Source organism: Strix uralensis, chromosome 18, assembly GCF_047716275.1.
Source record: "Strix uralensis isolate ZFMK-TIS-50842 chromosome 18, bStrUra1, whole genome shotgun sequence".
Classification (NCBI taxonomy): domain Eukaryota; kingdom Metazoa; phylum Chordata; class Aves; order Strigiformes; family Strigidae; genus Strix; species Strix uralensis.
In genome coordinates, this window is record NC_133989.1 from 5886053 (window position 1) to 6174410 (window position 288358).

The window sequence follows — 288358 nt, forward strand, 5'->3', positions numbered from 1 at the left end:
TTTCAGTCTGAAAAAAGGCACTAAACCTCCACCTTTAGTGCCGACACCAGCGTGAGTGTCAGATTATCAGAGCCATCGTGCCTCGGCCTCTTCCCCTCACTGCTTCCATAGACAGCTGAGCCTGCACGTTATCGGACCCATGTCGTTTTACTGTGTTTAAGGGCAGTGAACAGGTTCATTGCTAATCATCAATATAGACAAGGAGAAGTGTTGTTTTGTCCTAGACATGTCTAAATTCAGATTTGTGCTTACCTTCGTGCCAAGAGCTGGTTATCAGCCCTTCATCAGCCATGGTCCCGCAGTCCTCGTGTGGGTAATGGAAAGGGAATTGGTCGGCATCAGCGCAGAGGCCCAGGGCGAGCGCCGCCTGAGGTAGGGACTTGGGGGTCGCCTTCAAAGGATCCTGTATTTTTTCAGAGTGGCACATTGAGAGGGTTTTTAAAGGCTTTAGGGCTCTTCAGGGGACACACTGGTTTCTCCTGATGGCCCCAGCGGCCGAGGCTGCAGATAAAGGAGGGCTGACAGGTCTGAGGGAGCCATGGCCCGTGGTGGGCGCGAGGGCCAGGCCTGGGGGTGACAGGGATGATCCCCTCGCAGCGCCACACTGAGGAGAGTTGGCCTGAGCCCCCACAACGGCTCCGCGGCCTCGGGGGAGCCGGGGCAGCCCCACGGCCTCGGGTGGGGGTGAGGCAGGGGTGACACCCGCCTTGGCCCGCCGCGGGGGGCCCTGAGGCCCAGAGCAGCCGCCGCAGTCATGGCGCCCCATGGCCAGGGCGGCCGTCAGGGCCGGTCCCTGAGGGAGAAGTGGCGGTTCCTGAGGGGAAAGTGCCGGTCCCCGAGGCAGGGGTGCCGGCCGCGGTCGGCCGGCGGGGCAGCCGCCTTCTTCCTCCTCCTTCTCCTCCTCCCCCGCGTGTGCGATGCGCGGCCGCATGTGGGGCGCAGGCGGCGGAGTCTCCACCTCTTCTGGCAACTTGAACCTGTGGCTGCCAAGCTCCATTAAAGCTATCAGCAGCCGGGGGGACGCGCTCCACAGCGAAGGCGGGGTGGGTTGTGGTGGGTTTTTTTAAAAATACGTATTTCACACACACACACACACACCCCACACCACACCCCCCCCCCGGCCCCTTCGCGAGGCTTGGGGCTGAGCAGGACGAGCGCTCCGGAGCCTGCCCCGCCGCGCTCAGCCTCCCGCCGGCGGGCTGAAGCCGGGGTCCCGCCGCCGCGGGCACCGGAGCGCCGGAGGCGGCCCATGGCTGCGCCGCCGGGCGCCGCGCCCCGCTGAGCTCCGCGGGCACCGGCGGTGATCGCGCTTCTCCTGCCGCCGGCTCGGCGAGGAAACAGAGCGGCCACCATGGTCCGGTGCTGGTGGCTCGCCGGGCTGCTCGTAGGTAGGTGGCACCGGCGGTCGCTGCCACTCTGGGGCGGGTGGAGGGGACGGGGAGCGGGTGCCGGAGTCGGGGTCGTCCCTTTGGGGGGCTCCCCGCCACCTCCCTCTCGCCCCGGGCGCTGCGAAGGGGCAGGACGGGGCAGGAGATTGCTAGGAGGGTGTAAGGAATTAGGGTGTAAGGGGATCGTACGGAGAGTGCAAAGAAGTAGCAAGGAGGGTGCAAAGAAGTAGCAAGGAGTGTGCAAGAAGTATGCAAGGAGAGTGCGAGAAATGTGCGAAGAGCGTGCAAAGAAATAGTAAGGAGGGTGCAAGAGGTCTGCAAGGAGTGGGCGAAGAGGGTGCGAGAAGATTGCAAGGAGGGCGCAAGGAAGTTGCAAGGCGGGTCTCCGTGGGGCCGGCTCGGGGTCGGGGGTCCCCCGGGCTGTCCCTGCCGCCCCGGGCCGTGCTGGCGGCGGGGCAGGAGGCACCGGGCTCCCGCAGCTCCGCTCGGATGCCGCCCGGCCCGGGAAGGGTTTCCCCGCCGGGCGCACCCGCGGTGTCCGGCCGGAGAGTCCGCGGAGGAGCCTGGCCATCGCGCTCCGCGGTGCCCTGCACCGTCTGCCGCCGTTTCCCTGGGGAGGGGACGGGCGGGGAGAGCCCCGGAGGGAGCCCGGAGCCCCGGGGGATGCTGCCGAGCTGTGGGGCCGGGGAAGGGGGGGACAGCACTCCCCCCCGAGGGGCTTCCCTCAAGCCTTTCCCGTCCCCCCGCTCCGAGCGGCGTGTGGAGATGCCAGAAGGGCTGGAGGTGCGGTGCTGAGCTGCCCAGGGCGGTGCTGGGCTGGGGCTCAGCCTCTGCCTCCCACCCGAGGCTCCCAGAGTGGTGGGGGTCGCTGTCCCGTCCCCCCTCCACCCCCGAAACCCCGCCGGGCTTCCCCCTCTGTGCCGCTGCAGCTTGCTCCTGTCTGGAGCGCAGAGCACGGTGAGCGCTTGAGCTGAGTTTAGATGCAGGAAGGGCTCAGAGGTGATTCTCAGTGGTGTTTCACTAGGGATTGGGAATTATCTCTGGCAGGATCCAGCACCTGCCCCAGCAAAGGGACAACTTTTCACAAGTAGTCTCCTGCTCCGGGGACGTGCCGCCCGGCTCCGGCTGTGCAGACCCTCAGAGCAGCGCAGGCTGCATCTTTGCGGCTCCCTTTCAGAAAGGCGTCTTTCAGCCCCGCAGTTCTTGGAGCAGCTTCAGAAGAAAAGGTTCTGGCTTAAGAGACCATATGGGAGAACAAAGACAACTGTGCTGTGAAAAAAGTCAAAATGATTTCTGTTTACGACAAGCAGCAGAGCCTGAGGGAGGCTCTTCCATCCTTGGACAGAGTATTTTCTAAGGAAATGCAAGGGAGAGACCCTTGGTTGAGACTGTGCACCCCTGAACTGAAGGGGCAGGTGAAAGGAGGGGTGGGAAAGTGCCCCTGAGGTCCCCGTGCAGTCTGGACACTGGAAATCCAGACACCTGGGTTTCCTCCTGTTTCCCTTCTACCACTTGGTTCACTCATCTGAGGTTTTGGGCAGCAAAATATTACACTGACTTGCCCCTCCAGCTCAGGACTTAGTTTAGTGATCATTGCAACAGAATTCTGTAGGAACAGCTATCAGACATTATTTGTATTAAATGTAAAGGACCAGACTACAGAGAGAAATCCCTAAGCAAGGTACTTTCTGTAGGGATACTTTTCAGTTCTCCTTGTGCAGGGTCTTTATCATACGTTGTTCTCCAAAGATAAGGCTTAACAGGTTAAGAAATATGTATTTTCTTTCTCCGTATATTTTATTAGCTCAAGTTGGTCCGCTCAGAGATCTGTTATATTGCATTATGTAAGATTACTTACTTAAGTCTAATTAGAATACTTCTTTCTTAAAACTTCATATAATTTATTTCAATCCAATCTAATTTAAACCCTGTGCTTCTTCCATCTGATGTCAGTGAGAAAATTTCCATTGATTTCAGTAAGAACAGAAGCTGGATCTTAAAACATACATTTAAATCACTAAGCCGGATCCAGAACTCATTAAAATCAAAGCTGGGTTTGCCAGTGACTTCACTGTGAGCAAAACTGGCATTCTGTATTTTGCATAAAACTGAGCATCAGCTTGAGCATGACACCAGTGCATAATTAGCTGAAAAAGCACTTTAGTTAGGTAACTGAATCTGATTTTGGAGTCTCCTCCAGCAAAGAATCACTCATTCCTGGAAATGTCCCCAGAGACTTGCTGAGTTTTACCTAAGCTTTCATTAAAGTCTTTACATTCCAGTAACACCACGCTGATATTTTTCATGTGTAGCTTCTCCTACATGGCTTTAACAGAAAAGATCTATTCTTGCTTTGAATGTTTATTTTTAAGTTTAAAAATGACAGTGTTGGGGTAAGATAAGATCAGCAGTTGCATTCAATTATGAGATTAGGAAGAGAAACCCATAAATGATAGTAGTACATTCAATATAGATATGTGTGTGTGTATTTACACATGCATATATATTTACTTACTATTAAATTAACATCATTGTCTTTGGTTCAAATATGTGTTTGGGCAGTGTTTACTTAACTGATTTATTTTTACCAAGTTGGTGTTTTTTACTCTTTATTCCTCAAGTTGGCCCAAAAATCAACAACTAATGTATTATCCTGGATCGTGTGAGATGACTCTATTTGTTCTTTCCATAATTATAGGTTAGCCATGTTTCAAAGTGTATGGATATAGATAAAAACAGGGCTAAGATGTAAAAAAAGCACAAGTGAAAAAAATATCCTGTGGTTTCTATATTTTCCCCACAAGCACAAATTGTTGAGTAAGGAGATTTTCAAAAGCCAGAAATTGCTATGAAGAAAACCAAAGCTGGAATCCAATGCTAGGGGAGGCTGCATCTGGCAGAACAAAGTCTGGAAAGAGATTTTGCTTTCAATGGGATCCTGTGTTTCCCCACAACATAGCATATGCCATCTAAAAAGACAATGCTTTCATATGAGCATGAGTTACAATCACTGCTAAAATCAACCTCAAAATTAGGAAGTACCTATACAATGCTGTTACGCAATTCCTTTGGTTTTCTTATTTATTTAATGAGGAATATAAACTATGAAAAAAGATAATTCCTAACTTCATGATTTTAAGATGGTGCATCTCAGATATAATAATACGAAGAAACTGACAGTGAGAATGTGAGAATTTTAATGTGTAACCCTCCTTCTGTAGGCTGAGTGCAGCCAGAAACTGAAAATATGATTCATAGAACAGCTCCTTCTCTACCTAAATTGTGTAAGATCTGAGGGGTAATCTACAATCTGTGGGGTTTTTTCTTTAAGGAGTTAAAAGGTCTCAAGCTCTAAAATGCAAAATTAGGAAAGTTCTGTATTAGGAAAGAAACTGAAGTCTATTTGAAATGCCAAAGCTCCAGAGTGTTAAGTGATAAGAGGGTTGAAATCCATCATTAATTTTGAGTTTTAGTGGGGTGATGGTGTGATAAACATGTCTTTCATACTGATGTTTTTCTCATTTTCAGTGAATAGCTTATTAAATCATCACGGTTTGAATTCAGCTGAAACTGAGAATGCTACAGTGAAGCTCAGCTCCTATGGCACTGTTAGATAGACATTTGGATTAGTGCAGTAACAGCTCTCGACTTACAACTGGTGTGATGATACATAAATCAACAGGAGAAGTCTCACCACTGAGTGTTTGAAGAGATTTGCTTGAATTCAGTTTTTAAAATGATGCTTTAAACTTGAGTGTGTCCCTTCAGTTGATCACTGAAAAAGTCCCCTATGGTTTCTACCGGGTTAATAAGAAACACTGACAAACGTGTGACATTTTGGCCTTGTCTAAGTCAAAAACATAGATCCTTGGAAGAGGGCTTTCACCCTGTCACCCCATACTCTGAGATCAAGGTATACACCAAGCTCCCCACTGAGACAATTGGATTCACCTTGTTCACACTCTTACCAAATCCACAAGTGCTGGACACAGGCAGGTTGTGGTTTTTAAGTATCTCTTCTCCCCTGTTGATACAAAAACACAATGACATGTTATTTTTAAAGCTTTTCAGAGAAGTTTTTTGAGAGACAGAATCATTTTTCCCAGTTAGACTCCCTGGAAAAGACAGATGAAACTATAAATGACAGCAAAGTTTTGCTGCAGAAAGCTCCTAAGTTTTGTTAGTTTTGAGTAGTGCGAGCCCCGTTATTAGATTATGCAGTGTGTAGGTTGAATGTCAACTTTGATTTTAGCATCTGTCGGCAGTGTTTAAGAGAACTGGAACACATCAAAACTTGGCTATGTTGACAGGCAAAACAGTAGACTGAAATTTCAGGCTATCTAGAAACCACACCCAGACCCCAAAACACATGTTAGAAGTAACTTTAATTCTGTGCTTCAGCTGAACAAGTAACCTTTTTCTGTGGTCACTTGTGATTCTAAGTTAAACATGTGTGTGTATTTCTGGTGTGGGCTGTGTATCAATTTACCACCTTTCTGCAGAGCTTTTTTTCTGAGGATACCTTCCGCTACGATTGCTTTTGAATGCCCTTCTCATCCTTGGCTTCGCAGGAGCCAAGTAGCCTCAGACTATTAGATCCTATTAGATCCTATTTTTATTACTATAAACAGTATCCTTGCAGCAGTGCCAAGAATCCTGTTGTGTTAGGTGCTAAATAAGGAGAGAACAAAAGGATCGTTCTTGCTTTAGTGGGTTTATAATCTAATTTCCTGGATTTAGATTTTCACCAGTGACTACTTGACATTGCAGAGTCCTACTGGGATTCCCAGCTGTGTCCAGCAGTTTAGTACCTATTGCAGTCGCTTATGTCTTTATGCACCTAAATGCCTTTGTATATCCAGCCCCTATTTCTAGTCCCATGGAGGCCAGGCAGTGATTTTGATGAGCAGGAAGGCGAACAATGTGCTTTACACAGGACAGCAGCTGTCTCTTGTGGGAGCAGGGAACTGGGATGGCTCCACGGTCGTGGGAGACTGAAACGCCACTCAAGAGTATCCAACCAACTCCCTGCCAAGAGCGGGTTATTCCCTGCTGTACTGATGCTTTTGTTCAGCCCCTCAAAATCCTGCCAAGCAAGTGGACTTCCTCTGCCTGCTAGATTGTGCCTCAAGAAGTTCACCCTGATATATAAGCCACATTTTTTCCTCTCTTCATTCACTCCCAACAGAACCTCTTTATTCACTGCAAGGAATTCCTTCCCTTCCTTGGTGTTTATGCTTTGTGAATATTTATGGACTGTTATCATGTCCATCTTGCCCCAGCCGTCACTCAGTCAGGCTACATGTACTCTGCTCTTTTAGTCTTGCTTCGTAACTCAATCCCTCCCACCCCCTAATCATTTTTTGTTGTTCTACTCTCAACTCCCACCAGTTCTAGTTGCTCATTTTGCTTTGGGTAAATGCTATATTTATGTTAATATTACGTGGTGGGTGGTCCTCTCTGCGCTCATGGTCCATGTGAGTGATTTAGACATTCAAAATGAGGTTGGCATTTCATAGCCAAGCCATGGCCTGATTACTGGTTCCGCTCTTCAAAGCACTCCAGGAAAAAATATGCTTAGCCATCACTATTAAAAATGGCTGCGATAGCCACTAATAAAGTGTCTGTGCAGGGCTTCGAGGGAGTTGCCAAAAACTGCATGGGTGCTCTATACATTCAAAATGACAGTGTGGCATTAATTTCAAAACCGTGTGCTGTATTTTCTAATGAGTTTCCATCTCATCCAAATTAAGGAAGATAGATGCAATATTTCCCATTTGGTATGAATATGAAATTCAGTTAGAATTTAACTGAGTCAGTTAGATTTAACTGAGTCATGATATTGTTCAGCCTAGGACTGAATTGATTTGACTTATTTTTTGAAAATAAATGCTTTCCCCCATGTGTTCTTAGCAATCTCTCACGGTCTGGGTACCCAGAGGATTAGAGATCATCTCACTATGGTCTCACCTATCTCACCAAATTAAAATTTAAACTTTCACTAGTGTTCAAGGAAAAAATCGCTAGCATTGCTCTTCTTTTGGTTTCTTTTGGGTTTTGGTTATATATTTCTCTGTGCCAAACTTATGTGGCAATACCGATCAGAGTTTAACACAAGTCATGATGTGTTAGCATAGCCTGAACCCATTTGCTTTTTTCAGTGCTTGCTGATGCTGAAAAAGGTATGTAGCAATTATCTCATTAGTTCTTACCTCTTCTGATTAACCATCCCTCTTCCTCCAGACTGCCCTGTAGGTTTGTGTGGAGGTAGTGATTTCTCTGATTTTGGCTCACAGCAGGACCCCATTCTCAGCACTCTTGTCCACTTCCCTGGACCCCCCAGGCTGCCCGGTGCGGGGCTGGCAGCAGGATGGGGCTCTGAGCTAAGGGCCAGTTCCCACTGAGCTGACCACAGTGGTTGGGCCAACTGGGGCCATTGGCTATATGGAATTGCTCAGCTGTTCTCCAGTAAATCTTTTGACATTGACCAATTTAGCTGTGGGAAGAGCATAAAACTGCTCTTTCTGAGTCTGCACAGTATCTTCTGGGGGTGGGAGAGAGAAACACAAAGTGTCAGGAGAGCAAGTGTGTGATGAGTAAAGCTCTGTTGTGTCATTGAAAAGCGTGGTGTTTTGATTAACATTAACTGTAGGAGATCTCTTATGAAGATGTACTCACATCCGCCTCTAGTGCTTTTATTTGTCATCGTACATCCTCTGTGCCAACTCTTACATGTCTTGCTTAGTTCACTCCATTTGAGAATATCCCGTATCCCGTTTCTCCTTTGAATCCCTTTGTTCTCTGAATGGACTGTTTACTGTCAGTTTATGGGAATGGGCATTTTCTGAATAGGTGCTGGTGCTGTGTTGGTACAGTCATGGGATCGTGCCTATTTACAGACTCCAGTGAAACTGGGATCAAGCCCTGCAATCCCATTTACAGTGTTAGGCCTGGTTTTCTTCTTTGGGGTAAACAGCCAGGGAGGGCAGTTTTAAGACGCCATTTTGTTTAAATGTAGTTTATACTGAAGAAGATCTTTGAGGTGCAGGAGGTAATACCTTCTCCCCTTCCCTACCACAAACCCCATCTGTCTTGTCATCTGTCGCTGGACTTGACACTTACAGGAGAAATAGATGATTCCATGATTCCAAGAGCAAAATATTTACATCTCTAGTGCCTTAAATACCTCAAGTCAACTCACCACAAGTGCCTCACTATTTTAATTGTGGACATGAGACAAATTAGGCAATGATCACAGCCTCCAAATAAAGCTAGGCTAAAGCTATAGAATATGGTGTCTGAACCTGTTTGCCAATGTGTTGAAGGTATGCGGTAAAAGTATGTTTTGAAAATTTCACTAAAATCCTGAGCTGGTTGGGAATTTTGAGTCAGCTGAGTTGCCTCTTAGAATCTGCAGAATTTCGTATATGATTCTGCACTGTTACGCACAGGAAACTCAAGGTGATGCTCTGCAATGATAGCTAACAGGTAATACGTTTATTGTGCCATCCTTAAAAGAGTAACTGAGGAATGTCTAGTGAATTTGAAACATTTTACAAATAGCATGAACTGAGCATCAGACTGGTGAAACAGCTATATGTAATTATACCCGTTTTACAGACAAATAAGAGAAGGGATGAATAATAGAAATACTTTTCCAGAAGCCAAACAGTATTCCAGTGAAAGCACTGGCATCCTCCCTCAACCACTTGACCACATTCTGGCTTCAAATCAGGGAGGCATTACTAATCAGGAAAAATGCTCATGCACTGGCTTAATTTCAAGCACATGCTTAAGTTTCACTGAAACCAATTGGACTTAAGCATTTGCTTAAGTCCTGTTCTGAACTGGGTTCAGTTTGCAGATAGGCAAAAGGAAAAGTTCTGCTATGATACAGTTTTCCACCCCCAGTGGGTTATATTTAAGTTTTATAACTTTATAATATTATGATATAAAATGTATTGTTCTCTGGGGAATGCCTTATTCTGAGTGAATTAAAAGCACCACTGACTTAATCTCCACACAAATGCAAGAAAAATTGGTTTGCTAAACACAAACATTTGCTTTTAAAAGAATGCTTATTCCTTTAGTGGCTAACCCAAAATCCATTCTGTGTGTTCTCAGGAGAGAAAAATGCTAAAGAAACACTATTTTGCTCTGTTAACAAAGTCTGTGTGGATAAGTATAATTCTCTAATATATCGATATGTTTCTTATCGTCCATGTCATTCCAGTCTGAACATTCCTCAGAAAATATCAAAGGTTTTATGTCATCTCTAAATGAAGAAATGTGTAATGCTCCATGACTTCAGGCACTGATCTTATCCCTGTGAATGGGTGACTAACTGAAACATTAGAATTATAAATGGGAATAATAAATTCTGGCCATAGGAAGCAATAACATGTAACAGATTAAGCAATCTAGCTCTGGAGAAGAGTTGATCTACAGTAACTAATTTGGTGCAAACTGTAATGTATGCATTTTCTCTTCTATTTATAAGGAAACACATGTGTGACTCCACTTTGCTTTTTTTCGAAGTCAATCTGCTTGGAGGAACACAAACAAGATTTGTTTCCAACAAGGCCTATTACAGTATTTCTCTCCTGGTTGGTATTTTTTTCCTTTAAAAGTGGGAAGTGGGTCTGAATCTGGACCATTCAGCAGTTACGTAGCACAACCCCACTGGCAGGCTCTCATTTTCAGGCTTGGCCATTGCCTAGGAATCTTCCGTCTTCATTTCACCAACAATTTACTTTGCGGAGCATTTCCAGTTCTGCCTTTCTAACATTTAATGCTGTGGGTCTGATTTTTCTGAAAGTCGCTTATACAGATGAGTGCATGGAATAGTTTGTCAGTATTTGCCACTGCTGTTGTCTTGAGGTTTGATCCAGTTTCTGCTGATTGCAGTGATCGGCCGCCGTTCCCAGTTACTGGCATTCCAAAGTGCCTGAGTGCTTGTGCAGCCCCATTGCTCGGAGACTTTGGGCCAGTACTTTGGATGCAGCACACACCGGAAAGCTGGAAAAAGATACTGTTTTGTCTAGCTGCCGTACTGAGGAGCTCTCTGGAAACGCTTGTGGTTAATCGATACAGACAGTCGGGATAACGAGTGAGTGGAAGAGATCACAGTTGGGGATTTTTTTAGATTTTCCAATGAATGAGTATTTTTGTCTTGAAGATGAATTGTGAATAATTCCTTCCTCATGCCCAAGAACTCGATAAAGCAGTTAATTTGTGTCTCTCTTAAGATGGAGATAGGAGCTGCTCTGATGTGCTTCACCAGAGGCTGAGTAACAGAGTGACATATGAGTGACAGCCACTTTATGCTGCTCTTGGAATAGGGATGTGCCCTAACTACAGATTTTAGGTCTGGAAGTGAACTTTTCCAGTTTGAAAGGATGTTTGTATCTGGTGGGGCTGGGCTGGCATATTTGAGAGAGAAAAGCAGAAACAAAATTTGAACACAAGCCAATAGCTTTTGGTTTGAGGATGCATCCAGCTTGGAGTCTTGTGTACACTTAAGTAAGACAAAATCCCTAGGAATTCCCATCATGTCAAATATTTACATTCTGGAGGCTTTTTCTTTTTCTTTTTTTCCCATGGAGTTTGATCCTTATTATAAAAATTCCCTTTTCTGTTGAATGTGTCAAAACGTAGTGATCGCATTGCCAAAGTGTCTGTGCTCTCAAACAATGTAGACTTTTAGTGTTTCTGCCAAAAGTAGCGCTAAGGGTTCAGTCAAATATTGAAGCTTCTGCTGCAATAAACACACGCAGTGCGCAGTTAGCGAGCTGAGAATGGGGCTGTATTCTGTGCTGTTATTTCAGTATAGCTATAGACTACACCGATACCTCTAGAGTCTTTCTGTGGTTATGAGCAAGAGCAAATCTGACCTGTATAGTCCATTTTCTCTAATAAAAATACAGTTATTTTTTAGTTTACCGTATTCTCTAGGATAATGATCTTATGTTTGTCTTAAGTGTAATTCAGTTTGGCCTGTCCTTGTACTGATGGGTCTCCAAAAGCTTTGCCAGTAATTAGGCCTCTTGATGGTCAGATGAAACTTGGCATATTCTGCAAGTGAGTAAGAAAAGACCTGGGAGTAAGGAGCACACGGGAGTAAATTTGCCTAAGGCCACAGAGCAAAATCATGGCAGAACTGGAATGAGGACACAGAGCCCCAACTCCTGATGGGCCCTACTAAATGGGCACCCATGGGGCAGCCTGTGTGGATGCTGTAGCTGCCAAATGAAAGGTTTAACTAATAGCAATGGGGTTTGTCATCCAGTATTTTCCCATTTTCACATGAAGACTCAAGGAACTGCTCTTTTAGGAAGCACTAGTGCAAGCAATTGTGAAGGAGCTGGCTATGCCTGCACACCACATCCAGCTCTTAAAGATGATAAAAACAGTACAATTGTGAGTCTGCTCCAAAAAAGAGCCCCTAACACTAATAATGAGTCTTTCCAGCTAGTTTATGCACTCCAGTGCATAATGAGGTAACAGAAAATCCGAGGCCAGTTTCACTGGCCTTTGGGTAGGTAGGCTGCTTCTGTTGTTGCTCTCCTGCTTCGCTGGGGGCTTCATTTTCCATGTGCTTATTCCCTTTGTGGTAGTTTCAGGGTTTGCGTGTTTAAATCTACAAAATACACTTCAGGGACCCTGTTACCGTGACATGTAAAACCTTTGCAAATGGCAGTGCCATAGTGAAGTGACTGAATTTGTCCATCAGACATATGTCTTAAGTTGTATGTTACTAGATTAGTAATGAAATACTGTTTGAGTGGGAATCTCTCTGCTTTGCCACATGTTCAGGAGCCTCTGAATTGCACAGCAGATGTTTCATTACCGAATTCCCATTTAACTTGGTCTAGGGCTTATATTTGTGGCAAACTTGGATGCAGAAGATTTGTAACTGGGATTTAACCCTCTGTGTGTGTGTAGGATGTGTTGATGCCACGGATGAGAGGCTCCTGTCTTAGAATAAATTGGCTATGGGAATCGGGGGAGCCTCCCTGGTAGACCCCAGCTGTGAATCTCACCCTGAGTGTTTATATTTGTGTTATATCCTGAGCCTCTGAGCCAGGGAATGTTGCTGACGTTGCTGAGCAGCTCGTCGTCTTGCCCATGCTTTGCAGCAGATCCATATGCGCGAGCTTCATCTGCAAACATTTCTTGTTAGGGGGGTGATTGCACTCTCCAAGCCGGGCTTGGGCGCTTCACAATCTCACTTGTCACTTCTCTCACGTGCAGCCAGATGGTTTGGGTTTCTCTTTCCAGTGAAGGGTCTGGTTTAGGCCAATCTCCCTGTAAAGATCACTGGATGGTTCAGGTTATAGAGAAGTATGTTATGTGGCACGCAGGGACTAAGACGAGCAGTTGTGACTCTGTATCTCGATCTCCTTGACTGAGGCACAGGGTGTGCAAACGTTTAGCATCCTCCCTCTGTGGGAACGTATAAATGTTAGATCTTTCTTTCCAGCTGATAGGCAGGCTGGAAAGCAACCTGTGTCCTAACTGTCGGTATGTAGTGAGTAAAAGTTGGCTTGAAAATTTCCAGCACACTACTAGGTAAATTGTAAAGCACAGCTAGAGCGAGCGAACCCCGGCTGGGCTCATAACCCCCGGCAGGCCTGGCCCGGGCCAAGCACCGCCAGGCCGAGGGGCCGGGCTCTGCCAGACCCGGCAGCTGTACGAAAGCAGAAAATCGGTGGGGTTTCAGGAGGAGCTTCACTGAGAGCTCATTTCGTGGTGTTAGGAAGAGGTAAATCCCAAGTTTCTTGCTGAAGCAAACTCACGATGAGTGCAACAGACGTTTGCTTAAGTAAAGAGTGAATAATATATAGGAATATATGTACATATATATGTGTGCATGCAAAGGTCTTCAGGATTTAGCTGAGTGTTCACACATTCCCTAAGCCAATAACATCCGTTGTTATGGGAAATGAGGTAAGTGACAGAATTACTGTCCTTATGGCGGGCGACAGGCGAGTCTAATGTTCCCATGCTGTAATTCCCTGTTTCAGTTACTGCTTCAACAATAGCTTGAGAGAGAAGAGAGAACATGAACAAAGAGCACTCAGTTTTATTTGAAGATTTCATCTAAAAAATAGTTGGATTCAGATGAAACTCAAGTTGGAAAGCAGTAAAATAAAAAAAGCTGTATCCTTCAGTCAGAGTTTGCTGCTTAGCCTGCCCACGGCGGGTTTCCCCCTCTAGCCAGCTCCTCTAGTTCATGCTGCCAGAGGAGTTGGAAATGGCGTTGGTGGTGTTTTTGGTGTCGATGCAGCCGTCAGGACACGCAGGTGCCGAGCCCAGGGCAGGGTCCGAGCTGTCCCTGCGGGTACCCGGCCGCGCTCCTCGTTCCTTCGGGCCTGGCAGCGCAGCTCTCCGCGGGGGAGCTCTCGGGGCGCGTAACCCCTCTCGCAGCCGGTGCCGGCCCCTAGCGGGGTCCCCCCTGCCCTCCCCCTCGAAACCCGCTGGCGGGGGTGGAGTGCTGACAGCCCTCCCCCCCCGCCCCCCTTTCTCTCCCCCCCACCCCGCGCAGCCTGCGCGGCCGCGGAGCCGCCGCTGCGCTGGGAGCCGCGGTGCCGGCAGCAGCTCCGCCACCTGCAGGACGGCGCCAGGATCGCGGCGCGGCTGCCGCCCCGCCTGGAGGGGCGCTGGGTCTCCACCGGGTAAGGCACCCCAACCCCCCCCGGGAACTCACCCCCAGAGCCCCCCCCGAGTCACCCCCCTCCAGCCCCTCTGCACTGCTCCCGAACCCCCACCCCGAGCTGCCCGGCTGGGCTTGGCGGCACGGAGAAAGCAAGCAGCTGAGCTGCAAAAAGCCTGTTCCCTTCTCCCACCCCTCCCCAAACACCCACCCCCGGCTGGAGGGAGGCCTGAGGGCCCCCCACCCCTGGGTGCCCTTAGAGCCTCTTGCCTCTCACCCCCGTTAGGGCGCAGCTGATGAGCACACCCGGCTCCAAAGGGCAGAGCAGCCCTGACCCTCCCTGCCCCTGGCACTCCTCTGCTCCCTGGCCATGTGGCACAAAGCCCGAGATCCTCTATTCCGCGCTGTCACATTTTGGTAGCAGATGCCCAGATCTTAAAATCACCCAAGGGTGGCCACCGGGTGTGGGAGGCCGTTGCCCACAATGCTGCTCCCACCCGTGCTCACCCCTCTCCTCCCACACCCCGGGTGCCCCTGGGGAGGGATTTCACCCTGTGCACCCCCAGCTGGGTGCTGCGGGTGGCTCAGGACTGCCTTCCTCCCCAGGTGTGAGGTGCGGCCGGGACCCGAGTTCCTCACCCGATCCTACCTCTTCTACGCCAACCGCCTCTTCAAGGCTTACCAGTTCTACTACTGGGACCCCTCCTGCCGCGACCCCTCCTACTCGCTGGTCATCAAGGGCAAGCTCCGGCTGCGCCAGGCCTCCTGGATCACCCGCGGGGCCACTGAGGCCGACTACCACCTCCACAAAGTCGGCATCGTTTTCCACAGCCAGAAAGCCATGCGGGAGGTGGCCTCCTGGATCAACCAGACCTCCGGTGACGGCTGCAGCGGGTTCCTGCCCCCGGGCCGCACCTGGGCTCCCGGAGCCCTCTATGAACTGCTGAGCGCCAAGACCGAGCGCGACTGCACCGCCGCCTTGGGCTTTGCCATGCATGAGCTCAGCCTGGTGCGGGTGGAGAAGCATTACCAGCCCTTGCTGCAGCCACAGCAGAGCGGGAGCCGGCTGGTGGAGGAGCTGTACCTGGGGGACATTCACACGGAGTGGGTGGAAAGGCTCCACTACCGCCCGACCGGTTATCAGCGACCTATGCAGAGCGCCGTGGTAAGGACGATGCCTTTACGTGGTCCCCTCATTGGTTCACGGGCTTTGCCAAGCATTTGTTATTCCTTCCTGTTAAAATACCGCCTGCCTGCACGTAGCCCCCTTCTGTCCTAAGGACACGTGGGTGAGGAGCTGCGAGGCTGGAGGTGGGGGTTCCCAGGGTGCTGCCTGGGTGCTCCACCACACGTGGGGTTCACCCTCTCCCTTACCGAGAGAGCGGGACCAGGGTGGGTGAAAGCTCAGCAAAACCAGCATCAGAAACAAGCCTGGGTTGGCCTGGGCCTGGAGTTAATGGCTTTTCTTTGGCTCTGTGTTTTCCTAGGAAATGCAGGTTCCTAGTTTCCTGTACCAAAGGCAGTGAAAGCATCGGGCTGCACGTCATTAGAGACTGCCTGCTCTGTCGTTTGTCTTCCTCCCCTCGCTTTCGCTCTTTGTCGTGTTCTCCAGGTTGAGAGAGGAGTGAGGAAGCAACATCTGCCATTAAATCATTAGTCCTCGGTGTAATGCCATTAGAAGAGGAAGTTGCCCTGAATACAATTATGTTAGTACACAGAAATCAAACTTCCATTTTGACATAAATAAAACTGAGCAGGAGATTTGGTTGCTTTATATTTTATTTGATGTTTTATTTTATTTTGCAGCACGTTAGTTTATTTCCAGGAAAGCACATTTTTATCTGAATCATAGCTAAGCAATTCAGAAGTGATTGAACAGTGAGATGGCGTGAAAAAAACACTCTGAACTTTACCAGATAGAACTGAATTAACTGAAAAAAAATATTTGGGGGGCAACATATCCCCACACCCCAAACTATACCAACTGAACTCTGAAAAACACAGAGCAACCCCCCCCCCCCCCCCCCCTTGAAAGTAACATTCTCAAATTGGTTAAACTTGTGTTATCTTGGGCCAAAACCATATATATGAGCAAAACCAGATGGTAAACATAAACACTTTAAAAAGTTAATTTAAAACCAAACCTGAAGATACTGAAATTCACTCTCTGAATATAGCACTGTAATTAATCAGCTAACAGCTCTCCAATGGACCAGCACATGATGTCACCACTTGGCGATAATTAGAAGCTGCCATACATTAGAAATAACTTCACACGACTGGTTTAAGCAAGTAAGATTTTGGCTCCATGTCTATAGTGATAATTTTATTGGGCACAGGATTTTTCTTTTTTTTTTTTCTGAACAAACATCCATTTGCCTGTGCTAGTGAGTTACACAGCTATGTTAGGAATTATTTTTTAACCCTCTATGAAAATACCACTATTTTTCCCTTAAATTTATATCTGTTTTAAAGAAACCCATTCTCCCCAAATTACCTTTCATTATCAAAGAATTTCCTGTCTAAGGAGAGCATATATGTTTGCCAACTTCTGGGATTATTTAGCCATAATGTACTGTGTACTGTCAGCACTCATTAACGTGACAGTAGCAGTAAAGCAAGCTGAAAATGACTAAATTACAGTAGACTCCAATCAACTTGCATGTAAATTACCCACCCTACAGTTAACTACTGAGTTGTTTAACCTTGTTGCATACGACAGTTCAGTAAAGATTAGCTCGTGTTCTAGAATACGATACAACATTCAAACCCTGGTTATTTAAAAATAAATCAGTTGTGATATATGGACTATAAGAAAAAGTTCCAAGCTACACAAAAAACCCTCCTGGCACTGGGTCAGCTGCAGGACTGGTTTGACTCAGAGCTCTGCATGAAGCACAGGCAGAGAAGCAAAGGTCAGGCCCTTGTTTTGCAGTAGGTCCTTTTCTTCTCGGTCTGCGGTGCGGTGCCCGTGCCGGCTGCTTGGCAAACCCCTGCCTCCCTCCCTGCCCGCCTCACCTCCTGCCCCACGGCAACCTGCACACGCAGCCGTGGGACCGTGGGCACGGGCTCTGTACAGCCGCTGTAGGGAGGGGGCGAGGGGGAAGCAGAAGGTGCTTTTGGCTCTCCTGGAGGGGCTGCCAGCAGCACGGTGCAGTACAGCCACAGAGGTTGCACAGCCTTTTCGATTGCCAGAAAGAACGTGTTGTTTCTTCTGAACCGGTGCAGAAATGCGCCGGTGCAGCTGACATCTCCCAGCGCCCATCATCCTCACCCATGGGTGTGTGCAGCAGCTTGCAGTGGAAAACTTGGGGAGGAACAACCTGAATGGCCGGAGGGAGCATCCCCTGCCCTTACAGCAGCTGTGCCCTTGCCCTGTCCTCCTGCCCGCAGCCTGTCCTCAGTGGCCCTGGCACAGGGCAGAGCCCAGCCTCCGAGCACAGACCTCTCTGTTCCTTCCCAGTGGACCAGAATAGCAAAGAGCCAGGGCAGCGCTTTATCTCACTTAATCTGCATGGCTGTCTTGGGCCAAGTTCATTGCCGTTGAATGCCCTGGCGTGGGAGTTCAAGCTTTTTAAATATTCTGACAGGCTTTTTTGCTTATCAGTTTACATAAACGTTATTTTTTGTCTTCCACAGCACCATGTGCATCCTTGCCCAGCCTGTGGGATTATATACAGAGCTGATGAGCACCACCCCCCCATACTACCCGTCAGGGCTCAGCTGCCGATGCAGCTCAGCGGCAGCTGGGTGAGCACCCACTGCGAGGTGCGGCCCGCGGTGCTTTTCCTTACCAGGTACTTCATATTCCATGGTAACAACCACACCTGGGAAGGTTATTACTACCACTACTCTGACCCACTCTGCAAACAGCCGACTTTCACCATCTACGCATCTGGGCATTACACCCAAGGCATCCCCTCCTCCAAAGTGAGAGGTGGCACCGAGCTGGCTTTTAAAGTCACCCAGGCTCGGGTGACACCGATGGACCAGGTGACGGTGATGATGCTGAACTCCTCCGAACCTGGAAGCTGCGGGCTGACAAGCTCCTGGAGTGCTGGGGTGGAGCAGGATGTAACACCCACAAATGGATGTTTGGCTCTGGGCATCAGGCTGCCCCACACGGAGTATGAACTGTTCAAAACGGAGCAAGACACGAAAGACCGCAGCCTGCTCTACATTGGCGAAAGGCCCACGGACGGATCCAGTCCCGACAGGCCGGACAAGCGACCCACGTCGTACCAGGCACCTCTGATTCAGTGTGCTGGAGCGTCGGAGGAATTCTCTAACTATGTTAGTCTGAAATACTTGGGAAGCAAGGATGCTAATGGGAATGAAGCACTAAAACCTTTGCCTGTGGCCTTTTTATTGTTTATAGCACTTCTGTTTTTAAGATGGGACTAGTTATCTATTCAGGTCCAGCACAGAATTCAGATAGTCTTGGTGCTAGTGTGATTTTTATATCCTTCAAATGAGCACATCTGGAATCAGTTTTACTCAGATTTGGAAACACTTTTTAAAAACACCCAGCAACAGCGAACTAAGACAAGAAGATATGCCTGACTACATACTGTTTGTCCCGTGGCTTTATTGCCTAATCTCCCCTCTTTGCGTACAAATTTAATGTAGTGACATGGATGCGCTGCACATTGCAATAGATAATTTAGCAATATTGGGGGGGGGGAGCAACATCAATTACAGTTGCTGCTTTGAGCTTTTGACATTGCTAAGATTTAATCAAGAGCTCGATTCAGATGTAATTCAAACATCCGAAGTGTCAGCTGCTGAGTTTCTTTGAGGTTAAGCTCCCTCCCATCATACTCCTTATTGCTGTTCTTGCAAATTTAATCTGCAGAGTCAGGCAGCGATAAACAGTCAGCAAGTGTTCTTGATAAGGGCACAGCTAATCGTGCCTTTCTCAGTTTACAGACATTTTCTGCAGTTTTTGTGTGTATGTACGCACACAAAGATGCAACGTACAATCTTCCACTTAGGTACATACAAAAAGCAGCCCTCACAGAGCATTACCTCGACAGACTGTTATACCTGACCCTGGTCATAAATGAAGATACAGTAAAAGGAAAACGCTCTGTGCATAACCGCTCCAACCTTTCAGCATTCCCTACCTGCAGACACCACCCTTGCTGCATTACTCTGGCTTTCCCAGTGCAGTACTGGCCTGCGCCTCGGTACGTGTCAGCCGTGGCCCCAGGTCGCTGCCCGCCTCGCCCAGCAGCCACAGGCACTGCCAGGCAATCGCCACTCCCACTCGCCCTGCACCGAGTGAAGCAAAACATCACTTACAAGTCTTCTTAGGCCATGGATTTTCACTGTCTCCTTTTCAGTAAGTGTCCTGGCACACCAGTTGTTAATCCAGCTCTCCTTTCAATGAAAATGTCACTTCCAGACTCATTCCTGTAAAGATGTTTTATAAATCTGCCTCTAGTGAACAATGGGCTGAGGAGATACTCGAATCAGACAGCACAGTCAGGTCAAACTGATTTCTACTGACACGAAGGACAAACTAAGAAATTATATTCCCTGTCTGCTGCAGCTAAGAAGCATATAACTTACTTGGAGAAGCCGTCCTCCCAGTAGCTAAATCCTCTCCAAATAAGCCTATATATCTTACTCACAAAGGAAATTTTGTTAAACCAGCTATGCAATAGCTACCATCTTAATGCTGTAGTTACGAACTTGCAGCTTGTACTTAGCTAAATTATGGGTTTTATAACATAAAAATACTTTTGGGGGATCTGTACATTAACTGATAATTCAAATGAGATGCTTATTAAATGCATAAAGTTGTGACATAAACGTTGTCAGCATGTTCGCATGTTCCAGGCATGATCAAATATTAATCACACACACAATAGTTATACTTTTAAGATGATACACAAAAGGCTTCGTCACCTCCAGGACCCTCTGCCATCAATGGAGAAGGAGACTTCTCCAGGGGTTAGTTCAGCAGGCAAAGTACCTCCTGGTTTCTAAGGGTGGTTGTGTTTTGTTGCCTGCTACTGCCTGGAGATCCACGGGCAAATGTTTGAAGAACAGGAAGCGCATCTTGGAGAATGTGGCATCTCCTTTGGGATGTCCCAGCTGAGGTGCTGTGGATCAGGGCAGGTTCGGGGTGGCACAGCTACACCTCATACACATGGCAGAACGTTTTCTTCAGCAGAGCAGTTCCCCATCGCCGTGCTAGAGCCGTCATGCACAGCAGCAGGAAGGTTCCTGTGGCTCAAAGCAGCAAAGCTACATGTTCCTGCAGGACTGAGATGTCCATGGCAAGAACAGGGAACAGCCTTGTGCTGTCTCTGGGTGGGTGGAGGAGGAGGAAGGCAATTCCTGCCCTACATTTACCCCCAAGAATGAGATTTGTGTGTGGATACTTTTTTATTTTCATTTACACAGTATGGAAATATATTAAACTTAGCAAGTATTCAACTATTGCATGGTGCAAAAACTCAAAAGACCACAGATCCTTTCAAGGTGGTGATGGGACTAACATGATGTAACAAGTTAACAAGACACCACCACGTACTTCCACAACATATGCAACGAGCACTTGAGAAAGCTCCCACCTCCTCCAGCAGCAGCTCCGGAGGTGACACAGCTCCACTACTCCGCACGAGGGGTGGGCTGTGCCAGCTGAACTCCCCTCTGAAAGCCTCATCAGGAGCCTCTTTGTGCTCCCCTGACCCCCCTTTAAGTATACTTCTGAAAGAAAAAAAAGCCATGAAAAAAGCTATTTGCATAAATATCATAACTTTTATTGTTCTGTTCACAGTTTTTGGAGAAACATTCCTAAATTACACAAGTTGTTATCTCTTAAGAATTTGTGCCTTTTTCCAATTCGAATTTGCCTGGCTCTGATTGCCAGTCAGTGATTCTTGTTGTGTTGCTCTTTTTAAGACCAGAGAGCTGCAGTGTTCAGTATTTTCTCCCCATGAAGGTACTTGTGCACTGTAATCAAGACATTCTCAATTTTGGTAGATAAACTCAGCCAACTGAGTTCTCTCTCTCGCCCTCTCTAAGGCATTTTCACACTCCACCAGTAATTTTTGAATCTTTTTTTGCATCCATTCCAATTACTCAGCTTCTCTTTTAAAATGTAAATATCCAAATTGCATCCAAAATTCCCAACTCTCACAGCTGAGACATACAGAAGTATAATCACTTACTGCTAACAGTAATTAAAAACAAGAACACATTCTTATTCATTAGTCTTTCACCCTGGGACTGCACTGGGAACACGTGGAGCTGTTACTCACTCTGGTCCTGGGTATGGGTATTTTTGTCATGTTAACATTTTATCAGTAATGATTCTGGATCTATTTTCAGCAGTGATTTGGAACCACTGAATCTCTTGGGTCCCAGCAGGACCCTTCTCTGAGCCTCCCCCATTTCATTAGGGTTCTCTTTGAACAACCACTTCTGAAAGGTGTGATTGTCAGAAAACACCAAGCTTTGCAGGGGCCCAGATGGACTCAGTTCACTCAAAGAAAACTGAAAAACAAAAGACAGAACAAAACGACTTACATTGCGCTCCTTCATTCACACTCATCTCCTTTTGCATCCCTTCCCTGGGGGTGGCAGGTAGCTCAGCCCCACACCCCGCCGACCCGTCCCGTTTGCCATCCTCTCAGCAGGTCAGAGACTGCCCCAGGCAGCTCCCTTAGAAATACTGACACAAGGTTTCTAGACCTACTGAATTTAGAAATGTTAATTTTTAATATTAAGCACTGCTAATGAATGACATCACCTTTCCAGTTCTCTTCCATCATCACTAGCAGTTTTGCCACCTGCATCTAGCAACGGCCCTTATCCTACCACAGATTTACTCTGAACTTCTGCCCTTTATCACCCTCTCCAAGCACTCCAACCCATGTATTTTCCTTTGGCTATTGCTTTCCTTATTAATTTTCTACACTTCGTAACTCTCATTTTGAGTTGATTGCTGTCTGCTTCCCCCTTTCTTATTTGTTTTATATTACTTTACATCTAATTTTTCCCTTCATTTCATCACTGAAACAGGAGATGGGCGGTCAGCCAAAGTTGTCTCCCTTCTCGATTGCAAAATTATTGGGTTTTTGGTCATTTAATACCTTTCACTTAGAAAACTGCCAATTCTAATTCAGTTTTCCATCTAATTTCTTCTTCACTACCAGACTTGATAAGAAATTTGCTCAGCTATGCCCTTTTGAAGCACCAATTACATTTATTAGCAGTCTGCGTGGCTGTATGCCTAGCTCAAATGTAATCAGGATTCCAACTTCTAGTTCTGCAATTCATTTATCTTCATCTGACATAAGCAAGACAAGACGAAGTAACTTCAAGTTTCATGTCTAACATTGCATTAGAAAAAACAGGTCTAGGACACAGACAATGAACTGACTACCGGGTTCCTTTCAACTGTAAAATAAATATGTATCTTTTTATTGTACCTATGAAGAAAAACCAAGTGAGCATGCACTGGCAGCTTAGTACCAGCTGAAAGTCAATGGTAACAGGCACATCTGTCTTGGAAAACTCATCCCCATTCACTTCTTATATAATACCCCAAAAATTTAATAGTTTTTTAACCACTCCAAAAAACAGAGAAAAATAAATTTCAAACACTCTGAATATATTTACTAGCTTCCTACACTGAGTCTGAGAATGAAAGTCTTTTGTACCTTCTTTAATATCATAAGCTACTCAGACAAGTTGCCTTTGCAATTTTCTGCTTCTCTAGCAGGCACAAAAATTTAAAGCATGAGCTGAGTTTGCCGGACGTAGTCATGGGTCTGATCTCCTCTTTACAGCTCAATTAACTTATTTTGCCAGTTAGCCATCTTTATGCCCCCGTTTAAAACACCTTAGGATGTATTTTGCATTCTAGATTTCCCAATTCTTAAACTGAAACAAAACACATAAAAATGTTTTAAAACACCTGAATATATTAACAGCATTGAGCTAGTGCTTCATTTGCTAAACAATCCACACTGAATATACAAATGCCTGTCATTTACGATAAATAAATATGCTGCATTGAAACAGCAGAGAAAAGCTGGAGACAGAAAGGAGATGGTTGACAAGACTCACTGCTCCAAACTCTACACAGAGCAAAGAGAAAGGAGGAACAAATTGATCAAAGAGCAAGCAGAAAGGTGAGTGTTACCCAGGATGGGAAAAGGCACCTGGGCCCAGAGCAGACATCCGTGTCGGGGAGGGCTCTGCCAGGCAGCTCCCGTGGCCCGAGGTCCGGGACAGGCAGTCGGGGCAGAGCAAGACTGGAAGGGCGATGAGGAGAAAGGGACTGACACAGAAAATAAACAGGCAGCAGAGAAAAAAAGCCATTTGAAGACGCTCGGCTGAACATCGCTTTCTTTGCCAAGGAGCAGTGAAGGAACAAGGATGACTTGGATGGAACCAAAGGGCTGGGGGAGGGAAGGGAGTGAGATTTGACAGCTCAGGCAGAATGGATCAGAAAAGAAACTGGGCAGGAGAATCTGCAGCCTTCACAGAAATTCTCTTTCGGGCTCAGAACTGAAGCAAAAATTCCTGGCTCCAATCACACTTCTGTGTGGCCTCCCAGTGAAATGTGAAAACAAAAATTGCTGCTTCAGCTCAGTTACTTCCCACATCGCCTGCTTAGGTCAAGAACGGGTGTCCATGCAGAGAACCTAAAGGATTCAGTCCTGACACACACAACACCATGATGCCATTTTTAAAGTTCAACTTCTAAAAACCTAATTATACATATTAAGATTCTGTAAGGTCAGGCACACAAAGATGGGCAGTTTTAGACAACTTCTGGGCAGCCTTTGCTCACTTTGACCCGGTACTGAAGGCTTGATCAGATACTGCAACATACTCACAAAGTGGCCAAACTAAGTGCACAAACTTGGTTTTGCCATTTCCTAACTTCTGAGTGCTTGACTTTGTACAGCCTTAATAAAGGTCGTCTAAAAGTAGTTTTGTGTGGATAATTGTGTGTGGGAATTTTGCCAACTCAAACATGAGGGAGTTCAAGAGGCTTTTCTAATCTTGTGAGTTTATCCACTGAAAAAAAAAGATTTGATTAAAAAAATGAAGTACAGCTAAACTGGGAACAATACTTTACTACAGGCTGTTCTTCAGTTCTTCACAGGCACTTCAAAATCTTGAAAAAAAAAAAATTCACAAAATTAGGAACTTATTAAATAAGAATAAAATGTACTGATGCAGAAACATAAACAGAAATGCCAGATGCATAATGTCAACTTGTAATACGCTGTTTCAATTAATTCTTCTTAATTCATTTGTTTTCTTAACTTCTTTTGTTTTGCCATCTGGAAAAGGCCATTTTATAATGACAGATCATAAGAGGAAAGATCCAAAGTTCAAGTTTGCTTCAAGGAAAAGCAGCCTTGTTTCCATGCTCGCAGACTCTGCGTTCCTTTCTGTAGTTTTCACTCACACAGAAGCTTCAGGACAAACTTGGGCCTGGACTGGGAGGCAAACAAGATCTACATGGAAGTTTAGTAAAGTTTTCTAAAGTTTTCCTCTTCAAAATGCAAATGTGAAAACAGTTCTGTGGAAGGAAACGAAGCCACAGGAAACGACAGAGTAAATGACAGGTATATAGTCATTCTGCAAGTGTGCAAGTGCATGCTTATTAAAATATTACATTTAAGAGACTTCTGGCTGGCTCTTAACTTGTGTTATTTTAAAAAATAATCTACATTTATCCAGTAAAAAAAATCAACCCATTAATAAAACAAACAAATTTTATAGTTAAGCAGATTTGAGTAGTGGAAATGCGCAATTACTTTGTCCTCTGAAGCTAATCAAAATAAAAGTTAGTAACAGCACAATGAGTAATGTCACTTTTGCACTGACACCCATTAGACAAAGTGATTCAGTATACATGAAGCTGTCAGCATAATATAAAGAAATCTTAATTGGACATGGTCAAAGGACCAGCATGGCCCTGTTTGAACAATAAATCCCACGATTTATCTAACTGTAACAGATGATTTATACTAGCATTGTGTCCCATTGTCAGCCTTTAATGAAGTACAGCTAGAGAACTGCTAGGTTTCACATGAGCAAGCAGCCTTGCTCAGTAGTTGCTCTTCTTTCTAAAATGCCTGAACATTGGCTTATACACATATTTTCTAATTAGTAAATTAAATTTGTTGACATGTATCTGATTACAAAGAATAGTAACTTCCACATACAGTACTGAACCAGTCTCACTCCTGTACAGATTACTTTTCTGACCAAAAAAAAAAAAATCTCAAATATGTACACTGAAATTCACTCACCACCTGTCCCTTCTCAGTTTGCTCACTTGAGGATTTGAGTAATGGATGCTAACCCATCTTCAAACAATGGAAAAGGGGCTCTCCAACCCCAAGCTGCTCTAGTGCTGCTGTGAAGTACTATTGCAGCTGTAACACAGCCACAACAAACACGAAGTGCTTGTTTTACATGTTCTTTAATTTCAAACAGAGGGATTTTTGGTTGTGTTTTTTTCTCACTTACTTTATATAGAAAACAGAACTCAGGATATGGCATTTCAGGACATCACGTAGAACAACAGAAGTATAGTTTCAAAAACTTAATACTACTACACTTAGTCACTACTGTGCCCGATAATTACGGAATTGTTCCAATTAGAGATGAAAGTTTCATACACATTTCTAAAGAAAAGGGATAACAGTTTTCTTTCCTTAGGCAGCTGCAACATTAAGTATCTTAAGACGTTAACAATCCATTTTTGTGTGCACACCACTATGTAAATATGCTGACTGCTAAATCAAGATTATAATAAGAATTGCAAGTTTCCATGTGCAGCAAATAGAAACCCTTTATAGTTTATTGGTGAGAAGAAACTAGTGATTTGCAAAGTGAGGTTCCAACTTCATCCCACTAACAGCATTTCAGGACAAAAAAGTAGCATGGAATACCACCATCAAGCTATTACAATCCTGTATTTTTAGAAAATTACATTATGGTACATCAATCCCTCTCAACATGTCACACACGGTATTATCTTGCTCTTCAATCCCTAAGGCTATTCAACAGTAACTTGAAACTGGGTGCCTGGCTTGCATATGCAATTGTTCCAGTTGCACATTCACAGCTGACAACTGCCAGTGCAGAGCAATAGTTATGATCATTCATGCATGGAATATTTGCTTTAAGATGTGGATAACTACATGGAAACCACTTTCCACTCATTTCCCAGTACTAGGCTTCAAGGCATTTTAGACATCTATTTATGCCAAATTTGCCCAAAGAGTGCAGACAGGAGTGTAAAGCTCCACAAAATGAAGACTACCTAAGCAGCCTCTACTGGCTCTTACAAAAATTAACAATAAATGTATATGCAAGTGGGCATCTTAAAATAACAGTACGGACAATAATTAGATTAAGTAATAACTTGATTTCTACTATCATGTATCAATTACAGTTTTCTAATATCTGGTGTTATGTGAGGACACCAGACAATAATCCTATTTAGAAACTCTTATGTTTCATGCATAACTACCTAAGATATACAATGCCCTCCAGAATAATTCGCTTTCTATGAATACTTCATGAAAATATTTGCCCTGGTGTCATCATGTAAGAAACAACTTACAAAAGATCCAGGTGGCTTAAGAACATCCATCCAATATATTTTTGCAATGTATCTACAGACTGGCCTTTTAGGAACCTTGGAAGAAAAAACATCCTTAAGATTTCTTTCTACTGCATATGAAAGAAGGGTCCGGTCAAATGGACAGGTAATAAGGATTCCAACTGATCAGTCATTTTATTTTAAGCTCAGCAAAAGCATTACCCAGACAATTCGGTGCTACTGTCTGTTCAGGCTGTTGTCAGAAATGGTTAGGAAAGACCTCAGAATTTCCAAAATATAAGCAGTTAATTAACAGTCTTTTTTAGGACTGATGGTGTGGGTCAGCCCCAACTGCAGGCTACACTTGTTACCAACAGATCCTTTACTAAGGTCCTCTGTTGGTCTCCTCGATCACCTGTTTGTAAGGCATTTAGCAAAGCATGAGAGTGTTTTCTGGGACCTCTTTATAATCCTGGGGTGCAAACAACAGGAACAACTTTGCTCACAAATGATTTAAAGTTCCAAGTTGTCACAGATCACTAAGAAGTGACTACTGAACACTGGAAGGAGGACAGACATTCTGCCAGCTTTCCCCTTCATCGGGGAGCTGCCCGTGCCAGCAAAGTCAACTGTGGTAGCTAACAGTGTGTGTAAAATTTGCCTTAAACATTATTACAGATATACTGACAAGAGACCAGTTTAAAGCTTCAATCCTCCCCCTTTACCCTGCAAAGACAGTGATTTTTATTATTTTTTTTTAAACAAACTTTTTTGAGGCTGTTTTTCAGCAGAACAGAGGGCTCTCAAAAAAAAAATAAAAAGAGATCTCAAAAGAACAAGATATTTACAGCCTCTTAAAAAAAATACTGCATAGCTCTGTCTCCCTTCAGTAAAGGTTTTCGCAAATATATTCTTCAAAGTCATGAAAACTAATATTGCAACACCACTTACAACCTTTTTCTGAAAAGGTTCTTTTAAAATGTTTCATGTAAAAGTTTTCATTAGCTTCTACTGCCCGTAAAGTACCTTTTTCTTGATCAACTCTGCCCAATTTGTCACACTGAGCTCACTGCTTCATTCTTTCCAGCTCATCTCCCATCTTCTGTGCCCTTTACAGGCATACTTTAATAGCTTTGTCACTTCCACCCTGAGCAGACAAGGCACTAGCATTTTAAAATGCTAAAGATACACCTCTCATTTGTTGAATCTTTAGGAGGTACTTCCAGAGTTGTGTTCATAAGCTGAACACACCAGTTAAGATTTTTTTCCTCCAATTTTCTTATTAAACCTCACATAAAATTTCCACTTATTTGCACTTGCAAAGCAGGAAACCCTTGAGACACAAGTGGAACAAATATAAAGGTCAACGAGTGTAGCAGACAGGCTGCAGCCCAAACAGCTTTCTCAAGAAATCACAGGAATAATAAAGGAATGAAAGAAGTCACTTAAAATAGGTATCTTAATCCTGAAATGTGTTACAAAAACTTTTGTCACCAATGGTTTTTGGACCTACCATCTAAGAATAAACAGGAATTTACCTGCTCAAAAGCTATATAATCTACTGAAGTTCAACATGTTAAAACATATTGAGTTTATGTATTTTGTACTAAGTATGCTTAGAAACAAAATTACCTTAGCCTTACTTTCAACATGCTATCAAGTGTCTTAACTACTGAATCCAACTAAACTGAAAAACAGGAAGTTACCTTGTACCTCAGCAATCAGCACGGTTACTCTGAACAACACTTATGTATATCAGGCTCATGATGGGGTGGTTTGGATTGATTTTAAAATTAGGCTGGAAAAAAAAAATTCATCCTGAAACAAGGCTGCAAGTTTCCTTATACCATAAACAAAGTTGACAGAGAATACTGTTTCCTCCCCCCTCTAAAACTGTGAGAACATGACAAAAGTAACAAAGGAAACATCAATTTGGGGGCTTTATTTAATTTTTCTTTTCTTTTTTTTTCTTTTTTTTAAGATGCTACATAGTCAAACAGGATTGGTCTTTTACGGCATAGGACTAGTTTACTACTAATATTTTTCCCCTAGATAGACTTATTTACATACAAAAACAGTTTCCTGACCACTGTTTCTCCAATGCTCAGATGATCAAAACTCCCAACAATTGTGTAGTGCCCAAAACACCAGGAGGCAGAAGAATCTCGCGTCACTACAGCAGCAAATTTTTAGTTCTAGTCACTGGCTTTAAACAGGTGCCTTTTCATACCATATAGTATTAGTCAATTTTGTGACAATAAGGAAACATGAGATGAAATACATTAAATAAGTTAAATATGCATTAAACATCTCTGAATAACATTTTAATTCAACTAAATGAACCAACAGCAATGTAGCTTGGTCCCTTTATGAGAACAAGGCATTGACCTTTATTCCAAATGAGCGTCATACCAGTCAATATATGCCTCTTAATGATGCTTAGCACATTCAGCATTGCCACATAAAATTCTTTTCAGCTTCTCACTATTCATTTAAGTGCCAAGAAATTGATAACTTGCACAGAATTGAAGACACTGACAGAAACTGTTAAATTTATGAGCAGAATGGTGGACTAACGTATTTTACAGGTTATCAACACCTCCTGCCTAACCCAGCTCCAAACATCCAATAGGGCCAGCTCCAGCAGTGGAGGAATAGTTTTTTCTATTTTTCCTTTTTTTTTTCCTTTTTTTTTTTAAAAAGAGGTAATCCAGCAACATGTACCAGGGTCTAAGAATGTTTAAAATGACATATACAATATTCCATTGTAGTGTTAAATCATGACTTTCTCCCCTCCCTTCATCACTGAAGCATATTCTCTTTCATTCATTCACTCATTGTACATTTTAAACTTTCTAGATTATGTTACATAGTATTTGTGCAGGGGTAATTTAAAGGCAAGACCTGTGAGATGTCATACATTAATTTTTTTTTAAACATTGTTATGAATAAATTTAATCCAATGATATGGCAGAACCATCAAACCAATTTACAATTTCCAGCATGCTGCCTCTACAAGGCTATTTTTCCTATAATTACACCAAAGACAAAGAACAAAACCACCAAAGCAAGTAGTCTGGAGCTGAGCCCTTCGTCCTTCACAGCAGCTGCAGAAGCAGATATTGGGTTGTTTGTCTGGGGTGCCTTCCTCATCCGCAGTCCATCTTCTTCCTAAAGGAAGATATATTAATAATTTCTACTGAAAAAAAGCTTTAAACGTTCACCCTTATCATATTTATTTTAGGTGGGCATAATATAGGCAAAAGCTAATTTACAGCTCTATTTCCTAGATAATCCTGAGAAGGAAAGGGTAGTGAGACAGGAGAGGAATTCTGTATCTACTTGACTAGCAGAGCAAAACCCCCATGTCTTGAAAGTTTTCTCCTGCTGACTAAGGTAACAGGGGAAGCAATGAGAAAGCCTGTGAGAACACTTGTCCAAGGTCTGGAGACAGCTCCAGAACTTGAAAAACAACGATGGAGCGAACAGCACGAAGATGCTTTTCTTATTCTGTAAGCAAATATAGTGCTGTTGGGGAAAATGCTTTTCAATATAACTAAGAGAGGTTGTGAAAAACATGCAACTTGAAGGCAATTATACTCATCATTCCCCTAGTTAGATGTCACAAGCACATTTTACCAGCATTTGAAGGGACATCTATTTCCCCCATCATATTAATGCTGACATTTTGAGATGAAACTAATGGCAATAATTAGGGTATTTTCTTGGTATGAGTTTGACAGCTCTCTTGATTTAAAGATGTATCAGACAACAGATAAAACAACATCATAAACACCAGATATTATCAAGTGGAGATGATGTTCCCCACCTCTTGATCTAAACTGCTGAGCAGCACAGCTGTGTGTTAGCACACTCCATCCACACACACACAGAGCACATTAGGAGGTGGTAAAACAAGCCTTTTGTGACCTAACTTGTATACAGCTGAAACAACATTATGTTAGATTTTTTTTATGTAATAGAGTATTACAGTGCAAAAGTATAAGATACTGAAGCAAAAGCCTTGAGTCTATACATAAAAAAATACTCAAGAAATAAAGTTGTAATAAAAATTACCACAGACTTAAAAATTGTCAGATAAGTGAAATTCAAAAGACTCAGGGTATGTCAGTGTTTATCACTTCTAAATTTCAAGGAGCACCCTAAGATTCTGGAGGAAAACAATTTTTTTAAAAAAAATAACTATTTTATTTATTAAAAGTCACAGACAACCTGATACCTCCCCACTTCTGTAAGTCTGGATGGGGACAACTGACTTTCATAAACAACAAAGTCATGTTTACCTAATAGTAATTTTACTGCTAGAAACAACACATTTTTGTTTTAAACATTTTTGAGTCACTTTTGACAGTGACTCTAGCCTGACACTGACAGCACCTGCTGGCTGGCAGTAATTTAACATTTCTGATGCTTTACAAATGTTTCTAACACTCCACAAAGGGAACAAACAGTTCACCATTTTAAGAGGTTACTGTGAGGCATCAGCTCAATTCCAGATATCTCTTGTAGAGTGTTTATTCAAGGCTGATTTGCAAAAAAGTAAAATAAAATCACATAGCACTTATAGTATTGTGAGACGCTGGCAAAACAAGAATACAAGAAGTTAAGGTCTGTCTCAGCTACATACATATATTATTTCTATGTGCAAAACAAAACTGGTTTGCAAATGTTTAAAGAATTTCTGCATGCAGACAGCCAAGCAGCATCTGAGCTGACACAACAGAGTTCCTTTCATTGGGCTCCAACAGTCACAAATTCCAAATTTTCATTGGTGGTGTTATCTGTGAAACTAGACATTTACAACAAATGAAACTACTGCAAAAAGTTTTTCAGCATGGTGATAAAGGCTTCTCAATTACTTAATTTCACAGTGATGTGCTGGATATGACAGGAAGCATATTTCCTATTAATTTATCTATCTTTGGTCTTTTCAACTGCATATTATAGGTGCAATTACTAAAACACTCAGTATTTGCACAACACTGCCCTCATGCTCCCATCAGTTTGAGAGAACAGGGCCAAATCCAACACTGAACGCTTAATTCAGAGTCAGAAAATTAGGTGGGAAAAGGAAAAAAAAAAAGAGAGGGAATTCATTATTTGGGTTGCTATCCAATCAAGTTTCTCTGACTGCACAACTTGTATGCTCCTTTCAAAGGAATCATTGATTTCAAGACTTTTTATCAGTTTATAGAGAGAAACCTTAATATCTTTTAATTTATAGACAATATTAAAATATTGTGCCAAGGTCAGGTAACAAAACCTTTAAGTTGGAAGCTTCTTTTTGGGAAAGGGGTAGATCTGGGGAAAAAAAAAAAAAAGGAGGATCTTTACCTTAAACTGTTTATTCTCCTCCCGTAACCTCTGAACTTCTACTTGAAGCCTCTTATAGTCTTCCATTACTTTCTTAACTTCAGTGTCATCCAAAGAAGAACTTATTGATTTAGACATTACAGAGGAATCTGTCTTTGTTGCAGTTGTGGATACAATTTTATTTATTTCTATGTCATGCTGTTAAAAAAGGATACAGTGATTTTTGGTTAGTTATTAACACCACACCACACACCTGATATTTAGGAGGAGAAGCAGGTAAAATTGTCTGTGCACACCTGAAACATGCCTGTATCAAAAGAAATAAACAACATTTTTCTTTCTGTAACCTTTACTTTCCCTTTCTGTTTCACAGAAAACAGCAGATCAGCAGCAATAAGTGCAGACAGAACGACCTTGACTTTTCAGTCCCTGCATATATAGAAAAGAAAATATCCTTAGACCACGTCCCACAATATGAATGGGAACTAACTTACAGTCTGCTCATGGAGTGCTCTCCTCACCTTTCCCTCCCCAAGCACAACACAAGCACCTACTTCAGGAACCAGGGTACTGCTAGCAACTACCCACCTGCTCTGCTGCAGTTCCCTCTCTCCTCACTCCCCACTGCTGACTATCACCTCTCCATCTTTCTGCATTTATGTGGTGATGGAGGAACTTGCAACCCAAGTTAGGAAACAAGCTGCAGACCTCAAAGCCTCCTCCCTTTCCTGCCTCTGGATCCTCTTCATGTTGTGCACCTTAGAATGCAAAGGGCCTGGCTCTCATAAAAAATAAACCACACTCTCCCCACACAAACTGCCAACAAAGTCTTAACATGAAGACTTTTATTTATACCTATAAAGTAACAGGATCTTATTACTACTTGTGCTGTGTTTTGCCCTAATGAATTTTAGGGGTTATAGAAAAAGTTACAACTAAACAGAATAGCTGTTAAGTTTCATTTAATTCAGATTTCTTCCTTCCTCTCATCACATCTCTAAACTGGAAACACAGAAGGTACCCTGGCCTAAAACAAAAGCACCCACTTTTACAGCAAATGTTCACTGTCTGGAGCAGGCAGAGCAGACATAGTGAGACTACAATAGCGACATTATAACAATACATAATCGTAATTACAAGCTGTCCAGTGCAATGCAGAACAATTGTGCTTTCAGTACCTGCATACTAGGAAACATTTTTCACTTTATTCAATCCATTATCAGTTCTACATTTGACACTACGTACTGCCATTAGAAATTAATGTGTTCATTACCCTAACAAAAAAGGATCCCACAATGTTATAGCTGCTAACTGCAATATAATCCCTAACTGCATTTGTGTCTTTCTTACTAGCTTTCTACCAATTTACTTGCAAAAATCAGTGTTGTATCAAAGAAGCAAAGGGGAGTGTTGGACAGGCAAATTTATATTGTTGACGGTTATAACTGCTTCAGTATAAACTCCGAGTTTTATGACCATCAATCAGCATTTTTCAATTTTTTTTTTTTTTAAATGTTCCTTATCCTGTGATCTGTCACTAAATGAAAACACATCAGCTCAAAGATTTCTTTGTGGTTGTGTTGCACTTACATTGTTCAAATTAGCTGCCAGTTACATTAAGCATCACTAAGATTTTAAATAGTTTATATTGTGTTTTCAAAGGGTGATGCCATCCAGGCAGTGAAACAGAGGATTCTGTCTTTTGCTTATATAGCTGTCTGTATAAACATGCCATTTTACATGATTTACTGTGGTATTAAGTTAAAACACTCAATATGCATCTGAAAATACTCACAGGCTTATCATTTTCCGCTGGTAGCTCAAACACACATCTAAGTTTCGAATCCATAAGTTCTTCTGGTTTTGCTTCTTTCCACTGGAATAATTTAATATTAAACATATTGGTATAATAAGGAAGATGGAAAATGCAGTGTATTGTGTAAACAAATTACATCATCTTACTCAGGAAAAACCCCACAGGTGTTTATCACATTACCATTAACCACACACGATGAAAAATGAAACCAAATACATAACTGAGTGGTATCATAAAGAAAGACCAACTACTATGAAGAAAATAATTCTAAATAGTCTGAAACTTACACAGGTAATTTATGAGAACTGGGAATTGTGTAAGAGTAATTAGCATAGATAGGGGGAGCTATGGTCCCGATTAAAAAAAAATAAAAAGGGGTGCATTCAAAGGAAGGGAGGTAACAAAAACCCAAATCAGTAACAATGTTAGTTCTGAAGTCTCTGTGCAGTGGAGATCCCATTCAAGCTTTCTCACATGAGGTTTTCTTCCTGATTGGTATGAACTACAGGACTATTCTTCCTCCTCCTGGTCTTCCACCTCCTTATTTTTCAGCATCAATGTATAAACAACAACAGATGTGCTACATAAAGAAAAGGATACCTTCCCCTCTCATCCTTCTCTCCCCTTCAACTAGGGAGTCCACTGCAAAAAAGTTTCCTTCCAATACTTTTAATAGGGATTAACAGTTACAAATCTTTGCTCGGTATTGGCTCTAACCCTGAACTGAAAGACTGATTCACAGCAGTGATATACAGCAAGAAGTGTCCACATTTAAGTCCTGCCGTTCTCACATGCTTCTCTCCACTATGACCATACTTCGGGTAGTATGGTATTGCTCAGCAGATCTCAAGTAGGTGTCAAATTATGGCTAACCCCTGTGCAACCTGAAGAAGTATTTGACTCATCCTAAATAGCTGAACTGTACTTCAGTTCTTCTGTGGCTGAAGTCAGAATTCTATTTCGAGCCTGTTGGCTGCCTGTGAAGCGTTGAAAGGTTTATAGTACTCCAGTAATTTGTCTCACCTGTTTATCCAGAATAGGAAGAGATTTGGAGTGTGGTAACAAAACTGAGAACTGATCAAGTGTTATAGGAAAGGAAATCACATTGGTCGGGAAGCTCTGGAAAACTGAAAGGGCCATCTAGGTCCTAAAAAACATTCTTTGCTAGCAGAATAACATTTTTCATGGTATAAAGTAACTCATAAAAATTAAAGAGTTAGAAAGAAAGGCAGACTGGCTTATCTTTCTAGTGATGCAGACATTTTATTACTATTGGTGCTTCTCCCACTGGATCTTATTTTGAGGCCATTAAACAAATATAGTTCCATAAATCTCTTTCAGAAGGGAAATTCTTAACCCTGCAGAGTGCCACAGCTTTAAAATGCTATTCAGAAGATGCATATTGTAAAGACTACTGTAAAAAAGCTACGACAGGTATTCTGAGGTTTTTTGGGGTTGGCTTTTTTGTTTTTAAGTAATATGTATACATACAAATACACACAGGCCCCACACTTCAGAGTAAAGGCCTTTTTTATTGTGTCCTCAATAGCTACTGAGTATTCTCTCAAGCTAACAAAAGCTAGACTAGAGAAAGCTTCCTTGTACTTTCTTGCAGCAGCAAATCTTGCTGTTACAGGAAAGCCACCAGTTGACATACTGGTTTGTTCCTTTCAAAGTTGTGTTAATGTAGCCTGACATCTTATTTCTACATCTTTTGTCCTCCTTTGCTTTAGCACCTACATGCTTCTGTTACTCTCATTTGTAATCCACAGGACAAAATCTGAGGGCTTTCATTTACCTAAGCCACAACAGACACAGGTAGGGATAAAGAAAAATACAATACTTTTAAATCCTCCTGGTTCTTGCTGGGAAAACGAGCTGCTCAAGGGAAGACTCAAGACTGAGAGTAGAGGCATAAAATATAAAAGATGCCACAGACTTAGACTATATAGTTCAAGTTGGCCTTTCTAAAAAAAATACATACTGAAAAAAATTACAACTACTTAACATTTGTTTCATGGCTTGGTATCCCATTACTGACAGCAGTGTCCTAAAGAAGCAACCAGAACTGTGTCTTTCAGTGCAAGATTCCTGGGGCTCGAAATAAAGGGAAGACACCTTGCCATGCACAGACATGGAAATCTGGCAAAGCTTTCAAGGATCATTCCAGTATGGTTTGACAACAGCCCTTAAGCAAAAGGTCTTATACAATTATATAATCAGAAAGAAATCCATTTTAATTAATGCAATACTTACTACTGCTTCCATATCTGAAGTATCAGCTGGAGCAAACATAGACTGAACCATAAACTTGTGTTTACTTTTCTCATTAGGGTCATAATCAAAAGGCTGTAGCATCACTGCAAGAAAAAAACCAAAACACCTTGTGTTAACACTGCTCTGATGCACTGTCATGCACTGATGATATAGTTACCACATTTGAGAAATACAAACATTAAAATGGTTTCAAGTTGTATTTCTGTTATGACCAAAGCAGCAGCTGAGATCAGGAAGCTCACTTTAAAATAAAATTTTAGAAGAAGGTAAGAGAAACAGACTTTCAGTCTGTCTAGGTTTTTGTCTGAGAATTTTGGAATGCTCATCACTGCACAATATTCCATACACAGCTATGGCAAGATAATAATAGTAATTTATAGTAAATAGGATCATTTACGTATCTTCTGGGACAGAGGGAAAAATTCTCAAAGAAAGCATCTTTTTTTCTTTCTCAATTCTTGAGGCAGAAGTAACAAGCTGGCATTTTGATTAGTTGCACACAGTATTGCTGATGGTTCCTGAGAAAAGCTACAGAGGCAAAGTCAAGCATTTTAAACCCTGACGTTCAAGTCTCAGGATGGAAATTTCCTCTATAAAGTTCAAGCATCCCACGGTATTTGTTTTATCAAGTACAAGCATTTCTCTTCCAAAAATAAGTTGCTGAAAGTTTGTTACCAATTTATAGCTGGAAGTTTATGGTTAAATGCTATATAAATTTTGCCTCTAAAAGGTGTGCAAGAAATTTATTTCTCTCCATTCAAAAAAACCACAAACATACCAGAATTTACTTATGCAGAAAATGACTGTTCAAGGGGTAGAGAGCAAGGAACAGCAGGGTTCAGGGGGCGCGTGTGCTTTTTTAATTTTTTTTTTTTTTTTTTTTTTTACTTATTTAGCATTAGGATTTTCCATGTCTTTTCTTTTTGGATAAAGAACTAACATGTTAAAGTAACTTGAAGAAGAAGAGTTATGTATTTCATTTACATGGAATAGTCTTTAATCACAGTGGTCACTCAGAACCCCTACATTTTGCAAGTGACACCTGGATATTCAGCTACTGTGACATTAAGAAACACAGGTTTGGCTTCAACATGAGACAGAACATATGTGAAAATAAGCAAAGCAGTTTACATAAACATGTTATTAGATAGTTCAAAAAGCTACCACCCCCTCAAATTTAAAATGAAGCTTGTGTATACTGCGATTACTGCCAATGTAAAAAATGGTGTAAGGTTTAAAAATTCACATTTTGCGAACCATGAGGCTACTTCAGTCCTCAATTCAATCACTAAGAAGAGAAGCAGTTCAAGAACCGGGATTACTTTCAAGTATTAGTGCTATTAACATTATGTGCCCAAATTCATATGCACTAATTGCAGGGGTTTGTCGTGTAAAAGCGGTATCCAAAGATTTTATTTATTGCAAATGAAGGCAAGTCAAACCAATACGCCTCCTTCAATGAGCCGAATATGTTACAGCTGTGCCATCTTTATTATGCACACAATCTGTGGCTATCAACAACCACAGGCCTTTTAAAGCCAGAAGAGAAAAAAGATGGCAAATTCTGTCAGATGAGGTGCTTTAAAAACTATTATACATTTTAAACTCATCTTGCAGTAATCAAATACTAGTCCAAAATAAATGTTTGCAAATTAACAGGCTACTTTTAAAACTATTTTTCCAAACAGAAGTGATTGCACTGTGAGAGCACATATATTTCAACACTGCATGATACATCGCTGAAAAGCAGCTGCGTAATATTTTCTCCCCTGTAGCAGACACCTAACTTATTTCATATCTACATAATGTGTAAGAACCAACTGGGTAGTCAAAACTATCCACTGTTTATGGAACTTTTCCAGATCTGCAGTTTTATCAGTTTGCCTTGCTGAGTGCAACTATAAGCTCATTTGAAAATCATTATTTCCCGAGTGATAGTGCTGAAGCCATTCTCAAACGCCAAACGATTGCTGCTCTGAATTCCATTCACTGACTCGTAAGAGCAAGCTGCTAGAGAGGGCTCGACAGTACAAACGTTGTTAGCACTTGTATTTTTAGATCAATACATGAAAGCCACATTGACACAAATTATTCAGCAAATGTCTTGTAAGCCAGATGGGAAGCTGAAAAATACGTACTTTGTTCAAGAGGAAACCAAACCATTTCAACATTTATTCACATACTATTGGGGGTTTCTGTGAAAGATCAGTTCCATGTAACTGCCCTAACTACTAGAGAATTTGCTCTGTCAATGTAGCTCCTTTGTTTTGACTGGAAATTCCATACCTTATGCAAAAGCGTATTCCTACAAAATGCCTTATCAAATTAGTCATCTCATCTGGTCAAAAGTTTCTGGCCAGCTTTCATCAGAACCCAGAGAAACAAAATGATTAACATGATCTTCAAGTTTACAAGCACCAGCAGCCATTAGGCAGAGAGATGTATTTCAACCACTTTCTAAACTGATCACCCTACAGCTAAAGGACCAGAAGTATCCTACCACGAGCAAAAACTGCAAAGTCATTGAAAGATCAATGGAATGAGGAGTAGCACAGGTTATATTTGTTAGCCCACCCGTCTGCCTCAAAATTCAAACACAAAGGACCAATCTTATGTACATCCTGTTTTGAAGTGTTTCCAAAGAAACTGATACCATACCATCATACATTCCAGCTATACTCTCCCTATTTTACACAAGGCCCCCTCTCGATAAGGAAAGAGAGGCAATGACCACCTAATATGCTCTTTCCTTTTCCTAAAACAGTTTACTGGCAAAGTAGTAACAATGTCAGAAGCATTAAACTCTTCTGGTTTTCCTAGAGTAAACCCCGCTTTCTCAAGGAACAGAGTAAATTTGAAGCAAGGAACATGGAAGGAGGCAAAACTCTACCCGTAACGCCTGCCAGGATCTAGCACTCCCTTCCAAGAGCAGAAGGAACAGAGAAGTCTCTTTGCTCAGATAGTCAGCAACCTTCCTCTAGTTTCCATCTAAATTTATTAATGGCCTGTTTACTTGGTCCTGGACCAATACTGCCCTTATGCTTAAATATCAAAGAAGGGGTAGAGTCATCTGCTTCTGGTGTACTCCAATACATCAATCACAGTAACTCTTGGCCTTCTGGTAAACTGAGTAAGCCAGACTCAGTGGGTCACCTCTGGGCCAGGCTCCCCATTCACTCTCTGCACCTGTTCTCTCTTGAACTGCTCTATGTGAGCTACTCTAATTATACATGCAGGAATTTTTACTAGTGCCTTGGACAATAGCATTTATACCCTCTTCTGTTATCCAGCCTGCTTGCACATACTACATTTGCCTTATTCACAGCCACATTATCTCAGCATCTTGGTCAGCCTAGCCAGCTCCCTTTGTTTAACAAGCTTGCAATTATACCAGGAATATTTTATTCTCCCAAGTACGTGAGTTTGCTGTTTCTCTGATGAAACTCATTCTCTGTTTCTCTTACTGTAGCCTTCAAGGACACCCAGTTCTGCTGCATATCTTCAGTCTCCCAACTTTACATCATCGTCAGGGTTTTTAGTCTACTCTTTGTGCCAGAATTGCTTATAAAAACATTAGACAAGGCTAGCACTAAGAATCATTCTCAAGAAATGTCACTAGTAACTTCCTGCTATTACATTTCCATCCACCATATCACTGTTTACTGTTAAGTAGCCCATTCAATAGTCTGTGAATCTATTTTTCTTTTCGAGCTTTATTGATAGTTTTCCCAAATGGCACTGCATGAAGTTCTTTATGGTCTGGATAGTTCAAATCTACCACACTTATGTCACCTTTACATACAATACCCCAACCAGCTACAAGGGCAAGCCTCAAGATCATCGTGCAATTTGATCAGCTCTGCCAGAGGTGAGCAAAGGACACTCGCATCTACAGAAACAGGCGGAATCTGCTGCACCACTTCACATTTGTTCCATGTTTACATAGTTCTTCCTGTAAATATTTCAATAATGCTAAAAAATGTTGAATTTGTGAAGATATTCTCCTAAAGCACGCAGACAAAACCAAACCAAAACTTGGCAGTCGCTACATAGTCCTGGGAGGGCCGGGGGAACAGCATGCAGCAGCGACGCTGCCTCAGGAGAGCTGGGGCTGCAGCAGTAGTTGGGACAGGATCGGTGTCTTAGCGAAAGGGGCAGCCCCACTGCGTCTGAGAAGGGCAGCTGCAGAAGCACCCTCCTGAAGGCTATGCAAACTGCCTTTTCAGAGTCAGACAAGTTTACAAAAGACTAAAAATCCCCCCACAAGGACATTCGACAGCAACCTAAGGATAATGTCAGCTTCTCCCCATTTTTAGGAAGCATGTTCAGACTGCTCCCTTCAGCGGGACAGTGTGCACAGATGGTACCATCTGTACTTCCCCTCTCTCCCTGCTATACACCTATCTGCAGACTCATCAGCATCTGCTTGTATTTTTTCACTTTTCCTTTGTAATCCATTCATGCCTTTTATTTAGATTTCAACCTCTCGAAAGCCACAAAATCAGATATCTTTGTTGAAATAAGACATGTTTAGCAAAAATGGACTGTGTGCAAATACACTTCTTTCCAAAGTATTTCAGACCCAATGCAATGAAATCAGATGACAAGGCACACATACACTTCCCAACAGTTACATAAACTCAGCTGTTAAAATTACATGCCATTATATAACAGGTGAAAACACGGGCTACAAACCTGACACCACAGCAAGCAGCACAGGCTGACAGGGCCTTAAATGCCAATATTGAGGAAAAGCTGTGATATGGCATAAAAAGCCAGTATTTGAGACTCCACTAGAACAAAGCAAGGCTTACTTTTCTAGCAATTTACGTTTTAGATGAGCCGTCACACTAGTACAAAATAAAGTGGAATAATGTTCTGACTGCTGCCTCTGTCTTAGGGCAGAATATCTTCTCATATACTTACATCAAAATAGTACAGGTATAGTTTCACAGGGGTATAACAGAAGCATCCAGTTACTACAGTGCTAGGAAGATAAGGCTGCCCCAAACTCAGCTTCAGTCAGTAATATTCCGAGAAACTAATAAATTGTTCCAGAGCTTCATGCCACTATACTTAGGCACTGATTTTTTGGAGAGACAAGGTGCAGTATTGACGCAGTGCTACCAAGCTGCTGTGTTAAAGCCAGTCAGCAATTCTCAAGAGGACAGATTGCATATAGCAAATACAGCCCAATTAGTTTAAGTGTCTGGAAGTTATTACTGAATTAACTATATTCTAATGATTTCTCATCAGTAGCATTTTCACTAGGTTTGGAGGCATTTGGGGGCTGGAACTAGATGATCTTTAAGGTCCCTTCCAACCCAAACCATTCTATGATTCTATGAATTCAAGTCCTATTTACTCAAGTCCTATTTTTATGTCTTGTGCAGGACTTAAATTACGTGACTGAAAAATAACTTATTCAGAAGCAAAGAAATAAATTCTATTTATTTTTCACTTCATTAACTCCAAAATCAGTCCTCTATTCTTAAGCAACATTACTCCAAAGCAAAGGTGAAACACATCTCCCTGCTTTCTGTGAATTCAAAACCAATTCTGTTCTGTAAGTTAATGAAAGTCCCCTCTTTGATCCCCTCATCCAAAATATCCCTTATGCTAATCAGAACCAAAGACACTGCCATCTTCAAGTCCAAAATGAGTTCCCATGCACGGTTTAAAGGAGCTACTAGGAGTGCAATATATACAGCTCTATTAAAGAAAAATTCAACCACAGCACAAGGGGTTCAGTTTAGAATGTTCTAGAAAATAAAGAATTAACATTTATAACCCCAGAATTCTACCTATCTACCTATAAATTTACCTTAATATATTACCTAAAGAACAATGAATGTGTACTGCTTGCATTTTGAAATACAATGTTAATGTAACAACTGGCAATTTAGGATCATTATTTATTATTACTAAGTTATTATCAGCATAAAAATACGTAGAACACAACTATGAGCCTGTGATTAAATATACCGTAGCCATTTGCGAAACTAACTGAATCATAAATCACTAAAGTTATCAGGAAAGGGAAATTTTCAAAGCTATGTAAGCAAGAGCAAAGCATAGCTTAGGGTTAGCACAGGAATCTCTCATAATGGGATACTTTAAGTCAAGTCTTGGACTAGATCCACATTCCAGCTGGTATGCCGCTGGGAAGAGTTGGGCTGGAAAAGCAAGAAAGATGTAGGCATGCTGGTAGCATAACACAAGATGGTTCATACAACACTTGCCTATAGTACATTCTGCTCAAGGTAGAGTGAAGGGTCATTGTAAGAAGTTTAAGAAAACACTCAGTGTTGAGATCAAGATGACATTAAAAAAAACTTGGTATGTGCCTGCAAAGGAAGTAGGCTTTTAATTTTGAAAGTTCATCTGAAAGATGAAAAGAATCCCCATCTTTATAGCATGAAGATAATTTGTAGCTAGAAACCATGCTAATTTTCATTATCAATTCATTGATTTCTATGCATTTAATATGCTTGCCTGCAGCTAGTATAGATGACAGACAGCTTTACTTGGGAATTGTCCCGAGTATTAAAAATCTCAATTTCTCTCTAGAGAGCTTTTTCATTTACATATTAGTCTTTTCAGAGCTTACTGGATACGTGCTAGCCTTTTCCTGCAGTACAAGTGCTATGCCTGCCCCACCGTAGCTACCACATTACACTGGTTATCTCCTCACTGTGACGCTTCCCAGAGATTAACTGCAAGTGAGGCACAATTCTGCAATCATACGCACGCTCAATTTGACACAACAGAAATCCCAAAGACAACAGATCAATGAGTGTGCAAATGTAGGCATGCATAAGACAATTTACAGGATTAGAGTCTCTTAATGTTACAGTGGGAAAGTATTTTTGGGATCAATTTTTATTTTGTTGAAGCAAGCTCTCCAAGGGTGAGGTGTTTAAATATTTTACATTTTATTAAGTAAAAAAACAAAGTCTTAATTTTTACACTTTGATTTTTTTTCAAGTAAAAAGCAGTAGTTTTAGCTCCCAAATTTTTTTATTCTGGGTTAGAGAAGTTTGGTAAGAGACTAATGGCAAACTGTATAACCTATCAGTAAGTAATTTTTCTTATCATGCCAATATTAAAAATTTATTAAAAGCCGTAAAACAAATCTGCATGTTTATAGAAAAGAATTTCTTAACTAAAAAGTCAGACTTTATTCATGCAGTATGCCACTACTATATCCTTTGATATAATTTTTTATTAAAAACATGGATCAGAGAAGTCACTGAGAAAATACATCACTTTCAAGCATGTATCATCAGCAAGTTAATAATATACAGACATTCTGTTTATGGGACACAGTCAGCTCTTTATGCTTTCAAAGTGAGCCACTCCTTTGCTTTTCCATTACCAAACTTAGGCAAGTCAAGAGCTACTGACTCATTAGAGAAAATCATTAACTTTTCCTATGGAACAGCAAAGATTTAGTCACTTGACATTTCTAACACCAAAGCATATTGCATCTTCAAGGAACACAAAACAAGCTTGGTTTGAAAGTAAATGTTTTCAATATTGGTTATATTAGGCAGTTCGACAACAGCCAACACCAGTCTCACCTGGTGTGGCTGCAGTCTGCTCAGTTTTATTCTTCCCTCGATGTGCCTGTCCCAAGCACTTGTTTGACCTTGCGGTGAGCTGGTTCAGGAAGTTAAGCTGGCAAAAAACTAACTGTAGAAAAATAATCCCACAGGGAGAGCAGAGCTGCAGCAGTACTGGTTTGGATAGGCTGGCTAAGGCTGCTAATGAACTATATAAATCATTTATGTATTTCTCCCCTTTTTTCCCCTCCAAAATAGGATATAAATCCAAACTTGTTACTGCTAGACCAGGAATAAGGCAAGTAAGGATCTCTGAAATGGCTGCTTCTCCATGAAATCAAAACCTCTTGCTTTTACAAACATTCAACAAAATACTTTCAGATTGCAAAGCATTCCAAGAAATAATTGATTAGAAGAAGCTATTTTCAATCACCAAAAAAACTGCTTGAATGGCTTACCAGAAACATTAATTGATGTTCCTGCATCGATAATTCCACTGTTAGGCCTTACACAGTATCTACGTGGTGCTGTGGTCTTAACTTTGAAGCACACATTTCTGTCTGTAGGATTGCCGAGTTTCAGGTTTGTAGTGACAACATCTGTGAAAGGACCTGAGGAGGAGAGCAAAAGCAGACTTGAAATCACACAGAAAGTACTTTTCAAGCAGAGGCTAAGCAGGCTCTAAATCTCTGTTCACAAATCTTATAAAGTAATTGGATGTTCAATTTCCATCTACGGCACATACAGATAATCGTGCACGCAAAGCTGAGGATGCAGTGAGGCCTCGGAGCATTCTGATGTGCAGCATGCTCCAACAGTCACAGCCCAACAGCTGAAGTTGATCATTAATAGCAAAACAAAACGGAGGAAATCATTTATACATGGTGCCAACACAACAATATGGCATTCAAATGATGCCAAATTCTCTGCTGTTATCACAGTTACTCCATTCTAACTACTGAATCCCAGTAAACCCAGGCTTACAGAGATGCCATATATACCTATGTTTCAGATGACAAATAGGGGAGTACAGTACAGTATGTTAACGGGAAAAGGAATGACAAAAAAACCTGTCTACTACAGATTCATCTGCATATTTTAAGCTGTACCTCCACAGAAGCAGGATTCCACCAGGTATTCAGAAATGCTGTACCATAGCCAGCAAGGTAAGCATTCAGTGTGCATCCCCTTCTCCTAAACTGTTTTTTGTTTTTTTTTTTTTTTTTTTTAATTCTTCTGGCTACTAGAAATGATAATCCAGAAGAAATCTTCACAAAATAGCCTACCTCACCCGAGGCAGGAAATAACCACGTGGAAGTAGGAAAATTCTTGGACGCTGAGAGCACTGGCAAAGATGTCAGTATTAGCAAAGCCAGAATCAAACCATTGTCAAGTTCTGCAACACCAAGCGCAGGCAAATCAATTTCTCACAGGCTCACAATCTAGTTGAAAACTGCCAAAATCCCTCAGGTTAAAGGAAAGGCTAGTTACTAATTTTCTACAAGACACTGATACATCAGACAAGTAGCACGCAACTGCAGTGCTTGCTTAGATGGTAAAGAAGTAAAATTAAAGGAAATATAACCACACTTTGATCAACTGTCTTCTGCATAAAAGTAATTCATTTGATTCCTGAATAAAATATCTTCATCTATCCTCAGGAGTAAAAGCAAATTGGTCAAAAAAAGCACTGAACCTTTCCTTGCAGAAATGACAGCCCTAAAATTTAGAAAGGGTGAATGATGATGATAATAAAGATACTAGCAGAAAACACTGCACCATCCTCCTCCTGCAGCACGGTTGGCTTAAAATAATCTGTTTCCTTTTCTATAAATTTATCACACAAATATTTCTCCTAAGATGACATTTAATACACCTGTAAAAGTATTACAATCCTGCAACCTTATCCTCAACCCAATTTGTTTTAAGTAATTAGAAGGGGAAAAAACCCCAAAACAATCACACACAAAAAAACCCAACCAGACAACAATGTAGCACCTGCACTCTGAACAAGCCAGCTTTGTATTTACAATGCAACCTGGTAGCAAAAAACTGAAGCAATAAAATTTTCAGATTCCCTAATAAAGATTCACTAAACCTGTGCCTGGTGAAACACTGAGATTTGAAAGAGAATGAAACACAGCTGTCAAGTTCTCTCTGTGTTCTGCATGCAGAGACAGACTTTAAGTCTAATGGAAAATAACCGGGCAGAAGCACCCAAGAGTTGTTAAAGAAGTTAAACAAGCCAAACTATCAGAAAAATCCAGCAAACATTTAGGTGTGTAAAGACAGTAGCAGATCTTCAAGACAGCTCTAACTGGGAGAAATCTAACATTTCAGGCGAAATTACTTGATGCCTAAGCATTAAGGATGTGTCTTTACTAAAAAACTACAGCTTGAGCTATTCCAGCACAGAGGGAGGGTCGTCTGTACAAAGCCCTACATATGCAGCTGCATCCTCAACAGTGCTTTACTAGTCTGCACGCTGGGATAGATTTCCTGTGGGAAATACCATGTTTTTACTTGGCTGATCCACGAATACATGCTGGATTTGTATGCCCCAGCACAGAGCTGCTGTTTGTAATAGTAATACGAAAACAATTCTGTGTGTAAAATAATTTCCAAATGGAGTTACTTATTGCTAACATAGATCATACCAAAATATTTGGCAGCAAAACCTTTCAGCAGACCGAATTCATTTCTTGTCTGCTTGACATTTTCTCCTCTTTTCTGTCCGCTAAACTTTAACCAGTTTCTTTAGATACCTTTTCCCCAAATTACAGGTTTTACAGATCAGCCAGCACAACTGTACTAGAAGGCTGAGTCTGCTTTCAGCAACCTTGTGCGCAGGCATACTCCTTATGGCACTGCTGTTCAAATACTGTAGCAAAGCAAAACAGAGCAGTCAAACACAGGATTAAAGTGCCATTATAGGTGTTTTAAAGCATGTAAAAAAGAGAAATAGACAATAGAGTATTACTCAGGGGTAATTAGGGCATGGCAGTGAAATATTATTGGTTGGCCTGACTTTTAAGAGCATGGCCCATGGACTGTCAACTCAGCCTGAAATGAAACCTTGACAGCCTGTTGTTAGATTACTATAGCCTAGGTTAGACATTTTGGGGGGAGGCTGGAGTATATGGGGGAACTGAGCCTGGAATAAACACAGGCTAATTCTGTACTGGAGATACACCCTTGCTTTCTAATGTCTGGATCTGAGCACTGCAGGTAAGGTTAGCTTGGATATTAACTAACAGTCTAGGAGACACACATCTACCCTGGAGCTTCATTTTTCAACGCAAGACATGAGGACTTCTGGAATCACATCCCCAGATACAGTAAGATAAAATGCTCTACACTTCTTTCCAAAGCCTTTGTCCTCACTGCAAGTGGACAGAATATTCATAAAAGTATGTGCAACACTTGGATAATGCCTGTACTCCCAAGGTGGGCTGTAAGCACAATTACAATCAGATTGGTGCATCTGGATGGTACTTGAGATAAAAAAAAAAAATCAACAAGTTGACTCTGCAGTGAAGACTGACTTACTGTGTGCCTAAACAGAAGCTGCACTCTTAAAAAACCTTTATTTCATAACATTCAAAACAAAATAATGTATTTTTGATTGCTCTTAATATTTCTAGATAAGTGAAACTTATATTGGGGCAGCATGCTTTCCAAGTAACAATTCACACTTTAAAAAAAAAAGGAACTATTTTTCTCTTGTGTTTTCAAAGATCATGAGAAAAATGCCACTGGTGTCATTCCAAGGACAAAGTTATGGGAAACTCAGGGTCTGTACATGCATTATCTGACATGGGGTTGTCATGGGAGCAAGCTGTCTAGAAGGAAGAATGTAGTAAATAGAATTTGGCAGTGAAAGTTTGGAATATTCCACAAGGGCTTGATGACTTTTTTCCTGCCAGTTAGAATAAAGTCAACTTGTGTTAATGCAAACTGGGCATCTAGTGATATGCAAACTAGCAGTACTACTTAAAGAAAAGAAAACATCACCTCATATACTCATGCAACAACAAACAGTATCACGGTTTTTCCAGAGGGTCACTTTTCAGCAGGGTTAGTTTCAAACTACAGCTGTTGCTTTCCACACAGGAGTTATGCATACAATCCTTCACATTTGAAGATCACAGCATTATCTCAGAATTTGCCACGCTCCATTTCCTATTCAAACACCAGTGCTGTACCAATCTTTCCTAAGAGTGCCATTCTGCAGTGTACTGCATTATAATATCCCAGATCATATTAGCAATAATACAAAAGCCAGAGAATTAGGTCAAAAGAACATGATGTCAACTCTATTTAAATTTTAAATAACTCTCATTGCAATAAAAATTGCCCATAATTGTACCAGCAAATCCTGGCTGATAACTTTTTGATCAGCACAGTACTTGCTACAAGTTTCTTGCCACTCACTACTCACAGTAACCATGTTACACAGCTACATCATTCGCGCCGAATCTTAATACAATTATTCTCACCTTAACCAAAATCTCGTGCTTTAGCATGGCAAATAAACAATCCTCAGACACATGTACTTTCAGTGCAGCAAGACCGCTGCTGCAGCACTGTCTGGCATGTGAAAGAGGGCAGCGCCAGTATCAGCAGAGGTAAAGCTCTGATGGCACAGGCTGGGGCAGGAACATTCAAACCAAACAGGCGGTTCTCTGCAGATTCGTATGTGCAAATACTACCACATCTTTATAATTAACTACACACATTAGGTGGGCCACAGTCCCAGGGTTGCCTTATTCCTGCATCAGTCCATCTCTCTGCTGAAAGGGGAGGTGGTCTGACCTCTCATCTCCACCAAGTGCTTAGCTGCACACCGTTCACCTGCTTGTGCTGAGAGCTGAGCCAGGGAGCTGCTTGGGCTGAAAATTAATCCACTTACAAGACAGGGAGGGAGGGAGGGAGGGGACAGAAGGGAAGAGAAAAAGGAGAATCAGTTTTCAGCCAGATCAAGCAGCACTCAGGACACTGGCATGAGGGAAACTGCATCTTTCTGCACAGCTTTCTGCCAAGTTAAGGCAACAAAGTCTCATATTTAGTAGGTTAAAGCTAGCACATTGAGGCTTACACACCGCAGTCACACCTGCAGTGTTAGCATAGTTTTCAAATTAAGGCACATGCCTAAATTTTTTGTGCTTAAATCTAATGCAAATTCTCATCTGTTTAAAGCCGGGCATCCCCTAAAAAATGTAGTGAACTGGTGCTTATCAGAGCAAAAGCACTACAGGAGCACTTGATACAATTGTAGTCATATTAAACTGGCAACTGTTAATAAACAAGACTATGAATAAATTCTCATCTAGCTGCCCATGTTATTCCCAGAATGTTTTTGATGCACTTTCATCATCTCTCCCTAAACAACTTTTGCCACTCCAACTCAGCACCACAGACATGTATCCAAAAGCCAGGTAATTGGAAACCAGCAGAAATACAGATAGAGCTTCTAGTGAGACAACCCCTCCTATACTGCCTTTGTGCAAAGCAGTGGAATGCGACAATAGGAGGGGAAGGATGGTTAATCCCATCGATGTGTCAGATGAAAGCCATTCATCACCTGACATATTAATCAGCCTTAGAAAAGTAACGAAGGAACCTTTAATAAGTTAGAAAGCAGCAGGTGAGAAACTTAAATTGTTTTGTGGCTATTCTCAAGAGCCCAAATCCTACACGTTGATGTGTCCTGACTAGTAAATGTCAATGCAGAGCAATAATTCATTCAGTGAAAGAGCCCCATTAACCTTGCATGTATGAGATGGAGAGGGTGGGCATTGAACACGGTACTTCAGGCTCCCTTCCCCATCACACACATGCTGGCTCCTGCTCCACAGTGTGAAGAGCCTCCCCACCAGCTCAGTCAGCCCCTCAAAATGGGGATGGACCTCACCCTGCTCTAGCATGTACACACCTACTGCAGCGTCCTAACGAGAGCGCATTAGCACCACCGACAAAACAACCACCACTTAAGAACACAGTCATCTCTCCATCTGAATATTTCATCCTTTCCACGTATAACTTTTCTTATCATCGTATCCAAGTTGTTTCTCAGTTCCTTTACTTCGCCTCTGACAGTACCCAAATGATTTCATTTTATTTCCACGATTTCTCCCATTTTATTTTTGGGGGTGTCTATCAGCAATAGAGAGGTACTCAAAAACACTATCGTGAGCAAGAGGGCTCACTAACAGGTGTGGAACTTGACTTACTGTATACTTCTTTTTAAAGTTTACATATAAATTGATGACCTTTGAAGATAAACACTAAAAATGAAAAAAGCCGAAATGTCAAGCAAGACATCTTGAGATATCAGCCAGGTGCCTGTGAATCAAGAACACCCAAGATCCAATCAAACTCTCCCACCTTCTTACTTGTCTTTAGACAAATCACTTAAGGGCTTGATCTTCTGCTATTAAGAGCCTTAAGAGTTGATAGCGACTCCAAAACAGAAGCAGGTTTGGACCCTTACAGTTTTCCTCTCTGTGAAGTCAGGAGAATACTTATCTAATTACAGAGAATCTTGTGAAGATTAGTGTTTTAAAAAGTACTGTATGCCAAGTTTTAATCATCATCATCATCTAGCTCTGGAGACATTCATAATTAAGTGAGCACCCGCAACTTTTGAAATCAAAGAAGTCGAAGAATGAGAAACAAGAGGGGCCTGTGTTGCATAAACATCTGATTTCACAAGTAACTTGCTGAGAGAATCCAACAACTCCAAATTTGGTAATTATTTTTAAGAAAAACCTAGGCTGCTCTTAATCCTTGTGTAAACCACTCACAAACCTTTCAATCTCAGCTTAGATTTCAAATGGAAGCCGTCAGAAAACCCCACGCCTGTGGAATCAATTTCTTTACTCTTACCATGACTATCCTCACCTGAAAGAGCCCTTGAAGCGAAGTGACAAGAGGGAAGTGGTCATTTCCACTTCTGCTGTGTTAAGCAGTAGAAGCCTTGATGAAAAAACTATTACAAAAATAGAAGTGCCATCCAAATCACTCCCCATGCAATAGCTGACGCAGTGGAGTAATTTTTTTTAAAAAAATATGTAATCAATAAAATGATCTAAGAGGGAAAAAAAAAAAGATGATGTAGAACACCAACAAAATTACATGATCCAGATGCCAAAGTTGGAGCAAGGTTGCCAGTAAATTATCCCATTTGGACGGATTAATCAGTGTCCCTCTCTGGCCTATTTTGCCACAAACTATTTTTGCCAGAGCATGCCTCATGCTTAATGGGGGAAAAAAAAAAAAAAAAGAGAAAAAACAAGTAAGAAACGCAAGACTATTTTCAGGGTATCTATTAGTATGTAATTTTTGTCACTTTTTATTCCTCAGAGGATCATTAACAGTTTGACTTCACAGTTGTAAGGACTGAGAGGCTACACATAAGCTTGCCAAGAGAAATGGAAGAACATGCCCTTTAAGTAATTTTGGTACCAGTGTAATTTGTTTTTTTCCAACTGATCTCTTCAGAGTTTTATTACACCCAAACATTACTTACAGCAATCTTCAGCAACAAGATTGCGCAACACAAAATATTTTCTCTACATCCTAAACTTAAAGCAGTTTTCCACACACAATTGCATAAACAAGAGACTGATAGCAGAGTTGGCTGCTTTTAGAGGTATATCTCTGTTTCAGCTGTGCTTTCATATCCTTTTAGAACCAAATGCCAAACGTATCATATTACTTTGTTCATTCCACTCACAAATATCACATGTACTAACTCTCCCCAGGTATGAAAATGGCTCAGAAAATAGTGGCATACTCCCTTTTGATAGTGGAATAGTAGCTACATCTCTTTCAATAAGCATGACATAGTAAGACCTGCTTATAAGAAGACACCTACTTATTCTACACGGCAAGAAGCCTCATTCATGGGGGTTGCTGGGTGGATATTGAAAGGATACTGAAACAAAGCACAGGCCCCCAGGGAGAAGTGGGGATGCAGCAGCAGAGAGCAGAGCGCAGCATAATGATGGCCTGATGTGCAAGCCTCCCTGGCAAAAACAGTGCTAAAGACTGAACATAAAGTATCTCCCCAGAAGAAGCATTGCGATTTTAATCACCATCCCAAACTGTACTTTTTCCTGTACTTCTTGTGAAGCAATTTTTCCTGGTCTAATTTCATCACTAATTTCCATTTCAGATGTACATTAAAATGGTAGGGAAGGAGCAACTTCACTACTCTAATTTTATGCTCACATACACTCTTCAAATAGACAAATTCGATGTGTAACTTAAATAGCAACTGAGCAAATATTTTAAGTGCAAAACTATGCATAAATTGCAAATATCAGAAGAAACACGCAAAATTAGAGATTTTGGGATGCACAGTGAGTAGCTGCTTTTCTAGTAAGTAAAAAAAAAAAAAAGGCAGTAAGAAACTAATTATAGCTACCAATAAGGAAGGAATCCTGAATTTAGCAAGATACATTTCTGGGGAACCACCTGAAAACCAGCCTATTCACTGTGCTTTCAGAATCAAAGGAAAAAAAATTACCAAACCAAAACCAAGTCAGAAATTTAGTCAGAAGCAGTGAGAAAACTTAATGAGGAAAAAAATACCTGACAGCTTATACTGTCTGGCATAGAACAAGATACAAACGTGAAGTTGCATTCTCCAAACCTAAACTTCCATAAGCATTATCTGTGCCACCGTATGATGCCAGTAATTGTAGTGCAAAAACAGCTATACAAAGAAAGAAAAAAAAAAAAAAATCTTACTGCTGTTATGCTTCCTTCCTAGCCTGGTGAAAATGTAGGAAGGCCAGAGAGGAGACATTGCAAAACAGAGGAAATTATGCATGCGCATATTTTGAAAAGATGCAAAATACATTGTTAATTCACATATCACAAGAAGCAGCAGTTGCAAATATAAACAGGCAACAGTGGCAGTCCAAACATGGAACCGCATACAGGAGGGCTGGACTCCTGCTTGCAAGAAACATTAGAAGCACCAGTAAGGATGAAGTAACTGGTTAGATGAAAAGGAGCAGTCATAGGAAAAACAAAAAAGTGCACTTTTTTTTTTCTTAAAGAATTACAGTCATTTGACATGCCTTCTACAAGCACAACTAACGTGAATTAGGTCTTTCAAATTGCTTGCAAAAACATAAGATTTGGCTCCACAGTGAGCCCCACACCTACATGATTTGATAATTTGCAATGTAAGCAACTGGATCACCAGGCAAACCTCCGCCTTCTCTATTTTTTCCACCCCTTGTGGAAATCAACCAAGAAAACAGGATTAAATTTATAATGATGAAATCTTTAATCCATAGCACCATGCTATGACGGACTTCGTTTACAGCTCAGAGAACCAGACACTAAAGTAGTTTAGTAAAGAGATTATTTTCATAAAGTATTTATAATAATGTGGGATAAAGTACTGCAAGCAGCAGCAGTACCCAATCTGTACAAATGTTTTTGAGGCCAGAAGAATTAGAGTTGAAGTAAGCAATTTTCAGAACACCTATAATACAGAAAAGGACAGACTCAGTCAACTCTCAGTCTGGTCTTGCTAGTGTAAACACTCAATCACTTCTATCCATGTGCATTTTAATCCTGCACTGAATTAAACATGGCAATGGTGATTTGCTTTGCATACATTTTCAATGACAGCAAGATTGTGACAGCTGTTCCAGACTGATGGCACAAATCCCTCTTTATGAAAGGTTGCCTAGCAGGCCAAGTCTCAACTTCAGAACATCCCAGACATCTCAGAAAATATCCTATATGCCTCTACAGACACCTCAGTCTACAAAGCAGGTACGAAAGGATTTATATATTGAATAAGTATTGGGTCAAATGCCAGAGGAAGACACCTGGCATGAGTCTGGCTCCTAGTTTAGATAAACTGGTATTTAAATATTCATATATGTATGTAAAATAGGCTTCCTTTCTGCCTCTGGTCATCACACAGGAAGACCACACAGGAGGCTTCGATGTTACTTGTGGTAGGAACTGTCACATCAGTGTCAGAGCCTCCCATTCAGAGAGGAGAGGTCTAACTGGGAAGGAGTTCCTGACCTAACCACTTAAATCAGTGAGAATTTACTTGGAGTAAAAAAAACCAAAAACCAAAAAACAAACCAGCTTGCAGCAGCACAATAATAATGTTAAAGATCACATTCCCTACAAGTACAAAGATGAAATTTAAGTCTGAAACAACAGCTGTTACCACAAACAAAACTGTTGCAAACATCATCAATAAAGCTTTCAAAGCCAACCAACTACACTGACAGAAAAAGCAAAAAGGCTGTTATTGTACCAACTATGAAATGCATTCAGTAGTTATTAGTTGTCCCCAGCAGGGAGCAAACATAAGACCAATATGGTAACAAGATAGTAGAAAATGAGTGTGACTGCAAGATGTGGGCAGAATTAGCAAGGGTCATTTGATTCCTGCATTGTCTCCAGCTAGGCAGAAAGCGATGTTTAGAGGCAATCTAAAAGCAAGAAAAAAGACAAACCCTTGGGCACCCAGTTTTCTAGAAAAATTGCATAACAACATATGCAGAAGTCGCTCATTTGATTCAATCAATACCTTCCAGAGCTGGGTGCATACAACAAATTAAGCTTCTTTTAAAATTGGGTATTTGTTCATAGGTGTAAGCTGACCTGAGCTTATAAAGTTGGATCATTCGCTATGGTGATGATGCCTTTTTTCCAGTTGAGTTTCAAAACAGACCTGACAATCTATTTAAAGGTTTGTACTCTAATTTTAAAATCTTAATTCTGAATTATGAGTGCAATTAAACAAAATTCAGCCTTGTATTCAAAGGTAGCTAACCTATTTTAAAAGAAAGAAAGCATTGCATGACTACTGATAAGTTTTTAATTTATAAAACCTGTGAAGTGAGACAAAAAAGGCAGTAATTTCATTTCCAATGAGAAGAAACTATCAGAAACTCCTGTGCAAATTTCTACTCCAGATTCCTCTTTCACAAGTGATAAGACATTGCACATGGCATGCAGGGTAGCAGCTGGTAAATACAATTTACTGCTAAGCATCTGTGTAAACCTGCACCCACTATGATACATCACCTGTGTCTTTATTTTGACATGATAGCCATGCTCCTAGGATTTAAGGCAGCCACCCCTGACCCTACACTTACGTAAGTATTTTCAATATAATTTTGTTTTCAGATGTATTTTCTGAAGTGATGACTAGGACACATCCCATCAACCAAATCAGACTGGCAGTCCGCCACACTGGTGAGCTTTAAATAACAAACTTGACAAACTTTTTCACGTGTCATTGCAATGGTTCCACAGCTCAAAGTGAGCTGAAAATTGGTGCACAAACATGAGATTCCCAAGGAATGGGAAATTATGAATGTGTCCCATCCCTTACAATAAAGGCAACCAGTTGATCATATTAAAAACACAAAATCCCCACAAAACTAAGTAACCACCAAATGACAGTCACTTGTGCTGATTTTATCACTGCATTAGGACCTTCCTTGAAATAGTAATACTTTGATCCCATTAATGCTTGTTACTTCAACTGCAATTCTTAAAATCTATGCAGTACAGTATTATTCAAAAGCCCTTAACCCATAAATCACATTGGCCAAAGCCTTCAAGCAGATTGTGAGATTTTTGGAAATAGTCTTGGGAGACCTAAATACATTAATTAAATTTAACAGAAAATGCAGCTAAACCTCCTTGACTGCTTCACACATCTCAAATAATTGTTACTTGGCTCTCTAACCATCCTATTCAAAGTTTCAAATTTCTGGTAGCCCCCACACGTACACCTCCTTGCCCCTTTCCCAGTGGAGCTGTTCAGTGTCATGTCTCTAGTGCACAGGACCCCAGCTCATTAATGAAGCTCAACAGAAGCACTATCTTCAACTCATTCCACCTTTCAAAAAATGAGATGTGTCATGAGACACTCATAACGCATCACTATCTTGCTTTTATCTCCAGTCCTTTTCCTTCAAACACTACTCTTTTAAAGTGAAGAGTCTATGCAAAATGATGAAGCAATTATAAAACTAATGGTGCACGTGAAATCAGAATAATTCAGTGAGATGCAGTGAATCTGTACAACTGTAACAAACACTTAATAGAATAAGCTATTGATTTTTAGCTGTTTCAAGAACAGTGAGCATAACATGAACTGCAAATATTTAAGTGTCACCTGAGAATGACTAACTTTGTTTGATAGTTGGGCTATATACTTAGATTTGTTTAGATTTAAGAAGCCCGCTTGTTATTTAAATACTATGTCCTATTTTTAAGTGTATAACTTGACAGATGTGAAGGTTTACTTGTATTTAACACGGTGACAGTGACTTTACTAGGACTCAAGCTAGACAGAGGGAAGCGTGGACATTTTCCAGCAGAAAAGTAGATAGCCATTGACACAGCAGCCTTCAAAAGAAATCCTAGTACTGACTGCCATTATGCTGTGAATACCAGGAGGGTTCTAATAATAGTTTAAAGAAAACAGCATGTGAATTTTCATCTTAAAAGATGCATATTAATTATACTAAACAGGCAAATTCTCACAACACTGTCAGTATTTTACGTTCTGAAACACTGCCTATTCCAGTGGCAGTGACCAGAAATCCCTATTTATCCAATACAGAACAGAATCCAATCCCTCCGAATACCTTCAGTGTAGGAGTGCCTCAATCATTACAGACAGATCACGACAGGGACAGAGGTGTAATTATACAGTTCAGCTGCAGTGTCCAACTAAGTCCTTAACCTCTCTTCTGAGGCTTGACAACTGCAGGTTCAGTAAAGACTCATCTTACATCTCAAACGTTACTGAACTGCTGGGCTGAAGAGTCTTTGCCTGGTATCTGATAAGAACTGGATATTCATGTCAGATACGGGAGGTTTTGCACACCTACATGTAATGCACAGATCTGACTATAGTTTACACAGACTTGCCTGAAGGAGCTCAAATTATCTTATTAGGGAGCGGCAGCCACCTAGCCATGGTAATGCAGGTTACACGAGCTGCATGGGACTGTGGCTAAATACTAAATACTTCACTCACCGTGCTGCAGATACACTGCTGGACTGAGCACATCTACACAGGCCAGGGCCACACCTTTGGACTGCAGCTCTGAGGTACCCATGGGATTCACTTGAGGTAGTGACAGGTGACAGCTTGGAAACAACACTGCTAGGCCTCAGGCCAGGGCTGAATCAGTACTATTAGGACTGGAGAGTATTGGCTATTCTGGTTTATTATTGTGCCCTTTGCAGAAAGCAAAGTTACACAGTGACATACCGCTTATGTGCAGGTGCAAAATCACACACTGGGAACAGGAAACAGCATTTCCAATTGGCAGCAACTTACACAGTTTTGCGAGGAATTAATCCTGCGTTTGGCAGTACTGCTATTTGCCACTTGGGGAGCACTGCAACAGAGTGCTGAGTCATAAGTCCAGCCTAACCTGTAGCAAACCTCTAAAAACATTGCTGGTATGTACCTCAGCCTAAACCACCTTCGTTTTTGTGCATGTCCCCTACTAAACACTGATCCCCTGACGCTCTGCATCTGCAAAGAATGCAGCAGCATTTCAAACACCTAAAGACCCAGGCAAGTTCTAAAATAAGTTACACTAACAAAATTTTACTTGCTGACATTAAACAAATGATCTCTATTCCAGATGGGCACATTATGCTGAAATGACAGATTGGCCTCACCAGGTAGCCATCCTGTGAAATGCATGAGGCAGTGCCCTACAGCACAACTGGGGCACTGTAATTAACAGCTGTATCAAAAAGCACCTAGCAAAAGGGGTCAGAATTACACATCCCTGTCTAAATTTAAATCCAGTAATTCCTAAAGTCAGAGACTTGAATATTGTAATCTAACTAATTCTTAGCATATTGTTGGATGTTATCTCCTGGATAGAATGAAAAAAAAAAAAAAAAAAAGGAAACATAAATGGAAATGTTGTCATGTATAACAACAATACTCTTTTTCACCATTCATTACCAATAAAGTCTGAGCAATAAACCTGTAGTTTGATGCTTTGTCACCTAGGCTGCAAGTCCACAACAACCAAGAAGTGGAGGAAGTCACTGGCAAGACAGTAAAGCTCTTATTTCACATGGCATCAAAGACCAGGAGGGCAAGTAAATGGGCACCTCCGGCCACATAATGGTGTCCTGCCTCCCACTATTCACAGCTGCATTTCAGCACAGCACATGCTGATGCTATTTTGGAGCATGTGTGTTATGGTGTAGGAGATGTGAGGCAGAGAGGAAAGACAACCCCTGCTCACATTCACATGCTGTGAAAAAGATTCCTGCATGAAAAACTCCTTTGATATTTTTGCAAACAAGTCACAAACCCAGTATTTTGAAACAGAGCGCCAAACAAATTTAGAAAATTCACTGTAAACCCAGGGGGTTCAAAAGATTCTTAAAAAAATGTCTTCAACCCTTTACAAGTGAAAGTGCTGGCTAAGAGAGAGATGGCTGCAACCCCATAATGACTGGGCCACATTACAGAACAAATCCTCACTTCGGTATCATATTCCCCACATTATTTTGTGAACATCATACCTCCCTCTAGATTTTATATTTAAGAACTGTAACAGAGCACTTTAAAAGCATCAGAGCTAACTATTTTCTGCTTTTTCTACCTGTCTGCATTTTGCCTAAGACCTTTACCCATTTCCAGTGTTTGTGCAAGTCGGTTTACAGTCCTGCCTCACTGACATTGCTGCCCTACATTAAGCATCAGATCTTTCAGCGCACACCAGCGAGGAAGCACAACCGTACCGGTTAGCAGCGCTCCTGACCTCTGTCAGTTTATATCTACTCGTACAGTGCAAAGCAACACTCTGGAAATAAATGCTACTATTTACAAAGGTGAGAAAATTATTACTGCTATATTACCAGGCAATATGCCATCACAAAACCAGTATGACAAGAATGCTTAGAGCAGAATTTACTTCATGAATACTTCAAATTGGCCTTTCCTGAATGAAGGACAGCGGTCAGCACTGCTTGTTAGAAAGGACTGTAAGAATTTATTGCCAAAGTACATGAATGCTACCCATAGCATTAAGTCTGCTTGAACATTAATATTTAAGCATACTTTTAAACTAAGCCATTTAATAGCTGCAGTGAGTCAAGTAACATTTTACATTATAAGGTGTATACATTGTTGGCTAAAGATCTGGCAACCAAAATCTGTATGGTTAGTTGATTTAACTTCAACGGTTACTGTTTAGCCCAGAACCTCAACTGAAAGACAGGCAGCCTGACAAGCTATCTTTATTTCAGCAAAAAACAGAGTTTGGCTGGGTTTATACGTACCTGTGATGAAGGGAAAAAAAAAACAATCCACCAAACCCTGAATCACAATTATGTCTCATTAGCAAGTCAGTACCAATTAAGGCCCCACTTTTTGCCCACCTGAGTTTGGCTTTGCTTGCCTGTTGAAAGCAGTATTATTCAGAACAAGAGCTGATTTTCATCTAATCATACTTAACATAAAGAATGTTAAGACAACAATAGTTTCCTTCTTAAGCATGTTTGATACTGCTGCCATAACAACATGCAAATACTTCAGCTTACAACAAAGATATATTCATTCGACCCAGTGCTTATTACCATGCGTTTTGATAAGCCCACTTTATATTACTTCTAATAAATTTACTAAGAAAAACAGGTAAAGACTTCGCCTGCATTTGAAAATGTACATGAAAGGGTTTTAAAGGAGTATTATTTTTACCAGAAGCCAGTAAATAAATCACTATTTAAAAAAAAAAAAGCGTATTTGCCAGATATTCAAATGAAGCTATAAAGCACCTCTGACTCCGGTAGCATAAATAAACTCGCTGAATGCTTATTTGTAATCCCAGAATATTGTATTACAGTAGTGCTGTCAGGCTACAAGACAGGAATTTCAACGCTAGCGAAAATTCAAACCCATTCAAGATTTTTATTTAAAGAAAGGACGGATTTTCGCACAGGCAGAGTATTCACGATTAATTTATCTAAACGGCTTGTCGAGTTATAGTAACCCTATGAAGAAGGCACGAAAGGCTGCCCAGCACCTGGCCAGGGGCCCTGTGTTTTCTCTCAAAGCCCGGCTGAGCCGCCCGCACCGCTCCGGGTGCCCCACGCCCCGGCTGCGTGACAGCGCGGGGAGGTCTCGCCTCCCTCCGCCTCAGGGCCGGGGGGGCTCGGAGCCGCCGAGCGCCTTCAGCCCGAAAAACACCCCCTTGCCCTTCCCCTTCGCGGGGGCCGGGAGCTGCTCCCGCTGCCTCGGGTATTTCGCCCTCCCCGGGGTGGGGGATGTTCGGGCGCTGCCCACCGCCGCCTGCAGCCCCCGGCCCACGCCCGGCGGGGGGAGGTCAGCGCGGGGGAGAAGCGGGCTTCTTCGGAGCGCGCTGCCCCGCTGCCGGCTGCGGCAGGCGGCGGCCGGGACAACCCCCCGCTCCCCGCCCGCTCTCCCCTCAGGCCGCCCTCGGCCCTGCAGCAGCCGCCCGCGGCGCGGGTGGGGGCGGGCGGCGCAGCCGCGGCGGGGGCAGGCCCGGCGGGGACCCCCCGCGCCCCGCTGCGGCCCCACGGGGCTGAGGGGCGAGAGGGGCCGGGCGGCCGGACGCCTCCTCGCCCCGCGGCAGGCGGGAGAGGCCCGGCAGGGCGGGAGGCGGCGGCGCTGAAGGACATTTTAGCGGCTGGTGCCCAGCCCCGGCCCCCGGAAAATGGCTGCCGCTGGAGCGGGGCCGGAGAGCGGCCGCGCCGCCGGCGCAGCGCGGGGAGGCGGCGGGGGATGGCGGCGGCCGCGTCGTACCTTTGAATTTGAGCTCGTGCTGCGGTTCGAGGCTGAGGACCTGCTCCGCTTTCGCCATGTTCCTCCTCCTCGGCGGTGGCGGCACCAGGCGGAGAGAGGAAGGGACGGGGAGGGAGGGGAAAGAAGGGGGGAGGGAGGGAGGGGAGGAGGGAAGGCAGGCAGGCGCGGGAGGGGGGGGGCACGCCCGGCCGGGTGATTCACCCCCCACCAAGCGGCCCCGGAGCGGCGAAGGCAGCGGCGCTGCGGGCAGCGGAGCGGGGCCAGGCCGGGGAGGGCGGGCGGGCGGCGGCTCGGGGTCTCCCAGCGCGCACGGGGCCCTGGCGGGGACGCGGGGAGAGGGCGGGAGGCGGGACGGGGGCGGGATGATGCAGCACGGCGGGGCCCAGAGAGAGGCTGCGGCTGACGTCTGCTGCCGCCCGGCCCCGCCGCCCCTCGGCCCCCGGCGCGGCCCGGCTGGGGCAGGGCTGAGCGGGGTCGGGGGGGGGGGGGTCACCTCTTCTTTTGGGTGCTCGTTTGGCTCGGGCCACCCCCTACACCGGTAACCTTACGGGGGAGAAAGAGGTCTAATTAGTATTCATGAACTTTCATCGTCACTGAAAATCATTATTTGTGATAAATGCCTCATTATCCAGTAGCAGCTTGTTACTTCAGGCCGTGACTCCGTCAACCCGGGTCGGTATCGCCACAGGGCAGCCCCCGAACCGGGACCGGCCGCCCCTGCCCGCGGCCCCGGCGGGACCTTCCGCCTAGAAACGGGGAAGGGAAACGCCTCCAGGCCGAGGAGGGGCGGTGGGCGCGGCTCCGCACGGGGAGATCCTGGGGCGAGTGCGGCGGGACTGCGGGGCTAAGAACGGGGCTTTCCAGCCCCAGGAAATCCTGGTCACTGCCATCAAGCTACAGGAAAGACTAACTTTTTGAGAAACAGAGACTTGCAGGTCATCTCGCTGATTTTAAGACATCCCCCCCCTCCTTTTTAACTAAACTGTAACCAAAGTTTTGGGTTGTTTTTGGAGTTTTTTGTTTTGGGGCATTTTAAAATTGTGTTTAGTTTCTTGGTTTTTTTGTTAGGTTTTTTTTTTTTCCCCTCCAACGAGCAGGATTTAAAATATTTTTTAAATTTAGGGGTTGGTCTAATATAGAGTATTCCTTTATTGATAGCCTTAGGGCAGTGTAGTTACAATAGCAGTACACTCCCCCCACCCCCACCCCGTTTTAAGCATTCTAAAAAGTTCCTAAGAATTTATAAAGCATTGCTGTAACCTGTCAAAGCCAGCGGGAGGTAACAATGAAGCAGGAGTTTAAGACACCTATGTTACCAGCGGGAAGATGCTGGTCTTAAAAAAATGGCAATTTATATACACCAAAAAGTATTCATTAGGCAACTGGACTTTAGGCATATAGAACTTTGGGAGGAGATGTGCTTTGTAGAGATTAAAAGCAAGTGTATCGAAATCAATCAGCTTCCAAAGAATAGCAACTTGAAACACACGGTTACATTGAGTAAGTCCTAATCAGGGCCGATTAGCAAAGAAGTAAGAGGTGAATAAAAATATGGTAAAACATTGCGAAAATTCATTTTATCACACCAGTACAAGCTGTGATGCCGTGTACCTCACACCAGCTCTTTATCATGAATGTTGTTTTACTTGATAATTACTCAAAACACATAAGGTATCTAAGGAGATCTGTAATTCCTAACGAGAGGGTTGTTCTCATTTCTGGCAATAAAAGCAATGGTAAATGACTGATGTGTATGTTAAAATTAACACCACTGAACAGGATGATGACATTCAACGCTCTAAGCACATCTGCAGTATTTACACACCTCAACACTTCAGCTGCTCTCGTCCATGATAATCCATTTTTCAGCTCGTCTGCTTAACCACCCTGTTTCATCTTTTGTTTTTGTTCTGAGATGTCTTTCATTCTGTGCCAAAACAAACCAAACCCATATATGTGTTCAGTATAACTCTTGGTTTTGCATAATGCAAGTGAAACCTGCTAACTCCTTCTAGCCAATATATCAGGACTAATTTTTAGAAGCTTCAGCAACGTACGGCAACACGCTCTAATAACATACTGCTGTTCTTCCTTAAATTCTTTCTCTGTTGGAGAAAAGATGGTTATGTAATGTCATAAAAGGGGTGCATTTTCTTTCCCAGGTCCCTGCTATTCTACTTTGCTTAGTTAATTAGATTTGGAGCCTAGGATGTTCTTGGATCATTATTTTTGCTAGTTGTGGGGGTTTAATTTATAGCATAAACTATGGATTAGGTCATAACATTTTACTAGATCTCAAATCAGAAGAGAATTGAGTTCACTTACGCTTTGGAGCAGAGCTTTCCTCGGCTGATACTCTGGAAAGGTTATCTTCTTTCACTTAATCTCCTATGTTTTATTTTTATAAACTGATTCTCTGAGCTAGGCATTGTCAGTCCAGTAATTAGTAGAAAAGACAAGCTTTATACATATCTGCAAGTTAATTGGAAACTAATGGTGAGGAATTAAGACAGAGGAAACTTTATACAACATATAGTCATACATAATAAAAAACCCTAAAGTAAACAACTGTTCAGTATTGCTGCCCAGACGTTTCCAAGTTCTACTTTTCCCGAAAGAAGTAGAGAGCACCCTTAAGCGTTTCATGATCCACATCTTAAAGGGTTTGCCAAGTTGTATCATCTTACCGCAACTGGCAGTTCTGAACCTACCTGCTTGTATTTGAAGAGCTCACCCACATTTTCATCCAGGCTGGTTGTAAAGCACAGCATTGTTTAAGTTGAAAATTTATGAAGCCTAATGAATGTAGGTTGCCACTTTTTTGTTATATGTAAATAATGTGTGTACTTTTAATATTGTGCAGATCAGATTCAGTGAAATAGGCATGCATGAAGGCCACCTGCAGTCCTACATCCTTATCAATTACACAAACCCACCCTCACTTTATTAACAATTCAGCCACAACAAGACTAGAAGGCAACTTGTGGCCAAGGTGGAGTTTTGATTAATAGAAAATCAGCAGGAACACTACAGGGAAACTCTGAAAAGCACCTGAGAGCTTTGTGCTGGAGCAATTTTAAAGAACAGTTTCATCTCTTACAAAGCTCTTGCCTTCAAAGCTATGAAACACTTGATCCAAGTAAAACATTATCTCGTATTGTGTGTGCGCAAATTAGGTGGTTGGCATTTAGTTATCTATACTCCCTATGCAAAAACATGGAAATGCATTTTTCTCCCCATTCTAGCACATCCTTGTGTTTACCCTTCTTATGCTCACTCTGATGCTCATTCATACCCCCTTACACAAACCTATTTGACACTCCTCAAAAGCAGTTTACACACATCTAAGAAGGTAACTTAAAAATAGCAGGTACTGAACAATAAATGTAAGCTATTCCAGGTCTCCTAAGAAGATGACAGTATGTGTTACCTCCATATGAACTGCAGCCAGTTGCTTAGTAGAAACTTGTATTCAACATTTTCAGGTGAAATAGCAGTATCAGAAACAGGAGTTTTTTGCTTATTTACACTTTCAAAGGCTGCCATTAACTGAACATGTTAGACTTACATCACACATTGAAACAAGAAAACTACATCTTTTAAGCATCACGTAAGACAAGTGACATGACTGTAGCCAACACTGTATTTTTGTGCTTTTCATAACCACCAAAGCAGTGGTTTAAAAAAAAAAAAAAGCAGGCTACCACCAGTTGTTAATTCTTAACAATTAAGAACGGATCTCTTCCCAGCATGACAGGCCCCCACAATGCTATGCAGATACTAAAAGCACTTTACAGTTTTGATTGACAGAAACCTGGCCTAAGCAGTCAAGAATTTTACATTTCATGCAATCTAAGCTAAAAGCAATGTATTAAATAACTTGACCCTGGTAGAATTTGTCAGACCTTGCACTCGTTGACAAGACTGTGTGTGGCCTGCAGTTTCTCAGACGTTATGCTGCAAAGAAAGGAAGCATTACACAAAAGCTGCATTCTCTCTGCTGTTTTTCCCCATCCCTTCTTTGTGCAAGTTAGTCTTCTGCCTTTGTCTGTGTATACATAAACCAGGAAAAAGTTTCAATTTCTCAATGACCAGTAATCAGTACTTTTGGAAAACAGCTATCTGAATCATCACTTAGACTCACTTTGGCCATGGTATTGCTTACATTCTTCTTCTATAATTCTACTGCTACAGAGACTATTTTTTAATATATTGAGAATTTTGGAAGCATTTATAAACAAGGCCAGCACATTTATAAACAAAGCTTTTTATTAATAAAATGTTTACACCTTTTGCACAATACATCAGACTGGTAGTGATTTAGCATGTTATTACACTATAAAAGTTTATTATGAATGCTTAGGCTGAAAAGGGTGTTTACATTATGCCAAATCAACATTTCTTTATTTGCATTCTATGCACTATATGGGAATGTAACAATTCAAACAAAAAGGAGAGAAGAAAAGCTTGGTTTTCCTCATTAGCATCTACAAACCAACAATACAGACAAACCTGTACACGCTCTCAGGACCAGCCCAAGAGAAGACTAAAAAAAGTCTCAAAACATTCATAAGCTTGGGAATTCATCACTACAATATTTCATCACTAGTAATCTGACTACATTTCATGCAGTGAAGCAATGGTTGTAAATTTGTGCAGTTTACAGTGCTGCAAATGCTCTGTAACTTTGAGCGGCTTAAGTTTGTTTTAATAAGAGATACTATAATAAGAAGGCACAGACCTTTCAACCTTTGTAACAGGTTAACCCAATCCTATAATGAAAAGGCAGAACATTCTTAAGAGGGACAAGAATTGATGATACAAAGGTTAACCCTTTATGCTTAATTTTACAGGCAAACATTTATTACACTGCAAGAGCTATATGCATATCAGGTTATTTTTGTGCCCTAAATACACAAATGCAAAGTTTCTTGTTTAGAAGAAACCTTCAGAATGATTTATTTTTTTCTTCATTGTACTGGGAATGAGGGGGTACAAGGGGGAAGATTGCCAGGAAGTCTTAGGTGTCTTACAGCTACAGAAATGCGATCCATTTCTGTGTCTTAGATCAGTTCACTGTGTCACAATTTCAATGCTGGATACACAATATTCATAAACAGGAATTACAAAAACAGGAAGTTAAAATACAGAAGAGTTTATGTCATGTTACTAGAGCCTTACAATAATTTGCTCCCCCAGGTCAATGTGCTTTTAGCCTTTGTTATGTGGTATAACACAGTAGTGGCACATGTCTCAGCTGCTATGTTTCCTAACAGTTTCATAATGCTGTACTAATGAATTACTATTTTGTTTACAAATATTTGCCGCTGTGACAGATACTTCTAGAACCTTTGAGGAGAAAAAACACACTCACCACCTGTTCTTGGCTAAATCCAATAAGGAAACAAAGAACAAATGATCAAGAAAACATAATGGATTTAATAGGAAATACATACTGTAACATGAGTAAAAGTGAGACAAGATAGTAGCAGTGAATCTATCTAGGTGTCAGAGTTACAGCATATCCAAGTGCAACAACTGGATGGAGTATCACACACAGATGAAGAGCGTAACAGAAAGAGTGGTCTGTATCCTTCAACATTTGAAAAAGCAGTAACAGTTGGTTTGTTCAATAATACATATGTGAAAACAGTAACAGAGAAATGAAGGAAAGAAAAATTCAACCTTCTTAAAAGAAGAGTACCTTTACAAAGGTAATTAGCTCCTTAAATAAGATTCATTGTTAGTGTTTAAGTAAGAATTTAAGAACCTCAACTTGCAGGATGATGTCATAGGAAAAGCAAAATAGTTTTTTCTGAGAAGTCTTTATTCTAGAATGAAAACAGTTTCAGAAAATGCTGTCCCAATTTTTAGGGGGACAAATCATCCTACTGCCTTGATTTTCCAGGTAAAATAGGAAGCACCAAATAACTCTAAGACAACAGAACTTTTCTAAGTATTTCTAAATAGCTGTTTATAGCATGTACACTCTGACAACACTATGTTAAAAATTCGGGGCGGGGGGAAAGATGGGAAGGGGAAGGAGGAAAAAGCTGACCCTAGGATCATTTTGACATGTCAGAGACTAAGCCCATCAGTACTCTTGGGTTGCAAGATAGTCTTATATCCCTTAAAAGATTTGTTATCTGTGACATTTTATGGATAAAGTTTGGTAATCCTGCTTGATTTTTTCCAAGTCATGCATTTTTGACTCTAGCTGACCAAGAAAGGGTTTGCATTCAAACTTTTGAGACCTCCAAAATATCAGAAGGGATTTTTCAGATACAAACATTGGTGTCAGAAGGCCTAATAATTTTAGGGAAATATGTTTTGGCACCTGAATTCTTGTATAAGCAACAAAGATGTGGTTTCAAGCATATTTCTTTTGACAAGCTGGAGCCATGAGACTCTGAAAAAGACAGCTGACATGACTTTTTTATACTAGAACCTGTATTTCTATCTTAGATTGGTAATTCACACCAACATCTTATTTCTATAAATCTTCTATCACCTACCATAACTAGGGCTGTGATCTATTACTAGGAATGTGATCTGACCATAAAATTTTAAGAGTTTTCTTTAGAGAATTTTGTGCAGATCTTTTAGAAGCTTAATTCCAAGCACACAATTCTCCTGCTTGAAGTAACTGACTTGTGGCATACAAACAGTCTCAGGTTGCTGTAAAACGACTTCCTGCTAAAAAAGTTAAGAAAGTTTGTCTTTCTCTCTTGTCCATGAACAGAAGAGCCTCTTATTTTAGAGGTTTAAAGTATTTAAGAGAGAGACACGTAGCTTTGGAACGTTAATAGGCAGTGTAAAAGTTGAAGTCAGTGAATTATTCAGGTTCTCCTCATGTTTGAGATTATTTTTTCTACTTTTATGTAGCTATTGCTGCTTGTAAGTGAGGTTTGCTACAGGGTGACTAGCTACACAGTTCAGACAGCTTGTCACGTAGATCATCAATTCCCAAGATAGTCTTTGCAGACTGCTGACATAGCACACCACAAATAGACTACACCATCCTTAATAAACACTAAAGACTGTTTCACAAGAAAGTCATTCAAACATCACTGCTAAAGCTTCCTTTTCCAACTAATACTCAATATGTTATAATGGAAATTTACACTAATGTTAAAGAATAATTTAGGATTAACACTAACAAAAACCTTGTTGAGGCCAACTTTTAAACCATTCTTGATATTTAGCCTGAATTATTTTTTGGTAATTAAAAATGAAGCTTTAACCATGAACGGAGACAGCTCCCAATGAATCCCACATCTCTCAACCAGGTTTAGACTTCCAAATCAGTAAGTAGGCATTGTCTCCTCTCCACTTACTCTTCCCAAGCATGTAAATTATCTTTCTTGAGCAGACCGGTGGCATTAAATTGTTATTATGTACACCAACACATCAAAAACTCAAGTCTGCATAAAACACCCTCTAAACTATTAACTGTCTGATCCTGTAGCACTTAAAGGAAGGGTCTCAGTAAGGATTTGAAGTGCAATGATTTGCTTTGTTTCAACACAGATCTAATAACATAAACAAAGTCTTTACCTTCTTGGCAACTGCATAAGTTGTTAGAATTGTCTTAGAACTTTTCAAAGCACCTATAAAAATTGTCAGTAGTTTGACCATTAGATGCTTCTGTTATTAAACATAAGCTTCCAGATTTCACCTACTTAGGCATGTAGTATGCCAATTCTCAGCATGTATATAAAATATACTACAAAACTACCTACAGCATAGATCAAGAGCCTGGCAAATTAGCTAAGAGACTGTTGTAATTTAGAGGGTCAGATGAAGACACCCTCCAAAATTTAGGGAGCAGATTTAAATTGCTCCAAAGCTTAAGAACTAAATATTTAACAAATGATATTTTGGTACAAATCTGTTAAGTTTCATGGGACAGAACTGGTGTTGTTTAGAAGTTGAAACAGTCATATTTTGTCAGTTAGAGAATACTCTGGATCAATGGTATGACACGCACCTCATTACATTTTTACATACATGATACTTTACCCTTCCAAACTTGTTTTGCAGCAATTAATTCCCTTTGAGAGTATCTGAAAGTCTAGTCTCTATGATAAGCTCCATTCATTAAGCAGAAAGGCATAGTGGAATAAAAACTTCAGTCCTGAGCTTTTTCAACAACTTCTTAACAGAAAAGAGATATTAAAAATTTAGCTGAAATGGTTGATCATCAGCACTCCAAACACTCAAAGGCTAATGTATCTCCAAATAAAGCAGCTATGTTCGGACAAAATATAATCAATTTCAGCAAGCCTAGTGCAAGATGAAAGCAGACAGCCTAACAAATTATTAATACAGAAGAAACCATTTTACTCCAACAAAAATGAAACAATGAACATGTGCATCTCATCGAGGGAAGACTGCATTCTGGCTTTCAGCTAGGGCCAACTGATCAATAAAAAGAACTCTACATCAACAGTCTGTCATTTTAAATAGGCATATGTTAAGAAGCAGCCTCTCTTCAGTATCTGTAGTTTGGCCAATCTGAAACACTGGCTATTCCCATGTTTTCATTATTTGCAGTAATTCAAGATCAGACCTGCAAAAAGGATATGAAGTATGCTGGCATTCCACTCAGACTGGTAACAAAAGAAAAGGAGTCTGAGGCATTAAGACTTAGCTACATTTGAGAAGGGCCGGATTATTGCTGCTTCTTTAAGTGTTTTGGGGTGGGTTTTTTTCCCCTTGTTTTTTAAGTCTAATTTTGGTGTACAGCAAATAAGTGAGGATAGGTCAGAAAGCAGTTCATGAAGATTTGCTAAGATATATGGACCTCTCCTGAGTGGAGAGAACTACAATAATGTCAATACTAGCCTAGCTCTCAGTCTTGCCTGGAGTCCAACATTTTCTTCTCAAGTCAATAATAAATCTTGGATAAATACTATTAAACCATTTTTGTTAGCTCACTGAAAAACAGATTTAAACTCCATTTTTACCACATGCTAACAGGCAATAAGAATAACTTAGAGTCTGAAATTCCTTTTTCTACTAATCTACATGAAAAATATTCCCAATATCTGAGACTTTCCTTCTCCTACTGTGATCCAAGTTCAAGAATTTCCAGATTTATTACTAACCAACTTTAATAAAAGCAGTATTTTCTGTATCACAGTTAAGATACTAAAGCACCTGGTATCTTGGTATAGAATAGACTTCTGAGGCACTGTAAACACAAAGTGTTTTAAAAACCTAGTTGAATTAGATAACCACATAATTTATTTTTTAAAAAATTGCTGGGAGTAAGAATTGAGATATTTCAAAAGAAATTGGGGATTTCCATGACTGCCACTGTGAAAGTTATACATTTAATTGCTAACCTGCTTTTTGATAATTAAAAATATGCCCAAGAGCAAACCTACTCTGTTCTTTCTTTACTAATTATGTTTCTATCAAACATTTTGTAAGAGTACTGAAGTTTTCTGTTCATAATTTATTTGCTTTGAGCGACATAAAAAATAAATCATACATCAGACTCTACACCAAACACAACTCCATCTCTACTATAAGATGCTTTGTTAAGGACCAATTTCCAAAGGGGCTTCAAACAGCCTTTGTTTGATGAAGATACACTTCCTGGGCTCTCTGTAAGCACACAGCCTGTACAACTGTGGCAAAGAAGGTGTAATTGACAATGCAGGGTAAGTAAAAGGTGTGATAAAAGTGTAGTCACCAAATTTCATTAAAACATACTGATCCATTCAAAATCTCACTCTAACAGTTCACCTGTTTTGCTCCAGAATAGCTCTACAAGAATTTTCACTAATACAAACTAATCTGAAGTACAAGTCCTTTCATTTCTTACAAAAACTCTTTGACATATCCGTCAGAGAAAATACTTGAGATGATAGAAAACCAGATTATAAACAAAGAATAAGCATCATCATGACCTCATTTTGATCCTAAAGCTAAACAGCGTATTTTAATATATACTCAAGTCTATTAAGCTCTTTTTCTTTAAAAGTATAAAGTTTCTCACTAGTGCTGGTAGGAAACAAAAATTAAAAATAAATAAAATAGCACAAATGGGTATGGTCAACCTATACTTTAATTGAAAGAGTACTAAAACCAATGCAGAATAAGCTAAACACTGATTTGCTAAAAACCCTCACAGATGAAAAAGCCCAGGAACCAAGAGGTAACGATCTACATTACCACGTGTCTTAAGGTTACTTCCTATCTGTATTTTTGTGCCCAAAAGAGGAAAGACTGGGTGCACCACAGATGAAAACTTGTTCAAGAGACAGACCTCAGGCTGCACCAACAGCATTCTCTATTGGCCCTTTCAAATGTGATTGAAAGGGAAAGAATTTCAGTCTGCCTCTGGATGAACTCACAGTGACAATACCTAAAACGCAGGAAAAAAACCTGATGGAGATTCCCCAGGAGTTTATCCATAGGTGTGGAATGGAAGGAGTGTGTAAGATTGCATTATTTTTTTACTGTTTTTACATAATTTATAATACTTTAAACACTGGTCTCATAAATATAATATGAACACTTTACACATGCCAAGCAATTAAAAGCTTTCCCCAAAAACTTTTAGGTCTTATCAGAACCACTGGCAGCATCTGTTTACAGCATCTGTTTTTAGTCAGTAACCACTTAATTTAGTCAGAACTACAACAACTAGGTTTTCTTCAACCAACATCTTAATACTAAAAAACTGGTAGGAACAAAGAGATGCCTATAAACATATCAGTTTGCCTTAAAGTGATTAAAGTCAGCATGAAAGAAAGATTGTCTGTGGTTTAAGATCTGTTGCTTGTGTCCCCACCCCCGGCGCATATCAGCTTTAAATAAAAAAGTGCAAATGGGATTTGGGGACTGGATGGACTGATTTGCCTACTATTTATCTTCAGCTGCTTATTCTGTAGCCACCTTGCATCAACTGTCCCATGGTACTTTGGATTAGCTACAATTAAATTTAAAATAAGGCTCACTGAAGAAAAGGAAGAAATGACATCTAACTTCCAGACTCCTCCCACCCTTAAGTCCCACAAAAGTGCTCATTTCCCTTTTTACAAAAACACCCCCAAAATCTTGATTACAAAACTATTAAACATTTCAGTTCTACCACCCATAAGTCACCTTCCTTTCAAGCAAGGCCAAAAAAGTGATGATGGATTCCCTTTGAATGCAAGAGATATTACACTTTTTGTAAGTAAACAGGCTGACATTACGATTGCAGTCTTTTCTGCGAGTGTACGGATGTCAGATGAACTGGTCCATTTTTGTGGGACCTTGGGTGTATGAACACCAGCAGATAAAGATCTAAGACTGATAATATAAACCCAACGTGAACTATTAACTTCCAAGACCACCTACTGTATAAACAAGTCTGATTTTCTAAGGGATCAGTCAACAGCAGCTGCGCTTTGTCACCGATGGCTGTCTTCTAAGTTTGAAGCCCTTACCACTAGATGGGGGGTTGGTGTCAGTTGATGGAATTCTGCGACCTACAAGAAAGCAGAAAAAAATTTATAGCAAACATTACACCTGAAACTAATTCTAAGCATTCAGTGTACTTTTTGCATACAAAAATGTGCCCTCGATTAGTTATACGTCACTAGTGACAACACTCCTGCGTAACAGAAGGATGGCAGTCAACAAGTCTATACTATATCTGTAAGAGGTATGGTTCCACAAAACAAGAGTAAAGGCAGTTTTAAGCTAATTTTGCAGCATTTACACTTCAGGCTAATCTAGACTCAGGAGAGCTAAGCTATAAAAGCACCCTGAGAATATACTCTGCAGGATGCAATACCATCTGGAATATCCTCATCAAGAACCACCATCTTGACCTGTATTTCCACAGTACATCACCTGCAACAGGCTTAGCATGGAAGTGCTTGTAAAGATAGCTGCTTTAGTCATCTAATCAGTCTTTAAAATTGACTATTCCCAGTTGACTACTCTTTTGTGAGGAGGACTTATGATTTTTTTTTTTTCCCTCCATAGTTTATTCAAGATCAATTTTAGAGAGCAAATATTAAGTCAGTAAATCAGGAAGCTAATCTACAGCACATACTTTTTACATCAGCTTCAATATATTCAACTGCTTAGAAGGACTCTAGTGTTTCTGTAGTTAGTCAAAGCTAATATGCAGGGCATGCACAGAAATGAATTGCTGTTTGTCCTCTTCTCACAAACAGGCTGACATACCTGCACATGGGTGCTGCTGCCTGAAACACATTCGGCAAATAATACTGCACAGAACTCACTTCGGAATGCTGTCTGCTTTTCATTCACACAAAAAAAATTGTCATCGACATCCCCACCATGAATGAGACAGAAAAGATTTGCAATTTAATTAAAAAAACCCTCCAAGGTATCGCAAAAATACTTGTGGAAGATCTACACACAACAGTTGCTATCTCCCGTGCAGGAATCTTGCATTTATGAATTCCTATGTTTTGAAAATACACTGGTTTAGATTAAGTACAAACACTAAGAGTGAGAACTTAATTCCTTTTCTCTCAGCTGTATAAAGTTTTGATCTTCCTCATGCCATTTCCCTTCCCTTCCATAACCTTGGAAGTACCAATTGAAACATTCAATAACAGATATAGTAAGATGACACTGAGTTCTGACATGAGTGCCCTGCTTGCTATTTATCCAGCAGCATCACAGTAGGCTTAAAATCTCCAGAAGGAATATTTAGAGGTCATTAGATAACCAAAAATTTATACAGCTCATTTTGCAGTTTGTATTCATGTCTGACTGTAACAAATTTAAGTCAGCATACTCTCACCTAAATAGCACAAAAAGTAACACATTAACCAAATTTCTACTTGAATTTCTTTCAGAAGAAAGCACGTTATCTGTTTATGTACTTACTAATTTCTATAAAGAGTTCATTAATGTTTATTGCATTTTTCGCACTTGTCTCTACAAATATTGCATGAATGGAATCTGCATAGTCTTTAGCGTCTTTTTCCATGACTTCTCTGGAAAAACAAAGCAAAGAACAAACTGTGAACGCAGAAAAAAACATTATTTAAAATCTTAAGGGATGGATTAAGCTTTTAAGTGTCTCATTTAATGAGTATTTTGTATTTTACCTGTTTGGTATCACAGTGCTCCCCTCATCCTGAAGCTGATGCTCATTCTTTACTCTATGCTGTCTCCCTACCTTGAGGTATGAGCATCGCTGAAGCACAATCATAAACTAAACAAGGCTTTAATCTATCTGATGACATTACAGCCAAGTTTTGTTTCTTGAGTGCTCTAATGTAGGTCTGCAATCAATCATTAAGGGGTACTTTATTCTTCATACACACACACCAGTTTCAGATGTACTGAAAAGATCCTGAAGCATTAGTTCCATTAATCCAGTGGATTTCCTACAGCTGTTTACAAACCAGTATTTCACAACACTGCACAGATCATTAGGAGAGCATTTACTTTACATGAAGCATGAAGACACAGCTATAAACAGGAACATATTTAGACTGAGCACACAACAGAGCCAAGAAGTGAAAAAGTTATTCTGTACCCCTAAGTAGGCAAGTTGATAATAAAGTGTGTTTCCTTAAACATGAAAAAAAACCCAAACACCAATAGGTGGAGAGAGGACCGGACTACACCTTTATCACTTCACACAGAATTTCTAGAAAACATAGGCTACTTTCAGTAACAAGGGACTTAGGATATCAAAAGCACATACTTTGGATCAGTGACTCAAATATTGCCTCTGACTAAAGAACATGGAATCTTGCTCATTAGCTTGAATAGCAATGCTTACATAATTTATGATGCCATCTAAGCACCAAGAAATAAGCACGTGAGACTTAATACTGCATGCCTTATATTTGTCTTCTAAGTAATTTTATGCCATACTTCCTTCAAGAGACATGCTACTTCTAACAAAAGTTACTAGAACTCACTAGATAACTGCTATAAAACAATTTGTAAAACTACACTAAGAACCAACTTTGCAGTGGTTCTTTAAACACATAACCATCTGTCTCCTTTGAGACACCAGCTGTGGTACCTTTTCCAATGAAATCTAAAAACAAGAAGTTTACACACACCTTCTTTCTGAATTTTGGCTTATTTAAGCAGGACATCAATAAAAGAGGGCTTCTTTTGTTTTTAGTACATGCCTTCTTGAAAATGTGGCTGTTCATAAAGTTTCTCAAGAGCTTTTCCTGCTCCCTGCAACTATTTCAGCCACAGCCAATTCCACCCCAATATTTAAGCAGGGAAGGAAGGCACCTGAACAAGCAAGTCAGAAAAACCTACACAATGCTTTCCAACAGTTTTGATGTTTTTCCTAACAAAATGAGGTGCTACAGACTGACAGGGGTATTTCTTATAAAGTGAGGTAAACAGCTTGTATTACACTGTCATTTCACAGGCAGTTTAGGCTTGTGTAACTTGGCACTGCCACCAGAAAAGGTAATCCTGTCTCCCTGTAAACTGCTCATTCCTAACCCTGCTATCCCACCTCTGTTATGCCAGCAAACGTTCATGGTGTGAGAAAGATAAATACACTTGGATTAGTTTTCCTTTTTTTCAAATGGTTAGTTTTAATCTGGATCCATTTTACAGCCTGATTTACTGCCCAGTCACACACGTACTCACACCAGCACAGGGGAGGAAGTGGGCAAGACTGTCCAAGGGCAGACTAGCCAAATCTTCTGACAGTCAAAACAGCTCAGACCCCTTATGAAACTATAATGCTTGTGCAAAACAGCTTAAATTGCTCTATACCTTTCACCTGCTTTGAAATCTTAAAAGTATTTAGCACTATGAGCTTAAGCTAAAACCTCCAAACTGTCAATGGTTACTTACCTTACATCATTAAGATCACACTTATTTCCTGCAATAGCTACAACAATGTTTGGAGGTCCATGCTGTCGAAGCTCTTTAACCCAGTTCTTTAATGTTGAGAAAGTTTCCTATTATGGGGGAAAAGAAAAAAAAAAGAAAAAACAGAAGAGTCAGAACTAGTCCATGACACAAAAAACCCCAGAAATTGTAATGTTGGGTCAAGATCAAATTTCTTACCTCTTTTGTGATGTCATACACTATAATAGCTGCTGCTGACCCTCTGTAATACATTGGGGCCAAAGCACGAAACTGAAAGAAAGACACCACACATTACGAATCCCGTCTTCCACTGACCTCCATGATTTCCTTATTAATGTAATTATTATTGAAGAAAGTGAAAACTAGCTTATAAATTCACATTAGTGGAAAACATTTCTTTACGGTTACAGAGAGGCTTTGCAGTAGAGCACAAACTTCTATGAAAGTATTGTTTCACAAAGGCTAACCAATAAATAGTTTGCGGATCAGCCGCACATCTACTGCAAAAAACAGGAAGCCAAACTTGACCTTATTTTGACTAGATTAGAATCTCTCATTTAAAATCTCATTAGATTATACACAGACACAAACTTGCAGGATATATGCTCAACTTCAAACACCAAGCAAGGGGAAAATAATCAAAATTGAACTCACTTCTTCCTCTTTAAGACACTTATGCTTTTGGACAAAAAGTACTTTCAAGAAAACTAGTATATATTACTGCTGATTTGAAACGTTGGATCAGTCATGGCACTTAAATGCTAGAAAAGTTGGTTTCTTCATAATCTAATTTATGGCTGTAGGAATTTTCCTTAAGATTTTCCTCAAAAGTTTGAAGCATGTTTAAGAACTGCAAAAGCCCACAACTATATGATGTCTTGCAAACAGAGCTTTAACGAACATGCTAGATAATAAAAGGCTACAGTAATTTCATTGTAATTTTCAGAATTAAATCTACAGCAGGCATATTTGGTTGGTACTGCATTTGCAGGGTATAAACCAGGTCAGTACCTTTGCATGGGCAGAGTGTTATGAATTCAGAACTGAAAAAAGTGACAGAACACATGATTAAGTTGCATCGAAAACACCAATCAAGCATTCTTAAAAACAGTGTGATATTCTGCCAATTTAAAAAAGAACCAGACAACTAATCTAGCAGCCAAATCTCTCAAAGCACGGAGTAAACTGCATGTACTGCTTTGATGTTAACATATGTGATTTAGAGTTTTGTGCATCTTATTATTCAGGGTAAAAATCATGAATAGAATACAGTTTTTCATAAAGGCTTTGTTGGTTCTAATAAAATATCAATTTCCTTTTGCTTAGTACAGTTCAACTGAGAGCAATATTATAAATCATAAAAATCTTGCTATAAAGCAGAATTCCAGACCATTTACATTTGGCTCTCAAATTCTGTTTTGAAAACAGGATTTTGAACACAAAGTTCAGAATATAAAAATATTTAATAATGGGAAAGGAAAACACAGGCAGGCATTCAGTTCATGTTGGGACATAATCCCTCTCTTCCTCTTAAGTACTAAAATGTAAAGGGAAACATATTTGGTAAACCACCACTTGGACTGGTTGCAACCTGGCTTTTTGATTATTTGACTACTTACACTGGGAATAAACCAACTTTCACTTGCTGATTTTCTATCACTCATTTCCTGCCTGCTAACACTTAGATACTTTTTTCCACCTAAGAGCAGTCAGCAGATAAAATATATTAACAAAACAGATGTTACCAGAAACACTGAATTTGCCTTTTGCTATTTTTCCAAAGACTTCAGCTTGCCCTCCAGCCTTCAATTTATGTTTTGACAGAATTATTAAGATGACATAATGTAATTATCCAGAGACACTGTCAAAATTGTTAGGTAAGAAGGCAAAAATCCTAATTGCTATAAGTAATCTATCAACTTTACTCAGTGTAGAAGAAATGAGAGAAGAAATAAAGCATGTGTGTGTAGGGAAATAAGCTGTGTGAAGTGAATTAGTGCACATTTCCACCTTTGGAGTGAAGCTGGCCAGCCAGCCACTCCCTGAAGCCATTTAGAGCAAAGGGTTGCCCAGTGTAGGGCAGAACTATTCGCGGCTGGGCTTTTGAAGTGGAAAACAGCAAATGCTCCTCAAGAAGCCAGGACTATGAATACTGTGTATTACACATCATAGCTCAGCAGAGACATTTTCGTTCCAAGAATGGTGTGGACATTTTTGGTATTCCAGATCACTACAGAGGGGATCCCTGCCATAATTTATTGTCAGATGTGTTGCATGACCAGAAAACTGTGCTACAGATCTCAGGGCATGGCAGGTATACAGACTATTTGTGACTAGCAGCTAAGTGATAGCGCAGTTCTGTTTTGGAGAAAGAAACATCTATGGAGATACTGGCAGCATTTCAAAGTAAATATCCTTGCTCCTATTTCACTGGTTTCCTTGGATATATGAGGGCCTCACAGTGACTTCTTTCAAGCATGGAACATAAGCTTCACAGATACCACAACTCTTGGGTCAGAGCCCAGGTAAGACATCTTTCCCTTTTTGATTTCAATAAAGATATCATGCAACTAGTATGGAAGAAAATTAAAGAGGTATCACTCAAAGTCTAAAAACAGAAAGACAAGGAACATGCCAGTCATGTACAGAGATGCTTCCTCAGATCGTAGTGTGTGGAATCCAAATTACAGCATTCTCCCATTGCTTGCAAACACAGTTAAAGTGAACAGGATGGAATGCTAATATGCAATGGATGTTTCCTGCCAAGTTGTGGCAGGCATGTTTATAAAGCTTTCCATTTAAGAGTACCAGCCTCTCAAAATTCATACTCTACCTCTCAGAAGACTCACATTCCAGCATTAACATTTCAGAATGGGCTAGGATGTTCACTTAAGACAAACTATTTACAGCAAGTGCTGCCTGACTGCTAGTAATGGAAGGACTGGGATATTTCTGATAACATGGATACTATCGGACATATCCCTGGGACACATCCCTGACAACGTAAGTTTGCTTTATATGGTGCTGCTGGAAGGAAATAAATTGTCATTCAAAGTCTGAAATGCAATACAAATATACTTGAGTTACTTTCCAGCCACCAAGGCTGTTATCAAGCTAAAAAAAGCTAGCAAGTCAGTTCTACCAGGACCCCAAAAGGTCAAGTAACTCTGAAAAGGGATGTCTAAGCCTTTACATGGGTTTTTTTGTTGTTGTTGTTGGGTTTTTTTGGTTGTGGTGGTGGTGTTCATTTTGTTTGGGGTCTCTGTTTGAGCAAATCCTGAAAGAGAGTACAGCTGCATTTGCCAGTTATTATCCTAAAGTAATAGCCCAACCTGATCAAACTGGCTCTTATTGGGGACAGCTCTGGTATCTACCTTTGCTATAGTTTGCTCACATCCTAAATAAACTCATCGTGAGTAACTGACAGTTGCCAGTAGTTAACAGTCAAGAAACTGCAAGAACAAGCACTGTTAAAACAGCTACCATAATTTCTACCACTTCTACTAGTAATCCATAAACAAACAAGTTAAGATTTAAAAGCAAGACTTTGCTAGTTAAGTAAAAATCATGCAAATTAATTAACGCTGATTTGACTAGTCATTGTCTTGAAAGCTTCTGTTGCCTCCCCTCAGAACTATGCACACTGATCAAAACCCCAAACTACCATGTTAAGTTTTAAATTTCAAAATGTATTTCTTGACACAGCTTCTAGCACTATGAGATCGGAGAAGTAAAACTTTACAAAATAAAAGATCAGTTATCACCCATAACACTACTTGAAATGCTGCTTTTGAAAGCCTAAACCCACATCCTATTCACATTAATAACGCTAACACTGAAGCTAACAGAATGTGTTAGCAGTTGTATATTTTTCCAGAATCAGGGCCTTACTTGTACTATGAAACATGATCATTCATTCTCATCCTGCCAGTTGCACTGGCTACAAATACTGCAGCTGAAAGTTTAAAACTCGGCTAGAACTGGTACTAGAGACAGTCGCTGGCTTTACTCCCCACCTTGTTTTCTTTTGAAATGGCACTCCCTTTCAGTGAATCTAAACCCAGTCTTTTGTTTTATAAGCTCCTCTTCTTAGTTAATCATCCTTAACTTTGTACTTTAACCATGGTAACAATGAAAAATAAACACATTTACACACCCATATCTTGATAGGAATCTGCATAGGAACAAACATTCTAATACACATTCATAAAACCAGATCACATTGTGACTTTCACGGGCAGGGCTGAAAAGCAACCCAAACTCTAGCCAGAACTATCACCACAGATACTGACTCTACTTACCCGCTCCTGTCCAGCTGTATCCCAGATTAGGAATTTATGCAGCTCATTTTGATACTGTACAGTCTTGGTCATAAATGAGGCTCTGGAAAAAAGTTACAGCTTATGCTTTTCAGAATACATATATTTTTACAACATTATCATGAACTTTTAAAAAGGTTTACATTCCAATAAAAGTGCTTTCCCCACCCACACATACAAAACTGATGAAGATTTTCATACATAAAGGCTGAAATTAATGAGGCAAAGGGACTCAGAGGATGAAATTCCCTTTCAGAGGATGAAATTCAACTAACAAAACAGAAGGAACATGCTGTATATTACAAGTTTTTACTGTTCGTAAGCTTTTGATAAAAATAAAGGATGTACGACCAAAAAAATCAGGAAGGTCAGCCTTTTTAACAACATTCTTCCTAAATGCAGGAATCATTACAGTGTATCACTTAAGTATATACTGGAAACTTCCAGGGGGAAAGAGATCAAATCCTTCACTATTATATCAGTTTTTTCTATCTCTGTACTAACATTCAGATAAACGCTGGCAAGTCCATCCTTGGGAATAAAATATGGGAGATTGATATCACTATTGGTAGGTATTAAGAGGACAGAGAAATCAATAATGAGTAACTTGCTTCTTGTCTGCACTCTGTACAGCTCCCAAATCCTGTTTGTCATTATATAGTTCAGTCTGCAAAGGTTCTTGCACTTCCAGAAGACAAGCAAAAAAAATCTTGTCCTATGCTCCAGCTGTCCACCCACCTCAACTTCTAGATGTTTTACAGTAAATTATTGCAAAATATTGTAAAGTACCTTTGTGCTTTACATGAATCAGTCTATTTCCCACAAGAACAAGAATTCAGAGACCTAATCTTTTACAAGAGGGAGTTCTTTGCTATATCTATTACCTGTAGGTACATTTTTAGTAGAAAAGCCACACACTTGTAGGATAGGAACTATAGACGCCATAATAAGCATGTGAGATCTTATGTTATGATCTTGAACACCTTTTGTGCTTAATTCCTGTCACTTGAAAATACTGCAGACTTCCAAAACTGTTCTGCTGTCAGTTTTGGACATGATGCAGGATAGGATCTCAGAGGTGGCCTGTACTGGAGCTTCTTACAGTTCACTAAGCTTGGTGCAGATTCAGAGTCAGAGAGCAAGAGTCTTCCAGCATGATCAACAAGTCCAAGTCCAAGACTCTGAACTTCAGTTTATCTTGGGTCTTAACTATCACCAGGGCATAGATTTTAATGATGTCTGTAACACTTTTGTAGTTAATATTAACTGGAGTCTTTGCATGTTTCAATGTTATAGGAAGACAAAACAGCTATCTACATTTAAAAAAAAAAGGAAGGGGAGCAATTACACAATGCATTCAACTGTGAAGAGGTAACCTTCTCCCCATTCCTTAAGCACAGACGGTTTGCCAAATAGTATGTCAATCTCCAAAGCTGATTACTCTCAAGAATCCAAATATAAGGTTGCAGCATCCCTAAAAAGAAAAGAATCTAACTGCAATGCGTATGTGTAGATGATGTATTTTAGCAATGAGTTACAGAAAATAAAGTGATAGGAGTATGTGTTGTAAAGCACAAAGACTTCCACTTCCTTAAGACTGCTGCAAATTAAGCATCAACTCTGAATTCTCTGGACAACATGGAAACAATTTCCTAAATCACAGATTCTCACTGGGAGTTTATCTATCTTGGTTCTATAAACCAAAACATTCCTGTACAGTCAATCTGATCTGAACAGCTGCATTGCTCTAATTCACATCACAACTAAACATCTCAAATGGTATCTGACAATAGAGGTTAAATGCTTCTTGAAATTCTTTGACAAGTGGAAGCTTTCATTGTGACAGACATCAATTAAAAAAACCCAAACAAAAACAGAACAAAGAACAAACAGACAAACCACTTTCGGGACAACAAAAGCTTCCAAACTAGAGCTATCCTCAACAACTTCTAGTAAGAAAACAGGCATTAGCCCTACTAAATTTCCTAGCTGCTTCTCCAAGCTAAGTATGCACTATAATTACATGAACAAGATGCACCTGAAAGTAGTTTTATACTCATTCATAATTCCTTTTTGATGTTATAATGAAAGACTAGATATCCTGCAGTACCTACAGATATACGCTGGTCAGGCAAAGCAAAATGTGTCTGCAGAACCCAGAGAGAACACAAGTTGCAGAACTTTAATAGGGTTTCTACATCTGCCCATGTTTGAACCTGAATGATGAACATTCATGACAACAAAGTATGATTGCTCAGATAATTCCAAAAGGAATGGAAACAGAGCGGGGAAACATAAGATTGTATCTCATGAACTCAAAAACCCAGCAGTGAATGTAGAAACGCTCTCTAGTTTTGTAAAATGCTCAAAACTCCTCTCTAATCTTTACTTTGTTCTCTCTACCTTGTTTCAGCTGGGATAGAGCTAATTGTTTTGGTGTTTTTTTTTTTTCTTCCTTAGTAGCTAGAACAGTACTGTGTTTTGGATTTAGTATGGAATTTGATATGAGAAGAACGTTGATAATGTACTGGTGTTTTTAGTTGTTGCTAAGAAATCAAGGACTTTCCAACTTCTCATGTCCTGCTAGTGCACAGGTACAGAAGAAGCTGGGGTGGGGGGGGAGCATAGTCAAAACAATGGACACAAATTAGCCAGCTGAATAGTTCGTATCATCTAATGTTATACTCAGTATATAGATAAGGATTGACTGGGAAGCTCACTTGGGTTTTCAGGATTCTCTCTTTTCTGGGATTGGGCTGGGCATTGGTCAGCAGGTAGTAAGCAATCACATTATGTGTTACTTACTTGTATTTTCATTATTACTATTATAATTTTATTTCAATTATTGTTTTTATCCCAGCCTATGAGTCTCCTTACCTTTACCCCTCCAACTCTCTTCCCCATTCCCCAGGGGTGGGGGAGCATGAGCAAGCAGCTGTGTGGTATTTGGCTGCTGGCTAGGTTTAAATCACCACAATTAGGAAATAAGAACAAGGTCTAGAAAAAGTTTCAAAATTAATTTGCCTAAAATTGTGGGACTGTATCTTATTGGAGCTTCACACAATCCCTGCATTTGGGCAAGTTTGGATTCATTTATACTACTATAGCAAACTATCAAGACACCAAGTCCTCACACCAATGAATGATTTTGTTAAGACTGCTTAAAGATAGATTTTTAGTCTGTCACTTCAAGAAAGTATACTAATACCAGTACTGCCATTCAACCCATGAAGATAAATTCTATTCTACACATTAGTCTCATTACTGCAATGGCTGGCATCTTTTAATATCACCTTAAGTTACTACACAGTATCTGTTAGAGACAATCCCCTGGGAAGATATGTGTGTGATCTCTTTGGGTTCCTGCCTTCAAATAGATAGGTGCTACATTGGAGGGAGGAGAAAAAAAGAAATCAACCCACACACCACACAGTCAGAAAACTACCAGATTAAAAGGAACTGACTTTGGAGGGAAGACAACAAGATTTGATGAAGTTCATTCCAGTCTCAGCCCTTCTCCGTCAGGAAAGAAAAAAAAGAAGAAACACCAGAAAACTCTCTCCTGAGTTTTCTCCAGATTATTGAAAATTCTACTTTGCCAGGATAGAAACATCACAGATCTCAATCTTCACTCTGCAGCTTTAGACAGTCTTGCAGACATGCAGAGCCCAAAGCCATCAAGCACAGTATTTTAGAATTTAGACTCTGAAAGCAGACTGGAGAAGGCTGCAGTTCACACGTAATGGGAGACATAATGCATATTCCATACTAGGTTACTCAAATGCTTAACCCATGTAGCCTACATGTGTGGTGACATATGTCTAACTATAGAACAGAGCATCCCAACCAAATAAATAAGCACCTCTCACATTTGCAAAACTTAAGACTGTGTTACCATACCTGGTCACCTACTAGTTAAGCAGACTTCAAGGTCTCTTTTCCCCTAGGAAAACTGCATGCATGAACACAATAGCTAAATTTGGGCCACTGTAGATAAAACTCATATTAGCCAACTACTTAACAGACTCTGTTTTTAAAATTATCTGGATGATTAGGAATGAAGATGGATAACCAATTTCTCAAACACCTCAGGTAATAACACCTGGATCTTTCAATAGTGTCCACCTGAAGAAGTTTTGCTTGCAGCTGATATCACTATGGACAGTAGGTCTGAACTTTCTATACAACCTGAACTTGCTCCCCTACTTAAGCAAACAGCAATATCGCTACTATCCACACATCAGTTTCATGGTCCTCCAAAAAACAACCTTTACTGTAGCTAATTTGATAGTAACTAAGAATACTCAGACCTTGAAGATCTAAGAAAAATACTGAGCAATCCATCTCAGAGGCTACCTTTGTTAACAGGGAAATTTAAACAAAAGCATACTTCTTACAGAGTATCTTGCAATTCAATACCGGTATTTACACTCAAAAAAAAGAGGGGGGGGGGGGGGGAGAAGAGAGAGATCAGGGGAAGCACATTTTTTTAGAAGGGCAGGATGAGACACAGCTGATCTTTATCAACAGGATCTTTTCTGGTCAAAGCTGTAGTAGAGGCTGTGTGATACCCCAGACAGGAAGTTGCACTGACACCCCTCCCCCACTTCTCAGCATCAAGTAAAGTCAGGTCCTCCTGTACGTAAAGAAATACTTCTGAGCACAGCAACCCATAAGACACTTGCAAAGCAAAAAAAAAAAAAGACAGCAAAAGAAAAAAAGGAAAAGATCCAGCCACTACAAGAATTCCTGATGCTCACCCTTCCTTCTATCCATTTGAAGATTTGAGCTCAGTAACATTGCTGCTACTGACGCTCAACTTTCAAATATCCTTACCTGTGAGACCAATTCTATTAAGAATTTCATCACTTACTTATACATCTATATGCAATACACACGCATAACATCGGAACTAACTCATGAAGAGAGCCACAACCTGAATTAGTATGTTAAGTACCATGAGAAACCTAGGAGACTTGTTATTGTACTTGACCCTTTAAAAAAAAAAAAAACCACACAACTTAAAATAATAGTTGCACAATAATTAAATTTGAAATTTAAGAGTAGCATATGAGAAAAGTATGTTGTTCCTTTAACAGAAACATCTATAGTGTAATTTATTCATAACCAAGGACTCCGAGCAGGATTTTGTTAGATTAACAATACAAAATAGGTCCAGATCTTACACATGAAAATGGAAGCTGCAGGAGTTCTGATTACACTCTTACATCTCCTAAGGTAGCTCACAAGCTAATTAAGACTGCAGTCATGTTTACTAGCACATTTAGCTGCCACATATGGAGAATCCTCAAGTGATCTATTCAGGAGGTACAAATATATATTCAGATGAATAAGTCACATTTACTTTACTTAGTTTCTTACCCTATTGTTGGGTTGATGTTGGGATCAAAGCTATCTTCTACAAATCTCCACACAATACTTGACTTGCCCACACCAGTGTCCTAAAAAAAAAAAAAAAAAAAGAAACAGTTGAAAGAGACCTTAGTTACTATAAACAGATTATTCTTTTTGTCCTCAAATCTTGCAATACACTGTGCATGAATAACACGTTCCTGCAGAGCATCTCAGACAAGTTAGATTCTTAAATACTCCAGATGTTATACTTGTTTAGTAGAAGAATGAAAGGTCTCTGATAAATTAGTTTTCTAAGCAAAAGTGTAAAGATGTTTTTATGAAGGACTATAAAAATCTGCATTCATGCTTATTATCAGTTATTCAAACATTTTTTTCCCCAAAAGCTATGCACAAATCGCGTTTGGACAGGAGTAGGGAAAACCCATCTACCACTTTTAGAAAAATATACAGCAATTGATTGTGGTACTCCATTTTTGCAAGCCAATGGAGCACATTAAATTATACAAGTGTGACACATGCATTTCAACCTCTGACTAATGCTGTCCCACCCTGCTTAATGAAAGACTTGAAATTTCTTCTGTGACGCACCTGAAACATGTTTCTAATGCAACTTTACAGAGCTATAAATGGTAAAAGAGGAAACATAACATGAAAATTCTGTGTTATGTATGCATTTGCACCACTGACTCCATATTTTAAAAAAAAGTAAAAAAAGCATAGAAGACATATTTAGGAGAGAAATAACAACTAGCAGTAAAACTGTTCTCAATAGCAGCTAGACATTTTAAAAGGTCATTTAATTAAGACAGGTGAAGATAAACTTTTCGCTTTACATCTCCAGAGTCATTAAAATTTTAAGGGAAGAAAACCTGAGGAACAGCTTAATTGAAAATGAAGTTTTACACCATTCATGTATTTCCTTGAATCTTCTGAATATTGTAGTAAATTTAGGTACAGTATGTATGCTTGTGTTTAGCTTTTCCAGCGGTTTTTCCTCTCAAGGAAAATCATATTATCTCAGTTCTGTATTTTATAATGTTTGCAGTCTCATTAAGCAGAGCAAATCTTAAGAAGAGAAACATAGATGCAGTTCCTGTCTCTGGGAGTTCAAGGACCAGTTTTCCTGGGTGCTTATTCTCCTCTTAGATGACAAAAGGTTTCTCAGGTCAGGCGAACACAAACAGTAGCTAGTAGTTATCCCAAATGCCTTCGTAACACAAAGAGCACAGAAACACATCATTTTTCCCTCTAAGGGGCAATGTGGCCATTTAGAAGCAGAAAATAATTCTGCCAGTCATACTCTGTGCAACACAGGCTTTAGACACAGGTGGAGACAGCTGAGGCTCTCCAGCAAAGCCCTCAGACCAAACAAGACAACACACAGCTTTATAGCTTTAATTTTTTTAAACTTCTACTTCACTTTGTTTGATGTCTCCTTCTTCCACCACCTGCAACACTAAGGGCACTTTCAAAGCCTACATATGTTGTTAAAAAAGTTCAGGCCCCTCCCTCTCTCCCACGAGTTTGATTTCAGGTGCTTTTTATTTATTTACTTTGTGAACTCCAAGCCCGAAACAGCCTGTGATCGAAAGGGAAGCATACACTGGATGTACGTGCTTCCTCTCTTTTTTAAAGGAAAGCACCGGAAAAAAAGGAACGCTATTTACCTCTGGAAAACGCGCCCCCCCCTCCCGTGGAGGGGAAGGCCTTTCCAGCCGCCCGGTCTCCTCAGGGGGACGGAGCTGGACAACCAGGGCGCGCCGGAGCTCTGTCAGGCGTGAGGCCCACCCTCCACCCAGGGGGAGACCCCCCCCGCAGAGCTTCCCTGGGGCTTACACAGAGACTCCCCACTGTTAGAGAAAGCTTTTCAAGCCAGTCCCTCAGCAGGCCCCCTCCCTCCCGTCGCCCCCGGCCCGTGCCACGGCCCCACGAAAAGCTGGCTACAATCACTTACCCCCAGAAGGCAAACTTTCAGCTCCCGCAGAGCCATGGCCGGGCAAGCTACGCCTTTAACAAGCACCTGAGACGCAGCCCAGAACGATCATAGCCCTTCCCGAGACACGCGTACACCCAAGGCCTGGCGGGGGCAGCCCCCCGCCTCCCCCACGCCGTGGTTACCAGTAAACCTTCCTCCTCAGGCTCCGCGGACGCGACGCCATCTTGGGCCGCCCGCCGGAGTCACCTGACCACACCCCCGCCCGCCGCGGTTTTTTTCCCTCTCAGGAGGCGACGGCGGGTGCTGAGGGGCGATTCGCGCCCCTCCCCACCCCCTGGTAGCGACTGTTTATTAAACCGGTCGCGTTTCAGCTGTGTGAGGGCTGACCCGGGGGCAGGAAGTATCGGCGGCTCCTCCCTTTGCCCTCCCGCTCCCCTCCTCCTTCTCGCCCATGTCCATTCCAAGATGGCCGGTAAGTGGGGCCGGCGGGCGGGCTGACGGGCGGGGGGTGCTGGGGCGGCTCGTCTGGGGCTGCCGCCGTCCTCGCTGTAGCTCTCCGAAACCAACCCCCCGGTATCTCTCTTCTGTTTTTGTTTGTAGGGATCCCTTTGTATTTTGTGGATTTGCAGGATGACTTAGATGATTGTGAGTAACTGTTTTTTATTTTTTTGCTCCATATTTAGGCCATCCTCCGCTCTCCCACCCCGGGGTCCTTCTGTTGCCCTCCTTCCCTCTCCGCGTTTTTATCCCGGTTAGGGTGAGGGGAGGACTTTGAGGCTGCTTGTGCTGGTAGGTGAAGGCTTGTAGGGCGTTAGGGCTCACGAGTTAACAAGATATTTGTGGGTCTGCAGGAGCGCGTTGCTGACAGGGGAAGTGGGCTCGCTCCCTCCCTCAGCCGCGGGCCCTCGCCTCACCTGGTGTTTCACAGGCCCTCAAGTGCCGGCTGAGGGGTGGAGCCGCCGAGGGATGGGCAGCCTCCTGAAGCGGGGTTTTGGGGGGCAGCCGCTGTCCCGCTGGGGAAGGGGGACCCGCGGGCGGGAGGCAGGCCCGGGGCGGTGTCTGGAAACCGGCCTTCCCAGAGACCATCCTCGCTGTGTCCAATGGCCGCTGGACCGCTGGGTTCAGTGTAAACAGCATCTCCAACAATAGCCCGCGGTGAATCTCTGGGAGAGGAAAACGGGTCTGGCCGGCGGTGATTTAGGGGATTAGCTCCGCTGTTGTGTCGGTGGAAATCAGCCTAGAGCAGCCGAGCGATTTCGTAGCTGCGGTAGCTCCAGCGGGTCAGACTTTTAAATGCTGTAGAGGCTGCGGAGGATGCCGTGTGTTCCGCCGTCCCCGCATCCCTGCGGCACAGCCTCAGCGGGACGTTGTAGTGGTGGCTGCGTGTGCACCTCGGAAGCGGGAATAAAAGAAAAACCGCCGTTGTATGTACTGCGGTTGGCTAACACAAGTCAGTGGTTTTAGGCTAAGTGCTGTGTCGCAGGTCCTAGACCAGGCAACAGCTCCACCTCAAGCTGGTATAGTCCAGAGTTGTGTTACAGGAGTAGAGCTGAACACCTATCAGACAGCTTGGTAAGAGCTGTTACTTGAGATAAATCTAATAATTACAAGAACTTGTATTGCGTTAGAAAGCAGGGGTATATGTGGGGTGGTTTCATTGGCACTGGATTGACTTTTCCATTAAAAAAAATGAAAAGTGATACTTGAATTTGTTTCTTGTGAGATGTTCTATTTGTTTAGTACAAGACCATTATTATTTAACAGTACTTGAAAATGTGTAACAGATGGATATCCCCTGCCCCTAATTTTGCATGAATAAGCTAATTTAGGAAGAAGGTGGACTTCGGAAACACCAGGGAAATGTTAGAGTACAAGTGAGATCTAAAGTATTCCATCGGAAAGAGGCACAGGGACATTGCCTCTGCGGGCAGGAGGTCGTTCAGTGGGATTTTGTTAGTTGCTCCAAGTCTTTGAGGTTTCTGCATTTCACAAGTAGGTAGGGGAAAAAAGAGATGTTTGTATTTGTTTTAGAAAGAGAAGTTTGGGATCTTTTGCGATATATAAATGATGAGATTAATTGTGTATGTAAGAGTTCCTGGTTCATTTTATGCTTGTATTTTTGTGTATTTGAGAACATCTTTAACATTTCTCTTATATAGATAAATTGTAACTCTGAATCTTAATGAATTTAAAACTAATTAAAAAGCATCTTCCTTAATACAGTTGTCTATTTGAAAAGCTAGAAATCTAAAAAGTAGAAGTGTGGAGGATAGTACTTGAAATACATGTATTTAATAAACAGGGATTTAAAGTTTTGATAACACTGTAAGAAGTTGATTCAAAAAAGGTACTAAAGGTTATTGCTTGCTGCAGGAAGTAAATGTAAGAAGTTTGTTAGAAGTCATCACTGTAGATGACAAAAAGCATGTATGTGTTGAGCAGAACGTGAGCTGAAACATTTCAATGTGCTTATGCTGATTTAAAGACTATTTTGCGGTGACTTCCTCTAGCAGAAGAGCTACAAGAGTTGTTGCTGTAGTACCTTTTTAAGAGTTTAAAATATTTTTCTCTGTGCTAATAAAAAAGAAAAAATAAAACCCTTGATAGTGCTAATGAATGCTTTGCTATTTGAATTGATTGGGTCTTTCTGAATTGTTCCCAGTTCCCTTTCCAATTTTCTTCCAAATCGCCAAACCCAAAACTAGCATGTTACTTGAGTTCTGTTTGCTGAGTGTGTAAAGCAGTGAAAATTAATGCAAACTTCCTGTAGTGTTCTGTTATGGGTCTTGGCCTTGAACCAGGGGTGACCATCACTAGGAATTAAGTGTTCATTCTCCATTAGCATTCAGTCTTTGGCTGTTCTGTTGAGACTGTGAGTAACGGATTTGTCTGGTAAGTCGATTAAGGAGTTTGGTGCTTGTAGGCAAAACTCCAGTTTGAGTCATGAAGTTTGTAAGAACATTCAGATAAAGAAGGTTTTGCCATAACTAGTAACTAATAAGCTTTTCATATGGGTCACTTAAAATTTGTTTCAGGATGAGCATGTAAATAAATGTATATTTTAGAGCACTATTGAAATCTTACTTTATGATTTAAAATTAGTCTTTAAGTTCATTAATTTGATAATGCATTTAGAATTACGACGTTGAAAGCTATCTTCTATTTGTGTTACAGCAATGTTCAATCTAGGCTGAGACACTGTTGTGCTAATCTAGTGGCTAGTCTAGCAAAGAGTTTGTGATGCATTTTAGGAAAATCTCAGTGGAATAGATCACTGGAACTGGATTTTTACTTAACTGAATTGGTGAAATAGTGTTACGCACATTGAAGATCAATTCCATTGAAACAAATGGAGGGTCTGCAGGGTTCCTCTGAATATGGGGAGAAGCTGTAATAAAATCTACCTAAATTCATTTAGTACAGTTTGAAACTTGTTTTTTGTAAGGGTAAGATATTGGATCGTCTGAAAAAATATTTTACAAAGGGCGTAATTAAGCTAAAGAAAATGTATTTTAAAAATTGTTTTTCCCTCTAAAAAAAGCATGAGAGAAATCACCTTCTTGAGCTCATGAAATCATTGCACTCTGCACTAGTATTTACTGTTTTGTATTGGAGAAGTGGATAGTGATGCTAGCTAATGATGTTGAATTGCATAGTTAAATCCTGTGACCCTGTAGGTGTTCTTACAGGCTCTAAGCAGCTTTTGAGTCTAGGTCAAACGAAGGCATGGTGAACTCAAGCTCAGCTGTGAATACTGTCACATTTATTCTTGTTTATGGGTGGACAGATTTCAAGCTTGCTTGTTTAATATCATTAGAGGGAAAAATACTGAATGTTTGATTCACCTATGAAAGAACATTAGACAAGTTAAGAAATAGTCATTATTTTTCTGAAATTTACTTTATAGTACTCTGGTGTATTGAGACTTGTAAGTACCTATGACTTATTTTATGGAGAAAGAAAATGAAAGTTCTTAAGAGGAGACAAAATGGGTTCTGCCATGACTATTCCTTACTTATGTGTGCTGAGTGTGTGTGGAAAAAATTTTAGGTATTTAACTCTCTTGATCCTGAGCATAAGTAGTTTGCTCCGTTTTCCCTCTGGCCCTAGAAGCACTGGTGTGTGCTTAGCTAATTTAAATGAATAATAGAACTACTCCAAGTAGTAAAAGTAAGCATGTTCATGATGTTTACAAAATTAGTTCCAGGTGTAGTATTGTAGTCAAACTTAGAATTGAGATTTACTTTAGTGTCATTTTAATTGGTAGGAATTCTGAAATATTTTAAGTGAACTGATGAGAGCCTTCATTTTTAAACTGTTTCTTAATTCAAGAACAGGTGGGCACTAGATAAAGTTCAAGGCAAGTATATTGATTTTTTTTAAGCTCTAATAAATCTTTCTTTCTGTAACAGGTGGCTAGCCTCAAAAAATACCTAGTGAAAGTGTCTGATCTGTGGATTTAAAAATATCTATATATTATAATTGCATAGGTATAGGATGGTCAGAGCTGGGTTTGTGTATGGAGAGTTTGTTGCAACCTCAGAAAGGAAATCCACAATTCTGCCTGCACTGTATAACTTCCTGTGAGCTTTCAGTGGTGCAGTAGGTTTCTTTTGAAGCAGCAAATACTGGATGCTACATCTTCAGATACTATGCTTGGTAGGAAAGCTAGAAGCTAGCCCTAGAGCATGTGGACAGATCAATCCCTGACAGATCTGTGCAATATAAATTATATACACTTGTGCAGGTAAATGTTTGAAACCTGACAGAACTTAAAAATACATAAAGAGCAGTCACTAGAAATAATAATGACAGTTGAATGGAAATAAGGGTGTCAGTACAATACATAGTCATTGTAAAAAGCCATGAATAATTAGCATATGTTTCTGGTCATGTAGATGTGGGTTCACTTGTAGTATCTATGCATACATTTGAAATGTGAACATTTACTCTAATCCCACAGCTTTCTTCTGTTTGAATCCTGTTGAACTTGTGGGTCAGAGCATATTGTCTGCAAGAACAGCAGAATTCAGAATTGCTTTCAGCTGCGTTCCTTGGAGACTGTGTGCTTTCTTAAACTAATCTGCTTTTTAATTTTTTTCCTGAAGACCCGGGTATAATATTTTGCTCCAAGTATGTTCAGATGATTTCTTCTTTAAATGAACTGTATTTCTGAGAATGTTTTGGCTCATGTTAAATAATTGGAAACCAGAGTTTTATATGTGAAATAGGAATTTTTCTGTAAGAAAAAGCTGAGGTTTGGTACCTCTCAGTAATAGAGGATTTTTTTAATCTAAAAAGTGATTTATTGTGGATATTAATGTAGTCTAGAGCCAAAGTTCACTGTGCTGCGTCTCAGATTAAGGTATTCTTTAGGGAAGAGTGTTTGTAATATAAAACTGGTAAAGTAAGAGTGAGAGTAAAGCTGAAGCTCAGTTATTCTGATTAAAGTAGGGCACTTCAATCCTGAAGAAGTTGTTATATCGGAGATCGTGGGATTACATATACACATAACTTAGCCTACTGGCAGTTTCAGAGTGCATTATGAAATAATACAGACCTTCCTTTAAGATTTGCAAAAGCTTTGTACTGATTGGGATGATATATTGGGAAGGACTGTAATTTTTTTGTTATTAAACCAGAATACTGAAGATAGGGATTATGTAGTACTTTACATAGACATTTCTTAATCTTCAGAGTGTCAGTGGGAGAGGATGTTCCTGTTCTTCCCACTTTACAAACAGGGGAAACAGTTGCTATAAATGAAACTAGTCCTGGTTTGCTTTTAGATATTCAGCCAAAGCTCTGCTGTTTTTTAGGATGGTGGCACCATGTACATTCCACTGCCTGTAGACAGAAGGTTTCTGCCTGTAGAGGCATAACCTAGAGTGCCTAGATTATATATAGTCTCATAGGCACAGTTTCGAATACAACCTATTTGGCTTGTCATTGTGCTTTCAAGTTATTATCAGTTCTGCTTTTTTACTGATTTAAATACCTAATATTGTGTCCTGCCAAGTCAGAAACTGGTTTGTTGTCTTCAGTGTCTGTCACTCTCAGCACACATGCTGGTTTGAGAGACTACTTCTTGCATATGAGCAGTTATATTGGCACAATTTGCATGTACTTAAGTATGATCACAGTTGCTATATTATTTATTTGAATGAAGTGTGCATAATTCTAGGAGTGCTTAAGAAGTTGTAAACCCAGAGCAGGAACACTCTAGTGCAACTCTTTCTGTAGATTTGGTTGCTGAGTGTGTTCCTATATCCATTGCTGAAATGAGAGAATTTGTGTAAAAGATTTATGTGTTGCAGGGATGTTATTTCACTGTCTTTGTTTTAAGGATGAAGGATTTAAAAAAAAAAAAAAAAATTGGCAGCAAAATTATCCTATTCCCTTTCCTCTTCAGTCTTTTTGCCTATAATCTAATCAAGTGCATGTTACTGGATTAGGTGACTGTAACACTTGGTGAGGCAAACTTTAACAGTTGGTATGCTAATATTTGGTTAAAAGTCTGAAGCTACAAGTACAAAAAAATCTAGGAAAGAGTAGGTTTACATGGGAATGTCTGTAGTTGGTAGGTCTGCAGTAGAAAGCTCCCAGTCTGTTCACAAGTAAGGTAAAGTTGAAGTTTTTCCTAAAGCTACCAGTCTGATTTAGATCTATGGAGCACAGTAACTACTGTTGTAGTTTGAGCCCAGAGGGCAACTGAGCACCATGCAGCTGCTTGCTCACCGCTTCCCCCTCAGGCATGGGGAAGAGAAAATAAAGCAAAAGGCTCAGGAACTGAGATAAGGACAGAGAGGGATGTCTCGCCCATTACTGTCACAGGAAAAAAGACAGATTCATGAGGGGAGGAAAAAGAATGTCAATTTAATTCAAACACTAACAGCAACCACACTTAACAGAGTAGGACAGTAAGAAGCATTACCACATCTTAAAAACACCTTTCCCCACCTTCTTCCCAGGCTTAATTTTGCTCCCAATTTCTCTACCTCCGCCCCCCTGCCCCCCCCCCCCCAGGGGGCAGGGAATGGGGAGGTGAGGTCGGTCCCACAGCTCAATTGTCCTCAGGGGGAGGACTCCTTGTTTTCTCCTCTGCTCCCACATGGTGCCCCTCTCACGGGAGACAGTCCACAAGCTTTCTCTGACATGAGCCCTTCCCATGGGATGCATTCTTCCTGAGATGCTCCAGCGTGGATCCTTCCTGCCTGTTGCAGTCCTCCCAGCACCCAACTACAGCAGTGGAGGCTTCTTCCCTCAGAGTCCCGGCCTTCTTCAGGCACAGCCCCCTGCTCCGGTGTGGGGTCCTCCACAGGCTGCAGGTTGGCATCTGCTTCACCAGTGACCCCCATGGGTGGCAGGGGGACAGCCTGCCCTCTCCCCACGGGCTGCCAGGGGCTCTCTGCACTGGTGCGCACCCCCTTCTTCCTCCTCCTTTCTTCCACTGACTTTGGTGTTCACATAGGTGTTCTACTTGCAACTCCTTGCAAGTCCAACTCCTCCTCCCAGGTTCCCCTTCTTAAATACGTTATCACAGAGGCACAACCACCATCACTAATTGGCTCGGCCTTGGTGCAGAGGGGTCCAGCTTCGAGCCAGGGGAGCTTCAAGAAGCTTTTCACAGGGGACCACTGCTGTAGCCCTCTCCTAATACCAAAAACCCCAGCACACACAAACCTGGCACACTACAGTGAGAAAAGTGTACCTTGGTAACTTTGTAACAGACCCAAGAATTTGCTGTTTTAAAGCAATACAGTTTGGGAATTTCTGTCATTGTTAAAATTTCAGCTTCTTTTAATGGGACTTACTTTCCTTTTGAATGCATTGGTCAGTTTGTGTCATGCAATTTTGTCAGCTGAGCCCACTTAACTCATAATGCATGTGGATAAGCCTCTCAAATTGTGAAGTCAAATGTCTTTAAAGCCAAGGATTTTATGACAGTTGAATTAAATTTCAAAGCTTGAATTTACAGGTCTATATGCAAGTGTTGCTCTTGACTTTGTTAGGTACAACTTAAGTTTTTATGGTTTTTTTGTAAGCCCTTTCCAGTGATGTACAGATACCTTGAAGAATAGTTCTAAAAAGAAGTAGAGCTATTGGTATAGTGTATTTTACACTGTAACATGTCTCGCTAACTCTTGTTTTTGTTTTTTTGTTTTTGGTTACTCTTCTTGTCTTTCAAGTTGGGTTTGAAGATTATGGACCAGACTGTGATAGCATGAGGATAACGGCATTCTTGGATATTCCTGGACAGGATAACTTAACTCCACTGGCTCGTCTAGAAAAATATGCCTTCAGTGATAACATATTTAACAGGTAAGTGTGCAACAGCCACACTTGATGATGACTGAGTCTGATAGCACTGTGGATGTTAAGGTGTCACTAGTTCTGTTGTTATTCTCCTAAGCACATGACTGATACTATTTCTGTTTGAGTAACTTGTGTATAACACTTCCATAAAAGGAGGTTTTCATTCTTGGTTATCTGAATAAGATCTCTCGACTCCCATCTTGGTTTTGTTGGGATATGGAGAAACTGTATAACTGAAACTGTATAACTGAATGTTCAGAGAAGAACTTGATCTTTTTTAAGGTGCCCATTTACATTTGATAAGTTCCCCTTGCATACTATTGGCAGGATATTAAGGCAATTAATATGTTGTTCACTCCACAGGCAAATTATTGCCAGAGGTCTTTTGGATGTCTTTCGAGATTTCAGTAATAATGAAGAAGACTTCCTGACTGTAATGGAAATAGTGGTCAGGCTCTCTGAAGATGCAGGTTTGAAAGTGGCTTTTTTTCACATTTCTGTAACTTATTTTACATAAGCTGCAATATAGACGGTAATAATTTTAGTTTTTGAGAAGGCAATGAGGAACTAGAGAAACTAAATCATCCAACACCAATATCTCTTAGTGAAAACAAGATTTTTTTTTTCTGTTTTTGAAGTATTTTGTATGGTAGGTGTATGAATGAAAGGCTCTTACCTAGTATAGGGCCCGAAGTAATATTTTTTTCAAGGAATTTGTTACATCTAGACATACATTGTGGCATAGAACAGTTGTGTGTTTTAATACTTCATGCGGATACATTCACGGTGATTGGGTTTTCTAGCTAGTGCTCTTATTTTAGATGATTTATTTGGGAACTGATCCCAAGTCTCTGTACTGTGATGGTGTATGTAAGGCTGTTCTATTTTGTTTCGCTTCCTTTAAGAATAGGCAATCTCAGTGGTGTTACTTCTTTAAGTATTTTTGTTTTCCTCTGTTGTTAAAGCATTAAACAAAAAAATGCTACTTTTTTCTTAAGGTACTTGATCTTAATTTCATATTTACTGATGTAGTTTTGACTTTCTTTTTATTACTAGAACCAACTGTGCGTACAGAGCTGATGGAACAAATACCTCCTATTGCCATTTTTCTGCAAGAAAGTCGACCAAAATTCCCAACAGCATTTTTTGAATACCTTATGCCCATAGTAGTGAGATACCTCACAGATGTAAACAATCAGGTAGGAAAAACAGACAATGTGAGTTGAACCATTAGAAAAATCTGTGTGGTTCAGTGAATTTAAGGCATGAGGAAGAGATAATAGGAAATTCCATGTTGATTGATACCTAACTCTTATGTAGTGCTTTGTGTTTATTGGTTTCAGTACACTTTGCTGGGGAGGTCTGAATAATTTTTTTTATACTTTCCTTAGCAGATAATAGAGAACTTAGAGGATTTGCCTAGCAGCATATTGATGCAGTCTGTTACAGGAGTCATGACTTACAAGTCCTGTCTTCTGCTTCATCTTTTGGTTTCTCCTCAGAATTTGATGAAATGCCACCTAAAAATTATATTAAACTTTAGTATTTATTACTAATTCCTTCTAGTATTAAAATGAAGAGGCTTTTCTGTTTTTTTTAACTTGTACCTGTGTTCACTGAAAACATGCCTTCTGTGGTTCTCATATCAGTAAATGTTGTTTTTATAGTGATGTACTTTTTTGTTCTGCTTGTTCGTGTTACTAGGTTAGAAAGGCAGGTCAAGAAGCACTGCTTATACTGCTAGAACAAGATCTTGTTGCTCAGAGTGACATTGAAAATAAAGTGTGTCCAATTCTGTTGGACCTCTCTGCTCCTGACAGTGATGATGAGTACAAGGTGGAAGCTGTGAATGTAAGTGAATGTGGAAGATTTTACTTTTTTTAATCGCTTTTGTTCTCTATCTTTTGGCACTGCTACTATGAAGCTCTTTTAGAATATAACAAATTTGTGTGAGATTTTCATGAGCATAAAACCCAGAAAATAAAAGTTGTCCTTGCTTTCTTAATGTGCTGAGAGCTTTACATTAATGATTGAACTTAACCTTTCTATAGCATTACTATTTCAGTTTGTTTTATTCCTTCTCTATTTGTTAGTCGCTCTGCTGTGAGTTGAGAACCTGATGATTTGATACAGTTGAAGCTGAAGTATGTCAAGCTGTTAAGCCTTGAATCTGTAGGTTTCTTTGTCATTTGTAGTGTTGAGCACCACTGAAACAATGTGAATTCTCAAAGAATTTGAACAGGGTCAGGACTTGATGCACCTTATTGAGAAGTTAAAAATTATCTTAATTGAATTCAAGAAGAAAGGAAGGTTGTCCTGATTACTGTTGGACCAAGTACTATTTACTGATGCCTTAAGCTGAGTGTAGAGGTACTTTGGGTAGGCTTTCTCCAGGTCCTATCTATACCTTTTGTGTGATGAAGAAATCTGGGCTTCTGTGTCAATGAAGTGCTTGAGGAATCTTTTTGAGAATTGAGCTATATAGTACAGTAACTGGGAACAAGAATGTTATTGTATGCTTAAAAATGTAATGTGTCAGATCTTCAAACTCAGTAATTCTTATCAAAATGATGAGAGGCTTTTTCCTATAGATGGTTGATGATGTATTGAGTACTTCAATTGAGCAGTAACAAGAACTACCACTCCTTTTCATTTATAACAGTAATTAAGATGAGGTCCAGCAGTAATGCTGACATTAAATAAAATAAGCAATCAAACCTTTTGTGTTTATTTGTTAACATATTTGAATTTTTAGTTTAATACAACAGATCTTTAATTTTTATTCTGACTTTTTGAAAAGATCAGGTTTAAAGAGACCATCTTTATACTTCCGGATGCTAAATGGTTGTCAAAATGGTAGCCAAAAAACTTTAAAATACAATTGGTTCTTGGCAGCCTTGTTTTAATTCTTGTTAAGGCTGTTACGTTCTCCAACAGTTTCTTTACATTTGCTCTACCAGGTTTCACAGTAATGTTGTAAAAGTATGAATGATGACCTGATCTTAATTCTTAAGCGTTTTGAAAAAAAAAATTCCCTGTTCACTTTCAAGAAATTAGTTGACTCCACAGAAGAGTGCTGGTGTGTAATTATATTTCAGCATGGATATCTGACACTCAATCTGTAAAATAGTTTTACTAACTAGATTTTTCTTTTGTTTGAGAGTTGGGTATTGCTTAGGCTGTTTTCCAGGGTGACATGTGAGCACCAGATGCCTTTTAGGAGTCTTAAAATTTGTGGGAAAGGCCTTGAATGGTGCTTATTTAGCATTCTAATTAAGAAAGCAAACGTTTCTACAAATAAATCTTGTTTTTGTAGAGGTAGAAAGCTTCAGTAATTTTGGAAAAATAAAAATGACAAGATGAGTACTGTTAATCAGACAACACTTGTGTAAGCATTAATTTCCTGGTGCTGCAGGCAGAACAGTTGAATAGAAAGGTGCATGGGAGCCCCTTCCTTTTTACTGTTGCAAATAGGAGTTATAGCAAATTATCCAACAAAGTGGAAGCTGAAAGAAAACATAAAGTCCAAAGCACCTGATTTTCACGTCAGAAACATGGTTTGTAATGTGGTTAAAATTAACAGTTCCTCAAAGAAAGCTGAACTAATGAGCAAATTACTAACTTGAATTATGCTGTGATTTTGACTCCTAATATTTGAGGATGATTCCTGTAAAGTGTGCATTAACTCACATATATAACTAGTTTGTTTTACAGTCCCTTTTCTGTTGTATGGCAAACTTTTATTTAGTCATGTTGTCTGAGCCTGTAATGGGCTGGGACTGTGCTTGTTGTTAAGTATCTGAACAGCCCTGTTAACGCCAAGGGGCTTGCTTGCATGCTTAAGCTTGAGATAGTTCTAATATGCTTAAAGAGTGTGATTTTGTATGCTAGCTAGTGCAATGGAACTTTTGTCTTCTCTGTACAAAATATCAGTGTATATCATGTTGTAAGACACCTTGAAAATCCATTTATTAATAAAGTTTAACTGGATAAAAGCAGTTAATTATTTGCAGAAATGTTCAGGCACAGTGGCGTAGAATGATTTTTAAATAAAAGCTATAATTGTACTTAAGTGATGTATGAAAAGACAAATAATGTGTAGCAGTTAAATCTGATGGTAGTTGCTCTCTTGCTCTCAGAAGTAATTTTTAGGAGGAATATTTGGCTGTGCTCACAAGCTATGTCACTTTCCTTACACATATCCTCTTCTTGGTTTTTAGATAATATGTAAAATGGCTTCTATGTTGAGCAGATCAACAGTTGAGCACATGCTGCTTCCTCGTTTCTGTGAACTGTGCAGTGATGGGAAGTTGTTTCAAGTCCGAAAGGTTGGTGTGTTTTCAACCTTAAACCACGTAAAAAGTTAATTTGCATGTTGCTGTTCAGATGTGTTCCTCAATAATTTAGTCATAACTTTAGCAGATGAACTTTGAAAGAGTTTGGAAGAGCAGTTTTAATTTATTGACATGATTACAGTTCCTGTAGCTTAGTAAAAAAATAGATAACAGTTCTTAGTGAATAGCTTAAGCGTAGCATTTAAACTGATCTTGCATGTTTAATAGTTTTGCATGACCTTTTTTTTAAGCTACTATGCTTGGTTATAAGATGCAAACAAGTTGCCTGATCTCCGTCATCTTATTTTGAAACCAGAAATTCAAAAGCAGTAGATATTTGAGACATCCTTTCTTTTTTAAAAAAATAAAATAACATCTGGTATTATTGAAAGGAGAAATCTAAAAAGTGTAAGACTTATTTCAATTCATGTAAGAATACAAAAGCAAACTTGTAACATAAGAAGACTTAAAATATTTGACTAGACTTAAGGGTCATGCAGCACTTCCACTTGGTCCTTAACATAAGCTGCACTTGTTGGAATTTGAGCTGCGTTATAGCCTTCTCAGTAAACATACAGAATGAATAAATTGTACATTAACATGGTCCTGTCTTAATTGATTTCAGGTTTTGGCAACATCTTTTTCCAACATGAGAGAATATCCCTTTTGTCTTAATTATACAGTCTGTAATGTACTGTAAATGGCACTAACTTGAGACTGTGATTAAACATTGCTTCAGCAAAGTACTTAAGCCAGTCTCAGCCATAGCAAAGATAGTTCTGTCAGTACACCTAAGTCCTGACCCTCGTACTGTATTTTAGTCTGCTTTGGTCTTGACAGCTGCTGTTCAAAGTAATTTAAACTTTCAATTAGGCTTATTAGTCTCTTTTAATGATTACTGAAGTAGATGATGCTCTTCATGCAGAAACCTTTATTGCTTGCTCTAATGAGTCTTTGTTCAGGATGAGTTAATATTACAGGATGTAGTTACATGGCTGAAATTTGAACAGTGAAACATGCAGTTGTTACATGGCATAAATAATGCATGGTGAAGGTGATAATAAAACTAATCACTTGAGAGAGCCAGGATGTTATTCATGACTCTTTTTATTTCTTAGATTTGTGCAGCTAATTTTGGTGACATTTGTAATGCAGTTGGGCAAGAAGCCACAGAAAGACTGCTGGTATGTAAAAATCAAAATCCATTTGCAAGACTTGTATTTCTCAGTTCAAAAAGTTTAATAATGAGTTCTTTTATTGTCTTCTCTGTAAATTAATTGGTGTGCGTGCATTTTTTTAATTGATTTGGCGAAGGCTTTGGTTGCAATTATATAGCAAAACCAGAAATTAATAGAAATGGAATGTTCTTGTTCTGCAAAACATTTTTAAAAATCTAACTGACAACAGATAGATATATATATAGATATATATATACACCCACACACTTCAGAATTACTGACTCTTTCTTTTTTTTCCCTGAACTAGGTAATCAGTCAAGTTACAATTCCAGGAAAAATAGGCCATTAATAATTATTTCTATTTTTTCCTAGTGTATATAGTTATACGCAAAATCCAAATGAAGTAAAAGGCAGACGGATAGTTTTCCAATTTCTTCAATTAATATGTTTTTAACCTGTCTCGGTTTCTTCTATTGTTCACTCATTTGATTCTCTCTTGAGTTGTTACTGTCTCCAGTTTCCAAATACCTTGATAGTAAGTTGCTGATGTCTGCTTAGTCTTTAATTAGTCTCAGTTTTGCTTATATTTGGCAGATTCCCAAGTTCTTTGAACTCTGTTCCGATAGCGTTTGGGGAATGAGAAAAGCTTGTGCTGAATGTTTTATGGCAGTGTCTTACACCACATCCCCAGAAGTTCGCAGAAGCAAACTATCCCCACTGTTTATCAGTCTCATTAGTGACACTTGCAGATGGGTAAGTAACTCCTTCTAATTGCTGCATATTCCCAGGCAGATCATACACAAATAATGGGCAGATCAGGAGTGCGTCCTACAAGTTCTCTAAACTAAACTTGCTGGGATTAGTCCAATCTACTAAAATCTAATCTCCTCTAATAAGATACTATCCTATTTTTCCTCTCTCTCCCTCAGCACTTAGAATTTGTATCAATAATTTTTTTGTAAGTGTAAACACCCTTCTGAGAATAGGTGGCTTGTTAAAGGTATTAGTTGAAGTAGACAGCGATGTCCTTCAAATTTATAACTTTTAAAAAATTTCCTCACTATGATTGTGGATACATGCTGAATATTCTAACACCCTTTGCTTAGGTGTCACTTACTTGGTAATTGATAATTGGTTATATCTGGTATTAAATGAAGCTGTTCTAGTAAGAAGCAGTTGGTTCTTACTAAAATATTGAACAGAACTTTTTCAGCACTAACTCTTTGGGAGTTGTGTGAATGTTGACTGCTGTCTTTATACTATCACAGGTTCGTCAGGCTGCTTTTCAGTCTCTTGGCCCATTTATTTCTACCTTTGCAAACCCTTCAAGTGCTGGTCTTTACATTCGGGAAGATGGGACACTGAGTATCCGACCATCAATGCAAGATGTGAATTCCAATTCCTGTCAGCCAAGCAACAATATAACTTTAATGTCCTCCAGTACAAACACTACATTGTCCAGGTAAAGTCATGGGAAAGATGTGGTATAGTGGAAGGGGGCAGAAGGAAGATAATTCTTTTAATTGCTGTTCAGGGCTAAAAATGTCAACTTGAGAAAATAGTTCCAGAAAAGGTGTGAAGAGCGAGATCACGTGTGTGTCTGAGTGTGGCCACATTACTGAAAAATTTGCTTTGATGGCTTCACGAGAGGGTAAAGGGAAAACTGGTGAAGCAAAGCATAGTTGTAATATAGATTTTTGTCTTTCTGCAGAGAAAATAAGTTCCTGTAGTTGTTGCTGTCGTATGAAGTATTTCACTGAAACGTATTGTTACAGACTTTGATTAGGATAATTCTGTGTGTCTGTTTCCAGTTCAGAACAACCAATGGAAATCAAACCAGAATCATCAACCGAAGAGACTTCAGCTGAAGTTCATACAAAGCTCTCAGTTGAGAACCTAAACAAAGATACATGGGAAGAAAGTTCAGATTGTTGTACCAATCCTGGAGAAGATGTGTCTCAGTTGTCTCAGGGTGACAAAGTCGCTGCTGGTGTCATAGAAGTCACGAAGGACAGCAGTTTTCCTGGAACAGGCTCAAGGTTACAGTCTGCTGAGGATGTATTTAATACTTTTCTATACTGGCGCCCTCCTCTGCCTGATATAAGTCAGGATCTGGAGTTGCTTCAATTCAAGACTGAAAAGTACAAAGATAACTGCTCTGTGCCATGTAATAACTGTGTTGCTAGTAGTGAAATAAAAAAAGTTCTAGAAAGTTTACAGGAGCACATAGATGATCCCGATGTTCAAGGTGAGACTCTCCAACCGTAAAATTGTGTTTTTTCTGAGCAGGTTTTCTCTTGGCCTTTACAAAACCCTTGACTGCATTTTAATTGGCTTGTTGTGCATCAGGTGATAAGACTTCTTTGAATAGTAAATTATAGTAGAAAGTTATTCAACAGCCTTTTTCACAAGACCTGGGTTATTTCTAGAAGAGCTGGGGAAGTGTTCTGGCTCTTGTTCACGTGAGAAATAAATTGGATCTAAGTACAAAAGGGAAGAGAGCTTGCTGAAATTGGTTAAAACTGTCTTTAAGTACTGTAAGTATTGTGGTTTTAGGGACAGATCTACTTGTTACCAGTTGAATTTGTCTAGTATTTGGTTGAGTGAGAACGGCCCTAATTTCATGTCATCCTTTGTTAGCCTCCCCATACAAGCCCATTGATGAACATACCGAAGTGCTGACAGCCTAATAGCGGGATGCTTACGTGTTTCCTGGGCCAAATCCCTCCTGACAAGCCTGTCATCTATAGTCAACTCAGTTTCTTGTTCCACCAAGTCTCAAGTACTGTAGTGAATTAGCAGGTTTCATCTGCCCATTTATTCATCCTTTCTCTGCATGCAAAGTCATATCTGCAGGAACCGCAGCATCATTTGGATTCCTTGCTGAAGTAGTAAGCCGACTGGCAATGTGGCATATCTAGGTGGCTCCCCATGGCCATTTGGAAAGGTATCAGAAAAATAAATTTTTCATGTGTGAGGCAAAGGATCAGAAAGAAAGGGAAAGATTGAAAAGAGGAAGAGGTGAAAAAATTTCAAGCAGTAAAGGGAAAAGTGGAAATTGAATGAAAGGAGGGAAAAAGTGTAAATGAGTGTTGGAAAGAAAAGGCAGAGAGTAAAAGCAACTGGAAAAAAGAAAAAAAACCCATTATGTAGAACTAAGACAAATGGAGACATGTTAATTAGCTTGGCAGCATTACAGTGAGAAATGAGGGGTTTGGAGAGGCTTGGGAGAAAATCAGGAAGACTTCTCCCACTTCCCCCTCCATGACTTTAGCAGAACAGTCTTGCTTCTTCTCTCAGAAGGAGGACATGTGTATGTTAGTTTCTGTTTTCATCCTGTGTTAACTGCTACAACATTTATAAATACGCTTGTAATCCATTCTGCCTTTTTAAGCTGTCCATTCCCCTTATTTCTAAAGTATTCTAGTGTTCTTCACTTTTAAAATATGCTCTAATGTTTTGTCTTAAGACTGTACTTGCTATAGGTTTGTGCAGACGTAGCTATGATAGTTTCTGCATTTTGAACTCTTAGGAACTTCCTGTTTCTAGCAGCAATGTAGCATAATGCACCAATACAGTTTGTCCTAACTTCATTGGTGATACAGTGGTAAACCTGACTTTTTGTTTTCTATCTACTTCTGCAAAACTGTTCAGTGATGGTTTGACTATTTCCCTACTCTGGATAGAGTTTTTCTCAGAAACGTTTTAAATGTGTATTGATGCCTTTTCCAAGCAGTTGAAGCAATTAACAAATTTATCAAAAGAATTTGTATTAAAATGTTTGACAGTATGAAGAATGGGAGGTGAGCCAGTATGCTGTGGTGTCTCGTTACAGTGGATTATTAGAAATATCTTTCGGTAGCAGATACTGGTAGACTACTTCTGCTGAAAATGTTAGTACATCCAAATCATTGCTCTTAGTCTTCCACAAAACCATCAGAAACTAATGGGCATTTTCTTTCTAAGACCATATGTTTGGTAATACGCCATTTCTGTGCAGCTCAGAAAAAAGCTCTGGGCTTTTTAAGGTTTTAGATTTACTAATTACAAGTTTAATGCTTTTAAGTGCAGAAGGGAGACTAAATAGTCATCTTTTTTTTTAAACAGCTCAGGTCCAAGTGTTGTCTGCTGCTCTCAGAGCTGCTCAGTTTGATTCTGTTGGTGACTATGAGACCAGAAAAATGGAAGAAAGCAGTGGCAAACTTCAGAACAAAAGTGTTTCAGATGAAATGGCTGTTTCAGATGCTACCTGCAGCCGAGTGGAGGAAGACAGTCTCTCATCCCCTGCCTCCCAGGATAACATCAGTGACCAGTGTACCACCAGTATACTGAAAAGCACAGTAAGTATGCATTGTTCTCCAGGTCAAGTACTGTTTGTGTTCATCTAGTCCCTGGCATAACTGACCCATTTCTGATCTAAAGCCTTTGAACATTGCTACGCAATAAAAAAGGAAAATAAATCTATCGAGGGCTACTATTTCTGTTTGCGCACAAATTACCAAAGAGTTAAAGTTTTTCATTAGTCTTGTAGGTTTTTTCAGATGAAGTGTACCAAGTACAGTCTCACATCTTCCCGTAATGAATCTAAAATTAGTCTTTTATCTTCAGACACGAGACTGAATCAGGTGGTGGCACATGCAGAGTTCCTGGATACTATTTCTTGATTGTAGAGATAGGAGTGAAATGAATTGTTTGCACAACATTTAATGTTGCTGGAGCTAGTTGTGAAATACAAAGAAAAGCTCTCTTCTATGAACAAAAACTGCATGAACTGCATAAAACCTGTATGAACTAAAATGTAAAATACTGTGTGAACTTTCAAAATTTGTATGTTCTTGGTCTTTCACACCTTTTAATTTTGTTGAAGTTGTTTGTTGATATTTGGGGAGAGGTGGTAAGTAGGCTTGGGAGTTTCCAGCTGTATGTTCGAAAATAAGGTAAAACTTTTATCATGGTATTGACTGACTTGGAGCAACTGCTAAGCTGCCTTGTTTAATACAACTTAAATAGTTTTTCCTCTTGGCATGAATTTAAGAGTGGAGTAAAAGTAACCATCCAAAATCTGTATGAATGTTGGGTCTATTGTGTTAAAATTAAATTGGTTTTTTTAGAAGTAAATCTAACTACTGTTCCCATTGTTGCTGCTATGGTCTTAATAGTGTTTGTCCTGGTGTACAACTCTGTTGTCTTTTTGTACTTGTATAAACACACTGAATAAGGCTTTGTCTGTAAAAGGCTGTTCTGTGTCTGAATTGCTTTGTTCTGTGGTGTGATGCTTTGAAATACCCCAAACAGCAGTAAGTCGAATTCATTTCACTGGCTAGTATGTCATTTTACAGGACTCTGAGGAACAACAGAGAGGAACCACTGTATTTTTAAAGAAAGAGCAAGAAAATAATCCATCATTTGAAGATGACAAATCAAAATTACAGGTGATTAAAATTGCTCTACTAAAGCAGTTAGATGCTCTGGGTACAGATCATCTTACTCTTATATAGTGATAGCTTTTGCAGTTGATGAGTTGCAGAATACGAAGAAATGCTCTGGGCATTTGAGGAAAACTCTATCTTAAATCAGAAGGCTAAGAAATTTTTGTTGCCGTTTGGTGCCTTAGAGGCAATCTGTACAACCAAGGGAGGCACTGACTGTTTTGTCACTGGATTTACTGTCTGTCTTCAGCAAAGAAGCAAAGAAGAAACTTTCAGTTTGGCTTGATGCAACATGTTGATAAAGTAACAATTACTGTTCTTTGACTGCTCTATCCTAATGAGAGGACAAATAACTAGGAGTCATTTACACTTGGTAAAGCTAGCCTATGAAAAGGAGGTCCTGCCTCTGTGTTTAGCTGCCAGATGGTTAGTAGCAAGAGAATACTGTAGTGCAACAGGTGTATTTTCTTTCTTAGGATCTTAAAAAATAAAGTGTGTGTTGCTGATGTACTGTCTCGATCTATAGGATATCATACCTCAACCTTTATTAGACCAGTACTTGTCAATGACCGACCCAGCTCGAGCCCAGACTGTTGATACTGAGATAGCCAAGCACTGTGCCTATAGTCTTCCTGGGGTGGCCTTAACACTGGGCAGGCAGAACTGGCACTGCCTGAAAGACACATATGAGACACTGGCCTCAGATGTACAGGTAAAAAAAAAAGGGGGGGGGGGGTTTAATAGTGTATCAGAATTTTGAGTAGCTTCTTTTGTTCAGTTTTTTTGCACTGAAGTTATAACATTGTATGCTTTCTTATAAGGGATTAAATGTCCACTACAAATACAAAATTTAAGATTTAAATCAAACTTCATAAATAAGACTAACATTTTCTACTGCAGTTTAACTGGGCCTGTTTCTTCTGCTCTTTGTCCTGACACAGGCATAGTTCAAAAGCTTCTCTGTTTTAGTTACAGTGCTAATCTAATTCCCTTCTTAAACTATTCCCAGTGGAAGGTACGTCGGACGCTAGCTTTCTCCATACATGAACTAGCAGTTATTCTGGGGGATCAGCTAACAGCTGCTGATCTGGTGCCAATTTTCAATGGATTCTTGAAAGATCTGGATGAAGTGCGTATTGGTGTCCTTAAACATCTGTATGACTTTCTGAAGGTAGGAGAGTGTAATTTAATTTTTCAAGATAAATTTTTTTCTGACTCCATTATATTAAGAGAGTTTTCTAATGAGATGTGCCAGTATCAATCTGTAATTGCACATGTAGTTTTGTGCAATAGTGCTATTTTGTGTGTATGTCTTGCTTTTTTTTAAGGTCCCTTGCTTCTTTCTCATATCCTAACAAAATACCAAAACTGAAAACCCATTGTAAAGTGGTTGTAAATGCTGCAACTGTTGTAAAGGAATTAATATTTTGTGCAGTCCAGCTGGAAAGTTGAACCATGAGCAGTTTGTATTTGGGGCTGGGAGAGAATGAGAGCAGATCTTGATGGGCTGCTGCATAATAAACGCAAATCCTTAGTTTTTGGTTGCTCAGTCGTATGCCCAGAGATGCTGCTTTGATGGGTGCCCCTGCAGAAGTGATGGTAATGTACATTTTGGATGTCAGTCTTGTGTGTCCAGGCACTCAGCTGATTGTGTGCAGTTTTTAGTCAGCATCTTGTGAATGATCACTTGCTTCCAAGTAGGAAAATGCACTTAAGTATGAATAGAATAATACACCAGAGAACTGCAAGTATTGAATTTTATCAGTTTTATACTAGTAACGTTTTTCCTTTAGTTACTTCATGCAGACAAAAGACGGGAGTATCTTTACCAACTTCAGGAATTTGTGGTGACTGATAACAGCAGGAACTGGAGGTTCCGTTACGAGCTGGCAGAGTATGTAATTTTATTAACTTCTGATTTTTAATCTATATTACTAACTCAGAAATAGGTAATTACATTTAGAAGTTAGCACACGCTAATTAAGAGCTAAAAGATCATGACCATTCTTTATTAAGGAACTTATCTTAAAAGCCACTGGCTGTTTAGGGTTTTTTGGGTTCTGTTTTTTTTTGGCAAGTTGTGTTGTAATCAAACATGACTGAAACTTAAATGCTTGTGATTATACTAAAATGGAGATCTGGTTCGCTTGCAGCTTATGAAATGTGACAATCTGATAGATACTACTTAGCAAGGGTTCAGATTTTATTCAGTTCTAGACTGCCTTGTACAAATCAGTGAAATGTATGTGCAAAGTCATTTTTCTAATGCATATGGAAAACTAGTTCTTAAAAACTTATTCATTTGTTTTTTCTATATGACTCTGTGTGTAATGGAGATAGAGTAACATCCCACAATTCTTTTTCTACAAGCCCTGTTGATATTTGAAGCACCCGAAGAATGCTTGTAGGCATAGTTTGCACCTAAAATCTGATCTTCATGTTTATCTGGTTGCTTTGTTTGGGCTATTGAGGATTTACTCTCCCTTTGTAGCTTGGCGCAACAAACCAAACCTCACTCCCGTGCGAGTGTTGTGTGGCGGTTCCCTGACATCTAGTGGAGGGCTGTCACTTTGTGGCTGGGCTGTGCACAGCCGCTGGTGACTACCCGCAGTGGTGTGGCTAGGGGGAGTTCTGTGCAGTTCTGAGATAGAAACGACTTTCTGAAATGCAGATTTCTACACTGAAATTAATCTTTCACTTTTACTTTGCAAGAATGTACAGGATACTGGTCTGAAATTGCAAAGAAACTTTTCATTGTACTTCTGTTTGTAGCTTTTTTGTTATGTGGGGTAGTTTTGATTCATTGGTACACCTAGTTTGGCTAAAAGTTTCTCTTGGACTCCTTGATGGATTAAAGCATGTACCTCTTTAATGCATGTGCACACCTTTGTAAAGTAAAGAGCAGATTGTTCGAGTGCTTTGCGATAACCATGGTATTTCCGAGGCTCCAAACTGATCCTTCCCTGCGTTTACCAGATGGTATAATTGGAGCAGGTTAGTGTTGCACTAACAAGACTTAATCACTTCCTTTGTGTTTCAGGCAGCTGATCCTGATACTGGAACTCTACAATCCCAATGATGTCTATGACTACTTAAGACATATTGCACTAACTCTCTGCTCCGATAAAGTTTCAGAAGTTCGGTGGATCTCCTTCAAACTGGTAGGGGGTTTAGGTCACTTGCTGGCAGGAGAGGAGGAAAATGATCCTTGAGAGGCATACCTGAAATAACTGTTCTATTTCAGACAAGTAATGTGAATACAGATATCTTTTGATAAACATGGTAAACAATATGGAAAAAAGTGAAATGAAAACTTTAAAAGATACTTTGAGTTGTCAGACTTGCACAGATAAAACCAACAGAGAAAGATTTTAGTTATGTGAATGACAGATGTATTTTCAACTGGATGAAAACCAGGATATAGAAGACTTTGGAGTTCTTACCCCAGTTTGGGGGGAAAAAAATAAAAGAAATTACTGATCTTTCCTCAAAGTTGACTTAATCTATTGTGAACTTCATGATAATGCCATTATCCTATGGGTGTCCTGAATGAGTAGAAAGATTCCTTCAATCTCCGCTTCTTCATGGCACCATGGAAAGGGGCATTATTTTAATGGTTGATTTAATTTCTTTTGATTTTTTTCTTTCACCTGAACAAACAGCTTTTTTTAAAGTTTATGCTTTATTTTCTCCAGAATAAGCACAGTAACTTATTAAATCGTTCAAGCACAGCTGATTACACTGTATACGGTTTTTGATGTCCCTTTATAGGATTCAAATGAAATGATGCTTTTTTTAAAATTCAGGGCTACAACTTAAGTCTCAGCTCTTCTTTTTTTTTTTTCCCTCCCTCCTTTTCCACTTCCCTCTTCCTTTGCTTCCCAGGTTGTAGCAATTCTACAGAAGTTCTACGCAAACAATGCAAATGCACTGGGATTAAATTTCATTAATGAACTTGTCGTGAGGTTTCGTCACTGCTCCAAGTGGGTTGGAAGACAAGCTTTTGCCTTCATTTGTCAGGTTGGAATGTTCTCTCTTGGTGTTTCTTTGTGTACATTTAATTTGTCACCAGTTTGGGGCTTTTCAGCAATTTGGGCAAAATTAAAATTTGGACTGGTGGTTTTTTTGGTTCTGTGATTCTGTGTGTTGACAGAAGACGGTGGCAGAGCTGCCCTGGTCTCAGTAGTAGCATCTGGCTGTCCAGTTTTGAAGCTGTGGTCCTTGATTTGGTCTGTGCCTCCAGCTGAAGTTAGCCGATCCTTGTACTTTCTGGTATCCTGGTTACAAAGTCGAGAATTAAGTCCTAAACAGATGTATTTTGTAATACTTTGACATGCTAGGATAAAGGTTCACAAGAGCTCTTCAAACTACCAGTGGGTGGTAGATGTCAGCAGCTGTTTCCCTCTTGATTTCCACTTACCCAACCCCCTCCAAACCAAAATACTTCAGTAGCCGTGAGGAGCAGGGCTGGAGTGTTGAGGGCAAAGGGCGATGACAGGCGAGAGCGGTATTTCCTACAAGAGTTGAAAAAGTTACCTGTTCTTGTTGAGTCATCTTTAGATAACCTTAGAATGGAAAGACATGTTTTCATAACAGTATTTCAAAGGCTGTAATTATTTTGCCAACATAGGGTGTATTTGTTAAGAGTCAAACACTGACTTCTTTTAAAACAGGCCAGATTAAGGACAAGAAGGAAAGGAATGGCTAACTGTATTTTTAACATAAATCTTGCTTTCTCATATTGTGTGTTTATCTTGTAGGCTGTAGTGGAAGAAGAATGTATGCCTGTCGACCAGTTTGTTGAGCACCTACTCCCCAGTCTCTTAAGCCTTGCCTCAGATCCTGTGCCGAACGTCAGGGTTCTGCTCGCCAAGGCTCTTCGGCAGACCTTGCTGGAGAAAGGTGTGCTCGTTCATTTCCTCTGACAGAACCAACGTCTCACGAATGCTGTCTTGCCTTTGCCAGTGCAGTCCTTCATAAACTGGTTCAACTGGTAAAAGGCTGTTTGGTTCTGTTTTTACTGAAAACAGAATTCTGTGCTGTCATGGCGATGTTGCGTCTAAAGCCCGAGCCGGGGCCGGGCGGGTGGCGTGGCACAGCCGGTAGGGGGCGGCCGCGCCCTTGTTCAGAGCAGCCGCTGCTGCTGCCGGGTTTGGTAAATTAAGTTTTTCTTAAATTACCCATTAGGTTATTTTGTTGTATTTCAAACCTTTATGTTAATGAAGCAGTCGTCTTTGAGGTCCTTCAGGTGAAGTGTTATAACTCTTTCTGAAGTGGTTTGCTTTGTTGTTTCAGTCTTAAGCTAGCAGCTGTACTAGCAGAGAATGTAATTTTGTGTGCTGCTACAATTTCCTGTATTACAATTCCTTAACAACAAAAAAAATCAGCTGATTTCTGTTTAATCAAAGGAAGATGCACAGAAATCTCTTCTCCTACCTCTTTTCAGAATGAAGTACAGAGAATGCTTTGTAATGCATTGTACAGTGGCAGCTTCCTGGGCTTGCTTCTACTTGATACATTTCCATTTAGGGCTCAGCAAAAAGAATTTCTCTTAAATATTTTTAAGTACTTAATCGGATGAGTAAGAAGTAGCATAGTTCTCTTTCTCTGTCAGCTTCTCTAGCTTCCTGTAGTTTCTCTAAGGAGCTTATAAATTGGATGAGATACCCCAATGTTTTTGGCATACTCTGTATTTCTGCACTATTTACACCCTAGAGTTTATTCTTTTGGCTTTGATTGAAATTGTCTTTCTCTCCCCTTATTCTAGCTTATTTTAAAAGCGTTGGCAATCCTCATCTAGAAGCTGCAGAAGAGACCATTCTAGCCCTGCAATCAGACAGAGATCAAGATGTGTCCTTCTTTGCCACCATAAAACTGAAACAGGGTAACATGGACAATACTACCATTGAAAAACAAAACTGATGTGGTGTTCTGCAGTAAACACTGAACATCAAAATGGTTATTCACCTTATGTTTGTAGTTAGTATGAATAATGTGGACAAATAAGGAGGTTTTTGTTACCTCCTTGAGCTGGAAAGGATCTATTGAGAAATGTTATGATCTTCATGACTACGCTTCATCTACAGCTGTGTGTTTGTCTGATATGCATGAGTAATTCCTTTTGGTTTTTTCTATGTAAATGTGGGTGATAACTCTGATCTCACCTGCAGTTAAGTATTGTATGTGAAGTCTTACACCATACTCAGTGTTTCAGTTCATATTTCATTTTTTAACAAAACATTTCCAGTAGTAGTCTGCTACAATCTTAAAATGGTTTCTAAATCTTAAAACCTGATTATAGCAAACTTACATGAAGATATTCTTTCCTCACTTCTTTGTGAGGAAAGGAATTGTAGGGTTTTTTTATTGTTTCAAGTATTGAATTTTAACTGAAAAATATGTATATATGTAAATAGTTTTGAATTTTAACAAAAAACAAAGAACTTAATTCTGTATCAGTGGGGAAAAAGCTCAAAAATAATTTCATTTTGCGAAGTAGTTACTTTGCTAGAATTAAGGCATGGTTCATGTTTACTTAATGTGATATTTTTCAAAGCACAGAGGGCTTAGGACTCTTTGTATATTGTGACTTTTCTATTAATTTGTTATTTCTGAGCTACACCCTTACAGGTGTTAACTGTCTCTTTCCGTTACTGCTGGCTCTCAGAGTGGTAGGTAGGCTGTAAATTTACTAAACTCAAAATTGCTTATTCTGCCCTAGCAAAGTTCACTTCGTTTAAGGGATTCAGTTCCTGCAACACGTGCTGTATCTGTAGAAGGGTATTACAGAATTTACAGGCTTAAGTTTTTGTTTTACATACACACCTTATTTAAAAAACACCTTTTAACTGTCCAGTGTTCAAATCCCAAGCAGCCTGCTACTTTGTTCCTAAGAAACAAAGGACCTCTAAACTCTGAAAAACCCCAAATAACAGATGTTCAGGGAAGGCTGGTGATGCAGTTTCCTCTAACTTCATTGTATGGTAATGGTTGGAGCAAACAACAAATCAAGGTTACTGAGGCACTTAAGTAGGATGTCTTGTGTGTATTTAAACAGGTCTTTCAGAAGAAAGAACATACAGATAGAACAAATTTCTGTTAATAAAATCAGATGGCTTCTAACCAGTTTGAAAAACTATAAAGCTAACACTTTTTGGTGGATCCTGTCTTCTGTTGTGTCCCAAATCTGCAGATAACGTGGGGCCTGGGAAAAAAAGTAGTCTTTTTTTAGATTGTGGATTGGAACTTTGTCCTGTTCAAAAACTAAAGCTTAAATATTAAAGAAATGGTTTCATGTGATAACAGTTGCTTTCTCTCTGTGAAGACAATACTTAATCATAAATAGACCTGTGTAAATATTTCCCCTTATTTCACTATTACACTAGTAAGTAGTTCACATGAGTGAAGGTTTTTACAGAAATTACTTTTTTCTTTTTTGTTTTAAATCTGGCTTGTCTGCAATACAGCAAGTAGGTTCCTCAGCTGGGTTCTGTATTTTTGGAGGGCTCAGTTTTGTATAAGTTTAACTAGTCTTGTATTATAATATGTACAGTATTTGTAACAAATTGTTTTCTTGTGAGATCACAAAACGTGTTTTTGGAAGTTGCAGGCAGAAATATACCACGGCTGTTACAGCAAACAATATAAACTCTGTAAATTCTGCAACATTCTACATTTAATTTTTTACAATTTTTTTATAATTTAAAACAAATACTTCTTCAGTACAGACTTTTTATGATTGCAATTTCTTAACAAAGACCCCTGAAGTTAATGTTTTCTAGTTCTAATGTCTTTTTCTAATGCTGGCATTGTACTGGTGTTTTCTAACAGTTCAGATTTTCTAAGGCCTTTCTGACAAGGTTTTACTTCTGTTTTTTATTATCAGTTCATTAAATTTCTCAGCACTGAACAAATTTTAAGTGTGTGTATATGTAAGTATGTTTGAAATGTACTGTATATAAATTAAATACTTTGAACATTAACCCAACCCAGGTTTCTGTTTGTCAGATAATCTTAAATAGTTACCTTTACTTGCAATAATCCACTGGAAAACACAAACTTTTATATGTTTTAGCATGTTTGGCTAGTGTTCACTAAGTTTTTAATTAGAATATGTGTAAACAGTAAGCCATCAGCTATAGAAGTACACTAAAAGGCTAAACGAAGTTCTTTGTTTTTAGCAATATTTTGGTACCTCTCAGGCTCCAGAAATCATGTCTGCTTTGATTTATGATTTCAGTAGAGCATTTAAAAACTTTTGTTAAAACTCTAGAGTTGCATGCACCAATGGGGGACATCATAGTTTTGGGGTGGGTTTTTTGTAGACAATGTGCAGGTCTGTTAAACAGATTTACCCTCCACAAGGTTTGTCTTTCTTGGTTTAATTTTAAACTAGAAATGATTTCAGCATGACTAAAGACCGCACTTTACGTCTTGTACTAGACAAATGTATGCAATGATGAGTAAAGCGGTGTGTTCACGTACAATTCTCTGGGTTGTTTAAATTATGCAAAAATATGTATTTAAAAAGCCAGATGGAGCAAAGTTAGGTAGTTGATCCACAACAGCAGCAAGAACATCACTTTTAAACACTTCGAGCTAAGGAACATGAAAATAATGTTAGTGGGTGCAATATTGCTTGGATGCTATAGGAAATTATCAAGCACTTGTAATCCAAAGCATGTTAGTAATGTTGCTCAGAGTTGAGGCTCGCTGGAATCTCAGTACGAGACACACTTGGCACGGGGCAGGGTGCTGCCCAGTGGCGGCTGTGTTTGTGCGCAGTGGTGTTTAGAGCTCAAGTAAGTGGGGACACTCTGGAAGTGTCATTTGTCAGAATAGAGAATCTATGTAACTTTCTATTTGTATTTATCTCAATAAATCCTGTGACTGTTTATAAACCAACTTGTGGTAACTGAGTTTTGTCATAGATGGGATGTGAGTGTATTCCTTTGGTTAAAGAAATGTCTCCCTGGTGTAAATGCTGTCATCTGTCCAACTGGGGTTGAGAGTGGAATTCATCATACTAGGTAGTAAAAGATCTGTTAAATGTTCAGAGACTTTAAGTAACCCATCTTTCACTTTTTCCTTGAAGTGAGCATGCCAAAAGTGCTTCAGAACTAAAATCATTGTCAGAACTGAAACTCTTAACCAGATACATTTTAAATGAAGACAACTTGTGTGTGCGAGGTGAGACTGGCATTCAGATCTTGATCTTGAATTCTTCCCTCTCCAAACTTCAGCCTGGAGAGACATTCTGGACTGTTTCTTTCAGTGTGGTGTTTCTCTCGGACATCCTACGTTAACAGACTTTGTGTAGTTGTTAGGCCGTGGGGAGGGGAAATCCATAATCAACACCTGGCTGGTGGGTTTTGCTTCTAATTCAGGAGTCTTCTCTACCTTTTACTGCTGCAATCACCCTTTGGGCTGTTTCAGACACTCACTGATTGTTCCATCCTGTGCTCTGCAACCTCTGCCAGCTGCTGCAAAAGAATATCTGACCTCCGCGCTCTCTTCTCTGCAGGATTTTAGCTGATGCAAAAGTGAGGAGAGTAAACAGTCCCTGCAGCCCCCGGTAAAGCCTGCCCACATGCTTTGGGTTAGGGCATGAGACCCCTGTGTACTAAACTGGAAACAGACAGCTGTATAAACTTTTTATTGTGCATTAGACTAAACATGCAGATTGAGACCTAGACTTTAACAAAGAAAACAAGAACATAAACCACAGGCAACCTTGGGTATTTACCTGAGTTATTACTTTGTTTCTCCAAGTAAGTTTATCTCATCCTAGTGAAAATCCAGCGATGGGCAGGAATAAAAGTCTTTCTGTAACCCCTCTGGTGTGCTCTGGTAAGCTCCTATGGGCTATTCCATCACAGTGCAGCCCAGTTCTGTGGTGGAGGTTTATGCTGCTCAGATGCTGTATGTGGGGATCTGCACTTGGAGGGCTTCGATACAAGGGGAATGAATAGGGGAGGGAGGAATTACTGCCAGATCTAGACCCCTGCCCTTATAAAGATTACAAGCTTTTTTGAAGAGGCAAGTCTCATGAACTTTCTCTGGTCAGGAACCACTTCATGACCATGATGTCCTCGTCCTCACAGACCTTCGCTGTCCAGCTCCACCTACCTGAAACCAAGGAGATCTCTTCACTGCCTCGATGCCAGAATTACTTGACTGTGAAGAAGCTGAAGTTCCATTTAGAATTGCTGACTGGGATCCTGCTTTGTTTCCAGTGGCTTCGGTAACACTAACTCCTAACCCTAACCCCCTAAACCTAACCTCTAACAAATCCCTAAACCTTAAACCCTAACCATAAACGTAACCCTATGCCCCTAAAACCAACCCTAAACCCTAATCCTAAACGCTAACCCTAACTCCTAACCGTAACCCTAGCCCCTAACCAGTAAACCCTAACCCAAACCCTAAACCTAACCCTATGCCCCTAACACTAACCCTAACCCATAACCATAACCCCAACGCTTAAAACCTAACCCTATGCCCCTAACCCTAAACCCTGACCTTAACCCCCCCCAACCATAACCCCTAACCGTAACGCTATGCCCCTAACGCTGACTCCTAACCCTAATTCTATGCCCCTAAGCCTAACCCTAAACCCTAAGCCTAAACGCTAACCGTAAATCCTAACTCCTAACCCTAACCCGACCCCTAACACTTAAACCCCAACCCAAACCCTAAACATAACTTTATACCCCTAACCGTAACCCTAACCTTAACTCCTAACCCAAACCCTCTCGCCTAACACTAACCCTAACCCCAACCCCACTAACACTCCTAACCATAACCCCAACACTTAAACCCTAAACCTAACCCTATGACCCTAACTGTAACCATAACCCGAACGCTTAAACCCTAACCCAAACTCTAAACTTAACCCTTAAACCCGAACACTTAAACCCGAACCCTAACAATATACCCCTAACCCTTAAACCCGAACCCTAACAATATACCCCTAACCCTTAAACCCGAACCCTAACAATATATGCCTAACCCTAACGGCTAACCCTAAGCCTAACTTCCCCAAGCCTAACCCCCCCTTAAGCCTAACCCCTAACCCTATATCTAAACCTTAAAACCAAATCATAACCCTAACACTATGCCCTTACAGTAACCCTAACACTATGCCCTTACAGTAGCCCTAACCCTAAACGCTAACCCTAACTTATAACCCTAACCCTAGATCTAAACCTTAAAACCAAACCATAACACTAAACCTAACCATATGCCCATAACCCTAACCCTAAACCCTAACCCTAAACGCTAACCCTAACTCCTAACCCTAACCCTAAACCTAAGCCCCCCGTAACCCTAACCCCTAACCCTAACCCTAGATCTAAACCTTAAAACCAAACCATAATCCTAAACCTAACCCTATGCCTCTAACTGTAACCCTAACCCTAATTCCTAACCCTAAGCCCCCCATAACCCTAAACCCTAACCCTAGATCTAAACCTTAAAACCAAACCATAACCCTAAACGTAACCCTAACCCTAAACGCTGACCCTAAACGCTAACCCTAACTCCTAACCCTAACCCTAAGCCTCCCGTAACCGTAACCCCTAACCCTAACCCTAGATCTAAACCTTAAAACCAAAACATAACCCTAAACCTAACCCTATGCCCCTAACCGTAACCCTAACCCTAAACACTAACCCTAACTCCTAACCCTAACACCTAGCCCTAAACCTAACCCTAAACACGAAGCCCCCCGTAACCCTAACCCCCAACCCTAATCCTAGACCTAACCCTTAAAATTTAACCATAATCCTAAACCTATGCCCCTAACCGTAACCCTAACCCTAAATCCTAACCCTAAACGCTAACCCTAACTCCTAACCCTAACCCTAAGCTCCCCGTAACCCTAACCCCTAACCCTAACCCTAGATCTAAACCTTAAAACCAAACCATAACCCTAAACCTAACCCTATACCCCTAACCGTAACCGTAACAATAAACCCTAACCCTAAACGCTAACCCTAACTCCTAACCCTAACGCCTAACCCTAGATCTAAACCTTAAAACCAAACCATAACCCTAAACCTAACCCTATGCCCCTAACCGTAACCCTAAACCTAAACCCTAACCCTAAACGCTAACCCTAACCCTAAGCCTCCCGTAACCCTAACCCCTAACCCTAGTTCTAAACCTTAAAACCAAACCCTAACCCTAACTCCTAACCCTAAACCCTAACGCCCCCTAACCCTAACGCTAGATCTAAATCTTAAAAACAAACCATAACCCTAAACCTAACCCTATGCCCCTAACCGTAACCCTAACCCTAAATGCTAACCCTAACTCCTTACCCTAACCCTAAACCCTAACACCCCCTAACCCTAGATCTAAATCTTAAAAACAAACCATAACCCTAAACCTAACCCTATGCCCCTAACCGTAACCATAACCCTAAACGCTAACCGTAACTCCTAGCCCTAACCCTAAACCCTAACGCCCCCTAACCCCCAACCCCAATCCTAGACCTAACACTTAAAACTTAACCATAACCCTATGCCCCTAACTCCTGCCCCTAACTCCTGCCCCTAAGCCCCCCGTAACCCTAACCCTAACCCTAGATCTAAACCTTAAAACCAAACCCTAACCCTAAACCTAACCCTATGCCCCTAACCGTAACCCTAACCCTAAACGCTAACCCTATGCCCCTAACCGTAACCCTAACCCTAAACGCTAACCCTATGCCCCTAACCCCCCTTAACCCTAACCCCTATCCCTACCCCTAATCCGTAAACCCTAAGCAAATGGTGACCTCTAAATTCCTGTTTAGCCTTGTTAACATGCGGTGCCTGTGCCTGGCTGGATCACCTCACCCTGGAACAGCTCTAGCAAGGCTCTGGCTGACCTCTCCACAGTTGGAATTGTGTGGAGTGTGTTTTTTCCCATTACATCAGCTGTGTGTGGTGGTGGATATCTTGGCTTTGCAGGTAACAAACAGAGAGAGCCCTTGAAACTTCTTTAAACCTATTTAAAACAAAATAACTTATTTGCTTTCTCAGATGAAATGAACTTAAAGACACGATGTATGTATGGATACAGTTAAATATGTTTCTCCTACAACCTTGGCATTTCATGTGTTAACTGCAGTTCTGTGGGTTACAGCTGTATTACCCCAAGCGCACTATGTTTGTGGCCTTCTCTGGGCTGGGGGTGTGCCTGTGTGCTCGCAGCTTTAGTGCAACGGGACCCGAGGTGACCTTGGTGCATTATGAGAGTAAAATCAGAGCACGCCAGCATGGCTAGAAGAATTCGGTCACCATCTAACTTGTTTTTAAGCTGGTGGTTGTGCTCTCTGAGGATAAGTTGACTTGCTTTCCTTTCCTAACTCCCTACAGTAGGTCTGCCAGACAAGCCTACAGTTAAGGACAATGGTACTGTCCCTGGCGGAAGGATTACGATATGCATCTGGCGACAGGATGGCTGGGGGCACCCTGGGGCAGCTGCTGCAGAAGGAGAGACCAGGAAGGTTGATTCCGTTACTTCTGTGACTACGTGGGGTACTGGATGTGGAAAAGCTAAAAGCCTATTGCTGAAGGTCTGAGTACTCTTACAGAGCAAGTCATCATAGAGCAAACTGTGGGGAAGCCTTTAATGGAAGAGACTTGCCATAGAAATTAAGTAGGTTAGTTGTACTGGCAACAGTTCACAATGAAAAGGGTAATTTTGAGAGGGCTGGTAATCCAAAACCAAGGAGTTGGTCTGTTCAACTCACAAATAAGACTTCTTTTGGCTGTTACTAGTAAACAGCACATCCACTTGGAGTGCAAGTTCTTTTCACTGTCTTGTAACTTTTTGTAGCACTGATGTGAGAATACTTTCAGATTATTTTCCTTGTTCCTGCTTATACTGATGGCCAAAAAATGTTTGCATTTTTTATTCAGCTGCCTGTTGTTTTACTCTTCTGATGTGTTCTCAACAAAAGATACTTAATCCCAGTGCTTTTCATATAGGTAGGAGAAATAATACATAGTATGTAAACAAGGCCTTTTTCTGGATTATTTTAAAACATCATTAGAAGATTGGGATTACCTGTTCTTGGGTGTTCTGGTGAGGCTGAGTGACTTGTCTGTTATGAGAATCAGAGGCAGGAACTGCTTCACAGTCCATCCTCCTCTGGCCCTACTGACTCCAGAGTAAGAATGGGACTCGATACACAACTACCAAAACCCAGAATTGGAAGGCATTCCCTGTCTCATCCACTTTATCTGGTGCTAGTTTACAGACTGTCTTGAGTTTGCAATCCTGTCAAGTCTGATTAGTAAGAAAGCTTTGATTTTTATAGAACAAATAGTTTCTGTGGTGCTTTGATAGAGGGCATGCTGCTTTCTGGATTTAGGACTGAACTGTCTCAGCAGAAGCACAAGGTACTCTAGCTGATCTGTCCTGTAAACCTCCAGGCCTGAACAGATGTGTTCAGGCAATATCCTTTGGCACCTTTCATAAAGAACCATTATCTCCCTTTCACTGGTCAAATTCCAAGAGGACTAATCACATTCTGTTACTCTTGTTTCCCCAACCACTGTGAACGGATACCGTGGGGTTCTTCGCCTCCTTTGGCTAACTGTTGGGTAGTGTTGTGGTCCATTGGCAAGCAGCTGTTCTGCCTCATGCCACAAATGGCTTGCATTTTGCTGTTGGGCAAATTCTTTGGTTTGGTTTTCCCCATGTTTTGAGTTCCCTGTGTAATAAAGATTCTTCCTACTCAGTGTAGAGCAGGAAACAGAAGGATGTGCCACAGAGACAAATGGTCTTTGAAACAAAAGGTGTATTGGCATAAGATCCCCACAAAAAAGCTTGTTGACACTGATTTTCAAATGAAAGAAACCCTTCTTTTAAAGAAATAACCATCCAGCTGTTCTAATAATGTGCTTTCACTTACTAGATGAGAAAACCATGGGGCACTGTGGAAGATGTAGCCCAACATGGAAAAGGTTTCTCAGGAAGAACAGCAGCATGAGGCACCTGAATATTGTTCCTAAGAGGCCTCTCAGCAACACTTTAGAACTGATGTGTCTGGTTTTATTACCAAATAAAGCTCCTTCTGGGAAAGAATGTGCTACGAGACTGTGTCCTGAGGTAGCATAGGTTTACGAGTTACCTGCTGGAATTAAGGCCCAAAGTCTCGTCTGCCTCTTAAGGAGCCTGGGCTTATGTGGCCAATGCTGTCGGTCTGTGTCGTCTCCCCAAAGCTCAGGTCAGTTTCCAGCAGATTTGAGAAGGACAGGGATTGTAGAGAGAAATAATTTCTAGATGATTCTGTGGTGCTTAATAACTACATACAAAAGGAAAACCCAAATTAATGTTCCCTCAGAGGGATGGCTATGAATAAATATCATTAGGTAGTAGAGAATCAAGATGGAGCAGAAGAATAAGAAACAAGCAGGTGTTATTTAGCTGATCTTGGAGTGATTTATTCAGTGTGCAAGCATCCCCTAAATACAGGTATGAGACTTTATTGATACCTAAAAAGAATCAGACTACTCTTTTGAAAGAGACTGAAAGGTTTGTGTTTATTCTGCAGCTAGTCCATCTGGGAGTTACAGAGGACTTTGCGGGCACCACGCCATGTGCAGACTTACTGAGCAGAGCAGAAAAGAAGGGGTAGCACACCGAGCTTTCATGGCACTGTTTGTTGCCAGCCACAGAGGTCGTGTTGAAACTGTCAAGTTTCCCCTGAGACATGGTAATATTAGAACAATTCTTCTCTGCACAGCATACCACTTTCCTGTTTACCCAGGCCACAGAATTTTACTCAAATGGCCTTGAGTATTTTGTATTTGAGGTGGAGAATGTATTCAGCACATCAGTTCTGATGTACCCATGGAGACAATAAACACTTGCTAAGTGTAATGACTTTTGGTGTTAGAGAAATTCATATTGGAGAACAGGATTCCAATTTTTTACTTTCCTCTTCAAGTCTCATTTTATTTATTGCTATTTTCTTATTATCTAGAAATGCTTAGTTCTTATCAGTCCTGTGCTGTGCTTTATCAGCCACTGAAACACAAGTAGGGTTGTAAGCACTAGTTCTATGGCTCTGACATTTGGGCTCTTTTGTTGCTTTTCAACTAAATCAGCCTTCTTTCCCCAGAAATCTGCATTTGCACAATGGATAGCCCTTTGGGTCTGAGGTCACTTGATTGTCCTGAATGAAAGGACATTTCTTAATGAAAGGACATCTGTTAATCACTTTTTTTTTTTTTGAAAAGTGACTGCTGAGGAGGAAATCCCACCTTGTCTGACAGTGTTCCCTTCGATCCCAGTTCTTGAGTCTGGCCTCCTCAAAGTTTGTCCCTGTTAAAGGACATCGTCCTCTCCCAGTAAGTGAGAGCTCCCAGTGCAAAAATAACGGCAGCGTCTAGCTGTGGCAAAGCTAGCAATGATCCCTGAACGGAACAAAGAACAGCCCATGGCTGCGTGTGAGCTAAGGGCAGCAGCATTCGTTCACTAGACAGGTTTGTTAATTCCACTGCTTAGATGCGACTAAAACTGCATCTGCCTTCAGAAAAAAATTGTGCATTGTGGCCCGCAGATGGCATTACCTCCTTTCGTATGCCTTGTCCCACTCAGCCTGTGGATGATTTTTCACAAGTGCGGATTTGCACCCCAAAACCCCGCTGGGAAGGCCTGTGCTTCACGGCGCTGCTGCGGTGTGCCGGCACTGACCTGCTCCTCGCTAGGGGGCACAACCTCTGGGCCCGGACAGTGGGACACACCGCTGTGAGCCCTGCCCGGCAGCAGGGGCTGAGGCCGAGCCAACGCACCATGGTCGGCTTCCAGCGGAGGAAGAGATCCGCTGGCCCTGTGCCACCCTCCACGCTGTGAATCAGGCCTTGCAGCAGACGTCTGGGCCCACGTCCTAAAATACACACCGACTAACTTGGTTCTGGCAAATTTCAAGGGACAGTCCGTAACTTTCCCAGAGACCCACGCTTCAAATATAGGTCACTGGGTGGGATTTGTAGGTTTTAGTTATGAAATAAGCTCATGTACTGGTGATGATGCAGCTAAGATGACAACCAGCTTGACAGGACAGCTCTCAAACACGCTTTTAATTTGTAGCTTAAGTATTTATAACGTTGTTCCCTAGCCAAACTGGCCATTTAGGTAATACGGTTTGTAGGAGAGCTCAAGCCTGTCTGCAAGTTCTCTTTGGAATGCTCCTCGATAGGGTAATTTCTTAATAGCTGGCAACAGCCCAGGGTGATATAGTTTAATGGGTATTTCAGGAGACTGGAAATCCCTAGATCTTTAATCCAGTTCTGGCCCTGACTGGCTTTATTGCCTCTGGCACATCAGTTAAGGGTTATTTTATAAGTAGAGCAGTTTGTCTGCCATGGGAGAGTGCAGGCAAAGTTGATGTGCATGCAAGTGGCTAATTATCATTGCCCAGTGCTTGCTTAGTGTCTCCAACATTTTAAGCCTTGGGGCTTTGAGGGTTGGAGTTTCCTGAAGCCAGTGATGGGGTGAAGCGACTTGCTTGCCCACCTGCTTTCAAAGATTTTTAGTATCCCAGATTGCTTAGATGCTTACAGTCTCTTTATGCCTCTATGATCAGCAGAAGGAAGCTGAGCTTCTGGTCTGGTTCCTGAGGGCTTATTAAGGACTCAATGGTCAATCTTGAGCAGTTTCCATTGTTTTGCTTAAAGAGACATTTTTCCGAAAAGCTTGGCACTTCCAATTAACCACAGAGGAGGTGGTTCTCAGTGGAACTGAGCACTCCTGAGAACTTGGCCCACTGCCTTTTTGCTTGCAAAGCCCCATGTATAGCCAGGAGACTACAAATAACCAACTCGAGTTGTTCTTGTTTTCTTGTGTCAAAGCATTTTCCTGAACTGATACCAGGATTGCTACATAAATATCCAGTGAGTTGTGGCCTTGGTATTTAAGTCTGTGTTCCAGATCAGTGCCTGGGAGTAGCCATATCCAGAATGTGATAAAAATTAGCGTCCTGTTGTGCAGCATTGTCTTTTATGAATAGGTGAAATAAGGATCAGAAGGATGCTGGCTGTGAATTTGGATACCTTTAGTCTATATCCCTTAAGGGAGAGATTGTGGCTAATGATGTGCACTAAGAATTGACTTCAATGCTTTGCTCCAGCTTTGCCTTGTGTGCACTGAATGAAGGGGAGACAAGTTACGTAGACCTAGTCCTGGAGGAAGGGCTGCAGAGTAGGGCAGTGTAGTACCCAAGCAAAGGTGCCCGACATTCCAGGGAAAAAACCCCAACGGGGGATCTGAGTAATGGCCCCACCTGTGTTTGTTGTCAGGTAGTCCCAGACAGAAATACGGAGTGTTGCTCAGGGTAAGCACAGTGAGGGTAACATGGCAGGTATCCAGGCATGTGGCTGCCCAGCTCAGAGAGAGATAGTTTAGTCTGTCCAGGGAATTGTTTCCCTGTGCTCACAATCTTCAGCTTCCTGGAAGTAAGTCCTTAAGCCTAGTTTCCATGTTAGTAAAGTTAAAATACTAACCTGGAATGCTTTAAAAATGCAGCTGCATCCCCTGAGCACTTCTCTGCCTCATTCAGGGTGGAGGGTTGGATGGATGCCTAGTCTGAAAGCAGGGCTTTGCGCCTTCTTTGGATCTTCTCTGCCACCAGACTGTGCGCTCTGCTGAGAACAGCGTGCGTGAACCAGGAGTGGGGACTGAGAAATGGAAAACACAGGTTCAATCTCTAGAACAATCTAATAAAAATATCCCTTCACTTCAGCTTCTTCTATTTTTGTAAACTGAAAGAGCTTTGTGGTGATTGTTTTACTTTGTTGATATTGCTTTTCTCTCCTTCAGTTTAAAAGGTCACAACCTAAAGGGAAAACCCTTGTTGCTGTTTTGAATGGCCTGAAGTTACACAACAGAAATGGCAGGAGTGGGAAATGGCTGCAGCTAGCAGGAGAGGGTGCTTGGGGAGTGGGGCCTCGAGCAGTCTGCAGAATGTGTGTGCCCTCTCATCCTCAGGCCTGTGTCGTGCTCTCCATTCCTGTATGAAAAATTGCCATTTGCTTTTCTTGAGCCACACCTTCTCAGCTGCATCCAGTTGTGAAGATAATCTACGCAGAGTTTCAGAGGTATCAGCCCTGTATTCCTTCTGAATTGGTAACTGTACTTTAAGTTGCTCAAATATAAGATAAATACCTCTTGTCTTCCAATTCCTTATTCTAATCAAGTAAAAAAGCAAGGTCCAGGACTTCGGACTACAGCAAGTACCACTTCTGATGCCAGTTACCTTGAGCCCAGAGGACACATAGCAATGCCTACACATGCCGATGTCAGTCTGAACAAATGAGCGCAGAATGCCTTCGCTTTGAGGGGGCACTTTCATGGTATCATTTAAAGAAAGCTCACTTGAACAGGTTTTACACCAAGTGTTAATTCTATGTGACTTAAATACGTAGTTGTTTAATAACTGCTTAGGAGAATGAGAAGATCACAAATTTTATCCAAGTGATCAGTAGACAAGATATAAAAAGATGGTGCTTCTGGCATTTTGCTGAGCAGCTGAATATTGCAAGCAGGATTATACAGAAAAGTGCTTAGAAATCCTTTATTCGTTCTTCCTATTGACTGTCTAGACTGTCTAATCTGTACCCAAGCTTCTAGAAATGGGGAGAGGATTTGTAGTTGCTTTTAGACACCATGCAGCATGCTGCATAGCTCTGGGAAAGAAAGCAAATGTCATATGGAGAGAACTGGGTGACCTCAGGACAAGGATGCCAGGAATGGCAGGAAATTATGTACTATGTGATTATGCAGTTAGGGGCAAATATGAAATATTTTTTTGCTGGAAGCTGGAGACTCTTCCTTTGGAAAGAACAGAAGTCACCAATGTGTTGCAGCTGGGAAATGGATGGGTGTGCAGCAATCCAAAATGGTATTGGGGCAAATTAGAAGAGAATTAAACGTCTGGGTGAGAGAAGCCCTGGAACAGTGTGTGCTGTTCTGCTTAGGTGAGAAAGCTGAACTGAAGCTAGAAGAGACCCCTCAGTTAACCAGGGGAGAGGAAAGATTTGCTCTTCCTGAGCGAGCCAGGAGGGTAGGGCATAGCCGATAAAGGACCATGCAAGGACAGTATTGCTCTTTATTGATGAGGATAAATGTCAGGGAGGTAAAGAAGATATTTACACTGAAGGAAACTGCTGGGATAATAAGACCAGAGATGAGAATATGTTTTGCAGCTCTTGTTAGGGAGGAGCGGGGCAGAGAGATCTAACCAAATGTGTGTGCCTTTAAGAAGGCTTGTTGTGTGATAGAACAGTCTGGGAAACTGTTTGAACTGCATGACAGAATTGTACATGCTGATTTTATTTATTGCAACATTGTATTTGTTGCTTAATGTTTCTATTCCAAAGAATAAAAATCGGATGTAGACAAAGCAGATAATATTGCCTGTCTTAAAGTAACCAGCTACACTGTAGTGTGCACCAGAAATAAACAGCAGGGGAGACAGCAGACTGAGACCAGAGCTCAGACAGAAATGTGACTGTTGAAGAGACTGAGGCTCTGGATTTGTGAAATCCATGCTCAGCTCTGCCACTGCTTCATATACGATTCTGAGAACTTGACTTCTGTCCTGTATAGTATCAGGAATCCCTGCAAATGTTGTTTCTCTATTGCACTGGTGTGCAGAAGTCTGTTTCAAGAAAAGAAGCTGTAATAACCTCTTCAGAGAAAGGAAACGACAAGCAAGAGATTTGTGTTTTGTATTGCAACCATTACTTCTCTATGCTGGAGCACAGGGGAAGGATCAGTCTCCAGAAGACTTCAGTGAGGACTTGTTAATGAACTTTGGGTTCCTCAGATAAAGAAACAGGGAGATCATTGTGGAGAAGAAAATGCACTAAAAATGCCTTGAGTCTAATTATGTTCAGGGCAGGACAAACATCACAACTGTCTCCTAATATTAAGAAATCCAAAGCGACCCTTTTGGAAGGACTGTGGTTCCTCTTGATGGAAAAGGCAGTAACTTAAATAAAGATGACAAGCACCGGAATAATTCATCACACTTTCTTACTATCAGCTCAGCCCCTTTCCTTGTCTGGGCTGAATCCCAGTATTGCTCAGAGCCATCATGCAAACTGCTGTTCCCCCAGAGCCTTGGGAAAGCTAAGGCTCAGCAAGCCTGAAACAGCCACTGCTGCTCTTCAGAAATAGTCTCTGAACTGTCACCCTTCATACTTTCAAACATTAAATGTTCCCCAACCATTCCCCCTTTCTCTAGACATGCTTTTCATTTCCCCTGAGTTACACCCCAAACTTGCTTATGTTTACTTTGTCCCTCCAAGCTCCTCCCAGCTGGATGCTGCAGAAGAGAAAGGCTTGGTGCCGTTGCCCCAAGTGAGATGCTATGAGGATGTGCCTAGAGGTGAATGTACGTATCTATCAAGGGGCAGAAGTACAGCAGAGTCTATGTTGCAGTATTAATTTTCAGTCATGGTGCCGCTTCATATGCCGAGGCCCCCAGGTGAATGATGTGCCTCCCTGGACCAGAAGCTGTGCTTTGCTTTAGGTGGCAGACAAGCCTCACCCTCTGCTCCCAGTTCATAGCCCTGAAACTTCTTCAGTATTAAAGTTTCTCTCAATGAAGACAGAGATGTCATTTCTTTTAAAATGTGCCATTTATTGATGGAACTTCCCTACCTGTGGGGATATGGGCCCCCCCAGACTCAGGCAACCCCTGAGTAGAGTTTTGTGCTCACGTGTTTCATCAACGCTCCCAGAAGCCTAACACCGCTGTTGATCTTGTCTTACTTGTGAAATCTAGCCTACAGCAGACCCCCCTATTCAACTGACTACTGAAATTCAAGAGCAAAGACCAGTCATTACTTTGGCATTGCACAAATAACTTGTTAGCTCAGTGAATTTTTAAACAGAAAAAAAGAGCAAGCTTGTTGTTATACCTGTTCCATATTTATCAATAGACAACAGTAGTGCAGAACACTGTGGCAATCTTTACATTCGTTTCTGAAAGTGAATCAAATGAACAGAAATTGTTAAATGCCAGAGTACAATATAGCTTATAAAACCCAACAGACATCAGGAAACTTGTACTGATTGGGCTCTTAGATGTTGTTTTCCTCTTGCTTAGGAAAGAGAATTGTAGTCAGCTTGCAATCTCCCCGACATTGTTCGTGAAGGAAGCAGACAAAAAGTACCAATGAAACAGAAGGGCTGCAATTTAGTTAATTTTATGCAAAACACAATCAGCATTCAAACTGGGAGTTACCAAGCAGAAATGTATTGATAGAGAAGCCAAAATATTCTCTGTGCATAAACGGTGAAATAGTAAAACAAAATTTCAAAGAGACTCCTGGAACTCATGTAACTATAGGCCAGAGAGGATGCAAGGGTAAGTCTGACACTATCAAAGTCACAAAGAGTTCAGAGAGGCTGTGATTTAATCCCTGACACTCTAGGCCATGCCTCTATGTGGTATGAACCAGGGCAGCTCTGGTGTGATAGAAGACCTTGTATCAGTAAGGAAAAATAGAAACAACTTTTTCAGAAGAGTGATTAGAAGAGAGGGTGATTGCTTATAAAAGATGGTTGCAAAGGATCTGTGCTAGGGAGAGTGAAGGGTGATAAGGAGGTAGTAAAGGACAGAGAGAAATGGAAAGAACTGCAGATCAGCTGGGGATTGTAGTTATGAAGGTGACAGCTATGCAGGGATCTGCCTCCTAGTCCCGGGGACCCTCAAACTGATGATAGTGGACATTGCCGTCCCATTTTGCATTTTACTTGCCATGATAGACTCCTGTTGGCACTGAAGATAATAAAGCGGATACAAAATAATTTTGTGTAGAATAGTGTGCACTCCTCTTTCCCAAACCTCATGCACCCCACTGAAATTTTCTGATTAATCAAGTTTTGTGCCTCAAATCCCTAAAGGCTCCAGTCCAGTGTGCGTAGCCTCTCTCTGTCTATAGCATAATGTCTGTCTATAGCAGAACCCCTGTATGCATGCTTTCCCTGCCTTCATTTTCTTTGGATTTGCAGTGTTCCTTCAGTTGTAACCACCAACTGTGTTCAAAGACAACCAGAAGTTGTTTGTGAACCGTGTCTGAGGATCATGCTGACCATTAACATTTAGAAAGGATAGTGGTTTGCAGAGGGAAGCCAAGAGCTATTCACTTTCTACTATGCTTCCAGCATCCCGTTTAGGTTGGTTTAGTGCCTAACCTAGGCTGCAATTGAGGTTAGTGCTTTGGCTTTCCTTCAAGTTCCAGTTCTCCATACACTGCTCTGTTTGCAACCTTTGCTTGACACGACTGTCTGGTATGGTTTGATGGTGTTTTGCTAAAATTCCTGTGTGTACAGAAGCTAATAAAGGAACTGTCAACTTAGAAAGCCCATCTTAAAATATGGTCCTACTGGCCTGGGATAAGAAACATAGAGATCCCTTGCCCAAGCCTCTTCCATGGAATTTGTGACGCTATTTCAGTTCCTTTGGTTTCCAGTAACCAAAAAAACCTTTGGGGTCAAGCAAAAGTCAAGGTATAAGAAATCATTGCTATGAGCCTCCTTACCTATAAACTGGCTATGTGTTAGAGGAATGATCTGGACTACAGCAGTTGTCTTATATCTCCTGCTGAGTGTTTGTATGCATAATTCAAATGTGTGCATGTGTTTGAATTCCAGCGTGTATTGATTGAATTGGTCTCTGATAATAAACAGTATAAATAAATCAGATGGGAGTTAAAGCATTGATGTGCTGTATGGGGGGAAAAAATTAAATTCAGTGCAGTGACCTTGAGCAGAATGTAATTTCAAAAGTGCCTTAAGTATGCTGATGACATAGAATAAGGCTGAGGGAGCTGGAGGGGCAGGAGTGTAGGGGACAGAGGAACAAAGCAAACTCATTCAAAATGATTTGGATTTATCAGGATTACAGGCAGATAAGTGGCTTATGCAGTTTATTGTAGGGAAGAGTGAGGTAATGAGGCCAGGGACCGAAAGTAATCAGACTCCAGTTGGAGTGAGAGCAGTGTGGAATACAGATCAGAACATGGCGAAAAGGGCACAGCCAGCACTGGGGGAAGTCTCATCTAAGGTGAATAGCTGGCTTGATGCTTCTCTTAGAGAGCTCAGCTCTACAGCTGCACACACTGCATGGCTGAAGAAACGGCTGGTCCTGCTAGAGGTTCCTGTTCAGCATTGTCAATCCATAAACCAGCTTGTAGATAAGAACTGGGTTTAAAATGATCCTTCTCTTTGAAGATCTCCAAATATAGTTGTACCTCTTTCTGGGAACAAACCAAGTAAAGCAGAGGAAATTGGAGGGAATATAGCTATGCCAGTACGAATTAGAGGGACAGACTCAGGCCTTATCTACTGGTGTAAAAACATGAAGAAATCCTTTCATGCTGGTTTGACCAAGCAAAAATCCTTCAAAGGCTGTAAGATGTGTGTCTGCTAGTTACAGATGAATAGAGGAGAATTCAGCTTTTGATGTTACAGGAAACATGATCTGTAACTGAGCTGCCTAATAGTCCATCACACTGACTTTAGACTAGAAAAAATTTTAAATGTATTGTTTTGGACTAATGAGCACCCTGCTGGGCCACAGTAAAGCAGAGAGAAATTGGTGAATCTTTCCAGTTGGCTAATCTGGAGGTAGATTCCATGGTTTTGAAAGTACTTGTTTTCTTCTGGTTTTCTTTTCTTCTTTTTAGTTCTAATTTTCATTTTTTAAATGTTTCATTTCTCCCCTAAATCGTAAGCTTTAGATTTTTCTCAGCTGTGGCCAAGTAGCTTTGAAACCCAATCAAAGGCAGAAATAATAAAAGGAGAGCTCTGCACTGAAGTCTGTTGATGTCCTCGCAGCTTTTTTTATTCTGTTAGATAACATATTAACCACCCCTGTTTAAAAGTGCTTTCTCAAACTTGACCCATATCTCTAAGCATCATTTTTACACTTTTTTTTCACAGAACAAATTAGATATTTGAAAATATAATCTTCCTGTCTTACCTTTTACTGTCCTGTTTTCATTTATGTCCAGTATATATCCAGATAATTTCCAGTATCTTAATACCTAGGGCATATCAATAACACATAGACTTCTCTTTTTCTTTGAGTCCTGCCTGCTTGGTGCTGCATTAGATGGAAATCCATTATTGTCTAGAAGCCATAGCTGCATGTGTTATGTTTGCCAGAGTTGAGTAAGGCAGTGAGGAGCTACAGGGAAAACTGAACTGGGAAGGACAGAAGCTAAGGCAAGTCAGAAATGATAACGTGATCTCATACCCTAGTCCTTAGGTCATATCAGAATTGAGTTATGAATGGGGAGTGGTGAAAGAATCCTTGGGGAAATAAGAGATGTACTTGGAATTTTTCCTTTTTTTAGCCTCTTCAGGCTTTTGTGGCCTCTGATTAACATGCTGCCCAGTTCAGTGTCCTTGCCTGGGATACCGGAACATGCTGGATGCGCTCTGAGATGCGCTCTACCCCCACCCAGAGACATATATCTGCCTGTGATTGCTTGTGTTGTTGTAATAATAGTAACAAAAGAAAGGTGACCTCCATGTGCTTGTACCCCATCTTTCTGTTATCCATTGGCTCTCCACAGCAAATGGTCAGTGTTAGTTAGAGTCTGCATCCCTGGAGTTCTGTTGTCAGTTTGGGCTGTTGTCACACACGTAGCTAATACCCTCTAGTAATTTTATTGCTTATTCACATGCACACTTAATGTCCTTAGTCATTAGACTGAAAAATGTTAACCTTGTCATAGTTAGTGACTGGAAGCAGAAAAGTCCATTTAATTCTCAAGGGAATGAATTCTAATTTTCTGCTTGTCAGAAAGTGACATTTTACATATTTTTCTCTTTTTCTCCACCAGTTTAGTGCTAAATTTAAATGTGTGTGTCATAGGAATAGACCTTTTGTCTGTGCTAAACACCCCAAAAGCCTTGGCGGGTATCCAATGTACAAGACTCTTGACCAACAGCTGCTGCTAGAGCTCATTTCATGCACTGAAGAGAATGGGAGGTGAGAATGAAAAGTTAGAGATAAGAGGTCATTGCAGAGGGCACATTAGCTTTGCACGTCAGAATGATTTTTTTTCCCCTAGAAAATATGGATGAAAAACAGCTCATCTGGAATAAAATACCCTATAAAGAAACAAATTATGTTAATCAAGCAGGCTAGTACTAATATTTGTCATTAAGATGTGACACCTTCTATTTAATGTCACAAACTACTGGGAGACTTTGAAAAATGTACTGGTTGGAAGGCGAGTTGTCTGCAGATACTGAGTTCACTGTTCTATGAAAGGGAATAACTTGTGTCTTGAAAAATAGATGGCATTTATGGAAAAGAGAAATAATCCTCCCACAGATTACAGCTGTTCACTGCATTGTTGCGCTGGTGGTCTTATCTCATCAGTGGATATTTTATAAGGTTTGGTTTTTTTTTTTTTTGGATACATTTCCATAAGGCTGTTCTGAGGAGGACATTGTGTGCTGGGAGCTGGATGTATTTTGAGAAAGAGACACCACTACAAAGAACTCTGAGTCTAAATTGCAAAGATGGATGAAGTAAAAATGAGAGATGGTTATTTTGCTTTTTACAGATGGGAACTGGAGCAGGGGAGAGTGACTGTTGTGGCCAAAGTCACCCTGGGAGTCCATGGAATTGCATCCTGATCTTTGAAGTCCAATTCCAGTATCTTTACCATATATTGTCTTTCTGTTCCCTCGCTGCTGAATGTAGATTTAATATGCACATGTATAATGAGCCAAACATGTTCTGCATATGTTTAGCCAAATTCTGACCTTACAGACATGAGGCAAGCTCTCCCTGATCTAGTCAGGAGTGCTTTCATGGCCGGGCTCAACCCAAGGAGCGCAAAACAGTGTTGGCATTTCGTTTATGAAACTAAAGCCCCTCCTGGGCTTGAAGTTCAATTCATCTGCCTGTTTGGTGTTTTAACAAACTCAAGCTTCTCTGTGAGTTCTGGAGAAGAGTTAGCAGGTCAGCAGGTAATAAACCGCATGGTTGATTGTCTGACCTCTTGTATTGTCTGCGCACCAGACGCTGATTAATGATAAGCAGGTAACAAATTAATAAATCAATACCACAAACAAATAAACTATCCATTACAGTGGCCTGTCAAGTCTGTGTCTCCTCTGGGCGAGGAGAGAGACACTTGCAGGCTTTACATTCTTCACCGTACGTAAATGCCTCTGGACTATGTGCCATCTTGACACCTTGCAGATATGACGTACAGATGAGGTTAATTATATTCCATAGGTAATTTGATACGTGCTGAAAAAAACATTGGAGGTTTTTTGCTTAGTTTTGTTCTCTGCATATGTTCTTGAAGGGAAGGTGAGTGGTCAGCACAGTAAATGTGGGCTCAGGAGGAACAAGTTCAATATGCTGTCTTCCTGTACAGCCCTGGTGTCTTGCCTTGAAGGAGTTATCCACACTGACTAATATCAGACGACTACCTTTGAAGTCTAAAGATAAGACCTTATTGCCCAAGCTCCCTCTGTAGCTTTGTGGAGAAAGCAAGGATCCTATAGAGTATCGTTTAAAGGTCTGAATTTGGACTCCAGTCCTGAATGATGATCAGAGAAGTTTAAAACTAATCCATGTGAAATACCAGACATCACTGACCTTAGTCTCTCTGAGCCAGAATCAAGCAACAAATTGAGTTACTGTGTTGTCATCAACAGGCTGTTCAAAGCACGCTTTTGTGCATCTGGCCGTACTTTTCAGAAATAAAAAGCATTTAAAGGTGGTGTGATACATTATGGAATACAGCTAATTAATGCCCTTGTAACAATCAGAGATTCAGATAGAATTCAGAGGTGGTTTCTGAATCTGTACAAATACCTTCAAACCCAGAATGGGACAGGGGAGTAAATAAATTTTTGATTGGCCTGACTGATTTTTCCATTCTCCTTACATAGGAAGTGTGTATGTACTTCTGTGCAGTTCTTTGGGCATGATTTATATATTCTAATAAATAACAAGTATATGTGTTCATAATTAGAAGGGAAAATAAAGAAAAGCTGTTGATGAAATTGAATTATGCATAATAAAGCTGTAATTTTATAGAGAAATCTGTAGTCATCAGGAGAGAGTGAAGCTTGCTTGTTTTATTAGTGTTGTGAGAGACCTGAGCTGGAACTACAGTCTTATAAGCTTTAATATTTTATGATGTCTCATTGTATTACAAAGAACTTATTTTCCAACTCCTTATTTCACCCATTTGTGGGCCTTTCCTAAAGCAGCATATCCTGCCCTGTACTCTAATCTTACTGGTTTCCTATCCTTTTATGCTATTCTGGCTCTGCAGGCCGTGGGTCAGCTGTTGTCTAGGCTTAACTTAAGGAGCATTTGTGATTAAATATGGCTGTAAATCTATTCAATACATTTTGGCCAGATATGATCTTGCCTCACATCACAACTTGATTAGAGGATCTGGGAGTCAGCTGAAGTCTAAATTCAGAACCGTTTCTTAGAAGAACAGACCTGGGGAGATTCACAATCCAGTCCAGAGCTGCCAGATAGTAGGTCTGATGTATTTTATATCAGGTATCCAAAACCTACCAAGTTTAGGTGAGACCAGAGGAACAAAACAACCATTTGGAACCGGAGGTATAGGACAAACTCTGCAAACAATCAGCTGGCCTTATGGGGACCATTCAGTAGGCACAGGCTTATAAGGTAACAGTGTGTATTTATCTACTTCTTCACATTAAAAAATGTGAAAATCATCAGTACAGAGCCCTTCTTCAAAACAGAAAGAGATTTGGCTCACTAGGTTTGAAGACCCTTTCTCATATTACGATGCTTTTATCACATCCATGACGACTATCTGCATGTGCATTATTCAGCTCCAAACCAACTATAGCAACAGTGCCAAATACACACATGAAATGAATATAAAATACATTCCAAATAATTGCAGTATTTATGTAATCTGGTGTCTTCTGTGTTCCACAAAACCTCAACAGATTGTTAACTCCAGCAGAACCAGTAAGCTGATAGGTGCACACAGCAGTACAGAGTCTGGCTCCCCAGCAGAAAACAGTATGAGCGGAACCAGCCTGGTAATGCCTGTCACTATTGACAGTTAATGACTGATTAGCAATGACTCCAACAGTGCAAATAAAAGCAGAATTAAAAGCAGATTTAGGCAATTCTTTCTCCTTCTTGAGTCCTTTAACTGTAAAATACTGCACAAATGCATGAGGGACATTTTAATTGTGATTTGCTGCGCAGAAAGATTGTTCTCTCTCAAGTTAAACAGCACTGACCCAAGGTAAAGGAGTTAAGTCTCAAGCTGTCCATTGCTAGCACCTATCCCATTAAATTGCTTATTTCCTCAGCACTCCTACATTAAACAAATAGAAGGACAAACAAACATGGTGAAAAACCTGTTTGGGCCAGAGCTATGGTAAGAGCTGGTGAAACTTTTCTCATTTGCATATAAGTAACTCAAAGTATTAAGGATACAGCTTCTAGGAGAACAAAAACATCAGCAGTGCTCCCTGAGAGCCAAGTTATTATCTAGTTTGCACTGCAATGTGCTCCCTTCCCCCTGGCACTGTGCCCTAGTCAGAGCTGGCTCAAGACCCCCCCAGAAGTTTAGGCTAAAGTGAATTTTCCTACCTTAAAAGAGCCAGGGCCCCTTCAGGGCGCCTTCTCCCAGTCCCTGACCCAGCAGCACCACTGCTCACACACACTCATTTTTCCTGTGGCAGAAGCAGCAAAGCCACCCTGACTTCTCAGGACTTGCACTTAAGCAAGTGCTGCTCCTAAGGATGCGTTGCCACAGAGAACTCCCAACTTTGCCCGTGACTACAGCCAAGAAGGAAATTAGGTTGGGGACAACATCTCTCTGCCCAAGTGAACCAATAAACAGTGTCCCTCCACGCTTTCTCTCCAGCTGTCAGCTCTATCTGGGCTTCTGCTAAGAGACTGTAAATATGTGGGGCTTGTTCATTAAGCAAGTATAATGCTAAGATGGAAGCTGTAATGCACATGATGGAGAGCACAAGAAATTACTACAGCTTTCATTTAAACAAAGGACATGACTGTGCTCTGGCAATAAGAGCATAATGGCTGCTTAATTTTTCCAGACAGGGAGTGTAGCTCACTGGGTTTTTTTGGGCTCTTGTTTTGTTTTTGGTTTTGCTCCAGCTTTTAAGGATGAGAATGTTGTGTCTGACGCATGTCAGCAAGCAAAGGAGATTCACTAGCATAGCTGGGTTCATCTTGCTCCCCGGTGAGGAATAAAAGCATTAACCGTCTCTCACTTGAGGAGGAGAAGGGGGGGGCTGTTTTCAGCCTGCGAGAAGTGAGAAGGCATTGTCAGGTTTAGGTCAGGCTGGAGCACAGGGCTGCGTGGCGCTCTCAGCAGGACAGATTAGCTGGGTGTCACACGGCAGCCTGGAGGCATTATTTGGAAAAAGCAAGAGACAGAAGTGTGTGCGTGCAGGGTGTGGGGGGGTGAAGGCTGCCATGTCTTGTTTTGGTGCAAGGCTGTTCTCTACAACAATGATCTTTCTGGAAAGCAGACTCAGAAAAATGGATCGAATAAAGAGCCTTTATCAAGCAAGCAGGGAGAGAAAATGGCCACTTCTACACTCCCTATAACAGAACTCTCAATAATGCTGTTACTGGAGCTCTTAAAAACATTGTTTAACAGGAGTCCTCCCCAGCCACGTTTAATCCCAATCTGGTCCCTGCAAGGCCTGGTCCTGCAGTCAACTGCAGCCAGTGAAGCTGCAGGAGGAATGAAGATTCTTTCTGGTTTGTTTATTTCTTCATGGTTGCATCTATTTTTGTGCTTTGAAGTTCTCAGGTTTACTTCAATCTTCAGTGAATCTTGAGTTTATTTCACCTCTTTAGTGAAACAGATAAAGCATGGAGAGGGAAAATAGGAAAGAGAGGACCAAATTCAAAGTTGAGTCACACTTGGGCAATATACACAACCTGCAACCACAAGGTGTAATTTACATTAATAAAAATACATTGTACTGACTAATCACTTCAAAATTTCAGCCAGATTTCAACATAGCTATGTATCTGCAGTGTGCACCTCACCTAAAACAGGATGCATAAGGTTCTCACATGATAAACGAAAGAGAGCTTGGAACAGAGACCTAGTGAGCTGCCTCACAACAGAAATGGTAAAACTGCATCTCCATTATTATCATTCATTCCCTGGACTCCAGGTTTATTGATGTAATCCCTTCTCTCCATTCCAAAACAATTAAATGAGTAAATACAAACTTGAAAATCCCTAAACCAGTAGCTTGCCTTATTATTGCAGTAAGTGTGCAGTGGACATTGCATGGCTATACACTGAAGGTCCTTTGACTTTGAGTGAATTCAGAGCAAGCCTTAGCAACTTCAGTTGGATAAACTTAGTTTTTGCCTGTGTCTGATCTAAACTTTGGATAGACATCCCGGTATTCAAAGGTTTGGGTGCCACAGGGCTTTAGATATACTTCAGCATGGTTTGTAGTGCAACACTGAAAATGCCCAAGGAATATGTAAGGAACCTGGGGATGCTGCTGTCTTCTGGGTCCTACAGAGACATAGGAAAGTAGGACTGGAAGGAATTTTGAACAATCTTCCTTTTTAGCCCTCTGCCTGTGGCAGCATCAGTTTACACCTGTACCATGTAATATCTTTATGCTGTGTATTTTTAAAAGTAAACCTAGTATTTGAAATTTGTTTATTATGGATCATTTTAAATTGTGGAGAAATGAAGCAAAAAAATGAAGTTTGTTACCAGGAAATTAAGAACTTAATATTTGCTGAAATAAAAAAAGAATTGCACCACTCTTGTTTGAAACATGATTACCTTTCTCTTAGCTATCATTAAAATCCTGAGCTTTTTGTTACTGACACAAGTCAGGAGTAATAAACTTAAATGATATAAAAGATATGACAGGTAATTATCCTCAGAGATACTCTCTAAAAAAGATACTTTAATGTATTGTACTATAATGTACCTAGCACATCTCTTCCATAAAATGTAACCTCTATTATGCTCTTCCAAAGAGTAGGAAGTGTGCTTATTCTAAGCTCAAATTTTTCATATGCTCTTGTCTCTTAAAAAAGAAAAAAAAAGCACCAAGAAGTAACAACCAGCCTTTGATGTATAATTTCCTGTGCTGTTGCTAAACAGCAGAGAGTGAATTTTTTGTACTTTTAGAAGGTTTACTAAGGCTGTGTAATGTTACTTTTGAGATCAATGTACTGATTTAAGAATAACTAAAGCATTAAAGGCTGGAAAAATCTCACACTGGGGATCAGACATAATGATGTTCTGAAGAATACATGCCTCATGTGTCCAGCTAGAACTTTGCATGTTATAGTAAATACAGCTGCATTTGCTTAAATGATAAGGAATTAAATTAACCTGCTATGTTTACATTTATACTTATGAGATGGTCTGACCCCACCCCACCCTTCTCTGTCCATCTGGTGAACTGTCTCCCTGAATGCTGAGGTGCTGTCCATAAGCTACAGCGTTGCACGGTGGCCATCTGAAGCCATGGCAGTTCGTGGATGGTGCAGAGGAAAACGCAGATGCTTCAGAACACTCTTCATGAACACAACCTCCAGTTTCTCTGCAAGCCTTGTGCTAGATGTCCAGTGGCTTACCACCATCCTGGGATGGCTTTGGACATTTCATACTGTCAGAGTCTGTAAAACCCAGTGCTCAGACTGATACGTGTGTCTTACTTCAAAGGTGGCAACACTACCTCTTTCTGCACTGAGATGAATAGCTGTCCTGTGGTACTCTTTCGGTTATATCAGAGAATTTCCAGTTGGAAACCCTTATGGAAATAAATCCACCACTGAGGCATACAGGAAAGGGCATTCTTTTAATTTCTTTGGACTTTTCTCCATGTAATAGAGCAACTCTTGACACATGTGTGAGCAGCCTGAAACCTGAAGGTCAAAATTATTTCCAATTCATCTGACAAAAATAATGACCCTTTCTAGTGTTTGTTTCACTGGTGCAACATGAATCAGATTTGTGTTGTTTTCATGAAGTTTCTGGGTTTGTTTCAAATTTATTTCTCAGTACTGCTGGTCTTTTCCGTGTATGACAGAGCAGACTGAAGGGGCAATGTTTTGTTCACTGGCAACCCAATCAGTTTCACAGCACAAGGGTATCATTTCCCAGTACAGTTAGATTTATTACACTATGGTCCTATGAAATGGTTTGACATGCTTTCAACTAGTTAAATAACAATCTGATGGGATGTGAAAACCACAGGAGTCAGGAAAAAGGTAATAGTCTGTGAGTGGGCCTTATCTGTCTCACTACACTGACACTTATGGTTTCAAGGGGAACTAAATACAACACATTTAGGAATCTAATGCAAGAAGTGACCTGGGTTGGGCTTCACGTGGGAGATTTCTGGTCTGGTTGCCAATGATTATGTTAGACTAGTGTTTGTCACTTTGGTACTTTGTAGACTATGGAAGAAACCACAAGGAATCCTTCACTAAAGAGGAAATGAGGTGAGTGAATGGGGAGCCTTAGGTCTCTGAAAAGAAAAAAGAAAATCTACCTCCTCTGTCTTGTAAGGCAAACGATCTCAGAATTAAAGTTACTTCAGGCTGACAGAGTAGCCAATAGCGGGAACTGGAGACAGTAATTTTTGCACAAACTTATGACTGCAGTGGGTATCCATTAGGTTAGTCACAGCACATAACTTTGTAGAAATGTCTCATGCAGAATAGTGATTAGATTTATTCTCTAAGCAGACACCTTTTACAGTAGCTAGATCAACTGGCTATGCACATGCTGTGGTTGCTTTTCATTTGGCTTCTTTCAAAATGTACAGCAACACTTGCGTGGTGACTGCAATTTGAGTAGTACTACTTATTCAGAATCACTGTTTCACTATCATCTAATCAAAAATCTTTATTCTGTGATGCAAAATGCATTTTAAATAAATAATAATCTTTCAGATCTTAGCTCCCAGTAAAGTATCTTATATTAATGAAATTATAAATAGCAAGTGCCAATTCTATGCCAGTTCTAACAGCACAGAAAAGAACACATTGTGAAGGAAAATGCACCAGGCTTTTGTCGCCAAATTCTGTTGTTTATAAAGCAAGTGCTTGTGAGAAAGATAATTCTGATTTCATAGTTCTTCAACTTAAATACAACTGTCGTTTAAGGCTCTACTATTATTTCATCACATACTCAGGAAAGCATATGCAGGCACACATCCAAAAAGGTGGCAAAAAATGTATGGCTGAACTACTTTCATGTCTTGCTGTGGTGACTGTGTATCAAATACGGTAAGACTTTTGCAGATGCAATTCTTAAAGCATCATCTATAGTTCCTCTTTAAAATGAGCCTGTTACCAAAGAACTAGTTTATCTGAAAAAAACAGTTAAAAGACAAGATGGCTTTACTTTCCGGAAAAATTTTAGTTAACTAAGGAGGAATTGATATACTTACCATTTTGCTAATGTGAACCTTAGACCACCAAAACCTGTATGAATGACTATACCAAATCAAATTTAGATTGATGCATAGAAGACACCTAAATACACTTGCATCTTGTTTTCAAAATTTGGTTAAAAATAAACTACATAACTTCTTGTATATGTTTAGAAACATCCCATTCTGCTCTGACTTGCACAGAAGCCCAGGTCTAAGACTTTTATATAGAAGTAAAATTGTCTTGACTTTTGCTGCATTTTTTAAGTGATTTAATTTTGTTTTGAAGCATTTCCCCAGTGTGTGCACTGAGTTTACTAAGACTGTCCTGACCTTGGAGATCATGTGATATTTTATGGTGTGCAGTGACATTTATGTGCCCAACTTGGCTCCAATAAATAGGTTAATTTCCGCAAATTAAATGCCAGGTTTGAAAAATTACAAGGTGATTTAATAATTCTATATTGGCCTTTTGAATTCACAACTGGGGCAGTTGACTCGGCAGTCCTTTGTCAGCTGCAAATCCACAACTTCTACACAATTTTTTCAGGTATAAAGGGTCAAACTAAAATTGTTGGGAAAAGAAATAGTCAGGTTTATAGTTTCACATATTCTTGAACACCAAAATCTCAAATACATGCATCAATTAACAACTGACAGATTTATGCTACAGGAATGAGTTCAAATTTTAGACATACTCCTTACACGTCCCAAAGTAGGTTATATCAAAGTGCCTCCTGAATAAAGGTACCTTAAATGATGGGAAGTATGATAAAAACCCCTTACTGTTAGTACAGAGTTAATATTCAGACATTGGGAATAAGATTCAGAAATGTCCAACTGTACATGCTGGACAAAGAATTTATTTTGGTTTTCAGAATCAAACCATGACTCATATGGATTTGGATTTTACTTCATACAAACATCTACTGGATATTAGGTGCCAGCTTTGGTTCTTTAATACAACATTTTTTAAGAAACAGTGGTCTTGAAGCTCCCCTTTCATTTGACCTGAAATAATGTAATTTTGTTACTAGTAAATTACATATTAATCTTTACTGTACCTTTTTATATAAATCAGAAAGAACAAGAGGATCTATATGTGACCTTAAAATAAAGAACCATGTGATTAAAAGAGATACAAACCTATCAATGACAAGAAAGCACACTGATTTAAAATATTGTTCTTACAATTATCTAGTTTGTTCAAAGAGCAGTTTACACATATTATAGTTCGTAGCTAAACTGCAATTTAGCTTAAATTTCCAGAGTCTGATTCAAAGTAATTCTTTATTCTGTTTTTTAAGTAATATGTCTGAAGTTACTTCTGCTGTGTATTCTCATTCTTGGATAATCTTTCCAAAGGATATGAGTCACTTTTCCTTTATTTGTAAAGAATATGGAAAAAGTAAAATATTATTATTTTGTGGGCATTTGGAACTAGATGTTAAAAAAAATAGGTGGGATGTTGATCATTGTGAGTCATTTCTTGGGAAGAAAGAAAGAACAAACACTAGCTGCTGACCTACTGCTATAAAGCCAAGGATTTACTGCTGACTCAAGAAGTAGATATTGATAGCTGCAGAATACAAAGGAGATCCTGCAGCAGGACTAAAGGAGCTGCCTGTGTTGATTTCTTGGAGACTGTTATTTGTTTAAACAACTTTCTAGTTTAAACATGTTAGCCAATTAGAACTGTATCCTGCAAATAGTTGTTAGAACTAAATGAGTCTCCTGAGTTTCCAAAAGTCCTGGCAAATCTGGTAGATAATGAAATGCAAGACTGAACTCCATAGCACTGAGGTAGCTACACCAGTATCTCCCAGTGCAATCCCCTACTGTTTCTTTCTCCAGTCCTGGTTGGTATAAATATTGGTATAAACAAAACTGAAGCAGCATAAACACTTTGTAACACGTTTGCATTCTGACCAACTAATTGAAAAAAACATGTTTTGATACCAAAACTGATTTTTGAAAGTCACTTTGTGTCACTGTAGCCTTTGTATACTTTATTTATACCAATCGAGCAGCTGCACTGGAAACTACTCAATTACTTACGTGTGTAACTAACTACACAAACTACCGGTAAAGCACGCACAACACAAAAGACAATGCCTTTAATAATTATGACTTAATTATACTTATGATTTCCCTGTTTTTGTCAAACTGCAGTGAACACACTGTGATGAAGCCTGGTAATTATCTTTTCTGCAGGTATTTTTTGTTTGTTTGTTGTGTTTTGTTTTTTAACAAGGAAAGCTTCTTTCCAAATGCAAGGATGCAGTTCCATGGCAGCTTGAGCCAATGTAAGCATGCCTGCCACTTTCCTCTGTCTCTTCTCATTCTCTTTCTGTACAAAAGAGACAGTTTTGTGCTAGCACAGGCACTTGAGCAACTCAGTAGTGGGCCAGTGCAGAGTGCTGATTGAAAACTAATTCTAAACACAGATTCCAGTACTGGTAAATGATGAATTGGGAATGAGCAGCAGAGTAGGATTGCCAGGAACATGGCAGTCTGTATTTATGTTTGAAAAAGCTGCTGTGAAACTGTCTGAATGAGGCTTTCATAAAGAAACAATTATAAAAATGTGCTCTGCCATTACAAAATGACAGTTTTTTAAAGACTTCCAATAAATATTTTAAAATCATAGTCTTAGTAATGCTAATAAAAGTAGTACCTTCTCTGTGATCTTTATATGAGTTTATTCATTGTTACTTCTAAGCAAACCTGAAGCAGTGGTAACAGCTTGGATGCCACAGATTTCCAAAAATCAGTAACAAGTAAAATGCTACAAATTGCACTTTAACAAAATGATTGTGGATGTTTACATCAATTGTTTTTAAAGCTTAAATGTTTAACAGTCCAACAGTCCACTATAGAATGTCAACTTAGGGATACAAATGGATCTGTGTGCCTAACTGTTATGTCTTAATGTCAGTCAGAGGGCTCACATGGCCACTTCAAATCCTTAAAAAAGGTACCTTTGCAGCTTTGGATTTGAAAACCATGTTCAAGTTCCAACCCTGGAACTGCTGATCTCCAGCCAATAAATCCCTGGGTAGTCTTAGGTACTGGGGGAGATGGAGTCACCTAGAATAAAAGTAGCGTGTAGAATTCAACGATTAAAAGGGGTTTGATTGTAATTTCTGTATGTTACATCCTCTTTTGTTCTGTAGTGTGGATGGAAATGAAAACTGATAAAAATTAGTGTTTTTCAATGCAATCTGCTGAATTAATGTCCTGAACACACATTGATATTAATGGAAGGAAAGAAGAACTTCAAAAGATAGCCCAGTTGCATGCAAGTTTGATTTATAATACAGGATAGCTTATAATTTAAAAAGTCGTCAGAATAATTTAGGTCCCATTCTATAGCAAGGCACAGGGAAAGAGAGAAGTAAAATGGCAAAATTCTAATGAAGTAACTAACCTCCATTTACCATCTTTCTAAAAAAACCCAGTCTTTCAGTGCCTAAATTGGTATGTAAACAGCACATCAAAAAGCAAAGTTATTGTTTAGTAGTGTATGTTAGCATACTGTTGTTTGGGTTTTTTAAAAAATTTTGATCAATATCTTTCTAAGGGCTTTACTGGCTTTACAGTTTTAGGAGAAGAATTTTGTCTTCAGCTTTAACTTTTTTCCTACAGAATAATAATAATCTTTAAAACTAGTTAACTTCGATAAACAGAAGAAACAGCATTTGATACTTGCTGTAATGCATTTGGTAGCAACGCAGCTACGGAATAATGGTTTTGTAGCCAAATGCTAAAGGTATTACTGACCAGGCTGGCTTTTGCAGTTCAAAAACTACTTATTCATTCCACCTTCTTTCTACTTTAAAAGATGGGTAAGCATCAAGTTAATCTGCGACTAATCTAGCTAAAAAGGAAACAAAACAAAAGTCAACAGTCTCTGTTCACTGACTGCTGTGCTTACTTTGGCTGAATCATCTCAATTGGGCACGTTATATCATTTTAGCATCTGGGGACTTAGCAGAGAAATACACAGCAAGAGAACAATGTTTCAGTTCTCTTGCCAGAGTTGCTTCGCTTTGTTCTTTGGCCAAGATTAGAAAATGTTTATGATATTTAGGTGGAGCAGTTCCTCTGAAAAGATAATTTTTATGGCCAAAAGTGCCACCCACTGAGCAGGATAATGAAGGAAATCATGTCCCACTTATGATCTGTGGGAAGGGAATATGAAGAAGCAATTATTAATCTAACCTAGAGAGAAGAACAGATATGATGACTGTTACCATGAAGGTAAATGTGCAGAAAGACACATAGTTCTGAATAAGGACTTAAGAAACTTCACTCCGAATATGTAAAGGGTGACCTAAATCACAGCTAATCCTTATCCTTCTTAGCAAATAAAGATTCTGAGGTGAAATGGAAAGTACGATCCCTGTCTCAGTATGCACCAGGCTATGCATGCTACTTTAGCAGCTGGTAACTATCTGTGTGATTTGTTAACACACATACACCCTCACTGTGCTGAAGCAGAGGTAAAGTTGAATGAAATTGGAGGTCTGAGACAAAACTGAAGAACAAGTAGCACTAATGGCAGAAATGCTCCCATTTCATTTCTCTGCCACACTGAGCAGTAGCTCTTAATTTTTGTTTCAATTTAATCTCAGTAAAAGCTTTTACTACTTCCTCACCTTCTCTCCCCACCCTTGGAATCCTTTGAAAAAAAGCTAGTTCAGCAAGTAGGAATTTCCAGTCTCTTTTGTTTCCTTAATCTTCTCTAAGTGGACTAACCTTCCTTTCTGAGAGCATATCCTGCTTCCCCTTTTTATGAATATGTTCCTCTCCTACTGCCATTGATTTAGCTGCCTTTAGTCCTATTCGTTGGTGATTCTGACACTATATTTATAAATCAAACCATCCGTCACACTCCACTCTAATTTCCAGCTGTTTGACAACTTGTAGACTCTGAATATGTGAATATAAATCATATAATATAAAATCAAATAGTTTTGAATTGGCTCGTTAGAACTGGCTTCTTACTAATTTGTGCCACTAAAGAAGACAGTGGCATTGTCTCTGCCAAAAAGAAGACTGTCTTAAATAAAGCTAGGAAAATTACTGCATCTTAACCAATAGTTAAAACTGAGAATTAAGTTTATGCTAAGCCTTAAGACATGTATATGTACATTTGAGCAATGAATGGTCAGCAGTCATAAATGGCTCTGTGAGCACTCTTCTGTACTAAACCGTACAGTTGACTGTTCTGTTACTAGATGTCACAGAGGAGTGCGTGGGGGAGGTGCTCTACACAAAGATGATTATGTACAGTGAAAGCTCTGTGAACTAACAACCATATCCAAAGGGCAATCCTTGTCTTAAATGAATGCTTTTAAAGCATCGCTCGGGTTGCAAATACAATTTACTTTGACCTTTAGTTAAAGGCCCACCTCTACAAGACAAGTGATTTTTAGTGCTTGTGTGGTTTCTTAAGACAGATATTGTTGTATTGCAATTTTAAAATCTAATTTTCTAACCTTAATGTATTTTTCCACGGGTGTCACAGGTCGAACCTGCAGATGTTCTGGAAGCTGTATCTTGGGCTTTGTATTTTCTTTCTTTTCATCTTCAGTCAACTAAAACCAAAACATCAACATTAAAAATTGGACTCTTTATCTTTTGAAATATGCTGTAATATCTGATATCTACACCATTCCCCTCAATGTTGCCTCTGAACTCCCTGTTCTTCCCATCTAAAACAGGACTATTTATTGTAGTGCTTTGCAAATTACTGTAATGTATTCTTTGGTTTCAGAAAGTGATGTAATTCTGAATTTCAGATGAAAGGCTAAATACTGCTGAGTGATTCCAACTCTCTTAACTACATCACTGGTCTAAAAGGGGCTAGAAATGCATCTTATATATATATGACCACAAAGCAAAGATTAATAAATAGTAAATATGTTATTGATTTACCAATAAGTAGAAGAAATTGTGTTTGATTTAATAGAAATATAAAATCATAAGAAATATTTAGTAAAAATTTTTGTTTGTTGTGGTTTGTGTTGGCAACCGATTGCTGCTTTAGAGTTACCTATACAGTCCCATACCAAGGCCGAAGAGATTGGTCATAATCATTTAGTAGAAACGTTTGGAACCTAGGTAACCAAATACAAACTGATCTGTAAGTTGATTTATAATATATAGATAGGACCAGAAGAATACAAGTAGTTATCAAAGTTTAGGATTAATAGAGACTTGGGGAAACAACCGTAACAGCTTACAAGTACTTGCCAAGGAAACTGTGTTTGTGTATGAAACTGTGTCCTTGGGAATTGTGTTTGTGTATGAAACTGTGTCCTTGGAAATTGTATATGAAAAGTTCTATATAAGATGAGTGATTTTAGTGCTTGGCGCGCGTTGTTGGTGAGAATACTCCCCTGCGCGCCCGGCCGTCAATAAAGAAGTGTCTGCTTATCTGCATCAAATTGGTGTTGATAAGTTCTTTATTCCGGATTTTCGGTAACAAATACACATGTTCACCAATAGTAACAATGCATAGTTTGACAACTTTTCAGCTCTAGATCTACTAGTACTGTGCAAAGCCGGTATGAATGACAGACCATAGTTATCAAGGATGGATGTTGAAGCCCAGAGGACCAGAGTTTTCAAAAGTGCTAACATGGATGCCTACAGTAGTTTTCAAAAAATCCTAGAACAGATTAAGTACTTCTAGCCCCATGGAAAGTAATATAACTATTCAAGGGCTGCATCAATCCTGTTCTTTAGCAATGAAATACTGTGATTCCAAATGTAGTATTATGTGCTACTATGTTCTAATATCTAAACATCACTGAGAATAGACATCTCTCCAAATATTTTCATTTGTTGTAAATTCCCCCACTGAAAATTTAATTAGCTAGAACCTCTTCCCCTAGATTTTTAAACTACCATATGGATAGACAAAGGGGAAATATTTTCCTGTCAGTGTGGATCTAGTACTTGTTAACACTACTGGGAGTCATGTTTCTCAAGAGCAATATATCAGAATATGCATAGCATATAAATTATCACTTTCTGTATTTTATTCAGAGAACAACTGAAACTTTGAACCCATCTTAAAAGTAGTGCACTTGTTACCTCAGAACCTAGCTTAGTAAAGTACACTTTTCCAGTCCTCTGTGCTCTCATAATTTTGTGTCCAGATAAATTTGTGTACAAGTAAATTTCATGCATTGCTTATATGCAGTTTAATTTTACCTCCTTAGGAGGTGTTTTCAAAAATCCCCATTTGTGAGACCATCTTCTTGCAGCTTCTCGTTCACTTTCAATGTATTTTCTCCTGAAACAGAAAAATATTTAAGATGACTTTGAAAGGTTTCATTTAAAAAAACCAACATGCAAACCCAACTACTAATGTCACAAAGCACAGCACTTTAGCACGAATCTTTAGATCTGTACCTCAAAACAAGTTTATGTATGAGTTAACAATTGTCTGACTCTTAAGTAATGGGGAAATATTTTTGATAGGTTGGAAATGAAACACTAGGTGTGAATGTACTTCCTTGCAAACTATGCTTATGTTAGGAATTGGAGGAGGTCAAATTTGCTATGACACATTTTTTTAAAAACTTGAAAAGGAGGCATCGATGTCCTTTCGGACATACTTTCATTTACTATTGACTGCTCAAATGACCCCTTGTCCCCCGCTCTGCCCCAGCCCTACTCCCCGTTATTCCTCACACCCCGTGGGAGGATGGCGGGAAACACGGGAGCACACGGGCAGCACGGGCTGCGTGGGGCCCGGCGCTTCGCCTCTGGGCGTTGCCACTTGAGGCTACGGAAAACCCTGGGCTTTTTGCATCTGGCACGCCTCTGAATGAGCACACACACTTTACGAACACACGTGAAGTGAGTGTATGAACAAATCCCTTCAGCCTCTGCCCGCCTGAGAGTGGGCGCAGCGCTGCCGGGGAGGCTGCCTTGGGCGAGAGGGGAAGGAGGCGTCTTGGGGCTGGCTGTCGGCTGCGAGGGCAGCTCTGGGGCCGTTACCAGCAGTTGTCCCGCGCCACGAAGCTGTAGGACTGCGCCTGGCCGGTGCGGCGACGCGCCGTGTCCGCCATGTCCGCCGTGTCAGCCGGCGGGGAGCGCCGGGCCGGGCCCTCGCGGCTCGGGCGTTGCTGGGCGACGGCGGCGCAGGCGCAGGCGCGGGCGGTGGCGCTGGCGGCTGCAAAAGGGCGGGAAGGGCAGGCACGCGCTGCCTCAGGCGCTGGGCGTCTCCCTTAGCTATCCCCCGCCCTGGCGAGTCGCTCGCTTGCAGTGGCACCACAGCCGTGTCTCTCAGGTGAAAGGCTAAAAGTGGCTGCTCTGCCTTTTCTTTAGGTCCCTAAAGAAGGCAGGGGAAGCACACTTGATGTTGTCAGTAATTTTTTTGGGGTGTCTTTTGAGTGTTTGTGCTTTAAATTAAAAGTTATTCAGTAGGAAAACATGTTTGGATTAGGCTGATGAAAAGCTGTTGCCTTGCTTGAGGAGTTAGCTGTATTTCAGAGGAAGAGGTCTTGTCTAAACTTGGTAACTTACTGATTAGCCAGGCTCCCCTTGGCAGAAAACAAATAGTCGGGCATCTTTCTGAATACTGAGTTGGTAACAGTCTATTTTAAACCTGGACAAGGGAGTTGTTCAATAGCCATTAACTTGCAGTACTTTTAGTCATTTGTAATGGACGTGAAAAATGGTTGAATGATGCTGTTCTTTTATTCTGATAAGAATCAGTTTGTTAATGTGTCCAAAGCTCAGACTTCTATGATGGGTGTTTGCTTTTGTTTCCTAGTTTTTATAACCTGCTATTACCAGTTAGTTCCTAGGTCCTCTTGATATGCACTAAAATTATCTTTTGGTAATTGCAATGGGGAATAACATCAGTCTTATGACATACAGTGTCTTTCTGATCTCTTTTTCTGGTGGATATTGTTCTTTACAAACTACATGCTAATATTAGAAGTTCTGCGAAAGACCTCAACATACTTTATAGGTTATGTGTGAGAACCCAAAAAATATTTACAGCTTGTAAAAAGTTCACTGTGTTCCAATACATTAATATTTTTGGCTCTCCATCAATTTTTTGGTAATTTTATTTTCTTGCAGTTGCTTTATAAAACATTTCAACAATGAATGTAGCCAACTGGCTCTTTGCCCTTATGGGTTTAAATAGTTCCCTGACCCCTTTCTTTTAGTCTGGAAACTGACTTGTGCAAACACACTGTAAATGGTTAATGTGACTTTTCACACCATTGGACAGTTATTATCCTTATTATAAAATAAATGCAGAAAGGTTTTGACCTAAGCTGAGTGGTTTATAGGTAGTGTGTTTGAATGCTTAATTGCTAGCTTTTTATTTGGTTTTTTTATAGAGCAAAGGATCTAAAGGCCTTAAATATTTGAGTATGAGAAGACTGTATATACATTTATTAGTCATTTTAGTACTAAGAACCTCTATTTGACTAAGATGAGGAAAAAAAACCCCTTCTGTAGTCCTAAAATAACAATTAATACTGCTCTTCTGGGTCTCTAAAAATCATTAAACTATCAACAAATAGAATATTTCACTTACATGCCATTTCTTGATTCTCTAATTGATAATTAGACTAGCAATTAAATCAGCTGGGTATCCTATCACACCCATAAATGCTTACTCATTGTCCTACTTAATTAACTCCTGCTGCTTAGTCACATTTATCTCAGGAGCCCTCTTATTACAGCCCTGATGCTTTCTGTGAAAAAAGTAATTTGTTAAGGAAAACAATCAAATTCATAGTTTACTATGTGTCAGGATTTAAACTGCAGTAGCATTTGTCAAGAGAGAATGAAACTTCTTATACTAACATTGTGAAAATAGGACTTTAGGATGTTCAGTCTTTCTATTTTTGTACTTAACTGAATTATTTTTCACATGAGGGAATGCAGTAAATGAGTAGTTAGTTTTAGGACTTACTACGTTCTTATGAGCACAGGACAACATTAGAATTGCACTTGCACTATGAGAAAAGTGAAATATGATTTTAATGAGTTAAGAACTATACTGAAGGATACAGGTTCATTGAGATTCAGAAGTCATTTGCTCAAAGTCTGGATCCTGTAGCTACGTACAGCAGCATTCGTCATCACATGACAAATGTTGAAGTAGATACTACATCACTCCAGATGCATGTTTAAATAAAATCAAGTCTAAATGCTTGGTGCTTCCAAGCAACATTCAGATATTCTAAGATGGGTCAATTCTAACCTGGATATTGCCATAAATGTTGAATTCCTAATGATTCTAATTAGGAATTACCCAATTACTCAGCTGTGCTGCTGTTGATCAAGTGGCCATTCTTCAGGAACTCACAATTGTTCTTCAAGAATTCACAACCTGTATGTAAGTTGAGAATTGCAGATTAGTATCTTGAGTTTCAGATATCCTTTCACCTGCATAAGACATCACCCTACCACTGGGGAAGTAGTTTTAGTGTTGTTTTTTTTACAGACCCTGTACTCCCTTCTCCAAGCAGGTAGTAAAAGTGCTGGTGGTGCTATGTTCTAATGCAGGCTGGAGTCCTGATATGGATTAAAACTAAACAAGTGGAAAACAAGAGGCTTTAACCCAAATACAGTTTTCTGTGTAGCTGTACAAATGCTTCCACCTGCACAGGGTTTGGAGGAGGGCAGTGCTTGATGATAATACTAGGTCTGAGTTTTTACAAAGCTACAGCCTTAGGATGTTGTGTTGACACAAATACAGGTGGTACTGCTCTGTGAAATAGGTCAGGGAACCAAACTGACTTAAATAGACTCTGCAGAAAGAGAAAGTCAGATCACTGTTTTAATCTGTTTCACAGAACAGCTCCACAAGCAGTTGTGCTTCTGCAATCAAGGCAGCAGACAGAATGGAGACAGGAAGAGGTGATGCGTGAGCTGAATTGAACAACCCAGGGTAGGTGGATATCTTAAACCTCTACTGCTGCAAAAGACTTTGTATAATGCAATAATGGCTTTGATAATGTCATTCACGGCCTTCAAGATTTGAGTTAATTTTTGGTTTCTGGAAATCTCATGTGTCTACCCTGAGATGAAAATGTTAAGGCTTTTTATATTGCTTATTTATGGAGAAAAGTGTCCAAATTAGCACACAATAGCTTTCTGTGTGATAATCTTTGAAATTACTTGAAAGGAACAAACCTGTTCTCTTCTGGGCTCTAAGTATTTGTAAGTGCTGTTTATGACTATCTCCACTCCCACTGAATATGAGGTTCGATTCTAGGTGATACTTGGGCTCAAGTGCTAAAGATGGAGGTATAAAATACCTTATGCTTTACCATACTCTAAACAATTTTCAGCTTCAATTACAAGGCCAGACCTAGATCGTGTCCCTAATACCACCATTATGTTATCAACTACGCAGGTTTTATTGCACTTAATGTTCTTGCCAGTAGGGACTGGAGTCTTCTGCCTTTTATCAGAGAATGGGTAGGAAAATTAAGAAGCTTATTTTTTGTTGTAAAGGGTATTTTGAGTGTTTTTATATTTGCTAGTTCATAGGCCATAAAATATTATTTTGTATTATTCATCACAGAATAACAATTACATCTAAATCTTTGATCTCTTTATGAAGAGCTCTGCATTGTTCAGGTTGGTCACTTACACCCCCCACCCCCAAAAAAAGGTGAGAATCCTCTCTGAGAAGTATGGGTTGATGTAAAAAAACCTGTTGTTATTTTACTGCCCTACCTACATGCAAGGTACGCGTAGGCAGAGCTGGCTTGGGGCACTACAGGACGTAATACTGTGGCTGAGCAGGACAGTCCCTGAGAAACTAATCTGCCTGGCTGGGCTTAGAGGAGATCTTAGCCATGTGAGGACTGTCGCAGGTTTTGTTAGACCCAGGTGTGTAGCAGTATAAAAGTACATGGGAGTCTCTGTCCTCCTCCCATGTTACAACAGTGTGCTTTATCATAAACTCCGGTAACTGTCGTGGTCGGAAAGCACCAATGCAAATGAAAAAGTATGACTGTTTTTCACCATTGTGACCTAAAAGCTTCCACACTGAGAAGCATTTGTCACTAAAATGAAAGCTTTGAATTGTGTACTTGTTTTCTGAACACTTTGAAACAAACTAGCAACTGTAAAGATCTGGTGTAACAAATACATTTTCTCATGAAGAGATGGGCATTATAGCTAGTAATTCCTTCTTCAGGGGAACAGCTATAGCATAGGCTGTGCAACTTCTATTGCATTGTGTCCTGCTGGGATAGATGTTTGCAAATGCTGTTTTCTATCTGAGAAGTTCAGACAGTGCAATGTAATACATGTGCCATGAATAGCACATGCTAGTGATTTGAGGAATTGTCCCAGAGCTGTGTTGCTAACTAGTATGGGACCAATAAGTCCGATACATTCCTGCTGTGCTACAGCTTTTGCTGGATGTCTGGCAGCTCTGTAGAGGCATCTGCCAGGGCTCTGACTAGGCTGATGGCTGGAAAAGTAGAACAAATGCTCTGCACTGATGGGAGATAATAGCAGTGAGGGAGAAGAGAATGCTGATGTCCCTAAGGAAACCCATAGTGGTGTATACCAGTCCAGTTCTCTGGTTTTGTTGCTGAATGCCGGCACTTCACACTCTAAGCACTACCATCTTCACATCTAAACCTTGAAAAGCAGCTTCCTTATTTTCTGTCAGCTACACTGAACTTGCTTTTTCCCCTCTAATGTCAGCAATGTCAGAACCTCTGAAAATGAAGCTGTTTGCTGAGGTGTTTATATATCCATGTGTGTATCTGTGCTTAGGCTCTTGCATTGAAAATGTTTACCAAGAAATATTAATTAGTACTGGCAGTTCTGTGCTTGCTGCTCCATGATTTGCAATATTAGGTGTGGAAGTCTAACAGAGGAGACTGTAAACATATCTTCAGTGTCCTGTGCTAATGTTTCTAAATAACATTTCAGATGTAGGCAGCCTGTGTGGTAGACTACTTTGTTATGATTACTGTGATTTAAGTAAACAAAGTCCCACTGACACTATAGACTCTGGCTTCTTTCCAAAAAAACCTGCTAAAGTCTATCACATCAAGAATATGTTAATTGAAGTTCCTGGATTTCCATTTATGAAAGGAACCCAATGGCCTGGTTAGAACCATTATATGTTGTAGCAAAATTTAGAACTGTCATCTTATTGTGTCTGTAATTATCCAGTGACTTTTGAACAGTGAGTGGTATGTCTGTTTTCCCAACAATAATATGTTTCCTTTTCTATCCATAAAATGGCACATCTACAGCTTTATGCAGATTTCTGTGCTTGAAAAGCATGAACAATCTTAATTGAATTTAGACACCATTTAATAATTCCTGGAGTTTTATTTGGTTTTGAGCAGATTCATTGCTTTTTCTTCAAACTAAGGATTTACACGAGATACTTCTTTAGGTTACACCTGATGGAATCACATATATGTGTATTGCACCTGATGGAATCAGTATATATGCCTTCCAAGTAAAATTATTTCTGCTACTGACATGGAGGACTTTGTCACTTTCAAATTGGGGAGACATGTTTGCATTAAAATTCTTCATTAATAGGCATTGTCTCTGAGTGCTACTCCACAGCTCCAGTTGCAGTGAGCTTGTGGAATGCCACCTTATTGCAATGTTGGAGACCATGGATTGTGGCCACCACTTCTAGCCTGCTCAGCGTACAAATTTCTTGTAAATGCCAATGTGCAACACTTACCAGAATTCTCCTGCTGATACATGTTGGAGTACCTAAGCACAATATGAATTAAAGATGAAGGAAAAAAAAACCTAATTTTAAATTTTGTTACATTGTGTAATCTGAAATCAAACTCTTCATGGTCTTTGAAAGTATTTTTTGTTTTAATACAGTGCATGTTTCAAGTCAGAAAGAGTCGCCTTTTTTCCTTTTGCATGAAAGGCAGGGGGTCTAGGACATTTTAATAGCTTTCGTATCCTACTCTGCAAATATATTATTGCAGCACAATAGTTTCTTTGCATGAAAATTGCTTAAATGATTCAAAATGGATTGAAAAATATATTTCAAGTTTTAATTTTATGCACAGAACATTAATGAGCAGTGCCCCTTAGAGACTTGCTGTCAGTTTAACATATTCACAATAATCTCAACACAGATGTTATTCCATCTAAATCCTTTTAGAGGGAAGAAACTAGTAATTTTTCCTTGGAGAATGTCAGAAAATATGTTATTGTTGAAATTACATTTTGATCCCAGAATTCTATGTAAAATATCATTGCTAGGAAGAATAAGTAGTACATTGTTTCCGAGGTAAAATGCATGTGAAACTTTTCTGAGCCTCCTGTAAATTTTAAAACAAGTGAACATTTTGTTAGTCCCATGCAATTTTGCTTCCCTTGAGGGTGATTGTAGGCAATGATGGATATCAGCATCTAATTGTATTCTAATTTAAGAGAGTATTTGTTATTAGTTCAGATTTCTCCATTTGCAGCTGTAACGTGATGAAGTTATTGTCTCTTTCAGATACATTTCCCTGTGCATTTTCTGAGCACATGCATTAAAATACTGGCTAGAAAGTAACTGCGTACTTACAATAACAGTTTTTTGTTGGAGAATACTTAAAGTACTCTTCCTGGTTTGTGTTCTGTGATATGCCTGTGGTTTGTTTTTTCTACTTGGTGCACTCTTGTACTCTACTTGCTTAGTCTTACCTAATTACAGCTCTGACAGTGAAGTTATGCTGATGCTATAAAAGTGATAAGGTTGTAAATACATTGTAAATATTATGTTGCTCAATACTGAAGGAACTCTTTTATTCCACTTAATCTTAAGCAAGATTGATATTCAGTGGAGAAGCTGTAACTAGTGCCGTGTATAGACCCCAGCTATATCTAAGTGGTGCATAGGTAATGTGAAAGAGCACATTTAGGAAAGTGTTGGATGTTTCAAAGCAATGGTTCTGCTGTGTTCCCAGATTTCTCAGAATTCTTCTAGGACTGCATAAATACAAGACTAATACTTGTAGTTGTTGATAGTGGAATACATAGTGCATCATCAGTTTTATGCAAAGATAGCTGGTTAGAATAAATCCCATCAGATTTTTCAGAAGTCTTTTGGAGGAGGAGGAGGGGGGTGAAAGATGGAGGTGTAGTTCATCCATTACAAAAAGCAGAAGGAGAATTACCAGTTCCAGTCAAAGAAGTGTTCCAACCCCTTCTTGGGAAAGAACTGCAGCTAGCACAGCCATTTTGTGGGTATTACTGACAGTAATAAACGTTGCAATTATGTAACACTTGAAGTGAGATCTCGGTTTCAAGGCTGAAGTCTATTTTATGAGCCTTGATGCACAAAATGGCAGGGGATGATGACTTGCTGAAGCTTCAGGATAGTGCAATGGAATATCCTTTATGAAAATGTGTTTTGCAAAAGCAGATATCTTGATGTGAAATAGCTGTTCATTTCTCCACTTTGCTGTTAAGAATGTTAAAGGGAAAATGACTGTTAATATGATGATATAAAATACCTGCAAAAATGTAAGCAAACACGAAAAAAGTTGGACAGAATTTCCAATCACAACTGCTGGGTTTAGATAGAATATACGTTATTTAAAGTTAAAAATGAATCAGAATCCAATTCACATGTAAAGGTAATTTATATAATCCTACCACTAAATTTTTCAAACTACTAATGCATTTTTTTGTTTGAACTTGTAAATGTAAAATTTTGACATGTATTTAAATATTAATAGAAACTTGTTCTAGATAGGTGAATATAAAATATTATTTTGCATTTTTAAAGAAAAAGGAACACAATTTGCCTTCTCTTGTAGCAGATTGGTTTAAGTGTGTATTAATGACAGTAAAGGAACATATCACTCACTTTGGGCTTACTTGATAGTGTTTGATAGTTGCCTCTATTGGTCACACTTCACCTTTTGTTTACATGAATTCTGGAGTGGTTAAAAAGATTTGTACATCTTGGGAATGAATGAAGTGCATGGAGCTTCTAGATATATAGTAAATATTTCTAAACAAATATGAAGATACTTTACTCTTTAAATATTTTTTTTGTATCAGTGAAATCTATAAAGATTCTCAGAATTCCTTAAATTGTTTCTTTTAAGACAAGGAGGTAGTTTAAAAAAACCCACAAAAAACCAAAACAACAAAAAACCGAAACAACAAACAAGTCATAAGAAGTGGAAAATCGCAAATGTAAACATTGAAATGTTTTTCTTTTTCTTAATGACCTCTCAGTAAATAATTTTAAAACTATTGGCAAAACATGCTTACATAATTACTGACATTATTAAAACCACAAGTAATTAGGAAGCTGTAATCGGAAAGAAAGTAAAACACCAACTGGATGTATACTCAACATTTCCCACAGAAAAGTATTAAAATAATATCTTGGCATTCAGAAGAATCTTAAGACTATGGTATAATGTTTTTCCATTACATGTCTGTAGATTATGAATACAACTGATGTATTGCAAGTGTGAGGAAAGCTCAGTTATTTCTAGGAGCATTGTGTGCTGCTTTTCTGTTAATATCACAGCATTCTCCTGGCAAAACTGGCTGCTTGCGTCTTGGATGGGCACATGCTTTGCTGGGTAAAAAGCTGGCTGGATGGCCAGGCCCAAAGAGCGGTGGTGAACGGAGTTAAATCCAGTTGGCAGCTGGTCATGAGTGGTGTCCCCCAGGGCTCGGTTGTGGGGCCACTCCTGTTTAACATCTTTATTGATGATCTAGATGAGAGGATCGAGTGCACCCTCAGTAAGTTTGCAGATGACACCAAGTTGGGTGGGAGTGTTGATCTGCTCAAGGGTAGGGAGGCTCTGCAGAGAGACCTGGACAGGCTGGAGCGATGGGCTAAGGCCAACTGCCAGGTTCTGCACTTTGGCCACAACAACCCCCAGCAGCGCTACAGGCTTGGGGAGGAGTGGCTGGAGAGCTGCCAGTCAGAGAGGGACCTGGGGGTGTTGATTGACAGCCAGCTGAACATGAGCCAGCAGTGTGCCCAGGTGGCCCAGAAGGCCAATGGTATCCTGGCTTGCATCAGAAATAGCGTGGCCAGCAGGGACAGGGAAGTGATCTTACCCCTGTACTCTGCACTGGTGAGACCGCACCTCGATGACTGTGTTCAGTTTTGGGCCCCTCACTACAAAAAGGACATTGAATTACTGGAGCGTGTCCAAAGAAGGGCAACGAAGCTGGTGAAGGGTCTGGAGCACAGGTCGTACGAGGAGCGGCTGAGGGAACTGGGGTTGTTTAGTCTGGAGAAGAGGAGCCTGAGGGGAGACCTCATCGCCCTCTACGACTACCTGAAAGAAGGGTGCCGAGAACTGGGGATGAGTCTCTTTAACCAAGTAATAAGCAATAGGACAAGAGGTAATGGCCTCAAGTTGCACCAGGGAAGGTTTAGACTAGATATTAGGAAGCATTTCTTTACAGAACGGGTTGTTAGGCGTTGGAATGGGCTGCCCAGGGAGGTGGTGGAGTCCCCATCCCTGGAGGTGTTTAAGAGCTGGGTTGACATAGCGCTGAGGGATATGGTGTAGTTGGGAACTGTCATTGTTAGGTTAATGGTTGGACTAGGTGATCTTCAAGGTCTTTTCCAACCTAGACGATTCTGTGATACCTACAATAACAGTGTACTGGCCAGATCTCTTTTCCAGCCCACTCTCATAGCTGTGGAGTTACACTGAGGTGACAGCAGAGCAAGTTCAAGACATTTAATGCAGTGAAGTTGATCCTATGTTCAGGCAGTGGAATGTGTGCAGCGATTAAGTTAGAATGACATATTTATTTACTGAGCTGACAATGGTGAAGGCTTGGGATTTTGGATCTGTTAATGCATTGTGATGAAGTAAACATCTATGCAGAATGCTCCACTACTTGTGGAGTTCACTAAAAATGGAGTCAAAATCATCACTGACTGGTGAATTCACCAGTGAGAAAGATCAAGCTTTCAGTAACAGCTGCACAACTCCTGTAGGTTTTCATGGGTATGACTAGTGTGACTTGCTAGGTTTGATAATGTTAACTTAAAACTTTCAGGTACTTTGAAAGATTGAATGTGTTGTAAGTGACAAAATTATGTCATTAGGCATTGAAATAATTCTGATACGCAAAGTTGCTTTATATCTTTGTTCTGTAGGCAGATCATAATCGTTTGTGACTTGCAAGAAGAGTTCAAGCTCCTAGGGCCTCCTGATCTTGCCTGTTGTTCTCTGCGTGGTTTGAATAAATCTATAGTTTTTCTGACTCAACTGTAGTGGGAGAGCAATGGCATGATCTTTTGCAAATACCACTGACGCCACCAGAATGAGGCATCATGTTTTAGTAAATGATATGGGTCTCTCATTTCCCTTTTTTATTGCTGGCTTTCATTAATCACTGAACAGTTCTGATGTCTTCCATGTTTCCTGGAATTCTAGCAATTCTGAAAGATATTTTGCTGCTCTCATACCTTTTATATTTGCTTCACGTCGGCAAGATTTATTTGCACTCACAGCAGCTAGTAATGCTGTCTGAAGGACAGAGGTCTTGGTATGTTCAGAACTGTGCTGAGACATTTGATTTCTGGGGCAGGATATAAAATTGCTCCCCTGCTGAAAGGTGGGCCCCTGGCAGGGGGGGGTCTAGTTTTGGCACTGCAATGGCACTAGGCTCTTCCACCGGGTCCATTTCTCATGTTGATGCACGCTCATCTGCCACCTGGCAAACACTTTTCAATCTATCCTGTTTCAATTTCTGGGAATGCCGTAGTTCCATAAGCAGACTAAATCTTCCTTTAAAAATTGCACCCCTTAACTTATTATAGGAACTAAAAATCCTATAGATTTGATAGACTTACTGAGAGTAATTTCTCTACCAAGAAGTCATTGAGCTTATTTTATGAAATTAAAACAATTTTGTTCTAGCCTCTAAATCTATAAAGCATTCTTTTAAAGTAACCATCATTTTCATTGTTTTAACAATATGAATTTAGGTAGCCAGTCTTATGCTGTGTTTTCACTTTACACACACGAAAAGCCTCATATAGGTTCAGTCTGATATAGAAAGTTCAAACATAATCACCTGCAGCATGTAAACCTCTGTAGTCTGTAATGAGGAAATATTTATCCTGGGTAGAGTGCCTGTATGAGACCTCCATACTGCCTGAGTTTAGCTTGATTTATGTAGGACTAAGCAGCCTTTTGGCCTTGAGCTAACCTTTTCAGACAGCAAACTAAGGACCTATGACACAAACTAATGCTATATATTGCTGTCTGTGGAACTGCCTGTGATAGGAGATGTTTCATCCTATGGAATTAAAATGTTGTAACCTGTTGGCTAAATTTTAAATGTAACCTCTAGAGAGCCCCAAACTACTAAAAAGAGACCATGGAACCAAATGAATCAGCTTGTGGGTAATACAGGAGTAGGAATTGCCTGTACCCTGCTGTATTACACTGTCTGCCTTTACTGCTTCCTCATCAGTATCTGAGCTGGAGTATAAAGCTGATATCTGGTTTGTTTCAGTACATCTTAGCCACTTCTGTTGGGCTGATGGGATTTTTATTACATTACAATAGGTATTGTATTACAATAGATATTTTACAATATCTACGTTTATGAAATAAAATGTTTCTTTACCTATCCACTAATTAACCTACTGAATTCTTCTTTCAGACTGGGAGCAAGACATAGTTTGAGCAGCTTAAATGATGGGAAAGAAAATAGCTCTTCCCTATAATATTACCAATGATTTATCTATCAGATATAGCAGACTCAGTTTAAACTCCCAAAAAAAGCATCAGAAGCAAAATTGTATTTAAACTTGCTTGGAAAAGGGTCAATTGTCCCTGTGCTGTGAGGTCTTCCCAGTGAGAAGAGTGTCTTATGCTGAGAAGGCAGTAAATTTTTGCCCTGTTTTGGTCCCAGATACTGACAGGTGATTTCCTCTGTGCCTAAGGAGAATGTTTTCCCTCTCATGGTAAAAATGTCCAAGTCATTTTCCCACAGCTAGCCACAACTTTAGTGCTTCTGCAAGGTCAGCTTCCCAGGATCTTCTGTTTTCCCCTCTAACCACCACAGCTATGTCTAAATCTCTCTACTAAAGCTTGAAGGGGTCTTACTGCTTCTGATACATGGCTGGATACTCATATTAAGGAGAGAGATGCTCACAGAAATAATAATTATAACTTCTTCACTATGTACTTTTAAGCCTTACTGTCTAGAAAAAGTTGAGTCGTGTGAGAAGATGTTTCCTCCAAAAGCATGATGACTTTATTGTTACTTAAGGAAACAAAAAGGCCCTTTCTAGCAATGTGGAATAGTCATGTACATCTCAAAAAATGCTGTTGTGCTCCTGCATTGTGCAAAGTAGAGGGTGATTTTAGCAATTATTCTTAGCTCTGTACCTTACTGCTGATAAAAGCTGTAGACTGCTCTGTGATCATCTATGGAATGATGTGCTGTGAAAGATGCTTCTCTTTTCAAAAAATATTCTTGATATTAATGTCTGGAAGGATCTTAGGATAAGTCCCTGCTTGGAGAATGAAATTCCATTTCTCTGTAGAATACAAAGAGAAAGAAAATCATTCAGCAGCAATCTTTTTTTTTTAATAGTAGCTGAGTGAGGTCATGGGATTTAAAATATTTACACTGTCATACCTATAAAACACGATGAACCTAGACATACTTAGTTGCATTCAAAAGGCTCAATATTTAGACATATGCTCTATAGGTAATGTTGCCATAGTGAAGAATGGCTGTACAGTGACTGCAGTAGAAAAAATAATGCATAAATCTATTTAGTATTGATATTGGGAAAATATAGGATGTTGGTATTGAAATTAGGTTAGGATTTTGCTGCTTTTGTTTATCCTGAAAGTAAAAAGTTTTTTTTTCTTTACAAATTTAGAAAAGGGTTTATTGGTATCAATTACTTTATTCAAGGTTTGGCAGCTTTCTTTGATCAGATTTGCTGCTGCTTATGTAAACTGCACCTTTAATCATAACCTGAACAGGTTCTTTCCTGTAAGGAAAATGAGTGTTTAACTAGGTGCTGTAACAAGATATATGCAATAAAAAGGCAAATGATGAAGCATCTTAATGTACTTATAAACTTTGTTTTAATAGATCTTTGACTAACCCAGATTATGACATATAATTTAACACATATATGTCCCAATTCAATGAAAACATCTTTCAGTAGCATGTTAAATAGTACCCACTCATGCAGGCTTGCACATTAAAGTAATTATGGGGGAGGGGGAAATTATAAGAACAGAAAGAAAGTTTACTCTTCCTCTTTATAGTGAAAACAAATGTGTTTTTCTCCAGAATCTGCCAAGCTTGTGTTTTAATGATTTAACAGATGGAGTTGGCACATGTGAACCTGGAAGATGCATCTGTCTGATTTTTCCAGTCTGAGGATTTTTTAACTGCATTAATGGCACAGACGATGGTAAAATATCACCTCCCCAGGCTGCTTTGCTCTCCTAACACATAATGTCTTTTAAGGGAAAAAAAAAAAAAAAGTGATAGGAGACTGGGGTGAGGAAAAGGCCAGAGAAATGAGGATTTGAAAAGTTTAGTATTTTCTGTCTTCACTGCATTAGGCTTTTAAGCCTTTCACTTTGAATTTCATGTCTATATGGTAAGGAAACAGAAATTCTACCCAGGCAGCATTCATTATCTCTGATCTTTGGGTTCTGTTAATTAATTGCTCTAAATAAACACCATTTTAAAAAGGAAACCAATAATCACTACTGTTTTGTCCTTTGTAATTTAAATGACTGTGGTGCATTTCCAATTTTATTATTTTACATTTTTGTTAGTTCTTGCAAAGGTTCTGCTCATGTATAACTTCAGATTTAGCAATCTCATTTAGTCACTTGCACTGTTCATTCAAGCAAGTGTACAGATGCCTGTTTTAACTGTTTGGAATGAGGGCCCTAATTTGAATTTCTTTATTTTAGAGTGGAATCCTTAGCACTCACCTGGACTTTCTAATGAAACCTCTATGTACTACCTGTGTAAAGATGCTGAAGACTATTGGTTAAATGCCTCAGTAGTGCATAGGAGTGGACTAAGTTACAGGCTTATTCTACTTCTGCTTTTATCTGCTTCTGCAGATATCTCTAGAAGAAAGTCCCTCTTCTAAGAGAAGTATTGTCCAAAGGCCAGTTCAGTACTTAATCATGTAAGCGATGCAGCTGGTTGCACTAACACTATAGATAAGCACTTGCTAGGATATAGAAGGCCTCCTCGTTCTGTTTCTAAACAAAAATGTTGTGATAAAATGAAATTAATCTGTAGTGGGCTGTGAACCATCCAGCACTTGCTTTAACAGCACCATACTTTTTGGTTCACTTCAGTTTTACCTTACTACTGCTGAGAAAGAAGAAGATATAAAGAGGAACAAGTCTCATTGTTAATAAAATTAGCACAGATTTTCTGTCTGACATACGGAAAAAATTTAAAATGACAATGAAAAGGGCAGCAAAATTATTGTAAATGCTCTTGAGCTGGAAGAAAAGGTCTAGTCATGCAGCGTACGTCGGCAATGATTGCAGAGTCCTGTGTTTCACCTACGTGTGGAATCAAAGATAGATACACAGATAACACAATAGGATTTAGTAATTGGTCTAATGCGAGATAGCACCTCTGCCTATGAAATTTGCCTTGCCAATGTTATGAGGTGATTATGGCTAAAAGAACAATACCAAAAACGTAGTTACATGTGTTTGCACTTCAGAAAATCTATTTGAAGTTGATGCAGGCGCCCCATCTGCACTTCCTGGTAAAATGTGAACTCTGATCACATGAGGGAGGTGGAGACTTACGGTTCTTGTTTATTTTCTTTCATCTCTGTAGTACTCCAGTCTTGATGCCACAGACCTGTTTGAGACTGTTAAATTATTAAGACATATTTTTATGTAAACTTATTTGTTGAGACTGCTTCTCCATATATTTTGTATAGCTCACATTGCCTCATTTTACATGTCTATAGATGGGGTATGTAGATGAAGTGAACTATCAGTACATTCCACTTGCTCTAGGCTATCAATCGTCACAGGATTCACCACCCTTTGGAGGTGCCTGTTTCATTTGATGATGACAGCTCAGGCAGCCAGGTTCAAACAAATTCATACCTTCTTGTTGAAGTTAGGTGTGCTTAACACTACTTTTGTTATCTGTCATGTAAAGTAAGTACATAAATAGGAGGGTTTCGAGATGCCTTTGCACAGTTATAAAAAACTTGAGCCACTGCAGAATCAAACACACTTATTTCAACAGTCTTATCCCAATTCATGTAGATATAAACAGAAACAGAGTAAGTCTCTTCATTTGTAGTGAATCAGAGAAGAGTGCTAAGAAAATTCTTTCTTCGGAAGCACTCGAGTCCCAGAAAGAAGGTGCCAATTTTCTGTAAACCTAGGACACTGAAAATATCATTGCATTAACCATAGCAAATATCACTAGAACTGTTTATTTTCTTAATGCCCTTTTGTATTTTAACAAATGGCTGTAATAATTTTCTTCACAGTTTTAAGGTTTGATTAATTGGTTCATTGTGTTCTTTCTTCAGAAGAAAACGTGTTACTGATATCCCTTGGTATGAGTGACATATGGGTTCTAGCTGAAATGATAGAACATCCTTTTAATTTAGCAAAACAAAAATGTGCTTGGTGCTCTGTTCTTCTTTGCTACTATTCCAGCCAAATTTCATTTGCAAGAGTGATGTGGCTTTTTTGTCATTGACTATGGTGACAGTACTTCATCTGGATGAGTTTCTTCATGCTTGTGAGGTGCAGTCCATGGGGTACTAGCAATAAAGAGAAAGGTGACATTTCTCTTGCACTGCTGTCTTCTGCCAAAGTGTTTAATTATGCAGCTCAAGTCAGCCAACAAGTAGAAAAGGATGGAAATACCTGAAAACATGAAAATACCCTAAACTGAATGAGTTCTTTCCTTCTTTTCTGTGTTTTCCTTTCAAGTTTTCCGGTGGGTATTTTTCTTTTAAAAATTCTGTTGTGGTAGGTTTTTTTAAGGTCATCTTACAAAACACTCTAAGGTAAAATCTGTGCTAAGGGAGATTGCCTTGAAATGCAGCAATGGAAATTATATAGATTGGCAGTAGAAAGAGGAAAAATGTGCCTTCTTAAAGGTAAGGCTCACTCAAAGTTCATTCCCTACCCAGCTAGCTGTAACCACTCAAACTTTGTTTACAATAAGAGTTGCAGTGCTGGTTACTGAACAGGCCTATCTTCATAGGCACTAGGCATTTTGATTTACTCCAGTATTATTTTCATTATGATATTAAGGAACTAAAAAGCACGTGAATGTAACTGACTTGCTGAGCAGTCTTTTTTCTTACTGTCAAGACTATTTGAAAGGCTAGGTATACCAGAAACACTGAGTTTATAAGACAGAAAGAAATAACAGATACATATGTGAGAAATTTTTGATGAACAGCTTCTAAATAAATGCCATGGAATGAAAACATTATAGAAGTTGGAATTTTTCTACTAATTCCATCATCCATGCAAGTCAGTGAGACTTTCTATTGATAAATCCATAAGTATCTTCTGCATCTTATAGTAGATCAACTATAGCTTTCTACTGTGTAACTGAGATGAATTCCATCCTTCAGAGAAAAGAGTTTCTCCATTATTGAGGGATGTTCTCATTTAAACTATTAACTGCATCCTGCAAGCAAAGTATAGAATGTATGCATTTAATGTCCAGACTAAGAAAGATGGAGTTAAAAACTGCATAGGATACAGGTGGCTGCCTCCTAACTAAATTGACTTGTTTGAAACTTAAAAGCATGACATGTGAACGCTTGCAAGCTGTTGTGCTCAATGTCATTAATTTCTAGAAAATAAATGAAAGCTAATATTGAGTGTACTATAAAACAAAAAAATCATGAGGGTATTTTTATACTGGCAGTCATGATTATTGGTAGTTCTGTTCATGAGAACTTCTTTGCATGTTTTTTTCCTTTACCTGTGTCCTGTATAAGGAGAGGCTATATAGCTAATTTTAAGAAACTTCTGAGAGATTGTGATTCTGTATCGGTGTATGTGTGCATATGTTCATGGTGGTTGTTGTTGAGAAACTGCTTGTACTCAAGCATGGATTTAGACTTTTTTTTTAGTAATCTGTTTATTAATTTTCTTCCAAGGAATAGAACAACTTGTGCAGAAAAAGAAAAGGTTAGTCAGTGCGCAAATATAACCACCAGCTTCCATGATCTTATAAACCTTCAGTTATTTAACAAACCAATTAGAATGATGAGGTGGCAAAATCAAGTTTAAAGTGAATAAGATTATGCCCCATATATAGCCCCCACTTACAGGATTTTTAAATAGCTTGCATCAGCTTTAAAGTAATCTGTGATTAAAGATTTAAAATATAAAAAATAATAAAAATTCTTAAAACAAGAAAGATCAGAAGAAAAATATGGTGTTCTGGATGAATTTTCTTCTGATCCCTAGTTTCAAATTTTTGATAGAATTAGGCTTAATTTAGTTTCTTGGACAGCAAGTCTTCTCTGTAATCTAGAAAGAAAAGAACTTGTCTAGAGAGAAGAGCATTCTCTATTTGCCATCTGAGTTTATCTGGAAATGATGACTAGATTCTTTGGAGGACTTCTGTTCAAAGTGCTTGTCTGCAGTGGAAAGTTAGAGCATGCTAAGCAGGGAAATCATGTTGAACAGGGCCTTAATTTCTCCATCTTGTCCTTTTTATTTTCCAGTGACCAGACATGTCCTTTGAAAACTGCAAAAGCAGTGACATAACTGGATAGCATTATTCAGGCCTTCACATACAGGCCAAATGAACACTGCTTTCAGGAAATCTAGACTTGTTGCTAAACTCCTCCTTCATTAGCAAAGCATATGCTATAATTTTGGAGTTAAGTGAATACCTATTTTCCCATCCCTCTATGTATACCCCCCTCCAGATGGTTCTGCCTGCATAACCACTTTTTGCCTTTCTCTACTGGGAACCTGTGTTGATTTTTTTTTCCAGTCTTACTAAACTGGCCTTTAAAGCAGTTTCTTAGCAATTCACAGTGAATATACTTAGTAAGTCTTGCTTTGGTTCTGTAGCACTTCCAGTCCCAAGCTGTTATGGACACCACTAGCAAAGCATGATACTGTATTTTCTGACCTCAACCAAATAATTCGAGATCCATATGCAAGATAAACTCACCAAACAATAACCCCTGCAGTGGATGTGGCAAATCTGTTGCATGCAGACAAAATTAGCTTTGAAAATGAAGTGCTTGCAAACTTGGGAAGTAAGACAAGTTACAAAAACTCTTCCAAAAGTTTCTTTGCTATTTGTCTCTGGTCCCTGCTATAATGTGGAAATTTAGAACGTGCACAAGTCATGTGTGTTTTTTATTATTTTTTCAAGGTTTCTTTTGCTTGACATCTCTTCACATTTGTGTTTTGAGTGGATCATGGGTCTAGATCCCATGGGCCTAGCTTGGGGAACCTGAGATCCCTTTGGAGCTTAGACAGTAACTTGCTGTATTAGTCTGGTTAAATTAGTTAAGGTTTTGTTTCTCTCTTACAGAGAGAGCATAAAAATACTTCCTTACTTCCATGTCATTTATCTGGTACCTTCTTAAGTATTTGGGACAAGAACTCTGTCTCAATCTGTGTTTTATAAAATTCAAGACACAAGGAATCTGGTTTCAGAGGGGACATTTGAGTGTTACTGTATAGTACTGATAATCAATAAAAAATAGACCAGGCACTCAATCTCGCAATCCTCATACTCTCTACAACTGAAGTATTTGTAGTTTCTTGTTCTAGCAGCCAGGTTATAGTGAGCCATAGCAGATTACTCCAGTTCAAAGATTTTTATCTGATTTGGCAAAGTAGACCAGGTAATCAGGAGAACACTTGCTAATCCTCAGAATGTTGGATATTTTCTGTCATAGGAAATGAGGTTTTCTTTTAAATAGTGTGGTAGTTCTAGTAGAAAACTATTGTTTGTGATAGCTTTGAGAATTGACATCAATGCAACATAAACTTAGTTTGCATCAATATTTATAAAAGTATATTAAAACACAGGCACTACAACTGGAAATGCCCTGTGGCAGCTTACATAAGATGCTAGTGGAAGAATATAAGAGGGCCAGACTGACCCAGTCTAGGAAGTCTTTAATCAGTAATTTGAATAAGATTTGTCTTTCACTGTAATCAACAAGCAAAAGCTAATAGAAGCTTTTAGTAATAAAGTGTAATTGATATGAGAGAAATGAACAACTCTCTCATCCTGACGATATTGGCTGCCATCTATGTAGTGCTAAACACTCTGAGAGAAGACAAATACTCTCTGCAGCACAAAATGTGACTGAGTGCCTTGAACGAATAGAAAGTGCTAAATGACCTTTCATTGCTTTAATCACTTGACTGAGTAGAAAAATCTTTAATGAAGGTCATATGACTGGAAAAATATCATAGATGATAGTGAAAGTGGCCCATTCTTGACTCTTACCTGCTCCTCCTGATTAGGGTCTTTTCCAAAAACATTCTTTGCAACCAGTGTCTTTTTCTTTGGAAGATAATACTTTAGCACAATAATAGTAACAGTATCCTAATGTACTATGTGGTGTCAGATGGTGAAGACTGGTGATTCTTTAAAGCAGTGGATGGTGTAAAAAAATAAGAATTTATAGACTTCCTCTGTGTTGTTTTTTAAATTTTGTTTCAATGCCTTTAATCCTGTTCTCACTGTATAAAATAAATCACTGTACCAGTGCTTCTAAAGGCTGATTGTGGCCTTTAGAAACTGGGCCAGAGAAAATAGAGTCAGTTTGACTGTACACTGCTTTTTAAAAATGTAGTGTCTTTATTGGATTTCCTTGTGAGAAGTAGTCAGGGACTGTAGTCCAGTTACATCCAGACCTTACACATAGGTTGCTTATCCCTATAATGACAATAATTATCTCTTATAATGACAATAAGAAGCCTCCTTTTTGTGGGCATGATTTGGGTGATTCTCTGGTCCCCATTTAAAACAAACAAAAAAAAAAAAGTGTGGGGGGAAAAAAGGCAAGTAGCTCAGTTAAGAGATTAAGCTTTCATAAGAGGCTGGGATGGAGCCATATAATAAATTTTAGGCAGATGACCTATTGAAGACAAGCTTGGAAGGAGAGTAGAGCTTAGAGGTTTGGCTTGACATCCAAGTAGAATTGCTCAGTGTTATCCTATAGGGAGTAAGTGATTGCTTACAAGGGTATTCTGGACTGAAGAAAGAATGTGATATATTGAAATTATGTTAATATTTTTATTTTGGAAGATTAGTGGAAATGAAGACCTTTGCCCTCTCCTCTGCAACTACAGAAGTTGAAAGTAAGTTTATTAAACTGAAACATGGTTGTTTTTCAATTCTTTTTTTTTTATAGTAGAGCAGGAAATTGTCCACTACTGTCAAGAAGATGATAACCAAAAGATAAACCAGGAGTTAAATATTCAAGAGTAACAGATCTAAGGCAAGATGACATTCAGTTTTCAGAGATGGCTGAGCTTGTTTTTGTGCAGCTCTGCAACTAGAAATACTGGGATTGCAGGGCTGAGACTACATTGTCTGCTGGTACACTCTTCCAACTCTGCTTTCCCTGGGCATACTGGCAAGAATCGGCATTGGTGATTTCTGAGTTTCTGTCCAGTTCTATGGTACATATGTGCCTGTACTTTCCTTATGGTCCACTATTTTCTGATATTCTGAGGACTTGGTTTATATTTACACTATCTCATTTCACAAGACTACCTTTACATATATTTTAAGATTCCTTACACTGTAATTTGAGGGTTGCTTTGTTGTTCCTTTTCTAGTTGGTGCAATGAAAGCAGTCTGCAGAGACATCAATATTAAACATCAGAAGACAGTTTTCTAAGTAGAGCATGCATCCAATGAGCCATGTGAGAGAGCTGCAGGGAAATAGTTCTATGCTGGCATTAAAAAATAAAAACAGCCCGCCTTGTTTGAACAGAGAGACAAATGAAACATTTGCATCCTTGGTAATTTGGATGCTGGCAAAGAAGCCTTGTTTGTCAGTCCTTTGACTTCAGACACTGTCATATAATTTTCGCTCAGAAGACTATGTACCAAAGAAAAAGGAAGGCAAAGTATGTTTATTATTTCTTTACATGTTCAGCAGGAAGCCAGTGATTTGTTATTCAGACACATCACATTGTTATGCTACACAATGCAATACCGTGAAGTGTGATAGGTCTTGAAAGATGAAAATGTCTCTGTGGGACAATCACTCTCAGGGTATTCATCTATCAGTTTGTATCATGCCTTTCCAAGTCAAATCAGAGCAGCAGAAATCCCAACATCTGTGTTGCGTGCTCTTACTTTTTACAAATCAAATATAAACATAAACAGTAGGAGTCCTGTTCCTAAGATGAAATATATAAACTTTGTCACAGTGTCATTAATATTTTGTGTTTCTCAGCACACGCTGACTGTTGCTCTGTGACGCTTGGGATTTGGGCTTCAGAGGAGCTTGTGCAAATGTTGCCTTAAGTTTCTGTGTTATGTAAATTCATTCCTTTTGCATCACTTCTTTTCCATCAGATTTTATTATCATTTGTAGTTTCCAGTGGACCCAGACTGAAAGTAAAATGGAACTGGAGAAGTTATGTTTCCATCTGATTCTGTACAAAAGGCATGCATACACATGAATTTTACAGACTCAGCACAAAACCAAAAGGTCTTGAAATTCACTTGAGTAGGCCCAAGTCACATACTTGCTCAAAGCTCTGTAGAATTTAGTGAAGTCTTTTCACCCTGAGTTTGTCACCTAATTTGGAAGTTTAATTACACTCATGAAACTGCTGAGGTTATTATACTTCACCATGTTTCCTTAGCTGCAGGTGAGGCAAGGGAAGATGACAGAAAGTTGTGGTAAGAAGGCTTTTACTTAATATGCTAAGAGATCTTCCTGTGTTTCTCCCATGACAGCTTGTCTGCCAGTTTACATTCCTGAGCTTCAAATATCACTCCAAGCTAGACATCTCTTGAAACCTGACTCATTTATTCCATTCCTACTCATCATATTATGGTGAGGAGGCTAGGTTCACATCTAACTGTAGTCTGTGCAGGAAAAAGCTAGAGGAATACACAACTTTCATGAATTTTCACTGAGGGAGGGGAAAAGCTGCCCTGCAAACTGGAAGTTTTCTAATCGAGCACAATTTGTTCAAATCTCAGACTGCTGTAAATGATGAGCATGAGAAGAATGCAAGAGAAAATAGTAAGAACAAAATTCTCACTTTTATGAAATCTGCTCTGTGGTGCTGGAGTGAAGCAGAAAGTTCTTAATGCAAATTAAAATCAGGCCCTAAAATAATATTGAGTTTTCAAACTAATTTTCTGTTGCCCTGGCCTTGCTGGTACTGCTTTCTATTTCATTGTTAAATCCAAACTGTTCTATATATGCAGTCTTCATGAATAAATGTAAGCTCTTTTTCTATTAAATTGTGTATTGTCTGCACTCTTGACTTTTCACAAGCATTTTAAAACTAACTTTTACGTATGTTGTAGTAATGTCTGGGAACACCTAGCAGTGGATCAGGACTGTGTTGTCCTAGGTGCCTCACAAACACAAATGCCAGCTCTTGTTCTAAATAGTTTACTTTGGCTGTAGGCACAATGAACTGGTTATATTTGGCTATATTCTGTGAAACCATTTCAGCACATTAAATGGAATGTTATAGAAAACTGTGCCAGTTTCTGGATTCAAGCTTGGTTAGAAGTTGTGGTATGGACAAGTCTCAAGTATATATTTTCTACTTTAATTTCAAGATGATATCAACATATTGTGTTGATGTCATTATATTTTGTTGTATACTGGAGGATTTGCTCAAATCTTAAACTCTTGAATTCATGTGGTGGTAGTTTTAGTTTACCTTCTAAACTAAGTTTCTATCCTTTATGGCTATTGAGAAGCTGGAAATTCAGAGTAAAATAAACATAATATTGTTTTATTTAAACATTTTAATAAAACCTGGTCATCCTAAGCATCATGACTTCTGAATACATGAAAGAGCTTAATAAAATGTCACTGTTTTATGTAAGAAGGTCTCCAGATTCAGAAAGAGCCTGTTGAATAAAATTCAGTCTGGAGTAGACATCCTGCAGAATGTATCTGTATGCGTACTTGAATGAGCATGTAAAGGGAGTGGAGGTTCCATTTAGCTAGTTGTCTCCACACAGGTGAATTTTACCTAGTCTGTGTGTTATCGCAGAAGGTAGCAACAGCTGGTGGTGTTATGTCGTAAAATGTAAAGTAACTTCAGAGACTCAGTCACTCTCCATCTTCAAAGCCAGATATGTAAGACAGATGAGGGAATGGCAGATTGCTACAAATTAGTCTTTGATTAATATCTCCTGGGCTGTTCAAACAATTTTACAGTTTTTAATAAATACAAACTCCCTGTGCCTCATTGATGAGAACAGCATGTATCTTATTTTTATGCCCAGATCTCACTGAAGGCTAATGCCACCTGGCATAGATGCTGTCTAGAAGCTTTTCTTCATTCAAGAATTGATTTTGCAGCTGTTGCTGCTTTAAGTGCCCCCCTGCCCATGATTTCTCCGTCTGCAAATGGATTCTATAAACTTTCTTACAAACTGCAGAAAGCAATGCTCCCAAATGGAGTAGGATGGCATTTCATGTCAGACTATCCCTCAATAAGATCTTGGAAGGAGCAGAACCTAGAGGTTTCTCCTTAACTCTTCACATCTTGTTCTGCAGCTTCAAAACCAGCATTTGGTAGAGAATGATTTTACAAGCCCCTCTGACTTCCCAGGGAGGAGTTGGTGTAGTTCTGAAGAGAATTGTGTTACCTTTGAATTACAGGATTGGCTTATTCTACAGAAATTATCTTTTCTTGAGGTAGCAGCTAGGAGTAGGGGGAAAACATATTGCACGAGCTTCTTCAAATTGTGCTCTTCTGTCTTTTTGGCTTGTTAGATGATTTTTCCTGTGAGCCCTTTTACTATATGACTGCTTCCTTGGCTGGGGGGCCAGGCTAACATGTTCAACTGGGTCATCTTTTTACATATTATCACACATAGCTGTGACACTGGAATAAGCTGATGGAGTTTTGATAATAGCTATGCTCTTCCACATCTCACCTGAAGGCTGGACAAATAAAATGGCATAAGTAATGTTATCTGATGCAAAATAACAGTTGAACATGAAATGGAATATCTCTTGAATTATCAGTTTGTGCAGCTGTGTTGCAATTGTTATAAAAAAACACAAGGATTTTCTATAGGCAATATGAACAAGGATGGGTCTTAAACTTTGCCTTCATAGTCTAACTGCTACTAAGAAATAAAGGTCAGTATGGACACTGGAGTGAAATGTGAAGGCTAAATTAAGAAGAGAAAGGTCCGTGGGCAAACAGCAACACTGTTCTGACTATCTGATGAAGAAAGCCAGAAACATGCTTACATGCACACATTTGCTCGAAGACTTGCTTTTTTGATCTGTACAGTGTTTCTAAGTGAATCTTCAGTTCTCCTAGGAAACCATTATTAGGCTAATTGAAATGCTACTTGTACATTTAAAAGCAACAAATGCCATGATACATCCTTAAAGCCTTTCAAACAGTTGCATGACATTCTTGCTAGGAAATAAAGTACAGTATATATAAGTATTTCAAACAGCATGAAATAAACTATAAATGTTTCCAAAGCCAACAGACTTTCCTTGTATTTTAAACAGAATGTTTTAATGATTTTACAGTGTTGCCCAGCAAGATGAGGGTAGAATTAGGACTCTGTCCCAGATTAGTGACTTTTTTCCTAGGGAGTATTTAGCATGGGAATTCTTTTCTTCTCTTTAGAGAGAAAATGTCTCACAGAATAGTTACTATCACTGCTAGTGTATTCCTGTCAGTTGAGAGAATGTTTCATCTTCTGATTGAATAAGCACATGGAACTAATAATCTTTTTAATCTTTATGCAGCTCCTCTTGTTGAACATTTTACTCATTCACACGAAGCAGCCAAATTCTCTAGTGCATATGTATGCTTTAGTGGAAGATAATGGGTGCATGTGTTAGAACTAAATTTGGCCAACAGTCAGGGAAGTTTACTGAAGGGGCTGATTCTTTTTTCCTAGCAATAACTGAAAAATATTTCTAATGATAGCCTGATATGTTTGCCCTCATGGTGGTACAGGATCTTAAAAGGCTCAACTCACTGTTTCAGTGAACACTGGATCAAGCTTGAATTGATTTCTTTGTCTCTATGTGCTTTTTACCCCCTTTTGTTGTCAGCTGCATTCAGATATCCAAGAACTCTTTTGCAACAGTTATGAATGGCTTCATTTCAGTTCTTACACTCCCACCCCCAAATCATTATTTCTCCTGTGTAACACTTTAAAAAAAAAAAAAAAAAACAAAAAAAACAAAAAAACCCCCAAAAACCCAGGACATTTCAGACTGTTGTGCAAATTATTGCTGGCCCTATATGCTGCTCTGAATGCTAGAAATTAAAAATACTCCTTTATATTTCATTTGTGTGTCTTACATAGGAATGCGAGGTTGAGGTGGTTCATTCAGTTTTACATCTATTCTGTGTGGTATATCTGCATCTATGTTACAGTAGATGCTTTACTTTCAGAGCCGAAAGCTGTGTGAACACATGTGAAGTAAGACATGCGTCTCACCCAAGCTTACTAGCTCAAGCTCAGTGCCATGTTTGTGCAGTGTTAGTCAGCTCACAGTTTGCATGGAATTTGCTGACATCTCTTTGCAAAGTACTCGCTAGCGCCATTGCTAACTAGGTGTTCAGTATGTTGCTCCTTCTTTGAGTGCGTGTATGAATTTTGTGCTTTTCTGAACAGAGGGAAGGGAATGGAAGAGAGAGTTCAGAGGGAGGTATATGAATTGTACTGAATGTCCATGCTCATTAAGTGCACATAATACCTCTTGAGAGTTAAGTTAGGAATGCTGTTATCCACCATGGGTGGTATTTTGCAGCAAAGGTAACCTTTTAGTGGTGGTTGGATGGGAACAGTAAACATCTGTTGAATGTGGCTGTTGAGTCTCATCATCTGTGCATAAAAATTTTTAAGCCATAGAGAGGCTTAGCATTTTCTTAGTAAACCTATGAAAGGGGTTTAATAAACAGAATGGTCTGTAAAGTGTCAGCTTCGGTAGTGATGATCTTACCAGCAAATTTGTTTATCTATTTACATTTGAAAAATGAATGCTTGGTGCTTATTTTAAAATGTTATTTTTTAGCAAAGATGAAAGACTGTCCCATGCGGACGAGTCATGAAGCTTCAGCTGTCTGAGTTCATTTTTACACAGATACTTCTGGCACGTTTCTTGTATAGTCCGATAACAAATTCAGCAAATGATTCACAGGGAGCCATGTGGAGAAGACAAGAGGCAACAGGAACAAGTTGCACCAGGGGAGGCTTCATCTCAATATAAGAAATTTTTTTACAGTGAGATCTCTCACTGGAATAATCACCCCTGGTATGTGGTAGAGTCCCCATCACAGGAGATTTTCAAGATGCATTGGACAGGGTGCTAGATAATCTCATGTAGGCTACCTTTCCCATGAAAGGTTGGACCAGATGATCTTTTGAGGTCCCTTTCAACTTGGGCTGTTCTATGAGTCTACGATCTGCAAGGCCCCTGCTCAGAGTTCACTGCTGACACTTCTTTTCAAACAGTTGCTTTCTGACCTCCACTGTTTGCATTGCACGGAAAGGTTGGAAATGCCAAAACCCCCAATCTGTCAGGTATGTAATGTTGCCACCTTTAAAACAGCTAGGTTGTAGTTGCAGCAGTAGATGAATGTCGAATCTGCAGGGACTATTTCGGAATTACAACTTGTTTGTTAGTGATTCTGTGAGCATGGTCATCCTTTAGTGTGTTGCTTGTTCTGGACTAGCTACAGACATTAGCTTTTTGTAGTTACAGGTGAGGATCCATTCAGGAAATAAATGTTTGATATGACTTTATTAATTTCCTATAATAGTTTCATATTAGTCATGGAAAAAATAAATAAAAGCACTTTTATCTTCTGCCCCCAAGCATGTCAGCAAACAGAACTAAATGTGTGGTAAACTGGGGTGTTGGACATGCTGCCATTTTGAAAAGGCTAGAAAAGTGAAAGTGCTTCCCTATTAAATATAGACTATTTCTAGTACATACACTTATTTAAATAAGTATTAAGCCAGATTCTTGGCTGGTGCCAGTCAATACAGTTCCTTAGGAACATGAGAAATTATCCAGCAGAGCATCTGGCACTGTAGTGTCTATCACATAACATCACATGAAGTCCTTTGGAAGACTGTAATTTACGGAGGCCAGAGTGTCTGTAAGCCTGACTCTGGACATAAACATAGCAGACAGTTGTCATTAGAGGATGACTGTTGGGACAAAAATGATCGGGACCCATTTGGAGATGTGTAAAGGCTCAGTTGCTGCTGCCAAGGGAGAATTTGGGGTTTGTAGGCTACAGACTACAGCCCCTCCAAACTTTGTTAGAGGTGGTTAGAGCAGCAAGTTTTTTGTTTTAGCACCTTCTATCTTATCGTGGGATGGGAATGACATTGTCCTTCTTAACTGAGACCAGAAAAAGTCCATTTGGCTTGCTCTGTGGATAAAATGTGAGTCTACTTTGACAATGAATGCATTTACTCTCCTAGAAAGTAGGAGATTTTTGCTTAATGGCTTGAAAATAGAAACCCATTTTAATGAAATTGGGTCCATTTTCTCCTACAGATGGTGCTATTTTCCCATGAAAAATCTTAAAAGTTTGAAAAGTCAAATGACTTCAATGCAAATTCATTTTTAGCCCAAAGAAAAAAAACCCAGGATGTTGCAAGGCCTATTAAACAGAATATGAAGTTGTATTGCTCTGGAAGTGGATGAAAATCAAATGGAAGCTCCCCAGTAAGCTCCTCAAAGCAGTCCCTCTCAGTTGTGCCCAATCAGCCTCTCAGTCTGAACTATGAGATGCTGTCATGTACTGGAATAGGTTCATATAGTGCTGGGATTTATTTCTGTGAAACTAAGTTTTATTATTAAGGGTTCACACATGCAAACAAGTGGAAAATATGGCTTCCAGAACTTTCCAAATCTGTGTTTCTGGATCTAGTTTATCCATCCTTTTTGTCATGGCTCACACTTCTGTTGCTTTTGAAATATCCTATAGTCAAATCAGGGGAGTTACTGGAGGCATCTTAAGTGTTCATTCACCAACCCAGGAACTAAACAAATGTTAATGTTCTCTTGACATACATCTTCTATGTATTAAATATAGCAGACAGAGACCCTCTATACTGGCAGTTTCAGAAGACTTGTGCTGCTCAGTCCTTTCCACTCTTCTACTATTACCTCACAGGACTTAGGTGATGGTCAGACTGATAATCTGTTCTGAATGATGCATTCTTACTACCTTTTTCTTTTTCTGCTGACAGATATTTGATTCAGTCTCTTTCCCTTAGAAAAATGTCTACAGTTATTTCTAACACATAATGCAAAGTGAGTGATCCAACTCGTTTCATGAGATTATGACTGATGGTATCTATGTTAGGTATAAAATTATACATGAGGACACTCCTTGTAATAACAGCCTGTTGCCCCACTTATGCCACTCAGTACTTTTTAATTTCTATCTTGTCTTGAATACAAGTGGAATTTGCAATATCCTAGATTGCTACTTATACAGAGGGCCTTTATATGGGGAAAAAAAGAATTTGATGCCTGTATTAAAAAGCCCCCAAAAAGCATTTGTAGATTTAAAGTCAAAGTAAATTTTAAAAAGGCAGCAACAGCCCATATTGTGTTTTCTGTCACTTTCTGACAATCCCATTCTTGGTGTGTGCTGTGAACAGGTCTTGTTGCTGCTGATTCAGGCTCAAGCTGAATCAGAAATTTGTCGGGAGAAATTTCCAATATAGCACCTGAAATGTCAACAAGGCAGCACTGATATTGGGAGGAGTTGTCCTTATCTGAAATCACACAGTGGGAGAGCAGAAAGGAAATCACATTTCTCCTCATTCCAAACCAGTGAGGGTTTTGTTTTGTGGGGTTTTTTTTTGTTGTTGTTGTTTTTTTTTTTAAACTAAATGTGTGTCATGGGCTGGCGAAGGCTGAATGTATCCCTCTGTGAAGACAGTCACTGCTGGAAACAGGCTGCCGCCAGCAGAGTGTGTGACCAAAACAATACAGTTTTCTTTCTTTCCTTTTTTTCTCTTTTCAGAACAACTCCTAGATGTTCTGTATACTGGCAGGCAGGAGGAAAAGAGACAGATGGTGTGACAGTGGGAGAACAGTCTATTTTAGCACTAATAAAAATGGGACTTGAGATCCATGTACGGCAGAGAAATTATAAACTGGGAATGCCAGGGATAAAGCAAGACAAGCAGTGACTTTACAGTGTTACAGAGCTACACAGTGATGTTTTTTCTTTTGCACTTGAAATTTACCATTTTAATTTATCCTCCTGCAAAATATGAATCAAACCAATGGTGGTCCTGATGTACAGTTTGACTCCTGTTTCAAATAATATTGAGCAAAATATAATTTGGTTACAGAAAGTAAAATATTCTCATGTTCAAAAAGAAGGCTTTTTCTGCCTGCATCATTCCTACATTTGCTTTTTTGGACATTTCCTATCCTTAGAGTATCAAAAACATGGAATAAAAATGGATATTCCCCCCATTCTGTGAACTTTAATAAGTTCATGCCAATTCACCTGGCTTGTGGGTGTAGCAGTTGCTGGGTTGTGCAGCTCTGAGGGTAATAATAGCTGGGAAGGAGAGAGCCCTTTGCAATTCCTGCGGGCATTCTCACTGTACAGCTATGTGTTTGATTTGAGGTTTTTCCCCTTTAGCATTAGTACATGTTTTACTGTGAGGGGATGAGTAAGACTGTAGCATTGGCTCTTGTGGAAGGAAAATAATGGGATTTCTTGTTTAGTCAGCCATGAGGTTTTACCTCTTCCTCTGTATTGAGGTTCCTATAGCCCCAGGGATTTTATATCAGTCTGCAAAGTTGGTAGCCATAACTGCTGGAGGGGATAAAGGTTGTCAAAATGAAATTAAGCTTCCTCTTGGGAGAGCTTTTACAGGTCATCGTAGCTAGGCCTGTCTTAACTGTTTTCTTTGAAGGAACTCACTTTAAACTTTCCAGAAATTAGTGCATCTGGCAAGAGGGAAGGAGGTAATGATGCACACCAGCGAGACTAGATGAGCTGCTAAGAAAGTACTCGCTTCTCTTGGCTGATGCCAACAGTCTGTCTGTCTTCTCATTGGTAGGAAGGAAAAATATTTTCCCCCTTTTGAAATATAAACACAGCTAATTCCCTGTAGCTATCACTTGAAATCTCGCAGATCTGACATCTGCAAACTGCTTTTAATTAATATTTGGGCTACCAACTTACAGAAGTGGCAAGCTTTCAGTTGATAAAATAAGTTGTTTCCAGAGTTGCTAAAGATAAAATCATCTAATTAAGCCACCTTTTCTGTTTGCTTCTGATTTAGTTCTCATACTATCACCAAGAGATCTGAGAAAAAAAACCACTATCACTTTTCTGAAAAGTGTCATCACTTACAAGGAAATGTCTGACTTTTATGGACAGTCTCATCAGGCTCAGCAAAATTTGAGATGTTGACAGAAACAGAGTGAATAGTCTTATAAGAGTTATCTCTGGCATGACTCTGCCATGATTCGCCTGCAGAGATCCTGCAGGCAACGTTTCCTGCACTTTTAGAAGTTTCGTGCACTGCTCTATTAACTGAGTTGTAAGAACAGATGTGTGTTGTATACCACTGCTCCCAAACTGTCCTGCTTCTTCAGGGATGGAAGAGGGGCTATAAAAGAAATAGTGTGGAAGGAAGGAATCAACAGAAGCCCGATTCAACTCTCATGAAAGTCTACAGGAATTTTTCCGACGACTTCATGGGAACTGAATTAAGTTGTTGGTGAGAAGCCATGTCCAAAAAAACTCCAGACCTCCTCTTCTGTTCTACATCTGTACTGGATCTGCTGAATTTATTAGGAACAAAAATCTAGCTTACAGCATGTGGAAAATAGAGGGGGTGAAGGTTATGAGAAAACCCCAACTTGATGTGGGAGTGGAAAAGTCCTGCAAAATAAACTGTTTCAAATATACTAAAAATGTACACCCCCCCCAAGCGCACAAAGCCTTCCTGCATTCATAGTCACTGACTTCATCAGTTTCACAGCATTACTTTTCAATCAGCAAACATCATAAAAACAGGAAGGCAGATTTATGGCTGTTTATTAGCCAGCACCATTACTGTATTTACTGTAGTGTGAAAAAGGAAATCAGAGAAAAGTGCTATAAATCTCAGTGGCTGCAACCCAGATGCATTTATTTACTTACTGGATACTTCACTAGTAGCTTAGCAGATGCCTGCTAGTTTACACATATATTTTGAGCATATCAGCAGAATGCTCTAGAGGGATGAGTGTTAAAATTCTTCTGGGGTCTGTTGTGGGCACTGCTAGGAAGAATCTAGTGAAATGTGTTCAGTTTAAATAGCTAAAGTAGTTATTGAAGAAACACCGATGTGTTAACCAGTCACTGCTGATTTAAAGGGAGCATTATTATGAATATAGAAATATAAATATATAATCTTGCAATAACAACAGGAGGATAAAGATCTGGCTATTAAAATAATAGGAATAAAAGAAAAAAATGCCTGTCTCGTTAGCATTAAGATATTCTCTGTTCAAAGAGGAACCACAATCCTCACAAATCTTATCTAAAGTCCAGGAGCTGTAATATTTCACTTGCTCTGGGGTCAGTGATATCAGTTACAGAGTCCTGTGTCCTGCAGGCTGGGCCCAAAGGGTGTCCTTTACCATTGTAGATATAATTGTAATTTATCCCAAGACACCTGACCCTGGATGACCTATTTCTATCTGCAGTCAGAAGAAATGTTACCTGTGAACAATCATGCCTTAACAGGACACATTTACATTGTTCTAAGCAAAGGTGTTCTTATTTAAAATAAAGAACACTACTTGACAACAGCAAATGTTGCATTGGCTAGGCCTGTTCTTTACATCTTCATTATCTAGAAAAATCTGAATAATGAACTGAAGTTGAAATTGAATGCATTTAGGCCTCAAGTGTGTCTGAATGATCTATTTCATTTGTCAACTTTTCAATAAAAGCACAGCTTATTTTACTTTATTCAATTCAGATTTGTGGTCAGATGCAAAAGGCTGGATCTAGATTTGTGTTTAAAGTCCAAATGTATTTTTCCTAAGGGTAAATCATGAATCCATTCAAGCCAGTTGAAGTATTTCCATTGATGTTTAGTGAATCAGGAAATAAGTTCATCACAAAACCTAAAGGGTGCAACATCTCTGTAAATCACTTTTGTTTTAATTGTTACTGTTGTTTTTTTCTACTTACTGTTGGCTCTTACTGTTAATGCTGTTTTTAAAATGAACAGTAAAATGCAAAGAGTATAAATTATAAATGAACAGTTTCAATGAGGCTGTTGATTGCAATGACTGAAATCTAATTAAGCAGTTTAAGATCTAAGTGATATTATTATTAAAGAATTATGTTAACAGAGCATTTGATCAGCCTCTTAATTTGTTTTATGTGAATTATACTTATGAGATAATGTGATTCCAAGTGACACGAAGATCAATTCTTTTTCTTTCCTCTTTTTTAGGGAAAACTAATATGCTATATTTAAATTGAAATAAATTGACAGAGAAGTCTCAGAGGCAAAAGCACTATTTTGGCATCTTAACCTGCTTTAACTTATTTCATGTAAATACTAGTACCGACTACTTTTTTTGATTTTGATACGACACTATATGAAGTACTTTTAAAACAGGAACAGAAATATGTGTGCAGATGGATGTATGCAGGTACACGTACATTTCTACACAGTTATGCTAATTTGTTATGGTGACAAGCTTATTACCACTAGTCAACAAAACGGTCTTGTGTCACACTACCTTTTTGCCTGTGAAATCACTGTAAACATCTAATTTGCACGCATATATTTTTTTCTTTAAAATATAATACAGTGTGTATTTAAACCAATGAGAGTCTATTCAGATGCACATTTATTATTTAATTTACAAGTACAGCTCGTACAAATGTATGAACAGATTGGATTGCTTCCTGTGTGATGCAGCTAAGTAGCAATCATGGGGACAACATGCTAGATAAATATATCCCTTACTTTTTGGAAATGGGGTCTATGCTTGGTGACTTTCTGGGAGTCAGTCTTGGTACGGTTCTAATTAACATTTGTACTCCTCCTCACTTGCTGAATTCCATCAGCCTGATCCTCCTCAGCTGTCAAGTACTAGCTGAGCATCACCTACAGAGTCAACACATGGTTCAGCATATCTGGGCTAATCACACATTGCACTTTGTTGTCCACAGATGTTATCTAGCTTAGATTTCCCTAATTTTACTGTAAATGATTTCTATAAGCAACCTTTCCAGCACCTCAGTGCCTGCTCCCCTTGCCTTGGACACTGAAGTGTCTTTTAAAGTTTAATAGTGTTTGTGTCCAGACAATGGGAGTCTCATTCCATCTGCCACAGAGGGTTTGGAGGCATGTTGGTGGGCCCCCAAAGATGAGTATGCATTTGAAGGAACAGAAAAAGACAGAAGTGAAAAGGATCATTCTAAATACAAGTGGACACCAGGTATTAGCCAAATACTGTATTTTCCTATTGGATTGCTTTGATTTTTATTCCTTGATGACTGTGAAAGGAAATTGGGCAGGATTTCAGTCTTTTAAAATTTCAGTGTAGTATAATTGTTAGTTTGTTTGAAACCAACTGTTACTTCAGTGCACAGCCTGACTAGTACCCTGGGGAAATGGGGAAAATTCCAGGGAGACAATCCTGTTTCCAGGTTATATATGTTGTTCTGTGGCTGCTGCTTCATTGACCCTATTTTGGATGGAAGGACCACATGACCCATGTAACAGCACTGCCATTACCCTGTTTACCCCTCACTGCCTCTCTCCCATAGGCATACCTGGGATTCTTGAATCAGCTCCTGGAATCCTGGTGATACAAACCATCTCTAGTTCTGCTGCTGCCTGTGCCCTCCCAGGTTGTGGACTCTGGTCATTTTAATTGAAACATTGTTTCAAGGAGTTACTTGTAGTAGATGGTCCCTGTCACACGTTTATTTTTAAACTTTCAAAACTGAAAGGAGAGAGGGGGAACAAATCATGGGGAAGATTAGGATATGATGCACTTAAAACACAGAGAAGGATTGAGAGTGCCAAATGCTGCAGAGGAAAGAGAAAGTCATGAAAAAGAAAATGACACAAAGAAAGAAAGCGTGACTGGTTGATTCACTGTTTTGCTGTGCTATTACTTTGTGTATGTTAGGACTCTCATGTGCAGTAACCAAACCCTTATGCCTAACTCCCTGCCCTCTTAAATTTGTTGTGCCTATTCTCATATGGTTCATTTTGCATCATTCCTTGAAGACAATCTCTAATGAGCCAAAATATGTTGTATTGTGTTTGAATACATTCTTGGTTTTCTCTTTATGTCTAGAAGGATGGAAAATTAATTTTGCTCTTGAACTGGTTCAAAATCTTCCTCCCACACTGTGGAGCCTGGATGTGGTGTTGGAAGATAGTATTTTCTGGCTGCAAGCATCAAAGTGAGATCCAAAGGGCAAGCATCTTTAAATATTTAACTACTAATAATCTGGTTCATAAAACTGACTGGGTGTTTATGGAAGACAGCATTGCTACTTTATGCTATTGATCTAACAGATGCAGTTAATCCCGTATTTTTAGAATATAAAAATGTGCAAAAGTCATTGTGGATAGATAAAAAGAAATACTCAACTCAGCAAAGTGCTTTTAAATGTTGATGTCTCAGCAGCCTTGCTATCTGTCATTAGCATTTTTTTCTTTATATCTTAAATTGAATCAATACTTTTTGAGGTTATGATCAAGTAGCATAAAACATTTTACAAATTCTGTTTGCATGTGATATATTTTGTGTTCTCTGAAGGCTCTGTGTCTTATAGATGACCCAGCAGACAGCATTATTAACTACTGACAAATATGGCTTAAATTTAAAGGTGACTGACCACTTCTGGTGTTTCAAGTTTTAAGCATTAAACGTGCTTTTAAAGAGATTTAATTTTCACTGGTCAGAACTGAGTTCTTTCCAGAAATCAGGCAACCACTGAGGCCCCCAAATGAACTTTTTCACTGGCAGTCACATGAATCCCATAAGAATTTTAAGGCTTACTGTTTCCGAAACACCTTGAGATTCTTAAGTTTAGGTACAATAGAAGAAGAATTGTTTTATTAGTATGTAAAGTGACATGTTGATAGATAGGTACTTCCTGAATGGTGGTTTTCAAATAATAAACGATGATTATCCAGAGCTCCAAGGCACTGATTCTTTGAAAGGGCTTTCAATATTGTGGGAGTAGAATGACAGGGGGCTGATTGCAGCTGATTTAATACTGAGCTACTAATCTGTACATTCTTCTGTTCTTGACAAATAGTATAAAGTAAGTCCTGTGGAAGAAGGGGCCATCCTTAAATCTGAGGCCAATAGAGAGCCTGGTTGAGTAGGAACTTGCTCCACCATGCTCCCTGCTTTTCCTTCCTTGAGCATCTCCCAGTTTCAGAGACACACTCCCACCTCTCTTCCAACAGACTGTAGGAGACATCCATGTCATAAAAAGCTTAGGATGTAATTAGGTAAGATAAGTAATGTGTGAGAAGAAGGAAGTAGAATTACCTTTGTTTATTGTTTATACAGACAGCATGTGATGCCCCCACTCTCATGAAAAAAACATCGAAGAATAACGAAATGTCTATCCATATGTAGTCTTGGGGTAATATTGTAATGCTTCCCACTCCTTCTGTACCTCTTATTTCAACTAATGTTACCTCAGAGATCACTGGTGAAATGCTAATTTGTACAAGAAAAAGAACAAGCCCCAATATGACTACAGTACAGCTTGAACTTTTAATTTTTGTTTTTAACAAAAGTATCAGTCAGCTGCATAGTCCCTCTCCATTTTTTTCCCCTCTAAAGGTCAGATACCACTTCCTCTTCATTATGTTCTTTGGCTTCTATGCAAGCAGCTTCTGCTTGAAAATTTTCATGTATCACTCATACATCTGTAGGGCGAAACATCTCTCCTAGGCATCTATCACTCGCTTGCAGCTGACACATAGTCATAAAGGTGACCTATTTCATATTAGCAATCAATTTCCTTTCATTGTCACCACCAGGATATGTTCTACCATTTCACTTTCCTTGTCAGGAGTGTAGATTTAGGGGTCAGATTGAAGATTCTTTGAAGGTAAAAGGATGATTGTTTGATTCTATGCATCACTGAATTCTGTCAATTTTATTTTAATGCTGAGGAAAAATGCCCAAACATTGCTTTCCGACAGAGAATAATAGAACACAGTCATACTTAAGCATCAGACTTTGTATGCAATCTTGGTAAAATTGTTTCCATAATGCAAAGACTGTTATATGGATTTCATAAATTTCAAGGCATAATAGCCTGTTATTGGAGTTCTTTGTGGGATTTCAGTGCTTTGTGTCTATTATATTACTTGAATTATGGTGTTGAATTGTGGAAAAATTAATAAAAAAATCCATTTTAAAAAGAGATATACTCCTGCATGTTACAGAAGTCTGAATAGTATGCATAAACCTACCATGTTCCTGACATCTATTTGAATTGTTGAGCAAAACAGTCTGTGTTCACATTTTAGGAGACACAATAATTCACCGAAAGGTGCAATCTGTCTTTGGAGAACCCACAGGTTTGTCACTGAATTTCATTATCAATGCGAGGCTTTTTTGTGTGGAAAAAAAAAAAAGTGCTTTGAAGAGAACTGTCTGTAAAAACAGGAAGATAATCTCCAGAATAAAGATGCTTCTCTATGTTATAAAGTCCTCAACAGTTGATTTAGTTGTAGTGTGTATTAGATTAGAATTTATTTTTATTTTGGAGTTTTAAATTCCCCTTCTCTCCTCCCCTTCCGACATCAATTTCTCTCAGAGTACTTGAGAATAATTTTTACTACTTATTCTAGATTTATTTGAACACAAGTGATGTAGAAAATCAGTCCACCTAAATTTGCTTAATTTGAACAATTTATTCTCCTCCTGCTTTATTCTGTGTAGATAAATGTGCACAAAGTAATTTCGAGTATGTTTTTCTCATGGTAAAAACTGTACTGATTTTAATGTGGTTATCTGGGATGTGAGAGATCCAGTCAGGTCACTGGCATAATAAATACTATATTTTTTCCAAAGAAAAGTAGAAACTGAGAAAGTTCTCTTGCTAGAACAGCAGAAAATTATCTGGGAAAATTCTTACACAGAGAAATTTCAGGTCTTGAGAAATACACTTCCCATTCTTCACCTCCACTCCTTGTGCAACACAGAGTCCAACTCATGCTGCGTGCTGTCTTCATGATTTGTTCTACCATGTTCCACTGGACTTCTCAAGAGCTAATGTACCATTCAGATTGAGTTAGCACACCATAAACTGGTCCTAAACAGAAATATTATTCTTGGGTTTGGCAGTCTTTTTGCTGGAAAATCTGAATTAGAATCTCCTGAAGTAACCTTTAACATTGTTGTGAAGTATAAAAATTTGCATTGCTCCCTGCTTCTGTCAGTGTTGAGACATAGTTACTAGCATGTTGGTCCTAAGTATCATACTCTGAGTTTATAGTTCTTTTTAGCTTTGACCTTGAGAAGATCTTATGAATCACTTTGATTTCAGTTCCATGAATTCATCTTAAAATTACAAAACAATAAACAGTGTGGCAAAGGACAATACATTTGAGAGACAAAAGAAGAAAAAGCTAACAGTGCTGGAAGCAGCAGAGCACCCACAGAAGTGTTTCATCAGTAATGAGATGAGAAAAAAATGCCTAACATTGTCAACTTTCTGAAATCAAAATAAAGGGAAGAAAATAATTCTAAACCTATAAGATGTATTGAAGAGTCTTTTTAGGCTACCTGCAGATATTCTGAACTTCTGAGATCTAATGTGGAAAGAGAGGGAGTCACCTGGAGAGCTGAGAGAACCAGAATACCATACATTTCTACACTTGTGCTGCTGTACATTTGGGGTTTTTTAATTGACTAAAAACTTGTGTTTCTGACCTAAAAATCTCAGAGCAGACACCATGGTGTATGAATTAGTAACTTTAATTTATATTTGAAATCAAAGTTTGTATAGGACACTGAGATGATTATTTTTGAAGAATCAGAGAAAGTTTCTGTGAAATGATTTTGAGCATCTATTGATTTTTCATTAGCATTTTCTTGCACTGCTAGCCTAAGGCACAAAAAAATTACCTTAAATTGCAAATGTTCAGGCTAGCAAATTTTAGCAGTGAGAGATTACCTCTGTCTGAAAGAAGAACTATCAACTGTCTGGACACAAAATTCTGAAGAGTTTGTGCTCTTGCCCGAGAGGTACTTCAGTTTTTCCAGACTGTCCCATGAAAATATGAAGAGGACTGTGGCCTTTTGAGGAAGGGTATAATCCTTTGTGCTGTACACTAACAACATAGCCACAGGGAATATGAAAGCAGATTAATAGGACATAGGGATGAAAAGAAAAAATTCAGATCATGGTAAAAGTGGTATGTCTTTGCTATTGCTAGTCCATGTACACTGGAATATTTTATATTTAGTGTGGGCTATAGGCCTTTCTTCTAAAGCTGAAACAACTGTTAATTCTTCTCAAAATTAAAATGTTCCTAATCAATACATGTTTTGCATTTCAGTGTTTTTCCAGCTATGAGAGCAGTATAACTCCAATGGCTGGCTGAAATTCTTTTTCTTTTAAAAGGCAGGATAAATCATGATCATTCTTTTAACATATTCATGGAAGAATTAGCACAACTCTAACAAAAAGTTGTGATCAATGATATATATTTTCCACTGTTTTAAATATATAAAATTGAAATCTTTCACCATGATTTACAGTCAAATGAAGTGGACAGTTAATAGGTACTCATAACTGCCCTTCTTTCCGTAGTCCTTGAAAAGGGTAAAGCCAATAACTTAAACTTTATCTGTGCAGCAATAAATCTTAGAAATGAAGCACAAAGGCTGAAGAATAAAGCACTTCTTATCTCATGAAAGGCATTATGTATTGATCTTTACATAGATGTAAATGCCTGCACTCTTCAAATACTAGTCCCTGTTTCAACTTTGTGCACTGGTACTGTAGTAGTCAATGTGAAATTCAGAAAAGTGTTAATTAAGCATGAAATCATGAGCTGAAAGCAACTGCTTTAAAGTGCAGTCAGAGTTTATCACCAAGTACTTCATTCCCAGAATGTAAAATATTATCCGTTGTTCTTCGGCTCCAGATATTGTGGAAACACAGTGTTGTGCTTTGGATGATGTTTTTAGGCAAACACTGTTTACTTCTGCTTAGGCTGATGCGGCTATTAGTAAACCAGGAAAGGGAGAAAGGAATAGTTTCCCACTTGTTCTTCCGTTTGATCTTGCTCAGACTGTAAGTCTATCTGCATTGCAGGGGAACTGAACCTATGACAATGTTTTGTGTCCTGATTTGGGAGCATTATTTACTGCAGGGTTGCTCCTGCATGCATGAGAACAAGTGTTTTTCTCTGTGCAGATATGTAGAAGGTTCTTCTCCTCGCTCTCTGCAAGAAAGAAACAGAGGAGGAGGACAAACCTCTGAACTACAGATTATTCTGTACAGATTGTGCAGGAACTATAGATTGTCTTCTGAGAAGGTACCGTGATGTGTGCTAAAAGCGGGAGAGTTGTAGTCTTCATTTTCTTTCTTCGTTTCAGACAGTGATACTTTACGCTCAGGAAGAGACAAGGGAAACAATAGCAATAAGTAGCTGAGTAATGTTAGTAATATTAACAGAAATGACCACTAACCTCATGTAAGTTTTTGGATAATTAAGATACAATTCCAGATAGATGTTCCAAGTAAATATAAACATAGACTCAAACCAATAGTGATTAGAGTGTGTTTGTATTTGAGGACACTTTGACAGCTAAAGATAGATTGTCATCCTGATTTCTCAGACATGGTGAATGTCTTTTACTTTGTTAAAGGAAAAACAACAAAAAAGAAAAAGGAAACAAAGTTGACACCATAAATAAACTGAATAATCTTTAGAAATGTAAAGATATGAAAACATAAGCATCAAAATTGAAGGTATGAATTTGAAGTTAGCAGGTCTATCTGCTGGCTAATGAACAAAAATCCAGAATACCTTAGAACTTGTTTTATATTAATGTGGTTGTTTGAGGGTCTTGGTCTGTAGGTGCAAATAAATATTAGAATGTGTCTGCAACTTGCAGTGTGCCATGCGGTGCATATTTTACCTCATCCAGATGATTCAGTAAAGCTTTGAGATAGAAACAGATTTTTGACTGCAAGCATTTTGTAAAATTTCTGAATCCACTATCGTATTAGAGCCAACATCATGGGTGAGACCCAAGTATAAGTGGATGGCCTCTGCTTTCATGTTAGTGTGTGGTTAGATAAATAGTGGGGAAATTTTTCCTCATTTGTAGCGTCAATCTGGCAGGAGATGTGGCAGACAATAATACAACAGGGCAAAAAGGTAAGAGGGTGAATTTGGAATGCGGTTTAACAAAATGTTTGTAAATTACGTGAATGACTACAACACCGATACGTTTGCACCTGTGCTTTTGCCAGTGTTGGTGCAAATGGGAATGGTCCATTTCCCATCATGGTTTTAATGGAATCTGCCCAGTCGATGAGGCCAGAGCTGCTCAGCAACTGGCCAGTGATGCTGGAGTGAGTGAGACCAGAATGAGAGTTGACATCCATTCAGAATGAGAGACTACAAATGTTACAAGTTTTGTGGTTTACTTTGCAGACACCACAGAGACCACAGAGTACTGCCCACTACATTGTAATTCTGATACCGTAAGATCCTTTATGGTGTTGTGTTTGGGGGAGTGTTTACAACTCAGTTTTACGTGTAGAATTTCTGACATCTTTGATAAACTGCAGAATAATATTGTGCTACAAAAGAAGGTGTAAACTAGGTATAAATATAGAAATACATGTATGTTGCACTATAGCTAAATGAATCTGTGACACACAAAAAAGTTTAAAATCTTTTTTTAGTATTCCTTCTTCTTAAGCCACCCACTTTATTATCTTAGGCTCTGCAGATCACTTCAAAGACAGTAAATGCTAAGATGGTACGCAATCTATCATATCTATCAGGTATGCAATGGGCCAACATTTTAAAGCCTTTTGAACTTCTGTAAAATCTTTGAGAACCTTGTCATCTGAAAGTCACGCGTACATGACATGAAGGCATCTTCAGACACAAACTGGCTCATACCTTGAAGTCCTTCACTTTTACTCCAGCAAAGCTCCCACTGAGGTCAGAAGCTGGTAAGCAGTTAGGATGCACCTCAGTTTTGTCTCATTATTGTTTCTAGGTGCATCTGTGTCAGGTTTAAACACACAATAAACATTACAGTCTGAAAGTTTACATAGCTGCAAATGGATATACTTGCAAAACCTGTGAATCTTTAAGGATCTGCTTTCAGTGTGTGTTCAAATACAAACAGATGTCTACTATAGTTTTGATGTGGAGAACCTTAGGGATATATAGCTCTTCTAATTGTTCCATTCACAGTATTTATTTATACTTGCATAATTCTTACTGGATTTCCATGTTCTAGCAGTGTTTGTAATGAAATGTGATTTGTACTATTCTATATCATCCCAGAATAAGACTTATCATATCTGACTGTTGACTAAATAACAAGCATGATAAATGTTATTATATAAACTTGGTTATACTTATTGATTTGGGCATTCAGCTGTTGTGAGCAACTAAGATGAGATTCTTCAACATGTATTCCTAGTTTAACTGAAGATATATCTCAGTGCTTCATTATTAGGATTCAATCAAACAGTTTTGGGAAATTTCATTCATTGTCTTTTTCTCTCATTCATTCTGTCTTACTCTTTTACCTTCAGGAAAATCTCCAAAGTGTTCAGATTGTAAATTTTCCATTTCAGCTGTCTTTGCTCTTTCCTGATGTTTTGTGCGCTGAATTGGGTCACATGCAATTTTGCAGTGTACAACAGTCCTTTTCTGTGAGAACCTTTCCTCCTCAACTTGCTTCCTCTGCATCTTCAGCCCAAAGACTATAAATAGAAGATGCACTAAAAGTAAGGCAAGATTCCTTTCTTTAGCTACAGATTTCAGGATGGAACATTCATACTACTTTTGCCAAAATCTGCAAAACTTCAAGTTCCCTGGTTCTGAAGAATTTAAGCAGAAACTTAAACTTCAAAACCCAGATATGACTCACCTATCATGTATTGTTTTCTGTGGCAGTGAAGAAACTGGTCTTAAATGATGCCTCAAACTCAGTTACTGTGCAAATACTGTTGCTAACTTTAGAGAACAAACTTTTCCTGTGTCAGCTAAAAGTTTTGAAGTTTATTATAATATGAGGGGACAGCATATCAGATGAAAGTACAAATAAATTATAATGCTAAGACTAGAAGTGTACTATTATACTGTGATTGCTATGGGCATCTAGTCCAATACATACCTCTGACAGTGGCCAGTGCCACATGACAAAGTTGCAAGGAAACCCTACAGCAGACAGTCCTGGAATTATACACTCAAAAGGGACCACCTATCCTAACCTCAGGCAAGTAGAGGCTAGTTTATACCCTCAAGCAGGAAATTTTTATCTGTGATTTTCCTGCTTTAGAAAGATTAAAGTAGAAGCTTTTCAACTCCACTAGATCTCACTCACTTGGTTTTTTCTAAGGTATTGAAGAGGTGTGAACACCGTGTGTGATCTGAAGAGTGTGTCAGTGGGAAATCAGAAATCATAAAAACTATGGAAAACAGCAGTGTGTTTCTGAAGAGTTTGACTACTGTCTTACTTGTTTATTGCGAGGAGCAGACTGAAGAACCAGATGATACATGTCAGAAAAACTAAGACCCTCATCACTTTGCAACAAGAAATATTGCTGATTTTCCTCTGAATGTTTAAGAAACTATTGCAAAATACGTCCAACATAGACTGCTCCTCTAAAAGTCTGAGTACTATCCAGGATCAGACTCAGCAATGTCAGCATGCTAAAAGACAGGCTTGTCTCCAGGATGTTCAGAATCCTAGAAATCTCATAAGGTAAGCCAATCTATGAAAAACTCAAACTATCAAAAAATGAAGATGTTCAGACAAGTTGTATAAAGTTTTAGTCAACTGCTAAATTATGATTATTCATTTCCAAACCTTTGGAGAGTCATGCAAATAAACCTGTGGCTTTTGCTGAAAGTGTGACCAATGTCATACCCATTAGACAAGAGAAAATAGCAGATACTACATGAGGGCAAAAAGGCATAAGCACAAGGAAGTCAGTCTCTAAAACATGGCAGTGATCATATGGTTGGACTAATCAAGGGCTTTGAACAGTAATGTTGACTTTAAATCTTTTACTGATGCAAATAATAGGCTGTCTTAGCCAGTCTTTGATTACAGAACTGGTAGGCTAGCTTTCCAGTTTCTGCTTTCAGCTTGTGAAAATTTGAACAGCTGAGGATCTAGACAAGGACTGATACAGAAAAGCTGCACAGCCTTTTAGTGTTGTCTGCTTGTTTTACAATTCAGAACTGCACAGTGATACACAGCCTGCAGTGCTGATGGATGCAGATGCACACATAACATTGAATGCATGTGTTTGTGTTGCCTTTGGGTGGAAAGCATTCCACCCTCTTTTTCAGTCATGTTTTTAAAAAAGTACCCTTTGAGTCTTCTTTCTCTTTGAGTAAAAGATAATTTTTGAAGGTGGAAGAGAGAAATCAAATTAACTTTAAACAATGCTTCAGAAATGGGGAAAACTCCCTACCTTCTAGCTTATATACAGTGAATGTTTTCTTGAGGAATCAGATGTATAGAAGCTTTTGCAACATGCACGAAACAACGTACGACAGAATAACAAGCTGCCCTGGGCCATCACGGCAGCTGGCAGAGTGAGTCATTGCTTCTAGCCCTGTAATGCAGACCTTGCGTGTCTGGGAAATAATGCCTAGCCAAGTGTGATTGCAAGCTATTATTAAGGCTTTATTTATGAAATTGGTGTAGTTGAGGTCAAACATCTTTCTCTATATTTTCATGTAGTGCTTTTAGACAGCTTTCAATAATGATTCCATTATACCCCTACTATGAAGATATTTTACCTCTTATACAAATTGCTGGTTAATTACTGAGTTGTTTTGCACATCTGATTCTGCTTTTGAGTAAGATAGTATGACATTGAGCCAGAAGCAACACTGACTACAGAAAAAACAGGGAGTTTGAGCTTTAAACTGAAAGTGAATACAAGAATTTCTGAAACAGATGAATGCAGCCCAAGAGTTGCTGTAGGTACTGAAAATGTGTTGTCTAGAAAGTGAAATTATTTAGAAACAGTGGTTTACCTGCAGGTCTCCAGGCAATGTGTTATGTTATGTTTGATTCCTTAAAATGTTTTAGGTCCATTTTATGTGATAAGGAGGTAGAGAATGATTTTATTTGTAATATCAACCAATTCAGAATTATTCTCTGATTTATGGACCATATCATGTCTTGACATACCCAATAACCCAGAAGATAATAGCAACACTTATTTTTTAAACCTTGAAAAGAAACAGCCTGAACTGTATTGGAGATGTCCCATCTTTGGCCAGAGTTCCAGGGAACATATAGTACTTTGACAAGCTATTTTTGCAAAGAGAATGAGTTTAAAGAATTTGTCCTTGATGATTTTTTGGATATTAGCATGTTGGGCTACCCACTTAATCTCATTTCTGGTATCTAACTTGGAAAGAGAAGAACACAGGTTACTGTATAGTCAGTTGGGAAAAGTAGACTCATATTTTAGGGTTTCTAACCTAACAAGTGGAGCTTCAATAAAAGCAATTTAGCAAACCTGAAGTCCTGACTTTGCTTCCTAATGTAATCCCCAAATTAGACAATATAGATGTCCTCTTACATGAACTTATGACAATGCCTGCATCATCAGTCTTCCTTTTCATCTTCCTCCTTCCTGTACAAGCCCATCTATCATGTGCGTAAGCACTGTACTTAGGGGAAAACAGAATGCTGTGGTCTGAGGAAATGTAAGATCCTTTTCTGCTTTTTGTTTGCCAGTAACATGCTACACTGAAGCTTGTGAAAAGCTTTCTTTATAGAAGTATGGGATGTATAGGCAGAAGCCCTTTACCTTGCTGGAGCCCCCAGATTCTGTGTAGCTTATGGGTTTTATGCTTTGGGTATTCCCCCTGAAAGAATGGTGGCAGAGAGAAACAGTGATGAAAGTGTCCAGATTTTTGAAAGGGTTTTTTGTCACAAAAGAGCCATTTGACCTTGGAGACAAAGGTACACACAGAAATGCAAGCAAACTGTGTGTGTAGTTGCTTATATCTCTGTATGTACAACCTGCTAGAAAATCGAAACAAAGCCCTTTGTTAAGCCTAAAAGATAATGCATGTTAATCTTCAAGCAATAAATACAATACAGAAGGGTTTTCAGATCCAGGTAGCTAATATGATGTGGTTGAAAGAGGAACATTTCCTTAAAGAGGTCAGAGATAATGTGCATGTTAGCATGAAAAAGCTACTTCTTAGTGGGCTAAAATATTTGTGATCCTTTCAAGATCATGCATGTTTTCTAGAAGGCAGTCAACTTGGCTTGAGATACTGTGTTTGCACTTAAAGACTGGCTGGTGCTAGTACCTGAGCGGAAGAGCTGTGCCAAAGGTAGCTCTCAGCTGACTGCAGCTAGCTGGAATTCTTTTTTTTTTTTTTTTTTCAACTATAAGTACTTGGGAGAAATCTTAATTCTTTATGCTTTTTCTTCTAAGAAAGGTTTTTTAAAAGAGAAATATTTTGTTTTCTTTGCCAATAATAGGGTTCTAAATGGAAAACTAAGGACTGTGATGTTCCTCCAGCTATCATTACTATATTAGGTAGCACTTTGCCCTCTTCAACATTTAATATTTATACAACTCCTGTGAGACAGAGAGGACCTGTCACCTCTGTCTTATAGTTCTAGAAATGAGGCACAGAAACATATATATTCTCAGGAGTACTGACTAGTTTTCTAGTTTTAGTTCTGAGTTTTCTACTGACTCTTACTAGGGCGGTTTTAGATATTCAACCTAAAGCTACCATGCTGAAACTGGACTGGAAGTGAAAAACCACCTCACTCCATGCTTTAAGCTGATGCACCAGACTATGAACAGAGGTGGATGAGGTGGTGTCCTTACTTTCAGAATGGTTTCTTATGGTCAAGGGCAGAGAGCTGGGAACAGTGATCATTTTCAAGCATCCCTGGGATTACTGTCACAGATAATTTATCTGGACTGACTTTTTCTCCAGATGTTCTTATTTTTGTTCTTTGACTATAGAGAGAACCTGCAATGTGGGCACTGACTTTTAGATGGGACTAGTTAAGAGAAATACTTCTCTCCCTTATTCCCTGTCTAAATACCATAGTACCTTGTGTAGCTGGCCCTAATAGACATATTTCAGTCACAGAGGAAATCTGAGGCAAAATTGGGATTTGAATCCTAGGTCTTCTAAACACTCAAACCGACAAAGTGTAAAGCATCAGAATTCTCAGCTCACTGGGGCTTATATGGACATTCTCTGTAAAACCAATAAGAATATTAATGTGAGTAAAATCTGTAGGATTAAGTCCTGAATTTCTGTTGAGTCTGAATTCTTACTGTTACAAAAATGTTGACATGTCTTTTTCCTTAAAAGAACTGAGCAGAGTTGTAGCAAGCACTGGCAAACACTTTAGAAAAGCATGTTATGATAGTAACCTTGTACAGAAACACTGACTTACAGTACTTAACAACATTACCTGCCAGAGAAAACTTGGCAAGTCTTCTAATTTGGTCAGTGAACATTGCTAAGGAGAAAATTAATTTGTGAGAAATTCATAGCTCAGCAGAAAGCACTCTTGGTCCTTCAGCTGTGTTCTCTGGAAGAGAAATATTCAAATAAAAAAAATAAACTCAGCATTTTGTATTTACAACAAGAGGAAAGGGACTCAGAGGTCTCCTACAGTGCTAGTAATGATCGCTTTTTTACTTTTTCACATATCACTGATTAGGTAATAGTTCCTGTAAAAATACTGAGAAGATTTTTATATCACTGAAAGTATTGTCTTTATCTCAGCTTTACACTTGTAAGTTATGAAAGAATAAGGTTCTCAGCATTTTCTGGGCAAAGTTGGCATCAGTGTCAATTCATTTACCCCCTCGATACCTCCGTGAAGTAAGGTTTACCATTTTGTTGGTGAAATTAATTAAAGAGAGAAATCTAAATTCTTACCTCTGCATAAATCCATTCATGCCGAAATGGATCATTCCAGCAGAATTGTTCTTAAAAGATTAAATTGCTCTTAAATGATTCTTAGAAAAATCCTTAAGGTCACAGAACAAGGATGTGATGGCTTCAGTGCAATGCAATTAATGAAGGTAATCAATGGAGATGCACAAGCCACAGCTGGCACTGCAAGGCCTAAGGTTTCCAAAATCCAAATCTTTTGTTAACCCTTTCTTATTTTAAATTCTCATAACCTGTTTTGGGGCTCTCGAGAGAGTCAAACTTCTCATGAAATCCTGTTTTCCTCCTCCATTAGTGTTCATCCTCTTTTCTTCAATGGTAGCGCTTCTTCCTGGCTTTGGCTGAGTTGTATATATTTTGTTCTGAAAGCCTTTTGTTTGGTTCCTAATCATGTCTGATGTGCAGGAGCTACATTCTCTATCTCAGTTTTTTCAACAGCGGTTAATCTACTGCAAAGAGTGTTTCATAGTGAAGAATACCTATTATGTTAAGGTAATTCCTTATTGGGTTCTCTTGGAGATAAACATATGCAGAGAGAAAGGGGGCATTTGGTAGGAGGCAAATTAAAAGTTCATGGGCTAAACTGTTTTCTGAAGTAACTCTCCTGAACTCTGTTGAAGTAAGATTAGATGAAAATTTGGCCTTTGGAGAAACCTTAATCAGTTGTTTAAATGCTAAACTGTGAAAACAGCATGAAGAAGATTCTGTGGGATGAAGATCTGGTTAAAAAAAAAAAAAACACAACAGATTTTTCTCTTCATTCAAATTGGAACAAAAAGGGCTGGGTAGATCACAATTTTGGCAGTATTGGCAGACAAGAACCTTAATGCTGTGAACTTGTTAAGTCCTTTGAAAAGCCATCAGACTGCTGCCTCATAGAACTCTAACAAAAAATAAAATCAAATTTATATCAGTCTTCTGCAGAGAGGGATGGTTTACCTTAAACAGACACCTCTTGTGATGTCCTAAAACCTTTTGGCAATTGCAAGGAAATAAAAACCAAAACAAATCCCAAACTGGAAAAAACCCTAAAACCCAAAATCCGGAACACATTGTTCAGGGAAGAGGTATTTCCATCCATACTAAATGCCTCAGCCACAACAGTCCTCAAGGATTTTTTGAGTTTTCAATGTCTTTGTACCCATAGAATTATCTTGCACTAATGCAACAATATGTAAGTTGTTGTTCCAAAAACCCTGGGCCGAACTCCAGATTCCAGGACTTGAAAAAGCCAGCATGCTTTGGGAATTACAAAAATAGTACTGGATTATTTATTTATATAGCACCCATAAATTTGCAGGTTGCTTTACACTGCAAAAATAAATTCTAGTCCCTGGAAGGGTAGTGCCACAATGAATTTTGGCTGCTAGTTTTAAATAAAAAGAAAAACTGTAATAAATTCTGAGAATTTAAAAAAAAAAAATATTCTCATAATGAATCTTTTCCATCCTCTGTATTTTAAATATTTCTGCAGTGAATTAATTTAATCTCTAGCCTAAATAAAATGCAGAGAAGAATTGCCCCAATATCTCCTAAAAAAAGAATTAAACTAGCACAGTGGAAGCATAGAACTCAACCATCTGTTGCTGGGTTGTTGAATCAATGTCAAACTCAGCAGCATATGAAAGAGTGACGTACAGTACAGTCTACGGAACAGGGCAGATATTTTTGGTGACATCTGGATGCTTTTTATCTACTACACAAACAAGGATTTTTGGGGACAACAAACTCTTAATCATAGGCACTTAGAATATCTACAAAAACAGAAGCAGTCCCATGGTGTTTGCTCCCCAGGCTACATATTTCTTTCTCTTCAAAAGGCCCGCTCTTTGAGGAGGCAGACAGTTATAACAGGATACATAATTTTTTTACTTCCTCAATTCTTATTTCTGTTGCACATTTTCTTAACGAGTTTGAGTAACGTGGCCAACCCCACACACCTTTTCCTTGGGTGACTAATTCACTTTGGGCTTAGCAACTTTTCCCTGACATCAATGATCAGCACCCCTGCTGACTGCCATATAAAATGTTTACACTTTATGGTTATAGCTCAAGTACAAGAAAAAGCAAAAATGAAGCACCATTGAATGAAATTTGGAGATTTGGTATTGAAATATACAATGGTCATATTTAATCTTCTTACAGTTGGCACTCGCTAAAAATTTGCTGTTCCAGAGGGATTGGTGGTAGTTCTGTGCTGACTTTATTGGTATAACAGTGACAAAATTCCAGTGATTTAATTGGAGACATCTGTAATAAAAGTTTTTTTTAGCTTTAAAATTGTACTTCGAGGTGGGTGAGTGTTTTGTGCTTTTGTTAATTTTTTTTTTTCCACAGTGTCATAATCATTGGTCATAGCCCATGTGAAAAAGCAATCCAAACACCTGCAAACAAAGGAAATGGTTTCCATACATTGTACATGAGAGTTCTCAGAATAGCTCCTTTACTGTTATTCAGCTATCACTTCAGTTAGGTTTGATTTTACAGAAAAGAGACATCTGGTTCTTACTTGGAGTTCTCCACAGGCAACACAATAGCAATAATTTCACTGAAGAAGGCTATCTATCAGTTAGTGATGATGGGACTATTTTGGATTTATTTAACTGTAGAGTGGATGCTTTTCTTCTTCAGGTAGTGGTGTCTCAGATTTTGGTGTACATTTCCTATCCTGTCCAGGCTCACTGAGTGAAAGAACTTGAATGAAGAGTTCAACCATGAAACTTAAAATACTGTTTTTTTTAAACTTCAGTCAGGTCATCCATGGACCTCAGTTAGGGGCAATAAAGGTACACATTGGATTTTCCATTAATAATTATTAGGACCTGATTCTAGTTGCAGTCTCATTTAAAACAAATATAATTTCAGTGGCCTTAATGAAATCAGGAAAATCAGAATCAGTGTTTTCATCTGTTTTCCTGATTGAAGGTGTGATATGGTGTTCACATAAGTCACCATCACCTCTTACAGACCTGAATTTTTGTCCATTTCTATTTTCTCAGTGTGATTTTAGTAAATCAGGAGGTTAATTTGGAACAGACATGTAGAGGACATGAGTCTTCAGGTCTTGGTGAACCTGCTGGGAGGTAAGCTCATATGTTTGTAGGAGCTGCTCAGTACATTGTCAGGTCAAAGATGAGAATTTAAAAGCAGAAGGTAAACATATGTTTTTAAGACCTTGTAGAAACACAAGAACATACAAACAGCTGTACCGTGTCAGCTCACATACCCATCAATCCCATTATCCACTCTCTGCCAATGGCAGTAGCAGATGCCAAGGCAGTGGTACTTTGTTGGTGTGCCTCCTGTATGAATAACTTCACCATGGATATTAGTATTTTCTATTGCTTTATATTGACAGGCATGACTGTGCTTGAGCTGCACAGGTATCTGTGGGAACTCAGACAGGAGAAGATTTGTTGCTGGTTGTAGCTAGAGATCAGTGGCAAGGGAAGTAAAGCGATTCTCACGAAATAAGACAGGAATTCTGTTTGTGAAGGAGCTGAAACGAATTCTTCAGTCTCAGTCCGACATTTATGCTGCAAACGGTTTTTCCTCCCTCATGGGACTTTGGTTTTGGCAGAATAAAACATGAGTCAGGAACCTCAGGAGTTGGTCCAATGGAATGAGTATAACTGACATTTGACGATCAGTTTGACCTTTAACAGTTTTTCATGCTGCTAACATAAAATGATTGCTCACAAGGCTCTGAACAGGGCCAGTCTAAAACCCCCTCCACTCTGAATCATTCTTTATTCTCTTCTTGGAAGTGTTCCTTCTTTGCTGATATCTGGGGTTTTAGGCTGGTATGAAAATAATGATGATAAAAATGATATGATTCAAGGGTAGAACATTGTGTCAGTCAAATTAGGGTCTGAATGGTTAGTAGGAAGAATTAGTACTTCTTTGTGGTGATGTCCTAGGCAATTAGATACTGAGAGAATGATGGACTTTGAATGGCTCATTCAAATGTCTCATTCTGCGTTCTCTGAACAACAGAAATCGGAGGGAAGAAATTGTTCAGTTTTCAAAACTTGTTTTAAATAAATAGGCATTGACATCAATAATGAATACTGTTGCTTGTGTGCCTACTATTTGTATTTAGGAACTCACTATTGAGATCCTATTGTGATTTCAGGAGTGGCAAGATATTAGATTTAAAATACACTGGACTTTACATAAAGATCATGATTTGATCAAACTGATCAGGTATATACATCCTAGAAGCACATCATTATATTAAAACATTAAAACACAGAAACTTTCTTTTTTTTAATTGCTTTGATCAATTTTCTTTGCTTGACACCCAGACTTTACTCCTAGCAGAGCATATGCTTAAATTTACGTACATGAACTGTGTTGACTTCAGTGGGATTATTCACATCCATAATGTTAGGATGTGTATCTGTAAGATCTATTTGAGCTACCTTTATTTCATGGGCCATTCATCCAATCTACTGGATCAGGAAAGTTAAAAAAAATCAGCACTTACAGCACCAAAGTGGTTGAAATAAGTCATATTCTCCTCTTATTTATGTATTTGTACAACTATGCACATGCAGTTACTGGGGATGTAAATGAGGCCAAGTTCAAGTCCAGATAGTTCCCACTTGAAAGAGGATCTTGCTTCTGATCTGTGGATAGTAGATTTCCTTTTCCTGTATTGATTTTGTCATTTAGACTATAATCCTTTCTTGTGACCTTTTATCAGACATTAACTTCTTAGGAGGGTGTATTAGAGTCTGGATGCAGGAATTTGTTTTCCTCAAAGCTGCTACCTGAACATGTTTGTCTATTACAGTGTTTGTCACACGGCGGTACAAATAGTTTGGCCTCCTCATTTGAATATGCTGCACCTCAATCAGCAATGTTCCTTCTACATTCTTAGCATCGTCTGCCCCAAATGTGGTTGGTAGCATGCCTTCTCACTTCAGAGAGCTCAGTCACAGTGGACCCATCATCCTCTACCTTAAAATATCTTAAGCTTGGAATTCCATCTCTTGCTTTCAAAGCTTCTGACATGTGATACCCCCCTCCCCCAAGTTCTCTGAATTCCTCCATTTTTTCCTTTGCTTCCTCACTTCTCTCCTTCATGTAGAAGTCTATCCATACTAGCTTCATGGAAGACCTTTCTTTTACTATTGTTTTACTCTTTTCAAACTCTGCCTGTTCCTCTCCCTGACAGTCCCTAGGAGATACTTCTCTGCCAGTGTCATTTAAATGCTGTACCTCAGTCAACCATTGTGTAATTCTTGGGATAAGGAAGGATGCCCTATTAAAATAAATTGCATTGTCTCTCTGGCTTCTGCTGAGCGGGCTTAACCTTCACTGTTCCTGCTTATCCTGGCTCACACTTCATACTATGCTGGTAGGGGCTATTTCTTCTCTGATTTTGTGGCTGTCCTCATCCCATCCAAGACAAGAAGTTATCCTTACAGGTGATACTCAATATTCACTAAAGCTAAATAGAATCAAAATAACAATCACATTATTGTTCAGTGTTTTGTAAATGTACACCAACCTGCACAGAGCAGCTGTAAGACAAGAAAAAATTATTAATATTGTATATTCTTTGTTATGCGGTACTTAAACATGCTTTTGGTTTAAGATTCTGTCCTGTCTGTTCAGTCCCAGTTTCCATTTTCCCCAAAAAATCTTTGGAATGATGGTCTGTTTGCACAGGATGCTTCCTCCCTCCTGGCTGACTTCAAAGAGCTAGGAGGCCATGCTTTCTGAGGCTCTCATTTGTATAGCATCAATTTTGGATGACTAACTCATGTGGAGTTTATCTGGAAATATTACTTGTATTTGCAAGAAATAGAATTTACAGCCTCAAGCTTGATTTCCAAATCGAAATTAAGTGGAGACCATTTCTTATGCTTGATAGCCACATTTCTCCACCTGGCTTACAATTTTCTTCTTTTCATTTTGTATGCGTACCCAGCCAGCATCAGTGAAAAAGGCATGCATTTGCAAAAGACAAATTGTACATGTTAATCAGTTATATCTGCACAAGTGGGTATAAAATGTTGGAACCTGGCAGAAAATGCAGTTCAAAATCTCTCAAAAGAAAATAAGATAGTTAAGATGTTTCATTAAAGACTGGAAAAGGAATGAATATGTAAAGGGATGGGTTTAAAAATGAAGCCATGCACAAGTGTCATAATGAATTAAAGGATGTGTCTTCACTTACCAAGTGTACGGTGTCTTATTACAATACGAGCAGAAATGTACAAGCACTCACAATGTAAAGTATGATCAGTGTTTCCAGTGCTTCCTAAAAAATCAGACCTTCTGTTCATGCTCTGTACAAATTGTCTGAGTGAGAGAAGCCCAATTCCTTTCGGACCCCTTGTGCAGTAGAATTCATATGAACTCATGTTGTCTACACGTCTGGATTTCCAGACATCTGCCAACGGGGCTGGAGCTGCAGCTTTGGTGCTACTACTGCCAAGCATTTAGAAATTGAAGACAAATATCCAAAATTTTCAATTTCTATGGGAAAAGAATATCCAGGAGAAACCCAGAGGTAGGCTATCCCTACCGATGTGAATTACATTGTAGAATGGATATTCTATGTGGAATTGAGATGCTTATGTCTTTGACAACAACTGTGTATACTGAAAGCTTGACTGGTGAGCAGAACTGTATCGTACAACTAGTTTATTGACAGCAGTTATTTTCTGTGGGAAGTCTGGAGATTTTTTGTGTCTGTACTCATTTTAGTGTTACAGTATGTATTAAGTGTGATTCCATGGATCATCCCTTCAGTGCTTTCGACTTTCAGACAAAAAAAACCTCAACAAACCAACTCTGCAACCCTTTAAAAAAAAGAAATTTATTATATTTGAAAATACTTTCAACTTCAATACTGAAACTAAAATTGTATTTTGAAACTGAGTTCTGTTCATTACTGTAAACAAACATTAATGGAAAGAAAGGAAACTGCACTAACCCCATCATTCCAGCAGAATGCCTTTGTTTTGGCAAAGGTATGTAGACCAATTCTACCAGTTGGGTTTTGAAATTGAAAGGGAATTGAATTAAATATTGCAGGTAAACTGTAAAAGTTAAACTGTGAGAGTCTTATCCAGCTAACTGTGAGATTCTTACACACTTTTGTTGGACACATGCGCATTGGGTTCAGTGAATGAAAACTGACTGAAGCCCCCCGGATATAAGCTTATTATATGAAGATATGTAATTTGATTATTATTTTTTTAAAACTTATAGGCTGTTTCTCAAATCCCTTATAGTCCTCCTCAATAAAAGAGCTGCCATGAGACCTTTCTGGTCATCTGGATGTATCTGGCATAAAAATATTTTTCTTTCCTCTGGATTTGCAGGCTGCATTTGGTAGATTGTTATAGGGATATTCCAGTTTTCTTTGTTTTCTCTCAGCAGCAGATTATAGGTGAGAATTTAAGGTTGCTGCAGCTTATGGAAAGATCATTGGTTTTTTAATACCTGGCGACTTTAATTCTTCCACAGTTCATTTGTGTGAGAAGAGAAAGAAAAAGAGATAGACCTGCAATTAGCTTTTCAGGGTTCACAAATTCAGCTTAATCATTGCAAGACTGTTCGCTGTGATCAAGTCAGGTGTCTCAAAACACTCTGAGGCATGAAGCAGTTCCTCCACTTTCCAGGAGTGCATTCAGAGTATCTATTTATGCTTAGTTGTGTATTGTCTGGTATTCTCTATGGAACAAAAAGTTCATCCCTGAAACATGTAAAATAAGAAATTAAGATTAGCAGTCTCTTCACAGTTTGTCACAATCTCCCCAAGGTGGTTTCCCCTGCAAGGATGGGGTTTAGGTGTTCACACTTTTCTGAAAGAGTCCTCTCCTTCAAAAACCTGAAAGAGCTCAAACGTTATGTGGCACTTTTTGCCTTTGAGAAGTATGTAACCTACCGATGTTTGTTATGACACGGGTTAGTCTCTTCCTGGCAAGATGACGTTTCTTTGCCAATGGAAGGTACTGTTTCAGGATTTTTAGTGTGGAATGAAAAGCAAAGTGAATCCTCCCATCCTACTCTTCTAGCCTCATCATGGATTTTGTTTTTACTGCTCCATAAGATTTAAGACTTTTTTTATGACCATGTTCTAGCCTCATTTTTTGTTTCAAGTTTGGTGACTCCTTTTTTCTCTTTCTCACATGGCTGTTTGTCTTTAATATCTGGATGTTGGTTTTCCGTAGTGTTTCCAACATAACTCCATTTTAGCATGCAACAGTTATTGTAACTCATTCTTCCCATCCTAGGCATACCCAAATGACCCACACTCATCTCTTATATCCTTGTTTCAGCAGAAAATTAGCCCATCAGTACCAGCAGGTCATAGTACACAAACAGGAAGGCTGCCACACTTTTTCATCGAAGTAATGTCATTGCTTCCTATGCTCTCTGTGAGCACATTCAGAATCACAGTTTAAAGGTTACATTTCATTTTATCAAGTCTGATGGATCTATGTAACACAGAATTAAGAGTTCTGTAGGCAGAAGTAAATCAGTTTGAGCTTGTTCACTTGCAGAAGCTCTTGGTTGCCTTTAATGACCAGACAGAACTGAGTACATGCAGCAGTTCTGGAGATGCAAGTTTTATACTTTTTAATTATTTCTGTGGTATGTTTGCTAGAGTTTGTTTTTAAAGAGATATGGTTCCATGAAGTAATTTATTTATGACATCCACAAGGCTTCCCAAGGTCTGAAGCAGCAGGATGATAATGACTAATGAAGGCAGACAGCATGTGGCTATGAGTCCCCAGCATAGCTCACATAATAGGACTGTTCTTCAGACTGCATGGGAAGCAAGAAAAAATGATCTGCTGAGACACAGTGTTTTGATTTTAAATATTCTACCATACTGAAGCTACATGCTGCATTTATAAATTACATATAGGAGGATTATATGTGAATAGATTTTCTTATGAGTTACAGTAAAATAAGAAATGCAGCTTTCTATGAGTAGTGAAATCTTTATTGTATGATCAACATATAGCTATAAAATGAGACACTTATTACTGTAGTTTTGATATATAGCTCTGAAGGTTTGTATAGGAGCTATATACTATTATCATTTCTGTTATGGAAAATTTGGAGACCCAAGGTGGCCTCTGGCACCAGGAATTGTGAAATATAAAATGGGAGTAGGACTTCATCCTAAAGAACTTGCATTCAAAGTAGCACATGAGGATGAAGTGATGACCCAAAGATTATATGGAGGAATGATGGCAGGCAGAGGGTTGGAATCCAACTGTGTTGACAACAGTTAGTTCTAGCCACATGGCTTTTCTGTAGGACTTTGGTCTTTCTTTGGCAGTGTTGCAGCTGCTTTGTTCTGAAGAGACAATGTTTGTTAAGAGAAGCACTGTCTCCTTTAATAGTCTGTCACACACCCAAGAGGACTAAGGCAGTGCAAAGTCTTTGCAAAGCTGAAACACAACTGCTCTTCATAACCAGATATGCAGTTGTTAGACAGGAATGTGCCACACAGCCAAATGAGAGGTTTTTGTGTCAGGGAATGACTCAGAATGCACAGGCCCACAGTTATGTGTCTCCAGGGGACAGAAACGTCTTCAGTTGAGATGTTCTCTTTGGGTGAAGTGTTGGCTGTGTGCTGTGGTAGATGTGGTGGTTTCCCATGTCTTCCTCATAACGTGAAGACAAAATATTGTACTTGTAATCCCTATTTATTGGAGATTTGTAGAGGTGTGTGTTGCATAAAATGCATTTCCAACTTTCTCACTTCTGTGTTTATTGCACTTTTACTTCTCCTGAGCGGAGTAGTTTCCACTGTAAGACTAGAGAAGATGTCTGCTCTTAGTCTAGGTGCACAAATACCACAATGCAGAGTCATGGAAAAAACCACCTCTAAAACTAGTTTCCAGCTCTTGTAGGAGGAAAGCTACCTCTGATCCTGAATAGCACCAGAATATAATAACACTTCAACCTAGATTTCTCGGCTGAAAGACTATGATGACGTTATTGGGATAGTTCCACAATAAGCTGTTAATGGCAAAGAAATATGAAGAAAAAATAACAAGAAGGGTTTAATATTCAGAAGATGTAAACTCATTGGACTTCACAACAGACATGCCAGGTTCTGGCTCTTCATTCTTGGTCACTCTCATTTGATGTATTTCTGAGCAAACATGATGATGTGTATGTAAACTTCTAACATTATCTAGATACCTAATAGCTATTCAGTGGGAGGTCTCATAGCAGTTCTCTTTTTTTATTTTTTAACTTGCTAGAGATAATGGTAATTCCACCAGCTTTGTGCAAAAATAAGAGAAATTATCTTTGAGCTTGGAGCTGACATCTCTGGATGCCAAAACAGTTACTGTTTTGTGTGAGAAATCAGAGTGTGCCAAAAAATTCTTTCTTTTCTCTTTGCTCCTCTGTTATTAAAGCTCATTGAAAGCTTAAAAAAAAAAAAAAAAAAAAAAGTAGAATGTAGTGTCAAGAAGAAGAGGAATTGTTAATCTTGGATTTAAAAATTGCAACAAATCAGTGTCACATGACAAAAGGAAAAACTTAACTCCTCATCAAAATGAAACCTATTGGGAAGAACACTTTGCAGAGGAACTCCTCTAAATATATGGAACTGAATCTTGGTCCTCAGAACAATCCAGCTTAGTTTGCATGTCACATCCACTCACCTAAAGAAACCCACAGGCAGAACCAAATGCCGGGATACCTGGTGGTAGGTACTATGAAGTACACAGTTCTGTCTCACAACGTTTGCAACCTCAAAAACAACGTGATATTTCATTACAGAACATTTTATCCAGTTGTTGCAATGCATTTTTCTCTTCTGGCTGCTGAGGTCCAGAGTCTGCACTTCTGAGGATGTACTAGGGCAGGCTGATTCCTATATTTTCATAGCTCCTGACTTGACCATCCATTTTGGGGGGGGTTACAGTTCCCTTTTTTGTGTGCCCCCAACAGAGTGTAGAGCATATGCAGAAACTCATCCTCCTTTTATTTCTTACTGCAGTCTATAGAATAAGTGCCATTGAGAAAAGAGAGGATTTGTAAATGAGTGTAGCCACTCAAGTCACAGGTCATTTTAGTAACTAGCCATGATACACTGCAAGGATTTATTTTAAAACAGAGACCAAGAGTGTCAACCTTATCCTGGTATAAAGAGAAGGGAGTAAGTTTTGAGTCTGTTGTCCCATCCTTGGCCCTTCCTTTTAAGGAGAAAAATGAGTTGAGAAGACAGAAGTATGTCTTTAACCACCAAAAAAGCCCTCATGTGAGTCATGAAAGCAAGCCAAATACAATGAGTGTAGAAATGGGGGAGGGCTTAGGCACGCACCTGCTAGAATGCAAGGTTAGTGCCTTCAGTTGCTCACCCATTGAGCTCCAATGGATTTTTATGTGCTGCTGCCTTCCTACCAGAAAGGTACCCTTGAAAACTCACGGACCTCCCAGAGTCTCCCATCTGGCCCCAGTGGTGGTGTCCTGGGTTCCATGCCTGACTCTCCAAAGTGTTTGCTCTCCAGGAAGGACAAGAGGATGTAGGCTTTCGCAGCCAACAAGGAAAGGATGACAATAAAAAGTACTGGTGATCTTGTACCCGGTCCATAGTAACAGCTGAGTTCTCAACAGTATTTTAGGTGAGATAAATGTAAAGAAAGCATTGAATAGAAAGCAATATGAGGTATTTTGTAGATTTTTATAGGGATTTCCTTTAGAAAATGAACACTGTTCTGAGCAAATTATTCCAAGCCATCACTACTCCCCCTTCTTCCTCCACACGTTTCTTTTCTCAAACTCCTACTCCTTATTTCGTTATAAAAGTAGAAGTTAACTGTTAGGCCATTGTGTTCTTCAAAATGAGTCAATTCTGCCATATCCAACAGAGTTCAGTTTGAGTTTAGCTTCTGACTAAGATGAAGTACAATTAAAATGGGGAAAGTGGCACAGTGCTTAGTACTGTGTCTGCTAATTGCTCCAGTACTTTCATTTATTGTGACAGCTCTCCATGATGCATTATCACTCTGGTGGGTTCCCCCCCACCTTTAGCAGCTTTTGCGTAGATTAATTTCTGAGTGTTGCTGCACATTGGTGTGCCGAGCACTTGGCACAATTTGCAACTATTAAGTCTGGTCTTGAGTTTGCTACTATTAAAGTTCATATTTGATCTTCTGCCTCTTGTAATCACAGGAGGCAACATGGCTTTGTTGCTGCTTTCCTTTTCCCCAGTTTCCACTCTTCTCTCTCTCCTAATGCATTGCAAACAGATTGTTACAGCCTGAGTGCATTGCGGTGTCACAGAGCGTGAGGCAGGAGGGCTAGTGTCATGGAGGTAAAACAAAGGGAGAAAAAAACTGAGAAAGCAGAGCTAAGTATTACTTAATGCACTACTTACAGAATAAAAGTGTTGGAATTCTTGAAAAGATAAAATTTACAAAATGTGTAAAATCTATAAAGTCTACTAGGATATTGACTTTGTAAATTACATTTGCACTTCGCAAGTGCTGCACTTTCTGACTCTGCCAGGTGCTGTGTTATCAACAATTGCCTGAGGAGTGCAAAGTTACTTTGTTTTAGGTTCAGTGGGAGCAGAGAATAGTTTTGCACCAAAAGTAAACAGAACACTAAGAATTGAACGGGCAAAAATCTTTTCTCCACTACACTCAAGAAAACAGGTTTAAATGAAACTAAGGTGGGAACTGTATACAGAGGTGCAATTTGCAGCATTATTAGTACACCACTACTTGGTGTGTATGACCCTATCAATGCCTGATCATCACAGGAAACATCTGGCCTCTTTACACAGAGCTTTAGGGTCACATTTGGGTGCTTAAAGAAACAGATAAAGAAACTAGCTGGATTATGAAATTTACTTTGAAGCCAGTATGAGTCAGGTACAGATAGAGGTATTTTTGACCCTGTAGCTACGTACTTACCTGAACCTTTACACATGTAGGTGTATTTCTGTAGCTCTGGCTTGCAGCCTTTTAGCTCAGCAGTAGAGATTCAGAATTTCTGATTTGGAGACTGGGGGTCATAGTGATACTTGAGATAAGGGTTGCTATGCCTGGCCATGTGCTTTCCTGTTATATCTCATTTTGTAGAGGATTATAGCAAAACACTGAAAATGTTGGCAAGTCCTCCTCTACACTTTGGGTTTTGATTCCCATGAAAAAAAAATACTGTTTCTTGTGAAAACCAAACTCACATGACACTTCAATAGAATCAAATTAAAAATGAAGATTCCTTGATGACCCTCTATTTCTCTTTTTTCCAGATCTATCTTTTGGTTCTCTGTATTCTTTCCAAATTCTGGATTTTGTTTCCATTCTTATTTTTGTGTTCCACAATTTCCTTCCTTTTTTTTTCTTCTACAACTTTCTGAACTCTTATTTTTCCCCATTGTTCCCTGTTCTGTGTCTTTTCATTATGAGCGGCATCATTTTTTTCAGTCATTGTTGTACTTCTCTTATTTGTTCTTCTCCTTGAATGTGAAGTTGTCCCCGGACTTGCAGTATTTAAGATCTGGGTTGGAACTGCAAAATGTAAATCCTAAATTAAAGCTTGCTGAAGTTCGGAATATTCAAACATGGGAGGAGAGGGTGATCTAATTTTATATCTTTATTATAATCTGTTACTATTATTTAGTTAGTATTAGGGCAAGGAATGCCTACAGGTGTGCTGTGCTCCTGTGTAGTAAAAACAATTCTTGCCTTTGTGATTTAATTAACCTTCATAAATAGAACAGACAAAGAAAGTAAATGGGGAGTTGATGGATTATGAAGGTAAAAATGATTAATTTATTTCATTAATCATCCAGGAAATATGAAACTAGATCTCCCAAATCCTATTCTGGTATCTTAGTCACTTCTTTCTTTCCTATTTAGATCTGAGATTTTGTGTCAAATTTCCCTCCTTCCACTCTCTTCTGAGCTAAAGAATCAGATACTCATATGCCAATCTTGAAAATGTACCCTTCTTGAAATATATGGCCAAGCTTGCATTAGGTCCAGGAATTAATTCTGTAATTAACTCCACATTTCTTATGGAAAGAGCGGTAATCTCAGGATTTGGTGAGGAGAAAAATGTTGCTGAAGGAAACCATGAGCTGCAAGAGTCCCTCATCCTGTGGGCAAGACCAGCTGTAGAGCCGAAGGTCTATCCCTCATTTTAGGAATAAATACTAGACCAAATTCTGGTGTGTCTCTACTGATTTTTGTGCTTAAAATTCACTCTCCATTAACGATTCATTGGGTAAAGCCGTCTGCCCACATAAGTGCCTGAATCAAACAATTATTCCTACACAGATTACAAATTTAAAATCAGAGAAGCAGGCATTCTGTCAATGGTTAAATGACTTATCTGACAGTAGGCCATTCTTTCAAGAATAAAATGCTCAGAGAGAAATGAGTGGGCTCAAAGGGAGGCTAAGGCTATACATGATGCCAAGAACTACACATGGTTCTCACATAAATATGTCCTTAATAGTTACTCTTAATACTTTGTTGATTGATAGGTCATAAACTTCTGACACTAAAAGTGCAGAGATAATGAAACAAAGGGAGTTTCAGAAATGGAACGAAAGCCAAGGCATTTTTCCAATTCATTTTTTGAATGTACAGAGCTATATTTCTCTTTGTTTATAGTTCAAATTCTCAAGCTTGCCAGATTTGTGAATAAGAATCTTTTGTCCTTGTCCAGTAAAATCTTGATAATATGTAGAAAGAGCAGGAATGGGATGCAGCTAAATATTTTATTGATAACAGAAGAAGGGCTGGGTTAACACAAAGGCATGATGTTAGGAGTTTTGGTGACGTGATCCACTTCCAAAAGGAAATTCACAAGAGGCACATTAGGTCCATTTAGACGCACATCTAAAATATCAAGGGTATGCTGGTTTTAAGTAAGAATTAGACTGCAGAAGTAATGGATAGCTGTGCTGCTCCCACTGTATCTGAACTACAGAGATATGGTAATTTCAGGGCCAGAATTTAGGAACCCACATAAATGTCCAGATTTTTAAGAGTACATATCAGTAAATGCTGGCTTTATCAGATAGCATGAAGCATTCTTGGAAATTTGACTCCTTGTAGGTGTTTGAAAGGGAGATGAGCTCTTTTGAAAGATCTGTACATACGCGTTCACTGTAAAAAGCCTTTGTCATACGTGACTGATCAGATACCTGTTTTTCAGACTGATAATAGCAAGGTTTGGTTTATGCTGGTTTAAGACCATACTTGACACATAGAATCCTCAAAGTGTAAAGCATCAAGAAGGCATCTACAAACTATGGGATATCATTTCCCTATGGAAGTTTTGTAGCTGCTGCATTTCACTCCACTAATTCTATCTGCCCTGGGTTAAGACCTTGACCCCCTTACATCACCTGCTGTCCCAAAAGAGATGTCTGAAGGAGTGAGCTCCTTCAAAGTGCTGGTGGAAAAAATAGCACTGACTGTATAGACATGGTTCCTCAAATCTGAAGTCTAGATTAAGAAATTCTTGCTTTGTCATTTAGTATGTTTTCCTTCATTGCACTCATAAACCAGGAGTTTCAGATGGCTCTGTTCTTCCTGAGGAGAAAATTTTTCCAGCACCTCTACATTTTATTTTATTTTTTAGTTTCCTTCTCTTGCCAGACATAGGGCACTGTTAGTTTGAAGAACAGTTGAGCGGATGCTAGGTTAGTTGAATTGTATGTTATTTTCTCTGATTCATACCTTTACTATTCTCTTGCATTATGAATCTTTGTATCTCTCTGGTGCTGACATGACCTATATTAATACAGCATCAGAGAAACCTTTTGTTCTCACATATGAAGGCAGTAGGACAGAGTGTTGCTGTTACCATCTTAGTCTGAACCACAGATCATGTGTGATTTTCCCAGTGTAGAGAAATGAACTCACATGTATTCCAGCACCTAATTTATGGGTTATTTGTCCTCTCTGAAGATTGTATTGTCTGAGAAAGATAGGAAAGACATTCAACCTGGTCGTTGTACATAAAATCCACTGTATATTACTCCACTAATCTGCTGTGAAATTGCAGAGGTAGAATTAAAATATTGGTCATTAAAATAATTTCAAATACCTAAATTATAAAATGTAGCACTGGTAAACCGTGTGTCTGTCACTCAGTTCAGCTGAGCACTGCTCTCTCTCAAAACACAGCCTGGGCTAATCAGGAGAGTAATTATTCACTGTCCACGCGGTGGCACCCTTGGCAGGTACGTGAGCCCATTGCTGACGGTTGGCCAGCCCTTGCAGGAGAGTGTCTTCCCTTGGCTTCTTCCAGAATCCTGGGGTTTATGAACGAGTTTGAGACTGTGCAAAGGTCCATCTGGAGGAATGACATTTTGTCTGGATGTAAGCTTCCTTATCATATCAGAGCTGCTACAACTGCATCAGGCTTTTGAGGTCTTTAACTCAGCTGTATTTTCTCTGTGAACTGGCAGTTTAAAAAATACTTTGTAAATCATGAAGAAAGGGACAAATCCCACTTCACTCTTTCCCTATCTATATTAATCTCTGATATCCAAGCAACCTTAATTCTCATCTATTTTTTCAACCCTGTGTCTCCTTATTATGCCTTCCTGTTAAGGCATAATATTTGCTAATTGTAGGACTGTTTTCTTTCCCTTTTTACATCTTCTTTATGTGACTCAAAATACGTCTTTCAGCAGAATGGCAGTGTTTGTGCCCACTTTGCACCACACAGGGGTATATGTTCTCAAAAACTCCTATTCAGAAGGATTTATCTTTCCCATGCTTCTTCCTATGTGCTGTTTTCATGTGGTACCATCCTCTCTGATGAGAGTATCTCTTTGTTTTACTGATGTCAGTGCCACATTTACCATTGTCTTTAACGAGGCCATGGCTTTTCCAAAGCAGCAGGGCAACTGTGTGCAGAGGAGGAAGAAAGGGAAAACCAAATGTGAATTTGGAAGAACACACTTCTGAACAGGGCTTTTATTACTGCTAGTAGAGAATGTGGTCTATCTGATACCGATGTCTGGTTTGCCTCATTTCTAGTGGGTTTGTTTGTACTCACCTTTGAGGTGAGTAACAAAACTCTCTCAGGCAGCAGTAACAGTGAAATAACAATAATGGGAAACTGTAGAAGGCAAGTAATATTCTGGAACTGGCCCACCTAAATATCATTTGTTCCAGATGTTCAGAATAATCCATTCTTTAACTGTTGTGACATTTATCATGAAAGTTGACTATAATGATGAATGGTATTTTTGTTCTGTTGGTCAAGACTTTAAAAAAAATAAATGGTTTTCCGTGTTTTCAATTAGTAAGTGCCAAATTTAAGAGACCCTGAAAAGATTTGTTTCTCAGAGGTTCATGCTTTGCACCTTCTGAAATATGCAGTCCAAATCTACCTGGTTTTTAGGGAGATGAATGCTTCCCAGTTACAGTTCAAAGATGGAACATTAACACCTGAGAAGAAATATCCTCAACTCTTAAAAAATTCTCTCCTCAAATGTATTAATAGAGTGAATCTATATAAAGTGATGCTTTGTTATTGTGGGTATCTCTACTGTAAGATTTCGTGTAAGTATAGGTAGTGTCACAGCATTTATCGAAGTATTTCACACATATTTAAAAACAAAAGGGCAGGGAAAGCTAACAGGTATAAATTTGATCTTACATGGTTTGCAGGTGTACTGCTCAGGCAAAACCATGAACTATAAATATACAGTAAAGCTTCCCAGAACTTTGTAAAAAGAGCTCCAAATTCATCATGTTATGATGTAGGCTGTTGTTTTTTTAACCTTTGCTTTGCAGAGTCCTTCTTTGCAGATCTGAATTCTTCCTTCATGAAAGCACAAGGCTTGGCTCTTAGTTCCATATGTCTTTATAAGCCCACACCCTGAGCACAAAATAGTGTTGAAGCTCACTCCCTTGTCTTATCCTGCCAAACACAAACTTTAAAGAGGTTTGGGATATGGATGTTCTTTTGTCCTGCTCAACAGACCCCTGACTGAGATAATATCCTTAGGGTTATGAAGTATTATTGAAAGGAAGCACAAGAACACTGTGCTCTAGTTCTCCTGCATGTGGCTTTAATTACAGATTCTCATGAATCCTTTTCATACCTGCCCTTAAATTTTTTTCTTGAAATCTCTTCCACTCTGTAATGATTCTGTTCAAATGAGTTACTAAAACACTACGTAGGCTCTAACTGGACAGAATTAAGGGATCCTGATACTACCTTTCATCTTGTTTCTAATTCAGCCTGACAAACTGTGCAGAATAGCTTGAGGAACTGGGGCCTCTTCCTTATGAAAGCATCTATAAATGAAAAGCAAAGGAGTTTGAGCTGCTGTTCATATTCATCCTAGCTCCAATGGCTGAATTTACATACCAAACAATATTATCATCTTACAAAATAATGTTTGGGGAAAACAGGTTTCAGATTTATTTTTTATTCAGTAATGGCAGCACTTCATTTCTTTTAAATAAATACTTATACAAGCATGCACTGTAAAACAAGATAACCTAGGGTCTGAGGCCCTGCAGGGAAGTATCTCTCATTTTCTATGATGACTTTTTTTTCAGCTGTTTTATAAATATTAACCACTGAGGTAGTTAAGAATCTAAAAAATATTTTTGAATACTGAAAAGAGATCAGTTTCCTTTTTATAGATGTGATCTTTCTCAGTGTGAGGTACAGCTGAGCATCTAAGAGTAGAATCTAGTCCTCTAGAAAGTAGAGGTAAACTAAGCCTTAAGTAAAACCAAAGTGTGCATTGACAAATATGCTGTAGAACAGTTGCATTTCTGAAATGCTTGTAGGCAGGATAAATTTCACCCCTAGACTCCCCTCAGGTGTCTCAGAAGTTTCTGGTGTACTGGCGCTATAAGGATATTAGAAAAATTATGCTTAAAAATTGGATACCAGCAAGGTATTAGTTTTAGGCAACGCCACCCCCGGCTCCCTCCCCACCCCCCTTAAATTCCTAAGTACTTCTTAAATTCAAGGAATGGTTCTGAAGATGAGCTGGGAGGTCTACTGTCCTGGAAACTGTCCTGTATCAGGACAAATCCTTGTGCCTAATTTGGTTTTGTATCTTTAGTGATGAGACTTCATTAACAGACTTGACCTTGTCAATAAAAGACCAGTTTGCTGTTTGTAACAGTGATTACTGCCATATTCCAATCCACATTTCCAAACAACTTGTGTGCCTTCAGTACCTGCTTTTACAGGCATTTATTTGTTAACAGTTAAATCCAGGGGCCAGATATTTCAGGATGAAGAGTGGTAGTTTCAAAACAGTCAAAGGAAGTTATGCGTCCAGCTGAAACTGAATTGGATTATACAGTAAAACTGATATTTTCAACTTCAGTTTACTGTATTATTTCAGAAACAAATATGAGCAGATAACCATTATGCAAATCTTGCCCAGAGGGGTGAAGACACTAGTCTGTGGTGTGGAAGTTCAACTCTTTGTTTTCACACAGGAACACAGAAGAAAAATCCTGAGTGCCCAGTTAGTCTCTCTATTTCAATTTATTTTTTTGTAAAATGGGAGAATAGTAGTGCTGACTACTTCAGGTGGTAGGAAAACCGTAGAGGAGGGTGGAGGGCTGCAGAAATACCTGAGAGAGTTTGTAGTCTAATCTTTCCTAGAAGTAACATCTCTTCCATAATGCTGTGGACCATCAGTGATTGAAGACAAAATAATCCGTGGCAGCCCTGCTGAAAAGAGTATCTTGTTTCATTTGAACACAAGTGCCTTATTAATTTCCCCATTCCCTGTAATCTTCCTATGATAATATTGTATGTTTTTCCAGACTGCTATATTCTGTAGCATTAGAAGCTATGTGTAGCAGCACTGATAGGCAGCACATTAATCTGTGTATTTTCTGGATAAAATAGACCGTGTTGTTAACTTGAATCTTTTCACAGTTCATTATTAAATATATTGGGTTTTTTAGAGTAGTATCAGAAGCAGAGACCGGAGATCAAATTCAGTTGTGGTAGGTTATATAAAGATTAAGCTCAGAAAGGTTTGTTCTGTTTAATAAACAGGAGAAGATGAAGAAAGCCACCATAACTGCATATGTAAAGTAAGGAACAGAACACACAGGGATTATGGCTTGGTTTCTCTAAGTTATTTAGACACATATCTCTTGTGGATTGATACTTGGTTTTGTGTAATATATTAAAACTTATAGAGTGAAAACAGAAGATGGAAAGTAGCTGCCTAGATAACTTGTCCAAAACTATATAGGAAACTGAGGCTAGAAACTGAGAAAAATTCAACTGAAATTTAGATGTTAATCACAAGGCTGTTCCCCTGTAGTGTATGGTATTTCAGACACATTAGCTGGACACCACAGACGAAAATAGCATTTCTGCAGCACAGCCAAGGAAGAGATGGTTTAAGAATAGTCCTGGGTGGTCCTGTGAGCCACATGCACATATGATCAGAGGATTTACCATCCTCATGCTCTGAGACCATACTCTGGGATATAGATTTCTTTGTGGACAGACTGTTGGGATATCTCATTTGAAGACATGGAGGGTCCCAGAGCCTGCACTTAAGGTCGTGCTGGCTTTAGAGCACAAACTTATGAGCTATATATTACCTTTGCTTCAGGCACAGAGTCCCTATTTTAGTAAGTTTTAAATTTTGTACAGCAATTAAGTGCTGTTTATAATCTCATGTCTATGAAATATATTTGTAACTGTTAGTTGAGAGAATTATGTTGTCAACATTACAAAACTATTAATTATCCTGAAATTAGAACATGCCTCTGGAATGTAGAATAAATGAACGTGAGGGCTTATCAGACTGCAGTAAACTCTGTGTGGTTCACTGGTAGCTAGTTGAGGAAAAGTCTTATGCAGTAGAATTTAAATGATAGGGTAACCTGTAATGTTAATTAATCACTTGCTGTCTTTTTTGCCTGATTTTATTTAAAATTTTTCTTTTATTAATTGGTAAAAAGACAGGTTTTGGTAACGTGTTTGAAAGCTGGGATACCTTCTGGCCTATGCTGCTTTTTGATTAATTCTTTTCTGTTCTATGCAGTTTTTCATACTTTCACATAACAACAACTCTGTTCCAGGAGAGCACTAAGAAAAATAATTCACGCCTGTGACTTGAGAACTGTTCTCATCAATCCTTGAGCAGTTTGACCACAGTTGATTCTATAAGCTTTAACTGAGTTGAAGGCTTTATTTCTATTATACTAGCTTTTATCAAACTCCATAAGTCTCTAACATCACAGTTCCTTGCCTAGCTGTTCCAGCATTATTGAATAGCTTACTCTTAGTCCTATTCCTGGAATTGAACTCCTTTACAGAGATAAAGTGGCTTGCTAAATAAAGTAACTTCAAAAGTGTTTCTATCCACAACCAATTCAGATATAGTAAGAGCAAAATAAAATGAAGTTCTAAAAATGTATTTTGCACTCATTAAAGAAATTTTCATCAGATGCAAAGTCATTGCACAATGCTATGTTCCTGTGAAAGACTAAGAGAGAAATTAGTGCTCGCAAAATGGCCTAAAACATCCACTGTAATCAGTAAAACTGTTAAACTAAGGGAGTTATGTAAAATTTGGTTTTCGTAGTTGGCTGGCTTTATGTGTACTTTTTTTTAGTTTTGATGTGAGTTGTGGTTTTGACTCTGTTTAGAACTGGGCCAGAACCACAACTGTGGATCCAAATACCCACAACTCCTGGCCTAGATCTGAATTTTTCATCCTGAGCTCATCTCTGATTCAAAAGAAACCCCCAAATTACAGGCAAAATTCTATCAAAACCACTAAGCATCACTGGTTGGAGTGCCAAGCCACAGTTCAGCCCAGGTTTGTTTGAAAATGTCTTAAAACTGGTCACAGATTCTGCTGAATATGATCCAAAGTTGGATCATAATATTTAGAAACTTCAGCAAATCTATGCAGAATTCAGCATTTGCAATAAAACTGAAATTGAGCAAGTACTGTGAGGTCTTAATTTTTTTTCTGTGGACACTTCATGCAGTTCTGCAAACCCTTCATGACAACTGCACAGATTCAGACAAACTGGTAGGTTGGAGAACTCATGCACTTGGAAGTAATTCTTAAAGAGCTGAAAGAAATGATGGAAATGTATCAGTTCCCTCTCTTACGTTTTTTCCATTTTTAGTGGAGTTGCTCGTGTTCTGTTCTGCATTCTGCACAATTAAAATAAAAGCCTTTGAAGTGTCTGAATTTGCATATTTTATTTTTTTCCAGAGACTTTGTCACAGCCTCTTATACAAGTGATAGCATTAAATTGGAGCAGCACTATGAATTCCAGGAAGCAAGTAATCTTCATTAAGCTTGTTTATTTGCAGGAGCTCCATTAAATTAAGAATCCTTATCAGGACACATCTGCCCTGATGAAACTAGCTTGACTGTTTGCCTGAAGCACTGGTTCCCTACCTGACACCTTGGGGTCCTGGACTCTAATCATGTGTTTGGCAAACCCAGCAGATCGTTAGGTCAAAACTGACATTTAACCTTTCATACAGAACAGTCTTTATAGTAATTTTACACAGCCTCCATTTTACAGACTAAGAAAAGGGGATACAAAACAAGGCATGACTTAAAGCAGGTCAAAGGAAACCTGTGGTAGAGTTTGAAAACTAATATACATCCCTGTCCACTGGGCCTGGGTGCTGACTTGTATTTAAGACACTTCTGTTGTGGTAGTCGCAGGTGTAATTTTGGCTCAAGTTTGCAATCCAGTGTGAGGTAAGAGTGCTTCTGAGTTCTCATGAGCCTTGCCCTTTGTACTGATCAGGCCTTAATAGACCCATTTGTTTTCAAATGGGACTGTGTGAATATATGGGCTGTAACACATGGATACACCTGATAACATGAATTTTAAGTGCCACAGGATGACTTGCTGGCCCAAAAGGATCCTTGCAGGCCAGCCTTTTTAAAGCATATAGAAGTTTATTACAGGACAAAGGCTCATCATTCAAATACATCTGAATATTTTATTCAAATCTGTTTCTAGTAAGAGAATTGGGACACAGTAAATGAAATTGTACTCCATTGAATTCAGTGAAATTAAAACTCCCAACTGATTTTTGAAAAGACAAGATTTTACTTATGCATTAGTCAACAAATCACTTAGTAAACATATAAGCTATGTTATTTAATTTTCACTTTCTAGATATTCATGGGCTTACCTGCAAAGATCTGGGACTCCCAGGCAAGACAGTTTGCACTGCAGTTTTCTGTTGCACTTACAGGATGCATCAGGATGCTCCATGCTGCTTCTGCAGCTAAAATGTCTTAGTCTCCAGTGGCAGCAATGTGTGTTGAATATGTAGAACATTCTGCTCTTAAGTGCTTCTCTGCTGCCAACATGATACTTTCAAACATTAAGACCTGAGAGAGAATGACCTTAAATATCTAGCTAAATCTAGTTTTACTCTGTTGATTTTAGTGTAGCAGTTATACAGCTTGGTTAACAGGTGCCATTTTCACATATTTGATCTAGCCCAAAAGCATATTTATATATACTAGAGATGTTTGTCTTCAGCTGTCAACATCAAAATAAAACCAAATCTCATTTGAGAAAAATTATTTGTATTGAGAAGCTCTCCCCCACTCCTCATGGTTTCCAAACAGAAGACTTATTTTGTTCATTGAAGTTTTATGTTAAGTGTGACCTAAAACATTTGTTAATTGTGAAAGGCTCTAAGTGTTGACCACTTAGGAAATCAGTGCATTCTAATGATAAGTTTTGCAAATGTTAGAAGTTTCTTGTTATGAATTCTTAACTAGTAGTGATGATGCAGTGCAAATGTAATTCCTGCTCTTTTATCATCACATTATTTGCACTGTTATTTCTCTTGAGTCTAGGAAATGCTGCTAAGGCTATGAAAAAGAAGGAAAATATTTCAGATGCTGTGAACATTTGAGATTGGAGAATGGGCACCCTTAAAATCAGAAGCAAAAGAGAAAGATTAATCAATTTGTAATTAAACAAATAGCAAAACTCCAGTGTAATACCTTGAAAAGAGCTCATAAAACATGAAACCAAATCTAGTTCCCCACTAGGTGTATTTAATAATGACTGTAAGTCACTGGTGAGGTTCCTTCTCCAAATTCTTTAGGCAGAAATTTACACTTTTTTGAAATACCAGTGAAAATAATTTTGATGTGTTTAAATTCTGCTGCACTGCAACACAAATATTTGGAAATAGTCACCCCTCTGAAAAGGGTAATTGTTGCGGTGAGTTGGACACGTTATCAGCCACAGACCGGAAGCCCTCAAAAAGAGGACTCCACTTAAAAGACATTTGTGCTCTCACTTAATTAACCCAATGGCATTTGGTTCCAGCAAAACTGTTCTGCTACATAATGACAAGAAAGATGAGATAGTAGTGAAGATCTGGGAAGAGATGAATACACATCTGCTTATATTTGCCCTCCTGGCATGACCCATCAGGTTGCTCTTTAGGACTAAAATTAGAAATGCAGGGAATCAAAGATTTTAATGAAAAAACCCTCATCTCCTTATTGAAAATGTAGAAAGGCTTAATGGAGAGAGGCTGAACTTTTAAATGCTTGGGGTTTGTGTTCCTATTGCAGGAGCTCTGTGTGCGCGCGCTTGTGTGTATGTACCAATTGTAAATATATATCTGCTTTTACAGTGACAGATTATTTTAAGGTGGCTCAAACAGTTACTGGTACCAAACTGCGTGATAATGAATGTCTGGAAAACTGTGATGACAGATCAAAGGATCAGCATTTTAGGTTTCCATTCCTGATGTATCTAGTTTAGACTAACTGTAAATAAAGTTCTAGTCAAGTTCCAAATGAGCAAGGCAGGGTCTTGCAGGGTAGGGTAGCATTATCTTGGAAATACTGCTGAAACATCCTTCTGAAGGCGCTTATTATCTGTGTGAATTGTGGAGAGATTTGTAAGCCTTGATTTTTAGTGAAAATTGCCTAAAGCAATATTAATTGAATATGCATCTTTCTGATAAACATACTGTACTTCTGAAACTGTTGTCATCAACATGACAACAAACGAGCATGGAAAAATAAAATCCCTGAGCAAGAGGCAGATTTGCTGATGAGAAATTCTACTGAGAAGTATGGAGCTTGCCATTCCATTTTGTAAACAACTGCACCCATGTGGCTGCATCAGACGGACACTGTTTATGTGCAGTGGTGGTTGGGTTCTGCATTTGTGTCACGATGAAAGATGCAAGAAGATGAAAAGTGATGGAAACAAAATGAATATGCAAAAAAGGAGGAATCTGATTCAAAGGAGAGCAGCAAGTTAGGAAATGGCATCCAGCCTGGTGTATGCTCTTGCACTTTTGGGATGCTTGAGCCACTCTGCTGCTAGAGGTTCCCTGCACTGCAAGGTGAGCATACATCCTGCAGACAGCCTCAAACACTGCAGGCGTGTTGTCTCCTACTTACAAAGAAATGAATGCTTCAGTGTGAAATCAGAATATTCCTTCTCTGAATAGTTTGTTTTGCAAAGTATACAACAACTTCTGTATAGAGAAACTCAGTGTCAGATTAAACCACAGTACAGACTGCGGTTGTGTATGGCCAAGTAGCTACAAACTACAGTGAATGTGATAAAAAGGAGTTGCGCAATCCCAAATGGTATCTCCTCTTTGCTTTCTTTGACTGTTTTGCTTTTGCTTTATTTAGATTCCCACATCTTGTCTTTTCCATTAACAGCTGTTTTGCAATTTTAGATGTTAGATGATTGTGCTGGTGACGGTGCTTGTTCAGTGAACAGCTTCCTCTTGCATTTTTTCCAGCAGCAAACACACAGAATAGCTACTGCCATTCCAGCAGGCACTGGTCTTAACCAGTCCTCCCAGAAACAACGCTGCTAGATATTGCCAGATTATTTCACTGGTGCTTTGGTGAGTGAGCGACTTGGCCAGGCTTGAGGGATTAGATTGAGAGGTTGGAGAGAGGAAGGCAGGAAATCCTTAAATTTGCTTTTGCTACTGAAGAAGCTGTAATGTAGTAGTGCACTCTGAGATGTTTGTTATAACACTAAAGCAACAAGGACTCAGCAAAAAAAAGAAAAACAACAAATGCACTTGGCAATATGAATTCAACTCCGGGTTTAACTAATTGTACATGGTACTGTAGGCAAAATAATTTCAGCATGTTTTAGGCCTTCAACATTTTATCATGAATTTCCCAGACACCACAGATGCGTTGCTGTTTGCGCATGGAAATGTGCCGTGTGGTCAAGCTTGTGTCATGCAAGGATGTAGTGGTGAAATACACCCCTGTGGTACCTGTGTAGCGAAAGCGTCTTTCTGATTTAGAGGTTTATTCTTGAACTTTGGTCTGTGAAAGGAGATATACAAGAATCTGTTGCCGGCAATAAGCTAGAATTTTTGAGAAGCAGCCCAGACTGGGAGGAAATCTAATAACTGGATTGTGACATATTGAAAACATCAACAATCCAAGCTGCCTAAGTCCAAAACTTCATCCATTCATATGTATGAGTTATATTAATGTAACTGGTTTAGATCAGGAGCCTTTTTTTTTTTTTTTTCTGCTCAGACAGTGCAAGCATGCAAAGGTATCCTAATGTCAGTGAGAATCTGGCTCCTACATTTTGGATGGATCTGTAAAGGATGCCTGTGAAACTCATATGGGAAAAAAATAGGTAGATTTCATCTGGAATAGCATAGTTCCCCCTTCCACTTGGTAGGAAATAAGAGGGGAGTAACAGATCATTCCAAGAAATTACGGTGTCTCAACAGATTATTAGAGTGAAGAACCTAATTCTCTCGCTAGAGTGATAGCTCAAGACCTTCTATTTGGATTGACAAGTACTTGTGGGTTGAACTGAAAAAAATGCACCTGAAACCTGATGTAGGACGTGATTTTCAGCAATTAATTGGTGACCTGTTGTTCTTAACGATGTAAGGAGTCTTTGTGAAGGACTGGTTAGAGGGACAGGAGTTTTGGGTTCTGGTTTAATGTTATGGATTAGTAGCAGTCTGTTATAGTTTATTTCCTGTTTAGGAAGTTTTTTTTCTAGTTGTTTTTCTCATATGTCTTCACTCAGCATAGTTTGAATCATCTGTTGAGGGTTCCTTTTCATCTTGTTGTAAAAGTTCTTTGATTACATATTCCCTTGCTATAAGGATCTTGAATGATACTTCTTCAGGGTTTCTGAACTATATGAAATACGGAGCTGAAGAGAATGCACTTGTAAAGGTTTGGGTTTCATGTTCCTTTAAATTTTCAGGGGTTTGGTTGCACTGGTCTTTCATGTAATCTTCTAGAAAGTATATAATAATTTAGAAATAATGATAGAGAAATCTAAGCCTATACATTGCAGTTGAATGACGACTATACCTACTAACACTGTGATAACTAGAGTGAATTTGAAGGATCTATTTCTCCCTGTTCCTTCTGCCTTTGTACAGATGTGTATGCTGTAAAAGTTATTTATAGGATTCATTTAAATTCCACATTTTTCCCAGCACATTTTCCACCTTCTTTTTCACAGTACTTGTAAAATCAATACTCTCAAACAGCTTTCTTTTTAAACTCCCCCTACCTTCCTTTAAAGCTATCTTAGAGGGCTCCATGTGTTTCCATGGAACCATTTTGTAAGCATTTAGAAACAAACTCAAGCACAAAACTTCGTTTTTAAGGAAAGCCACTGCCTTTGCATACTATGAAGAGCCTCATCACACTTGGCTTTTGCAGGTGCACAGTTTAAAATGAAATTGTCAATATTCAAAACACCTGGTACATATTTTTGTTCCAGATATGTTATGTAGTTATACGCCATAATCTGGGTAAAATTCTGGGAAAAGGACTTCATAGTCTACTACAGATTTGGTTTTAATACCTCTCTTCTTTTATAAGGTATTCTAAAGCATCTAAATAACGGAATTATTATTACTATTTAAGCAGCTAAGCACACATTAATGTCTATGGTTACAGGTTTCTATGTCCACGCTTAAGCAATTTAACAATCTTCAGGGTTTAGAATTGCTGAGCACCCTGTAGCATTCACTGAGCAGATGTGAGTGTAAAGATACTGGTAATAATAGGAGCTCAGCCCTCAGAGGAATGTTTTCAAGTATTTTAAATCTAAAGAAATAAAAATTTAAAAATAGAGGCTCATCCAGAAAAACCTCACTTATATTACAGGAGCAGTAAAAAGGGCTAACTATGAAGAACTAGCATACAAAATACCAAAATTCCACAAAGGCCTAATTTTGGCCTCTGCTGAAACCATTGTTTGAGCTAGCTGACCAGCCCGCATCTCATTTACGCCAGTTAGTGCTTTTGATTGTGTTTTTCCAGGTAGTGCTCTGTTTCTTTCTGAGTTTCCCCTCACTTTTCTGCTTGTTGCACTGACACAGATACTTGGAGATGGCACACCCTGCATAGGTGTTACCTTTCCTCTCCTTACAACTGTCAAGCTGTTGTGGTGTATTGAGTTTTAATCAAGTCCCTTATGGTTCTATGGCTTTTCCTGTTGTGATAATCTAGACAGGTTGGGTACCATAAACAAGATATGAAGTTAGTGTTTCACAGAGCCAGGACACTTGGCTGGGCCTGCTGAGTTCTGTCTTTTGCTATCTTTTGGCTCAGCTTTTAAAAAGGCAGCAGCATGAACAGCTTTGAGTTTGCATTCAGAACCAGATCTTCTGTGCTCCTCCTTTCTAAAGCTTTCCATTTCTGTAATGCCTTTTATCCAGAATCTCAAAATTCTTTGCAAGAAACAGTGAATTAAACCTCACAGCAAACCTGTGATATAGAGAAATGTGAGATCTACTACTATTTGTGACAGAATAACTGAGTTTTAGAAATAGAACAAAAGAACCCTTCTCCTTCTGGGCCTAATACTTTTGATCAAATGCAACAGAGGAGGAAACTGAGGCACAGAGTAGGGTTTGCTGCAGTGCCATCTTGGGATATCTCTAGCACAGCCAGAAAGCACCTCTGATTCCTTACAGCATTTGAGCCATTACTTCAGTTTAAATTCAACTTTAAGCTATTAGTTCAGCTGAGACCTAATATCCAGTTCTTTAGAAAGAGGCAAAACCATCTCCTAATGCATCTAGCAATGACCTGTGAGCACTAGCAATCAGTTGCCATCATGCAGCATGCAGTTTGACTATCTGTGTTAGTTCTGTAGTCTGAATGCGAGTGAAGAGCCACAGACATAGGCATATTTGACTATCATTGTCTTCAAATTTCTGTTCCTGGAACCTTTGGTTTATTCTACTGGCAACAGATGACAGCTTGAGTGCTTTCAGTTCTGCGGTCCCTGTGCCTTGTGAGGTTAGGTGCAAATGAACACGGTAAAATATATTTTGCAACTGAGAATGTGCTGCAAATATAGTTGGTTTTATTCCTTTGATAGCTTTGCAAAAATGTATTTTATATTAGCATTTTGCAGATGGTGGTGTCTCTAAAAAAATAATCAAAATGCTGAAATAAATGTTCAGTGATCCCCTTGTCAACTTATAGCAATTCTGTCATTGAAATTCATTCTATATTTGTAAGTAGGTATCTTTCCCTTTACATGGCAATACCCATTCATTATCAAAGAGAGGCAAAATTGAATGTGCCCAAAACAGCTTATTCAGTGGCTTGCCTGCTGCCTTGAATTGGGGTTTCTTTTACCCCTTTTTACAGTAGTTGGGAAAAAAAATCACATTTGAAGTGAGGTTTTCTGTACTTCCTGTTCAGACCCCAAAAGAAGCAGCCACAACTGTTACTACTGAAATGGCTGGTGGCAGAGAAGGGAAGTTTATCTGGCATTTAAATGTGAGCTGAGCTCATTTTAAAATCCCCACAGGCCAAAAGCACAGGAGGAAAAGTACCTAAACCTGGAAAAACAAAGAGGTAGACGTCAGAGCATTCATTAAAATTACATGAATATTAATTATGAAGGATAAATGGTATTTGGAGGTTTCTCTGCAGAGAGATTTAGTCTAAATACAGTGGACAAGATTCTTAACTGATGTTCCTCTGTTGAAAGACAGTGGAACTGAGTAATTTACACTTACTTAAGGTTTGGCCTCTTCTATTCAGAAATTCCCACATAATTGAGAAACAGTTACAAAACTGCATTTGACTGGTAACAGAACCAAGATTTCTCTTTTGATTTCAGATTTACCAAAACAGTGGCTTGACAGTTGCTTCAGTTCACTATAGATATATGAGCTATATTCACAGTTGTTTCCTCAGTGTGGGTTTGATTTCAACAATTCTGAAATTCAGAGCTTGTCAAGCTCCTTTGTGATTGACTTAATCTTTCACAGAAGGATCTCATGGATTTATAGCTGAGATCTTGACATTTTCTTCAAAATCTTTTATATTTTTCAAAGTTGACACTCTTAGTTTTAAATTCCACACAGTTCCTTTTCTAATGCCCTTACCAAGAAAAGAAAGCGAACAGTGGGATTTTTACAACTGTTTATAGCATAACACTGGGAAGACTTCAAAGCACAGAGACGTGATTACGCTTGGTCTTCTTTCTTTTTTTCTTTTTCTTTTTTTCCCCTATTTCAAATTGTATTTATATTTGTCTCTGATTCTCATGTTACTTTCTTCTTCAAGCTGCCAAAATCTTCAACTGTGGTGCTGGAGATTAAATGGCAAATTTCTGGTAAACATCACAGAGCTTTGTTTTCAATGAAGAATCAAATCTAGCCTCTGATTAACAGGAGAATCATTTTACTTGCGCTATCATTTATGCTCACGGTTCTTGGATTTGTTGTCATTTGCACATGGAAACACAATATTTGCATATGCAAATGGTGCATTTGAGTGTCTTGTGCTTTCAAAACAATACGCAAGGTACAATACCCACAGTGGTCTAAAGAACAAACACATAGAATCAAACTAGTAGCTAGCGAAAATAAGAACAACAGGATAATTATGGCAAATACTCTGATGGAATCAAGAACATTATTTTAAATATCTGTTGTCAGCAGGGTCAGCCATAAAATCCTTGTATGTTCTTCCACTGGACCCAATCCACCCCTCACAGAGTTTTATCTGGGAGGAGAGAGAGCTGACACTGAACTGACAGCCTGGCTGGGCATCAAAGTGTTTTGCAACAGCCCTGCTGATTGTGCTGATTCAAAGAATTAATTACTTTGCATTTGTTAAAATCAAAGCAAGCTATGGCATTAATGCAAACAGGAAAGAGGAAAAGAGGAAAGCAGAGGATACTAGGACCTGTGGACATCAGCACTGACGTTAGTTACTCCACACTGCAGGACATGTTCCCCTAAGCTCTCTTAGAAGCGTACACAGATTGTCTATAGGATGCCTTTGTAAAGGAGGCTTTGATCTATTGAATGAAGCTGACCTGCTTGCTGTGTGGAAAGGCAGGACATGAGACATCAGAGACAGATGATAGTTAGGAAATGGACTCTTAGAGCAGGAAAACTAGGGTGCACACAGATATGCTTAAACGTGCCAGAAGTCTGCCTAAGACAAAAGCTGAGCTCCATGTATCTTTCCATTAAGATGTATTGAAATATTGGTGGTCTGGGTCTTCTTTTACTTTTTATAACAGAAAGCATGGGCAAACTTCTCTGCTTGCTTCCCTCTTTCCCTGTCCTTATGACCTTGAAAGGAAGATTGTTACAGAGAGACTTCTGAAGGAAAATTCATGTAGAACATAGTACCAGGCTCAGAGGAGATCTGGGGTAAGCTGGTCTCTGGGCAGTTTAGCTTGAATTATTCTTCAAGGAGCAGGTCTGGTATGGATCAGAGTAATAAGGGACTACAGTCACTAAGTGATTGATGTTCATGTTAAAGTCTTCTTAGCAGCTTCTGGCTCTACTCAGTAAATCCCCCCAAGTAGATTTTAATACAGCTACAGTTACAGAAAGGCATCAGCCTGGATCCATCCCTTTCAGTCCTCTCAGTCACAGGCAGCGTGGAAAAGTCCTCAGACTGCCTTTTCTGTATGTACCACACCACAGGCCACAAAACGCTCCCAACAGCCTGTAACACACTCAAGATCAATAGTGAAAGAGCAAAAGCCACAAACTATGATGTGCCTCAGGAAGGGAGTAGAGGAGATCAAGGGCATTGCCAATGTGAATGAAATCTACATGAAAGAGCCTTCGTCATTGCACTGCTTTCATGGATTAAAGGAACAATTGAGCAGAAGAATGAAAAGGCGGTGCCAAGAGGAAGAGAAAATATGGAGGAGGGAAGCTGGGTTTCTCTGGTTAAACCATTCTAGTCACGTTCTTGGCGCACAAGCAGAAAAGCACAGCTGCTTTACATCTGCTACAGAGCACTGGAACTGAACAGGCACTAACATAAGTATTCTCAGCCTGGTCAGATGAGTTTTTTGTTTGCTCTGGTATGGATACAATACTTTTTGTAATTAATAACATGAAAAACTATTTTCTAGTGCCACTGCAATAACTGATTTGGCTTATAAATGTTTTCTTTCAAAGGTCAGGCCTCCAGGGACTTACAAAGGCTAATTTTGTCACTAGCATGTCAGACCTTATGCCCACCCTGGGAGACACAACCATCACTGAATTACACAATTTAAATGTTTTATGCTTATATCCATGAAAAACACTGACAATTTTCTTTCATGTAGCATTCTGATTATATTTCATGCAGTAAATCTCCCCAAGCATTTTAGGGCTTTGTGCCTAAAGTGGGGCCCACATCCCTGGATACCAATGCAATACAAAGATAATACAAAATTTCTTTTCCTGCTTTATAGTCTTTGATGCATATTTTGAGTATGGCACTGAAATCTCCTTGCTAAAATCTTCAGTTCAGCTAACATGAGGAAAGTGCATCAAAATGCAGCATGAAGAAATCTCAAATCCTATCTCAGTAATCCCTGCTTGATCCTATCCAACACCCAGCAACAGCCAGGAGGTAACAGTAACTAATAAACGTATAAATTGATGGGATTGGCCTAAATTAAACCATTCACTGACACTAGTTTTAGAGGGATCATATGTTTCAAACTCAGTCTCATTCTTTGTGTGCAAGTGAAGCTTCAGCTAGTACTGGTATTTTGCTTGCGTGAGTTATGTGAACCAAGACTTTTAAAGATGAGGAAAATACCAAAGCAAAGAGAGACTGTGTTACAGAAGTTAAAGCCTGAGACAGACTTGAAGCAGAGCTACCAGGAAGAGTTTGAATCTGGGATTCTAGACTCACTGCTATCAGAAATAACAGCTTTGGGTCTTCTATTGTCTGCTGCTCCTATTATTTAGTAAGGTTCTTTTAGCTTTGTATTAGATGATAATACACCTATGAGGGTGACAACAAGAACTGCAACTGTGATAATTATAGCTGAGAACAGCAGTGCATTCTTCAGCTTAGCTCCACACTAGGAATGTGTATTTGTGAGTGTCATATGGCTGTCTGCATTGCTCAGATACAAGCACTGGTGGATGCCTGAGTCTTTCAGACAAGCATATGAAAAAAATTGACATTTCTCAATGGTCTTATGAATATTTAAAGGTAGAAGACCATATTGCTAATGTTACCTGGAGTAGCAGACTAGTGTTTAGTTTTAGGATTTGGAACATGTTTTGGGGCTCTGTGTGTGTGTCTAGGTACAGTTAAGATGCAGGTAGAACTGTAAAACAGGGAGTTCTGATCTGTGGAGCAACTTTCTGTGTTTGTTGTAGCTTTAACTGCATCTAAGCCATATGCCTTGTGCAGCATGTTGAACAAACACCTTTTTCTGTAATTCTTGTATCTCAGGGGAAACACTGACAGGGCCATGGCAAATTGTTTGTTCAACTAAATGTCGGCGAAGAGGCTGCTATGGATCAGGCTTTTGGAAAAGATTCAATGCCACTGTCTAGACAGAGGCAAGAAACAAGGGCTCCCTTTCCTCCCGTCCCCTTGGAGCCTCATCACAGAGCTATGTAAGTCTGCTAATTAAACTGGAGTTTAGCACTTCACCCTTAGGAGTTTCTTAAAAAATGTAGGTCATTTGATTGATGTGTATTCTTCAGTATGCTAATCTCCAGTGAGAAAATTATGAAAAACAAGCTTCACTGCATGCAGACAAAACTAAGGGCTACACAGAAACTGAATGTTTTATTACATAAAAGTTTTAATAAGCTGTAAACCACTGACCCCACATTAGGAGGAATAGGAATAAGGAGGAATAGTGCACCAAACCACACTTTTGCTGTGGTTGACAGACACTGCTGTTATTTGCTGGGTAACTTCCACTCAGTCTGATGGAACACCAGATTTCAAATAGCAGGTGTGTTTCACTGGTGGTCTATGACATTGGGCCCAGGCAAGAAATGAAGAAAGGAAGGCTAATACCTGGGCATAGAAAGGTGTTGATTGGGAAATGGAGGTCAAACTTGGAAGTGGTGTCCTTCTAAGGGCTGGATCCAGACACAGACTGCCCAGTCATTCTGAGAAACAGAAGGAGGAAGGTCGGTGGAATGTTTCCAAGAATTGGGTAATATCCAAGAACTGATTGTCTTTACATATTTGGAGACAGGCAGGGCAGAACACAGTAGCACTGGTAGAATCATGCACTAATGTGCCACTGGTTTAGAGGATGTTGATGGTGTCCTATTTGTATCCTGACCGCTCAGACACTCCCAAAGTTGTCCAAGAGTAGAACTAGGAGATGGTGATTCTTAAGCACTGTCTTCTGTCAGAGATCTCTTCATGTCAGAATGAGATGCCTAGATGGGATTCTCCATCATTTCCACTGAGACATTCCTCTATTATAAGCCAGGAATGGGACTGCTGAATGTGCTCTAAAAGCTGGAGGAAACGACCGTTAAAAAAGTATATAGTTTCCATCATCTCTACTCAGCAGAGACAGCTGAAGCTTCCAACTCAAGGTCTGATCATGAGGCATGTTCATCCCTTAGTGCTGATGGAAAGGACATATTTGTCTTAATCCTTTCCTTAGCTACTAAATGTAGACACACCAGCACTCATTGATGCACAAGCAGTAAATCAGCAGAGAGGTCAGGGAAACCAAGATGGGAATATACACTCTTAACTGAATGTTTCAGTGAGAAGTTTCCCTCAGAGAGGATAATACAATCAGTAGTAACTAACATTATTCTCTTTTCTGTCATAGGAATATTGATCGCCTGGATGCTAAATAACCAATATTGTATTAAGCTAAGGATCCCAAAGACTAATTGAGCTACTTCATTTTTTTCAAAGCAGTTTAGGGGAAGTATCTAGTGAAATGCTCAGTGGATATTGGCAAGCACTCAGGAGAACTGATGGGCCAAGAGTGTGGAAAATAAAGGGAACAAAATGGCTTGCCCAGTGACTAATTTGCATACTAAGACTTTTGCTTGTGCATTCTCAGCGCTTGCAAACAAATATGTATTGCTCACATACCTATGCAGTCCAGAAGATCTTGGCCTGAATAGTACATGAGCAGCATTAGATCTTCCCTTTACATTTGGTAGCTGTGTTCCAGTGATCAGTCTAATCAGGTCTATTACAGTATTGACTACCCAGTGGTCAACATGTTCAGAAGTTACTGTTGCTTTGGGATGCTTCCATTGATGAATGCTCGTTTTTCTACACTGTATCTTGGCCTGATTTTCAGAAAATAGAAGCTAGGCATTTTGTGAAAAGAAGGGACTCTCAAGTCACCCCAGACTGTATACTCAGAAATAAACTGTGAGTCACTTAAAAATTTAATTCAGTATTTTTATAGGAGAATTTTTAAAATCTAACAATATTTGTATTATTAAATTTATACCAAATGTGTATTTGGAAGTATTTCGCGCTGAGTAGTATAGAGACATCTTGGGTGTCACTGTAAATTAATGAGCGTCTGTTTTTCATTGTAGTGAGAAAGCTGTGAGAAAGCATCCAAACGAGACTCTTCACCATTAAGAATTAAGCATCTATGGTGAGGTGTGATGCAGGGTTCTCTGAACGTTTCCCCTTGAGTCACTCCATGCCTGGAGGTCTAATATCTAACAGGTCTTTTCCTTCTTTTGATGCCAAACCATAAAATTACTTGCAAGGTAGATTTTGTTCTGGAAATGTGCTTCTAAGGTGGTATAATAAGGTGCTGCAAAAGCTTGTGGCCTGTTTGGGGCTATTGTTAAAACTACTAAAGGAAGTTGAGAAAACAAGACAGCAAGGAAAAACATCTTTTCTCTGCATATTCTGCTGCTTCTTCACCTGTCCTTGGGACACTTTTTCTGCATCTGTATATTTAGTATGTACTTCATAATGATAGGAAGAAGACTTATAAAATTATTTGTATTAGCCAATGAGCTGCATGTCTTCTGGGAACTTATAAATCCTGACTTTCAGCCTGTAATAATGCAGGGTTTAAAAACAAATGCAACCTGGCTCCAGACAAACCTAAGGCCTGGGTGTGTCCATGAGCACTGATTCTTTATGACCTTCCTTTCATTTGTTAAAATCTCCATGTCCTTCCTCTACTTTTCTGTAGACCTTGCCTAGTATTTATCTTCTCTACTGGAGTAATACTTCCCTGGAAGGTTTAGTCAGATAATGTTTGAAAAGTGTTTGAGATCCTTGAGGAAAGGTCGTCCCTGCAAGGAGCTGAGCTCTAGTGACATGACTGCTAAATTAAAAAAAAAAAAAAAAAAAAAGGTAGAACTATGGCACAGCTAAAAATAGAGCCTGAAATTCCTCTTCATTCTCAAGCCATATAAGGATCTATGCATAGCTATGTAAGGCAGGATCTTCATGCAAAAAGAGATGAAGTTTTGGCTGATTTAACATGGGAAGCATTGTGTTCATATGTTTCCTTTGTAGAGCTAAATCATAATTTTAAAGCTGTCAGAAGGCCCTTCTTTAAGTTAGAGTAATTTATTGCTGTATGTGCCCAAGAACAGCTACAAATGTAAACACAGGCACTCCCTTGGCTATATCCACTGCACTTTTCCAGATCATTTCCAAGTGGAAAAGAAGTCTAACAAGGACTGAAGAAAAACTTCTCTGCCACTCACAATCAAAGAATTAATTCTTCTTTTCTAGTACCTCTAAATGGTGGCACCAGAGTCTGGTCTTTGTCTAGAATTTCCAGTGACATTGCTGGCAGTTCCAGGCAGGGATGACATGCAGGAAAAATGCATTGCAATTCTGCAGAAATCTCCTTGCTAATAAACTTCTCATCTACACATATGTGCACACATGCTCACACACATACAGAGGTATATATAGGCTGTTTCACACTCTAAAATTAGTAGTTATGGAAAATGATATATGCAATAACTTGATACTCTCAGTGCCTTTGTGGCAGCACATTCCTGAAGAAATACCTGTGTGATATATTGATGATATGGCTTAGATTTTCATTTGTCAGAATGGTGAGTGAACTTGACCTGGCAAATCTTGTAGGACTGTGAGGTAGCAAGCCCTACAAATCTAAAATGGAACACACCCATTGCAGGCTTCCCTATAGTGATTCTAGGATTCCCGTCTAGTGATATAAGATTCCCTATTTTTTAGCAGTGTTGGATAGAAAAAGTGCCCCAAGGTGCTGAGGAAGAGAAGGAGAATGTCAATTAAATGCAGGCTCCTCCTGCTGTTGGCAAAGAAACATTGTAGAATTTGATTCATGTAACCCTCAAGAATTTGCAGGTTTTGTTTATACCTGTTTTGTGCCTGATTTGTATTTGGACTGCTGCTCAAACCACTATCACATAATCTTTTTTGCAACCCAATTTGTTCTCAAATGCAAAACGAATAAACATATAAACAAGACCCCCAAACAATACACAACTGTATTTCTAGTTTATGTATCCTATTTTCCCCTTATTCTTTCTTTGTACATTTTGAAAAAATGAGTACTAGACCCAGTACAGGCTAGTCTGCTGGATTCCATAGGTTTTCATGCATTGCTCACATTTCCTGTCTATCTTTTGTATCTTCTCTTTTCATTGCTGCTTTAGATTAGCCACAACGCAGAGCCATTTATGGTTGTCATATGTTATGTATCAGGCTTAATTGTTCATCCTGCCTTTCATCATCTCATCATATTTCACAGACCACAATTAACTATGATTCTTTTGAGGCACCCAGCTTGCCTTTACTTGCTACTTAGCCTTACACATCCATATGGTTCAACTTGGTTTTCAAAGATCTCTGTCATTTTGCTACTTTAACACAACAAACCAAGAACTATTTTGGATGGTTTGTTTGCTGTGGCATATATATGTACCTGTATATTAGAAGTTAATATCAAAGAGTAAAAGGCAGCTGGTAGATCTAGAGCATTGTGGAAGGTTGTGCTACAACAGACTGATCTGAAACCTCGATTTTGGGGATTATTGACATAATTTCTGTTTGTGTCCTGTCTTTCTCTGGTCTGTGCAGTGATGATGGATGCCTTGTCCCTTGGGGAATTTTACTGCCCTCTCTCTCTTTTCTATTAAGAACATTTTCTTATTTTGGCACCTTAATTTTAAACTGCTATGCTTTGTTCTGTGTTTTGTGTTCCAAGACTGGGAATGATTCCCAAAGCTATATTTTCATGACATGCTTTTGCATCTCCATTAAAATCAATGCGAATGTTAGAGAGACTGAGGGCAGAATTCCTTTTGACAGGAATTTTCATCTGAGATATTTTAGAATATGGTGACTTCTCTTCAACTCTGAACTTTTCTCTCTTCTACACTCTCTTCTGTGCATATATCCTTCACACATCTTTAGTCCTTTAATCAGTCTACTATTTTTATTACACTCCTTTCTTTTTTACAGAAGTCCCTGAAAAGTATGAGAATTAAAAATGCATACACTGCGCTAATGTAGTTATCCTCAGACTTAATTGAGAGTCATTGCTTTTACATACAGTTCTGTGGATATATTTACATCCAACATGGAGAAAACTTGCCATCATGAGTCTACGTAGTCCTTCGTACTTCTTCCCAGAGGTGTATTGCCCAGTGTTTTGCTTTTCCTGTTTTTATGGGTCTTGTGTAAAATCTCCAATTTGACTTTAGTGACAGTCTTGTATATTGTGAGGTTATTATTTCCTATTTTCTTTCCACCCCCACACTTTAAAAGTTGCTTTCCCCCTCCATTTAAGCATAGTCCTGCATTTTAAATAATTCTCCCCTTTCTGTGCACAACCCCCATTCAGTACTTGTAGATGGTCACTTGTTCTCTCTTGCACACAGATAGGCTATAGTTAGTTGCCTTTTAACTTTAAATTTGCTTTTCTGTTTGCTTGCCTCTGTGGCTGTGCTATGCTAATTACCATTTAATTTGTTAGAAATTACCTGAATTATCCATAACAAGATATTTGAGAAAAAGTTTTTTGTTGCTTATTTGTTCAATGTGATGTAATCCCCATCTAATGACCTTAGAAAGTATCTGTGTAAACTGAAGATGAAAGCAGAGTCTTCTGAGTTTGGAGATTACATAGATTTTAAAGCCATAAAAATCAAATTGATCTTCTCAACTGACTCACAAAACTGGACCCAGACATTCCTGCATAAAGCTACCATCATAGGCTTGAACTAAAGCTGGCTTTTTATACTGCCTTGACATTAAGAACAGATGTATATCATGGGTGAGTATAATATTTTGAAAGGCATGCAAAGGATGTTTCTTCCTATGAAATATTTCCCTCTCTACTATTGGACCCTTAGGGATTGCTGTGTTGGCAGTAAGGGTACATTAGAACCAGACTAGAGCAGAGAAAATGGTAAGTACAACTAAAAAATGGAAGGCTACAGGAAGCAGCAGCAGGAGATGAAGGTTTCTGCAGTGTTGTCTGTACTGCCCTACATATAATCTTAGTAGGCGGCATAGTACTAGACGTGAAACATAAGCTTACATTAGGAATATGTGGACTTTTGTCAGTATTTGTTCTGTGTTTGTATCTCATGAATTTACTCTCCCTAGTCTCTCCAGTCCATTGCTCCATGTACTCCCAACTCACACTGAACAGGTGAAACCCAATATTTCCCCAAATGAAAGCACCTCTCCAGCATTTGTGTGGACAAATGATTCAGGAATGTTTGCAGGAGGGAATGGTAAAGATCATGAATGAATCAAAGTGGGATCTGGATGCCAGTGGAATCTGAGCACCAGATTTTCCAGCATACCCAGCTGAAAATACAGAACAAGGAGAGGAATGTTAAAATAAACTTGTTCAGCTAAAGATGCCACTTTGGACTTCTACCTGCAGCCTCTAAACTTCTCTTCCACTGTAATCTCAATTTGCCATACAAGGGAATGCTTTAAATTAAAGCAAGGGAGTAGTTAAATTTTCCAAGGCCATCTTGTCTGTCTCTCCTTTGAGAATGATGACAAGTACAGTATTATTTGTATATGTATATTTAAAATTGACTTAATTAATGAAACCCATGGAGCCTAAGCCCTAATCTTATTAAAAATGTCAGATGCACGGAAACAAGAAGGTGGTTTACATTTGAAGGATATAGAAATGAAAGGATTGCTTTCAAATTTATTTTTAAGTTGGTAAAATATTTGAATATTTGTGTGCCCATAATGTCCACTTAATTTTGGAGTCTGGTCCATATGGAATGCTGGGACAGGATGAAAAGTAAATGTAGTAAAGCATGGGGTTTGTGGGTTGGTTTTTTTTGTTTGTTTGTTTTTTTGTTTGCCTCTGGTAGATGTTTTTGCCTTCTCTGAGTCTCCTTGGGACTGCCCACGAGTCAGCTCTAGAAACTTCACCTTCTCTAATAGCACTTTCATATTTATAGACGCTGGTTTTTCCCAAGATGCTGGGAAACATGGCCTTTGTGAAATACTTGTATTGATTCGATATGATACAACCAAGAGATAAAAATATCTAGTGATGTGGAGGAAAGGAGACTATAGGGGTTTAAATATTTCACTAATTTGTCAAGGAAATCTGGAAAACATCTGCCTCCACTGTTTGTTTGTCTGTTGCTTTGCTTTTAATTATCCCCACCTCTTTTTAATGGAACATAAACTACCATTTCACAACTTTGTATGATGGACCAATCCATAGACAACTGCCGTGACATTTGCAGTACCCTGGACTTGGCCTTCTCTTTCTTCCAGATGTCTTCTGTGCAAACATTTCAAAACTAAATATTGATTAAAACCAGTTTCAGGAATAAACACAAGCAGTCTCAGTGAACAGGCACATTAAATACAATTGCGGAGGTCAAAAGACTTGTTTAATTTCCATACGCTTTTTCTGATTCGAGGAAGGTGAAGAATCAAGGTCCATGCTGAGATTTGCATTCATGTCTACTGTTCTCACTTGCATGATACAGAACATGTGGTCTCTGCTAGCAGTGTTTTTATTGTCAGGCAGCAGGTGATACCTGGAACTCTTTTCAGTTTCACAGCATGACAAGAAGAAAACAACTGGGTTTTTTTTCCATGAATGGGGACAAACTGGTAAGCCAAAAATATAGCTAGGCAGATGGGAAAATGTTGATCCAAAGTGCCACTCATTGGCACTGCAAAGGTCTTTCAGCCAAGATCACAGCATATTGGAAATTTCTGTGTCAGATGACTAGAAGAACGAGTTACAGATAAGGGGCATATGTAGGCATCTGTAACAGGGGACATACACTATTTCAGGGCTAGTAATAATGATGCAGATTGTTCACAGAACAAAGCCAAGATTGATGTATGCCTTGTCCTGGTTAGAGACAGGAATTTCTTCAGTGACTCCTTCCATAATGTCTTTGTGCACAAGCTATTTCCTCAGTTCTTTGCAAGGACCAGGATTTGTCTAATTGGTAAAATTTGCAAAATGTTTTTTCAGTCCCTGCACACTTACATGTATCATTGAAAGTGTAGGAAAAAATAAATCCACCTGCTTTCTGAAGCTGATGCAAAGAAATGTGAGATTATCAATGACATCTATTGTTCTTTCAACAAAAGAATGAACGCAGTTGCCTTTTCGAACTGACAAGCCTAGCTGCAGAATTCTGAAGACCAACATTTGCTACAGTATAAGCTGAGAAGGGTAGTTGAGACAGTGTTGACTACTGTAGAAGATGCTACATTTCAAATAATGATGACCAAGTCCTTTCTTCATTTTCCTTTTCTCAGAAACCACTGAGACTTCATGGACGTAGCAATACAGCAGGGAGCAAAGTAAAACTCACCATGTGTATAATTCTTCCAGCTAAATGCTGTCGTGAAGGTGTCTTACACCATAGACACAGAGAGCACTCAGATGCTGTTCCTACAGTACTGTAAATTCAGTTTTATGATATTCTCTTATTAGGATAAACAAGAAATAAACCCAAGACAAACAAGCAACCTGTAGTGAAATTTTCAAACTGAAAGTGAATAATTATGTGGAACAATGAGGCAAGTTTCAATCATGACATGTCTCAACTTACTTTTTGGGCATGCTGTACGTCAAAGCCCCCAAATTGGGGGGGGGGGGGGGAGAAAAAAGTGCAAGTAGAGGATGAAAATGCTGGGAGCAGAGGAGGAGTCATTCATTTGTATAAATAACTGTTTCCAGAGTCTGGCTCTGTGTGAATCTCTACTTCCACTATAAATATTTTTTATTAAATAAAAGTGAGGAAATATTACTAAATGTGTGTGGAACAGAGACTAACATGACGGGTCAGGAAGGGATACATGCTTTGGAAGAAGGAATACATGGTTTAGAAGTGATCCTATTTCCAAAGCTTTCAGTGTGTAAACATTTGAGCGTGTTGGACTTTGTGTTCAAATAGCCAAGTAAAAAGGGAAGGGCTATGTGTCAATTTGTACCCAACAAACCTGGCAGAAGACTAGCTGTGGCAGGATACAATTAGCTTAAAAAATAACTAACTGTCTTATGACACCCTTATGGCCAGAATGGAGAAGAAAAATTTTTGCAAAACAGATCAAAAGGCAAGTCAAAGTGGCAAGCTGAAAGATGAAACGGGGAGGTTGGTCAAAAAAGGGAAAGAGGTGATTGGGAAGGAATCTCTTCTGGTAAAAAAAGAGGATTTTTTCAAGAAACTGTTGATAGGTTCCTGATTTCTCATCAGCTAAGCTGCTTGTATACCTGTCTTCTGAATAACATCTAGAACATGCATGATCAGAACAAAGACATGATTTCACTACAGTTGGCTCCAATATAAATGCTTTCATTTGCAAAAGAATTACTTTCATCTGAGAGTTTTGGGAACTCGGCTCTGAATTCTGGAACAAGGTAGTGCTGGATCATTGTCACTCCCAGGAAGCATTCTGCATGTGCAGAGTTAAAATTATTTCAATTTGGCTTGTTCCCACAATGCAAATATCCACCTGTGCATTACTGTGAAGAACTTCTTCTGAATCATCTCTTCTTATGTGTCTAATATTGATTTAATTGTGGGTTTTGGCATTACTTAAAAGCTTGAAGTGTTTTTAATAGATAAAATATGTTGTGTCCGTTATTTGTGTCAGCACTCTCTGGGGAATCTCACTATGCAGAATGTTTTCTTAGAGGCATATACATACACATACCCTTGCAGACGTCAATTCAAGCACTGCACCCAGGGAATAATGACTAACAGACTTCAGACAATGAAGAATCCAATTTAAAATCCAAAACTGGATTATAAAACCCCTTCTTATTCTTTGTAGATTTCTGTAACAAATGAATTCTCTTTGCTATTTCTAAATATCTAATTATATTCATATTTATATGGGTTAGTCCCCAAGACCACAAGCAATGCAGATTGGAAAGGAAGTTGCACAGCTCACATCTCCAATTCTCATCTGAATTTTTAAATAGTGATGCTTGTATAGCATGAGGACAGACACTTTATAAATGATATCTCAGCTAATTCAAGTAACTTATTTGAGAATGTATTTGAAGTCACTAGAGATTCTCTCCTTTTAGACAAACCACCCTGCACTGGGGTGCATTAAAGAATTATTTTGGAGTATGAATCAGACTATTGATTCATGGTATACTATGGCTATTTTTAATTTGCTCAGTGAAAGTTTATAGGAAAGGAGAAGCCCTGTGTATTTCTGTTGTTCCGTTTTCCTGATCATTCTGTGTCTCCTTAAGTCCACTTCTCTACCAAAAGCAACATATAATTTTGATTAAATTTTCAGCTTTAATACATGTTTCTCTTTCTGTCATATACATGGACAATACCTGTTTTAGGTCACTTAAAAATTGTTACCTCAGCTTGATAATAGATGTTTCTTCCTATTAAATGCTTAAATCCCCCAGCTCAGCCTCTTGACGTGAGCTTGTTAGATCAGGAATTCTCACAAGTGGACCTTTGTGTTACACACTGCCACACAAAACAGATCCTTGTAGAAAAAGGCAGCAGTAAACAAATATAATGTACTGAAAAGAATGGTCCTGTAAAGGATGCATGATTATTTGTGATTACTCTCAACTTTTCACCCTCTCATCAGCACTGCCACACATCCCACTCCCCTTTGCTTTTCCAGGGGAAGGGCCTGACTTTCTGCTTCTGCTGGTATCATGTGTTATTTTCCTTTTCTCCTCAGCATCATGTTAATTTTTTACCCCAGTGATTCTGAGCCCCTTTTCAGATACTCATTATTTTCTTGTGATATTCTCTTTGTCATAGCTGGGCTTTGTATGTCAATTCAGGGCTGATGATAAGTGCCAGGCAACCAAAGAGACAGCAGTAAAGTATTTAGAGACCAAGTAAAGCAGGGTGTTGTGGGGTAGTGGTGTCAAGAGTCGATGATGACACATCATTCATGAAGCTCAGAAAGGACCTCAAGATGTTAGGACAGACTCAACTTTCAGTTAATACTTGGAGCTACTAAACTGGTTGCAATGCAGTTACTTCAGATTTAGAAGTGATGTGAGGATGACCTGGACTTCTGAACCAATCATGACTGACTCAGATGGCTGACAACAGTTAATATAGTGATTGTCCCAGAGGATTCTAATCCTGAAAAATAGGTGCGTGAGTGGAAGGGCTGTGGACTAGCCCCTAAACGAAGCATCTTTTTGCCTGCCTGAGCTGTCAGAGTTAATAAAGTTGAACCTGGCTTTTGGGATGAGCTCAGTAACTTCATGTCTGGGATACAGGGGATGTTCCACACTCTGTTAGTCTGTGCAATGTGGAGCGAAATTACTGCCTTTCATCCAGCATTGACATTCTATTTTTACTTGGGTATGTTGCATTTTGGCCTTTTGCCTTTTTAATTCCTTTAAACAAATATGTTTTTAAAGGCATAGATATTTCTCATAATCCTCATTATTTATTTACCCTATATATTTTTTTCTTCAAAGGTTTTACTGTTTTGCAGCCTGCAAATAAAGTCTGAAACTAAATAAAACTATCAGGAAGTAACAATTTTGCCATCAAACCCTATTTTATGTTAAAGATATGCAAACAATACAGATGTTGGCATTAAAATACACCTCAGCATGATTACCGGTATAGCCATGTAATGGTTATGGTCTGACAGGCTTAACTTATTAAACTGTAGCTTTATGTCAATAATACAGGATCTGCAGACTCCCTTCTCTTCCCTTGATTTTACTATAGTATCTGCCACTCATTTATGGCTTTATGGTAGAGTGTGAGAAGTCTTGCCCCTATTCCAGTGCCTCTTCACCTCATTACACGCTCATCATCTGCCCTGACTAATGTGTATCATGAATTTAGGAAAATAATCCAGTTCAGACATATGAAAGTTTTCAGGACCTGATCTGGTAGCATGCTGTTAAACTGAGATCTGAGAAGTTCACATGCAGTTCTCAATGTCTTACTCTGCTGGAGCAGGATCACTGCAGTGTGTGATCTGACCCTGTCCCTCCCCACCTCCTGCGGCATGAAAAACCATCCGAGGGGTTTACTTTCCACAGCTGCCCATGAAAGCTGGTTTAAAATCAACATTCAGAGAACAAGCCGTGGGGTTCCAATGCAGTACAGAATTTACCAGAGAGGAGGGTATTGCTCTTGGACTAGGAAAACAACCATTCTGTTTAGCAAAAGATTTTGAAGTGTATTTATTTTCCGATAGGAAATGACAGCAAGGCCTTTTAAAATTCTCCGAGACAGGCAGATAGATACAGGCCCCAGAGTACTCAGTCTGTGTATTTTACCAAGGACGAGGCAATGTGAGTTTTAGCCCCTGTGTAGCTTTGGAATTGCAGCTTCTTCAGCTATCTCCATATTTTACATGAAGAAACATTTTTGTTCAAACTGACATATTTTTTCAAAAACTTCTAGTTTTTGTTAAAGGTTTCATGGGAAACCAGCTCTCCCTTGTATTCAGTGACCCAGAGAAGTTGCTGTATATACACACCTTGTCAAACAAATATGGCAATGCAGATGGCTTGGGACATGTAGGAGATTAACATGAATGGTGAGAAACAAAAATTACCCAACGCTGGATCAGGGATTTGTGAAAACTCTAGCAGCATCTTTGTTTTTTAGAATGTTTCTCCACCTCTCCTCTGAGTGAACCTTGGACCTCTGAGTAAATTTGTGGTCGTATTTGTTTTCTCTATATTATTTCTGTGCAACTATTTTTTCCTCTGTAGAGGCATGTTGCTGCTTTTTGCTGCAGCTGAGTTTTCTGTAAGAACTATCTTGCTTTAACCATGTTATCCTACATTCACTTTTATTCCTTTTTTTTTTTTTTTTATAGATTACTCCTGTCCCTTTTGACTCATCTGGTTCATTTTCAAGGCATCCTGTTTATTTTTCCAGCTATTTGTTTTTAATATGTGTTATCTGACCTTTTCTGTCTGCTCTTTTGGGGATGTATACAAAGCTTTTCCTTTATTTGCATTTGCTTTTCCTTCTCCCCTCCACAGCACCTAATGTTTGCCAGTGGAACCCAAGAGCAGGAAACGGGAATAAAAATCCACAAGCCCACAGAAATTGATAACAAGCAAAGTTCATTTTCATTGTGCAGGTGTGGAATGCTTCAAGTCACTGACATATGTAGAAATACAAGGGCTAGTATTTTATCCCAGGAGCTCCCTGACACAGTTCTGGAAACAGACTGCAGCTACGGGAAACTTGTTTGGAAATCGTATTCTCCCCTTTGGTTTCTTTGTGAAAGATAGCCATCTGTAAGGCAGTAAGCAAGGCAGTGAGGTACTACCTTTCCTGGGAGAGTGGTCTACAGGGGTTTATTGTGAATGGGAATCAGAGCACAGTGCTACTTCAGACATTTTATTTCAGCTACGTACTTGCAGAGGAGACCAGGAAACCTTTCTTCCTGAGAGTGTTTTTATCATGGTTGTGGGGGTTATCTCTTTGGCCAGTTTCCCTTTTACATGCTCCCTTTTAAGAGAAGGCTGCTGAGATTCTGACAATGCCTCTGCCTAATTATGGTTTGGCAAAGTGATGTTCATCCAAGATGGCTGCTTCTGGAAGAACAGGTATCTGGAGCTGGCAAGAGTTGGCAGCCATCTTTGTCAGGCTGAAGCACAGGCCCCAAGGCAGATTTATCACAAAAATCAATAGCACAAGCTATTGGTCTGCCACCATTTACTCTCCACAGCTGCAAAAGCCTTGGTTGTCTCCAGAGTTACTATTATGGAGCTGTACTGGCACCTGACGTTATTGTAAGGAAGAAATATTACAAGCTACAGTTTGCAGTAGAGCTTGCTGCTTGCAGCAACCACTGGCTTCATTTGGTGAAGATGCAAGGTACCTTTTGCTCCCAAAAGGAACAAATAGCCAAGCTGTCAGCAAGTTTACCCTCGCCTGGCCCATCTGGAAAATGAGTTGGTGTTGATAAGTGCTTTTATTTTGGCAGGCAGACATGCTTGGAGCTCTCTTCTGAGATGTTCTGTGTTATCCTGATTTGCTTCTTGCATTTCTGATTTCCCCATTACAACAGTACTTCTGTGTGTGTGTGTAGGGGAGTCTCTCCTTAGCCATTGCAAAAGATCCAGTGTTCTGGGAGTGCAACCCTCATACCAGGCCCAAAGAAACCAAAGGGGAAAATGCTGTTTTCAAACAAGTTTCCTGTAGCTCCAGTCTGTTCCCAATAGACTTTCGTTTTCTGCCCCTTGTTTCACAGCTCTCTTTGATGATGCACTGTTCAGTTATGAACACACCCCTTTCTCTAAAGCTTCAGGCAAATCTAGAGCAGGGGGTGATGCTGAAACCTAAATCATGGACACGTGGAAATAGAATGAAGCTGCATCAGGGGAAGTTCAGATTGGACATTAAGAAAAGGTTCTTCACTGAGAGGGTGATTGCTCGTTGGAACGGCTCCCCAGGGAAGTGGACATGTCACCAAGCCTGTCAGAGTTCAAGAAATGTCTGGACAAAGCTCTTAGTCATATGGTTTAGTTTTAGGTAGTCCTGCAAGGAGCAGGGAGTTGGACTTGATGATCCTTATGGGTCCCTTCCAACTGGAGGTATTCTATGTTTATGTGCTGTTGAGTAACCACAGCACTAAATAGGAGCCCACAGTTCCAGGGCAATGCAAGGGGTGGTCTTCACAAAAGCAGATTGACGAGAGTACTTGCCATGTATGTGACAATTCTCAAGGCAGAAGACTCATAGGAAAATCAGCTCTGTTGATGCTGGCCCAAATCCACATGCCAAAGCATTTCTCTGAAGAGAGTACTCCCTTTTTAAAACATGCATGTTATGAACAATGTTTGCTTTTAAAAGAGCACAATGGGAGGCAGCCCATCCTGGTGGCTTGTGTTGTGTTGAAGATCTGGTAGAAGGGAGGTTTGGAACACTATCTGAGTGCAAGATAACAGATTGTGCGATTTAACAGAAGTTCACAATATTACGCTTCACTTCCCCGCCCCCTCCCCCCTCATTTTTGCTATTCCTATAGTCAAAAGTGGAGACAGAGTACAGCTAGGCCATGACTCTCTTCAACAAGATGAGGTCTTAATCTCAGCAAGACAAAGACTCAAAGTATCTTGATGACTGTGTCCTGTCCTTTCCATATTGTTTCTTCTCCTGATTTGCTTTGATTATGGTAAGACTACAGGAAAGGAGTAGTGAGAATAGCTCATTGCTGTTATTTCAGCTGGAGTAAGAAAATACCTAATAAAATTATTTGGAAAGTAAAATTCTGTAAATTCACACAGTAGTCATCTTAGGTATGTGAAATATATTTTTACTAGAATGGTTTGGTTTGTATTTCATCCTTCAGATGCTTCGATATGGAAGAGCACTGTTGAATCTACATCAATTGTCACTGAGATTTCAAGTATCACCTCCTGATTTCCTGCTACTGGCCCTCTTTTTTGCTTTTATGTGATTTTGGTGCTGGGTGGTTCTATCAGGATCTTTAATTTTTTGACTTTTGATCTAGTATTTTTTTAAAAATCAAAACCCTTGATTTGGGACCTTTTACTTCCAGGTTTCAGGATCAAACCCACTGTAGCTGGAAGACAGAATATTTAATCTTTATTTGTACTTGTCATAGCACTTAGAAACTCAGATTGATACTGTAACATCTTTTCCATAGCTTATATTGGTATTTTTCAGCCCTGAAACCAAAGCATTTGTTTTTCTGCCATATGTCTTTTAATAAAGTCTTATTGTTTTCTTTTGAAATCAGATTTTTTTAAAGGAAAGTATAATTTGGTTCAAAATGCCTTTTTTTCCCATGGAAGAACTGTGCTACTGGGAGATCTGTGAGGAGCCATGACCTTTCAATCACTGCCATTGGCATCAGGCCCTCAATAAGGGAAGCCAGGAACAAACGCTTTTGAGGGGGGGTGTCAGTTCATCTCCTCTGGTTCAACCAGCCTCCAGAAGGTTGCAAGATGGGGTGCAGGAAGCAAAACGACTTCATAAGGGGAATCTCTCTCCTTTGTAAATCTCCTTAAGGACATTTTTAAGGCTGGTAAAAAATATCCCACATTGGTACCTGGTTCTATATAAATCTATATGAATGACTTATTACCATTAGAATCAGATTCAGTATTTTTACCTTGACGTAAAACTTTCATTGTCTTTATAAAAGCATTGCTTGCATAAACAGCAGAGAAAGTGGCAGACTATTCACTGCAAGCTTTGGTTAACCTTTGCATACCATGTTTCTCCTCAGTTTATTGTATGAATACTTTCCCGTCAACTTCATCTCCAGTACGTAGAAAATGCTTTGTGTTTAATTTAATCCCTCACACTCTTGACAAAATTAATTTCTGTTAGCTCTATATATCTTACTATGAATGATAAAACATGTGGTAGATACAGCAAAATTTATCCCAGTCCTGTTCTTATATCTCTGTAGACAGAGATAAAATCTTTGGCATGCAGGTCATTGGTGATGAGTTTACTGTAGTTACTGACTGGATTTTGAATTACTGAATAAATTCTTTGCTTGTGATTACTCCTCCCTTCCCCTAACTTCCAGGGCTAGTCACTGATATAAATAAGAGGATGTTGTCATTAATATGGTACTGATTTAATTCCTGAGCAGACATGTTTCTCTAGTGAACACTTCATGTCACTGAAATTTCAGACATTCCTAAGAAAGTGTTCAGCATGTGTGAGAAATAGGTACAGTTGATTGGGAGAAAGCTCTGTGCTAAACATATCCTTTCGAGCTGCTTCATTTTTGCCCTGTTTCCTCTCCAAATCGTTCCCTTTGGGGTCATGCACAGCCTCTTGCATATAGTAACACAGACTGTTCACTAATGTGAAGGAGAGAACAAAGTTAAACCATGTTCTGAGAGCTTTTCTGCTTGCACCTGAGAGCTTGTGTTGATTTATCCAGAACTCTGGCAGTAATTGCTGTTAAATAAAATGAATCAGTTGCCTGCAATTGAAACTAGTTGTTGGGGTTTGGGTGGAACTAGCCTCTAGAAAATAACTTGCAGGGATGTTGTGAATGCCTGGCCATGCTGTGTAGTCTCAGAAGCAGCTGGACACTGACCCAGGAGGGTGCTTGACCTTTGGATTCTCAGTCACCTAAACTTGAATTTGGGAGAGGAGCTGTTTTTAAGAGAGATGTTGTAGTTCAAACTGGAGTTAATTCAGGGAGTTCCTGCAGTGTGGGCAGGTCTGGATGGTCACTTCTGGCCTGGTTGCTCACTTGGCAAACCAAAACCAGGTAGCTACTTGTTAAAGTCGTTCAGTGAATATTTGCCAGTGAGGATGTGGACAGTATTTCTCACCTTGGGATAAACAGATGGATGGGATGAATTCTGAATTCTCTTACAGATGTCTTTCTCTGTGCCCCTATGAATCCATGACAACTTCTTGTCTAGATCTTGACTGAGCAGGTGAGAGTTTGAGCAGTTGAGAATGAAAAAGTGTAATGCGGGATTGAAGGGAACAGGGAGGAATTCCTACACCTGAGTATCTGATCAATGTTTGTTGTTGGTATCTCAAAAACATAGGCAGGGGAAGAGATAACCAATGCTGAGGATGAGCTGGTGATTGCAAAGCAAAAAATAAATTTCAACACAAGAAATCTTGCTGTGCACTGCTTTCCCACATTGAAAAGATGGAGATTTGTCAGCAGAATGTTTTAAGATACTTGGCAGGGTTAATATTCCACACCAAATAGATGAAGGTACTTGACAAAATACAGTTTGTCCTAAGCATTTTTTGACAGAATATATTTTATCCATATAGGGGCTTTAGCAGAATTGTCAGTGATGTCTCATGATAGATGGCATTGTGAAGAGTTGTAAGAGCCTGACTATTAAAAAAAGGACCAGACATCTTAGTGCTGTGACAGTCTATTTGACTCTGAGTGGGTGGCTGGAAAAGGCCGGGGGGTGGGTGATCTTCTAATGCGAATTTAATCATATACCTTCTAGAAATAATAGGAATCCAGAGATGATTAAGGAAGAGATGAGAAAGAAAAAGCATTTTGGAGAAATTTCCTCACAGAGAGAATGATTCATTTTGGACTGTGCTGTCAAAAGGCAGCTATGGAAACTGCAGCTGTGGATGTATTAAATAGGAATCAGGCAGGTGCTTACTGGAAAAAATGTTATGGATGGAAACAAGCACCAGGAGGAGTGGGTGGAATCTGCAGAGCCAGCTTCCGGTTTTTAGTTACAGCAGAATAAATGTGTTATTCTGCATTTGCATTGCAGATACACAACAGTTCTCAGTCTGAGCAGATGCTTGGCTGCCATGGATTTTCATGAACACGTGTCCAAGGGGCCATTCTCACCTTCTGCTAACATTTTTTTAAAAGGAAGAGGCATATTAAATGCCAGGATGAAGGGAACAGTTTCAGGATGGAAAAGGTTGAGCAATGGTGGTGTAATAGAAAGCAAAATTTGGCCCACATTAATTTCCTCTAGCAGGGCTGTTTTTTCCATTAGTACTGCTAGCACCAAAGAGTATCTCTGACGTATGACAGTATATCAAAAGTTTAGCTTTACAGAGAAAGACGTAGAGTGATGGAGAGGTATATTAGATGTTGGAGAGGAAAGCAGGAAACAACAAAGAGGATGGCTTTGAGTATTTTAGGAAAAGGAGCTGAGAGGGTTCAAAAAGTTGGAGCCTGTTACTGATGCCATTGTGACTTCAAAACAAGAGTCTGATGTTCTGCATCAAGGGACTTGTTGAGATGTGAGTCTATAGTGAAACTGAAAGAGAAGCTTCCGAGAATGCTGCATACCCATACCTGCTTGTTTCCCTTAGCTCTCATACTTCCTTTTGCATCTCTGTCCTGGCCTTTTGGATTCAGATTTCATGTAACTGCAGATGTTGCCATTGGTTTCTGTGAAGTCTCCTATTTAAGTCAGAATTTGCAGAGAAGGAAAAGTCACTGATCATAAGGAAAGACAGCATATAAGTGTAAACCTCTGGAGATATTCACTGAGGCTGTTAGTGCTTTCTTTCCTGCATCTCAAGTGTGAGTCCATTGACTCAGGGATAGTGTTGAGATGCCTCTGGGTCATAATTTGAAAGTAGTTTCCAGTTTACCTCAGCACAGCTCCATTACACCCCAATTTCTCTGTGTTGTCCCACTGCCCTGTCTGTACATGAACCAACACAAAGATAGCTACAAAACACAGCTGTAATAACAAAAGCCTCAAGGTTATTTCAGAAGTCCAGGAACCAGACCCTCAGCTGGTTCAAATCAGTGCAGATCAGTTCACTCCACTGGAGAGACACCAATTTTACACTGGCTGAAGATTTGTCCCTGAGATTTCTTTATGCAAATGGCACATGGAGAAAGTTGCTGAAGAGGGCTGAGGAGAAAAATATCCTGTTTTCTTGTGGGAGAGTTTAAGACTTGCTGACTCAAATGCCAACCATCAGTTTGTTATCTCCTGAATCCTGGGGATACAATTTGCTAGGTAAAAACCACATCTGTTCTTCAGTTCAGTTTCACCTCTTTGAAAGCATGTCCAAGCTACCTTCCTAAATGCCTTCATAAAATTAGGTTTTAGTTACATATGTTTCATTGTGTATTGCATGTTTCCATGGCACACTGATTTGCCAGATAAAGCAATCTGCAGCCATTTAGTTTATCTTAAAGCCTTTTAAATCTGTCTCCTCTGAGCTTGAAATTCTCTCATTCAGGCATCCAGTGTTGTTGAAGCCCCTATGCCAATAATTCTTAATGACGTGTGTGTCTAGCCAGAGTAATTCTCCTCATTCAATTTGCAATTTTCCAAGTCAATCCTTTCAGCATTGTGACTGTAGCCATTTATTTTGCATTCTGAGACATGGAGCTCTCTTAAACAAAATGATCCTGACTTTATATGCAAAATGGTGTCTTATAATGAAGAGCAACCAAACTTAAAGTTTGTTTTGGAAACGAGCGATAGTATTATCTTTGCTTGTTTGCTCTTCTGGGCTCGAGGCTAACTCACATCTATGTACACAAGCATGCAAAGTCTTCCCTAAGTATTTGACATAAAGGACAAAAGCAGAACTGTTTCCCATTTGGCAGCATATTTTGTCTCTACTCGTGTTCAAAGAGCATGTTGGACTGAGGCTTGTATCTTGTGCTATTTCCCATGCTTGGGAGCTAATATCTGCAGTAACCAATAGAAACTCTACTGTTAAAATCTAGACTCCTGGTTTATAGAAGCAGCATACTTAGGGCATCCTGATGGAAAGAAAGAGGCCCTTTGTAGTGCTTAATGGCCAACCTCAGCCATCTATTGAGATCTCAGTGATGGGCTCAGGAGAGGAATTTTGCAGCTGCTATAAAAGAGGATTGCAACAACTTGGGTCTTTGGAATGAGTTGAAGATAACTAGGTGGGAAATGGGGGTTCTCATCAGAACAAAACAGGAGGGGCATACACATGTTTTTCATCTTCAGGAACTATTGTGACTTACATGCTTATTTTGTCCTGAAAACAAGCAGCTTTTGATCCCTGCATGAGGAATATTTATGTGAGCTCAAGAGGTTTTACTTTGGTCACTGTGAAAAAAGAATTTATAAGCCTTCCTCATTTCATTCATTTATTTTTGCCTGTTCTTCAATACCCGTTGAAGGAACAGATACATTTAAGGATGTTTATTTTAAGTTGGTACTCTGGATTGAAAAGCTTTTCCATCTGTTTCTGCCCTGCATTGGATATAACATTTTGCAGATGGCAGCATTTATCAGAATCCCACTGCAGACTACTTACTGGCTTTGTGCCTTCAGAACTGGGCCGTGTTCATCACCACTATAACTTCACTGAAATTGGTGGAATGACACCATGGGTAAATCTGACCCATCATCACAAGTGCTTCCTGAAGTATCATCATGCTCTCTGGGTGCAATGGCTGTGTCTTGGTTGACTTGTTTAATGTAAATATATTGAATTATGTGTAGTTTTCATGATTACTGAAGATTATTGGTTTGCTTTAAGAACTCTTGGTTCTGATTTTTCCAGTCCATGAGTGATTTAAGGAATGGCTTTCAATCATGCCAGCTCAAATTGCAGCCACAGACTTGGGTATACAAGCTATTTAAGCAGGCAGAAATTGAGAAGGCGCCTGCTGTCTTGACTGAAGCAAAGGAGCAGTCAGTTTGGCCAGTTTTCCTTTCTTTCACGTATTCCACAAAATATAACACCGCTGCCATATCGTTACTCCCCACTCCTCCTTTCCTGATTTTCTCAACATTCTCCCAAATTATGTGTTGTAGAAGTCCCTTGGGGTGCTGGTCCTAAATACTGCCCTTAATCATGAAGCACCTTGCCTCACTAGATGGTCTCAGTGATTTCCACTGGAACTGCTTGTGGAACATGGTATTGACAAGAGCTGGCAGACTTGTTTTTAGCATAGGCCTAAGAATCAGAACTCCCTGTTCAGGTTTCAGAATCATTTCCATTTGGAAAGACTGTTCTTCATTTCACTGTCAGGTTATTTTTTCTCTAATATTTTATTTACAGAAAGGTGCAGAATGGAGAGCTGACATAGGTCATGAGGCCAAATATCAGGTTCAGTTAGGGAAGGAACGTTTTCACGCTTTTTTAGCTTTCTGGAAAAAAATTATTTTGGGACAAAGCCTTTCATGCCTACCTTCAGCCAAAATGTCACTTGCTTTGGAAAGTTTGAAGAAAATTGGTTAAGAACCCACATTAGTTAAGGGATGCTGGAAGAAAAACAAAATCTGACTTTTTAAAGTAATTTTCCACCCTGCCCTATTATATGGAACGAGTGGTCAGGAGTAAAAGAGAATTCCCCCTTAGAAGTGTTTACCACAGCAAACCTACAGAGCACACTGTTTATTCAGTGCTGCTATGGAAAGCCCAGTTCCAGTCATGCTGAAGATTTATGTGAAATGACAAAATGAAGATTTAACTGTCACTTTTCCATGCCCTTGCTTTTTCTCTCCTTTCCTTCATTTTTCTTACGCTTTGACAACATTTGCGATACTAAGGTCCTAGATGCCTAATTGGACTCCCTCAATACTATTTGAGTGAATGGTATCAATAATTTGGCTGGCTAGCATATCTTGGATACCATTTTGTGTAAGTTTTGACCGTGAACAGCCTCTATGTTTCTAGCTGTGAACCACTGTAGTGAGAAGAGTTTCTTCTAAATAGTGCCCATCCAGGAACTAATGCTGGAGAGACTACCCAGGCTGTTCTCAAAAAGAGCTGTGGGCTAGGAAAGAGAACTTAAGCGATGTCAGTGTCACAACAGTGCCTGAGAGAGCCTTCTCAGTGGTTAAGCATATCTTATGCATCAAGATGGAAAAATACTTCAGAGATTTTGTAAGCTGTAGGAAAAGTTCCAACTATTTAGCAAAGTTAATGCTGAGCTCTTCTGACTCATAGCACTAAAAAGCTGCTCCAGTCTCACTGCTGAATCAATTAGCTCAGCCAGCACCCTTCCCATCAAAGTAACACCTTCCCTTCTTGCTCAGTTTTAAGACCTAATTCAATAACTTCAATAACAAAAAAACCCATAAATCTATATTCCCTTGAGTGCCCACTCCTGCCAGAGGTTGCTTGCATGTTTCACCTTGCCCTGCTTGCACACTTGCATGCTGAAGTTCCCTTCAAACCGGAGTTTGGAGACTGTGCTAGAAATCAAAGTCCTTAAAATCAAACCATCTCAATTAATATTTGTAGTCCTCCAGAGAAAATATAGTCCAGGGATGTTTGGTAGGGATAATTCTCAGGATCAGATAGATGCTGTGGAGGGGATCAGTTTGTTCAACACAGACAGGGGAGCTGAACTGAGGACTGGAAGAACTGACTCTGCAGTCTCAAAGCTGCAGCTGCAACTGAAGAAGCTGTGCTAAGGTACATGGGTCTGTTACACACAGTCAGTCCTGGATCCCCACAGAATGTACTTTACAACTTGTTCTAAAAGTAGTATTGTGCCTGTAACCTTCACACCCACACTGGCTCTTAGTTTGGTCACCAAAATTGTCTGTAGGTCTCTTGAGTATGTCTTTGACTCCAGCAGAATTTTCTCTGTGTGAATAGCTCTGTTAGCAATTCTTTGGCATTGTAATAGTTGCATGTATTTTATTTTTATTTTTTTATGATTAATTAGTCAATTATATGAAATTACATTTTGCAATTAAAGCATAATTTAGAAAAAAACATTGAGCAGATAATGCTCATTTGTCATCAAATTGCTTGTAACTCAGGCTGTTGTATGGCAAGGTGTTTCTAGTTTCTGTTTTTACTGCTGGACGAACGACATTGATTAAAAAACCCACCCTAATATAGTGCTTGGAGTGACTCAGTCTTGTCCTTCACTATTTAGAAGGAAAAGGACTTAGATTTGCAATTTACATTGTTAATAAAGAACATTTTGGCTTTGGGAGGTTAATGCAGCTCTGAGCTGAACTTTCGTAATACGGAGTTGAAAGGGCAATAGATGTAACTAAGTGTTATTTAAACTGTCACATAAAAAGGAATCTAAAATGTGGTACCTTAAAAGTTATTTCTATTGTGAAAAGGGAAGGACGAATCAGTTATTGCCTGTGTAATTGTTTAGTTATCCATCAGGTTACTGCAAACTGCATGTGTGTACTTTTCAAAGTGCTTTGGTGTAGACAGACACAGACCTTTGCTCCTGAGGAATTCAATGATTTGCCCCATGGGAACTGCTGGGCTTGCCAGAGTTCACTTAATGACACTGATGGGTCAATTCTCTGCCAGAGCCAACAACTCATCTTCATCATCTTCTCAACTTCACATCCACTAATGATCAGTCCTCATAATGAAGGCATTTTTCACCCTGCCAGGAGTCACAAGGAGAAAAATTGATTGACAGAGTTATCTGGATTGTAGTAATTAAATCAGGGCAGACAAATCCCTGCTCTCATTATATTTCAGACGTGTCTGAACCATGAAAAACAGAGCTGAAGCATGCTGATTTGCTTCCTACAGTTCAAAATGTGGCATTAAATGCTGTATGTGATATATAAGGTTACAATACATAAATGTGGACAAATCAGAAAAGGATCATTATCAATCACAAGTGGTCTAAATATGGGTGTTGGGTTTAGTAATTTTTAGTGAAATGTGTACATCAAATGTTTGAAAAAGCTATTAACTACAAGACATTAACATGTTTCAGGAAATGAACCTAAAAGTATACCACGCTTCCAAATGTATCCAGGCTCATTCTGCAGTGCCATGAACAGAAACAGCATTTGTCTGTACCAGCGAGCCAAAAGAGATGGCAGGTAGAAACAGAGATGCAAAACAGTGACAAGATACACCGTACAGGATTGGCACGGCCACAGGATTGGTGCTTGCACAGCGGAATGCAACTGTATGGCTTTTGAGCTCTCTTGTTTGTAGATGAGAACACAGATTTACACTCCAGAAGCAGAAAAGGATTTCAAATACTATTGGAATTCTTTTGTTGGTGAATTGCTTGTTGTGCAGCACTTGTCTTGAAGAAGGATTTGTGTGCAGATGTTCTTTGGGTAATGCTGCAATCTGGATTCGAGAGTTGTCCCTTGATTCTTTTTAAAGAATTTTTTCTTCCATTGGTTTATTAAGCTGAGCCATTTTTCAGATACTGCAAAATATTGTACCCACTTTAAACAGCGGATGCTGCATGAACTTGAATTACCATTAACCAGCTAATTAAGCTGATTAGATCTAGTTAATATTGAATATATAAGATGTACATTTAGAGAGAGGCAGATTAGGGTTTAAAGCAGGAAAATTGAGTAAGGAAATCTGAATTCACTGGGACAGATGCTCAAATAAATTGGTGTAAATTCACTGAGCTCAGTTTAAAGCACCAAGTTGCATTTATGGGGTATTTGGCCTATATATGATGCATTTGAAAACAAACCTTAATAATTCAGAAATGCAGATGACAACTAGAAGTAGAATTTAGACATGAGTGCATTAACCAGAAAAATCATTTCAGAAGGAATGAAGGCTTTGGGGTTACAATGCCCATTCTCTTCACATGACTGCAGTTGTGGGTCCTTCCAATTTAGCTTCATGAATGATCCAAATCCTCAGCTGGAATCAGATACCCAAATCAGGACGGAAATGCTTTGCCTTTGGTGCTGCATGTGTTTGGGTCTGTAGCACTGCTTAGGACTTTCTGGATCTCAGCAGATACTGTGAGCATCCTGAGGAAATTCACAGCTCAAAGAACAAGCAGATAGATACAGATAATTAAAGAAAGGTTTTCAATCTATTTCTTTATATTGTAATATTTTGCAAGACCTAGGTTTTTCATCCCATCTGACTTCCACATTTTATTACACATGGCTATATATTACAGCACTTTATGTAGCACACAGATTTAAAAACAATCATGATTTGGGACAAGATTCCACTCCTACTTTTCACACATTATTTTGCCTGTGTTCTTTGATCCATATTGATAGAAGTTCTTTTCTAAACCTTTCCAAGCAGAGTGTTAACTGGGTAGGGCACTGGGCTGGGAATCAGGTTAGACTAAACTCTTCAGTCACTGAAATTGTGGAACAGCCAATGACTACAAGAGGCCAGAAAAACAACAATTAAATTATCTTCTGGGCACCCTGCAATGTGATTGACAAAATAACTTCAAAACCTCTCTTAGCATTTTATTCCCACTAAGAATGATCAACTGTCCAAAACAATAGTCCCATTTTAGGACTACCTATAACCTTTCCTATTGTGCCTTCATGGTATTTCATGTATATAGAGAAAAATGTATCCACAAGAAAGGTGTGGAGGTGGGAGGTAACAGTGGAACCTTGGTTTAATCCTGTTTCTGATGTTGGCATTTGTGGGAACCTTCAGCATTTCAAAGAACTTGTCTGTTTAAATTCATTTTGTAAAAAATAGATATAAACATTTATTATCTGCCTTAGAGTGTAGGTGTTGGAGTCTGAGATTGAGAGACGATTACTTGAGGCTGACCTGCCCGAGTACCTAAGTGTTTAGGTACTGGAGTTCTTTATTCTTATGCTCCCTGTCAAAATATTCTAACCTCAGTTCAAACTGAACCAAGGGTAAATGGAAAAGCCAGTGCTACTATGGAAGCTCTAATTTCCATCTTCAACAGGTTGAGCATCTTAGGAATGACAGCTGGCATGTTGTGACAGTTTCTGTTGATGAGTCCGTCTTCTGAGAGCCTCATTAGAGGTTTCACTTGCATCCAAAAGGATTCTGGGAAAGAATTGTTCTGACATAAATCTAAGAGATGTTCACATTGAAATACAATTGACTTTGACCTGTCAGTGTCTGTATAAGGCAAATTACCTGCTCTTGGCATGTTACTTGACATGCTTCTTTACTATACAAGGAGTGTTATTAAAAAACCTCCCTGCTATTTGCATCAGAAGAGTTTTAGTAGCGGATGGTGATGCAGAGTATTCTGTTTGGCTGCAGCTGCTGATTATCCTTTTTAGAGATATGCTGTAGTGTAAACTTGTAAACTGCCAAAGTTGAGTCCAAATTTCACATTGAGGACAGAAAAGTTTGCTCATGTGGAAGTCACAGACTGTATGAACATCTGGGGCAAAACATGAGAGCTGATCAGCAATAAAAGACGGGCACTGTAAGTCAGAAAACAGATGGTGGATATATAGCTAGGCTGAACAGTGAAGACAGTCATTTTCTTGGTACATAAAGACTGATCTTTAAAGGGCTAATAAGGTGATGATAAAGAAAATGGTCCAGATTATGTTGCTTTTGGGTTGGCCTGCATATCACCACCAACCCAAAGCTGCATTTAGCTTTGCTGTTGTCATCTGTGCAAAAAGGCTGGGGAGATTCTTAGGACATGCTGTGTTTTGCAGCAGTTGCCTTGAGTGAATCCAAGGACCAGGCACAACAGAGAGGGATTATGATGGGGACAGGAAAAGTGCAGTGAGGACTGGAACTTTGTTAAGTGGAGGAGGTGCTGAGTTGAACATCCTTATGAGTCAAGCACAGATTTACCTCAAGTTCAAAGACCAATCTATGATCTCAGGCAAAGTTTTAGCCATGTGAATAAAGCAAATATATCCTGCCCATTATTCCTTCTCTGTCCCCACAGATCTTTATCATTACTAGCAGTCATGCATACTCCTAGTCTCTCAGGTGTGGAGAGGATGTGCCACTGTGCCATCACTGGTTCTGGTGATGTAAAGTTATGGAGATGATATCAACACAGCCTGCCCTGTGATGTCCTCTTCTCCATTTGCAGTGTATAGTTCTCTGGCTTACTGGCAGCTGATGCACATTTGAAGAGGTTTCACTGAGGAAGTTAGATAATTTTAGAAGATCACAGACAAGATCAGATTCTTTCAAAACCATTTTTGTAATCCCCTCCTGGAGTCGCCCAGAGGTTTTGGGACAAGGATGGAAAATGGAGAGTGCCATGACTAGTCCAGGAGGTGCAATTTTCAATGTATGGAATTAATAACAGTCAAGAGACAGCAGCATCAAATATGGATGATCCATGTAAAATAAATGAAAGATGATCTTTGTGTTCTATTAAATTTGAGAGACACTGTCTGCAGCAGAATTTACACCTGCATAGTGAGGAAACTGGCTGAGTGGGCCAAAAGTGGAGAAAGTTCACATATTGGACTGGGGCAAATAAGAAGCTTCTCTTCCAGAAATGGAGAAATGTCATTACAATATCTGGCTCAGCTTCTGCACTAGAACAGTAGTGAGACTCCATGGCCCTTATTAAATGATGCTGATTTGCATCTGTGGAGGATAGGAAAATCTGGACTCAGATTGCCTAGGGTTGGAGACTTGATAGATGGCTGAGAAAATTACAGCTGAAGGAGAATCAGGGAGGAGGAGGAGTCAGGAGCTGATGAAAAAAGGAATTATGAATAATGCAAAGAAAGGCAGCTTTGGATGAGGAAGTGTTGATACCATTTAAGAGATGGCAAATATTTTTCAGAGCAAGAAATTGTCTTACTACATACAGCCTGTGTCAGAGATGAGGAATGGAGTACTGGAGGAGCTACATCTAAAGTTGGTGTGTATTGGTAATTCAAAGGGAGAAAACCAGGGAATAGTTGTCATTTGGCTATAACCCTAAATACAGTTTCTAATCACACCCACCTGTGGATATTAAGGACAGCTGGACAGTAGAGGTGCTGTGTAAAACAGAAGTCACATTTTGCATTTACTCAGTCACATGCACAACCCTTTTTTTTAAAGCAGAAAAATAAGGCAGTTCAGCTTTAACGACCTGTAGGACCATCGAGAGCTCCCCCAGCCCTTGCAAGCCTGACCCCTTTACTTCTAAATCAACACAACAGATAAAGGCTTGCTGAGTTTCCAAATCAAGCCTAACCCTTTTCCTGTTCAACAAATCTTGTAAGCAGCCACTTCCCTTTTTCACCCCGAAGAACTGATGTGAGCATATGTCATCCTCAACCTGCCACATTTTTATCCAGTCAGGAAGCATAATTCATAACGTGTGACTTCCATGGTCAACTGTCAAAACAGGACAAGAAATCTTGCACTAAAAATTAAAGAGTAAACAGAAGTTTCAAAATAATTGTATTGCAGTCAAATTCTTACAAATCTGTGCTGAGTAAAAATGTTGAACTAATGTGTTATTTTGTTAAATAATGGATAATGCTCATCATATTCAAAAAGAAAAGACAAAGACTACCACAGTTCATCTACTGACTTGGAGGCCATTGTTGGAAATCAAAGATCTAAATGTTTTCTCTCTGAATACATTTTAGCTCCATCTTTGTGATGAAAATGCCTGTCCCAGATATACACATGTTGGTGAGCCTTCAAATGGCCCAGCAGACAACCAGAAATGGTGATCTGTCAGTGTGCATTTTGGACATAAGGACAAAGGGCAATTTGTTAGATACATGATTTGTTACAAATTAGATATTTAATTCTAATAATGTCTGCAAAGCAGTAAAGTTTAAAACAAATAAAATGGAAAAGGAAATGTGAACATGTTCTTCATCATTAGGACCCACAATTTGTTTATGAAGTATGGCAAGTAGAAAAGGGGCTTAAGAAGTTTTCTGTTGTTTCAAAGTAGACCCTTCGAATGCCTGGCTTCTGCTGCCTCCTGTTAGGTTTCCATTCAGCTGATGTGCTTAGGATAGTTGACCTTCTCCACGCAGTAGAACCCAATTAATTATTTTTCCTCACTGGCTTTCTCTGCTTCTTCCCTGCCCAGTTCAAAAGGTCAGCTACAGCTACTCCCTTTGTCATGACAGAACTAGTGAAACTGAAGAGTAATAAAATTATGGGAAGCAATAAAGTCATAAGAGTTTTGTTGTAAACATTGGCACCGATTTCCCATGTGAAGTAGTGCTCAGAGAGATACGTACTGGAGATGTTGAGAGTAAGATTAGACTTTGAAGCATTTTCCATAAATCTTTCTATATATTTTTCCAAACATAATGGAATAACAAATGGCTCAGGAGAAAAAACTTCCACAATCATAGCAGGAAAAGGAATAAATGAAATCTGGATTTCTCCAGGTCCGTCCCCATAGTTACTACTTCTCTGTTCCCCTCTCCTTCCCAGATACATACAGCCTGTCTTGCTTTGTTATTTCAATAGAAAGAGAAGGAGTAAGGGTACAACACTGGGAGATGAAAAACAGCATGTGGCTTAGTCACAACCTTCTACATTTCAGAGGGCTTTCAGAAAGGGATCTCTCATTTGATGAAGATCCTTTTTTCTGTTTAGTCATAAACAGATGAATCCTATAATAGCCTCTGTTTCCTCTACTACAGGAGGTCTGTATGATTAATAAGATCTCCCTGTAGTGAATGCCAAGCCAAACAGATGAATGCAAGGCGCATCTGCTGTAGATTAAACATTTGGAAAAAACATTTTATAAATATTTTTTTCCACAACAACATATCCATATGGCAGTTAACTAGGGTATATATTTAAAACCTTGCATGTACAGAATATAGCTATGCATATGTATTTAATATACTTATTAAATAAGTACTTATGTTGTCACTCAACAGATAGTTTTCTGATATGACTTTTAATCTATTTGAGATGTCAAATCAGACTGTTTGAAAGGACCACATGTGCTTTATCAAGCAAAACATGAGAAGACACTGCTTCTGAGTGGGTGGGTTAGTAGGAAGAAAACTTTTATTTTATTATTTCTCAGAAAGAAGAATGTGTAAGATAATTACCTGGTTAGTATGAGGTAAGTGTAAAATAACATACACTGAATATGGTTAGAGAGATAAGGTAGTCCTGGGTACAATGAAAACAGATCCTGAGGAGAGAGGAAAGTTAAACAAATTTGAGATTTCTTAGCCAAAATTCCTAGCATTTAAATTTAGCTTTGCTAACACTTCAAAATACTGGAATTATATCTCATTATAGTTAATATTTTAGACTTCCTTATCTAACCAAAATGGGTTAAAGGACTTTACAGAAATAAGAAAAATTCACTTTTTTCTAACCCTTATTGTATAATGGGGAATTCCTTTTTTCTTTCTGTGTCTTCTGCCTTAGAAGACTGGACCATAATTCTGGATGGATGAGAAATTAAATCTGACAATTTAGCTCAAACTAAACCCAAATTCAACAAGTAAAAGTTAGCCAGAGCAGCTATCAGCACTCTCACATAAGTCAGTCTTGTCTCTTAGTATGTTGTTCTTGTAAGACTTAACAATATTGTTGTAGGCTGATTTTATGATAGACTGGGTTTTTCTGGTTTACGTGTCATGAAACCCAAGATCCTGATATGTGATTCAAAGAACCTAATTCCTGAAATGTTTTTTACGAGTTTTCTTAACCATCCTTCCAGTCTAGCAAACAGAAAGGGGGAAAATCAGTCTTTAAAGATTTCATATGTGCTTGCTCGTTGTCTTCTTAAGGATTAGCACCTGGTTTGTGTGTGCGCATAGAAAACTGGGGAACTTACCTGAAGAGAAGGGCTCTCTGAATCTGATGTTTCCTCTGGGAATGGCTAGTGCTTGTCAATTCATGTCTGTCTGGGCTCTAAGAATGTGGATTTCCAGACTTTGCAGCATGATAGTTCCAACCAGACATGACGTTTCCCCACATGCTTCTACACAGATTGCAGAACAGAGGAAAATAATTGCCTAACTTTGCTTTTATCACACACCATTAGGTACTTAGCCGACTCAAACAAGAAAGACAAAAAGCACCTCATGTTCAGGAAACTTTTCATATTTATGTTACAGTTTCAGACTTTGCTACCTAAATGATTTGTTTTCTGATGTTATTATCACAGTATTCCATATGCTTCTCTGAGCATCCTGAGGGCAGGTGAGAGCACAGAAGTGGGCAGTTCCCTCACTTCTGAAATAGTGGCTTAGTGACTCATATCTCATTCTGCTTTAGAGACTCATTTCTTCATGGCCTACTTGTCCTTGCTTTGATCCTGAACTGCAAAATGGTGCTTTACTATCTAAGTAATTTTTATTTTATTTTATTTTTTAATCAAAATACCTGTGGAGTCTTGGAACAAATCACTGAACAAAATTTTCAGAAACCTCTTAGAAACCGTGGGAAACTGGTGCGTTTAATCTGGGAAATCTTAAAATTGTGCTTTTTGCATCTGGGTTGAAAACAAAATGCAGAATGTGAAGCCTGTCTGAACACCTGTAATTTTCAAAAGTATCTGTCTTAAGAGTCCTGGTGTGAGCCCTCATTAGCTGTTTGTGATGTTCACAGCAGATTTTTTTCTACATGTGTCAGAACCATACCTTAAATTAGTTTGCAACTAGATTTAGTTAAATGAGTTTAGAGAAAGCCACTCTTACTGTGGTTTAACAAAGGCTTACTTTAGACTGGTTTTGATTGTTCCCAGTGAATTAAATTTAAATTGATATAATCTAAGTTTAAATTGATATAATGGTGTCTCACAGCCCTTTGTACTGGTTTAGCAGAACTGATTTGTGGTAGACATTTATTTAAGTCTTCATGAATCCAGGATTCCAAAAATGGGTAACTAAGCTTTTCCTAGCATTACCATAAGGCTGCACCACCTGTAGACCTCCACGCTGGTGAATTTACCCAGCTGCTCAAAGTACACTGTGCAAGCCAGAGATAATAAATGATGCAAGTACCTCCAGCTCTGGTGGAATATTCTGGGTATGAACCTCCCATGCATGTAGGCAGAGGGTCCATCAAAGAAGGGAGTTGGGATAATTTCCCAGCTGCTCCCACAGCATCCTGTAATAATATTGAAAGATCATTGTGAAGGGAGAAGGTGCCCAGACAGTCCCTGCGGTAGCATCAATAACATTCATCAAGGACACACTGTTCTTAAAAGGCAGACTTGAGCATGCATGGGCCAGTTTATGTGGATAGCATGTAATCCAGGGAGTTTTGCAAAGAGCTTTTTCCTAGATGATTACTCTTTGCTCTCCTCTGCCAGGCCTTTGCACAATTGTAGGAGAACACAGGGTGCGCATTATGGCAAAGGAATATTTCCTTGGGGAAAAAAAATTTACTTGCTTTATTTTTATATGTAATTAATCATAGAATCACAGAATGGTTTGGGTTGGAAGGGACCATAAAGATCATTTAGTTCCAATCCCCTGCCCTGGGCAGGGACACCTTCCACTAGACCAGGTTGCTCAAAGCCCCGTCCAACCTGGCCTTGAACACTGCCAGGGAGGGGGCAGCCACAGCTTCTCTGGGCAACCTGTGCCAGTGTCTCACCACCCTCACGGTAAAGAATTTCTTCCTTATATCTAATCTAAATCTGCCCTCTTCCAGTTTAAAACTGTTACCCCTCATCCTATTCCTACACCCCCTGATGCAGAGTCCCTCCCCATCTTTCCTGTACCCCCTTTAAGTACTGGAAGGCCACTATAAGGTCTCCCCGGAGCCTTCTCTTCTCCAGGCTGAACACCCCCAACTCTCTCAGCCTGTCCTCACAGGGGAGGTGCTCCAGCCCCTTGAGTATCTTTGTGGCCTCCTCTGGACCCACTCGAGCAGGTCCGTGTCCTTCTGGTGTTGGTGCCCCCAGAGCTGGACACAGCGCTGCAGGGGGGGGTCTCATGAGAGCAGAGCAGAGGAGGAGAATCCCCTCCCTCGACCTGTTGGCTACACTGCTCTTAGTGCAGTCCAGGACACGGTTGGCTTTCTGGGCTGTGAGCGCATGTTGCTGGCTCACAGGCAGTTTTCCATCCACCAATACCCCCAACTCCTTCTCCTCAGGGCTGCTCTCAATCCACTCCTCGCCCAGCCTGTATTTGTGCTTGGGATTGCCCCGACCCATGTGCAGGACCTTGCCCTTGGCCTTGTTGAACTCCATGAGGTTTGCACGTCCCACCTCTCCAGCCTGTCCAGGTCCCTCTGGATGGCACATCCCTTCCCGCCAGCGTGTCACTGACCACACACCTCGGTGTTGTCGGTGAACTTGCTGAGGGTGCCTCGATCCCGCTGTCCATGTCACCAACAAAGATGTTAAACAATGCTGGTCCCAACCCCGACCCCTAAAGAAATCGAGCCGTGACAGCAACTCTCTGAGTGTGATCATCCAGCCAATTCCTTATCCACCAAGTGGTCCATCCATCAAATCCATGGCTCTCCAATTTAGAGACAAGGATGTTGTGAGGGAAAGTGTCAAATGCTTTGCACAAGTCCAGGTAAATGGCATCAGTTTCTCTTCCCTTATCCACCAGTGCTGTAACTGAACAATAGCTTATTTAAGGGAAAAAAAGGAGGGTGAGATGAGTTGACAGACTGAATCATTATTTAAAATTTTATTTTAAACTTAAACCTGTGAGTTATTTATTTAAAATTTAAAACTGAGTCTTTATTTAATTCATTATTTTCAGTTGGTTCACCTCAGAGGTAAAATGGAGTTGGGAAGTTGGTTTACTCACTTCAGTTAGTGTGCTTCCTAAGAGGTCTTTTCTCTCCTGTTGGCATCAACCTGTATGAGACATGGCTGCTTAATTGTGCAGCATCCCCTTCTCTCCCAGTTAGCTTAGGACTGTTTTTTTTTTACCTCTTGCTGTGAGTCCTCTAGATTTTTGGAGGAACAACTGGAGGCTTTGAATGGCCATCTACACCTTTGTAGATGTCCTTCTACATCTTTGACAAAATACCAAACCACAGTTACCAGCAGAGATTATAGAAAAAACATTTTTAACAAGAAACTTCTAACTATGAAATAGTTCTAGGAAAATATTTTTTATTTTGGTAAAAAAATGCTGTCATTGGAAATACAAACCCTCTTCATTGAAGACAGTAGTTGGAGAAACCTAAACTATCCTGTTGGTAGACCTTTTTGTAAAAAAAATAAATTAGTTTTTATTGACAAAAATGAAGGGGAAAAAAAAGCACCCCATGTTTTCACATGATAAAAAACTGCTTTCCTGATCATCTAGAGTTCAAACAACAGTCAGTGTACAGTTTTGCTGCCTATGGCTAAGGACTTTTAGCATCTTCACGTTGGCTGAGGATCCAATGCAATGCAAACAGTTTGCTGCTGTCTAAGGTGAGAAGTGCATTCAGTGAATAAAAAACAGTTTTGGGCTGGGAAAGGGAATGACAAACTTTTATCTGAAAATTTCACTTTAAACTCTCTATATAAGATACCCATGGTTCTCAGCCAATATGTTTTTGTGACTTAGCTACATTTCCTGCCAGATTATTCAGCTAGATACAGATCTCTTGCTCCTACAGTGTGGAAACCTGAATAATAATTTCATCTGCAGAAAGCCCTAGTGAATTGCTGGCCTACTTTGCTCTCCCAGGGGGAAGGTGCAGTTCTCTAATTCTGGAGCCATTGCTTTGGCAGATGGCTCTATTTACTCAATGAGCAGGTCAGGACAAGGGGAAAAATGGAACATAATCCAACAGCATCCAATTAAAGGTAGCTCTGTGCAACCGTACCAAAGTCATTGCTGTCAAAACCTCTAGGGAGTGTGTTCATTTTTTAGCCTTGTTTCCTAAGGAAATGAGGCTGTCTGCCTGTCTACCTTTCTGTCTGTCAGCATCTATCCTCTACAATTAATTTATGAATCTGTTTGCCATTATCAAGGAAAAATGACCAAAGAGGTGAGACTTTTCAAACATACGAAATTCCAACAAAGTTAACAGATCTTGGCAACTGATACAGAAGGAGACCCAAACTGCCTCCATGGAGGGAAAAGCAGATGGAACAGCATCTAACCATTCCCAGACTGGAATGTAGAGCAGACCCATTGGTCTCAGCAGGGACATAACTGCCTCACCAGTTTGAACCAAGAGAGTACTTGCTCCACTCACCCATCCAAACAACCGGGGAATGTGGGAGCAGACTACAGGAACTGTCTGTGGAGGGCAAGATGTTAAAGATGTAGGAAGAGATAGAGTATGGGAAGGGACGGGGAGTAGCGTACAGAGCACCCAAATCAGTAAAAAACTGCATTTCATTAGTGGTGTTATTCATAGAAATTCTTGCTAAAATACCAAGTTCTGGGCTAGATTATAATTCAACAAAAACACCACTCAGGAACCTGTCACCAAAGGATACCTCCTAGCATGCTAGCGTACTCTTGGCAGTGGCATCCCTGTAAAGTGAAGAAGCTGGCAAAACAAATAACATTGATGCTTCTTTCAGAGAAGAACATTGCCATTGTCTCCTCACAAAGAGCTGAGCCCTGATCCACACACTTTAGCAGAGCTGTGACAAAATCATAGTGTATGAGTCTTTTTAGCAATAGACTTCTATAGCACAGCTACTCATCTGGGTGCAGTTAGAATGCTATTAAAATGCTGTGCTGACTTAATACCCAAATAACTGTATTGGGGGTAGGTACTGCTCTAATAATCCCAATTTAGGTACAGCAGTACCAGGTTTGGGGACAGAAAAGCTCTTAGAAAAAAAGATTTGGAAAACCAATAAAGAAAGCATTATGGGTTCCCAAAAAGCTGAACCTTGTGTGTATTAAATTTCATCTGTGTTTTGACTGAAGCTCAAAACTGGTTTTGGAACTAGATGTAAACATTAGTATTATTATGGCTTTTTTTAATGCTGAGCAAGAAAAATATCATTTGCTTCAGTTTTCCTGGAACTGAAAGAACAGTGAGAGATGGCAGAGCAGGTTCAAGTTCCAGCTGATTATTGGATTCATTAGAAATGGGCTGTCTGAAGCAAACAATATAGGCAAACCCTGGAGCAAGGGTTAGAGGGTTTGTTTTTTTTCCTTTGTATGATTTTCCCCCCAGCAGATTAGATATTTGGAACTATTTCAAGACTTTTTCATTTTGTTGGTAAATAGGCATGCACTTGTTCTGGGATTTTAGTCCCTAACTGCTGGCTTTATCCAAGGTAGAAAGGGAAAAACATAAGTGAAGCTCAAACAATAAAACCTCAGCAATGGGTCAGGCCAGTTATTATTACATGATTTCAGGCTTTGAAAGGTCATTTATGTTTTCCAAGTTGGATTTATTTTTTACACTTATTTGTAATATTACCTCGCTGTGTTTCATAATGTCAGGGAAAATGTCTGGTTTCAGGCCTAAAATGTCAAAGCAGCATTTTCAAAATCATTCAGCACCAAGCCAAATGTTTTTCTGTTGGAGTCAGTGGTAACAGTCCCATTTGCCTTAGCAGGCTTGGGCTAGTGCTGAACATTATGGAAATCCACCTTTGTTACCATTTTTGCAGGCAGGCTGCACTTCTCCATATTTCCCTTCCTTCTCCTCTTCCATAGGCCTATTTGTATGTGTCAAGATTTTTAGTCTGAAAGAGAAAAGCGTGACAATTACAAGTCCTGGATTCACTCCCTGTTCTTCTTATTGGCTATAGGTTAAATCATAGAACTGTTTTATGCCTCAGTTTACACCTAAGTGACACATTAAACCCCATCTCAGAGGACTTCACAGTTCACCAACACCTGTTAATGACAAAACTGCTGCTTAAGCAAGTGCCAAGTATATATTATGGAATAAACTGTTCCTTTAGTGTTGCGAGAAGTAATATAGATGAAGCTGATGCAATCTAGACATATGTCTCCATCTGTGTCTCCATGTTAGGGAGTTATTCTGGATAATACTGACTGCAATAACCAAGAATTTCCCTAGCAAGGAAAATCAGGCTTTAAAAATTTTCATAAGGTGAATCTATTGTTGATATACCCTTCCAAGTGCCTTTGCCATTGGCTTTGTCATGATGAAGACAAAAAAGGGGGCATAGAATAAATTAATTTGCTATTCTAATAACTATGATTCAAAGTTAGGGTTTTTTTCATGACTCGTCTCTCAGTCAGCACGCTAGTGAAACACATCTGTCTGCTGCAGCAGTAGGTAGAACATGCTTAGTGCCATATTCTTAAGAACAGATTTTTTTTGCCGACTCTAGAGATATCTTATGTCTTCAGTTGTAAGTATTGCCAGATAAAAAACCCGTTAGCACTCAAATTCGCTAATCCTCTAGACAAGATAAGAAATCCAACAATCCCCTATCATTGCCTGCCGTCTCCCGTACCTTGCATTACTATCACATCTGCTTAGAATAAACTGATAAGAGAAGTGTACAATAAATGTGTTCTCTCCACTACTTCTATATGGCAAGAATATTTCCTTTGACTTGTATTCAATACCTTGGTTTATGAACATTATCATTCTTCCTAATAGCCTGTTTTACTGCAGAGAAGAATTGCTGTGATATAAGGGTATGATCCATATGTGGGGGTTTTTCATGGTGAGTGTTTGGTAGCATAGTGCCATTAGGAATATTACTCTTCACCCTGGATAGACGTGCAATACCAGCTGAAGCAGCTCACATACCTCATGGGCTCCTAGAGAACCTGATAAATTAGAACTCTTCTAGAAGAATGATATTTCTTCCTACCATGATACATACTCCTCTGTCATGCTAGCTAGAAGCAGGGGACAGAGAAGGGTTTTGGCCTCGGGATGATGAAGAAGAAGCAACGAATAAAGTTCTGGTCCCAGAGCACTGCTTTTAGTGAGGGTAGTTGTTCAGTCAGTGTATCTCCAATTGTGGTATCCATTTGTGGAGGAAGGTAGGATGGCTTGTTCAAGGTCTCTGATTTCATGTGAGAGAGGAGGGATATTTCTTTAAGCTATTGCATGTCTTCCTGTTTTCCTGTTTCTTAAAAAAATAACTACTTGAATTGTACCTTCTTTGTCCTTGTTTAGGGACATAATCTAGGAAAAGGCATGAATTAGAACCATGTATAGGTAACCTTAAGTTTTAGTTCATTCTTCTAAAATTAATAATACCAATTGATATTAATACACTTTTATTGACTGGAGAAGATACGGAGTCAGATGAGGAAGGGAGCTTGTTTCACTGGATAAGATTAAATCTAAGACTCTGGTTTAATTAGAGTTCTGAGTTCTTAACCATAAAAATGTTTCATAATATTGGAAAGCTATAGCCTACAAAGATTTAATATTGATCCTATTAAAACTTCTGTAAGTGCTCCAGTTTACATTAAGAGAAATAAACCTTGTGCTCAGGATCATGTGTGGCAGTGAATATTTGCAGGATGTGGCTCTTGAGCAATAAAGCTCAGCAATACTAACTTCATGATTTTGTTTGGCTGTCAGATGGTCATAATTCCACTGAATTTGGGATTACAAAAATCTCAGAAAAGTGTAGTGTACACATTTTATTATAATATGGTCTGGCAGAAAATCTTATTAATTTTAAAATATTTCTTTTTCTAGCCTGATTGAAAGACCTGCTAGTAATTTAACTTTCTGAGGAAATTGAAGTACACATTTGTGCATTCTCCAGCAAACACATTTGAGAAAGAAACAATAGCCTGTTTCCTCCATCTCATTTGAGTTGACCTCCCAAACATCACTGCCTAAGCCAGGAGACCAAATAGGAATCTAGAGGTGATCTTAATTTAGGGCCTCCTTAATGAGATTGAATTTAATATGTTCACTTTGTTGCTAAAATTTTCTTCTGAATGACTTTTCCATACAGTTATTAACTATATTGTCAGAGCTTATACGTCAAGTGAGAGAATTAAGCATACATTTTGATGAAACTCACCAATGCAAAAATTATTTCTTGAATAAATTCACCTCTTAATGAAATTCAGGCAGTTTGGTGCATCCATAATAATGACAACAGGTAGGAGTTACTGTCTGAGGGCCTGCAGCACTGAGTCTTTTGGCAAGCTGGAGACGCTTGATGCTTTCTAACCTGGGATGCTGTAACCACAACAGCCCTTCAGCCATTTGGAAATGCTAATGTTTGCAGAAATGAGATGAGTGTTTTACCGTGTCTTAGATAATGCATTTAATTTGTATGTCAGTGGGCTATTGATTTTATAATATTTCTTTTGTTTGTGATTTTGTATTCTTTATTTGTTGTTTGTATTTTCATATTTCTCAGTTAAGACTATCAAACATTGGCAGTAAACTAACTGAAAGGCCAAATGGCTCAACTCTCATTTTTTCTCAGCTGCTTCTGGATGGCACCTAGAAATGAAAAGAAGTGACAGATCATGATCTTGGTCTCAATACTATACAATAGCTTTCAGGGTCAGCTTCTGTTAAAAATCTGCTTCTTTATTTTGTCTTTAAAAGGGGGGTAATTTCACATTCAGTGTTCTCTCTTGGCACTTAAAGAGAGATTTTGAAAGGTATAAATGGCAGGTAGATACCTAATTCCCATGGAAGGCATCTGTAACTCCACCATAATGTCAGTCAAATTGCACTGGAGATAAGATTGCTCACTGCCTGCACAAAACACTGCTATAACGTAGGAGTTTGCACACCAGGTATGTGAGCCACTTCAGAGCAATTTGTGTCCTAACAATGTGGTGGGAGCTACTATTGCCAGTGACGATACTGTCTGATCCAGCTCTGACAAGGATCAGAACTAGCTAGGTATCCTGCTGTAACACACACTTCTTATTCCTCTTAAGGTGATTCCTAGAAGTGTAGGATGTTAGGATTTTTTTCCTAAAAGTGGGAAGGCTAAGGAAGGGTTTGTAGCACCTTCTTGCTCCAGCTGATTAGCTGGCATGTCAGGTAGTCCCACATCCCATGATATAGTTGCCTGGCCCCCTAAATTAGCCTGAAGCTGCCTCCTCTTCTGCATAGTCTTAACCTGGAGGTTGCTCTGCTGTCCTTTCCAGCCTCTGACATCCTGCTGCTCTTGGGCAGTGCAAAGCTCATGGGAAACTGGGAGCATGCTGAAGTTTATACGTACTCCCATGCCTAAAGACAGTGTAGAATCAGGGTCTTCCAACATTAAAATAAACTGCAGATCTTAAAGAAGACATAATTATCTAGTCTTCACTGAAATCAAAGCAATTAGGGAGGAGTAAGTCAGTAACAGCAATAATCCTTCTTTAATTCAAAAGAAATTTCTTCAAGAATTTTTTACAAAGGGCTTTTAAGTGGTTGGCTCCAGTCCGTAGAAAGCCCCATGCAACTATGTCAGTATAAATCCTCACCTGAAATTTGCTTAAGCTTTACCCTGAAGCACATGACTGCCCACACCAGTCACATGCATGACGTTAAGCTGCCATGTGCAGTCTGCTACAACCGTCACCATCTGGTGTAGAAATGACGAAGGGTGAGGTGATGTTTTTTTGCAGACTGTGACTGACGAAGCAGGACCGGGGCTCATTACCCAGTCTACTGAAATGAAACAACCCTGTGAAGTGCACATTCCTCGGCTATTTATGAACCTTTCTGTCTCCCACCTGAAGCTGACTCGAACAGCCACATGCCTGGGGTGGGAAGGTGTTTCACGCAGAAGGAGGCCTGTTGGGCTTTCCACTCTCTGCCCTGCGGTGGGTTCAGCAGCCTGCTGAAACATGTGATACAAACATGGCTTCATGTTGTGCAGATGGCCAAGTGTTTTTCTCTTGCTATTGTGTCAAAGCATCATGTATAATTTAAACAATATTTATAACATTACTAGAAATAGTCAAATTACTTTTTTTTGAAATTGTGTAGAACATGGCAAAATCAAATGAAATTAAAGTGAAAAATACCCTTTAATTTCAGCCTGTACAATCAGACGCGTCTGTGTGCAAATGGATTAACATGCCAAAAACATAACTTGAGGCTAGAAGTGTAACATCACTCAGTAAATTAACATCAATAATTATAAGCTGTAAACAGTAGCAGATATAATTAAGATTTGAGGCCCAAGGGTTGTATATGCCTGGCTGCAACTGACATCATCAGATACTGTGATCTTGATGTTCAAGTCCCCTCCAGAGACAGCAAAGTTACAAACATTACCCTACATGGAAATAAAGTGTCAACATATTAGGAGCATTTGCAAAGTTCCTCCCTCTCTCTATTTTAAAGACAAACAGGGCTCTTTCTAAAAGATGAAAATAAGAGTTTTCCATTTTCCTCTGTGTGATTCCATTGTTCCGCCTGCTCTCCTTGCAGCTGAAGATGTGTCAGAACATCATGTCAAAACATTATTTTTCACAGGGTTAAAAATTAAATGAGTTGTTACAGTACCCTGCAGATAGAAAACTGTCCCAAAAGAGTAGAGGATATTGCTTTGATAAATTTGTAAGGGGGGAAATAAAGATGAGAGAAGGGTGGAGGAAAGGGATGAGATAACTACACTGTGAGTTTCTGAGCTGTGTGGAAAGAAAAAACCAAAACAGGTGCTTGTGTTTGAAAAGTCCTTTCAGAGCTCTGAATCATAGTAATAATAATAAAAAAGAAAAAATAGCCAGCATAGGGGTTTCAAGTTAAACTCTTTTGAGCGTTTTTCAGGATGTGGAGATTATTGGTACCTTTAAATGGAATATTCAGAGCCTTGCAGAAAAAGACATTAAAGAAAGCAATTGAGTACTCGTTATGGGGAAAAACCCCCAGTCTGTTGTTTAAGAGATAGTGCTTCAGCAAAGAAGGCAGCATCAACGGAGAAATGGTTCATGTTTTGAGCTAAGGACTGGACTGTGATAGTATGTTTTGTGGGTATAATTTGCCTTTAGAGTTACAATTTTCGATGAAGTATTTGTATCACTGAAACTCCTTTTGTGGAAGTCCTTACACAATTTACAAAATGCCTTATGTTGTGTAGAATTTTCCCTATTTGTGCACTCAGAGGATGGTCATGCAAAGGCCAGGCTGCTTCGGTAGGGGTGGGTATCAGAAATGACTCCTATTCTAGGTCCAGAATGGCTCTTGTTTCTGCACATAACCCAGGTATGAGACATGGGACAAAGAGAAGTTTAAGCACTGACAGAACTTGGTCCTGCCCTCCTGGGACAGATTGAGGTATGTCTAGTTAGTTCTGTTCTTCACAATGATATAATTAATTCCAGATGATGGGAGCTGCCCTGTTTGTACCACTGCAACATAGCATTTGTGTGGGGAAACCCTAAGATGGCAGTTAAACTAAATGCAATTCAACTTCACTTAAAGACATTTGGCAGAGCAGTACAGGGTGGCCTAAGTGTCCATGGGAAAAAAAGACCAGGAACATCATTTTGTCCTTAAGGTCAGGGAAAGTAGGTCTGTGCTAGCAGTTCTGGAATCTGCACTGATGTGAATGGATCCTGGGTGATTTTAGGGTAATGCATCCAATGACTTAAATGTTTGCAGCCTTGCAGTGTTTGTAGGATCTGCCTCTCAGGTGTCTTTGAAATGGTCATATCAGGGTTTCAACAGAGCTTGTAAAATTCCCAGACTGATACAGGAACATGTTACCGACACGTTTTTACTACAGAGGGAACCTGTGAGATACTAAACTTTCTCTCACTGCAGGGAAACATGAGTGCAGTAGGTATGTCTGCTGTAGTCTGTGAGACTGCACAGGCACTGAAAACATAATCCTCACTTGCTTGCTGGTTAGGGGAGGAAAAACTCCTTTGTGCATTGTAAGACTGAGCCCAGGTGGACACATCCAGCCCTCAGGGTGGAGTTGATACCAGACAAGGGACCACTATAGACTCACAGCATGGCCCTCTCTCTGTCATGTTTAATAACCTGCTGGGGAATGCCCCGAATGCAGCACTAGCACTCTGGCTCACTGTGCTGTGTGGCTGTACCACCTCTCTCAGAGCCTTTCCTGTAGCAGTCCCGTACTTGGTGTAAACGTGCTTTTACTCACACAGTATAGCAGAGAATAGACAACTCTGATCATACACAGAAATGAATATAAATTCTCTCAAAGAAAACAGCCTTTGAAGAGAGTTGAAGTTGTCCTGTCAAGCAAAACAGAACCAGAGCTTTCAGTTCTTGGCTTAACAAAAGAGCAAAAAACAACTGAAGCTTAGCAGAATTGCTTGCCTGTTTGTAGTGATCCTAGTGGTTTGTGGAGAGGCCACATCTTAGGAAGTTATTGCTGGTAACAGGCACATATGAAGAGGAGATTGGAAAAAATGGTGTAACAAGTTCGTCTTGATCCTCCTGAAATATTTTTGTTTCCACTAAAAGATACAGAAATGGTCATTTCACAGTAAGAAACTGCTTGGCCAGGAAATTATTATATGAGGAATTCTGCTTCAGTTGTTGATTTTTTTAAAAAAGGCAACCTCAAACCAAGGCTGCAGGCTGGCTGCATTCCTCCTCCTCCTCTTCCTCCTTTACTCACAGTGCCCTGTCATGTTGATAGAGCTGTGTGCATGTGCTCAGTGCCCTGAGACGTGTGGAGGTGGAGGCTGGCAAGGCAGCAGTGTGCACAGGCCACAGTCACTGCATGGCTGCAGCTCCTTATAGCCAGGGCTGAGGAGCTGAAGGTCTGGAAGCCCCAGGCTGCTTGGGAAGAACAGAGGTTGAGAGAGCTGCTCAGCTATTTCCGACCCCCCTCCAGTCTGATGTTAACATCCTCATTCTGCCATCTTAGACTATTTATTGCCTACTTTACCCATATCACCCTCTAGCCCTGCCTGGAAGTCAAACAAGGTGAAGACAGCTGAAGTGTTACTCTAACTTGCAGCACCTCTATAAATCTCTTAGTAAAGAGCCAGTGTAGTTTTACAAGTGTGATGTCTTTTTATTTTATTACACAGCATGCAGTACATGAAGCTGTTTTCCCACAATGTATAAATTTAGTGAGGGAAAGAACCCAATCTTTCCCATCCCTCTGCCATCAGCTGCCTTTCTGAGATCAAGAAGCATGTGGAAATGCTTCCACTGCCTAAATTCTGAATGACTAGAAAATAGGTTAAAAGTGCTACTTTGTACTGTAGCACTTTACAAAAGTGTGTTTTGTTTGACAGGACTTAATAAAAAAATCTTTTAATCTCTGTCACTGTGGGTAGGTGGGAAGGCCAAAAAGTCTAAATGTTTTAAAGGAAAATTTTAATTAGTATGCAAATTTGACTTTCTGCATTAAAATGTCATTTACTAAGTAAATGTTGTTGCACTGGAAGTTCAGATATTTGATCATTTTCTGTCAAGGTGCCTTTGCAAATTTCCTGAATGTAATAACAGCATTTCAAAAACAACATGAAACTTTCCTTTTGTTGCAATGCATTGGGTATGTTCTACCAAAGGCTATGTGACTAGAATATCTTAAATCAGCCACCAGCTTATAGTGCTGTTTCTTTCCTCCAATTTGCAAATACTGTTCTCCTCTCAGTGCCTGCAGAGGTTTGCTGAAACAGGGAGTTGAGAAATATACCCCTGCATGTCATAAATTTAAATCGTTGAAGCATACCAACAAAACGATTACAAAAGCTATTGTAGTCATTAAAGTCAAAGGAAGTAGTCGTTGAGTTATTGTCAATTACCACTGAAGGTTACAACAGTGATTAGCATTTACAGTATTTGGAAAAGACTTATGCACATTTTGATAGTTAACTAATTTCATTGTCTCAATAAAATACACATATTCCTATCTGCTGAAGAAGGACAAGAACAAGATCGATGGTTGAAGGCCCAGCCTTGCTTTTAACACAGAGAAAAATTATGTTCTAATATAAAAGTGATGGAAAAATAATTGTGAGGCAAAAAAAAGGGAGAGAAAATTTAATAAAGGCAGGAAATTCCAAGTTTAGTTTCTTTCATTCAGTGTCTGTGGGGTCAGTGGCTGCTTCTAGCTGCCACTGAATGAATGTACTGTCTCAAACTACACCTTATATGGAGCTCTTCAGGGATCAGAAAACATTGCACATGGGAGCCATATGTTCAGCGCTTGCCATCATTTATTGAGAGCTGAGGTTCGGGGCTGAAAACTGATTTAAACATCCATATTTAGTGGTCTTAAGTACAAAATAAGGTACAAATTCTCACGAAAGTTGAAGACAGTAGAGAAGAAGCTGTGACCCAGCATAGAAGTGGTTTTGAAAAAGAAAAAAAAATGGCTGAGGGAATTTGGTTTCTAGCAGTGCTGAAGAGCATGCCCTGCTGAATACATGATCCCTTACTAACAGCTGCAATGTAAAGGTCTAACAGGGCTGATGAGTGTAAGGGCATGAAGGTTTATTCTGAACTATGTGCTTACTCTGTACCTGTCAAAGACCAAGGGAGAAGGAACCTCTCCAGTGTGGAGGGTAAGAGACTACTCTTTCCACCCTTGCCTCATTTTACATTGGTGAAAGTTTGCCTCACATCCACAGACACGGTAGAGCATGCAAGTAACGTAGCCCTTGGAAGACTTTACAGTTTTTGTGTATGTGTCTGTATAATTTCATAAACTGAGTGTCCCACAAGAGCACAAAATATGTGATTGGGTGTTCCTGATCTGGAGGCTTCTTGCAGTAAATCTAAAAATTATATCTAACCCATTGCAGCTATGGTGAGGCATTCTCAGTGTTCTTCACAGTTTCATGCTAATTTGCTCATACACTTACTCTTCTTGTCACCTTGGCTGGAAGCTTCTGCGGATCCCTGAAGAGTCACTAACCTTCTGATCTCGAAGCTGCCATTCACGGCAGGGTTGAGACACGTTAGCAGGAAAACATGCCCTATTAATGTTTGTGCCTCACCTTTGAATAAACACCAGACGTCAGTTCCTGCCATTGTTGATTTGGCCCTTTTGATGAGCATGAAATTTGTGTGATGAAAGAACCTATAGTGAATTTTTCTTTTGCATAATAGACGTTTTGCTGGTTAAAGAAAAAACAAACTCCATTGCATATGGATGTTTTTACTGTTTTAGCAATTTTTATATCTTATTGAAAATGTTCTAAAGCAATGAAGATTCAGACTCCTCAGTTCCCCAGAGATCCTCGTAATTACAACAATGACTGCTGGAGCATGAAAAAAAGTCATTTGGCAAAATGGACATCTTGGCTTCCTCTGTCTCATCCTCCCCTCCCTCTGACTTCCAAGTCCTGTTTGCTCAGTTTACTAGACAAACACATTGTTTGCTATTTGCCAGGGCAGTTGTTTGTTTAATTCGGCACCTTCTGCTTCCTTCCCGAGACTGAGGAAAGTCTTACTGTTCACTGTATTTTCTTTTCTATTTACAACACCTCTCCACCACCAGCCAAAGTGCAGAAAAGAGGAAGGACAATGGTTGCTTTGAAAATTATTTATTCAGCTCATGAAAAGTGATTCCATGTGCTAGCATTTCTAGGACCTTAACCACCATCTCCTGTATTCTATAAATGGCACATAACAAAACAGAGCATCTAACTGGATTGCCTCACTGTGCAAAGAGGCTGTACCCAGCCATTGAGTATTTTTATGTAGAGAAGAAACCCTCTTTTTTTGAAAGAGCATGAAGATCCCAACTTGAACTGATTCATGCTCTGATCCAGCTGGGTCCTCCTTGAACAATCCTGCTATGGAGAACTGTTACTGCTCAGGAGAGTGTTTGCCTTGTAGTCTGGACCATCTACTATGCAGAGTCAGACTGGCTGCAGAAAGTCTGCACAAAACCTGTGTGTCACTTTAGTGCTGATTTGAGGTCTTAAGGGATGCAAAGACAGGGAACTGGCTTTCTCTGTCAGAAGACATCTTGCCTTCAGTAAGGCCTGAGAAAGAATGGAGAACTGGCTTTACAGACCAGCATATAACTCACTAGATACTGTAGTTTTAAGACTCAGCGTGTTCTAAATGAAACTTTTGTCACTGAAGTCCGTGTTCCAGGAGTCTCAGCAAAAGTTTGGATTCATTCCCACCCCTTTATTCCTCCCTTCCATCTTTTTTTTGTGTGTGTGGCTGGCACAGTGTCCTTTCTCTTTCCTTGCAAATTCCTTCATAAATTTTTGGCTGTGTGCGTATCTCCTCTACTTCTTGCTTTACTCATGCATCTGGTTTCCCTAAAGCTCTGTGGCTTTATATACCTTCCCTCTGCAAAGGATGGCTTTACATACCAAGCAGCAGATCAGAGAACTTAACTCTAAATGGATCCAGTACAATAGAGAGATGTTCTTCCTTTACTTTAATAAAAAAATATAGTGCCATTGTTCCTATCAGCTTGTGAATTGTCAAGAAATCCAGCGATAATTACTAGATTTATATATATATATAACTATCAATGCAGAGCTCGGCTTTTATCTACATGCTGTATATACCCATTTTTCTGTAAATAAAGAAGCACTGTAATTGTCATCAGAAGCATTTGTTGCAATTTGAATGCCTATAAATAAATAATCAATAGGCAGTGCAGGTTATTCATTACAGACTGAAAAAACTATATATAGGCTTGTTGCCCCCGTGCAGAAGCCAGGCAGAAACTATCGAGGTTTTGCATGCTCATGAGTGGTCATGAGTGAGTCGTCTGGGGCAGTGCTATCTCTGATTCATTCTGCTGCATGCCACCTGGCACTGCAGGCTCTCCCCATAGTGCTGTTGTATTTATTCCTGCTGTGCTATAAACTGACAGACTATTGGAAACTTCAGCAAACCTTGCTGTGAGTTTCACATTTCTATTTTACTGCAAACTTCTTCACTTTTCTAGGGTGCAGTCTGAGACAAGCCAACAGAAGCAAAAACTTTGTGAGCATTTGCAGTTTGGTATATTATTTTTATTTCCTCAATAGTTTTTTTGTCTCAAGAAATCACTTTGGAATTACTTCTGCCTCTGATCCATTGGAAAAATTCTTACCTGCATGATCACAAGTTTTCTTACCAGAAATACTCCTAATTCACGGAATCGTCTTATTAGCTTCATGTGGCATCTTCTGCACAACTGGAATAACCTTTCTGGAAAAAAAAAAAAAAAAAAGCCAAAATTAGCCAGTGGAACAAATTCTACCGTTGTTAATAGTACTGAGAGCTTTTGGGGACAAAGAAGCAGTGCCAGTGTAACTTGGAACTGAATTTGGCTCAGCATTATCCAGAAGAGTGAATCAGAGTATATGGCAACGGTATCATTCCCTTGATTCCTTTTCTGTCTCATTCTTATCACATCCTTCTTATTTCTTGATTTTATAACTGCCATATACTGGACAGACAGTTTCGGAGATTTTCATATTATAGCCCTCTAAATCTTCCTTTCTTGGCCATCATATTGTATAGCCGATTAATTTAATAAACCCTTTCTGGTTTAGATCATTGCCCCAAGAAAGCAGCACTTTCTGTTTTCTGTCTCATTCTCCTAAAAGATCAGAATATCTCTAATGCTGTGGTTCTTCTCTGTCTTCATTCTTAACCACATCTGCAGTTTTAGTGTTGTCAGCAGATATGAACACCTTACATTTGATATTCCTATTTAAACCATTCGGAATGGGTATCTTTGCAACCCCCTCAATAGTCTTTGATAACAGATGATGTAATCTCAGGATTTGTGGTATTACTTTATGAAATCTGTGGAAATTTATGGAATGCAAACCTTTTTATGATTTTACCTAGCTGGAAAGGTAAAAGACAAGATGTCTGTTGGAAGTGTTCCAAAACACAGTGGCGTTAGTGGAAATCTTCCCACAGACTTCAAGGGCCTGTAAAGCACCACTGCTGTGACTGACAAACAGAAGATAGCTGGGAGATACCCCTTTTGGCCGTAAAGACTTTGTGGTGCAGCTAATTTCAGTTTCTTAGACAATACTTGTGTGCTGAAATATTTAACTGCCTAAAGCATAATTATTCTCTTCAACTCATAACTCCTTCCAATAAAGTGTAACACAAAATGCCTTCAAAATGGCCACCAGCCAAAATCTTCTCTTGTTTATGTGTTCATAACAGATCAGTGAACAACATTCTCCCTTCACTTCCATCAGTATGAGAGAGGTAACTCCATTTAAGCCTAGTGAAGGACTACTGAGGGAAAAAAAAAAACATTTTATGAGAGACAAAAGTGAGCTTGCTGATTTCAGCTCAACTGCATAAATATAAGTGAAGGCAGAATCGAGTCCTTATTATTTCCTGTCTACTGCATTTCTCTCATTTTGTCATGGCAGCTGTGTAGATGGAAACTCCCAAGATTTCTACAGCCAAGTCATCTTTCACCAATAAAGCTATACTGACTCACATAATAGATTAGACTGTCACACTAAACCTGACAAACAACACTTAATATGTCTCAAATTGCATCCGGGCAGATATCCCTGTAAACTACTGTCTCTACCATGCAGATGTTTCCCATCTCTTTAGGAACAGCTTTGACGGTCAGGCGAGAGGCTCCCCTGCTCTTACCCGCTTTGGAACTCACTGAGACATGGTGGACTAATGCTGCACCCAGTCTTTTCTCTCTGCCAGTGTCTCTGTGCATTTCATAATTGTGTTGCTGCCATTCCACAGGGAATTAGTGATGTCTATCATCCTCTTTAGTAAAGACAGAAACAAAGTGAAGCTGCAGTCTGTCTTTGGAGGCATCACTAGGTGACTCCCACTTAGGCTGACAGGGGTCTCCTGTGTTTCCAAAGGAAATACTTCACAGTTTTTCATAATTTTCTTTTCCCCCCCTTTATCTTTCACAGAAACCATTGTCTTTTAACTTTTGCTAGCAAAAAATCATGCTTTTGAACAATGCAGGGCTGTTATTAGCTGTTCTGTATTTCTTTTCCTCTTCTAGCTATTCTTTTAACTTGCTCCAGCCTTCGTTGTTGGTTGGTTTTTTTTTTTTTATATTAGCTCTCCCCAATCTGCCTCCCTTCCAGATTGTGTATGAAAGACTTCTACATTTTGCTGGTGCTAATCTTCACATCCTCACTTATTCCCATTGGCCTCTGTTGCCCTTTTTCCTGTTGGGATGGATTTCAGTTGTATCCTCTCCAATTGTTCTTTAACTTTTTTCCAGCTCTGTGCAGTCAGCTTTTTGGTGCACCATAGGACTCCAAATTGAAATTCCTCTGGGCAGTTCACATTTCCTTAAATTTTCATAAGGTGAAAAGCATTTGGGATTCTTACACTGAGGAATACCTTAGATGTAATGATAACCCTGTCCCAGATGTGAAGAGGTCTGTATGAGGGGAGCAATCAACAAGATGAATGCAGCACAGATGTGCTTCCTTGGTTATTTACGTGTGTATCTGATTGACTTATGTGAGAAATAAGCCTTTTGCAAATGCAGGTATTTCCCTACCTAGCAGGGATGCCAGAAGACTGCTGACCAAGCTGCTGTGGGATACTGTGATGGCCAGGACTTCTCACCACAGCAAAAGCCTTGACTACTGAATGAAATGGTAGGACCTTTAGCTGCTTGCTGTGGGCCAGTTGCCAGAAAAGACATTAGCCAGCATATTACACTCATGTTTTACTCAGTTCACTTGCTCCAGTAGGTCCTAGGGATCATTTTTATTAATCCTTAAATACAAAGACTAAACCAATGCAGATTTTGATGCATGATGCTACTTCCAAGGAAGTCAATGGCAAAAATTCAGCTGAAGTCAGTGGGTGCAGGAAGAGCATCTGACACAAGCCAAGATATTCACAGTCAGAACTAGAGCTCTGCCCTTCTAAGAGCTTGATGTTTGGAAGGAGACAGCAATCACAATGTGAGCAGATGCTCTGTCCTTCTTAACCTCCCATTTCCTCTCTTTTGTTCATATGTGCCAGAGATTCACAGAGATTTCTTTCAAGGCAGGGTTTTTTTCTTCATCCACTTTCCGGTGTTGTGCTTTGCTTGTTTCACATTGTCTTAAAAAAAGAGAAAAGTAAAACTAGTTATGTGAGACGACAGGGAGAAAAAAAATAATTCTCTGAAGTCTCTTTAGGATCTTGGCTAGAAGCACGGCAAACACTGTCATTATGGTTAGCAACAAAGGGACACAACGGCGCTGCCAGCGAAATCACCACTTCAGTGTGAGTAAGATTAGGCCAGGAAAAAAAAACAACTGAGTTTAATAGAGGAGAAACTGACTTCGGCTAAAACAATAAGCCGTATTCCAGACCTGCAATGACAACCATTTAGATCCCGGACTCAAGGAGGTACTGCCTTTCCTCTGTTACCTTCCCCAATGGATTCTGCTCATTACTCCAACGAGTCTAACAATCGCTCTTACCCTCTATCTCTAGCAAGATCTTTTGTCCATCCTAATTCAAACTACCCCCTTAACTGAAGCAGTGAAGTGCAAGTCCTTCAGATAAGCACAAACTGTAATTAGGTTGTATTCTGAGTAAATAATATGTGGGTGGGAAAAGGAAGAAAGGGGGAGGAAGAGAGCAAATGAAAGAGAGGCAGAGTTTTGGCAGGGTTACAAAATTGGAGAAAGCTTCTTGTAAGTCTCAAGCTAAAAATGAGAGAGGTTTGCATTAAAAAAGAGCTTTAATAGGTACTGCAAATTGGCATTTTTGGTGATTAGGTAGACAGGCTTTTTTCATTTTTAATAACTGTTAATGCTGAAATACTGTTGTAACTCTTCTGTTACAAGCCTCACTTTCAAAGGGCAGCATAGGAGGGGATCCCCCGGAGCTGCAGGCCTGGGTGCTCTAGGGAGCGTTAATGCAAGTGTTAGCATCTGTTTGGCTTTGCAGCTCTGTGCTTAGCCCACCCCAAACTGTATTTGCACACTACTATGCAATTCACTTCTTGTGGCCTTAGAGTTTGGTCTGGAGAGAGTATACCTTGTGGGCCTTAGGCAGGTCCTTGACCCTGGAGCATCGTGGGGAGTTTTGTACTATCGTGGTCTGTGAAGTGGCAGTCAGGAACCTGTTTGTGCTGCCAAGGTGTAGAGAGTACTGCTCGCACTCTTTTCTCAGAAATCGCTAGATCCCTATGTGAAGAATGATTCCCTTCATAGGAATAAAAGGCAGCAACATATTATGCATGATGTCTTCATTAGCTGCAGCCCAAACAAGAATTATGTTCTCTTCACAGCCCCCAGGCAAGCTGATCCCAGGATTTGAAAGGCGATATAATGTCTTTTTGAGAGGCTCAGGCCTTTCTTCTCAAGGAGCTGTTGCTGTCAGTATTCTCTCCTGGCAAGATCTTGGCCCTTCTCACCCCAGAATTCAGGCTCACTCACACCTAAACCATCTGTTATTTTCAACCTGCTGCTCCTGTACTCAGGTAGCCAGGGTAGCCAGACATCAGCCTCTTTTGAAGTCAGGTCATGCTCAGGTATCTTCCTCTTCCTGTGCTAGCTGGATTAGGAAGCCTTTTACTGTTTGGAAGCAGAAAGGCAAGCCATAGTAATGAACTTGCAGGCTAATGTCAGTACTGACAATCAGTGTGTGCCTTTGTCATCTGAAATCCTCCACCTGTTATGTGACCACCCATACTGAAGCCTTACAGAACTGCCATCTTATATACCCTGTCTAATCCCCTTTCTTTTATTATGATGGTAATAATGATGGAGACAATAACAAATGGTAATTTTGGATCAGTCATGTCATGTTACTTGCCCCATGCAAGTGTTTTACAAGATTTTTATATCTTCCAGCCACTAAAAAAGGAGTGTGACTAGTACTGCTAAACAACAGTCCTTTTTCTTCATGGCCTTCTCATATCTATATCTATACATCTATATATATCCTGTATGTTTATATGTATCTATCTCCTGTATTTCATCAGTTTTTCTATGAGGATGTTATGGACAACAGCACTGAAAGCCTTACTACAGTTGAGATAAACAACATCCACTGCCCTCCCCTCATCCACCAAACCTATCATCTCATCACAGAAGGTTATTGTATTTGTCAGGCATGGTTTCCTCTTCATAAATCTACGCTGACTACCCCTAATCACCTTCTTCTCCTTCATCTGTTTGGAAATAGTTTCTAGGGTTATTTGCTCCATCATTTTCTCAGGGATCAAGATGAGGCCTGTAGTTCCCAGGATTCTCCTTCTTGAAGATAGGGTTGAAATTTGATTTTTATTTCTCCCAGTCCTCAAGAATCTCCCCTGATTGCCATCACCTTTCAAACATAATTGAGAGTGGCCTTGCAGTGATGTCAGCTGGCTCCCTCAGCTTTCATGGGTGCATGTCATCAGGTTTCCTGTTTGTTTAATGTTCTCTAACCTGATCCTCCTCCACCCAGGGTAAGTCTTCCCTGCTCAGAATTTTCTCACTAGCTTCAGAGGCCTGGGATTCCTGAAGAAAAATCTTACCAGTAAAGACAGAAGTGAAGAAGGCAGTGAGTACCTTGGTATCTTCCATATCCTTTGTCCCATGCCCCAGCCAGCAGTAGGCCCATGTTTTCCTTAAACATCCTTTTGCAGCAGAATTTATTTGCTACTTAACTGATGAGTTTAACAACAGCTGAGAAAAGGGTTTCCTTTACATGGAAAACTGAGAATTTTCTTGCAAGGTCAAAACCTGTCAAACTTTATGAATTGTTTTGGCTGAAAAATTGCCAAAGAACACAAAATAATTCAGTTTTTTGGACCTTGTTTGTTTGATTGGTTTGTGATGAAATAACAAAAATGTTTAAGGAAAGCAGACTCTTTCCTAGAAAATCAATGTTCTCCTTTGACAAAGGCTTAATGGAAAAAGGCAGTTTACACGAGGGATTTGTTTGTGAGCCTATCCAGAACAGAGCTGGTTTAGATCAGTCCTTGGTTTGAGAGAAATTGTGTCACTTTCCTCTGCAGTGGGAGCAGGGTGAGTCTGTCTGGAGGCCTGCTTCTGATATCAAGTGGCTCAGAAGAAATTCTGACTTGTCTAAAGGCCTCAGAGGAGACTGTGGGACAGATACACCCAAAAGAAAAAGCTACCTCAAGAGATTGATACTGGTTATGGTCAATGTGCATGTGTTTCTTGTCAGTAGAATGGCTTATGTTCTGCTTACATTCCATATATGAGATTTTGGCTTCCATTGGAAATTTACAGGTTACCAAGAGTATTGAGTTCTACATTATCAGCTGTGGGCCCCAGATTCCAGTCTTAAAATATTAATGTCTAGTTTCCGCATGCTGAATTGACTGCACATGTCAGCTTCCTGTGTTCTGCTTTCCAAGTTCAGTGCTTGCCTAAATTTTACTTCTCTTGAAACATTTTCGTTGGTGTAATGAATGGAAAAAGTTTACCAGTATGCTCAGTCTGTAAATCGATGCTACTCTTTCTGAAGGGATAGACAGTTTTCTTTACAGGAGACATTTATTTTCAGTATGATTCTGATCCAAGAGCATTACATAACATTTACAGAATGTAAAAAGAGAACAGTTCCAGAAAAGATGTTGAAGTTATACATATATATGTGTATATATATGTACATATATGTACAACGTGTATATATATATGCACAAGTGTGGAGAGGCATGTGAACCCAAGGGATATCACAGAACCTTCACAAGCAAGCCCATGCTCAGTTGGTATGGCCACCTTATTTGCCCTATTCCTGTAACTTCTTCCAAGAGTCAAACTACGAAGAAGGTAGTTTGATGTTGACACTCATCTTGAGTATTATTGACCTATTTAATATCAGTGATACCTTTTTACACAGCAGTATGTCAGCTGCTAGCAGCCATCAGGCCATTATCGTGCTCTAGATAGTACTTCTCTGAAGAAGTGATGCCTACAGATTGATCACATTGGCTAATTCATGTGGCCTAGTATAGTAATGTCATTTTGACATTAGGTGCTACCTGGAATAGCCTTGAGCAGCAGAGGCTGTGCCTCTGGAGACTCAGGTTTCCTGTTCTAGCCAGGTATACAAGTGTTCAGTGTTTGCCATAGAAGACTGTATCTTGGAAGAGTTTTTTAATAGATCAGTGGTTTTCTTAGACTCAAATCTTATTTTGAATTATGGTCTAATCAAAACATCTGAGAGGGTATAAATTTACTTCTTTACATTAGTATACCATTGGAAGATATTTCTTCCAACCCACAGTGCTAACTGGCTTTCATTTACAATGTGTCAATATTGGAAATTTTTATGCGACTAGAAGATGGAGAATGAGATCACTGAGCATGCATGAGCCATGGAAGGGTTAACACACCCAAAGCCTTCTTGCTGCTGCAGAATCTAGTGTGTGCTTTTTGAGGGGGAGGGATCCAAGAATTAAATTTATTTTGCACAGGCAAACTCAAGACAATAGAATTTCCTTTGTTTTCATCTGTAAAACCAATAGACAGACCAAAAAGGAATAGAGGTGAAGGGTTATGGAACTCATATTTTTCTACCCTCTGTGACTGTCTTCAGTATTTCTTGTTATCTGCAGATACTGCTTTCAGCACAGTGCTCTTTGAATAAACAGGATTGTGGTGTCCTAAAAGAAGTGAAATAAAAAGCACAGACAAATTTGAAAACACTGTCAGGCCTGTGACTTCTTTTAAGCTAAACTGGATACTCAGCATAGACTTCAAATATTAAAATAAGAAAACATAAAGATCTAGAGAAGACCTCCATGAGAATCTCTAACTACTAATCTACTTCTGCTTAATTCCATATGAGAAGAATAGTTTAATTGGTGACCTTCTTGTGTGATTTTAAGAGTAAAAAATAAACCCACTGCATATTTAGCAAATATTATAGCCATGCCGGGGGGGGGGGAAACAGGAAAACTTTTCAGAGTCTGTATAGTTGTTGGAAAGTTTATACCCAACTTTTTCTTCTGTAAACATAAATGTAGCCAACATTTTACTGCTGAAACTAATAATTTAAGCAACTTCTCATGAAAGCTTGAAGAATTTCCTTTCCCATTTGTGGCACAGAGCCTGTGGTTCCTATTCTTCAAATCAGTCAGACAAAAGAAGGGAAAATATCTATGCATCTGCACATCCCATTATACCCTAACCTCTGAATGCAGAAATGGCATCCGAGTAGTAAAGAGCTGGAAAAGCCATTGATGAAAGCCTGCTATGGCTTATTATGAACTCTACCTGCCTACCTTGCTATAGTTTTTCATTCTTTCCACATGAACAGCTTTCGGAAGGACCACTTAGAACATATCCATGCTACAGTTATTTCCTGTTCCAAGCACACTTGCACATTACTCACAAACTTTCCAACTGCCAGACAAACTTTGTTATAGTTCATCTACTTTCCTTGGAATATGGCATTTGAGGCTGTTTTCAGGGTTGCTCTACATAGTATGCGATGACTAGATACATAACTATTTCCTTATAACATGAACTAAGCAAACACAAATTTAAGGCAAGTTATCCTGAACCCTGGGCCTCAAGCCAGTCTTTTTGTATTATCTCATGGGAAGTTCTGATCTGAAAGTAATACTAGCAGTAGGGAGAACTTCTGAGATGGTAATTTGCTATCTGTCTGGCCACAGTGGTATCAAAAACACCTGGCAAACATGCAGACAGCATCTACTTTAGAGCTCAGTCTGACGGCACAACCCATGACCTCAGTATGGATTGTGAGCAGGAAGTCTATGCAGTGTGCAGAGAGGCTTGGGAGGGAGGGCAAACATTTTCACTTCATATATCATTGCTCTCAGTTCACTGCTGGGATTCCACCAAGTCAGCCAGTGCTAAAATGTTGTGGAAAATGAAATTTCCTGGGTTATTATTTTTGGCAGTTCTAATCACACCGGACAATTGGGCACTGGAACTAACACAAAAGCTCCTCATGTTAATAAGAAAAAGACATATGTTTAGTAGCCTGCTCTGGTAACTAAGAAAAAAAAAAGAAAGACTTTATCCTTCCAGAACTGAAGCAGATGCTGAATATTTTCAGCATCCAGAACAGTCTCAGCATCCAGAACAGTCTTTGCATCTGTCTGTAAAGTAACATCAGTCTATGCAATACTGCAGCAATAATCAGAAAATGCATCACCTGCAGATTTCAAAGCAAGATCCCACCTTGTGCGCATTTCTTTGCCATAGCTGCTCTTTCCAGCACCCTAATCAATTGGAGTCTAACAGCAACCAAGGCAGAGCAATAATTACGAGGTTGGGAAGGGAAGGAAAATCAGCCAGAAAAAATGAGTTATTCTCACCTTCAGTCTTCAGGAACTGGAGGCTTCTGTGTTTCAATTATCAGCCTCAAGCTAGAGAAGTGCATGGTGCTCCGTTCCTGCTGCCTGCATCAATGCTCAGACAGAGGGTTTGGACAAGAGTCACAGAGCTAACTAATGCACAGCCCAGGCTGATGAAATGTAGAGAAGGCAAGGTGGGTTCAAAACTGATGTAAAATAGTTCTCAGCCACCTCTGTTTCTCTGGGTGATGGCTATGGATCAGAGCAGGACAATTATCTGTGTGACTGAAGGGCTACTTAGTCTCATCCATGTAGAACCTTGTATTGCCCTATTCACCTTGGTATCCGAATCCCTGTCAACAGATGGTCGCCACCAGCTTGCTCTGCCCTCTTGGCTCTAGAAATGGAGGATGCTTCTGGTCCTCAGGCAGTGGTGTAGTGGTGGGGTGGTGTAGGTATTCATGTTACTCCTGTGCTGAGGAAATCCCACAAGCAGCTGTAAACCCAGTGACTGAGCATTTTTCTTAACACACGGACAGGCTTTAAACAATAAAAACACTTTGTTTAAGTGATTAGCTCTTATTACCACTCTTCAATTATCCCTGTAGACTGCCTAAGGATGACCTTGAATTAGACCTTTCTCCCATTGCTCTGTCACATACTCTTCCAGCTTTGCGCAGCCAGCCCTGATTTCACCCAGGCTTCCTCTGTAGTGACCAGAGCCGTCGGGAGGCGGCAGTGCTCCCCTGCCCACGCTGCCTGCAGCCTGCCCGCTTCCTCGGGTCACTGCCACTGCTCTGCTGCTGCTGCTCAGCCAGAGGTCATGTGCCCTCAACATCTGTAAAAACCCCAAATGATTTCTCGTCAGAACTGTGCAGGATGAAGTTGCTCCAATTTTATTTGCAACACCCGAGGGCCCTCAGCACTTTGCAAGATTGCAAATAAGTATCTCCATGTAACATTTCTGCATAGTGACTCATATTTGGACTTGTTTCAGATCAATAAATCCTCTATAGAATAAGCCCCCCAACTCCAGCCCAAGACACACTCATCCTATTACTCATTCTCTTTCTGGAGCACCCACGAGCAATATAGGCTTCACAACAGAATTAAAAACCCCAGGCTCTGGTGGATCAAAGTGGTGAAGGGAACGGGAGCAGTTGCTTCATGACTGACTGCTGTGAAGCTACCCACATACAGAGAAAGGTTCACTCAGAGGAAGTGCTGGGATCATTTGGATCTGAGCTGAGATGAGAAGTGTCATTTCAGGTTTCCTAGTGAAAATATTTTTTTTTACAAAAAGGCAAAATCAAACCCTTCTGTTGGAAACTACTGCTGTGGAGACTGCATTTTCCATTAATAAAAAGTTGGAAAATTCCTGATATTTGCTTTAAAGCTCCAGCTCTGAGAGGGATGACCAAGTTATTTAATATTTTTATTGCCTTCCCATCTCATCCCATAATTCTGACTAAAGGAATGTTACACTTTGCAACAG

General features: G+C 39.6%; 6 protein-coding genes across 9 annotated transcripts; 3 read left to right on the forward strand and 3 right to left on the reverse strand.

Moving 5' to 3' along the window:
* The first annotated feature begins 945 nt into the window (after window positions 1-945).
* On the forward strand, window positions 946-18831 carry APCDD1L (APC down-regulated 1 like). Its single transcript, XM_074888677.1, has 4 exons — window positions 946-1388; window positions 13936-14065; window positions 14650-15208; window positions 17683-18831. The coding sequence occupies exons 1-4, from the start codon at window positions 1352-1354 to the stop codon at window positions 18445-18447; spliced, it is 1491 nt and encodes a 496-aa protein (XP_074744778.1). The 5' UTR covers window positions 946-1351; the 3' UTR covers window positions 18448-18831.
* A 9734-nt stretch (window positions 18832-28565) lies between these two features.
* Window positions 28566-60770, reverse strand: VAPB (VAMP associated protein B and C). 2 transcript variants are annotated; one of them, XM_074888680.1, is made up of 6 exons: window positions 60447-60770; window positions 44089-44241; window positions 36045-36148; window positions 33768-33848; window positions 32226-32279; window positions 28566-29809 (listed from the first exon to the last, which is right to left on the reverse strand). In XM_074888680.1, the coding sequence occupies exons 1-6, from the start codon at window positions 60502-60504 to the stop codon at window positions 29651-29653; spliced, it is 609 nt and encodes a 202-aa protein (XP_074744781.1). In that variant the 5' UTR covers window positions 60505-60770; the 3' UTR covers window positions 28566-29650. The 2 variants fall into 2 exon arrangements, with proteins under 2 accessions (XP_074744781.1, XP_074744780.1); XM_074888679.1 differs by lacking the exon at window positions 32226-32279 and adding an exon at window positions 31994-32170 and having other exon boundaries at window positions 60447-60760.
* Window positions 60771-64037: 3267 nt separating this feature from the next.
* RAB22A (RAB22A, member RAS oncogene family) lies at window positions 64038-87177 on the reverse strand. Of its 2 annotated transcripts, XM_074888523.1 has the most exons (8): window positions 86943-87177; window positions 84995-85074; window positions 79595-79676; window positions 75492-75563; window positions 75276-75382; window positions 73317-73426; window positions 71805-71935; window positions 64038-64403 (listed from the first exon to the last, which is right to left on the reverse strand). In XM_074888523.1, the coding sequence occupies exons 1-7, from the start codon at window positions 86976-86978 to the stop codon at window positions 71838-71840; spliced, it is 585 nt and encodes a 194-aa protein (XP_074744624.1). In that variant the 5' UTR covers window positions 86979-87177; the 3' UTR covers window positions 64038-64403; window positions 71805-71837. The 2 variants fall into 2 exon arrangements, with proteins under 2 accessions (XP_074744624.1, XP_074744622.1); XM_074888521.1 differs by lacking the exon at window positions 64038-64403 and having other exon boundaries at window positions 64698-71935; window positions 86943-87176.
* A 2-nt stretch (window positions 87178-87179) lies between these two features.
* On the forward strand, window positions 87180-115085 carry LOC141951823 (serine/threonine-protein phosphatase 4 regulatory subunit 1-like). 2 transcript variants are annotated; one of them, XM_074888519.1, is made up of 20 exons: window positions 87180-87396; window positions 87525-87569; window positions 95114-95246; window positions 95604-95710; window positions 96297-96439; window positions 96945-97091; window positions 99461-99568; window positions 100693-100758; window positions 101347-101505; window positions 102021-102214; window positions 102564-103000; window positions 104860-105092; window positions 106092-106184; window positions 106708-106893; window positions 107191-107352; window positions 107975-108075; window positions 109222-109342; window positions 110067-110201; window positions 110942-111083; window positions 111949-115085. In XM_074888519.1, exons 1-20 carry the CDS (start codon window positions 87390-87392, stop codon window positions 112101-112103), a joined length of 2874 nt encoding a protein of 957 aa, XP_074744620.1. In that variant the 5' UTR covers window positions 87180-87389; the 3' UTR covers window positions 112104-115085. The 2 variants fall into 2 exon arrangements, with proteins under 2 accessions (XP_074744620.1, XP_074744621.1); XM_074888520.1 differs by lacking the exon at window positions 87525-87569 and having other exon boundaries at window positions 87185-87396.
* A 1181-nt stretch (window positions 115086-116266) lies between these two features.
* On the forward strand, window positions 116267-122875 carry ANKRD60 (ankyrin repeat domain 60). The gene is given in 6 exon segments (XM_074888144.1): window positions 116267-116424; window positions 118989-119137; window positions 119546-119676; window positions 121732-121789; window positions 121792-121893; window positions 122802-122875. Coding segments are annotated over 6 exon segments (672 nt in total).
* Window positions 122876-143576: 20701 nt separating this feature from the next.
* CIMIP1 (ciliary microtubule inner protein 1) lies at window positions 143577-148732 on the reverse strand. Its single transcript, XM_074888146.1, has 4 exons — window positions 148662-148732; window positions 147870-147951; window positions 146147-146245; window positions 143577-143732 (listed from the first exon to the last, which is right to left on the reverse strand). Exons 1-4 carry the CDS (start codon window positions 148730-148732, stop codon window positions 143577-143579), a joined length of 408 nt encoding a protein of 135 aa, XP_074744247.1.
* Window positions 148733-288358: the final 139626 nt, after the last annotated feature.

Excerpts from the sequence above, each read along its gene's own strand:
- APCDD1L (XM_074888677.1), top strand. The coding sequence starts at position 1,352 with ATGGTCCGGTGCTGGTGGCTCGCCGGGCTGCTCGTAG. Across the intron at positions 14,066-14,649 it reads GGGCGCTGGGTCTCCACCGG|GTGTGAGGTGCGGCCGGGAC; the intron begins GTAAGGCACCCC and ends CTTCCTCCCCAG. Across the intron at positions 15,209-17,682 it reads GACCTATGCAGAGCGCCGTG|CACCATGTGCATCCTTGCCC; the intron begins GTAAGGACGATG and ends TGTCTTCCACAG.
- VAPB (XM_074888679.1), bottom strand. The coding sequence starts at position 60,504 with ATGGCGAAAGCGGAGCAGGTCCTCAGCCTCGAACCGCAGCACGAGCTC. Across the intron at positions 44,242-60,446 it reads GCACGAGCTCAAATTCAAAG|GTCCTTTCACAGATGTTGTC; the intron begins GTACGACGCGGC and ends TCTCCTCCTCAG. Across the intron at positions 32,171-33,767 it reads CAGCGGAAAATGATAAGCCT|CATGACATAGAAATAAATAA; the intron begins GTGAGTATTTTC and ends CTTTTTTAACAG.
- RAB22A (XM_074888523.1), bottom strand. The coding sequence starts at position 86,978 with ATGGCTCTGCGGGAGCTGAAAGTTTGCCTTCTGGGG. Across the intron at positions 75,383-75,491 it reads TGTATGACATCACAAAAGAG|GAAACTTTCTCAACATTAAA; the intron begins GTAAGAAATTTG and ends CCCCCATAATAG. Across the intron at positions 71,936-73,316 it reads TGAACTCTTTATAGAAATTA|GTCGCAGAATTCCATCAACT; the intron begins GTAAGTACATAA and ends GCTTTCTTGTAG.
- LOC141951823 (XM_074888519.1), top strand. Across the intron at positions 96,440-96,944 it reads TCACAGATGTAAACAATCAG|GTTAGAAAGGCAGGTCAAGA; the intron begins GTAGGAAAAACA and ends TCGTGTTACTAG. Across the intron at positions 100,759-101,346 it reads AAGCCACAGAAAGACTGCTG|ATTCCCAAGTTCTTTGAACT; the intron begins GTATGTAAAAAT and ends TATATTTGGCAG.
- CIMIP1 (XM_074888146.1), bottom strand. The coding sequence starts at position 148,732 with ATGGCGGACACGGCGCGTCGCCGCACCGGCCAGGCGCAGTCCTACAGC. Across the intron at positions 147,952-148,661 it reads GTGGCGCGGGACAACTGCTG|GAGAAAATACATTGAAAGTG; the intron begins GTAACGGCCCCA and ends TTTCTGTTTCAG. Across the intron at positions 143,733-146,146 it reads CCGTGGAAAAATACATTAAG|GTGACTCCATCTCCCCCAGT; the intron begins GTTAGAAAATTA and ends CTTTTATTCTAG.